The sequence below is a fragment of the Chrysemys picta genome, chromosome 3, assembly GCF_011386835.1.
Source record: "Chrysemys picta bellii isolate R12L10 chromosome 3, ASM1138683v2, whole genome shotgun sequence".
In the NCBI taxonomy this organism is placed as follows: Eukaryota; Metazoa; Chordata; order Testudines; family Emydidae; genus Chrysemys; species Chrysemys picta.
In genome coordinates, this window is record NC_088793.1 from 113,284,628 (window position 1) to 113,503,067 (window position 218,440).

Here is a 218,440-nt window from a genome sequence, read left to right on the forward strand (position 1 = left end):
GGAATTTTCCTCCAGTGTTCTGGAACATAATTTAAAATGCTCTGGTCTAGGTAAGAAGGATATCAATTTGTAGTTTTCCCTCTAGATGTGGGCTGGCCATGGAATTAATTTTGACACAATAGAAACCAGAACTTACTGCTGTCACTTCCAGAAAATGTTCTTGCCTAGACCTTTACTAAATAATTATGTAAATTGACCCTCCTCTTCTGAACAAAAGAGAGTGGGACTCCTGTGGGAGCAAATATCTGGTGAGCAGCTGTCCTCCACCTTCTCTTGGCCTGAACTCAAAGCCAGGTGTGGCTGTTTTCTTTCAGACAATATGCACATGGCTTTAGGCCTTAGCTACACTGGCGCTGTACAGCGCTGCAACTTGCTGTGCTCAGGGATGTGAAAACGCCCCCCCCCCCCCCCGAGTGCAGCGAGTGCAGTGCTGTAAAGCACCAGTGTAATCAGAGCCTGCAGCGCTGCACGCTTGCTCGTGTTTTACAGCGCTGCCGTGGCAGCGCTGGGAAGTCCTGAGTGTAGCCAAGGCCTTAGAGTGGCTTAACACTCAGAACAGCAGCGGGAGTGGTGGGTGCTCAGCACCTGTGAAAATCCTGCCTGACTTGTGTTTGAGAGAGACTGATCACCAGCCTGCTGACATGCTTTACTGACCGCCTTTCAGAAAAACTTCATTTCTCCCCCCAGAAGGAGAGAGGTATAGTATGAATATTCTGTCTGGGAGTGCTACTGTATCATAATTGCAAGGAAATACATGTTTATAGAGGTAGAAGGGAAGTAGCATTAGACTGAATCTTTGGGGGGGGGGGGTGGAGGGGAAGACAGTTGGAATCAAAATTCTCAAGTTTCTGAAAAGCAAGGGTTGGTGAATAATTGACCCCTGCTGATATTTTAAGGATTTGAGACGTTTTGGGAACTTGTGAGGCCCCTGTTTTTTCTCTAGAAACTCCATCACATGCAGTGAGAGGCCATCAATGTGATTAGACAGCGCCACCTATGGTGAAGGGGCAAGTTATGGATTTTTTTTTAAGATTCTCCATTTAAAACCACCCTTGCATGTAACACATTTCATCTACACCTTTACCATTATATACATCATTGGATGAGGAATTAAGTTTCCTTTATATTACTAACTGAAATGGATAATGGCATCAAAAACTCCAGTAGTGCTCACTGATGTAGTAAAGCAGAGTGCATTAAGATTAGTGCTATACACTGTTCTCCAGTAACCAATTGCGTTACGGATGTTACAGGAAATAAAAATACCAGATAAGAAACTCCTCTGACAGGCTGAATTACTTCCTGGTTCTTTGTGGTGCAATCAGGCAGGCGTCAGTTGCGCACACAGGCACCTTTGTGGTACACTATCTTCAAAACTATAAAGTTAAACTGAGTTTGCATGACTAGGAGGAAAACCACCTTATCTGCCCCAATGAAGGTTTGGCAGCATAATAAATTAATGCAAATATGCCTGCTGAATCTACATGAAACAACATGAAAATTGGTTTTTTTTAAATCACCATTGCTAAACTGCCCCCAATATAAATAGCTAAATCCCTTTAATTTAATCCTCTTTTTAAATAAACAAAAGTAATTTCCATGTGGAGGGGGAAACCAGATTAGAATCTTCCCACCTTCTTCCACTTAACCGTACATCTAGTTGGGGAGGGCCTTGATGAGGGCAGTGACTGCCACATCCACCACACCAAATCCTCCTCCCTCATTGTAAGGAAGCTTCTCTAATGATGCATCAGAAGGCCTCTCAATTCACCTGCAGCCATGAGGACAGGTCAGAGCCAGGATGTTGGTTCTCCCTGCCTCCAAGAGTACACACCATGCCAAAGCAGGAGATTTACAAAGGCATGAGTGGGAGTTAGTTAAGCACTCAACTTGCATTTGTCTTTGAAAATCTCCCCTATAAGAGGCAGCATCAACATGAGTTCTATTCGCTCTTGGTGCACAATGCACAATACTAGCAGCAATGGGAGTGAAGAGTTCTGATCTGGTAACCGTTGACATCCTCTTCTCAAAGAGGCTGAGCATTATGGAGGCTGAGAGGCAGTGGAAAGATCAGGCTACACTGGCTCTTTTGTACAGGTGGTAGGTGGTGGTCAGAGAGAATGCAGGGCTGGACCATATTACTCTTGAAGAAAATACCCCAAAAAGAAGCAATGGATAAAGAGACCTCTACCCAGAGTCGGTTCTAGTTTTTTTGCCGCCCCAAGCGCAAAAAAAAAAAAAAAACCCTCCCAGAGCGAAGTGCCTCCCCAGGAATGCTGCCATGCCGCCTCTAGATTTGTGCCGTCCCAAGCGCATGCTTGGTTTGCTAGTCAGAGAGAGAGTGTGTGTGTGTGAGTGTGTGTGTATTAAATTGAATAGCTCAGATATACAAATATTTTTTCTAAAGCACAATGTCATCATATAATGAACATTTTAACATGTGTTACAGTATTACAGTGTGTCACAGTGGTGACATACTTAAACTTCGGAAAAATTCCAAAAAGGGTCAACTTTAAGATTCCATGTTTTGTAACCTAGATAATTAAATGACACAGTGCACAGGCTAGCAGCTTTACAGCTTACCAAAATCAAACATGTCCCAAAGGAACACAGTTTAAACATTTGCATCCATAAATCTGCTATACAACTGGGTAACTAAAGTGGGTAACTAAAGGTCAGTTTAACTCAGTTAAGTTTTTGTTTTCTCATATACGAAAAATAGCTTCTCTTCTCGTTATCATCCTTGTGTTTGTCCAGAAAAAAACAAATTCACATGAGTTCAGGGTTTAAGTCAAAGATAAACCCACTGAATGGCGTTGAACTGCACTTAAGTGCTGAACATGTATCATCATCAGCTTCAGCTGTCTCTACCATGGTCTGTAGGAACCCTGCTAATATTTCTTAACTAACAAAACAGATTTTTAAAAGAAACCTACTTTTTATCTTGTGAAGCATAAAATGGGTCCAATCCTGCTCCCACAGAAGCTGATGGGAGTTGTTAACCATTCAGTGAGGACAGGATTGGGTCTAATGGCTATAATTATAAAAGCAGAAGTGCAATGACGAAAAGCCAAGGTTATCTTATAGCTGGGATGTCAGACTAATGGGGAAAAAGGCCACATTAAAAATGTAATGATGGTGTGTGACCCATGCCTATGAAGCAATATACTAGATCTAAGGCAGAGCTCCTACAGTGGGAAGTTTGTATAAAACTCAGAGAATGTATGAGCCTTCTGAAGTAACTACACTTTTTAGGCCAAGATTTTAAAACATGACTAGTGATTTGGTGTGTCTGTCTTTGGGTACCCAACTCATTTTTGGCATGGTGAAACGGTCTCCTTTTCCAGAGCGCAAAGGATAGGCTATTGCATCCTGAGACCATCCCCTTTTGGGAAGGGCTCAAATCTTGCAGTAATATATTCCTTAATTGGGCTGAGCTCTCATTAGCTTCAATGGATAAGATCGTTTGTGAGTAAAAACTGCAGGATTGATCCTCTGCTGAAGTTCTGAATTTGCCAAATAGTTGAACTGAGCACACAGAAATGAGGACACTGCAGGAAGCCTGCATGCTTTCCTGCGATGGGAACAGAACCTCAGTCTTTCCATTCAGCCTTTGTCATGTCAACAGAGTATTTGAAAGACAATGAGAGTAGCTCTGTGAGAGACTGGGAGAAGTTTGGCCCTCATGGACGGAAGCCCATGCTAGTGGGAGATATGCTCTGTGGCTTTCTATGGATTGTCGTTCGTGTGTGTGTGTGTGTGTATGTGTATGTTTGTGTGTGTTGAAAATCTGAGTTCTGAGGGGAATCCTCTAAAAATGCAAATCTCTTCAAAGGAAGATTGTCCCACATTGTTCTCATGAGCAGGGGGCAAATGATTGCTCTGCTGATGCAATTGGGCTGTCAGGGTTAGGACATTTATGAAGCTTTGTACAGGAAAAATCCACAGATTCGTTGCTCATATCATGTTACTTGCAATGCCACAGCACAGTGGTTTTCAATCCTTTTTTCATTTGAAGACCCATGAGTATTTCAAAGGGAGGTGCAGGACCCTTTGGAAATCTTAAGACATAGTCTGCAGACTCCCAGAGGTCCACGGACCACAGGTTGAAACCAACTGCAATAGCATCTTTGATTAAAGGCTCTTAAAGTGCTTGTAAAGCATACACTAAGCCTTGCAGCAACTGCTCTGTAAGGTGGGGCAATATTGTTAGCAAGTAAAGAACAGGCATGTTAACGGCCCCAATTGTGACTGACCCTTCTTTGGATGGGTGGAAGGTTTGCAAAGAGTACCCGTTCCTTGTGTGGTCTGCATATAGGTCAGTCACAATTGCAGCACCTGTATGCAGCACCAGGGCCAGCTCCACTTACAGGGATGGCTGACATCTCACAGGAGATGGGGAGGGAGAAGGGGCAACAGCCCCACAACAGGAAGTAGAATGGGCCATCCACACCAGGGGGATCCTAAGGAGGGCGCAGTGTTCCTGTCCACTAGGGAACCCAGTGAGGATTGTGCCTCAAGGAAGGAATCACTCTCCGAGGCACAGTCCCTCCCCAGGATCCCTTCATGGGTGGTGCAGCTCCTTACCATTGCTTGCTGGGGCCAGTGGCTGCCTGCCACGATTTGAGTCTAACTGACTTGCCCAAGGCTACACAGTGAGTCACTGGCAGAGCTGGAAACAACCTTGGACGCCTGGCCCCAGCTGGCAAAGTCTCTTGGGTTTTGGGTTTTGGTTTTCTTTTGGGGGACTGATGTGAGGAGAGTTTCCTCCACTTCATAAGAGCCTGTGTCTTTGAATTAGTAAAATTAAACTAGCCATATCCTTGAGATCAGGGTACAAGAACATAACTCGATTCACTTCATCGTATGGGAAGACTGAGCAGAGCACGCTGCGGATATGTGCTCGCTCTCCAGCAAGTGGTTCTGGAGCATGATTGGGGAGATACTCGCTATGAGAAGTGGGTGAGTAGCTGAAGGAGCCGGGCCCCTTGTGGGGATCTAACAGAAATGGCTGAATGGGAGGCTGATTCTGCAAATGCCTTTGGTATTGTCCATCTTCGCGTTTGCTGTAGGGAAATGGGCCATTCGGAGGAGACCTGACAGAGCGTGTGACTTGCTGTTGGGCCTGCAGGCCTTGTGTGGACTGAGATCTGTCCACAATGTATTGGATTCTCTGACTCTGCACTGGTAACATTTGCACATTGCCGCGGTGCTCAGGTCTAGAGTGAGCTGGATGCCTACAAAGATGAGAAGGCAGCTCGCACTGTTGTAAGCACATGCAGTCCAAACTATGGTTGTGTTGAGTTGTATATAGATTGTGACAGTGATTGTGTCTAAGATTACAGCATTGATGGGTACTGTCCTTTGCATCCCCTCTCTCAGAGGTGTCTGCCAGCCTATTTGCACTATATATCTTGTCCCTGAGGGATAATGCAGAGAGCTGCTTTTCCATGAGCCTTTGCTCTCTCTGTAGGTCTTGCTGTAATACATTTTGTTCGGGTTCCAGCTTACACAAGGGCCTGTCTCCCCAGGCTCTAGCTGAATGCTCAGTGTAGGTCCTTTCCTGTTGCGTGGAATGGAACCAATCCGTTGCAAAGCTCTGAGTGGAGCTGCTGCTGCCGCCTGTAGCACCACTGGATTCCTGCAGCCTTTCTATGCAAGCGCCGTGGGATGCATTCCCTCCTTGGGTTGTAGTTGGGGCAGCCTTCAACTTTTCTTCCTCTGTCCCCAAGCTTTGAGACGAGGCCTTTGTTTTGGCTCGGAGCTCATCGGCCACTGACAGCTGAGCTTGATACTGTCGTTCGGGGTGGGAAAATTTGCACTTACTGCCATATGTGCATTTTTTGCCTGAAAGAAAACAAAACAATGAGCTGAGAGGTAGGAGTGGGGCATTAAAGTATCAGACAAATATTAATTTATCTATTTTAGGTACCCTCACCATAGTATTTGAGCACCTCACAGTCTTTAATGTATTTATCCTCAACACCGCTGTGAGATGGGGGAAGTGCAATTTGCTATTACTAAGGATACCAGAGGTGCCAACTTTCCACTTTCGCCGGGGGTGCTCGACCCATGCTCCATCCCCAGCCCGGCTCCCACTCCACCCTTTCCCCAAGACCCCACCCCCTGCCCTGAGCGTGCTGTGCCTCCTCCTCCCCAGCGCCTCCTGCATGCTGCTGAACAACTGATTGCGGCGGGCAGGAGGCACTGGGGGGGGGGGAGAACCTGATCAGTGGGGCTGCTGGTGGGTGCTGAGCACCCATTATTTTTTTCCTGGGGGTGCTCCAGCCCCAGAGCACCCATGGAATCAGGGCCTAGGAAGAATACATTTTAGTCACAGAGGTCAGCAAAGTCACAGCATCTGTGACTTTACTGGACCTCTGTGATCTTGTTTCAACAGCGGGGGGTGGAGTGGGGGCTGTGTGCCCTTGACCTGCAGCTGAGGCAAGGAGCTCCAGAAGAAAAACAGGCCGGCATCACTGTGTCAAGTTAAAGAAAACCTACCATAAGGACAGGGCTGCCATCTAGTAAAAGGAAGTACTGGCTTTTTGCTGAGGAAATTGTAAAGAGTAGGTCCATGACGGCCTAGCGGGTCATCAGGAGGCATAAACCTGAAACCCAAAAAGAGCATTAGTCACTCAATAGACATCCCTTTGTGAAGTGCTGCATTTCACTTACATTCTACTTTGGGGTCTTTATTTTTTTAATAATTTATTGTGCACAGTTATGACAGAAAAGCCTTGTAACATGTACACAACCCCTATCAAAAGGAGGAGGGATGCACTAAAAATCCACACTCTTGCATCTTAGATCTCTGAGCTGCAACCACACTCTTTCTGGGAGGGAAATCGTGCTCTTTAGCTGACCAGCCCAACAGGTACAGTACTGCAAGTTCATAGAGCTCCTCCCCTTGCCAGAGGTTCTAGTATCAGTGCTGGAATCTCAAGCTGTGGAGAGAGAGGGTTGGCATTCTGTTGGCCAGGCAATGGCTTTCAATTTTGCAGTATCAGGCCCTGTATGATACTTTTGAAGCAACAGAAAGTGACATGTTGATGTCTGCCCAAACTCCTTGTGTGCACCTATTTTCAGTGTGCTCCTCCATGTTCGCAGCACTCTGATCTGTGTTTGGCCACCCCAACTCTACAATATCTACATATTGTAAAATAGTAGGAGTTGGCAGACTCAAATCCACCAGTGAGATCAGAGTGAAGGCTGATGCCTCATCACTCTGCCATTTACTTCATCATCCTGTGCAACACACATGTACTGCATATAAGAACACATGGATTTCTAAGACCTAGCACTAAGCCTTGGTTGAATACCAGACCTACCTATGAGCCTCTGCATGCCGTGATATTGTGTTATGTAAGTCCTAGAAGCATGGCGAGTTGGAGTACTAATTCCCCTGCCCTATCATCTGAATCTGATGTTTTAGGAAGAGCCATCACAGCAGGAATGTCAATAACAATTAGCACTTTTACAGTCATAAACAAATTCATCCTCTCAACACCCCTGTGAGGGACTAGCTGGCTGGTGAAACAGAGTGAGAGAAGCTAACTGAACTGACTGGTTTAGGCTATAGAAGTTGTCAGTGTCAGAGAGTGGATTAGAAACTGAGCAGCTCCTGTCTCCTCATCCTTTGTTCAGAGCACTAGCCCACACAGCTCTCAACAAATGCTGATTGGCCATTGCTCTTTCTGGTCTGTTGGTGGCCACAGTTACGTGAGATAGCAACAAATGGTTGGTGGGGTGGGGGCACATGAATGAGCGTGGACCTTTAATTCCCAATCTCTGGGTGTAATGGAACCAGCAGCTAAGATCTGAAGAGTCTCTTAGAGATGGGCAGGTCTGTCCTTATGTGAAATTCTCCAAATGTGCTTGGCAAAAATAGCTAGACATATTTTAATTTTTTTAAGTGAGGGTTGTGAAAATGTTCTGACAGCCTTGTGAATGGGAAAGGAAGACAAGGGAAAAGGAGAAATGTTATGTAAATGTTTGATACCTATTAGTAACAAGGGAAGTAACCTGGCTGTTAGAGAGATAACAGATCTGGCCTTTGAGTCCCATTATGCTGATAAGTAAGGGCTTTAAGCAACTATTATATTAAATGCATTGCCAAGTATTTTAGTGCAGTTTTGGGTGGCTGAGAACTACTAGCACTCTGATCTATCAGAGGTAAAATCATTTGAGCGTACCACATCTCAAGAGGCTTGTTCGCTAGGCCATCAGTGTGAATGAAAACTTGCTGTCAGTGCACATTGACCAGCTAAATAAAGGCCTGGACCAGTTGACTGAGTAACAACCTTTTCAGGGCCAGAGAAAGACATACAAAATTGGGAATGATCTACACACCATTCAGCTTCATATGATATCTATGATGAATTCAAAACTGTCAGTAGCATCCTCCAATGAGATCAGTCATGTGGGAGACCAGGATCTAATTGCAGAACCTGGCCCCTCTCTGCCAGGAGAAGGATGATTACTGTACGGGAGGATTTGAAAATGGAGGGGAAAGAATTACTCACAAAGGGAGGGGACAGTTTAACTCACTCCTAGCCCAGCAGGGATATTAGACATACTGCCAAGCACCCAAATGCCTTCCTGTTGCCAGATATCAATTTAATTGTATCTCTGTCCAAATAAATGTTATAGTGCTGTGACAGTGGGAGACAGTCCTATCTTCATCTCATATCTCTTATTCTCTGCATTAGCAGGGGTCTAGGAGCAACATGGGTCCTAGATCACCTTTGTCACCCTGATATAGACAAGTTCCTCGAGGAGTTACACAGGACCTTTGAGACCAGAGGTGAGGAAGAATATACTAAAGATAGGACCCCCCAGCCGACTCTTAAAAATACACCTGCTCCCTTTGACATCAAAGTTGCACTTATGGCTGGGTTGAATTTGGCCCCTAGCATTCAAGTATTTAAATCAAAGTAAAGACTTGTCCCCTACTTGTCACTGACAAAGGAGTACATGAGTAGCCGTTGCTCGATGAACCACTTCCACTCAGGATTCTCACTCTGGAGGTCCCGGTAGTTGTCATTGGAAACAATCACCCCATCTTTCTCATGGGCCACTTTAATTATATAGCGATCATCATAGCAGACCACCCGCCTGCCTTTCACCTTGCGGGATGGAGTGTACACAAGAATGGTTTGCTTTGCAAGCTCATCAAGAATGTGCTGATCTGAAAACAAGAGGGAAGAAAATTAGTGATTAGCACCTATCAAGCACGTGTTGGAATCCTTTAAGAATCTAAAAACACCTTAAAAATAATAAGGGTTTTTAGGTACCTAAATACAGACTCAGGAGACTCAATGAATGGTGTGAATTTTTTTTTTCTGGGCACTGAACCATTGGCATCAGCGAGAGCTGATGAGAACTCAACAAACTTATAAATTAGGTAACTTATGTAGGTGTTTAAATATAGACTCAGGAGTCTAGCCTTAGAGGTCTATTTTTTTTTTAAATCTTGGTCTTAAAGGATAATTAGGATGTGATCTTGAGCTGTGCTGAGCACCTACAACTCCCACCAACTGCAGTGGGAGCTAACGGCGCTCCCCAAATCACCCTATGTGAGAACCTGCCATTGAATAAGTCTCTTTGGGAGGTAGCCAATTTACATACCTGAAACTGTGGCTACTGAATTACAAACAACAGAAAATGTCTGGGTGGTTCAAAATCCGTTCTTAACAGGTTACACGGCTTATTTTCAGTCATTCCCATGGTTGGCTCTGTAAACATTAGGGCTGTGCACATAATTTCACCTGTAACAGCAATTTTATTTCTTTTCGCTCTTCCACGTAGGTCTTACTCCTTATCTAGAAGCAGCAGCACAAGAGTAAGCTCAGTGTTTCCGCTGATTCATTTTTGTCCACTCATTTCTTTTTGCTCTCTGACATTGGCTTTGGCTGACATGTTTTTTATATATTACACCGCAAGTGCTATATTGGTAATGACATAACAGAAAATGGTGGTGGATTGGCTGCTGTTTGTGTGTTGCAACTAACTGCTGCTGGAAAAATGTCACCCTCCAGTAATACAGCTGACAGCTCTACCACAGATTCATTCTCCTTTAGCTCAACTGGCAGAGGTCTGTGCTTTTGAAGTAAAAGATTCTGATTTCTGTCACACATGCTACACAAACAGCAAAGCATATATGCAGCCATGGATTCATCACTGACACACCCTGAAAGATGTGCCTTGCTGTCTGCTTCCATGATGCTGCTTTCTCTGCAGGAAAGAATTGCATCAGATTCCTCAAGTCCCGAATGCCTAGCCTTTACATGACATGATAGAGGTACAGCGTTGCTATAGTTAAGGTTAATTTATAATATATTTCAGATTATTCTTGGAACACCCTGTCTACCTGTAATGGGGCTGTCAAATCGTGGTGCTTCCTTTCTCCACGATGGGACAAAGACCTTGATGTCTTTGTGGCCTCTCTCCCTGAACCAGTCCACTGCCAGCTGAATCCCCCGACATGAGAACACTTCTTTGTTCCCATGGCTGCAACCAGAAAAGAGAGAGAGAAATAGGTTAAGATTCAGGAAGAGATTCATGCAGCTCTTGGAAGCTGAATTAGTAATACAAAGTAATCACACCATCAGCCCTAGCACCTCTTAATGATAGCCATGGAAGCCACCTTTACATATTGAGCAGAGAGCCCCAGCTGGACACCTTCAAATACATCTTCCAATGGAACAAGTGACTTTTTATTTGCACCAGAACTGGGATGTTTTCAAGAACAAGTGCTCCTGCACACTAGACTTCAAAGGCAGACGTAATTGGGGAGATACACTCTCTCTCTCTCCTCCACGCTGACTATCTCAGCCTCCATGTAGAGATGGACCTGGGATACAAAGGTTGGATTCACTTTAGACTACGCTGGGCTGTTCTGGACTCCCCTTACTGTCTAGGCTGGTGGTTTGAACAGAAAGTGCTCATGGTGGGAGCTGAATCACAAAGCGGCAATTTTCTCCTCAGAAATAAAACTTCTTAGGCCCTATTCTCTTGCTGTGCTATGTTAAGATGGCGGCCAAGGGGCCTGCAGGTCACTCTTTTCCAGCTGACTCTTTGAGAGGCAGGACACATGACTGGAAATCCCCACCACCATCCCAGCAGATAGCATGTATAGGTGCTCCCTGCCAATGACTCCCGAAGAGGGGACAGGACCACCATATGGGGATGGGAAAATAGGAGACCCTGTGCCCTAGACCACCTTATTCTGGTCCAGGTTGTTGGATTTTTGCCTGTCCAGGCCAGAGGCAATGGGAAAACCTAGGATCTCTGTTGTAGCAAACCCAGTTATGGAAATCAGCTAAAATTCAGCATCAATCAGGAGAGCCTAGGGAAGTAATGTCCGAGAGAGCCTGTAAGGGGCTATAGTCTTGTTCAATTTCTTTACCCTGCCCCATAAAGTTCTTGTTGTTTGTCATTATGGCTTGTCTACATTTGACTACAAACAGTACATTGAGGAAGGTAATTTCGTTGCTCTTAACCATCGTTGCACAAGGAAATAAGGGTAGTGGTTTCAGATATAGTAATCATCACACACAGATTGAACCCTACTCCACGATCCTGAAATGGAAAAACATACCCACACCCACGCTATCTACAGCAGCCTCACTTGTGTACTTTGAACTCTCTAGATCGTATCTCCACAATCATACTAGTGCTTTCAACATTGCAGAATACACACATTAATTATTAGTCTGTCATCATAGCTCTGCATCTGCAGTGACAGAATAGATAGGTTAGAAATGTTTATATAATTACTGTCACAGATACCGAGTACATTTATCATCTGAACCAACAAAGGCATGGAAAGTATCATTTTATGCTGAATCATAAGTGCAGTAGTGAAATGATTAATTATCCCAAAATGATAAAATGGAATTTAGGGGAGCCACCCAGCTGCCTTTGAAGGAGCTCTGGTTATATGCCTCTAATACCAGGTGCCTACTTCCCCATTCACTTACACCACGGTTATGGCCATGTACCGCCACTGATTTTAACAGTTACGCTGGATTTACCAATGCAGATGCAAAGAGAATCAGACCCCAGGAGTTTGTGTTTGGCACAGCGAGTATAATAATCATACTTAGCCACCTTTGTAAAGTGCTTGTGGCTCTGTGGATGAAAAGCTCTAAGGATTAGTATTGGATAAGCAGTGATGTTATTACAGTGAAACAAAACAAAATAGAGCCAGAAGTCAGGGCTGAACTGCCCAGAATGCCTCCCTCCACCTGGCAGTTGAATATTGCTAGACACACCTGTGCATACTAAACTACATAACCATTTTTTCATTTTAATAGGCTTGCAGCTGGTAGGATTCTGGCAGTTCCCTTTTCAAGTGGTCAGGGATATGTTTGTTGTTTTAACAACCCTGCCATCAGGAGCTCTGCTGTAGATCTCCTCTCCCCAGGCAGTCTAGCTCATGGTTAATGTAGTTTGTGACTCTATTAGAGACGGGAATGCAAACTGTTTTTCAACCATCCTACTCAAGTTTGGGAGATGAGACAAAGAAATGTAATTTCCCCCCACCATATATAGAGGCTTGATTTCAGTAAAGTGCCCTATCCACTAGACCACACAATCTTTCTGTACTATGTACCAATGAAGTTTGTCACCAACATGCTAGGATGTCAAAGCCCCTTTTCCAGCATCACTGGGAGTGTTTTAGCTATAAGCACCTTCGAGGGCCATCCAGTGATCTAATTAATTTTCACAGATTCTAAGGCCAGAAGGGACCACTGGGATCATTTAGATCAGTGGTTCTCACCCTTTCCAGATTACAGTACCCCTTTCAGGAATCTGATTTGTCTTGCGTTACACCTCACTTAAAAACTACTTGCTTACAAAATCAGACATAAAAATACGAAGTGTCACAGCACACTATTACTGAAACATTGCTTACTTTCTCATTTTAATTTATAAAATAAATCAATTGGAATATAAATATTGTACTTACATTTCAGTGTATAGTATTTAAAGCAGTATAAACAAGTTGTTGGCTGTATGAAATTTTAATACTGACTTTGCTAGTGCTTTTTCTGTAGCCTGTTGTAAAATTAGGCAGATACCTAGATGAGTGGATGTACCCCCTGGAAGACCTCTGCGTATCCCTGGTTGAGACCCACGGAGCTAGACTGACCTCCTGTATAATACAAACCAAACATCCTGAATTGAATCCCATTTGAACTAGAGCATATTTTTTAGAAACACATCCAATCTTGATTTAGAAATTGCTATTGATGGAGATTCCGCCACAGCCCTCGGTAAAATGGCTAATTACCCTCTAAAAAAAATTGCATCTTATTTCTAGTCTGAATTTGTCTAGCTTCAACTTCCAGCCATTGGATTTTTGTTATACCATTGTTAGATTGAAGAGCCTTCAACAGCCTTTGTCATACAGTGAGGTTTGGTCTCCTGGGGCAGCTCACGTTGCTTAAGCAATCCCAGGGACAATTCTGGGATGGAGGAATAAAGCATCCCTTTTGTTTTGCAAAAGTCTTTTTAAAATGCCCGCTTCTCCCCAGTGACTCTCGAGTACTGACTATGAAATACTCAACACACATTAATCCCAAAGCAGAAACAGAAATGCTCTTCTCCACTTGGGCAACCACATTTCCAGAATGTAGCCTTTTGCCAGTTTCTTCCACGTGTTATAACTTGCCTGCGTCTTCTCTCCCCCCCATCCCCAAAGTTCTTACAATAGAGAGGCAATGGGTATTTCTTTCCTGTGTTGAGAGGAGCAGCTGTCCTGCTTGAGTCTGGGGTAGTCATGAAATACAGACTCTCCTGCACTAGAATTAGAAGAAAGTGAGAAAATATGGCACCCATTACACTTCACACAGGCCACAATGTTAAACTCCATTTATCTGCAATACAGAAAGGCTTTCCCTAAAGGAAAGCCGCTCCTGCCATCTCTCTCCTTGTTCAATGTGAAATTACATTCTTGGGAAGGCAGTAACTTTCTCAGTTATTCCAACTAGTTTTTACTCTTATCACAAACTTCCTGGAGATATCCCCAAAGCCAGAGAGTGATGGTTGGTTGGGAGGAGCTGTAAAGTTTTGGTCTTGTAATGGAGGCAATTAGAGAGAGGCAGGAGGAAAGAGAACTTATTAGACATGAAAACGTGGAAATTGAAAACAACTTACAGTTCCTTTATATGAAAGGTTTAGGAATGCCAAGGCAGGATGCCAGCCATGTAATAACCCAATAGCCTGATCTATTGCATCTCATTGTCTTGTCTTGCTGTAATTCCTTCCTCTACAGAAATACACTGGAGACTTCCTTTGAAATGGCTGGAGCATGGATGGCTTATTGGAAACCCATTTTGGGTATATGGCCTAAAAGCTCAAAATAGAAGCAACATGGCAGCCAAAACCAGCTACTGCACTTACAGCCATAGCATCACGGGGTTTGAACATGCCCTGTCTGGTGATCTCTGAAGTAAAAGATGATGCACACAATAGACCATGGAGAGCTCTGAATTATAGAGCTGCAGTTTAATTCCATCACGGGGTCCTGCAAAGAAGGATGGTCTTGTGGTTTGCAGGTGGGCCTATGCACACCTGTGTTGTAACCCAGCTGTGATAGTGACTCCTTGTGTCACAACTGAGCTGATAAACACTTGGAAAATGTAATATAGTCCAGATTCCTATAAACCACTAATCAAAATTAAAACACACAAGCCAGGGACGTTTTGGGGTTGTGCTTGCAAAACCAAAATGATGATGAGTGAGGTTTTTGGCAAAACCAAAATCCACATTTCCCCATTTTAACTGCTCTCTGCTTCTCAGGGCAGTTAAGACTCTTCACCGAGTCATGGTCACCTGATTTACAATTCAGACAAAATAGCACAAACAGTACAGGAAGTAACTAATACAAGATACAATCACCTGAAATACTGTGCTGCTGCTTATCTGGACTTATACAAATGAATCTGATTTTCAAGTACAGTATAAAGTAAACACTTTAATTACTTTATCTGGTCATCCAGCTTGTCCTGCCAATGCCTCAGCATATTGATTTAGATCTCCTGGATACTTGTGTGTAGAGGTAGCAAGACCTCACTTAGGAATTAAAGTGAAGAGAAGGCTGGTGAAACGTATTGTTACAGACAGTAGAGACTAAAAGTGAGTTTCAAAATGGTGGTCAGAGGTGATAATTGTTTTAAAAATCAGCACTTGATACTGAGAGAGAGCAGGTCCATGATATAAGCTACAGCCCCATGAACAGAGATATGAGATATCGCTCCCCAAGCATCTTGTGTGCTTCTTACATAAAGGAGAGCACAACTTCAGGCTGGATTCAAATACAAAACTTACTGAGAAATGGAGATCCCCTGTAGATATCAAGATGGAAAGACACGTACCTCATAGCAATGTTGCTGCCATCGATCACGATAGGTCTCAAGTGACTGGAAGAATCGCTTGCCACCTCTTCTGGCTGCTTGGGCACTGCCGGACTGCTACATGACCCACGGGGAACAAGTTTTGGGAGAGGATGCTGGGCCTGCCTCTCCTGAGCCACAGGCCTGCTACCTACCCGAATCAACTCTTTCAGCACATCATCCTCCAGGGCCCCTTGGCCCAGATTTTCCAGCACTTTGCAGATGTCCTGTTTGCCATACCCCAGCTTGCAGAAAAACTCTATCTTGCCCAGGTGCGCTTCCATCTGTGCAGCAGGTACTTTCTCTGGGCCTGGGCGGTTACCAGTCTGCAGGATGTGAACCTGCCAGGGCCAGTCTCCGCAGGCTTCTCTGTTCCTTTTACTTAATGCTTTTGTTCTCTTGGCTGCTTTTAGCTGGCATCAGCTTTAGAGGGGGGGAAAGATTTTAAATAATACAGTTAAATGTGGTAGCCAAGGAACTGCTGCCTCTCTCACACACGTTCAGTATACAGTGACACCTGTACAAGAGGCCAGTCTTATTAGGTCCCTTCTGGCTTAAGAGAGTGCCCCAGCTTTTCCTCAGGCACAATGGACATTCTTCTATTCCACTCTGATTAGAAAAGCACCTCTGTAGAGCATCCAGTTTTTGTGAGCTTCTTGGGGAGAGTGGTTGAAGATAGGCATCACACTAGTCTCATCTCACAGGAAATCACTTAGAATAAAACATAACTGGGGATTTTCAATTTGCTCAGTGTGGTTAATGAACCACAGATAACATCTTTCTGATTTCAATGGAGAGATCTCAGATGTCATAGCAACTCAACAAATATGGCAAACTTCATCTAGTGGCAATGAGGGAATGTATTATTTGCAGCATTACTTGGAAATTTGAAAACATGTTAGCCCTCATGAAAAATTCTGATCTTGTGAAACTATTCAGGTGAAATCACTCAGATGTTCCGCTGATGCATGACTTACCCTGTTGTTTTCTTAGTCCTAGCTTCTCTGTCAGGGAGGTTTTAACTTGAACATAAAGAATTCACCCATACAAAGGTGTAGCCTTGAGCCTAAACTTATTTGAGCAGTTTTAATTTTAATTGGATTCATCGTTGAGAGGCTGTGGAGAGAGGGCCAGACTCAGAAGTGAGTATGCCTGAGTGTAAGCTAGGGGAACATAAGTTTCTCCGGCCTTCGCTAGGAATGTTGAACTGGGTCTTGTCCTGGCATTTTGCTGAAAGCCAGCTGCCACAGCAGCTCCATGACGGAAGCACTAGTTTAGATTGGCTGCTGGCATTTTAACCCAACCTCAGCTCTGCAGAAGTGAAGGCTGAAGTTTCCTTCCAGAGAACCTGAGGTACTTTACAACAGGAGGCTCTCCTGGGGCCAAGAGTGGATGGTAGTGAACTCAGAGCTTCAATGAATCAGGGTTCACCTGTAATACCATCTTTGTCTCTCAGCATTCGGCTTTTCAGACTTTTCAAAAGCCAAGTTACCTTCCCGGACAAGTTTGCAGTTTAAAATATGGTCATTAGATAGCATAATGAATGAAGACAAAAGGCCAAATTGGGTAGGGAACGGAGAGAAAAGAGTAACCAGTGCTGGTGTGCTGAGACCACTGGCTCTGATGCTGATCAGTCCTCTGTCATTAATTTCTTGTACACCCCAGCTGTATGCATCCTACTGTTCTCTCTCATCTTAGACTCCTATTGTAAACTGGTTGTGGCAGGGGCCAACTATTTTTTTCTGTTTGTACAGCACCTGTACACACACAGCTAGTTTGCACAGTGGTGTCCTGGTCCATGCCTAGTGCTCCTAGGCACAATGATACTATAAATAATTATAGAAGAGTAGTACCCCTTGGGGAGCATGTGGGTGTACCCCACCCTCACAGTGCTGCTCTGTCCTCACCAGCGGCTAGTCCCAGATCCAGCCTCATGAGTTTGCTGCAGGCTTTGCGTTAAGGAGCCAGGCTCCTTCTCCCAGGCCATGGAGACTCTTGCTTTTAGATCCATGGGTACTGGGCTCAATCCCACAGCAGCCACTCCAGCCAGGCCATTACAACACACTTTGTGGCCTGAGCAGGGATTGGAGCTGCTGTGGCTCTCTGGAACTTGGGCTAAGCTTCCCTGTCCAGACAACATCTGTAACACACACACGTATGCACCATGGCTCTAGGCTCTGCCATACAGAGGTTTGGAGTCTGCTAGCCCCTGTGAGCTGTGCAACCTGGATCTTTTAGCTCAGGCACGAGCGGAGAGATTTAGGCTTTTAGGTTTCAAGCCCCAGCGCTGACGCAGAGGAGTACACTTTGGTGTGGGAAAGCAGAGCATGCAAATTGCCTTATTGAATAGATTGTGTGTGTCTCCTCCCTGCCTGCTTTTAAATGAGTAGCAGAAGCAGAATTGGATGGGTGCAGGGGCACATTAATGGTGAAATTATTAAAAATACATTTCCAAGGTAATTTTCACTGAATGTCCTCTCTGAACTGATCTGTAAGGCCACTGGCTTCTCCTTCATGCTCCCCTCTAGACTCACTTCTTCTGCAACATCTCCACTAGCTGCCTAACAAGGTATGGGCTGTGGGGCAACTGGGTATAGTCAATGGGTAGAGACTTAAAATAGACAATGGGCCCAATCCTCAGCTCCTGTAAACAGGGTAGTTCCCCTGAAGCCAATGAGCTACCACAATTTACACCAACCAAGGCTCTGTCCCACAGTCACTTCTCTTCTAAGCCCCTGATCCTGCAGAGACCCTCCCAGATGGATACTTGTGCCAGAGGCGTGAATGGGGCTCTGTGTAGCTTGTCTCACGCCCAGAGGTTGGTCCAATAAAAGGTGTTAACTCACTCATAAATAAGTGAGGGGCCTGAGGGTTGTTAGTACCTGGCATTAAGCCAGAGCATCAGTCAGTCTCCTGTAACCTCCATGCTGCAGTGCCAGGAGTGTGTGGACAATTTTATGCCACCTTAGCCCTCCTCTCCGGCCCCCGCCTGTGCTGGCTGCTGCTGAAAAAGTAGCTGTGCAGCTCTTGGAATGTACCAGCCACCACTAATTTGACTCTTACCTGTGGACATTTCCTCTGCAGGAAATGTTAAGAACTAGTCTAAGAAGATAAAAATACTGATCACGAAAGAAACAGCCTCACAGAATGTTTGGCGGGAGGCTAAACCATTTGGTTGTGCTGAAGGATTGTGTGTGGGTGAAAACTCGACTCGCTCTTCTACCACCCTCTGCCCTCCTGCGTTGGCTGAAATGAATAAAAGCGAAGAGTCGTACTCACAGAGAGCTCTGTGACTTGTCCGTACTATGCTTTGAGTCACCGGCTGCCTTGTCCCACGGCTAAAGCACCAGCCTGGAGTCTGAGCAATGCTGTTCCCCACAAGGAAGTCAGCCCTTTGTTTAGAGGCTTGTTATAACTCTGATGTCAACTGAACACAAACAAGTGCAGCAAGCAGGCTACGCCCCTTTCATGTGATTGTTTTACTTCCTCAGTTGGTTGGCTATCATTGAACTGCAAGTCCTTAGACTTTCATTTGTTTTGCAAAAGAGGAGGCGGAAACTAAAGGTTTGAATGAGTCACCCATGCAAAGTTTAGCCATTTGTCACACATGGAGAACCCCAACAGCACTCAGCTAGCAAGAAAGAGAAAAGTAAGTTCATCTAAATTCTCAAAATGGATGTTTACCAGGTAGTGTGTTTTATCTGCCTGACATGGGGGGAGGGGAGAAAGTAAAGAATGATTTGTCCACCACACTGTCTCCCAAATTCCCCATTTTGTTTCAGTTCCTAATGACCCACATCCTACAAGTCCTTATCCAGGTGTGTCAGTGGTGTAGAGGAGCTGCTCAGCAGGACTACGATAAAATAGTTGTTAAAAAAGGCAATTCACTAGGCCATCACAGATAAACACAGAGCTCTTTACTGAAGGATTCCTGAACTCTCACATTCATGTAGACACACTATGCTCTCCAAACCTATGGTGGGAGCTGCCTTCCCACTATAAATTGGAGTTCTTGCATCTCACTCCGAATGCCACCATAACCAAACCACTGTGCCTGAAACTTCACTGGCAGGGACCTAGCCTAGGGGAGATATCGGCAGGGACGGTTGGTAGCTATGGGGGTCCCAATAATTCAGATGGATTGAATCTCTGAAGCACTGAAGTTGCTGCAGCTGGCTCCCGTGGGAGCCTGGGCCCCGGCTGCTGCAGAGGGGGGTGGGATGAAAAACAATCAAGAAGGAAGCCTGCTCTGTCATTGTCACACAATAAGGTCTCAACCCTAGTCTGCATTTTATGGCCAGTGGGGATATTTATTTTATTTATAAAACTTCAACTTTAACTGACCCAGGCCCACCATGTTGTGCACACAGCCATGTGACCCTATGCTATTAGCCTGCACTACCTTCTCAAGGCTGTCCTAGTTGTTCATTACACACAGGTGCTATACAGCTACTCTTAAATGAGCTTGTGGGTCTGTCTCCTCTTTGTATGTACAGCACCGAGCAGAACAGGGCCCAAGCCTGCTAGGCATCTTTTGGCACAGCCATAATATGAAATCAATAATTCCCTTGCCTTTCTGTTACTGTAAAACCCAGAAACTCATTCCAGTACCTGGTGACTGCAGATTTTTTTTTTTAAAAAGAATGATAAAAACTCTTACTGTGATGAAGTAATAGTGAAACAGTGCCTGGGTTGTTTTTTTTGAAAAGCGTTTCTGACTACACATAGCTGCAGCACAATCTGTGCCTTATATCGCACAGTGCAATAGCGGAAAGGGATTTTTCCCCCCTCATGTTTTTGCAATTCTAAACTTTCAAAACACCAGCTATTGTCCCATGACAAGCCCACCAGTTAGAAGTGTAACTGTAATTAAAAAACAGACTCCATTAGTATCACTCATGATGGCATCAGGCTATTTTCTCATTCATTGTAACAGTACAGCAAAGACTGCGATATTAGCTCATAGTGTTGCTATTGCCCATTCCATCCCCAGTACCACAGAAGTAACAATGAACCTTAGTTTATTTAGCTAAAGCATTGCATTTCTTTGACCAAAATTTCTTTGCTGGAACTTTCTCATAGAGACAAGGACTAGTAGACATTCCCCTGTTGAGGCTGATGGTTTTTGGATTTGGGAATTTACTGTGTTGTGAAACAGCCAGTATCTTCCCCCAGAAGAATGTTTTACCAGCCTGAACCCAAAGTAGCTCATGTTTGACACTGCTATTGGGTAGCTGACAGATTTTTATGCAACTTCCTCAACTGTACCTATGGTCTTAGAGGACTGTGTACATTCTTGGTGTAGATTCCTCGAGTGAAATGCAGGCCCCACTGAAGTCAATGGTAAAATTACCATCAACTCATATGGGGATGGAATTTCACCCTTGGACTTGAATTAAAATGTCTTGGCTTTACCTTCTCATTTGTAAGTGTATTACTAAGGCAGAGTGTTCAATCATAAGTATATGCAATATTGGCTAAGACTGTGGGTTCTGAGCAAAGAGATTCTAAATGGCAGGATCTAACATTAGGGCCTGACCCCAAAGCCCACTGAAGTCAATGGGAGTCTCTGGGTGCCATGTCAGTTTATAGCAAATCTAAGATACTTCTGGAAGCAAGATGGAGTTTGGCCAAACCCGCATTGATTCAGGCCACCTGCTGATGACAGGAAGTGACTGTGGAACTTTCACTGGCAATACTATCACTAGGTAAAACTGTTTGGTTTCTTAAATTGCAAAATGACAGTCACCTTCCTCCACTGGTGACAGCAAAATAGTATTCCATTAGCAAATCAGATAGCCCCTTTGGATTAGCAGTGTTACAGCTACAAGCAACCCTGTGCTGGCCCATGCCACCTGTTTCAAAAAAGAGAATACTTTGCCATAAATCTGGTGCAGTCTGAGGGATTGCATGACAGGCACACTTAGCTCTTTCAACCAATTTATGGAGCAGTGGCACCCACAGCATTGGATGTAGGCTGCCTCTCTCCAACAAAGTGCTGCATTTAGTCAACCAAGGGGGACATAAAAGGCTATAGAAAGTGGTGATTAGTCAGAATAGAGAGGAGAGCTCTTCCCTAGCCTGGCTGGATATAATTTGGCCTGCACCCAGCAAAACTACAAACATGAATGAGAGAGAGCTACTAAACTCATACGACCAGAATGTAACTATTTCAGGCCCAGGCCCTTGCCAGCAGCTGCACTACACAGATATAGGAGGTTTTAAAAAGATCTTTTGATGCCATCAGGATGCACACTGCCTAACCCCCTTTCCAGAAGCAGAAAATTCTTAGACTTCTTGGAAAATGTTATGACCCCATTGCAAGATCTATCAGAACATGGCCAGAATTTTTTTTTAAACTGTTGTTGCACCAGTGCTTTAAAGAGCTATCAGAACAGATTTTATTCCTATTTTTATAGCTGAGTTGTTCTTATTCCTCAGAGTTTTCTATCATACTAACTTAAGCACCTCACTCTCAACCAAAAAGTCCCAAACAAGCTTCAAGTTGAAAAGTTTATTGCTAGTCAACCCGAGATTTCTTAAGCGCTCCTGAAAACATCATTCAGCTTTAAAGATTTGTCATAACACCTACAAAATTCATGGTTGCTTTTTTAATGCAGGCACAATGCATTACATTAAGACCATCACTTCAAACAAAACAAAAAAATCTGACAGTAGCTAGAGCAAAGATGTTCAGACAACATATTATATACAACAAGCATTTGAGTAAGCTACTGTCATTTAACATTTTTCAGATTGTTTTTAGCCATCAGGGTATTAGGCGCTTTCCAGAACTAGCTCCCTGCCCCAAAGAGCTTACAGTCTCCGGCTCTGATATTATACTTGACAGTATGCTCTCAATTGCAGGATTAGAGACTAATTTTAGTCCTGACAGTAACAAGCCATGGGGAGATGATATTGGTGTGTCTCTTATCTTTCCTCACCCTAAGATCAGCTGGTTACTCGATTAAAGCACATGCACATTTTGGTGGCATTCCCCACCAATATGTCAAAGGTGTAACCTTAGGCCTTTGAGACCCTGGCCTCCTGCAAACATTTTTAGTGCATTAACACCAGCATTGGCAGGTGATGAGGGGTTTGAACAAACATGGTCTCACCTGTGTGTGCAGCTGTTAAAAAGGTGGCATGAGTATGTAGAAAGGTGTCTACAAAGTTGCATGTGGACAAAAGCAGAGGACTTGAAGCCCCATTGAAACTTAGATCCATAACTCCCTCTCCCCTCCCACCATGGAATAAGATACTTGAGAGTATGCTACAGTACTTTAAAGCTATTTAAGGAAAAGGGAAGAAGAAACCCCCCCCCCAAAACTTGAGCTCAGAAAACTGCACCGATGCACTGGAGTGTCTGAAAAACTCCCCTTGAAAAGACGTCACAGCCACAGCTAAGTGAAGGTAAAGAAGCTGAGGTTTCTGCTCTGAGGTTTTTGGTTTTACAATCAACATTACCAGGGAAATGGGTAATTTAAATACCATGCTCATCAAGTGTCAATATTAATCCTGAGGTTGAAGCTACCATAGCTCTGACAAAAATGAAACAACAGTAGGGAAGTATGAACTCAACATGAGTAGAATGAGTCAACTTTCTTAGGAAGCTGTGAAGCTGGATATACAGGGCACGATTATGGCCTCTTATTAAAAGAAGACTCTCTCTATACTAAGCCACAAAACCACAGCCAGGACAGCAGTGGTGTGAAATGGTTGGTTGTTTCAGCTGACCTTGCAACAGAGGTCAGTTCATCTACACAGTAACATTACTTCTGAAAGCACCAGACAACACGATCATAGCAGTGGATTCCATCTATCTCATAGTGCTTAGAACTTCATGCTTGTAGCAGGAAGAGTTTGGATATTTTCCAGAATAGCAGCCTTCACATAGTGAGACATGCTGGGAATTGAGGTAAGTATGCCAGAATTTCTCAGCCCCATTTGGCATCTCCTAAATTTAGGTACCTACATCTATATTTAAATCATAGAAGTGTACGACTGGAAGGGACCTTAAACTGGTCATCTAGTCCAGTCCCCTGTGCTCCAGTAATTATTCTGTTACCTCTGTATTGAGTACAGTGACTTGTGCACATTGGAAAGGCAGAATGGAAAGTTTGCACTGACACTAATCTGTGCTATGGATCAAGAGTATCCAAGATCATCAAGCCATCTCTCTTCAACACATTAACTTCAGTTACAGCAAGCATTAAGAATAAGAATTAGATGTATTAATAGTTTTAAGTGTTTACTTGACACATGGTGAAAAAAGCAGCCATTTCTGTCATCCAGACAAGAGAACCTTTTTCAAGGAATGGATTTTCTTACAGCAAAACAGGAAGTGATAGACAAAACCCAATTCTCTTGTATTTCTTAGGGCTCTGAGAAAACCACACTGTCCCAGTCAGTCCCACGCTGGACAGTCTGTTGTAATACCATGTGCTGAATCGCACCACGACTGATCACTGTTCCTAGCTGTGGGTGTCTCAGGGTATGGCTACACTGCAACAAAAAAGCCACGGCACTGAGTCTCAGAGCTTGGGCCAATTGGCTCAGGGTGCAGGGCTAAAAACTGCAGTGTAGACATTTGCGTGTGGGTTGGTGATGGGGGAGGGTCTCAGAGCCTGGGCTCCAGACCAAGCCCAAACTTCTACACTGCAGCTTTTAGCCCTGTAGTGAAATAGCAAAGAAATATACATAAAATACAAAATCCTTTATTGAGAACAGTCATCCAGAATCAGCAATATTCTACGCTATCAAACGTTACACATGTACACTGGGCACTCCTGGAATTGAAAGACCAGGAAGCATTGGCTTTGCTCTGGTACCTGCAGTTTCCAATGCATTATACAAATATAGAAAGAAAAGGGTATTTCATCATCTGTATCTGGACCGCTCCTTATCTTTGGATTTCTTAGGACTTCTGCTTCTCTCTCTCTTTTTATCACGCTCTCTTTCCCAAAGCTCTCCTCGGTATTTGTCTTTAGATTTGCTGGAACTGTAGTGGCTGTCTCTGTCCCGAGACTGGCTGCGACTGCGACTTTGATGTCTCTCTCTCTTTTCACTCTTTCTTTTCTCTCTACAGCATTCTTCTTCATATCGTCGGTCAGAGTCCTGTCAAGGAAGTTTGGTGACATGCAGTTATAGGTGAAGGAGGAAAATATTAAAGGGTATAAAACAGAACAAGAAAGTAGGTAAGATCAGCTCTTTGGCTTTCTAAAGACTGTACTACTTCTAAGCAATTCAAATGCATAATGTGAAGCATTTAATGTGAAATAAATATGTGGCGAAATAAACTGCAGCAACACCAAGAAGTGCTACCTCTAAGGCAATGGTATTTAATTGCATTTTCTGGGGGGCCAGAAAAGGCAATGTCCAAATCTTGGGGGGGGGGGGGGGGAGAGAGTTCTGCAGGTGTTTGCACTCTAGTAAAAGCATGTCAATTCTTCTTGGCAGGGATTGGCTACCTAGAGATGTGCGCCAAAGCTGGCATGTTGGCTGATTTTTGAATAGCATGCAGACTTCTAGTCCAATCAGGGGCATGCTTTGGGATGCACTTCAGTTTATTTGCCTTCTGCTTATTGTCATGCCATGTACAGGTGAGGTCTGTTTAGCAGAATTTCACTCAAACATCATGATTATCTGAATAAGCAATGTGCCCCCCCCCCCCCAATGCTCATTTGAGTAATCAGGATTTTCGGTCCAATGGCGGCGAGAAGAAGGGGGAGTAGCTGCAGAAGAAAAGAGCCTCCTTATTACTGCATGTGCCGGGGTAGCTGGGAGAAGCCCAGGGGAAGAGGGGGCAACTTCCCTAGAACCTGTCCCATCCCCACCTCCCCGTGCCTACATCCAGCTCAGGACTCTGCTATAAGGGGATATAAGGGGACTCCTGCTACCGGGCTCCCCATCTAGCCAAGGACAGCCCCGCTACTCAGCTCTAGCTCCACCCCAGGCTCCTACCAGCTCTGACCAAGGATGGTCCTGCTACTCAGCTCTGGCTGTGGCCTGGACTCCCAGCAGCTGTAAGCCCCTGTACTCTGCTCCTGGTCCCAGTGTCAACTTCTTTGCATGCCTCCATGCCCAGGCCAGCACATGTCAGCTCGGAGGACGCATTGCAGGCACGAGCGAAAAGGGCTGCCTGGCAGAGGAGCTGCCCATGCGGCAATGTCCAAATCTCCACACAGCTCCAGCCCCTGCCAAGCAGGCCCTTTCCCTCCCCAGATGCAAAGCATACTCTGAACTGGCACAGGGCGGCCTGGGGGCAGGGGAGGGACGATATTCAAAGGCGGGTCAGCATGGGGACACTGCAGCCAGGACCAGCAGTGGAGCCCAGGGTGGAGCTGGAGCCAGGTAGCAGGGCTGCCCTTACAGTAGAGCCCCCTGCATGGAGCAGGACAGAACAGCTGACACCCAGCCTGTCACATGGAAGGCCTTTGTGGCCAGATCTGGTCTGTGGGCTAGTAAATGACCAACACTGCTCTAAGGCCTTCTATCGTTGGACTGCTTTAGCTGAAAGAAGAACAGCAGATAGCGGTTAGTTCTTGTGGTTAAGGTCAGGAACCAAAGCAAGTGGTAACTTGGTAATAATGTTCAGGAGTTCAGCTCTGGAGCTTCTGTTTGGCCTGTTATCACAATTGGAGTTATTTGCAAAATTCAGATCTGGATTTAGATTATTCTGACAATGGATGTCTGGATCCAGGCTTTTGGTTCAGGCCCATCTCTATTTTGTATCAGCACAACACTGACTATGCAAAGCTCTATATAATGTTACTTAGTTAAACCAGGGAAATTTCAGACACTACAAGTCATCAGAGAACAACTGCTATTCAAAAGCTCATAAGTAACATTATTCAAAATGCCATTTGGCATTAGAACTGAGCAGCCTGCGGTACTTACCTACCGGTACAAGCTCTAACGCATCAAAGCTTTCGGCAGAAGCGTACTTCGAGAATTTGCATTTTGGGAAGATCATTAAGAAACTGATTTGGCACTGAAATGTCTGCCAAATAGAGACAACAGGCCTTTTAACATATCATTTCTGGAATGATTAAGATGATGGAGGTCCACATCATTACAAACCCCAAGCTTTTCCATAAGATGTTCTGGGTGCTTTCATTTAAAAAATAGACTCTTTACTGTTTGCACAACCATTAAACTACCCAGAAGTGAGATTTCTTTTATTTCAAGATCTGAAAAGGACTATTTACACATTTTTTTCTTCAGCTCCTTCCCCTCCCAACACACATACTCACAGAACCTCTTAGGAAGTGTGTAAGTCTACATTGTAAATTCTAACCACATTTTTGTGTACTCTTCAAGCCAGTGTTGTAGCTTGCTTGGGAATGGGATACTTCACCAATATGCAAATATCAGAGAAAACAAAAAACAATGTAGTCACTGCCAAAGAGGAAGAAATGTTTAAAATTTGTTCAGTCAGTTATAAGCTATCCCTTACCATAAGGGCAAGTATAAATTTGTCCTTTAAATAAAGGACATATACCCAGTCCACATGTACTATAATAGATATAAAATACAAAGATCAACATTTATAAATCAATAGTACACTGATCAAATAGGTGTTTATATGGACACCACAGCAAACAGGTTGGTTTGTATTCTCAAACCTATTAACTACAGTATATCAAACACAACAGTCACATGTTTACCAAAGTTCACGTGGCCTAACGTTAATTTCACTGACCAACAGCACCAATACATGTGTTCATTTACAATTTAAACTTAAAAGATTTAAACACTAATTTAATGTAACTCATGCAGCTGTGTGTGTAAACCGGGTCTTAGACTCAAGGTAAGTCCCCAAGCATGCCCCCAATGAAGTCCCACTGGACCTCAGTGGCCAAATTTCTAGACTTAAATCCACAACTTTAAACGGAAACCTTTTCTGACAAAAGAAATCCAAAAACTGCAACACTTCTTTCAAAATTATAAGTCCACAGTGTAACGGAACAGAAAGAAACCCTTCATGTTTTAAGCTGTGGTTGCAAACAAACAATAAAACTGAGATTACATGAGTCCAAGAGAAAAATCTATATAATTAAGTGATTTATAGGTCACAGCCATCGAGTCCATAACCTATGTGAAAGATACTTCCAGGCTGCCCTCAGACACAGCAACTGCTGCAGAGGGAGATCAAACTACACAATCTAAAGCAGTCTGAAAAGTGTGAACGTGATAGCACGCTCTTTGTTTAAGTAGTTGAAGAATCCACCATACATTTCAAAAGCTTATTTTTAAATCCACGCTAGTTTACCTTTAGCATAGGTATATGCCCTTTCTACAGTTACGCAAGAATTGCTGAAATGGTAATTGGTCATGATAATAAATCAGAATCAAACTTTATACAAGGAAACAAAGTACAAGAGCTGGATTCAGAAACCTACAGAAATGTAAAATCTACCTTGCTAGTAATAATTTTATAATCATAAATTCATTTTGGAGATACAATCACTTCAATATTTGAACTCTCATAGCCGTTTGCCATCTTTAGCATGATGTTAATAAAATTATATTAACTGAAAACTTACTTCAGACTGTTAATTATCTTTCTGTAGAATAGTTTGTCAGCACTATAGTATAAAACAACATCTCTCCCCTATATGATGAAAGATAGCTGTACAAGTATTTTTATGTATTTATACAAATGAAGAACACTACAGTGACAGCGTGGTTGAGATTTTCACCACACCAAAAATGTAAATTAATATTTAATAAAATAAAAACCCCAACCCCAAGCAGAATTTGTAACCTGAAAGGGGAGAAGCACCAGAGACTCCATGAAGGCAAGTAAGGACTTAAATAGCGCTATCAATTTTACATGAAAGGCTCTCAGATACTACAGTGATAGAAAGCAGTATAAGACCTGAAGACAGACAGAGACAAAGTTAAGGAAAAACAAACATACACCTGCCTCCTGCAACAATCGTAATCACATAGCACGACCCTACATTAATTCAGTGATCATCTGTTCAGGTGAATAAGTCATCTTAAATACAATCCACAGATGGCAAACTTCTTAGATCCCCTGATTAAAGTTTCCTTCATCAAAAAGTCTGCTTCATAAGCAGCTTGGAATTGGATATGCAGGGTAGGAGGAGACAAAGGTTTCTTGTTGCATGGATTAAGGCCAGAAAGGACCTTTACATCAACTCATCTGTGACCTCCTGTATAATACAGGCCAGAGAATTTAAATAAACCTTTCCACAGAGAGCCTGAGGTACGTTCTCAACATGGAGTTCAAACCAGCTACCTTAAAATTAAGAGTTATCACTATATTGACTGAGCTACCCATGGCACCTTAAAGGAGAAGTAACAATGACCCTGATCCAATTCAGATACACAGTCTTCAGACCTGGAGTCACATTCTACTATTGTGCATGAGCTTTTGCTGATCTTAGCTATCCTTTTCCATACCTTTCCCCCCTTAAGAGTAACCTTATCTTTGACTACAAAGGCTAACATTTGTGTTTTCTGAGAAAACTACTATGCATCTCTACAGGATCTCTCTGTTCCTTTAAGTAATTAATAGATACACCTCTACCTCGATATAACACTGTCCTCGGGAGCCAAAAAAATGTTACTGCGTTATAGGGTGAAACTGCGCTATATCAAACTTGCTTTGATTCGCCGGAGTGCGCAGCCTCCCTCCTCCCCCGGAACACTGTTTTACCGCGTTATATCAGAATTTGTGTTATATCGGGTCGCGTTATATTGGGGTAGAGGTGTATTTACAACCTTAACTCCACTTTAAGTTTTTAACCTTAGAATAATATATGGTTGCTTTCAGTCATAATTTTGTAGTATTTTCTGTAATGTTTGTCTAGTTGACTGAGAACAGTAAATCTCACGAAAGATATTGTGAGAGTCAGCAGTATTCTTCTTCTACAGTCAAGTATGTTAATTAACTTTTACTACCCTAGGGTTTTCTGCATTGCACATCACTGTCATGAGTGACAGGGTTATGTTTATGACCCTGTTTAACTTCAAGGAGAAACAGCAAAGATATTTTTCTAACTGCAAGTTGGAAATTTACTAAGTTAAAATGGGCAGTCAACATACATCTGATTTAGAATCAAACTTTCTTGTTTTAAGTGGACCGTACTGAATGGGGAGTTGGTGAGGGGTAATCCAACTACAGCTTGGGTTGTATTTACCTATCCTTAGAGCAAGGGGAATTGTAAATTGTTGAATTAATTTTAAGTGCGAAGAAAAATGTTAATCCCAGAAGATGTGAATTTAAATTGGCTGTATAATGAAAAGGCAGTATGGATGCTGTTGTACCTTTATTTTCCTGATCATTTTATAATTCGTGAAATTTAAAAAACTGCCTAGATCTGCCTTATCAGCTGTAAGAAAAGTTAACGTAGTAATAGAATATCAGAAATTAAGAGAAGGAAAAGGCCCATTAGGTCATTTAGACTCTCTCTCTATGCCACCATAGAACAGTCACTCTAAATGTCAAAATGGAGGGATATTTACACTCATACTATACAGAAATTGGCACAGTTAAACAAGAATTTTTCAGATACTTGCTTATTCCCTGTAATTGAAAGTCAGATGTTTAAGGCTCTGATTATAGGGCCCAGAATTTTGAAAAAATTCATTCAAGTTATAACATTGCATCAGCTGCTTTAAGATTCTTCAGTTTGATGCTAGTTATCATTGTGGCATTTTAGAAGTTGCTTAACTAGGGTGAAGCTATCGTTCTTATGTTTCCAGGAAAGGAACAGCTTGCCTCACACCACCACTTATCATTCCTATGGGGAGTCAGCCCAACAGGCTAGTTAGAAAAAATATATATAATTCTGTAAATGCTTATTCTGCTCCATTTAATCCTAGTCTATGGATCCAACGATTTCTGCTATTCTATCACTGCTACTCAGCAAAGTAGTCTGACTGGTGGTTAAATGTTTATCATTTTTTTCTGCTCTAAATTTGTCTTATTTTTCGATGCAATTATAATAAAAATGAAGAAGGCTAAAGAGAACATCCTATTTACTGAATTTTGAGACTAAATTCAGACTGAATGTGGTAGTTTCAAGGTGCCTAGGAAGAAACCAACTGGGCATTGTGGGCAAAGAGATAAATACATATTTATATAGACAGGTACATACGTAGGTGACACCCATGTGATATTGTATTTTCACCACCCTCTGTGCACTAATCCAGATCTATGGGAATTACTACAAACAGAATACGAGTAGCTCTTAACTTCCACTTTTTTATTTATTATTATTATTTTGGTATTTGAATTGGCTACAAGCAAAGTGTTTCCTTCTCCTCCCAATCCCCCATCTGTTGAATTTCCTGCCATCTTTCCCAAAAGTTACACTGGCCTGAAGCCCTGGACAAGCAACATTTAGTCCTGGATGACAGATCAAAGTTTAAGATCTGACCTCCCAAAACCATCAGGGCTAGAAGTTTATTCCCACCCAGGAGATTCCCAGCTTTCTAATAAGACACGCAGCATTTCTATTCTGGGAGATCCAGAAATATCAGACTTTTAAAACTGCAACACTACTGACAAGGAAAAATTATTATATTGACTAATTTTCCTCTCCCTTTGATACCTGTATAAGATGAACCTATAGTACAAAGAGAACCTGGCTTTATATAAAGAAGATATGAAAAGGGATACAACTTTTTAAAATCATTCTTCTGTAAAAATGTGACACAGATTACATGATGCCTTGGGGGGACAAATATTTTATTGCTACAAGTTTAGGATTACTTTTAGAACCTGAGAGTGGTTTTGCCTCTCATGAGTCAGGTAACCATCCCTTTATCTTTCACCAGCCATTGTGCATATTCCCTATATTTTCTTCTCATTTACCATTTGTGATTCATGTGTACATTAAATATTACACAAAAATCCTGTACAGTAAGTGATGATGTGATAAAGATTTGTACTAGTGTGCGTTTGGGAACCTGTTACATTTTAAAGAATGGCTATTTTAACATGATTATTAATTACTTGTACTGTATTTCTATAGCACCTAGGAGCCCTAGTCATGGACCAGCGCTCGCCTTGTGCTAGCTGCTATACAAAAAGATTGTCCCAAGCCCAGAAATCTCACAAGCTAAAGCTAAATCAAGAGGCAACAGATGTATACAGAATACAAGGAAACAAGAATGTACTGGCCTGCATGACAGGCAATGGTCTCAGCACACCAACAGCCTAACCATGGCCAAGTTTTTTGTGGGCCTCATGGTAAAGGAGGATTTTAAGGAGGGACTTGAAGATGGATAATGAGGCAGCCTTGCAGATATTTATGCGGAGCGGCTCACAAACATGAGAGGCAGCCTAGGGACAAGCATGAGGATGTTGGTTTGAAAATTTAACAAGTGTGCAATGGAGGTGGGAGTCGACATCTTCACAGTGAAAGAAAGAGGACAGGTAGGGTGGGGACAGGCTGTGAAGGATCTTGAAAGTGAAGACAAGCAGCTTATGTTTGATGCCGTACATAAGGAGGAGCCAGAGGAGGGATGCAAGGAGAGGGGTATGTGTTACTGACAGGCTATGCAAATGACCTTCTCAGCAGCATTCTGAATGGATATGAGAAGGGCAAGATTGCATTTGTCAAGGCCAGAGAGAAGGATGTTGCCCAATCAACAAGTGAGATGATTGGAGCCTGGATGAGAGTTTCAGCTGTGTGGATGGACAGGAAAGGCCATATTGTAATAATTGTATCCATATGTGTAATCTGTATCTTAATATTTTAAAGTTTTTAATATATTTTATTGGTCTTTTTTTTCCCCCTTTAATTTTTTCTTGGCATGTAAAAACAACACGTATTGGCACAGAGAAAGATAAATCTTTTAGAAACCTCACAGTTACTAAAATGATGATAATGGATTTTAAGATCCAGAGTCTTGTGACATAGAGCTAGAAACGTATGTCACCCAGCATTGGAAAGGGAGGGGGGAGGTTCCTAATAGCCAATCAGGGATTTATTCCATTTGCAAAACTCCTTTTACTTCTCTCATGTTGGACTTCAAGCCTGTCATCGGTCCAGCATTAAATGTTGCTCATCCGATTTCTCTGACCAGTGAAATGTTGGGGTGGAGGAATTCCACACTGGGTTACAGCAGGGGATTTAGAAAGGGAAGAGGAAATAGGGGAAGGAAATCTGTGGCAGGTAAATTTATTTATTTATTTTGAAATGGCACTTGTCTGCAAGCTCCTTAGAGGTTTGGAATATTAGAAGCAGTCTAGCTTTACGGGCATTACTTGGCAAAGGACAGGTGAAGCAACTGAAGGATCATGCAAATTACTATTTATCATATGTGATACCACCACCAGAGAAACACAAATTTGCTGCAAATAGGCAAATTCATCTCACCACCGCAGAGATCAAACAGGCATTTATACCAACAGAACAGCAAACAAATGAGATTGCCTTTTCCAATTGGCAACTTAAGATCAAATTTAACTGTCAATTTTTTTATTAAACTATTACAGCTATATAACAGAACAAAGTCCAACAAAAAAAGTAGCTGACTCACTAATCGAACACTTGCCATCAACAATAAAAATCAACACATAGCTCACTATGCTCATAAACCATGAGAAATTATAACACATGGGAAAGTCAGTAAGGGCTTAAATAAATTCAACAGAAGTCCTCTGGACAAAAACTACACTCCTCCCACAGACTCTGATATGGGGGGGGAGAAAAAAAAAAAATCAAGGAAATCTACACTGATAGCAGAGAAAACTGGAAAGGGAAGGAAGTCATAAATGAAAATAAAGGTCCCAGACAAAAGTACAGGTATTATTGAGAGCACCCTGCCAGCTCCTATTCAGATCCCTTCTCTGGCAGTGAACCCACCTGTTCAAGACCCACATCCTGCTTACTGAAAGAAAACCACAATACCCTTACATCCCCACCTTCTGGAATCAAGACACACAATGGAAGAGTCAAAAATATTTTTTAACCCTGAAGTAGACTGAAGAGTCAGAAAACAAGAGTATGAACGATGATGAGTCAAAACACACCGAAGAGGGGAAAAAAAAAAAAAAAAAAAGGACCACCACCAGAGAGCAGAAAAACATCTTACATCATGGAAACTACTCAGAGCACAAAAATACTCCTCTTCAGATCATTATAGGTGGAGCTGATAGCGCCACCCAGAGTTAAGGTTGCTTACTTTTATAAGACCTTGTTTACAGTTGATTAAAACTTTAACCATTCAGTTTCAAAATTTCCATACTGGGGTGTCTACTTCAGGCTAAAACTTTTAAATTATGAAATTACATTAAAAAACAACACCACACACTTTGTTAAGGAACATTAAGGTTGAAAAGTCAAGCACTCAAGAGTTAGGAAATGCCAGAATTAAGGCTGCACGTGCCGGACACAGATATAGTAGTGATGAACACCACAGAAGCACCCGAGAGAAATTAATAATTTTGTATTCAGTGCAGAGTTTGGATGGTATGCAGCAAATAAGGTCTGGGACCATACACTGGCTGTAGAGGATAAAAAGAAATATTGAATAACTACCTGTTTATTGAATGAGGTAGGGGTCCTTTGGGAAGAATAGTATGTGATCATGTAATTAAAGACTTTCACAGTGCACATGCACAAGGAGGCTGAATTAAGTTTGCACAGGAAACCTTATTTCTGGCATGTCCTAACTTTTGAGTGCTTGACTTCGCAAATGCAATGTTCCTTTTAAGGTAGATTTTTTTCATACATAATTCCATAATGAAGTGAGGCCTTAATGTAGGACAATTCTATTTGAAATTATCTGATCTTACAGAAAAATAGAACACATGGAGACAAACTCAGATTCTTAGGGGGTCAATTCTGAATTTTGTAAGAAAAAAGGAACAAATGGGAAAAAGTGGTAGAAAAGCAGAGCTATTTGAACTCTATAGAACATATCTGAATGTCTCTCCATTGCAGGATGGATTTCCTAGACATTTCTTTACTTTGTTTCAGAAGAGGAACTACATTTTTTTTAATTGGTCACACTGTGCTGATTTATCATCTCAAACTACAGTCTCCAAACAGTTTAGCCAATATGCCATAGATATGAGCTGGAAATAGGATACATTTACTATCACTTCTCAGTCTATTTGTGGCCAATGTAATCGCACCTTACATATAGGTCAGCAGTTCTAAATACCACATCAATATGTAGTGCAGCGTTGTACAGTTATGACAGGTTGTCTCTCAGCGAATGGCTCACGACGACAAGCTAGTTTTTAGTTATGGTATACCTCAGTGGGCAGAACAGAATACAAAATGCCTTTTACCTAAATAAAAGCAGCTGGGAAAATTCATAAACATCAGTGGAACTGTAGGGGGGTTGGACTAGATGACCGCCTGAGGTCCCTTCCAACCCTGATATTGTATGATACTGCTACCCCCAATAGTGGCAACAGTAGTGTAGACAAGTGCAGGTGTTTTTACTACCATGTGATTAGATGACATGATGGTAGAAATGCCTGTGCCCTTCCGCACTATGAGTTCAATAGTTAATACCAACAAGGCATATGAAATCTGCCACATGCCAGGCAATGGAGCTTTTAAAGCAATTTCCAACCAGCTGTGTTCTTTCCTACATGGTGTTAAAAAACAGAATGATATAACGACCAACTTAATCAATTCTACTTGGATGACATTAAATGAAGATCAATATTACCCCAAGAATAAAAACAGATGGGTGCAGGGAGGAGGCCCACTACTGACAATCATTGTCAGCAACTGATCATTTTCACAGTGTCAACAAAGCCAAAATTCTCCAGTATTACTAATCTACACAATACGAACACAGATTTCACATTTCTATTTCTGAGTCAGCTGAAAGATGTTTTCTGACTGCACATTAAAGGAAGCTCACGTGCACCATTCCAGGAAGTACATGAAAAATACCTTGCACTCATGAAATTAAGTTTCGCTCGTCTGTGATGGGAAATGTGAAAAACAGACCCAGTGCTGAAACTACTTTTGTGAAGCCCATGCTCCCTTTTCAGGACATTTCAGCAGAAGGTCAATTAGATACACCTAGCTTTAGGAGTTCAAGAATATCTTGGGCAGCCACCTTCTACACTGCAACAAGCCCTTCATTTAGGTTGTTCGCATGCAAGGTCCCCAGTTGAACCCTTTTCTTTTTAGCAGTTATGAGGAGACATGGCCATAAAGTGGCACAGGATTAAATAGTCAGATGGCAGTTCAGTACCTTGGATTTTTTGGTCTTCTTGTCATCCTCTTCATCATCAGAGTGGCGGTGCTTTTTCTTCTTGTGTTTTTTACCCGAGTGTAGGTGACTTGCTCTAGCCTCCTCTATCTCCTCATCCAGCACAAGGTCATACTTTGCGCTACATCAGTTGATTAAGGGCAGATTTGGTACCAATCATTCGTCAATTCAGAATATAAAAGCTCACAAAACAAGCGAAAACAAGCTTTACCATGGGTATAACATTGAGATAGCCAGTATTTTGTGCAAAACAAAAATCATGTACAATGAAAAATTAAAAGGGAGGTAAGAGTAAGGCTGATTGAGATCTGCTCTGGGAAACCAAATATCCTGCCTATCCATTGCTTTGCAGTAGGGTAGTTATTTACAACCATGCAAAGTGGGTGTAAAATAAACACATTCTGATTTGACAGTGTTATACCTTGTTCACACAAAACAGCAAATTAAAAAATAAATCTGTAATTCCAAAACTGATGCCACATGGTTATGTTAAGTATCAGTTAAACATCTGCCCAACAAAAGCTTAGAGAATTAGAAGCTGTTTTCACAAAGTCTAGTTGCAAGTCCACTACATTATAGGCCAATATGCCACACAGATTGTTCAACTGTTAAGGATACTCTTGATTTGGCTTTACTTTCTCCTTCAAAGTTAATTTGGAAGGTTTATCATGTTCCTTTTCGTACTCTTTGAAGTCATCCTTGGTATACTTCCCACCTGTTCATACAAAAACAATCAACTGGGCTTTCATCATCTTAAAAATCAAACAAGACATAGGAGTACAGCACACTTCAGGATACAATTGTCATCAGTTACCTCCATCATTACTGTAATCACATTTACAGAAGTGCCAGTAACAAACTCCAGAAATGGTCTTACAGTGTGCATGACCCAGAGCAAAAGGGGGAGGATCAGGCCATGATTTTCCTTCCGTCTGTAGTCCTCCTGCCTGAGAAGACCTAGCTAGGTAATGGTTTCCTCCCACCTCATGCCTATTGGATGCAGAGCTTGGATAGGGTCACAAGGCACCAAGTGGCAATTGTTCTGTTTGTGCTTAAAGCTGGTCCTGCATCTCTCTGCTTAAGGCTCTGTTGGCATTTCCGTTACTGCCCCCGATTTTCAAAATCAAAACAATGACATTTTGTTCTGTGCTAAAACTTAGAGGAAGGGAGGTAATCTCACTACAAAATTATACACTTTTTAGTAAAAATTTTGAAAAACATTTTTCATGGGTTAACATTTTAAAGAGGCATATTGGATTTTATTTTCCATATTTCTGTTTTGAAGTTTTGAAAACTACTTAACAGTACTGTCAGTTATGTGCTGCCACCTTATGGTGAAGGCTAATACTGCAACAGAAGTATTAAATGCCTAGATATTCAGTTTGTCTTGTAAATATAATCCTTCATGAAGTGATGGATGACAAACAAAAAGGAAGAATATGCTGATTACTGCAGTTTATTTATGTTAATAAATATCCAAAATTATCTCTTTAAAGCTTGAGATTAATATAAAAAAATACCAATAGTTGACTTTACTGGCAAAAAACACATTTGACAACATGACAGCTACCAGTAAACCTCTTGTCCTCTAATATGCAGGAAACAGGTAGAGACCTAGATTTAGTAGCCTTTGTTCATGCAGCCAGGAATACCAGGTTGTGGCCATTATAGTGCCGAAAAGGAGTTGATTAACCTTGTAACAGAGATGCTTGTCCTATACAACAACTCTTGTTTAGGAGAGCAATATTTACTAATTTAAGGTCTGAAGTTGGTACAGAATCAAAGGATGACAAATAAAACTACCTTTTCCTCTCCATTTAATCTTTGCAACAGACTGGCTAAAATCCACATGTATTCTCCGGTCATCTATCAGCACATTATCCATTTTGAAGTAGGCTTTCTCACAATCTTCCTCCTTTTGCAGTGTTTCCAGAAGATTTAAGTCAAGATTAATTAACAAATCATACACAAATATTCTTATGAAGTCAGCATTTAAATCCAAAATGAATTGCTCTTGGCATAGAGATTCCTAACGAATATGCCATAATTGAATAAATACGTATTTCATTTTCTAAAATGAATTAAATCACATTTCTAATTTTTTTAAAAATAAGTATAATCATTTTACAATTTGCCTTAATGCAAGCATTTCATCTTTGAGATTAGATAAATCTATGCCAAAACAGACTAGTTATTTATGTGTATTATGTTTGGAATAATACATTTAGAAACAGTTACAACAACAGATAATGGCTTTATTAAAAAATCTAAACTCCCTGGCAGGCTAAAGATAAGTGTTCTGGCATACTCTTGACCTTCACTCAGACAACTTTCTCACAGAATACAGAGCGATAACAGCCAACCAATAAAACACAAGCTATACATTTTATATCATGAGAACAACAATTACAGTCTCATCATATTCCAATTACTGACTTTAAATATGTATTTCAGTCCCTTTTGAACAGTTTGCTAAATAGGGATGAACTTAAGTATATGCTTAAATGTTTTCCTGAACTGAGGACTACATCCTTTGTAGGCTGCAGTCAATAGATGAGAATATTAACCAACACACTTGAACAGATCACCCGTTCTCATTCAATCCAGCATAGAGCTGTGTTTGCGAGGAGAGAGAGAACCCAAGCATATTATTACACTGTTTTTATAAGCAACATTTGTATATCTCCACAAAAACATACCTTTTCAAATTCAATGAAAGCGTAACAAAGAGATTCACCTGTCTTCCAGTCTCGAATTACTTCACAGCTGAAAAAATAGCATCAAATTAAAGAATGCCTCTGGTTTGAAGATGTCTGACAACTATCACTTTATCAGGTTAGAAATTCTAACCTGTGTTATGCCCTTTGAGGCTTGATCCTGCAACCGTAACTCACATAAGTAACCTTTACTCACAATGACTTCAAACAGCTGAAGCAGATTTAAATAGGACTACTCAGGTGAGCAACAATTACTCATATGTGTGATTAGTACGGGTTTTAGAATTAGTCCTAAAATTAGTAAAATAAAAGCTTATTGAATCAGATTCTATTTTCCATCATTAATGCTCTGATTTCTTTTTGCATTTTACTACGCTAGGACAAAAATTTGTTAGTTTAACTTTTGGGATTGTAATTAATGCTGAGGAATGTTTAAGAAAGCCATGTAACAGGCTGGCAGTATTTCTCTGAAACACCCCACCTTGTCAGCCATTGTCCCACTACTATACCTAGATACAAGGGCGGTCAAAGCAGATCAAGAGAGAGAGAGAGAGAGAGTGCGAGTGCGTGCGCAGAGCAGTGAAGCCTAGGGAGACTGCTTAAACTGAACTTGTTTCTCGTTTTGGTGTTGTTGTTTTTTAAACAACTATTCTGTAGAAGTTACCTTTTAATGGGCCCAAATCGTGAAAATATTATCTCCAGGTCTTCATCTGTGGTCACAGGATTCAGTTTACAAACAAACAGCACATTTTCTGGTGGTTTGATATCTGCATCTGGTAAATCTCCCACCTACAGCACACAGAAAATGGAAGGCTTTTCAATTTGTTCTACACAAAGCTTCCTGAATTTCATGGCACTGAGTATGTTCTGTTGGGAAAGGAGAAGAGGGGACAACAAATATTCTTTTCCTCACGACTCAGTCAGTGGAAACCTGGGGAAATGCCTATAGTCACTCAGAAGACTTAAAAAGGAGAACATTATTTCCCCCCAAAAGTATGGTTAGTGGTTAAAACATGTGACTAGAAATCTGCAGTGTTCTACTGCCAATGATTGCATGATTAATAATCTCTGCTTTAGTTTCTCCATCAGTAAAATGAGGAGAATACTTTTCTCTTTTGCAGGAATGCTGAGGCTTAAATTTGTTTGTAAAAAGCTTTTTTTACGTTCTTTAGATGAAAGATGCTGTGCAAGAGTACTATTAGAGCTGTTGGTATTAGTCAAATTTGGGTGGATGAATAATACAAAGTTGACAAACAAAAAAATGCATAATGATTTGTCATGCACATTCATACAATGAAAGGACTCACTGCTGCCATTTTAAAAATAAGAACTGAATTGGGTCTTTTCCTTAATGTATTAATATTCCTAAAGAAGGCGAATTGAACCTCCTCTAAAGTCTGGCACCAGCCATATTAAATTCCAGCTTACCTCAACCCCACAAGAACTCCAGAAGCTACAACCATATTTAGTACCAATAAGTCATAAAAATCCCAAGGGAAGAGAGCAGGGGGGAAAAATTAACTATTAGTGGGTTCTTGCTTATTATCTAAGAGCAGGCAACTGTTCTGCTGTAATTCTGTGAATGGGAACCAACCACTATATTGCTGTGCATTCCCAATGCCAATATGTGAATTTGGGGAGAAATTATTTCATAGTAACTCAGCCACCCAATGCATACAAACTTCCAGTACTAAAACTAGAAACACACAGCGGGAATAACAGTTCCATACAGGACTGACCAGCTTTTATAATTTAACAAGCGTTTCTAGCAAGGTCTTCCAAATCCCCTATCAAACCAATTCTAGTCCTGGGTTTGGAACAGAGATGGTACTGGTCTTCTCGGGAAATCGCCTCCTACAAATGGAAGACCACCAAGTGTCCACGTTCACTCTTTTAGCTCTACCAACAGCCTGATACCATGCACCCTAATCCACGAGGCCAACATTTCTGACATGCAACTCAAGGCAAGCACTTGTCTTAAGCACTCACTCACCCAGACATAATGTAGAGCATGTATACACAAAGAAATTACATCTGACAAGATGACAAAAAACAAAAACAAAAACTGATATTTACCATTTCCAAAAGAATGGCCTGAGTTTTTGCTTCTTTCTCTGCCTGAATTTCTTCCACTTCATCAACAGACTTTCCTTTGAAGTCATCAATTTCTTCATCTGCTCTTATTCTGCCACTCTGAGAAATTGAAAAACAAAACAAAAAAACAGCATTTTAAATACTGACCCATGGGTAAGCCTTTATTTTTCTTAATACTAAAACCCTACCTCAGTCTGGGATTCTGTGTGTTGTGAAACTAAGAACTATATCCCTGAAGAATTAGGCTAAGATCATTCACTCTGGTCAGACAGACAACCAAGCAGCCTACACATGCTAATGAGTTTCAATCACAGTCAACCTGGGCTAAATTCAATTACACGATATGGAGTCTTTCACCTCTATTATCCCAAACCTATCCCCCCCCCTTTTTTTTTAAATACATTTCTTTATTGAAATGAGTATACAAGTAGTATTAGAGATTTCTGCCTCATCTAGCAAGACTTCAATTTAACAGAGTACAATTTCAGGAACTGTATATTTTATACTATTGTATTTAGTCAAGTATTCCAAACAAACATTCCTACAACAAAATATTGGCCATTTTTAAATCTTCTCCTCCAAAAAGCTCTCTTAGTTCAAAGCATTTCACTAGAGCTAACTGGCATATCCCTGTTTTTCCTTTGCAAGTGTCTGATTATAAAACTTACAAGTATTTATCTAACATACACTAGGCTATCAAGCTCCTTATGCAGTGTTTAGACTTGTGGATATATTAGACTAATTTTGATATACCCTCTATTCTACTTAAGTTCCTACACCAAACTCATCACTATGGTATCTGTTAAAACTTTTTTTTTTTTTAAATCATGTAACTTCTCTAGTCAATTTATTGTTTGAAACACTGTTCCCAGACAAAAGAAGATATTTCCTTTCAGCAGCTCCAGTAACTGCAAGGTAAGAAAAAACAATTATAAGCTGAATTGTTCTGCAAATCCCTTCTGCCTAGAATACAGACAAAACAAACCAGCGTGTCTGCTTGTATGTGAAGTGTGGATAGTGAAGTCATACTTTCCAGCTTAACAACAATTTTCTTTTGTGTGGAAGTGCTGATAATATTTCTTATTGAAAAAAGGGAATAAAAGGATAGACTTCATTTTATACTGTAAAATAAGAAGTTAGCAGTGATTTTTTGGATTCTTCCAGAAGAATGTATCAAGGAAACAATAATGCCAGAGCTGGGCATTTCAGACAACAGATTCATTACTATTAAAATAACATTACAGCTTTTCTCTTTGTAGTGTGGATTATAAAATAAGTCTTTGCATCCTATCCCACAATACACAGTCACAACTGGAAACACCCTGCTGATCTTTTTTTAATTCTCTTCTTCAAAACTGTAATAGTTATTTGCTTTGTAAGCATAGAGGTCACGTCAAGTACAACTGTGCTGTGAAGGTCCATCTAGCCTGGTATACTGTGTTCCGACGTTGGCCAATGCCAGGTGCCCCATAAGGAATGAACAAAACAGTAATCAAGTGATCCAACAGGGACACCATCCCTGCCCATCAGTCATTGATGGACCTACCCTCCATGAACTTATTTAGTTCTTTTTTGAACCCTGTTATAGTCTTGGCCTTCAAAACATCCTCCTCTGACAAGGAGTTCCAAAGGTTGACTGTGTTGTGTGAAAAAAATACTCTTTCGTTTGTTTAAACCTGCTGCCTATTAATTTCATTTGGTGACCTCTAGTTTTTGCATTATGAGAAGGATATTTACTTTCCTTATTTACTTTCTCCACACCAGTCACGATTTTATAGACCTCTATCATATCCCTCCTTAGTTGCCTCTTTTCCAAGCTGAAAAGTCCCAGTCTTATTAATCTCTCCTCATATGGAAGCAGTTCCATACCCCTAATAATTTTTGGTGCCCTTTTCTGAACATTTTCCAATTCCAATATATCTTTTTGTATCTTCAGAAATCTTACCCCATTCAAGAAATGCATAATTGTATATTGGCAGCTCTTATTTTGCAAAACACTTCATTGCATGTTTAACTTTAAGCACGAATAGTCTCTTTGACTTCAATGGACTACTCATGTGCTTTGCTGAATGTGGGACATACAGGAAACAACTAGTTAGCACATTTATCCATTTCCAAAATCTTCCCAAGAAGCTATTAGCAGTACTTACATCTAGTTGTTCCTTGGTGGGCTCTGGGGAGCAGTCAGGTATTCTCAAACCAGAAGGGTCATCAAATGGATCATCTAATATCACTGTATGATTTATCCTAATGGGAAATGTAAAGTAAAATCAAGTCCAAGAGTGAGCATTTTAATTTATTTAAAACTAGCTCTCACTTTAATTGATGAACATGGGATCAATTTTAGGGATACTAGTAGGTATTATATACTACTACAGGGCTAGACAAATAAATATTCTGTATACCTACATACTAAATTCTATGTACTAATATATAATGATTAATAAAGCCAGTTCAGATGTGCACACAGGCTGCTAGGATACAAGGAATAAACTGTTTTTATTAATAACTAATTGTTGATTTTCTAATGTATTTGTTTATTCCTAGACCAACAGTTAATCTAGTTTGTGAGTAAAGTCCTCATTTCAACCTCTCAACTCCCCACTTAGTGCATCTTACAGTTATTTTTGGCTACATGGAATTAAAACAATTATACAGCTGAACTGTCCGAAAGTGGTACACAGATTAATATACAGGAAACCTACAGATCACCACAGCCACCTTCACAGTTCCAGTAACCAACCCAAACATACCAAGAAATCTGTTATCTACAGCCAGGCACTCAGATACCACAGAATATGCTCCAAGGAGAACGTCCGGGATATTCACCTTAACACACTTAAGACTACGTTCAACAAGCAAGGATATTCCACCAGAGAAGTAGATCCCATCATGGAATAAGTCACCCAAATTCCTCAAGAGAACCCACTTCAATATGGAAATAAAGCCTCCTCTGTCCACACACACCTAATTGTCACTTACGACCCACATTAGAACCCACATGGGAGGCAGGGGTATCAAACAATTACAACCTATACACTATGGGGACCATATCCTGAACTGCCCTGCTCCCTACAGACCAAGATACATCAACTAAAAGCAACACCAGACCCTGCTAGATCAGCAGATACAAAAATCTGTAGATATATCTGAACTGCAATAATTATCAACACCCCCCACAACACACCTTTCAAGATCCATGGGTCCTACACATGCCAGTCAACATGTGGTGTACCTCATCCAGCACACTAAATGTCCCAACAACAATTATGTGGGTGAAACCAGACAATCACTATATTCCCAAATGAACTCTCTCAGAAAAATTATAGAAGACAAAAAACACCCTATCACTTGTGTGTGAACATTTTTCACAATGAGATCACACTCTATTTGACCTCAGTTCTTATCCTCAAAGGAAACCTGCGTAACACTTTCAAAAGACAAGCCTGGGAGCTTAAATTTAGAACTTTGCTAGACACTAAAAGTCATGGACTGAATACAGAAACTGGATTTATGGTTTATTACAATAATCTATAACCCACTAACCTCCTCCCTCAGCTTTTTTTTCCTCTCCTTTTCCCTCTATGATTAGAGAGGTGTTAGCAGGCCACTTCACCTTGAACAGTCCCTTGAAATATGTGCTACCTACTTATGCTACAAAAATCTGTTCCATCTTGTACTTAGCTTTGACACTCTGAGTACATTTCCCAGGCCTGAAGATCTGTGTGTAAGCTTGTTTCTTTTATTGGACCAACTTCTGCGGGTGAGAAATTACCTCACCCACCTAGTCTCTCTCAGATCCTGGAACCAACACACCTACAACACCACATACACATATTAACAACATTATAAACATTATTTTGGATGGTCTGGACAACAACATCCATCCCCTCTATGGGCCCAACCCTGCAAACTCACAATGGTACTATGTGCAGATGCGGGGTCCGTCTGAGCTTACAGGTCAGGGGTCTACAACTTCTCTTTCAGCTGATAAGACAACATGATCTAGTCCAGTGGTCTCCAAACTTTTGATTGCGCACCCCTATCAGTAAAAAAAATTTTGAGCACGCACCCCCGCCGCACCGCAGGGCCGGCTCTACCATTTTTGCCACCCCAAGCAAAAAAAGCCGCTCGGACTACCACCCGAACTGCTGAAGCAGCGCTGCTCCGGCGGCGCTCCTCCTGCCGTGCACCCCGAAGGATCCTCTTGCGCACCCCACTTGGGAGACCACTGATCTAGTCAATGCATCTTCCTCTGAAGACATTTAGTAAGTCCCCATAACACATAGTTACACAATATTTTACCAGTAATAATGGAACGAAAAAGCATACTAGATACTTTCACAAGTGTCCTGACATTGCCATATTAACTCTATTTACAGAAAGATCAAGGAACCAGTTTTTACAAAAATTACAACACACCCTCTGTAAGGGGAGAGGTTCCATTCCCACCTTCTGATACCCAGAAACCTCTCAAACTCTCCAGCGAGTAGCACTTCCACATTATTTATTTATATTCCTGCCACCAACCCCAATACAGTCCTGTGCAGCTAAGTATTTACAGTGGTTTCTTGCCCCTTCCTGCAGGGCCAGAGAGGAACAGAGATCTCCCTCCCTTAGAATCCCAGAACAGACAGGGTTCAACTAACCCAATCTTCTGTCCCTTCTTGCCTTTAACAGCCCTCAGCTGGTGTCTAACTGGTTCATCAGTCTCGAGACTGATCAGCTAATTAGCCACATACTCCCCAGACGGCCTTCTCCACAGAAACTAAATTTGTACCTAAGTGATCTGAGGGCTGGCTAATGTGTTAGCCTCCAGCACTTTGTCACCTCTAAGCTAGGAAGTTTAAACCTAGTCATACCTGATGTCTTGATAAGGAACAAATTCCTTGTCAACGAAGGTCTCGTTAATTTTCTTTAATACATCCATGCCTTCTGTTACTTCTCCAAACACTGTGTGCACACCATCAAGGTAATCTAGGTTTTCCCCTGTAGTAATAAGAAACTATAAAGACAAGATAAAAAAAACTGTTTACAAGTAAACCGTAAAATTTTTAGAATCTCCATATAATTTTGGGCCTGACACCATGCCCACTGAAGTAAGTGGGAGTTTTACCACTGACTTCAATGGGAGAGGACAGAACTAGACCTTCAAGCAGTGTAAACTGATGTAGCTCCGTTGGCTTTAATGGAACTATGACAGTTTATACCAGCTGAGCATCTAGCCCTCCACCCTAATTTAGAACAGACTTTATGGTTAACCAACACAAAAAATGAATGACATTTGGAACGCATGCTTTACAATCAAATTGGAAAAGTCTTGCTCATTGCTATATTTAGCTGCACACAGTTCTAGCTAAGGGAAACTGACAGATTTGTCCAGGATCACAAGAGCAGATTTTTAAAAATATTTTTTTAAAGTATATGTAGGGAATACTACACATTAGGCCGGTTAACTTCCACACTGTCCCCTTCAGTCCTTTTCTTCCTAAACAACATTATTTTTTAAATGATTATTTTAATCAGCCTAGCGCCTTTGATCAGCTCTACAATAAAGAACCAATAAGTGCACATAATGATGAAGAAAACATATTATTAAGGTATGATTTCAATTTCCAAGTTAGAGAGTTTAATATAACTAGGAAGCTCTAGAATCATTTGAATATGAAGAATACCTGATCAGTATCCTTTTAACTATAAAAAACAGTAACTGTGTGTTATTTTCATTGTTATGCACATTTTTTAACCTGTGGAGTTTCCCTCTTTGCTATTCCAGAGTTATAGCAAAAGCCTCCCAATACTGTGCGCTGACCTGAGATCCATGTTGATCATTGCCATTGTTCACCATTGATACGGTTCCCTTTTTCTTGTGCTTAATTCTTGGCACTTTTTCTGCCTCAAAAAATCTAGCTTGATCACCATAGAGTTTACTGAAAATATATACAATAAATATGTTATGAGGCAGCAAGATTAAAAAATGCTGACAGTGAAACAAGCGTTATACAACAGTGAACAAGACAAAATAATTTACTAAAGTATGTTATAATAAGAATGCTCAAATAAAATGATCACTTTACAGTACACATTTATAATATGACTATAGAATTACCCAACCACCCCCCATAATGCAAATAATATTAACAGCTCTTTCCCTGGAGACATTCTACAGAATGAGGGGGTTTTAAGCATATTAGAAAACACTTTCTGACATCTCTGGTAGATACTAGCATGTAATTTGCTAGAAGCTACTGTCAAAACATACTTTCAGTACAGTGTACAGGGAATTAAAAGCATAATTCACTTTATCAAATATAAATGGTACTTGTGCACCTATTTCTCCTTATAAAACAAAGTGAAAACCATTAAATAGTTTGTACGTAGACTAAAATTCATCATCTGAACAGAAAAAGCTGCAAACTTCATTTTACACATCAGCTTTCAAGGCATACAGGATTGGATGCAGCGATTTTAAGTCTCAATGTCTGATCCTGATCTCACATTGTTCTTCCCCAGGTGAGAGAGAACTGGCTTACACAGAAAGTTATTATTTTAAACTGATCGTGAACCTAAATGTGCACTCTTAAATCCATTTCAACATGGCTTATATCAGTTTAGGTTGCACCAAGAACTGAAACCCCCACCTTTCTGTCCTGTTCAGCAATAAGAAAAAGGTAACATCCTCAGAATGGATCTGTATTCTCAGAGGCCAGCAGCAGAACAGAAAAGGGAAGCAAGTCAGCCTGCCACTCTTTTAGAAGATTCTACTTGTGACAGAGCACATCAAGGAGCCAGGCAGGGAAAGAAAAATCAGTATATAATATAAAAAAGTGTAAAGGAAGAGAAGATCCCAGGAGTGACTGGTGACAGACCAGAACAATAATACATCAGAATCCTGGATTGTCAAAAGTTTTAAACCACTTACAGGGACACAGTTTGGTCCCCATCTACCTGATAGCGTGGGTAAAAAAGTTTGTAACCATGTCTCCCTAACTCCATTATAGCATAGCATAGTAGAACAGATGTAAATTTATTTGGTGTACTTCCTTAAAGGTCCATATTACTGAGGTCTGGAGCAGTGTTAGCCAGTTTGTATGGGCGAATAACTGCAAGTCTATTGGCTACAGAGAGTTACATGAGAACTATTCATCAACTAAGCGGTAAATACAAGGTTTTTTTCCCTGCAACTTGAACTTGATTTTTCCTCTAGAACATCAGATTTAAAGGAAAAATTATCTGGAAGATTATGCAGTCAGCCAAAATTCTATCTGACCTGTTTGCATGTTTCTTCAGGTGCATCACTATAGAAAATTGATTTTTATAAGAAATGTTATTTTCTTCCTAACACTCATTTTATGTGTCCCTCTTAAAAAACACTCAAACACAAGACTCTCCAATTACCTATTACCAAAAAGCACACTTCATATATTTAGTGTAGTTAAAATTTGAGCCCGAGCAACAGTTTTATTGATTTTGAAAGGGGGCTTGGGGAGTTGACACATGAATACAAGATTTTTTACTATAGTTACCTGCTTCCCCTCCATCACAAGCAAAATGTAAGTGCATTACATCATAGTTCTCAGCACTGCAGTAGAAAAAATGTGGTGACTTCCACAGAGCAGCCATGTAGGGCACACCGCACAGCAGCCAAACCTACAGTCACCTGCTCACAATTACACCCGTTATTGATTTGATTTAAGAACAGAAGTAGCATACTGTCCCGAAAAAAAATAAATGTCTAGGATCAAAAGACAGCATGAGGAATGACAACAGACATCAAGGTGTAGGAGCCAAAAGCAGCTCTCATCTCCCAACAATGATTCAGTAGGACATTCAGCAAGTCCACCCCCAAATTAGGCCTATTTCATATTAAGTAGGTTTTACTCACCAAAAGATAGATTCCCCTCCACGGCCAGTCCCCAAGGGGTCACCAGTTTGTATAATAAAATCCCTCTGTATCAATGCAAGATACACAAGGTATTAGTCTACTTATGGATGTAGACAAAGAAGGAAATAAATATCTATTATAAACACTCACCTGTACATTGTGAATGAGGCAGTAGTTGTAGTACTTGATTTTGCAAAGCTTCAGAAAATTCTGACAAGCTAAAAGAAATTATATTGAAATTTACAAAAAAATGCAATTTGCGCCTGGATCTTTTCTCTTTGGCTGTACTGGGATTTTATTAACATTGACTCTAAAGCCTGCTACACATCTATGGAAAAGATTAAATACTATGCATTTTCCCTTCCTAGATCCCACATCCAGCAATATTTAGAATAGCAATATGAACAGTTGTATAACAAAGATCAGCACACATTTTTCCCCCTCCCTAGCCTTCCCCAAATAATGTCTACCAAGGAAAAAGTCAATGTTTTTTCAATTTAAAAACTATTACACTTACTCAATATTTTAGAGACATAAAAATAAGACACATATTGTCTGCAGTAGAAGAAAATGAGCTCCCAACCAAAATTGTTGTTTATAATTAGAAAAAAAACACAGAGTAATAAGTTTCCCCATACCCTTGAAATTAAATGTGGAAACTAAGGCCCTCATCCTGCAAGCACACACATTTAACTTACCAGCATAAGCATCTTTTATCCTAATATCCTTACACCTACCCAAATACAGAATCAGGGACCTAATTTGGTATAGCGAATGTAATCGCCAACTTGCATTTTCCAACTAAAAAAAATAAATAAATCCATGCAGACTTTATGAGAACTGGCAACCAGAAAAGGGCAGGATTACTACAAGCCCTCAACAAGGGATTCCTTAAGAGTGTGAAGTATCAAAGTGGTAGCCGTGTTAGTCTGTATCCACAAAAACAATGAGGAGTCCAGTGGCACTTTAAAGACTAACGGATTTATTTAGGCATAAGCTTTCGTGGGTAAAAAACCCACTTCTTCAGATGCACGGAGTGTTTGCATCAAGCCAAATGCAATCAACCCCACGTTTTCATGTTGTAAAAGTATTACACACGAGAGCTGAAACACAGTCAGCATCATCAGATGCTCTGCTCAGTGACCCTACTGCTGCCCTTCTTTTGAACCCACCCCGGGTTCCCCCCCACGCACAGCACCACCCATCAGCGCTATGCTAAGCTCTGTGGCCTCCGTCCTCCTCGGTTGGCGGAGCGGGACACTGGCGCTGGGCGAGTCTGCCCCCAACGCGCCCCCAGGCCCCGCTCCAACTCCCCGGGCCCCCGCCCCTCACCTCTGGGCCTCTCCTCCGTGTACAGGTCGATCACCAGGTCGCCCACCGTGGTCTCCAGCAGCACGGCCATGGCCGCCGCGCCCCGGAACCACAACAACGCGCCAGGCCCAGCAGCGCGTCCCGCCCGGCCGCCTCCGGGAGAGTCAAAGGGAGACGCCGCGCTGTTCGGCTTCGCTGTTACGGAGCGCGCCCGTGCAAACTGAGCATGCTCAATGACACCTACGGAAGCCGCCGCCCGCCTCACTTGGGATGGCGGTGTGACGCGAGAGTAAAAGGGGGCGGGGCAGGGCGGGGCGGGCGGGACGCAATGTGTGCGGGGAGGAGGGGCGGGGCACTGGCTGCACAGGAGTGAAGAGCCGGGGGGTGGGGCTAAGCAAGGCGCATGCGCTGCTTGGCAGTGGCAGTGTCGTGCGTGCGCTGAGCCTGCCGGCAGGGGTCGCAGGGCTAGAGCTGTGGGGTCGGGGCTGCCCTGGTGGCTGGAGCTGCTGAGAGATACGCGGTTCTCTGGGGTGTTTTACACACACCCCGACACCGCTGTACTTGTCTGTGTTCAGAAGCGTCCCTCGTCAGCGTGTGTTGCTGCCTAAAACCTCTCAGCTGCCTGGGCAGCCTTTTTCTTCTCCTCCACTGGCCACGTGTGGTTTCACACCTTTATTGTTCATTATTCTTAGCACTGCTCTGGTTCATCTTTGCTCACGCTATTGGGGGGCGGCTGTCGTTGTGCTAGTTAATAATTTTAATAGCAAACAGGCATTGATTTGTAGGAGCTTCAGCACTCACACCTCAGTGTTTCTGGTATAACGTGCTGCTTTTTATTGCAATTCTGTAATTTACTATTCTTAATTCTATTTTTCTTTTAATAACAAAGGTGATTCTTTGGGATCATATGATTTTGAGATTGACTGACTGACTTCCTGGGATACAGTGTTGTTGTAGCTGTGTTGGTCCCAGGATATTAGAGAGACAAGGTGGGTGAGGTAATATCTTTTATTGGACCAACTTCTATTGGTAACAGAAAAGCTCTGTGTGGCTCAAAAGCTTGCCCCTCTTACTAACAGAAGTTAGCTCCAGTTAAAGCTATTACCTCACCCATATAGTTGAATCATCCAAGTGTGGGGGTCTCTTGTGGAGAAAAGGATAAGAGGAACTAATTCTAATAAGAGTTAGTAACAATTAGTAGAAATAGGTAAACCATTATTCTATCAGTTATGTAATGAGATTACAGATACAACAGAGACTGTGAAATTTGTTTTCTGCATAAAGGTGAAAAAGTTATGTTGTACTGTGACACAGAGACCCTTTGGCAAATAGTCCCCTTTTCTCTGTAAACAGCTCTCACCTCAGACCTGACAAACTCATTACACCAAACATATCTTGCAGGGTATTTATCCACAAGGGATACCACAGGAGGAATCTACAGAAAGCTCGTAACTTGTCAAGACTCACAATTGTGTGTTGTGTGTATGGATAATGTTTAAAGGAACAATGTATTTATATTGAGACTATGCTTTATGGACTTAGAATAGAAATTAGTTACCAGGAGGAAATGTGCCCCAATGATGGCCCATTCAAGCAGGAGGGAGTTGTCACCCCTCTCTCATCAGCCAGCAAGGTAATGCAAGGCTCAATTGACTAGTCTTGCTCCCTTCCAAAACTATCCATGGAAAACACATCAGAGCCACCATCAAACAATGAAAACCTCTTAGAGGTGAAGAAGGAACTGTTACAACAGTAACAGTGGCAGTAAATAGAAACAAAAGGCTTTTTTCAATATACCACAGAGGAAGGAGAAGCACTCTGGATCCATTCACTGAGGAAAACTCTTGGAGGAAGGGAGTACTTGGAGGAAGGGAAACCAGCCAGCTCTGCAGCAGACTGAACTTTTGGGTAGAAATCTACTTTATTTGATAAGAAAGGTAACTACTACTAAGTGTAGACCCAGGTTCACATTTTATGTTTTGTATTGTAATCACGTGTTTCCAATATTTTGTCTTATTTCTAGTTAAAACTTTATTCTTACTTTAATAAACCTGATTTTGTTTTATTATAAGTGTTCACAAGTGCTGTGTGGTTTACAGGAGTGATGGCTTAAGATAAAACTGATACACTGGAACACAACTGCAGATTTGGGTGCAGAGCATCTGGAATTTCTGTAAGTAACCAGTGTCAGGGGCTGGATATCACAGGGGAATGATTCCGGGGGACTTGGGGTGCACCTGTGGATAGCCTGCAAGTTGAGTTAGGGCTGGCACAGCCCAAAGGAGAGAGGTTGAGTGGCCAAAAATCTGGTGGTGCCAGGGAACTGCTACCCAGCTTCCACAAGAAAGACTCCCTCTCACTGGAGACCTGGGGTAACAGGGTGACTCACAGTACTGGGTACACCAAAAAGTGTCTCATATATTCAGTGTAATTTTGAATGAGGAAAATTGAGAGAGGGAGTGAAGAAGAGAGGATGAAAGGGAGGAGAAGAGAGAATGGTTTTATGGAGTAAGGGAAAGCAGAAGAGAGAGGAAGGAAGTCAACAGTTAGATAAGTATCCTGTATAGGGACCATCAAAGCTGGGATTTTTCAGAGGAGTCTGAGGGACTTAGACACCCAACTCCCATTTAATTTCAATGGGAGTTGAGTGCCTGAATCCTTTAGGGTCTGTTGAAAATGCAAGGCTAAAGGGGATCCTTATTTTGCTACGTGTTTGTATATTCATATAGTGTTATAAATAATCTTGCTGTTAGTACATTTTAAGTATGATTTAATCACAAAGTCCATACTCAGAACATCATAGCAGCTTTAGAAGTGGGCCTGGTGTCAGTTGCGTAGAGTTCATCAAGCTTTTGTCGGAACACAACCCACTGAAACACGAACTATATCTATGACTCACCACTGGAATGCAATCCATAGTTAGGAATGCATTTTATTTAAATCTACTCCCACCAGCATATGCAATATTCACAAGTGACAACAAATGGTGCATGCCTATATCTGCCATTCCATCCTTGCAAACAGTTTTGTAACCATTATGAAATTCAGCAAAATATACCACTAGGATCCCTATTTACCAGACAGATTTATTGCATGATGTTGCTGGCTCACCTCTGGCTGACCAGAGTGAGAATGCACAATGAACAGACATAAACAGAACTTCTGCCCCCTCTTTGAGTGGTACTTGTATTATGGATGAGTCTTCTTTTTGGAAACTGCCTCAGTAGACAGCCATGCTGCAGTATATGTTTAAATTAGGGTTGTCAAATGATACAAAAAAAATCACAATTAAGTACGAGATTTAAAAAATAGTTACAATTAAACGCACTGTTAAACAATAATAGGATACCAATTTAAATTCAGCATGGAAGCATGTCCTCTGGAATGGTGGTCAAAGCATGAAGAAACATACGAATGTTTAGCATATCTGGCATGTAAATACCCTGCAATGCCGGCTACAACAGTCCCATGTGAATCCCTGTTCTCATTTTCAGGTGACGTACATAAGAAGTGGGCAGCATTATCTCCCATAAATATAAACAAACTTGTTTCTCTTAGCAATTGGCTGAAGAAGTAGGACTGAGTGGACTTATAGGCTCCAAAGTTTTAAATTGTTTTGGTTTTGACTGCACTTACATATAAAAAAATTCTGTATTTGTAAATTGTACTTTCATGATAAAGAAATTGCACTACTGTACTTGTATGAGGTGAATTGAAAAATACTATTTCTTGTTTCTTTTTTACAGTGCAAATATTTGTAACAAAAGTGAGCACTGTACACTTTGTATTCTGTGCTGTAATTGAAATAAATATATTTGAAAATGTAGAACATCCAAAAATATTTATAATAAATTTAAATTGGTATTCTATTAATGTTTAACAGTTCAATTAAAACTGCGCTTAATTGTGACTACTTTTTTAATCTAGTTAATTTGTTTTGCATTAATCGCTTGCATTAACTGTGATTAATTGACAGACCTAATTTAAATGGCAGTGTGGGGGTAGAGAAAGGAAATGGAAATCAAGACACCTGTGTTCTATTCCTTGCCCTGTCAGTGATTTGCTGTGTGACCTTGGGCAAATCACAAAACTTCTCTGTCTCAGTTTCCTGATCTGTTAACTGGAAATAATAATAATAATAATCATACTTACTGTTGGAAGTGTTTGAAATTGTCAGATAAAAGCAGCTATATCAAATATTCATTATTAAATAACTTCTGGAGAAATCAAAATAAAAAAAATTATAAAGTTTATTTGGAGATAATCACAAACAAAATAAAACAGGACCAAGCAGTTATGTACATGAAAGTTTCTTCAATGCTGAAATGGTTCAAAGTCAAAGAAAGTGAGAAGAATGGGCAAGATGTCATTTCCTGTAAAACTCCTAAGCCTCATTCTCCATTGCCTTGCACCTATGTCAAGTGAGTGCAAAGTGGATGTAAAATACTACTTCTCTGTTTTCATAACATTTCACATTTGCATTACACAGATGTAAATGATCATGCAAGATGCAAGGTAATTGAAAATAAGCCCTTTTGCGTATTTAACTTTTAAGTACACAGATCTTATATCCTTCAAATTATTATTATTATTTTTTGCACAGAGTTTTAAATGTATTTACCTTTCCTGCCTATAATCTCCCCTGTCCAGCGATATAGAACTCCCACTTCTGGCCTTGCAGGGTAGGGAAGTCTCAAACCTGGTTCTGGTGCAAGACAAAATATTTCCTACACCTCAAACCAGTGCAGATTACATCCGAAAATTCCACTTATTGGGAGAAAGAAGGAAACATTTATCTGACAGTTTCTTTTTTTAATATACAGTGGCTCTTCAAAGCTCCTCAAAGTTTTGAGAATTTGGTACGTTAGAAATAGCTTCAAAAAAAGGATTTGTAGACTGAGTGCAGGTGAGGCCATGCAAAGGTGCATGGTGAAGTATTTATCACATGAATATCATCACCTATGTTCATATAGTCTGTGTGGGGATGTGAGTCTGTCTGAATACAATACAGTACATATATTTGCTTACTGTAAAAAGCATTATTCAAAATGTGCAATTTGTTTTCTTAATGTAAAATGGATATTTAGAGCACAGCACTGGCTCACTGAAAAAGTCTCCCAGCAGGCCCTGATATGACAGAACAAAATGGTTTAAGAGAAATCATTACCATCAGTTGCATCAAAGATTCATTAACTCCAAATTCTTAAAATAGGCTTTAGCTCAGCAGACAATTGCAGACTGTCAAGCAAGTAAGAAGGAGTTTTAAAAGGCTGTAAGCAGGCCTAATTAATTTTCTTTCCTTTTTGGTTAAGGGAATTTATAAAAGTAAAAATTATTTTTTTAAAAGATGTGTAATGAATAATACTTTGGGGCCCAATTATTTGTTTTAACAATCTGGGGACCTATTCCTACAAAGAGTTGTCCACACACATAGAGCCTGATCCAAAACCCACTGAAGGCCATGGTAGTCTATCCACTGACTTAACAGGTTTTGGCTTAGATCCATAGTTACTCTGTATAGAATCCCACTGCAGTCAGTGAGAACAGGAATAACTATAAATGTGTTTGTAACAATTTTCATGACCAGGCCACTGTATTATTATTGTAATTAAAATAATTTAAAACATCTAATTTTCTTTTCTCTCCTTAAGCTGTTCGTTTACATTTGATATTTCACTCAGCTTGGACAGTTTCACTTTCCACTTACAATAAATTTAATTTGCTAATTTCCCTTGACTAGTGCCTTGCTATTGTAATGATATTTCCAGTGAAGTTTCCTAAGGAAAAATAATGCCAGACTGAAAACGACAGAGGGAAATAAAGATTAATCCCATTAAAACATTGACTTTAAACAAAGGCAGAATTAAGGTTGTCTGCCGGTGACCGTGATTGAGTAGGGTTGCTCAGGGAAGGGATAGTGTGTTTGTGAGAGTCAGTGCAAGTGTGAGAAGGATGTAGGTATAGAACAGAGGTGGGCAAACTTTTTGGCCCAAGGGCCACTTCTGGGTATAGAAATTGTATGGCGGGCCATGAGTGCTCACAAAATTGGGGTTGGGGTGTGGGATGGGGTGAGGGCTCTGGCTGGGGGTGCAGGCTCTGGGGTGGGGCTGGGGATGACAGGTTTGGGGTGCAGAAGGGTACTCCGGGCTGGGACTGAGGGGTTCGGAGGACAGAAGGGGGATCAGGGTTGGGGCAGGAGATTGGGGCTCTGTGGGGGGTGGCTCAGGGGTGCAGGCTCTGGGCGTCTCATACCTCAAGCAGCTCCCGGAAACAACGCATGCCCCCCGTCTGGCTCCTACATGGAGGTGCAGCCAGGTGGCTCTGCTGCATGCTGCCCGTTCTGCAAGCACCGCCCCTGCAGCTCCCATTGGCCGCAGTTCCCGGCCAATGGGAGCTGTGGAGGCAGTGTCTTGGGGTGGGGGCAGCATGTGGAGCAGAGCCCCCTGGCTGCACCTATGTGTAGGAGCCGGAGGGGGGTCACGCCACTGCTTCCACGAGCTGCATGGAGCGGCCCCGACCCTGCTCCCCTGCTGGAGTGGGGAAAGCCCGAGACATCACTCCCCAGCAGGAGCTCGAGGATCAGATTAAAACGGCTGACAGGCCAGATGCGGCCCGTGGGCCATAGTTTGCCCACCTCTGGTATAGAACCTTATATCCTGGGTTCAGTGGGTTTGAGTTTTTCATTATTATCTCTTACAACCTTAACTGGTCTTCACAAAGTGTTTTGGTGTTTGAACATTTATTAACCTTTGCAAAGTCTTCCTTGAAAGAGGGCCAAAAATCAACACGCAGGACCGTCCGCGCCGCCTTGGGATCCCGTGCAGTGCGGACAGAGGGGAGACCGCCCCCCCCCGCGCCAACGGCGTGTGCCTGTGCCGACTTTGTGGCTCTGCTTTCGCGGAGGCGTCTCCCGCCAGGGGAAAAGTTGGCCTTGGAGCCTCCCCCACAGCTGAGGGCGGAAAGGGGCAGGGATGGGGAAGAGGGACGGAAGACGAGGCTTTCCCCAGCACACAGACTACGTGGGGGGGATGCAATGGCCGGAACCAGCCAATCCGCCTCATTGTCTTTCCCACCTCCCGCAGAGAACCCCATCGCCGCCCCGCCTGCACATGCCTCCAGCGACACCCGGGGGCGCACCGGCCATCCCAGAGCCGGACCGCGGCGCAACCCCGCCGGCAGTCGTGCCCCGTCCTGCGGAGGCGGGGTGTGTACGTGCGTCCCGCTCGCCCCCTCCAGCCGCTCTTGTGCAACAGCCCGGCCCGGCTCTCCTCCCCCGGCTCCAGCCCGCCCCTCGCCCCGCCCTTGCGGCTCCCCTCCCTCTTCCCGCGGGGATGTTTCACTAGTTTGTTTTAATTCCCGGGACCCAAGATGGAGGCTGCGCTGGGGCCTGGCGGGCTCCTGCTGCTCCTCCTCGTCCTGGGGCGGCTCGGCCCCGCCGCCCCGCAGCCCACCGCCCCCCCACAGTTCCTCAGCCAGGTACCGAGAGGGGAGACTCGGCCTGCGGCGGGGCGGGGGTGAGGTGCGCTGGGTGGGGGCTTGGCTTGACGCGGTTTCCATCAGAGTTTGGGTCTCTGGCTCTCAGCATCACCCCCACTGTACAAATTGCTCCAGCGCCCCTGTGTGCTGGGGGGGGGTCGGGGTGCGCTGGGTGTGCGGGGGCAGGGGACGCACTTGGCATTCCGGGGTGCGTGCTGGTGGGGTAGGGGTGTGCGCCGTGTCAGTGTATTGAGGGGTGAGGGTCCATGGCTAGAATCAGGCTGTCCGTTTGAAAATATAGACCTGATATTTGCCAAGTGCTGAAACCTGACATTGATGATCTGTTTTCCAAATGCATTTTAATTAAAATGTGCTTGGGTGATTCCATGTTATCAGACTGCACCAAAATGAGTTTACCAGGAATGGATCTCTTCTTTTTGTTTTTTTTGTTTTTTACTCTAACTTTTCTTGTGTATGGAAGGGAATGCTGCAAATTGATGGTTTATGCACGTTAATATTTAGAAAAACGGCTGGTTGGGGGGGAGAGAGAAAATACAGGTATTAAAAATTAACTTGTACATGAGCTGTATTTTTTTCTTTGTATTTTTAATGTATACATCCACATCTTGACAGCTCCGTGCTATAGATTAACATGATGCTATAGGCCCAATTCTTGATTTCAGTGCTACACGATTGAGCCAAGAAAATGTTATGGTATAGAGAGTACATTGAGGGGTCGGAGTTGGTGCTGAAATATATATTCATATGATTGGCTATAAAGTAAATCTGTTTTTTTGTGAGCTAGGGATTTATTTTGGTACTATTTAAAGGTTACTTTTGTTGGAATTAAGGGATACTTCATGAGACCATGTAAACCATAACCTCTAGAATTACTCCCTCCCCAACACAATAACTGGTTCTATGTTGATTCTGACATTGTGAATAAAGCAACCTCTACTTACAATAGTTGTGAACTTCAGAGCATCTTATCACCGAAGTACCAAATGGGAAACTTCTTTGTTGGGTTAAGTAGTCAATTGGGCTGTTAACACACAACTGATAACATGTTTTTTTTTATTTACAAAGCTCTCCTCAAGGTAACTGTGTAAATAAAATAATATTTTAAAAAGCCTGGTAGCAATCCCATTAGTGGTACATGCTATACTGAAAGTAGGAAACCTGGGTTTACTTCCCAGTTTCTGCCTCTTCACACAGGGCCTTAAGCCTGGTCTACACTTGGGGGGGGGATTGATCTAGGATACGCAACTTCAGCTACAAGAATAGGGTTGCTGAAGTCGACATATCTTAGATCGACTTAGAATCACTTACTTCGTGTCCTCGCGGCGCGGGATCGTTGGCTGCCGCTCCCCCGTCGACTTTGCTTCCGCCTCTCGCCGAGCTGGAGTTCAGTAGTCAACAGGAGAGTGATCGGGGATTGATTTATTGCGTCTACACTACATGTGATAAATCGATCCCCGATAGATCGATCACTACCTGACAATCCAGTGGGTAGTGTAGACGTACCCTTAGTTTGCTAACTGGGAACTCTCAGCTGGGAAACTATGGCCCTGATGTTGTTACAAACATATAGCACCTGTGTAACTGTTGGTAGGATTGGGGCTTTATAGAGGTTTGCTGTCTGTAAAAGATATAACAGCTGTCAGCATTGACAGCTCTCTTTCTGTGTCGGTGGGCTGTATCTACATTGGCCCAGAAACAAGTGAGGCAACAATGACCGAGTCTCAATTGTTCTTTAGCACCAAAAAGTTACTATCTGTTTGGAATGTTCCTTATCACAATTGATAATTGTCAGAAGGACTCCTGTGTGGATTGAAGTTGGGGGGAACACATGATTGAATGGGAACAAATGTTTCATAGCTTGATAGCTTTATGCATTCTTTAGAAATGTATTTTAGATATAGAAGGAACAAAATCTTCATTGCTGAGCAGAGTTACTCTTGATTAGATATGAACTGACTTGTCACAATGTAGCTGCTGCTGCAGATTTGAAATTGAAGGTCCCAAGAATGAGATGAGCATGAATTCTCCCTTCTCCCCTGTTCCATGTGGCTTCACAAGACCTGTGTTGTTTAAAGGGACACAACGAATGGTAGTTCTTTACTCTGCATAGTTTTGGATCTGCAGACCTGTGAGTGTTTCACAGATCAGAAAGCCACTATCACTTTTAGTTAGGTCTGGACCGGGCATTATGTCTGTATATTCTGTAACTTTGACAGTATGTGGACAGAATACTATCAATTGCTTGATGTTTTAAACTTTTTAAACATGATGTTAAAGTTCCCCTTCAGTGTAGGTTAAGAATGTATGTTTTTAATTTAGAAAGGTGTTGTGGGAAAACACGACAGGAAAGGATTCAAAAACCTTGACATACTAAAATGACTTGGTTTGAAGTCATTTTGTAGGTTTGAAATACTCTGCTTTAGCTCTCATATTTGAGTACGTCACTTGTTGCTCAGTGCCTGTCATTTCCCAAACAAGCACTTATGAAACATGGACTTGCCCTTCTTTTCATATTTTTTTTGGACAGCAGCATAGGTTTTTGCCTTGTAATTCAAATGACTCATTCTGCATCATTCTGTAGAGGTTCAAGAGATATTTCACAAAGTTATCTTTTGTGAAATTCTTCTTTAAAAATATGTTCAAACTGCACTGGAAGCTTAAAAAATGAGGGAAGATTAAAACATCCTGGAATAAACATCCTTTAGGTCCCTAGAGTTTCTTGACAAAGCAAAAGCAGCTAGGAAATCACAAGGCAAAGTAGTTAATAATCTCTGCTGTGTAAAACTAGGATGTAAAAGAAATACAATACAGTTCTTAATACGAGGTCAAAAGTTAGATTAAGTTTAGGTCATTTTGGCTTTCATTTAGTTTTTTTATTCTTAATATGGTCCTGATGAGAAGAATACATGAAGTGTGAGAGAGCTGGCTGAAAGCACAATGGGCTGGGTCCTGTTCTGATATACATCGGCAGTAACTGAGTTTAGTTATCTAAATTAATTTTCCCCTGGATGGTTGTTTCTAGTTTTTGAGAATGTGATTTTTCCTTTTGATTATTTATGTTGATTTATTTCTTTTGATGTGGCCTACTCACTTGTCAGAAATGTGGCATATATACTTAGTGTGCATACCATTATTTTTCCTGCAGATAATATCTATGTTATTGGATACTAAAAACATCTGAGATGTTTTTCAAGACAAAAAATAGTTTTTCACTGGTGAGATATTAAGAAGTTCTCCACTATGTAGACCACATACACATGTTAACATATGCATGCAGGCACCATGTGCTGTTATACTTCAGAGGAAGAGAAAAGGCTTGTTAATAACAACTTATTTAAACCAATAAAAGAAATAACTTTTGCAAGTATCTTGTGGCGATAACCTGATATTTGTTCTGAACTTGTGAAAATTTGTGTAATTCTCTGTATCTTTCTGGCATATTTTATTAATTGACTGCTGGATGATGTAATGATGTCCCAATATCTTGGAATTAGGTATGTGATTTTACAACACTTGGTAAAATAATCATAATATGTTATGATTTAATAATGAGAAAGCAGAAATTTAATTCTAGCAATGTAAGTAGGGAAGAGGGGAGAATAAGTGGTGTTATCCAAAGAACCTTACTAATTCACCTCCGTGACTGGGTCACCATTGTGAATTAATAAAATTTGCAAAGTAGGAAGTAAACAAATGTGTACATGCAAAAAGAAAAGCACGGCTAATGCATGGTAATATAATGTCATTTATTTGACAAGTGTAGCATAGTTTTAATTACTTACCCTAAGAAATACAGTGAATGTCTACACAAGTATAAGTGAATGTCTACACTACAGGATTACTCCGAATTTACAGAATTTGATTTTTGGCAACTGATTGTATAAAGTCGAATGCAGCGGCTACAATAAGCACATTAATTCGGCGGTGTGTGTCCATGTACCGAGGCTAGTGTCTACTTCCGGAGCGTTGCACTGTGGATAGCTATCCCATAGCTATTCAATAGTTCCTGCAGTCTCCCCTGCCAATTGGAATTCTGGGTTGAGATCCCAATGCCTGATGGGGCCAAAAACATTGTCGCGGGTGGTTCTGGGTACATGCTCCCCCTCCCTCTGGGAAAGCAATGGCAGACAACCGTTTCACGCCTTTTTTCCTGGGTGAACTGTGCAGACGCCATACCACGGCAAGCATGGAGCCCGCTCAGCTCAAGACAGCAGTCATGAACATTGTAAACACCTTGCGCATTATCATGCAGTTTATGCTGAACCAGAACCTGCAAAACCAGGCGAGGAGGAGGCGGCCACTGCAGCGCGGCGACGAGAGTGATGAGGACATGGTCACAGAATTCTCTCAAACCGCAGGTCCCGGTGCTTTGGAGATCATGTTGTTAATGGGGCAGGTTCTAGCCGTGGAATGCCAATTCTGGGCCTGGGAAACAAGCACAGACTGGTGGGACCAAATAGTGTTGCAGTTGTGGGACGATTCCCAGTGGCTGCGAAACTTTTGCATTCGTAAGGGCACTTTCATGGAACTTTGTGACTTGCTTTCCCCTGCCCTGAAGCGCCAGAATACCAAGATGAGAGCAGCCCTCACAGTTGAGAAGCGAGTTGCGATAGCCCTGTGGAAGCTTGCAACGCCAGACAGCTACCGGTCAGTCAGGAATCAATTTGGAATGGGCAAATCTACTGTGGGGGCTGCTGTGATGCAAGTAGCCAAAGCAATCGCTGAGCTGCTGCTACCAAAGGTAGTGACTCTGGGAAATGTGCAGGTCATAGTAGATGGCTTTGCTGCAATGGGATTCCCTAACTGTGGTGGGGCGATAGATGGAACCCATATCCCTATCTTGGCACCAGGGCAGCCAGTACACAAACCGGAAGGGGTACTTTTAAATGGTGCTGCGAGCACTGGTGGATCACAAGGGAGGTTTCACCAACATCAACGTGGGATGGCCGGGAAGGGTTCATGACGCTCACGTCTTCAGGAACACTAATCTGTTTAAACAGCTGCAGCAAGGGATTTACTTCCCAGACCAGAAAATAACCGCTGGGGATGTTGAGATACCTATAGTTATCCTTGGGGACCCAGCCTACCCCTTAATGCCATGGCTCATGAAGCCATACATAGGTAGCCTGGACAGTAGTCAGGACCTGTTCAACTATAGGCTGAGCAAGTGCAGAATGGTGGTAGAATGTGCCTTTGGACATTTAAAGGGTTGCTGGCGCACTTTACTGACTCGCTCAGACCTCAGCCAAACCAATATTCCCATTGTTATTGCTGCTTGCTGTGTGCTCCAAATCTCTGAGAGAATAAGGAGGAGACGTTTATGGCGAGATGGGAGGTTGAGGCAAATCGCCTGGCTGCTTATTACGCGCAGCCAGACACCAGGGCGATTAGAAGAGCACACCAGGAAGCGCTGCGCATCAGAGAAGCTTTGAAAACCAGTTTCATGACTAGCCAGGCTACAGCGTGAAATTTCTGTTTGTTTCTCCTTGGTGAAAACCCGCCCCCTTGATTGACTCATTCCCTGTAAGCAACCCACCCTCCCCCCTTCGATCACAGCTTGCTTTCAAAGGAAATAAAGTCACTATCGTTTAAAAATCATGTATTATTTATTAATTGATTATAAACATAGGGAGAAAACTGACAAGGTAGCCCGGGGGGGGGGGAGGGGCGGGTTGGGAGGAGGATAGGAGGGAAGGAAAAGGCCACTTCAGAAGTTCAAAATAATGACCGCCTTTTGCTTGGGCTGTCCACTGGGGTGGAGTGGGAGAGCCTCCCCCCACGTTCTTGGGCATCTGGGTGAGGAGGCTATGGAACATGGTGAGGTGGGAGGGTGGTTATACAGGGGCTGCAGCGGCAGTCTGTGATCCTGCTGCCGTTCCTGAAGCTCCACCAGACGCCGGAGCATGTCCGTTTGCTCATGCAGTAGGCCCAGCGTTGCATCCCGCCACCTCTCATCTTGAGCGTCCCTCCTATCCTCACGTTCATCCCTCATGGCCTCACGTTCACTGGCAGCTTTCCTGTACTGTGATACCGTGTCCTTCCACTCATTCAGGTGAGCTCTTTCATCGCGGGTCGATTGCATGATTTCCAAGAACATTTTGTCTCGCGTGCGTTTTTTTGGCTGCCTTATCTGAGATATCTTTCAGGACAGAGGGAGACTTGAAAAATTTGCAGCTGCGGAAGGGGAAAAAAGACATTTTACAGAACAATGCTTATATTCTTTCACGGTGAACAACACTTCACATTACATAGCACATATGATTTCGGTACAGGGTTGCATTTTGCATCTTAATATTGAGTGCCTGCGGCTTTGGTGTTAGAGATCACAGACGCAGGTCCGGGCAACAGAATTCGGCTTGCATGCAGCCATGGTAAGCCATTGTCTTTCGGCTTCTGCAACCTTCGTAAAAGCAGCGCCCTCCTTTCCCATACCAAGCAAAGCCCGTTGAGTGCTGCGGTTTTCCTGTTAACGTGCAGCAGCAGAAACAAAACTAAACCCCCCCCACCACCCATCCAATTCTTGGGATGATTGCTTTATCCCTCCCCCCACCGCGTGGCTGGTATCAGGGAAGATCTCCCCCCAGAATTGCATGCAGCTCAGCGTAGAAGTGGCATGTCTGCAGCTCTGCACCGGACCTTCCATTTGCTTCTTTGGTTTTCTGGTAGGCTTGTCTGAGCTCCTTAACTTTCATGCAGCACTGTAGTGAGTCCCTATTGTGGCCTCTCTCCATCATGCCCTTGGAGATTTTTTCAAATGTTTTGGCATTTTGTCTTCTGGAACGTAGTTCTGCTAGCACGGAATCCTCTCCCCATGTAGCGATCAGATCCAGTACGGTACATGCTGGTGCTCTTTTCCGATTCTCAGACTGCATGGTTACCTGTGCTGATGAGTTCTGAGTGGTCACCTGTGCTCTCCACGCTCGGCAAACAGGAAATGAAAATCAAAAGTTCACGGGGCTTTTTCTGTCTTCCTGGCCAGTGCATCTGAGTTCAGATTGCTGACCAGAGCGGTCACAATGGTGCACTGTAGGATTGCTCCAGGAGGCCAATACCGTCGAATTTCATCCACACTAACCCTAATTCGAACCGGCAATGGTGATTTCAGCACTACTCCCCTCGTCAGAGAGGAGTACAGAAATCGATTTTAAGAGCCCTTTATGTCGAAGTAAATGGCTTCGTTTTGTGGACGGGTGCAGGGTTAATTCGATTCAACACTGCTAAATTTGACCTAAACTCATATTGTAGACCAGGCCTTAGACTAATAATAAATGTAATGAAGTTTTAGTAATGCAAGATCTCTCTAGAGGACTGTTCTAAAAACTTTGCTGTAAAGTATGCAGGGTCTGACATTTTTTGTCCTATAGCCATGTCAGTAGACCTGGTTGCAACATGGGAAATTTTAAAAAAGTTTAAGAAAGTCTAGTGTAGGCATCCACTTGCTGTCATTAAGAAGTGTTTGGACATTTCTACACTAGTACGTATATGTGGGGTATGTGTGAGGGGATACATGCATGAATGTTATGTATGTTGGGTTGTATGCAGGCTGTGTGTGCCAGTGTATTGAGGGGTGATTGCACATCGCTAGAAATATGTTCTTATTTTGAAAATATAAACCTAATTTTTATTTGACCTGTATTTCTTCTTCAAGCTGAAACTTGACAATGATGGTTTGTTTTTCAAATGTTTTTAAAAAATTATTCAGGTGACTAAGTTATAAGACTGCTCAAAGTAGTGGGTTTTTTTTAAACTACTTTGTAACTTACAGTAGCTTTTTGTGTATGAAATGGAATGTTGCATATTGATTATGTATCAATATGTAGAAAAACTGCTGGCTGGGAGAAGGGAGAAAAATGTAGTTATTAATATTAAAGCTATTCCACATATATATCTTTATATTTTTAACATATATACATCCGTTTCATGACAGCTCCATGCTATGGAGTACTGTAGTGCTGTAGGCCCCAGTGTTGCTCCTGTGATTTCAGTGCTACAGGATTGGGGCAAGAAAATTTTGTGGTGTATAGTTAATTGTGGTTTTTGTTGTTGTTGGGTGGGATCGAGTGGAGAAGGGAGGTTATAAAGTAAATTTGGAGTTTTTGAATAGTTGGTTTTATTTTGGTACCATTTTTAAAGGTTACCTCTGTTGGAATTAGAGGATGCTTCATGAGACATGTGAACTTAGACCTTTGATTTTTTTTAAAAAGCTGGATAGTTCTGTGTTAATATTTAAATTGTGACTAAACATCCTCTGATTACAATAGTTGTGAACTGCAAAGTGTCTTATCATAGAAGCATGAAACGGGAAAGATGTGCTGGGTTATCTGGTCAATTGTCCTGCTAATACAAGATTGTAATAAATTCATACACCAGCAAAGTTCTCCTCCAAGTAACTTTGTTTAAAGAATAATCATAATTAATTAATAAAAAAGTGGTAGCAATTCCAGTATTGGCCTATCCTGTACTGTAAGGTAGGAAACCTGAGTTTACTTCCTGGTTTCTTTCTCTCTTCACGAAATGGTTGTGAATTGTGCTAAAGCACAACTGTGGGGGGGACTCTCTGGGTATGTCTACATTGCAATAAAAAACTGTAGCATTGAGTCTCAGAGCCTGGGTCAATTTGTCTTAGGCTTACAGGGCTCAGGCTGTGGGGCCAAAAATAGCTGTGTAGTTGAGGTTCAGGCTCAGGCTGCAGCCCAGGCTCTGAGACCTTCCCCTCCCCCGCCAACAGCTACACTGCCAATATTAGCCCCACAAGCCTGACTCGGGCCAGCGATGCCACAGGTCTTTTACTGCAGTGTAGTTGTATCCTCAGCAAACTAAGCCCTCTAGGAATGAGGCTTACGAGGTTCTCTGACTAGCTGTAATAAATTATAATTGAGAGAAGGTGACTCTCGGCCATGTTGGTCTCAGCATATTAAAGATACAAGGTGGACCAGTAAAAGGTATTACCTCACCCGCCTTGTGTCGCTAATATCCTGAGACCAATGTGGCTACAACACTGCTTGCATAGATTATAGCTGTCAGAATTAACAACCCACTATTTGTGTCAGTGCAATGTTTCTGCACCAGCGCAGATACAATTGGGGCAAGGGTGACTGAGACTCTATCATTTAGCACCAAAAATATTGAGGCCATGTCTACACTACCACATAAGTTTTACGAACATATGTCTCTCTGGGGTGTGGAAAAAAAACACACTCCCGAGCGACATAAGTTTCGCTGGCACAAGTAGTAGCGTGCACAGGGCAATGTTGTTGGAAGAGATTCTCCTGCCTACATGGCTACTGCTGCTCGTGGAGGTGGTTTTATTATGTCAACAGGAGAGCTCTCTCCCGTTGGCATAGCGTGGCTACATGAGCGATCTTACAGCGGCGCAGTTGCATTGGTAGAGTTGTGTCGCTGTAAGCTTGCTTGTGTAGACATGGCCTAAAATCTGTTTAGAATGTACCTTAGCATAGTTGGTAATCCTCTAAAGGCCTCTGTTATGTGCATGCAAGATGGGTACATATGGCAACAGGAATAAATGTTGTTCTTCAAGTGCTTGTTCATGTCGATTCCATGCTAGGTGTGTGCACGCCATGTACACAGGTGCCGGAGATTTTTCCCTCAGTGGTATCTGCAGGGTCATCCCTAGTTCCCCCTGGAGCCCCACGCACATGTGCCGATATAAAGGGCGCTGCCAGCTCCATGCCCTCTCAGTTCCTTCTTATCGCCCATCACGGTTGCTTGGAATGACCTTCTTGCTCTTGCAAGGCTTTCCTAATAGTGGTTTGGACTCTGATCTGTTGTATATAGTTGTTGTAGTTAGCAGACTTAGTTACTCTGAGTGTATATGGTACAGATAGTTGTCCTAGTCTTAGAGAGATGTTGTCCTAGGTACTGGGTATGCCCCAGTCCCTGGGCTTCAAGCTGTCACCTCCTGCGGCAAGCCTGTGCCTATGAGCGACCCGTGTTCGCCTTGTCTAAAGTGCCTCGGGGAAGCTCATGTTAAGGAGAAGTGTAAAATCTACAAGGGCTTCAGACCAAGGACTCAGAAAGACAGAGACATCCACCTGAAGGCTCTGAGCCGTCCTGTTCCGAATTGGCACTGAGTACTTCAGCCTCTGTGCTCTTCCCAGCACCGTTCCCCAGCACGGGCGCTCAGGAAGAAGCACAAGCGCTGGGAGAGGATGCTCTCTGGTGCCAAACAGCGATAAGAAGGGAGCAATTGATGTGAGACCCGTGCCGGGCCATTTGTCCTCTCCAGAGCCACGGTCGGTGTACCAAGCCCGATTTGGAGCCCACGTCCGATTCTGGGGAGCGGTTGTGGTACCTCATCCTTGTGGGTCCCCTCGACTCCGGAGGCTTTCCAGGCTGCAAAGGACTTGATGTCTCTCCCGATACCACTCATCACCCAAGGTCCCATGCCAGCCAGGACTACCGGAGACAGAAGGGCGCAGGGGGTAGAGAGCTCCTGTTTGGCACCAGCGGTTGTGGCACCTTCATGACCCTGTTGCAGCAGTCCCTGACCCAGCATTGGTCACCAATCCTCTGGCACCACCTGGAGGCAGTACCGGGCATGGTGCCTCCATGATCTCTGTTTCCCTTGCCTCTGTTTGCCAGAAGCTGGGAATGGGTGACGGGATGGATCACTTGATGATTACCTGTTCTGTTCATTCCCTCTGGGGCACCTGGCATTGGCCACTGTTGGAACACGGGATACTGGGCTATATGGACCTTTGGTCTGACACAGTATGGCCTTTCTTCTGTTCTTATGGCTGTTGAGGTCTGAAATGCTTCCTGAAAGCCGGGAGAGCATATAGGGCTAGAGAGCGGAGCGTGGCTCTTAAGTCTTTGAGGCTGTGCAGCTTGGAGTCTGTCTGCTCGGAGAACAGAGCAGTGCCCACTTAGGACTAAATCAAGAATTGCCTCCCCTCTTGTGGGTTCCAGGACTAGCTGCTCCAAGAAGCAGTCATTTAAGGTGTCAAGAAACTTTATTTCTGCCTCCCGTCCTGAGGTGACATGTACCCAGTCAGTATGGGTGTGACGGGTTGGGTCACAGAAATCCCTTTGGGACGGCCACCTGATGTGCTGGGACTACCACTGAGCCCATTTTCCCTGCCAGCTTGGGACTTCAGAACCTTGCCTTGTTTGAGCCAGACACGCTTGCCTGCTGCAAACACAGGTCCACGTCTGAAGCACGTCCCCCACAAGCTGCAGGCTTAACTGAAAACAGCTTAAGAAGTGCTCCAGTCTCCAGTCCAGCTCCCAATGGGGTCCAAACTCCAAATAAATCCGTTTTACCCTGTATAAAGCTTATACAAGGTAAACTCCTAAATTGTCTGCCCTCTATAACACTGATAGAGAGAGATGCACAGCTGTTTGCCCCTCTCCCTCAGGTATTAATACATACTCTAGGTTAATAAGTAAAAAGTGATTTTATTAAATATAGAAAGTAGGATTTAAGTGGTTCCAAGTAATAACAGACAGAACAAAGTAAATTACCAAACAAAATAAAATAAAACATGCAAGTCTAATGCCTAATACAGTAGGAAACCAAATGCAGGTAAATCTCATCCTCAGAGATGTTCCAATAAGCTTCTTTGACAGACTAGCCTCATTCTAGTCTGGGCCCAATCCTTTCCCCAGTGCAGTCCTTGATCCAGCTCAGGTGGTAGCTAGGGGATTTCTCATGACTGCAGCCCCCTTTGTTCTGTTCCACCCCCTTATATATCTTTTGCACAAGGCAGGAATCCTTTGTCCCTCTCTGGCTTCCCACCCTTCTTCTAAATGGAAAAGCACCAGGTTAAAGATGGATTCCAGTTCAGGTGACATGCTCACATGTCACTGTAGGACTTTATTGCCCACTTGCCAGCACACACGTACACTGGAAGACTTACAAGTAAACAGAGCCATCTACAACCAATTGTCCTGGTTAATGGGAGCCATCAAGATTCCAAGCCACCATTAATGGCCCACACTTTGCATAACTACAATAGGACCTCAGAGTTATATTTCATATTTCTAGTTTCAGATACAAGAATGGTACATTTATACAAATAGGATGATCACACTCAGTAGATTATACGCTTTGTAATAAGAACAGGAGTACTTGTGGCACCTTAGAGACTAACAAATTTAGTACTCCTGTTCTTTTTTGTGGATACAGACTAACACGGCTGCTACTCTGAAAGCTTTGTAATGATGCTTTACAAGAGACCTTTTGCATGAAGCATATCCCAGTTACATTATATTCACACTCATTAGCATATTTTCATAACATCATATGGAGTACACTGTCACCATGGGGATAGTTGAAATTCCCCATTATTATTGGGTTTATTTTAATAGCCTCTCTAATCTCCCTGAGCATTTCACAGTCACTCTCACCATCCTGGTCAGGTGGTCAGTAATATATCCCTACTGCTATATTCTTACTATTAGAGCATTGAATTACTATCCATAGAGATTCTATGGTACAGATTGGTTCATTTAAGATTTTTACTTCATTTGATTCTACGCTTTCTTTCACATATAGTGCCACTCCCCCACCAGCACGACATGTTCTGTCCTTGCGATATATTTTGTACCCTGGTATTACTGTGTCCCATTGGTTATCCTCATTCCATCATGTTTCTGTGATGCCTATTATATCAATATCCTCATTTAACACGAGGCACTTTAGTTCACCCATCTTATTATTATTCTAGCATTGGTATATAAACACTTTAAAAATTTGTCACTTTTTAGCTGTCTGTCATTACATGATGTAATTGAATGGGACTTTTTTTCATTTGACTGTTTCTCATCAGATCCTACCTGTATTTTATCATCTTCCATCCTCTCCTCCTTATTAGGACATAGAGAATCTCCATTAATAGATCCTCCCCTCAGGGTTGTCTCTGTTCTAACCACATGCTCCTCCGCACCTGTCAGCTTTTTCCCAGCCCTTAGTTTAACAACTAAGACCTTTTAAATTTTAAGTGCTAGCAGCCTGGTTCCATTTTGGTTAAGGTGGAGCCCATCCTTCCTGTATAGGCTCCCACTTTCCCAAAAGTTTCCCCAGTTCCTAATAAATCTAAACCCTTCCTCCCTACACCATCGTCTCATCCATGCTTTGAGACCCTGCAGTTCTGCCTGTCTAACTGGCCCTGTGCGTGGAACTGGAATCATTTCAGAGAATGCTACCATGGTGGTTCTGGACTTCAATCTCTTACCTAGCAGCCTAAATTTGGCCTCCAGGACCTCTCATCTATCGTTCTCTATGTCATTGGTACCTACATGTACCTTGACCGCTAGCTCCTCTCCAGCACTACACATACATCTATCTAGATGTCTCGAGAGATCCGCACCTTCGCACCAGGCAGACAAGTCACCATGCAGTTCTCCTGGTCATCACAAAGCCAGCTATCTATGTTTCTAATGATTGAATTGCCCATTACTAATACCTGTCTTTTCCTAATAACTGGAGTTCCCTCCCCTGGAGAGGTATCCTCATTGCGAAAGAATACCACAACATCATCTGGAAGGAGGGTCCCAACTATGGGATCGTTTCCCTCTGCTTGTTCTCTTTCCCTGAGACTTTCATCCTCTTCAACAGCACAGAGGCTGTCAGACCAGGGGTGGGACCAAACCCACCTCAGCAATGTCAGACCCAGGGTCTCTGGTCCAGGAAGAACTCTCCCTGCATATAAATATCAGGGAACTCAGGGCAATACGCCTGGCCTGCAAGGTATTTCTTCCCCAGCTGTCAGGCAGGGTTGTGCAGGTCTCGACGGACAACACAGCCTTGATGTTTTATGTCAACAAGCAAGGGGGAGCTCGCTCCTCAGCCCTTTCTGAAGAGGCCCTCTGACTATGGGCCTTCTGTGTGAACCACGAAGTCCCTCTCAAGGCGGTACATCTCCCAGAAGAGCAGAATGCGCTGGCGGATCACCTCAGCAGGTCCTTTTCCTTTTGCCACAAGAGGTCTCTTCACCCAGAGGCAGTCAGCTTTATCTTCCAGAAGTGGGGGACTCCCTAAGTGGACCCATTCCCCACCAGACATAACAGGAAAGGCAAATGGTTATGTTCAATGCGCGGGCTCAGCCAGGGCTCTGTGTCTGATGCCTTCCTGTTCTCGTGGGCAAATGAACTGATGTATGCCTTCCCGCCAATCCCCCTTGGTTCACAAGGTCCTCCTAAAGATCAAGAGGGACAAGGTGAAAGTTATCTTGATAGCTCCGGTGTGGCCACACCAGCATTGGTTTGGCACGCTTCTGGACCTCTCAGTGGCAACTCCACTAGAGCTGCAACCACATTCAGACTTGATTTCACAATATCAAGGCCAGTTGCTTCACCCAAACCTTGCCTCTCTACACCTGACGGCATGGCTTCTGTATGGCTGAACCCCGAGGAGCAGGTCCAGCAAGTTTTGCTAGGTAGCAGGAAGCCCTCCACCAGGGCTACCTACCTAAGTGGAAATGTTTCACTTGTTGGGCCTCAGAATGGAATCTTTCCGTCTCGGTCCTCTCTGCAGTCCATCTCGGACTACTTGCTCCACCTGAAGCACCAGGATCTGGCACTGTCATCAGTCAAGGTTCACTTGTCAGTCCTCTCGACCTTCCATCCTTGGGTCCAAGGCAGATCAGTCTTTTCCCATGAGATGACTATCAGGTTCCTTAAGGGTTTAGAAAGACGCTACCCACAAGTCCGTGAACCGATTTCCCCCATGGGACTTAAAGCTGGTCCTGTCAAGGCTTGCGGGACTCTCCTTTGAGCTGTTGGCATCTTGTTCTCTACTGCTCCTCTCATGGAAGGTTGCTTTCCTAGTGGCAATTATGTCGGCCAGAAGGGTCTCCAAAATCAAAGCCCCTGACTTCAGAACCCCCTTGTATGGTGTTCTTCAAGGACAAGGGCCCCCACCCGCCCTTCCTACCAAAGGTAGTGTTGCAGTTCCATGATAATCAGGACACTTTCCAAAGCCTCACAGCACTGATGAGGAACATTGGATACATACTTTAGATCGGGGTGGCCAAACTTACTGACACACCAAGCCACTTATGATAATCTACAGAAGTTTGAGAGGTGGGCATGCCAGCCGGGACTCGGGGCTTCAGTCCTGTGGGGCATGCCAGCTGCGGCTTGGGGCTTCAGCCCTGCTCCTGCTGAAGCCCTGAGCCCCAGCAGATGCCTCCTGCAGACCTCCCTCCCCGCAGGGCATAAGCCCCAAGCCCCAACCACCCTACCACAGGGCAAAAGCCTTGAGCTCCCCCTACCCCAGTCTGGTAATGGAGAATGGGGTGGGGATGTGCGAGCTGCACTTTAAAAGAGCTGTATGTGGCTCGCAAACCGCACTTTGGCTACCCCTGCTTTAAATGTTAAATGGGCCCTGTCCTTCTATATTGAAAGGACTAAGCCCTTCTGCAAGGCTGTGCAGCTTTTCATAGGTGTGGTGGACAGAACAAAAGGACTACCGGTGTCGTCCTAAAGAATATCATCCTGGATCACTGCTTGCATCCGAGCTTGTTACGAGCAGTTGTCCCGTCTCTGGCCACCGGGACATCTCATTCCACAAAGGGCCCAGGCTTCGTCAGCAGTGTTCTTCGTGCAGATACCAATCCAGGACATTGGCACCGACTTCCCCGCTTTCCCATGGGTGCTTGACCCCTCCCCCTCTGCCCCCGACCCCATCCCCACTCCACCCCTTCTATGGGGCCCTGCCCTGCCTCTTCCCACCCCTTCTCCTCTGCAATATTCCAACTCCTTCCCCAAATCCCCACCCCGGCCCTGCCTCTTCCCTGCCTCCTCCCCTTAGCGCGCTGTGTTCCTGCTCTTCCCCCTTCCTCCCAAAGCGTGCTAACGCTGCCAAACAGCTGTTTGATGGTGGCTGGATGGGAAACGCTGGGAGGTAGGCGGAGGAGCGGGCATGTGGCGCGCTCAGGGGAAGAGGTGAGGGGAGCTTGGCTACCGGTGGGTGCAGAGCACCCACTAATTTTTCCTCGTGAGTGCTCCAGCCCCGGAGCACCCACGGAGTCGGCACCTATGATCCAGGACACTACAGGGCCGCAACATGGTCGTTGATTCATATCTTCGCATTCCACTATGCTATCACCTAACGGGCCCGTGACCATGCCGATTTCGCTAGAGCAGTGTTGCAATCAGCACATCCATGAACTCTGATCCCACCTCCGGGGATACTGCTTGTGAGTCACCTAGCATGGAATCTACAAGAGCAAGCACTCCCAGAAGAAAAAATGGTTACTAAGCTTTCGTAACTGTTGTTCTTCAAGATGTGTTGCTTGTGTCCACTCCATGACCTGCCCTTCTGCTCCACTGTCGGAGTTTCCAGCAAGAAGGAACTGAGAGGGTACAGGGCTGGCAACGCCCTTTATACCGACGCAGGAACGTGGGGCTCGGGAGGCCCCACGGCCGGCCCTATGGATACCACTGAGGGGAAAAATATCTGGCAACTGTGCGTAGCGCACGCATACCTAGCATGGAATGGGCATGAGCAGCACATCTTGAAGAACAACAGTTACGAAAGATCAGTAACGGTTTTTTTCCTTTGATAAATTTTTGGGGGGCAGACAAGCTGATTATGGATATAGGAGGAACAAAAAAAGTCAAACGGTCACTGAGCAGGAGAGTTAGTCCTATCTAGCTATGAACAGAGTTGGAACTGAAGGCCCTGAGGATTGGGAATGGGAAGAGCATGATTTCTCTGCTGCTCATGTGGCTCTGCAAGCCATGAACACAGATGTGGCTGTATGTTTTGCAAGGGCTACAGGCTGATGTGGGTGTGTGTTGTGGCAGACTAAACTGTTCTGACTAGGTCAAGAGCTGCAACCTTTTTGATGTTGCACATTTCAAAGCATTTTGAATGTCCAGGCACTATGACTACAGTCCATAACTTTGGCAGTATATGGACAGGAGACAGCTGCTCACTTTCATTTTTTTAAACTTCTTAAACATATGCAGTTAAAATTCCCATTCAAGTGGGAGTTCAGAATATTTTAATTTAGGACTAGACACTATGACAGAGGTGCCCAACTTGTGGCTCCAGAGCCACATGCGCCTCTTCAGAAGTTAATATACGGCTCCTTGTATAGGCACCGACTCGGGCTGGAGCTACAGACGCCAACTTTCCAATGTGCCGGATGGTGCTCACTGCTCAATCCCTGGTTCTGCCACAGGCCCTGCCCCCACTGCACCTCTTCCGTGTACAGTACCTTCCCTCTTAGCTTGTGTATATTTAATTTTAAACATTAACTTTAATAATAATCTTTCCACAGACCACAGCTGGTATTGTTATTTACATATATTTAGAGTCCATAACCAGCTTCCCCACTTGTTTCTAGGGAAGGGAACAGTACGAGTAGTAGCTAGTCAGGTCTACCTCTGCCTTCATTCAGGCTTCCAGCACTTCCTTCCTGTGTGCTCATAAAATCCCAGCTGCTGGGGGTTGCTGCCCCTCAATTAGCCCCTCAGCTGTAGCTCTACTCAGTTAATTGGCACCTTAAGTCAGTTACCTGTCTTCCAGTTAAGTCCCAATTAACATACAGTGGTGGGGAGCTGAGTGACAAGGTGTTGAGTTAGCTGAAGACTCAGCACGTCCTGTTACACCCTTTCATTTCCCAAACAAACACTTTTGAAACATGGACTTTCCTTCCTCCCTTTTAATTATTTTTGCAACAGTGGCACAGTTTCCCCCCCAACTCATAATCCGAGTGAGTCATTCTGCATCATTCTATAAAGATTTTGTATAAATACCTTTTGCATAAATATGTTCAAAATGCACCAGAATCCTAAAAAGTGTGGGAAGATTAAGACTGCCTGGAAAATGTACCCTGTGGATCACTCAGCGTTACTTGGCAAAGCAAAAGAAGTTAGGAAATCACAAGAGGAAGGGAGTAGTAATCTCTGCTGTGTAAGGCTGGGAGGTAAAAGATACAATACAGCTCTTAATGCTAAATCAAGAATTAGATTAGATATATGTTTTGGTTTTTTTAATATTTCTTAATATGGGCCAGATGAGAAGAATATGTTTAGAATGAGGGAGCTGGCTGAAAGCCCAATGGGTTGGGTTCTACAATTTTATTATGAATCTGATTTACATTGGCAGTAACTGATATTAGTTATGTAAATAAGCTGGTGAGCTTCATCTTTCCTGAATGGTTGTTTCTAGTTCTGAAAATGGGAGACATCTGCTTCCTGTAACAGACATTGAGGAGCAAATTGCCTTTTGTACATTAGTGGCCAAACGGTTTTCAACCCCATTTTACTGGGGACAAAATATCTGTGTTGATAGATAAATAATGAGCCATTTTCCCGGAGAACTACTATCTCTTGGGCTTTGTGGAATGTTTATACTCGATTTAAACCTTGTTCCATCTAAATAAATTTTAAATGCGGTTTGGACTGACCAGCGTAGATGAGACTAAATTATTATAATAAAGACCCATTGAGTAATTGGGGCCCTGTTGTGCAGTGCACACACATGGTAAGACGACATTCCCTGTCCCATAGAGCTTACAATCTAAATTGTATAAAGCCATTTCTAAAAACCCACTTAAGTCAGCGGTTCTCAAACTTTTGTACTGGTGACGCCTTTCACATAGCAAGCCACTGAGTGTGACCCTCCCCCTTATAAATTAAAGAACACTTTTTAATATATTTGACACTATTATAAATGTTGGAGGTGAAATGGGGTTTGGGGTGGAGGCTGACAGCTCACAACCCCCCATGTAATAACCTCACAACCTCCTCGGGGTCCTGACCCCCAGTTTGAGAACCCCTGACTTAAGTCTATGTGACCCCAAACTCTCTCTCTTAAAACATGGTTCAAATCCCAATGTAGAGAGGATCAAAGAGAGCAGAAGTAAAAAAGTGATTTGAGGGACTCTGAGGTGCTTCTTTAGTTATGAAGTTTGTACAAGAAAATGCAGTCAAAAAGGGTGCACTGAGTTGAGGAAAATGAGTAAGGGGAAGAAGGTATCAACAGCAGAAAAAGATTTGTCTCTAAGGAGAAGAAAATTTTCCAGATTATGGCCAGAGCAAAAAGCAGGTTGAAATCAGTTAAGGTTGTATGAAAAGCAAATGGGGAAATTAAAAACTACTTTGTCAAGCAGTTTGCTGAGAAAGGGCAGGGTGACAAGGACAGTAGTTAGTGTGTGTCAGGTTCAAAGGAGGTGTTATTTGAAGACCGGAATGGACAGTGGCCGGTTTTGGAGCTATAAGGAAGGTACGAGAGACAAATGAGACGTTGACAGAGTTAGTAAAGTAGGTGTCAGGACAAAGTGACAGGCCTGAATGATGAGACGGGAGGAAGAAAATGTAGTTTTCTTAGGGACTGGACGATGGTAGGGGGCAATAATGTCATAAATTAAAACAATTTGAGATTGAAAGAAGGAAACAAATCCCATGCATCTTGGCAGGGAAAGGATGTGTGGATAGGGTTACAGGTGTCATGGGGTGGAAGGAGTGAGGATTATCAGCAACTCAGACAATTAAATTTTGTCCCATTTAATGGCAGCGTTATGCTTATTGAAAACTAAACTGGATCAAGCACTAAAAATCATGTAGATGACTTTGCACTGACGTGGAGTGGGAATGGACTAAGTGTCGTACTGTATTACCCATTTCTAAAACGTGATGGGCTGTCACAAACCAGTAAATAGCTCTAGCACAAAAAACATCTGCCTACTAAGTATTTATTTGCAATATGTAATATACATATTAATGTAATACGTACTAAATAAGTACACTATACGTAACACAGTGGTGGCTCCTGTCCTACGGGGCTGCCTGGGGTTGGCTCCCTGCTCCAGGCATTGCAACCTCCAGGGTCGCAGCACCACTCACGTTTGGCTCAGCCCTCATGGTGAAGGGTTGGCTAGGCCACCTTTGTGTGAGTGGCGTTTCCAGCTGGCACATGGGGCCACAGCACCTCTCACTCAAATTTGGCCCTGCCAGCTCCCTGTCATCATGACGGAGGTGTGGCTGGGCTAAACCTGAGCAGTGCTGAGGCCCCCAGCAACAAGTTGCAATGCACAAAGTGGGGAACTGAGCCCAGACAGCCCCACAGGACTGGAGCCGCAGCTGCAGGGTGAGTGAGGAGTGGGCTCTGCAACTGCCTCTCCCAGGATAGGAAACTCCTCCCCATGCTTTGTCTTCCACATGACCCTTTTTGACACATTTTGATGACCCAAGTTTTGGTCATGACCCACAGATTGAGAAATTCTGCCATATTAAGTTTCTTCTGTCTTCATTTGCTATAATTTAGGGCCCTACCAAATTCACAGTCCATTTTGGTCAATTTTCATGGTTATAGGATTTTAAAAATAATAAATTTCATAATTTCAGCTATTTAAATCTGAAATTTCATGGTGGTGTAACTGTAGGGATCCTTATCAAAAAAGGAGTTGTTGGCAGGGGAGTCGCAAGGTTATTGTAGGGAGGGGTTGCGGCACTACGCGGCTATTGGTGGCAGCTCTGCCTTTAGAGCTGGACAGCTGGAGAGTGGCGGCTGCTGGCCGGGAGCCCAGCTCTGAAGGCAGAGCCGCCACCAGCAGCTGCACAGAAGTAAGGATAGCATGGTATGGGATTGCCACCCTTACTTCTGTGCTGCTGCCTGCAGAGCTGGGCCCTCAGTCAGCAGCTGTCACTCTCCGGCTGCGCTGGCGGGGCACTGTCTTCAGAGCTGGGTGCCCGGTTAACAGCTGCTGCTCTCCAGCTGCCCAGCTCTGAAAGCAGCACAGAAGTAAGGGTGGCAATACTCTGACCTCCCTAAAATAACCTTGTGCCCCCCCCCCGCCCCACAACTCCCTTTTGGGTCAGGATCGCCAATTTGAGAAACTCTGGTCTCCCCTGTGAAATCTGTATAGTACAAGGTAAAAACATGCAAAACACCAGATTTCATGGGGGGAGACCAGATTTCATGGTCCGTGATGCATTTTTCATGGCCCCGAATTTGGTAAGGCTCTCGCTATAATTGACTCCATCTCAAGCATATTGGTATGTGGAAACATGGCACGTTTTCTTGATCTTCATTTAAAAAAAAAATCACTCCTTTTCACTTAACAGGGAGTGATAATCATTCTTTTGTAATTAGTCCTCTTTAAAAACTGATGTGTGGGACAAGTAAGCATATTCCACTAGCTGCACTTTGCCAGACAGTGAGCATAGGGAATGTGCTCACTTGTCCTACACGTCATTTATTCTTCAGTAAAGTGGGACTCATTTTACAGGACTCAACTTTTATTTTCTCATTACTATATTTTTCAGGAGAACATCAGAGTTAATGTTACTATGTTGAAAACTAGTGAAGAATCTCAAGAAGCACAGGTTTGTTGTTTTTGTTTACTCAACATATTAGTAAGTTATGAACCAAACTCTACCTGTGAATGTGTGCTTTCGCAGATTTTTCTGATGACTTATTCATTTCAGTATTTTATACAATAGTGACTCTCTAATCTGTTCTTTACATTATTTATGAAACTGAAAATCTGACTATATATTAATATTTTGCCAACTATCTTTTATTTTTTTAAGGTTGTCTTTAATATCACCTACAATAGTGGACAGATATATGTAAATGACTTTCCTATGAAGAGAGGTGTTACCCGAATTAAGTGTCAAACTTTAATATGTGAGTACTGCTCAATTCTTTATCTGGGATATCTGCTTCCATGTCACCTAGAGAAGGACATAACAAATAATTCATTGCTATGGTGCTCTCTGAAGGTCAGAAATATTTGGAAACAACACGTTTACAGAGTTAGGATGTGTTTAGAATCAACATGTAACAAAATCTTACATCCTCATATGTTTCCATGTCCTAGTCATGTCCTTGTATTTACACGGTTTCACCTGAAATACAGACCTTGTGTATATTTTTGAAAGGGGACGGTTTTGCACTAGACTGGGTAATGTGAATATAATAATGCAACTCCCCACTGCTAATGGCTGTCTCTCTATGTTGGGTGGCACACATCCAAAGAGAGTTTGAGTAGGATAAATAGGAATTAGGATTATGATCTTTAAGTATATTTTGCCATTGTCATTATTCCACCTACATTGGGACTGCAGGTTTCTCACGTATAAGATGCTGTTGTGTAGGTGTTGCAATCCTGATATTTTATACTGTCTGTAATGGGGGAAGCTGTTGTTTCCCCCACTAGTTCAATGTTGTACCTCCTGTGCAAGGGCTGGCATTCAGAAGTATTTAGATTCCATACCATGGATGTGGCTTTTTACTTGGCTAGAACTAGATTGTTGAGATCATCTTCTCAACTGTTTGTAGCACTCGCAGAGAGGATAAAGGCCCTACCCCCCGAGTCTTGCTGCAGAGGATCTTGTCCCAGATTTCCTCCTGTATACACCTGTGCTATGACATTGCCAACATAGTGCTGCCAAGCAAGGTGATAGCACACTCGACAAGATCTCAAGCAACTTCTGCAGTGCTTTTAGCGCATGTGCCTATATCAGACATTTGTAGGGCTGCAACTTGGCCCTCAGTACACACCTTTACTACTTATTATTCCATATCTCAGCATTCTGGAGATGATGCCAAGTTCTGATGAGCTGTCCTTCGGTCATTGTTCAGGTGGACTCGGAAACCCACCTCAAGTGACTCACAAGCAGTTCATAAGAATGGCCATACTGGGTCAGACCACAGGTCTATCTAGCCCAGTATCCTGTCGTGGCCAATGCCAGGTGCCCCAGAGGGAATGAACAGAACAGGTAATCACCAAATGATCCATTTCCTGTGGCCCATTTCCAATTCAAGCCGGAAGTGGAATGGACACATGCAATCATTCAAAGAAGGAACGGTTACTAACCTGTTCTGTAAATGTTGTTCTTCGAGATTTGTTGCACATGTCTGTTCTCCTTCCCCTAGTTCAGTGTTGTTGTCTTGTGCAAGGACTGCCAATCAAAAGTGTTTTGATACTTGGATTTGCACAGTGGACTGCATAATTAAAGAAGCTGAGACAATGATGTTCATTTGACTGAAGATCCTTTTACATGCAGATTCACTAGTTATGGTCAGTCTCAAGGTTGGCTTCTGAGATCATCTGCCCTTTATGATCAGACCTTTACTAATGGTCTTTTAAATTGCTTCTCTAAGCTGCGACCTTGTCTTTTGAAAACCCAAAGGATGACAAATGAATAATTAAATACTCTCTTTTTGGGGAGGCGATAACTCATTACTATTTGTCACATGTAGTAAAAGTATGTTCCTATCTTTTTCATCTCTAGTATAGATTATAAAACATTTCAAAGTGTAACTTACTTCAGAGGTAATTGACTCAAGAAAAATGCAAGAGAAGATTTTATTTACGAATGTAAAGCCTAATCCTGTGAGATGCTGAGCATTCTCAAATTCCATTTTCTTTCTAATTGTCCAACCCACTAATCTACAGTGCTTTTGAAATTTTACAACTGTGCTATGTAAATCAGAAACTAGGCAAAAACTAGTGATTTGACCCAAGGCCTAGGAACCAGGAACTCTAGAGTTCTGTTCTCAGCTTTGTGACCTTGGCACAAGACTTTTAACTTCTCTGCAGGGTTGTTGTGAGGTTTAATTAGATAACATTGGTAAAGTTCAAAGTGCTGTAGGATTACTAAGGTCCTCATTCTGATATCTTTTATGTTATTGTAAAAGCAAGTTAACTACACTGACTTTATCTGAGGTCTGAATCAGGCCCTAAGTATCCAAGTTCTTGCCCTGGACAGAAGTCTTAGTGTTCTGACTGAGTAGTTCTGTGTTAAGAGCTTCGCTAAATCCTGCTCAGCACCTCTTACGCACTTGTAACTCCTATTGAGATCAATGGGTTCAATTTTGCTAAGCGCTGAATGTCTTCAGTTCCCATTAAACTTAATCAGAATTCAGGGGACTTGGCATTTAAAGGTTGGGAGGATTGGGAGCTGCAGGTGCTTTTGCATCTCTTAGGATTTGGCCCTTTAACTGTATATTCAATATCGTAATTCAGGAAACATTCAACAAGCTTGTGGGTCCACTGGGAGATATAAATTTATATAGGTCTTAATATTTTTCTCGTATCTGGCCATATTTTTTTCATAATGCAAGGCATTGCTGCATAAATTAAAAAAAAGCTTTTTTTAATTAAAAAAATATTTGATATTAAGGAGATTTACTGTAAAAGCAACGCACATTTTAGGGTCTTATTGGGTGATTGAAGAAACAAGGCCAAACACCTTGTGCCTCCCAACACCAACAAGCTGTGCAGTGCATCAACGGCCTGGATGTGACATCCAGACCAGCCTCAACTCATATGCCTGACCACCCGCACATCAAAATATCAGTGCTAACTTGCTCTTCATTTCCACAACAAACTCTCTTTCACATCTAACACACACTCACTAGTGGTGGGAGCATGGTGTTTGGGGAGGAGGACAGTAGATGTGTCCAGGAAACATTGAGAGAGAGGTGGAGGGCTGTTGAGTGTGTGATCATGGTAGACTTTGCGGTGGCGGGTATGAGGCGGTTGTGAGTAGTAAAGTCATGAGGGTGAGTGGGACTTCTGTTTCTTTTTGTGACTGTGTGCACTGCATAATTATCTGTTGACAGTGGAAACTGGAAACTCTGATAACCTATTGGATCAAAGGCATTGGGGAATTGTCAGTGTTCGCATCATGTTTCGTGAGTGGCCCTTGGCATCCAGATCAAATTTGCAGTTGATTGTCATTCAGGAAGAGGTGACCGAAATCGATGGAAGAGAGGTAACACTAATCATGCTTATTTGCCCATTCTAAATCAGAATAGTAATTTACACGTTTTAACTCTCATATGCTTAAGTGCTTTGCTGGATTGGGGATAAAGTGCTTAGCACCTTGCAGGATCAAGGCCTAGACTATTTTGTCTCCTTATAGAATATTGTGTGAATTTTAAGCAATCCCCTATCCCCAAAAACTTGGTAGTTGCCATGAAAATAATAATCACAGACAGGCTTTAGGAGAGACACACCGAGGGCAAATGAGCTCTTAAGAAAAAATAATCTAATTTGCTATGGAAAGATGTTTCTCAATTATAGTTGAGATGAGAATTCAGGAAATATCTGTCAACAAAAAAATGGAAAGTATGCAGCACTTTATTTTTCAAAATTTTGCATAAATTGTTAGCCACTCACTCTTCAAACCAGAGAAGTTCTGTACTGAGCATACCTAATGATACAGGTTGTTGTGGCAAGTAGAAATTCCAGGTTATGGTTTAGTATACATTTCTGTCTTATACAGGATCTAGTTTTTGTTGAGATTTCACTATGAAATTTACCACAGCAGTAGAGGAGTGATTTTGTTAATAAGGAATTATCAAAATGTCTTATTCTCCTTTTACTGTGCATGCACAGACATTTAACAGGTAGTACATTTGTCAAAATAATTGTGACTATAGCTTATTAAAATGATCTGGTAATTCATTGTTTCAAGTGTTTTAGAATGTAAGTGTGTATTACACCTTTTATTATGAAAAAATGTAGCCTAAGCATGCGTTGCACTGGTTCCTACTGTGACTACCATATAGTAGTAATGCTTTGTTTCAGATCTTTTACTATTCTATACAATATACTTCAAACCTTGATAGGGTATTAGTACTAGCATATTAAACTGCTTTATTTCTGTCTGGGGCTTTCACCCTTTTCAACCTGAAGAAGAGCTCTGTATAGCGCAAAAGCTTGTCTCTTACCAACAGAAGTTGGTCACCCACCTTGTCTCCTTAATATCCTGATACCAACACTGCATGCAGTCTTGATTATCAGCTGACAGTGAACAGATGATTCATATTATGCAGTAGTTTTAATTCTGAGCTACGCAATACTGTGCATCGCCTAAGGGCAGGATCCAGCTAATAGCTTACATCCTACTGCATTCCTTTTTGTTTACAAACTTCCATGTTGCAGTCTTTGTCCTGGACCCAATGCACATGCCGGATTTCTGTCAGTTCCTGGTCTTGTATTTTGAACAGCTGTTCTATTACTCTTCACACTGAAATTTTTTCCTCATAAGTCAGTACTTCTAATGAGCATTTTTTAGAAATAAAGAATGTCAAAATAATACATCACCTAATATTTGTGTGGAGGAAAAATATGAGATTGTTTTGTTATGTTTTAGGTCAATCTAGTATAAATATGGTTAACAAAATATGCATATTCTCTTTGTACTTTTTAATAACTTTGTTACATCGGTGTTGTGCCACTCCCTTCTCTGAATATTGTAGCTTTACATTAAAGAAAGAGTAGGTAAGCGTAAGGTGCTGGAAGGACAAATGGAGATATTAATCATGTTGGCAGAACTTGTTTTCTTGACAAGCTGAACTGCTGCAGGTCACATCAGAAATCACCTCACTGGCTATGCAGATAAATACACCTGTGTAAAAATGCATTATCCCTTGATGTCAGACTTGGTAAAGTAGGAAATGATAGCAGTAGTGCCTAGTGAATGGCCAGTAGCATAGGCCTCAGTTCAGCAGTATACTAAACCACGTGCAAAATCCTATTTACTTCACTGGGACTGCTCACATGCTTGAAGTGAGACAGGTGCTTAAATACCTTTCTGAATCATAGCCATAATGAGTTGGGTACAACTCTTGAAAATCAAGCTGATCATATTAACACACCTTCTTGCAGGAACAGGTACCTTCCCAACCTTTAACGCACTTCTGCTAATGTATAAGTAAATAAAAAGAAATACTATTTATTATGTTAGTAATATTTGTGCATCCACAAAAATCTTCATGCTAGAGTATTTTAATGGAGCTTGTTTTTAGCCAGTGGCCTGCCTCACCCTTACTTTAAAACAGATATAGAATTCCAATATTTTTCTCCTTTGCAGGTTCAGCAAGAGGAGGTTACTGAAATAAACATATTAATTAAGGGCCTGAGAGTACTTAGACATTCAAACCATACTGTTCCTCTGAAGGAAAGCATGCTGTATTCCATCCCCAGGGACAATGACATGTTATTTACACTTCCCAATCTCTCAGGAAAAGGTATGTAATATATAGCACTTACATCATGCTTTTAATGCATAGATCACAAAGCATTTGACAAAGACAGGCAAGTTTCACGATCCTTGTTTCATTGAGAGGGAAGCTGAGGTGAACTGACTTGCTCAAGACATACACTCTTCTGTTCATTAAGAGATTACACTGCTCTACAGCCAAAATGCTTCTGAAATAAATGTAGTCAAACTTTACTAATTCTGGGTCACTGAGAACAAAAATGATGCTTAAAATTGTTGATTGGCTCTAGTTTTCAAGATATGCTATTGGGTCAGTATATACGACCCTTGACTTGGGAATGGCGGAGGATAAGTGAGTTATAAAGGGAAGGGATCTCAATTTAAACCAGAAATGACTAAAATACGTCTTGGACTGGATCTATGAATAAATCTATGACTGGGTTTGGACAGTACTTGCTTTTTAGGCAAAACAATGAATGATGCAATCTGAAGCTGGTATTGCGTCATACATGATATGAATTGCATCATGTTATTCCTAGAAGTCATGGATGATGCAATCATAACGAAGCTTACATCACTCTGCTGAACAAATTGCCCTATATCAGCGCTAGAAATCATACAGTGTCATGCTCTCTTATTTGTCAGTGTTTGATTTTGCAAAGGGACACATTTCTGTTTAGCCAAAGTGAGCAGAGATGCCTCGTACTTGTGTGAACAGTGCAGATAACTTCTGCTATATTTGTGGTGAAGTGACTTTTGCATCACAAAAGCGCAGTATAACCACTATGATTAAGAGAGCCTATCACCTTTATTTTGGCTGCAAAATTGGAGATCAGGACAAGAGGTGGGCCCCACACATATGCTGCAACACTTGTGCAACAAATCTTGGCCAGTGGTTGAACAGGAAAAGGAAATCTATGCCTTTTGCAGTGCCAATGATTTGGAGAGAGCCAACAGATCATACCAGCAATTGTTATTTCTGCATGGTGCCTCCAGTTGGGAAAGATGTGTCAAAGAAGAAAAAGTGGACTGTGCATTATCCAAACATTCCATCAGCTATACGCCCAGTACCCCACGGAGAAGGACTGCCGGTTCCTGATGCACCAGAATCATTCTCATTTGAGTCAGAAGAGGAAGAGGATGAAACTTCTGGTCCTGAACCATCAGTCACAGGACCCACATTTTCTCCCATCCTCCTCCTCTGAACCACACCTCATAACACAAGGTGAACTGAATTACCTTGTCAGGGATTTGGAACTACCCAAGAGTAAGGCAGAGCTGTTGGGCTCCAGACTACAGCAGTGGAATCTCCTGGCAGGTGATGTTACGGTTTCCATGTTCCGTGACCGTCAAAAGGATCTTGTCCCATTCTTCTTCATGGAAGGTGATCTTGTAGCCTGCAACAGCATCGATGGTGTGATGGCAGCCCTCAACATGGTTCACGATCCAGATGAGTGGAGACTGTTCATTGATTCATCAAAGACGAGTCTTAAAGCTGTTTTACTGCATAATGGCAATGTTTTGCCATCAATTCCAGTTGGTCATGCAGTCCATATGAAGGAAACCTATGACGACATGAAACAACTTTTGAGGTGCATAAACTATGACCAACATCAGTGGCAGCTTTGTGGCGATTTGAAGGTTGTTGCTCTCTTGCTTGGTCTGCAGACTGGATGCACAAAGTACTGCTGTTTTCTCTGTGAATGGGATAGTCGTGCAAGAGATTCCCACTACATCAAGAAAGATTGGCCACTCCGACAGTCATTGGAGCCTGGGAGGAAAAGTGTTCAGCATCCACCACTTGTTGAATCAAGGAAGATTTTGTTACCACCCTTACACATCAAGCTGGGTCTGATGAAGAACTTTGTCAAGGCCATTGACAAAACACAAGCAGCTTTCAAGTACCTCCGTGGAAAATTTCCAAGGTTAAGTGAAGCTAAGATAAAGGAAGGTGTCTTTGTTGGTCCTCAGATTCGTGAACTTCTTCGAGATGATGCATTTGACCATGCACTGCATGGCAAGGAAAAGACGGCATGGAAAGCCTTCCAGTTAGTGGCAATAAATTTTCTCGGAAACAACAAGGCAGACAACTACAGGTTGTTGGTGGAAAACCTCCTCAAGGCATAGAAAAGCCTTGTTGCAACATGTCACTAAAGATACATTTTTTACACTCTCATCTAGATTTTTTTTCCACCAAACTGCAGAGCAGTGAGCGACGAGCGCGGCGAGCAATTTCACCAGGGCATTGCAACAATGAAGAAACGCTATCAGGGCAAATGGAGCCCATCAGTGCTTGCAGACTATTGCTGGACAGTGATAAGAGATGCTCCATTTAATGAACACAAGAGACAAGCCAAGAAGCGCCGAGTAGACACTGAAATAGGACTAAACTATGTACATAATAGTTTTTTGCCTTTTGTTTCATAATAAATTTTATTTATATAACCCTTTTGCTGATTTTTAAAGTGTTACATAAACAGGATAGGTGAAATATTACCATGTAAAGCCACCATAAACACATGAAAAGACCTAGGTTTACAATTTATGATTAAAACTCTATCTACACAATATACATAGACATAAAATGTAAAAACTTAAATATCTTAGAAACAGTAGCCAATCGGTTGTTTTAATTGTCATATTTGAATTCAGCACATCAAAATACATAATAAATAGCACATTTTATCTCTGAAGCAGATGACTTCTCAAAAATTGTAGAGCAGTGTTATTGGTTATGCCTTATTTTAGCACTTTAGCATTCTGTGTGCTGTTTTTTTTGGTTCTCTTTTCAAATGCATTTTTTCTTCAGAGGTGCTTCTGAAATGGCACTTAAGATGATGGGGGAATCTAATATTACTGTAGTTCTCCTAGCTGAGTTGTATTTGCCATTTCTGCCATCCTACAATAAAGGTTACCATTGAAGCTCTCTCAAGGCAAGAATTGAGTTCTGTAAAATAAGTTCCTGTCTGGTCCTTTTCTATATAGTTTGAGTTACCAAATTTTACTTTATGTTGAAAATGTGGTCAGAATTCAGTTTCTGTTAATCAAATTCTCTTATGGGTTTACTAAGGGACTTGATGAATTTTATTTCTCACCTTTTAGCAGATGACAGCTCAAGTTCACAGTTGAATCTGCCTAGTAATGCTACCTCAGCTTCTTTCAGGGTTTATTCTGAAGGTCAAATGAAAATGTTGGCTTTAATTATTTGTATTTCCATTATAAACTTAGATAACCTTGCAGTGCGCACACACATGCAGCATCACTTTATTTTGCTTGCTGTGTGCATCATTAGATCATATACTGCTCCACCAGAAGTTGTGTGGGTGAAATGGAGAAGCTAAAAAGGTTTAATTAACCTTTCTTCTTTAGCAGATGTTCAAGGCCCACTGCAACCAACCAGTCACTACCTCCTCAGGCAAGTAGAAACTACAGTAGATGAAGAGACATTACCTGGCAAGTTACCGGAGACTCCTCTCAGGACAGAGCCTCCATCATCTTATAAGGTAATTGTTTAAAATACTTATGGTGTCCATCTTAAGTCCCAGTTAAAACGGAATCAGAACTTTCTCTAATTTTGTGTTTAGCACTGGAAATGGATAAGAGCAAGTGAGAAATCTAGAAGAAAATAACAGCAGTTAGGGGGAGTGCTGTTGACAAGACTGGACAATTAAGTTTGTGTTGATTAGCATAGTGCTAATGTTACAGAATCTTAGTCTCTCCTTCTTTGGAATCAAGCAGAAAGCAGTAAATTTTCCACCTTAATCCATGGCTAGGAAAGGAAGCCAGACACCCCTTCTCCTCCCCCCTCTCCCTCCAACCATGATTCAGTAAGTTGTGCATTGCAACACGAAGGCCATCCACATGCCATTTCAGCAAACATATGGTGCCTTTCTAGAAGCTATGAAAGCTATTCTAGGGATTTTTTTTTTTTTTTAAGAAGCATGTGATTGAGTTTTGTTCTCAAAACTCCATCTCTTGGAGGGGCTTTTTTCTACATACCAAAAAAAAACCCCAAAAAACCCATGATACATTGACTTTGTTGCAAAGGCTATTTTAATTCTCAGCCCTGTTTTACTTGAAATTGCAACTTTTCCAGCTGCCATTTTGTTGAGGATACATTGTCTTATATGATAAGAATGTAGTAATTGCTGTTGCATGATACTAGTGATCCATCTGGTCCCATCTCCTGTTTGAGAGTGGCCAGTACCAGATGCTTCAAAAGGAAAGTGTATACTTCTCTAGTATACAACTGAGAAATAACCCACCCATAGTGGAAGTTTCTTCCTAATCTTCCACTTGGTTTATACTCTGAGAAATGGTGTTTACCCTTCTAAAATTGTTTAACATATCTCATGTAACAGTTATTAGTCAGAAGTATTTAGACATCCATATAAGCTCTGACCTTTCTGTCTTGTGACAGAGTTCCATAATGTGTGTTGTAAAGTAGTTCCTTTCCATTTTAAAATCAGTTGCCATTCAGTTTCAGTTCATATCCCCTTGTTTTTGTATTCTAGAGGAAAAGGTCAAAAAAGATCATTAGAGATGCTAGAACTTTGCTTCTGGTGGCCTGGAAAACTTTATTCTGTTCAAATGCCGACTTTCTTCCTACTACTTCTTCTCTTATAGTTGTCAGATAGGAAGCCCACCTACTCTTTGAAAAGTAGACTAGCCAGTTTGACTACAGCAAGAGCAAAGACCGCTGAAAGGAATGAATAGTTCCTTCAGAGGAGGGACTTTCCAGTACCCAGCACTCTATTTCACATCTCGGCATACTTGGATTTTTCTTTGCTGTGTAGACATACCCTGTGGCTGGCCTGTGCCAGCAGGCTCAGGCGCTGTTTTATTTGGTGTGTGGACTCCTGGAAGTCTACACAGCAATGAAACAGCCCCGCAGCCTGAGGCTGAGTTGGCTGGCAGGGGCCAGCCATGGATTTTTCTTTGCTGTGTAGACATACCCTTAGAGGCCAGCAACAATCACACACACACATTCTGTTCAGTACTCTCCTCACCTGGGAGTATAGTTAGAGCTACAATGCTCCTGTTTTAGAGACTGTTGCAATCAGATACAAAAAGCGAGCACAGTGAAAACGAAACACTACCTGCAAGTCACCGCTGCAGCAGGTTAATGCCTGGCATTGTTTGATAGTTGAAAAAATCACCAGGGTTCTCCTCCAAACATTCTACCTTCTTGTGCTCTATCAGGCAGCCCTTAAAGGTGCTTCATAGCCAATATAATGTTGTTGCTGCATCACCAGTAACCCTTTCCCTGCTACACACTGCAATGGGAAATGCTATTCTGGTCCTAAGTAGCATGTGTAATCTACATCTAAGCTTCACTATAGCCTTGCCTCCGGATACTCTGTGGATCTCAGCTCCCCACCCAAAAATGGGATCTCCTCTCATATGGCTCTGCTAAGGTTGTATTTCAGATTTGCATGTGTCAGATTTTCCTGAGCAGGGAGACTGTCAATTAGTGATATGTAAAGCAGTGTATGAACTGTATTATACATTTAAAACAGAGCTAATGCATCTTGTAGAGATTCACCAGTAGCTAGACTGCACTCGTTTCTGAAATATGTCTATTTTAACATGTTGTTTGGTTTCAGGTCATGTGCCAGTGGGTGGAATACTTGAGAAAAGAGCTGTGCGGGTTCTGGCTTAAATCTTTTCCTGTGTTCTTTAAGCTGATGGAAGTCATTGGGACTGGAGTTGTAGGAGCAGCTCTAGTTTTAGGAATCTTAAAAGTGCTTTTCCCTTCCTGCGAACACAAGTGAGTAATTCTTGCATACTCCCAAAAAAAGCTATGGTTGTAGTCATAAGACTGTCTCCTTTCATTGACCAGTCTCATGATGTGGAGAGTCTGCTACCACTCCACAAAAAGGCACTCATTAGCTTTCCACTGTAAGTGATTTCTTATAAAGAAGTTTGAAAAAAACAGGTCAGTGCCACCTATTAAATTGTTAATGCATGATCACCATTTCACATGCGTAGCAGCAGCTCTCTGAAGACAATCTGTGAGGGGTAGGCTCTCTCTATAGCATTCATCTCAGGAACAGAAAGGCCAAATATCTGAAGCTCTGCAATGGCAGTGTAGTCAAACAAGGTTAAGAGCCATACATTCTGTTTCTATCCTAACTTTGCCACACAACCTGGCTTTAGCAATAACGCTACACTTTCAGTCAAGGACAGTGAAGTGCTTTGAAAACACAGGCTTTGTCACAGCTTTTAGTGACACGGCCATGTCACTAAAAGTCAGGCAGTGTAAATGCTGTTTGTCTGCACTTTTGCTGACAAAAATACTTCCACCCCCTATGAGCAGGGTTCATGTTGTTGACAGGGGAGCACTCCTGCTAACAAGGAGCAGAGACATTTACACTGCTACTTGCCTCAGCAAAAACGTTGTTGGGGAGAAGAAGGGGAGCCTTTTTAAGCACCTGTGAACGACAAAAGTGGTGTCTTTCAATTGGCAGTGTAGACAAAGCCTAAATCATGTGAGTCAATTATATACACCTTCTCTTTCCATCTGGTGACAATTTACCTCCCTTTTTCATAAGAGTGGGGGGTGAATTAGTGTGTGTAATGCTCTGACAATGGAGAGCATTAATTGCAGCTTGGTAGAGTAAAGTGCAGTCATCAGTTCCTATATCCCAGCTATGCTGCCTTGAGTAAGAAGCACATCAGCTCAGTGAGTAAGGCATGGCGTGTATACTTACTTCCAACACCGTTAAGACAACATACCTCAGAGTTTTAACATACTGAAAATAAAATGCCAGGCCACCATGAAGATGGAGTTAAAACTGAAAATGTCTCAAATCTGAGCCACAGTGGACTTGTCTGTGCCAAAATTAGCTGAAGTCTTCAGCTGTAATAAATTCTATAAAGCAGTGTAAGCAATAAAGCCAGCCAGGCAGGAGTGAGAGGCCTCAAGGTGCTTGACAGCCCTTCTGGGTTTGGGGAGTAAAGAGTTTGCAAACTGAAAAGGTATATACTTAAAGTGCCCTTTACCAAGGCATCTGCCCTGCTGTCACCTCCTGCCATCTTCACTTCACACCAAGCACCATGTTAAAGCCAGAGCAATTCATCTACCATCAGAGTAGGGAAACAGCAACACTTATTGGATCTGACTACTTCCATGCAACAAGCAAGTGGCTTAATACTGGCACTTGTTTAAACTAGGTAGAACTAGAAAAAGGCTAATTATACAGCCTGACAATGAGAGCAAAGTACTGATTTGTAAGTAAGTGGTCAAAAACAGTGGTGGACATAGGCTATAATTCCTTAACTTTCCACTGAAAAGCATACATGTGGCTTAATCACTCCTGGCCACTGTTCCAACAGGTGGGGTCTATGCTGACAGAGTTTGATAGGTAATTTTTCAATTGCAGGCTACCTTTTATGGATTAAAGAAATCACCTTAGAACAAGACACGTGGCAGGTCTGATTTTAGTGGAGGGGATATCAAGCAGCTGGGGAACACTCATCCTGTAATTGAACAGCAGAGCTCTCTATTGTAAAAGCAGGTGTCTTGTCAACAATATGTCCAGTCATTGACCAGCACTTTAGCTTAGCATGAATATAGCTCCTGGTGGAAGATGATTTGAAAGCAGCTTAAACAATTAAGTTTTAATATCTGTGAGGTAGGAACTGAGTGGTATACTGATATTTTAGATTGGAAACAAGCTTACATGATGTGCCAAAAAAGTATCAAAGCAACTTTCCTCAAGCCTCAATACATATGCTGCCTCTTCATTTACTAGATAATAAACTAAGTCTGCACTTACTTCATATGTTGATTTACAATGAAAAAATTCTCAAAACTGAGCTACCCTTTTCTAATGTTAAGTAATGTGTCTTTCAGAGGAGTCCTTCACCTGGAGGATATCAACACTGCACCTGTGGTTGTGATAAAGGTCTCTTCAGATATTCCAGAGAAGACAGACAATTTAGTGGAGAAATGATGTACTCAATATCATGTTTGCGTCTGAATCTTTGTACAAATCTTCAGTGGACCTGAAATTTGGCACTTGAACTTTAATACCTTATTTGTTTCCTATTCTGAAAATAGTATGTCAACTGATTTGTGTTTAAAGGGACATTTCAAGGTTGAGGCCCAAAATGATCTCCCCTCTTTCCATAGCCTCTTGCTCCTAAGGAACAACAGCTTCCCATTATGAGGGTTGTGACAGGTTTTAACTTCTTTAAAATACTCTCCCAGCAGCTAGGATAGGAAATTGGCCTTTGTATTCATAGATAAGGTAGTTAGGTAATGAAATACAGAATGTGATAATCTTCAATCATCTCAAGCATGGGCTAAAGGAACAGAAGGAAGAGATTACACATGTGCCTGCAAGCCAAAACAAAGCTGGTCAACCTGGTTTTAGACCTATTACGCTTGACTGTGCCTTGTAAAAACAACAAATGTTCTTATTATTAAAATAAGGCGTTACTATATATGTAAAACAAGGTATTAAGGCAATTTTTGATATTTCAAGCACTTTATTCGATACAATTTTCAGTAGGGAAGGGGCTTAATATGAAATTGTGTAAGCCACTTATAGATGACTTGTTTACTATGCTTTTTGTATATCTTGTGGTATTGTGTAAAGTTTTTCAGAAACAAGAATACAAATGTCTTACAAGACATCAGTTTACTATCTTGAGTAGAGGAGGCATAGTTTTCCCACAAATGTTCATATAAATTAACATTTAACTTGTTTACTCTGCATATAAAAATATACTGAAAGGAAATCAAACTGTAGAGAAGTGGCTTGCAAGAATACATTAACCGAAGAAAAAAACAGGCTGGATTTTTAGCTTTCCATTTGTATTCCCTAACTAGTAGGAATATTACAAGAAAGATAACCTCCCTAGAGAGTCATGTGTGGTCTTGCTTTAAAACTGAGGGCAGTGGGCCTTAGAATAGTTGATCTTTGGCCCTACTTTAAAGTTTAAATTTTTTAAAGTAAAATTCCTGTATATGATAAATTGGCACACGCCTAAACAGGGGAAGTAGTTATCCCACTTTAGGAGAAGGCCACTCTTAAGAATTTTAAAGCAGGACTTCTCTAAAAGTCTAGGACATATACTCACTTGTACATCTCCTGAATAGTAAGCTTCTTTTAGAACACAGATTCCTTCCTTGACCAAGTTATCTGCCAGTAATCCGTTTACAATTCATTTATTTTTAATAGAAAGTGTGCCAGATCTGGTTAATGTCTTAGTCTCCACTTTCTGAAGACAATTGCAACACTTGTAGACTGCAACCCTGACGCAGCAGCAGTGCTGGCAAAATAGTCTGGTATTAATCAGAGTTGTACAGCATATCTAAGGAAATGCTTTTCCCAATGCATCTCAAGTTTAATTTATTAACGGTTACAAGTTTCAGAGTTTTTGCACCTTAGTCTTGTCACAATTTCTTTTAACAGATGCAGGAACATTTAGATGGCACCACTGTTTAGTGAATCATCTTCTTCTTGTGTTGAGATTCACAGTATCAGGAACTAACAAGCACAAAGATAACCAGCTTCTGGGCTAGTGAAAGAGTTCATAGGAGATCCCCCTGGTGAACAAATCCCAATATTCAATTAAAACAAAACGAAAACCAAAGAACATTTGATTGATGACATTCATATCTTTGAAAGGGACGTAGATAAAGGGAGACTTGTTCTGAGTATATTCAAATAAGAGGCAGAAGTGACATGCAATTTAAAAAATTACTTTATTCAGAATCATGTTGCTCTTAAGTTTAAGAAAGTTAAAAAAAATAGCACTTAGTGCACATGAACGCTACCTTTCATTACTTCTGAAGCTGTTTTAAGACAGGTTTCCTGGGGAAGTTTGGTTAGGAAGACTTAGCATGATCCAAATTCAACAATCCATTTTTCATATTTCTCAATGTCCGCAGCAGATACCGATTTAGAAACCTTTTTTAAAGCCATTTCAAAATCCTCCATAGTTGTAGGCATGTGCATTTCATCCCTGGAAAGATTTCTGATTTCTTCTGGTGTCAAGCCCTCAATTCGCCTTCTCATAGCCATCAGTGATGCATCCCTATACGATGAGAGGAAACAACTCATTAATATGGACATGTAATTAATTTAAAGACTAACTTTGCAGCCTTTTAAGCAAGTCACCACATTCCAATTGGGAAAACTAAAAATTAACTTTCAGTCTAACTTCTGATCCATCTTACTATTAATATGGCCCTGATTACTGTGGTATCTAAGCATTTCACAATTTTTAATGTATTTATCCTCATCATACTCCTGTTAGGTAGGGCAGTCTTATTTCAGTTTCACAGATGGGGAACAGATGATTGCCCAAGGTCACACAGGAAGTATGTAGTGGAGAAGGGAACTGAACCCACTTCTCCCAACTCCCAGACAAGTGGCTTACTTAATGGACCATCCTCCTCTTGTGCATCAGACTCTTTGAAACTGCACCATTAGAACCAGACAGCTTCAGTAACACCTAGATGCAGTACTACTGAAAGTACATTTACCGTGTACCTGTTACATTATGCAGTAGTCAAATTCTAGCTTGGAATGTTGCTTTCAGCTAGCGAAAACCCCTGTGGTTGGCTGAAGATAACTAAGGTCTGTTCTACACTAGACAATTAGGGATATCAAAAATCCACACCCTTGAATTCTTCCATCAATTTAACTACCGCCTCTCAGGACAGAGGATTGCTTACACCAACCTCTTATCAGCACAGTGTCTACTCTACACTGAAGTGCTAAAGCTGTGCTGATGCAGTGTTTTAAATGTAGACAGACATTGAACAAGTTCAGGGTTATGGAATAATAGGGGGCTAATGCTAAAAGAATTATTTCAAGATCCATCTAGCTTGAAGAGGACTTTAACCTGGAATTCTATTTCTGATTTGCACCACCACCAGCTAGTCAGTTTAGTGAACCAGTTTTAAATCAATTGGGGCATAGATATGACAGATGGGACAGAAAAGAGAACCAGAATACATAATGTGCATCTGTTTGTTCCTTTTGCTGCTGAAAGCAAGCCTTTTTCTTCTCCTGTTATATCTTGCAGTAAGGTCAGAACTATGCAGAGATACCAGTCTGCCATAGAAATTGTCATCAAGTTCAACAATATCACTTCACTTAAACTGGACTGACTATGGGAATATGTCCTTAATTGCTCATTATCACAGCTAGCTGCAGTTTGGGTAAGAAATGTGAAAGATATATGGAGTTCCCATTTATGATGTAGTTTGGCTGTGTTAAACTGTTCTGACCATTTCTAGAATCCCCGTGGTTTGGAGCAGGAGTTTAAGATCAAGCAGAGGGATAGCCTTGAGTTCACAGAAGTTACTTTTATCTTAGTCAGGAAAGTCTGCTGTTTTGACCAAGGAACAAAGGCTGGAAAATTCACCATTTGCAGATGCATAACTAAACTTCGTAGAGTTTTGTTCCTTAACTCTCTTGATAATTCCAATTACTCTGCACAACTTCCTCTTGCGTCATTCTAAAGCAGTCAGACAGAACTAAAATTCCAGACGGGACATGAAATGGATCCCTCTCCTTGAATGTTCTTGTATCCTTAGGATAAATTCAGTGGGCCAGGAATCAGAAGACTACACATTCAAACCTCACTTGGTTAATATTTCTGTGCACTTCACAGCCCTACTGAGCAGGGCTTATACCCCTATTCTCAGGAGTACAAGTATCCACCACCACTACAGATAGACGTACAGTGGTAGGGATCTGTGTTAGTCCCACACTATTTTTCTTTTTGACTGTGCTCTTGTACAGAGAATTGGACTCTCTAATTAGAACTGTTTCACTATATCCCAATCTGTCACACATGAATGGAACATATACATTTTAAGGGAAGGGTTTTGAAAAAGCAGTTTACTATAGAAGGTCTGTAGTAGCTCCAGCCTGCAAATTACTTACAAAGAGACCAATCTGAGCTAAGGATTGAATGATTACCTAAACAAACCCCAAAACTTATTCATCCATATGTACCTTAAACTGCTGGCCGCAATAAGTGTTTTTAAATTGTCCCTATAAATACCTCTTTTACTGCTGTATTAAATGATTAACTTGTTCGTATTTCCTGTGTTAGGTAAGCAAATAAAGTAACAGGTAGCGAACATCTACATACACATACTTAGTGGAGGGGTTGGACAAATGACTGAAAAGTCTGCAGTTCAGCCTTCACTGTGTGAAGTAATTTATTGAAATCAAGTTCTGAAACCAAAAAGAGAAGTTGATGCAGCATCCGATGAAGTGGGCTGTAGCCCACGAAAGCTTATGCTCTAATAAATTTGTTAGTCTCTAAGGTGCCACAAGTACTCCTGTTCTTTTTGCGGATACAGACTAACACGGCTGCTACTCTGAAACTAAAACTAGTATTTCATTTTATTATAGCTACTGTTTCATCTTTTTTCACTAGCAAATATAAAGGATAGACCAGGCCACATGGGAGGTGCTGATAAAAATCATGATTTTGTCCACACTGAGGATGGAAAGAAGCCCAACAGACCAATAGCAGCAATTAAAGCCATTGTCGGGAGGGGGCACAAGTGAATGATGTAACAAAGTTTTATTTCAAAGCTCCCAAGGACTTGAACTAAGCTACCTAATTTTTTCTTCTATATTCCCCCTCAGGTGAAGAGTACATATTACTCAGCACCATAGAAATGTTAATAGGGTAGGCCTTGGGTGTCAAAAGAGACAGCTAAATACACTGCTGACTATTTATAAAAACGTACTCTTTATACCGTAGTACTAATAATGCTTTAACTGGCTGCGAATGAGACAAAAAAGTCCTAAAAAACAGAGCTTCTCATTCCCTCTATCTTTCCAAGTTCAGTTGCTGCAACAATAGCCAGCACTTGCCAGGCCTCAGGGGCAGGGAGTTCTCTTTTAGGGAACTACTGGGAGCTTTAACTATATGACACTTTAGCAAGGGTCTGGCACTTGCTTTCCACTGCAGAAGCTTCTTTAACTTACTCTCTCCAATGAACATTAAAACAAAGTCTGGAGATTTGTCTATGTTGTGCAGGGAAAAGGAAGGCAACAGAGACCCAAAATTCAAGACCAATAAAGCAAATTTAGGCAGTGATGAGCTGCCAAAATATTAACAACCGGTTCCCTCCTCCTCACCTCACGAGGGGGTCATGCCCCCCACCAGGACTCCTGCCCCATCCAACCCCCCATGTTCCTTTACACCCCCACCCCAGGACCCCTACCCTATCCACCCCCCCCTTCCCTGTCCCCTAACTGCCCCCTGCCACCCCATCCTCTCATTCCTGATGGCCCCCCGGGACCCCTGCCCCATCCAACTACCCCTTCTCTTTGTCCCGATTGCCCCTGGAACCCCTGCCCCTGACTGCACCCCGGCGCCCCATCCAACACCCCTGCTCCTTCCTGACTGCCCCCCCAAGACCCTGGCCCCCATTCAATTCCCCTGTTCCCTGCCCTCTGACCGCCCCGAGTCCCGACCGTAACCCACCCCCCCGCTCTCTATCCAACACCCCCTCCCTGCCCCCCTTACCACGCTGCCTGGAGCTGGGGCCGGGACCGCGGGTGCCGGGCCGGAGTTGGGGGGCCAGGCCGGAGCCACTGGCCGGCCCGAAATCGGGGGCTGGCACGGAGCCGCGGGCCAGCCTGGAGTCGGGGCTGGCTCGGAGAGGATGGCCGGCCCTAAGGCAGGGCTGGGCCGGAGCAGCTGGCTGGGCTGTAGCCGGGCTGGAGTCGGGGCCGGGCTGGAGTCAGGGCCAGGGGCTGGAGCCGCGGGCCAGCCCGAAGCCGCGCGACGCCTGGAGCCTTCCTCGCGTCCCTCGCCCCAGCTCACCTGCAGGAAGCTGCTGCTTCCTTCTCAGCCCTCCCAGGCTTCCCACGCAAACAGCTGATTCGTGGGAAGCTGGGTGGGGGAGCCTTCAGGGGAGGAGGCAGAGGCGGAGCTGGAGCTAGGTGAGCTGGGGCTGGGGGCAGGGCAGGGAGCTGCTGGTGCTTTAGTTAAATTTAAAAGCCCTTTTAGAACCAGGACAACCGGTTCTAAAAGGGCTTCTAAATTTAACAACCGGTGCCCGCGAACCGGTGGGAACTGGCTCCAATTCACCACTGAATTTAGGATGATCAGACCCCAGACTGATTCACAGGCCCAGAAAATCTAGAAGTCTCAAAATCCTAGAGGAGAGAGATCTTGAGATTGATACCATAGGAAATAAAATCCCTGCTCTGCTGGGTCTGCATAGCAGGATGATCAGAAATCAGTAGCATCTTCTGGTGTGTGTAAAACACTAAACTTACTAAAAAAGGTAAATCTTGCTCTTATGGAATCCTACATCTCAAAAATTAATGCATTTAATTAAGGAAACATTTAATGTAATTGAAGATTTTATTTAAGGGACCCTTACACATCTACCATATTTCTGAAGAAGCTTCAGGGAACAAAGTAAGGATTTCTCTGGTTTGGAATAGGTCCTTCGCATAGAAGCATTTAACAATTGATAAATGTTGAAATGAACCACCTGGTGAAGATGGAACTGACTGATGTGCTTTCATTTCTCATTTCAATTTGCAATTCTCCTCGGAACTGCACCATGAAGTTGTCCATTTGCTGGCAAACAACTTGTCTCCCTTAATATTCGTTTAAAACACTCTTTCTCCTACATCCTCCTCCTCTCCCCATCAAAAAATTGTTCACTCCCTTCCATTCTCTCCTGTTTCTTTTCTTATGTAACTGGATGTTCCAGTTTTCCCAATATGACAATAAAACGGATATTTCAATCAGTATTAACTGGATTGTGTAGTAAATCTAGTGTCAACCAGCAGAAGAGATATTTTAGGACAACAGAAATTATTTTAAAAGAAAATTTAGTAGCATAGTTACATTCAGCATCCTACAAACAACATTTTGGCTAAGTGCCCCTATGCTTCCCTCATTCATACAAATTGAGTTGAAATAAAAGCCAATAGTTACACATCACACACACTACAAGAGAAGCAGCTACTTACATCTAACACTGTATTTGCCTCAACTCAGTTTATAGTGGTCAAATATTTAGAGCAAACTTTTCTCTATTCACTACCTTTTCACATCCACTCCTTTGGTCCCCTCTATAGAACCAGGTTACTTATTACTTGTTCTGATAACACACCAAAGCTGCCATCAGGTTGGGGAAGCCCTCATCATAGTTGGTATTGCATAGAGTGGGGGACAGTCCTTTGCCCTGGAGAGCTTTCAGTTCAAGAAGCAGACAGAATGTGAAGACTACTCAGAGAACCAAGTCACTTTACATTAAGCCTTTAACTTAGTGGCAAGGTTTGTATTTTCGGAGTACTGTTAATTTCAGTCACCAAATTAGGGTCGCTACTGGATATGATTAAGGCTGATTAGTTCTTAAATAAGTGATTCAACAAGAGAAACTTTTATAAGGTTGCAATTTTGACATACCTGCATACATTGGTAATGTCTGCACCAGAATAACCTTCCATTTTTTCAGCTATATTTGCAAGGTCAACATCATCAGCCAGTTCCAACTCCCGCAGGTTTATCCGTAAGAGTTCTTCTCTGCCTTTTGCTAAACAAAACACACACAAAATAGCATGTCTATAATACCATGATTCAAAAAAGATAAGATACATACAGGGTGGCTCTAATTTGTTTTAGTCCTCCTTTGCTCTATTCTGCATCTAAATCTAAAGCCCAATTCAGAAGGCAAATATTTTCAGAAACAGGAGCCCAAAGTTAAGTTCCTAAGTCTATATTTAGGATCCTAACAAGTTGCCTGATTTTCAGAAGCGCTAAGCACAAATTGACTTAGAATGATAGGGTTAGAAGGAACCACAAGGGTCATCTAGTCTAACTCCTTGCCAAGATGCGGGATTTGTTGTGTCTAAGCCATTCAAGACAGATGGCTATCCAGCCTCCTTTTGAAAACCTCCAGTGAAGGAGCTTCCACAACCTCCTTAGACTTAAGAGGTTGCAGTTAGGCACTCAGCATTTCTGAAAGTCAGGCCACTTTTCAGGAGTGTTAACTTTGCATTCCTATTTTTGAAATTCAATCTGTTATAGTCCTTACATTGTTTTTCACCTCTCCATTCTAGGTTAATCTCTGTATCCATTGGCCTTATACCCACATGTACCTGCCATTTTAATGCTTTGTCTGTGGTGTTATGGAACTTGATGCACTCTCTTCATCACTTGGCAGCTATCTTCCATATCCAGACCATGAATGCATTCAACCAAACAATACATTCAAGGTAAAGTGCCTCCAAAGTTCAAAGGTCTCTTCCGAGCCCAGATGTCCGATGCAGTATAAGATATTGCCAAAAATTACAAGATTCATCACAAAATAAAAGAAGCAATGATCAGCTTGCTTTTTTTTCTTAATTAATCTAAGGAAATCTTTGTACCTGATGGTAAAGGAATGTAAATTCTCTTTTCTAGTCGTCGTCTTAGGGCCTCATCAATATCCCAAGGAAAATTAGTAGCAGCAAGTACCATAACCATTTTGGAAGGATCATCATTTTCAGCAGCCCCTCCAACACCTGTGGTAGGAGGGGAAATAGTTAAACCTACTCAGCTATCATGGGAAGATCCTATATAGATACAGAATCATGGATACTCTGAGGTATAATATTAAAGTGCAAGTTTAATTTTAGTTCTACCAGGCATTTTGGGATGAAGAACTGCAAATTCTAGGTCAGAAAACTGAGGTTAACCTTGATATAAATTTCACAAGATGGGCAAGTCCTTCTGCATCAACATACAGACAATTCTGCAATAGCCGCACGGATTTCTGCCTTTATCACAGGGTGTCAATGTGAAAACTCAGAATGGAACTAAAAATAAGGGCACTCAAAAATTTCATTAACAGCTATGCCAAAAAGTAGAACTGCTGCTTTCAAAATAAGATCTTCCCCTCCAATTTGTAGGCTTGATACTGCAATCCCTTACTCAGTAATTCTTATTAATATAAGTAGTCCTAGGAAAGTCAGCATTCAAGACTAGTGGATTAGGTCCATGGACTAAAACCCTTTTGAACAGAAAGGAAGTATTTTAGTCTGTAAAGCGTTGTTAAATTAGTGGCACTATATAATAGCTTTTACTAATAAAAACCCAAGATGTGTTTTACTAGAAGTGTCATCCCCTACATCTGTTACCAGGGTGTTTATTTGTAATTCATTCTAATTACAAAACCGACAGATTTTGCTTGTAATCAGTGATAGATCCTGGAATACTCACTGTACTGTTTGCCCTAATATTGAAGCATATCAAGATACCATTTATCAGAGGGGTAGCCGTGCTAGTCTGGATCTGTAAAAAGTGACAGAGTCCTGTGGCACCTTATAGACTAACAGAAGTATTGGAGCATAAGCTTTCGTGGGTAAATACCCACTTTGTCAGACGCATGTTCTGACGAAGTGGGTATTCACCCACGAAAGATACCATTTGTGAATATTCCAAAATTCCATGGCTAAAAAAGGGAGCTAATGAAAAATTCATTACTGATGCAAATATTTGAGTTGCAAGGAAAGTATCTCAAGGGCTCTGACCTTGCTCCTATTTAAGTCAATGGGAGTTTATAGACTTAAATGGGTTTAGGATCAGACTGCTCAAGTTAAAAAAAAAAAGAAAAAAAAAAAGATTTTCTGACTCCTGCAATCCTAACACAAGTTATTCTGCAGATTAGCAAAGGATTTGAAGGTTTCTTTAAGTACATATTCAATAGTGTTTAGCAAAGAAGTTGAAATTAAAAATAACTAATTTTCTGCACAAATAAAACAGGCATGGGTTTTTCCTATACAATAACAGTTGCTTAAATTAATTGTAGAAAGTAACTGAAGTGTGCCGTTTTTATTAAAATGCGGTTTTAAACCAGTATCTTTCTGCTTCTAGAGCTATACAGCTACATCTGACTGCTTTACTTTATTGGACTACCAAGAGGGAAGGGTTAGGTTGGAAGGGGGGGAAAAAAAATCACTTGTGGGAAGCGTAGGGTTATATAAGAGTCATGACTGTGAGGGGGAGCTCAATGATTCCACAGCTTTGAGGAAGCTCAGTTATTCTGAAGTTACAATACGAAGCTGTGATTCAGATACTGAAGAGTGTGTTTGTGGGAGTAGATAAGATAGTGTAGAAGATAAGCTCAGTATATTTGTAGTGTCTTGTGAGTTTGAGTAATGTTTGTGTGTTTATCATTTTAATCTGCCTTTTTAAAAACAGCATAATTAAATTATTGTGCCTAAAGAATAAAATTCAATCATTTTATTTTTTCCTGTAACCCAGAACCATCAACAATGATTAAGTTCATTTACCATCCATCTGAACCAGTAGTTCTGCTTTCACCCGTCGGCTGGCTTCATGCTCCTCCGAGGTTCCTCTGCGACTACAGATAGAGTCTATCTCATCAATAAATATAGTTGTTGGTGCATAAAATCGAGCCTAGAGAAATCAGAAACTGAAATTGCATCAGTTTATCTTAAGCTTTATTTAAGCTTATTTCTTTGGAATTGTGGCATCTCCTAGAGCTGCCTATAAGCACTGCTGTGCTGTCTTGGCTTTGGTGAGTCAACACAATAGGAGTAAATAGCCAACATGTCTTCTCCCTTACCTCCACCCTTTCAAACATACATACCATGAGCAATTATGCTTTCAGTAGCAATGATTTAAAAGCAGAACATTACCCTACTCAAGTGTAGTAACCCCTAGAGTATTACCTGCCAGCTATTCAATAACCCGCAGCAACACTATACAATAATTTACAATGGAAATGAATGTCACATCCAGCTCAAACTGACAACGTGCACCCCAGAATGTAATTTAAATAGGCACAGTAATTATTGAAGGTAATATCTGACCAGGACACTAAAGTTAACACCTGTAACGTGTTAAAGGTGTTATGGGATCTTTAATGAAACCAAGATCAAATCTAACTAAGACAGCACTAAAACCTTGCTGGGATAATCAGTTCAATATTACTACAAGGGGCGAGTGCCACCGACTGACTGAGCCACACTAATTCCTGTAGCACATGTTTCATGGCAGCCACATGCTAATCCTAGCCAGGCCTTGAGATTCGATAAAAGGCAGAGAGAAAAACACCCAGGAAATTCAACGTTATTGTCCCACAGTAACTATAACATATTGCTTTGTGCATACAGACTATTTTCTGTTGCTGTATATGGCATTAACTTTAATGCCTTTATCCATGTATAATGTGGTCAACTTCAATAAATTCAAACCTGAAGTGCCCATAGCAGTGTGATATGATTTGTCTGTAGAACTGAGGCTACAATAACCACATTTTGCAAGACTGTGCACCCCAGAATGCACAGCATTTGAACTTGGCGATGTAGAAAAGTCTTTACTGAGTCCATCATTCCATTAATTTCAAGTGTCACATGCTCTGTAGACTACTGAGCCCTAGCCACATGATATGATTTGAACTGAAGATTAAAAGTTCTTATGTTATTCCGCTAAAAGGGAACACTACACATTTTATATAGTGGATGATTGTGTGACCACATCTAATCTACTTAACTGGGATCTAAAGTCACAGAGCAAGGTTTTGAATTTTAGTAGTTTTGTCTTCAGGGAGTTATTTCAAATTAGGCTGCAAAGTCTATTTGTAGAAAGCACAGACCAAATAGTGTCTCAGACTGAAAATGTTTAATTTAGTGTATCACATTATTAGTAGGTATAAGCAGGCCTGGATTAAGGAAATCTGGAGCTTTTGGGTATATCTACTTGGGAAGTTTCACCCATTATGTTTGTATAACTAGTGATTTAAACTTCCTGTGTAGACTCTTATTCTGGAACAAGAGTGGCTTTTTCAGCCTACTTTAAACCATTTTCAAAGAAGCATAAGCTAAACCAGAAAAAAAGCTCTCATACTAGAATCAGCATGTCCACATGGGGAGTACAACAATAGTGGTTTAAATTCACATATCTTATACAAGTATAACTTTCCCAGGTACCTAAAGGTTTATCTACGTCACAAGATGCCAAACCCCTCCTTCCCCCACTGAGCTGTTGTTTCTGGCTGCTTGCTGACTCAGGCAGACATCACTACATTGGTTACACTATTCACAGTTTTTCTTAAAACCATAAGGAATGGCAACCTTTTATTAAAATGAAACTGGAGATTCTGAGGCAGTCACATGAATCCAGGAACTGTGGCCATAAGCCTGGCCTGTAGTGCTTATGCTTTAATTCAACTTGAGGTATGAGCACATATGCTAAGTAGGAAGCTAGACCATTCTGTCAATTTTTACAAGTGTTTTCTATAAATAATATCTGTGTGCATATTTATATATACACACACACACCCAAAAATGGAGGGTCTCAAACTTCAGTGTAACTAATAAGGCTTTAGCTTGGAGGCATACTGACACACTGTATCTTGCCTAGGTTTCACTGCTCTGGGAACAGAGTTACAACCCACTATTCCTTATAGAGTTGTTAGTCACCATTTCAAACAGCAGGCGGACAAGTTTCTCAGATTCTCCTCTGTATTTTGAAGTAAGTGTTGATGAAGAGATGTTGAAAAATGTTGTTTTGCATTCAGTAGCTACAGCTTTTGCAAGGAGAGTCTTTCCAGTACCGGGTGGACCAACCATCAGCACACCCTATTTGAAAAGAGACAGTCCAAAATCTGTTAAGGCTAGTGAAAACCCACTGCAACAATCATAGCCTAAGAAACTGTTTGATAGCCTCAGCGTTAGACTATTTAGTATGAACTTTTGCTTAATCACATTTCCGAACCAGGAAGAGAAGGTGGATGAGGTTTTTTTTTTTAAAACTAACAAAATCATCCAAAACACAGGGCTTGGTGGTGATTTCAACTATCCAGACATCTGCTGGGAAAATAAGACAGCAGGGCACAGATTATCCAACAAGTTCTTCAAATGCATTGGAGACCACTTTTATTACAGAAGGTGGAGAAAACAAATGGGAGAGAGGTTATTCTGGCTTTGATTCCAACAAACAGGGAGGAATTAGTTGAGAATTTGAAGGTGGAAGACATCTTGGGTGAAAGCAATTATGGCATTCATGATTCTAAGGAATAGTAGGAGGGAAAACAGCAGAATAAAAACAATGCACTCAAGAAGGCAGACTTTAGCAAACTCAGGGAGTTGATAGGTAAGATCCCATGGGAAGCACAGCTAAAGGAAAAAGAGTTCAGGATAGCTGGCAGGTTTTTTAAGAGACAATATTAAGGACACAAAAGCAAACTACCCCAATGTTTAGAAAAAGATAGGAAGCGTGCTAAGAGGCCACCTTGTTTAATTAAGAGATCTTCAATGACCTGAAACAAGAGAGAAAGTCATACAAAGTAGAAACTAGGTCAAATTACAAAGTTTGAATACATACACACACACACACTTAAGGACAAAATTAGAAAGGCCAAGGCACAAAATGAGATTAAACTAGCTAGAGATATAAAGGGTAATAAGAAAGCATTTTACAAATTCATGGGAAGCAAGACAACAATGAGGGACAGGGTCGGCCCATTACTAAAAGATTGGGAAAGAGACACGATGACAAAAATTGAAAACGTAGCAATAGACAAAGTGAATGTGTTAATTAAATGCCTTTTTTGTTTCAGTTTTCCACCCAAAAAAAGTTAGCAGTGATTGGACAACTAACAGAGAACATCAGTGTAAATGGGGTAGGATCTGAGGCTCCAATAGGAAACAAACAAGTTAGATGTCTTCAAGTGATTAGGGCCTTATGAAATAGATCCTAGAATTCTTAAGGAACTGGCTGAAGAAATCTAAGCTATTAGCAATTATCTTTGAGAACTCGTGGAGGACAGGAGAGAAGCCTGAGGACTGGATAAGGGAAAATTAGGTACCTATCTATAAAAAGAGGAATAAAGACAACCCAGGGAATTACAGACCATTCAGCCTAACTTTGGTAATCAGAAAGATAATGGAGCAAATAATCAAACCATCAATTTGTAACCACCTAGAAGAAAATAAGGTGGTAAATAACAGTCACCACAGATTGGTCAAGAACAAATCATTTCAAACCAACCTAGTGTCCTTCTTTGACAGGTTAACAAGCCTTGTCGATCGGGAGAAAGCAGTAGATGCGATACATTTTGACTTCCAGGCTTTTGATGCTGTCTCACATGACCTTCTCATAAAGAAACTAGAGCAGCAATTTGTAAACTTTGAGCTGAGCCCCCCTCTTTGTGTTACATTTTGGTTGCACCCCTACAACTCAAATAAAAATAGACCCATGCGAAAGTATGCTTGATAGTCTATTTATAAACCTAACAGAGACATTAACACAACTTTAATTAAATTACCTACACCGGTAAGTTTCAAATACACAGATACGGTACCTACCAACGACACAGCCAAGGCTCCCTCAGCAGCAAGTTGCTTCTACCTTGCAGCCAGGCTGCACCCCTAGGGCAGGGCCAATACCTGGCCCTTTGCCTCCTTCTCCTTCTCCCTCTCCCCCCCGCCCTCCCTGCTTGGGTTTTCAGGGTTGGGGAAGGCAAGTGCAATGGTCTCTGGGGATGGAGCCAGCGCTAGGCTCAGAGTCTGCCAGACGTGGAAATGGGCACAGCAGATGTTGACACCGACCCACAGGCTGGGTGGCCCACTGAGGTGAGTCAGAGCTGGAGGTGGCGCTCCCTTCCCACCCCTGCGGGGGCTGGCACAAGCTGTCTGGCATCGCCACTTGCCCCCCCAAGAGTTCCTCCACGCGGCCCTAGGGGGCGTACCAAACAATTTGAACACCTCAGTACTAGAGAAATATAGCTTAGAAGACAAATCTACATAAGGTGGGTGCACAACTGGCTGAAAAAACACACTCAGAGTAGATATCAATGGTTCACAATCGAGCTGGAAGGCCATATATAGTGGGGCCTCAGAGATCTGTCCTGGTTCTATTCAATATCTTCAGAAATAATTTGGATAATGGCACAGAGAGTAAACTTAAAGTTTGTGGATGATACCAAGCTGGAAGGGGTTGTAAGTGCTTTGAAGGACCAGATTAAAATTCAAAATGATCTGGATAAACTGGAGAAATGGTCTAAATTAAATAGGATGAAATTCAATTAGGACAAATGCAAAGTACTCCACTTAGGAAGGAACAGTCAGTTGCGCACATACAAAATGGGAAATGACTGTCTAGGAAGTACTGCAGAAAAGGCTCTGGGAGTTATAGTGGATCACAACAATACTGTTGCCAAAAAAAAAAAAAAAAAAGTGAACATCATTCTGAGATGTATTAGCAGGAGTGTTGTAACCAACATGCAAAAAGTAATTCTTTCATTCTACTTAGCACTGATAAGGGTTCAACTGGAGTACCGAGTCCAGTTCGGAGAAGACTACTTCTGGAAAGATGTGAACAGATTGCAGAAAGTCCACAGGAAAGCAACAAAAATGATCTAAGGTCTAGAAAACACATTTTATGAGGAAAGAGTGAAAAAAATTGGTTTGTTTAGTCTGCGGAAGACTGAGGGGAGACATAACAGTATTCAAGTACATAAAAGTTTGCTATAAAGAGGAGGGTGATAAATTGGTCTCCTTAACCATCGAGGACAGGACAAGAAGCAAAGGGTTTAAATTGCAGTGATGGAGATTTAGGTTAGACATTAGGAAAAACTTCCTAACTTTAAGGGTAGTTAAGCACTGGAACAAATTACCTAGGGAGGTTGTGGAATTGTTGTCATGGGTTTTTAAGAACAAGTTGGACAAACACCTGTCAAGGATGGTCAGATAATACTTAGTCCTGCCTCAGTGCAGGGGACTGGACTAGATGACCTGTCGAGGTTCCTTCCGGTCCTACATTTCTATGATTCTATTCAAAACTAAGTAGTAAAGTGATTTTACTTTCTTGAATACTAACAGAATGCACACATGCCAGTATATGTTTTAGCCTACACTAACTTCATTTGCATTCAAATGACACATAGTTGCCTAAAAAGTTTTGGTTAAAGATGGGTAAATATACTATACACAGAACATTTGTGAGTTCAGGTGCCCCTCTTAGGACAGGTCTTAGAATTACACTGCTTGCTAAGAATCAGCAATTTCTTACCTTCCACGGTCTTCTAATTCCCTTAAAGAATTCTGGCATCCACATTGGTAAGACTACAGCTTCTTTGAGCAATTTTTTGGCATCAACTAAGTCAGCTATATCATCCCTGATAGAGAGAGGGAAAAAAAAGTTGTTTAACACTTTATGACAGGGAGATGCCTGATCACTGCTCAATTCCAGATGCAAACTCTTCAATTACCATTAATAGCTATTTAGTAGCCTATATGAATGAGTTGGTCTAGTTCTGTTTCTAGGGAATATCTGCACTGGAGCTGGAAGAGGCAATTTCCAGCTCAGGTACACAAACCCGCAGCATATTAAAAATATAAGTGTAGCCACAGCTGCATGAACAACAAGAGGGACTAGACTCCTGGAGTACGATCCCATCCAAGACCATAAGTACATATTTGGGGCAATTAGCCCCTCCTGCTGCTTGTGCTGCAGCGGCTACACTTCTATTTTTAGCACACTATCTTAATCAGAGCAGCATGGGTATGTCTCCTCAAGCTGGAAATTATACTTTCCAGCTGTACTGCAATCATACTACTAGTGGGCAAGTTCTCTCATCAATTCTGCCATCACTACAACTGGCATCTTTGTTGGCAATCTCCACAGACGTGCCAAGGACTGAAAAGACATTGAAATTAAACTACGTTCTCACTTGTGCCCCCAGCCTTTCTGTACAGTCAGGGAGGAAGAACACTGGTTAAGGCAGTTTAAGGGAAGCTTGTGTGTTACCACTGCCTGGTCTGTAGCTCTCCCACTAAGAACTTTGACAGCCCAAGAAACCTAATCTTGTGATATTTTGATGAACATATTCAAGGCAACTATGTTTCCCTTCTTGTTTGAGACTAGGTTTCAACACTTTCTGTAAGTGCTGAAAAATGGATTATCTTTCACACTAGAGGTAACACTATTTTCAGCACCAATTCAGGTGGACCCATTAGTGACAAGTCCTTTTGCTAGCATAGACCTATACAGCAGAAAGCCTTGCCAAAAGACACTGGCAGACCTAATATAATCTTAAATATACTGAAATAGTGCCTCATGCATGAGCAGCTCAGACACTGGGCTATAGGACTGATTGGAGAAGTTTTCCACCACAGTTTTCATGTAATTAAAAGTAAAGTGCTAGAAACATTCAAGCAAGCAAAGTTACTTTAATATACAAAAAACAATGTAGCTGTAATTATTTAGTGTGTCAAAAACTTAATCCCAAAAAGACAGCCTCCACTTTATAACAGAAAAATCACAACCTGGATATAAGCTTAATTTTATTCAAACTTACCATCGAACATTGGGATTTTGAGAAATAATATCTTTTTCCAAAGCTTCTACTAAGTCTTTATCATACCCAGTACCGTCAAACCTCTTTGGCTCAGATTCTGAAACATCAGACGACGACTTGTTCTATGTTAAAAAACAAAATTGATACATGTGACAATGTGAATTCACGAAAGGCTCTACTGCAGTATTATATATTGCCTTCTCCTGGGTAGATCCAACAGTGGCACCAATGGCTGGAATTCTGGGGATAAAAGGGATCCCATCCAGCTCTGAAGCCATGCATAAATATTCTGCTACTGGGATGCTTTCAAAGTGCCTTTATTAATTACAAACAAAGGAACAAAAACCCAAACTGACTTGGTTAAGAAAACTTTTCATTAACACTTCATCAGCAAAGCCCACTGAAGGCACAGAGGCAACATTTTAATTATTTTTGTCCTGTCTTTCTAAAGATTCAATGTAGCATTTTACTTATTAGGGTTAATCCTGCTCTTACTAAAATCAGCTGCAAGACTCGCATTGAAATCAATTGGAGTAGGATTTGATACTATCACTGGTATAAAGCACTGAACCCTGCCTACCAGTTTAACTCCCAAGCTAACTTTAATTTACAAAGATACACAATACAGTGTACATGCGATTTCATTTCCAGGTGTCAAATTCTAACTAGGCAGTTTATATTACGCATAACACCCCTATATCCAAGAACTTTTAGAGATTACAGAAACTGAAGTAAACCCTGGATTCTATCCATCAATTCTGTGGACATTAATAGGTTGGCTTTGATTTATTTGGTAAAGACATTGGTTTATTTTAGAAAGCTATATCAAAGATGGATTTTACTTTTTGAATGTGATCTCTTATTTCAGCCATTATCAGGTTAATATTATGTGACACTGTCCTTCTGGGAATTGCACAGTTCTGACCATTAACGATTCCTAGTTCTGACTGCAAGAATAGGTAAGTTCTTAGACTGAATCCAGATATATTGCTAGTTTGTTTTTAAAAAAGAGAAATGTAAGTAGCTAAGATCAGGCTGACCTTCTGAATGAGAGGTTTAAGATCTCCCTTAAGAGTTAATTGAATCCTGAAAAATTTTGCTTCCAGATGCTTTGAAAGACACAAGGCAACAGCCTCACACTGTCGTTGCAAGAAGGTATGTAAAAAAATAACTCATTCAGACTCTGAAAATTTGAATCAGCTACTGAAATGAAGACTGAAGTAATACAATTTTATATTTCTTGTAAACAGCCGTGTCCAAGAATGTCCAACGAACTCTTGTATAAGGTCTGAGTTACACAGAAAGAAGGGCTTTACAAAGAGGCAATATGGTCTCTAGAGGAACATGTACAGGATTCGAGGTCAGCAACTGGCAAGTTCTAAGCCCTGGCTCTGCTAATTAATCTATGTGCCCTTCAGCCAATTATGCTGTCCTTCAGTGCTCATCTTCATCTATTAAACACCTTACAAATACTTGCCAAGGTTTCATGTTTGTATAGTGTTTTAAATATGAGAAGCACTATACAAGTGTTACATTTGGTCAAAGATAACTTCTTCTGCACTAGTCATCTCCCTATCCTCCAACGTAAGGCTGCAATGAAACCACAAATCTGTAAACTTCATGAAATGATCCACAAGTTTACCTTTTCCTCTCTTCCTTTATTCTGCTGATCCTTCCTTTCTCGGCCACGGACTGCTTTCCCTTTATCATTAGGATTTCGAGAGGCGGGCCGGTGAGGGCCTCTGACAGCTGCACTTACACGGTTATTGTGGCCTCTGCAATCATTGCACTGAACAGACTGACGTTTTCTGGCTCCTGGAGAAGGTCTGATTGGTCATAACATATACAAAAAGTTTACATTTAAAGTCTATGGTGAGCTTTATCAAACCTCATCAAATCTTAACTATGAATTGCCCAAGATAAAATCTACATCTGTTAAGTAATCTTTCTTACCTATTTAATTTTAAGATGCCATCAATATTACAAATTGCCAATATAAAAGTTATCTAAGCTCAAAAAACAGGACTTATTTTAAAAGAAAGTCAGAGATTTCATACTTTTCAAACTCACTTCATCCTCTGTTTATACTTAGCCTACCTACACCAGAAGCTTAATACATTTATAATTTGTTAAGTACCAATGTTCTTGCTGCTGTACACCACTTAGATAAACGCTGTCCTAAAGGTGCTTATGATCCAACAAAAACTGAAATCCCTTTACCAGAGTACTCTTCCTTGATCACTGGCACAGAATGAAAAGGCTTCTCATGAATGCTGGATCACTGTTCAGTATAAGTCAAAAAATCCACTGGAGCATTTCACCCTCTATAGAAGACTTACACAGACTTTGTAAACCAAGGAGGGAAAAAGGTTTTGGGGACTTCAAACGTTACCCCTCTCTGTTTAGGCCCTTAATCAATAACAAAAAGCTACATGTATAACTGCAGCTTTTTTTGAAATACCACAAGAACCATCAGATTCTGTCTCCAGAGATGAAATGCTAGTGCACTAATCTACGTTTCCTAGAAGCAAAATATTTAAAAAGTTTTGTTACTGATAAAAAGGTAAGGTTTCTTAATACAAAGTTGCCTGACCAGGATCCAAGTCTCATCTCAAGCCTCCAAAAAGGCAGCAACTCCACCAAGCTTTTGTTTTCTAACCCTGCACACACACTCCCTTCCCAAAACCTCCTCAATATGACTAGCTTAACCCAAGAGAAGGCAATTTTTTCTAAAAACGTGTAAATTTCCCACCTTGAGAACTCTCATTGAAACTAATAGACGTCTCTCCTACTCTTCCTAAGACTCTTGGACAACCTCCAGAAACATGCATGCAAATAAGTATGGAGGGGAATCACTGAATTTTTTAAAATTCAAGGTCTCTCCTCTGTAAATACATTTGACACACAATTTCTTAACTAGAATTCATATGTATTGTATAGCGTTAGTATGTATTTTATATTCTTTGGCACCAGCAAGACTGTTATTCCTATTGATACAAATATTTTTGCAGCTGCCATTTCAGAAAAATTCCAATTTACAATCCTAAGAGCCAAACTGTTTTCTTATGGATTATTTCTGAGAAATGAGGAAGAGTAAACTCCATGAGGTTTGACTTGAATGGCTGTTGAGGGTTATGTGCAGGGGATCTCTAGTCCACAAAACTCATGGGTATCCTAGGAGATCTGTGGGGAGATTCTGTGCCTTAACAAAGCTTAACAGCTCTCTGGCTTCCATAGCAACACATTTTCCAACATGGTTCCTACCCCTGGTGGTAGGCAAGAGATGAAAGAACCTACATAAATTAATGCTAATACAGTCAATTTAAGCAGCAGCTAACCTTCCTGCTCCCTAGTAGTCTGGCGACAAACAGAACTTTCTTTCCCCCGGAGCAGGAGTATCGGTGTCGACGGCAAGCACTTCCAGGATCGATTTATCGCGTCTAGACAAGACGCGGTAAATCGATCTCAGAAGATCGATTGCTTACCGCCGAACCCAGAGGTAAGTATAGACGTACCCTTAGTCAAAAACCACAACACTGTTAAAGACTTTGATCCTAAACTTGCAAGCTGTTTCTCCTAGGGGAAGTACAAATGAAGTCAGCAGCTTTTGCATGGGGACAGGGATCAATCTATGACAGAACAGCTTGTGGGATCAGGGCCCAAGTCTTCAATTTCTACAGAATTTAAATTTTCATTTTTTAAAAAATAATTACATGTCAAGCCTTTTTGGTTACAAAGGCAACTTTCCAAAAATGTGAACTGAAATATTTTCTTTAATCTGCAGACATAGTTCCAATGCCTCTGCTCCTTGACAAAGCTGTTTAAATTGGAATTACCAAGATTAGTAATGGTGAAACTGACCTCTCAGAACACTGGATAGCAAAACAGTCAAAATATCATGCCTATTTCAGGCTGTTGCTTGGGAAAGCTACAAGCAGCAGCAAAGGCAAGCCCAGGAGTTATGCACTAGGAGAAGATGACCCTAAAAAGGGAGGCCGTAGAAAGTGCTAGAGTAGCAGATACTTCTTCCTCTCCTTCACACCAGCTGCAATGAGAATCATTGCAGGGATGATGAGGAGGGAAGAAAAATACAGCAGTGGAGAGTCAGCTTTCTTGGAACCTCCAGAACACCCATGTCTTCACACTACTCTTTCTTCCTGCAGCTAGAAAGTTGGCTGACGCTTCACATTTATCAGACTATTAAAGACAAAAAGAAAATGACATCCTTAAATAGGATCCAGAAATCTCACTCCTTTCCCAGAATCTGGCTATTTAGGTGTCAGAGTTTCCAAGCCCTGTACCTTAGCCCTAAAAAAAAGGGAGGAATTCTCCAACTGCAGACTCTCATTGAAGTTGGAGCATGTTTTTACTTTATTACATGTTATCTGCTCCTACCAATTTTCTTCTTACCTACGTTCAGCTGGCACAGGCAAGGACCACACTTCTCCATCACGAGCTGGTAATTCTTGCTGTGCTGCTTTCAAGGGAGTGCAATCTAATTTAAAGCTTTCCAGTGTTTTCATTATATCCTTCACGTGCTTAGCTTCCACACTTATCTCCTGCCAAACCTAATGCAAAAATATGAAGTATATTAAAGCATATTACTAACAAATGTGTAACAGAGTCATGCTAAAGCCAATGTGAATGCACTCTGATAGATTCCACAAGATTTCTCTAGTTATCTTAATCCTGATGCTTTAAATTAGTCCAATACATTTAAAATACTACTTATGCTTCAGAACATGAAATAATATACATGAAATTTGTGAAGGGTTTTTTTTTTTGGTCTTAACACTTTTTACACTGTGAAGAATCAGTCAGATAAATGAACAGAGACGGGTTTAATGCCAACTCCATAGAACCTGCTGCTGGTTTTCATTTCACAGTCTTAAGAAAAAAAAACATTACATTGGAAAAAGGGTAAAGGGGACATGAATACAGTGGTCTGAACTCACTCTGTATTAGACAGCCAAAACCACACCACTGAAATATTGCAATAAGAATAAGAGCGATAAGAATTAAATAAACAGAAGCGTAACTGGGGCACTCATTGACACAGTTAAAAGTCAAACTGGCAAGCAAGTTAGTACAATACTAACTCCTGTTCTAACTAACTGTTCTCCACTCCTTACTCTGCAAGGGGCAACAAAGAGAGAAATCAGCCAATGAAAGCTTCAATAAGAATATATAGTTGTATTACAGTTTACCAGGGAATAGTTTAGATATTTTTACATTTCTTATTCAACATTAAACTAAATCATTTATATTAGCTTAATACTTTACCATTGAAATATTAACTGGCAAAACAGGACTGCTCACCTGTTGCCATTTCTGTTGCAGATATGTATCTTTGACAGAGTAGAGGTATTTATTCATTTGGTCAAGTACTCCTTGGTAGTAGACCATTGCAGAATCATAGTTTCCCAGCAGCGCATATTCACGGGCCAGTTTTACATTCTCGCTAATCATAACAAGACTCATACTCAACATAAGCTGAAAAAAATTAAATAGTTATACTGAAAATTCAGTACAAGAAAACAAGTCAAAGCATATATGTGAAATAACTTCCAGATAATTAAACATATCCTAATCTAATTGATTAACAGTGATGTCGGGAGTAGATTCATTAAGAGGAGTCACACTGGAAGAAAAAAGAACTATTTGATCAATATAAAAATACAAATGAATTACACTTGTCTATAACCACAGATGTATGTGAAACTTTTTATTACACAAGTTGAGTTATCAAGTAGTGTAGAACCTACTGTTAAGTACACATGCAAGTGTGCAGAGACTACATGACGCTGGGAGCCATGACTGAATACACTCCTCCCCACCTTTTTTCCCCATCCTTCAGGTAAAAGAATCTGGAGGTAGTGAGTGTGATAGTTTGGGGTTCAGGTCACCATCTGCCATGTAACCCTGGGTGTCTTGTGATGCAGCTTTGATCCAGAGCTCTGACTCAACAGCCTACCAGCAGCCCACACGCCTCACCCTGACTTTGCCTAACCTGGGTACTCTTTGCACGCTGACCTTAGTACTCTTCCAGCCCCCAAATTGTCCTACTGCGGGACCAGTCCCTCTCATTGGACTTTCACAGAGAAGTGTTAGTTTGCAGCCTTTACAACCTATTAGCTTTCTGAAAGCACACACTTCACTGAACTTGCACAGCACTGATTTATAATGAACATAAGAACAGCTATACTGGGTCAGATCATAGGTCCATCTAGCTTAGTATTTTGTCTTCCAACAGTGGCCAATGCCAGGTTCCCCAGAGGGAATGAACAGAACAGGTAATCATCAAGTGATCCATCCCGTCGCTCGTTCCCAGCTTCTGGCAAACAGAGGCTAGGGACACCAACACAAGACAACAATAAAGGCCAACATGTTTATTTACAAAATAGAATGGATTAAGTGATACCAAGTAAGAGAGAGAATGAAAGAGATGTTTACAAGCAAATAAGTGAAAACATCTAAAAATCTAAAATTTATACTAGTAAGATATAGCCTTTGTTCAAGATGGATTCTTCACCCAACAATCTCCTTTCCAGCTTTTTACTAGCGGGACTATCCAGGACCCACCACAGAGATCAAATTGCTTGGTTTCTTTGTTTCCTAAGGTGAAGGATAAAGATGGAGTCTCTCTCCATTCCTTATATCCCCAAAGGGAATGCCTTTGTCTTACAAGTCAGAAAGGCCTGCTGGAGATTCAGTCTCCTGTCTCTCTCTGGGGTGCAGGTACCTTGATAATTCTTGATCTTTCAAGTTCAGGGTCAGGATAACTCCCAATGGTTCAGCTCAACAGCTGTGTTTACTGCTATTAGGTAAACACTCCTTTGTCTAGGACAGACCTGTTTATTATCTTTATCTAGGCGAGGCTGCCTGGTCTTAAACGTGTTCTAGTAACATCATACTGAGAGAATTCATAACATAACATGCATTTTACAATTATATTAACAACAAGCATGTTATTAGCTTTCATATGATACCTCAATGCATACTTTGTACAAATATTATTGCATTCTGTGTGTAGGGTGCAAATACAGGGGTGCCTAGGGTCAAAGTGAGTGATTTTATTGCTGGTACTCCAGCATCATTAATACTACATGAGCTCTATAGGTTTTTTATTTCACTGAATTTACTATTTAAAAAAAAAAAAGTCAAATAAGGAAATAAGGGCCCTTCCACCCCTGGGACTTCAGGCATGACTAAAGGTGCATCTCCTGGAATCTTTTGTTAGTAGGCTATCTGCAGAGCTGGAGCATGTAATGAGGAAGGCAATGGTGGTCATTTCAGGGAGAAGAAACAGGGAAGCCTGACAAGCTTAGGAGTACCTGGGCTAGCCTTATAGCACTATCTTCTTCCTACACATGCAGAGATTACAGATCTAGCAGAAGGAAGTAGCCACTGAGAAGGTACAAGCTGAAAACAAATGCAGTCAAAATCTTTAACATGTCAGAACACACTGAAGAACACTGTCTAGCTTTCCAGGACAATCTCAGGAAATGGAAATTCTAAATCTCGTTTCCTGTAGTTCTGGGTCTCCTATTGTTTCCTTACCTTGTCTGTATTTAACAAAAGTAGCGTTCCACCTTAGAAGAGAGGCTTATGGGAGCATTCCAATTATTCTCCTCTGCTATTTCCTTCCTTCTTGACTTCTCATGCAGATAGATCCCTCTGCAAGATTTGAGTGAGAAACGTAATGAAACCAGCATATTTTGATTAGTACTGAGATTTAGTGAAGGAGGCAGGGTAAGGAAGGGAAGGCAGCACTGTGTGGTCTGTACAAAAATGCACCTCCAATACTCTTAAACAGCATATCCTCCCTGGAGCACTTTTTTTTTTTAGCAAAACATCTTTCTTTGTAAGTATCTACCTTCCCCAGAATAATACAGAACTGAAAAGGTGTAAAGATTTCTAAAATTTACCAGAAAACATTCAGAAAGAATTTAAATGTTAAAGGATTGCAACTGTTCCTTAGTCTAGTTTATTTGATTATAGGACTGAGGAAAATAGAAAGAAAGAGGGGTTCTAGTGAGAAGAACAATCCAAGTACTGTGAACACACCCATTTGTACTGTGTTAAGAGTCTAAGCACAAAGTATATGCAACTGGTGCCTCTATAAACAACAGCGGAATGAAAAACATGCATCCTTCAGTGCATAGAAAAGAGGGAAATAAAGACCTGGACCAAGGATTCAAAGACTTAAATATCTACAAAGGAAACAGGTATTTGAGTGGGAACTGAAGAACAAATATTTAAGAAACTCTGGAAAAACTGCAGCAAGTGTGTTCAAGATGCTGCAGTTGCTGCTGATATATTTAAATATGCCTTTTCTAATAATTTTTTTTTAAATAGCTACAGAATAGTTAGTATCTTTGGACTGGCACAGCTCCAAATTCAGAGATGGGACATCAGTCAAGGGTAAAGCATCTTCTGCAAAACTACTAGACAAACTGCTAAAGGTTTTCACATAACCAAACATTGTTAGCTAGTTTCTTAATTTGACATAGCACTAGATTTGTCGTAACTTCCTATAAGAACAGAGAAGTTTTGGATTAGTAGTGCAGAATTGTGACAGGCTGGATCACAGAAACCCCCTGGGAGCTGTCACTTGATGTGCCAAGACTATCTCTGCTCCTGTTTTCCCTGCCAGCTCAGGACTCCAGCACCCTGTCTTGCTGAGCCAGACACTCCCGTCTGCTCCAACAAAGACCCAGGGTCCGAATTACTTGCCCCAAAGCTGCAGGTTTACCTGAAAACAGCTCACAGAAGCGTGCTTGTCTTTAGCACTCAGATGCCCAACTCCCAATGGGGTCTAAACCCAAATAAATCCATTTTACCCTGCATAAAGCTTATGCAAGGTAAACTCAAATTGTTTGCCCTCTATAACTCTGATAGAGAGAAATGCACAGTTGTTTGCTCCCCAGGTATTAATACATACTCTGAGTTAATTAATAAGTAAAAAGTGATTTTATTAAATACAGAAAGTAGGATTTAAGTGGTTCAAAGTAGTAACAGACAGAACAAAGTAAGTCACCAAGCAAAATAAAATAAAATGCGCAAATCTATGTCTAATCAAACTGAATACAGATAATCTCACCCTCAGAGATGCTTCAGTAAGTTTTTTCCTCAGACTGGACACCTTCCAGGCCTGGGCACAATTCTTTCCCCTGGTACAGCTCTTGTTGCAGCTCAGGTGGTAGCTAGGGGATTCTTCATGATGGCTCCTCTCCTCTTTGTTCTGTTCCACCCCTTTATATATCTTTTGCATAAGGCGGGAATCCTTTGTCTCTCTCTGGGTTTCCACCTCCCCTCACTGGAAAAGCACCAGGTTAAAGATGGATTCCAGTTCATGTGACATGATCACATGTCACTACAGGACCCCAAGCCTTCATTCCTCCCAGCCTGACTCACAGGAAGGCTTGCTTGCAAACAGAGCCCCAGTCAATTCTCCTGGTTGATGGGAGCCATTCCAAACCACCATTAATGGCCCACACTTTGCATAATTACAATAGGCCCTCAGAGTTATATTTCATATTTCTAGTTTCAGATACAAGAGTGGTACATTTATACAAATAGGATGATCACACTCAGTAGATTATAAGCTTTGTAATGATACCTTACAAGAGACCTTTTGCATGAAGCATATTCCAGTTATGTTATATTCACTCATTACCATATTTTTATAAAACCATATAGACTGCACAATGTCACAAGAATAATATAAACAAAATAAAAGTTAATTGTCAGAGTCACCTTGTTCATATACTTGGAAAGTTTATCTCATATCCTTGTGCCCTAATCCCATAATAAGAAAAGAAGACAAGCACTGACTTCAGGAAACGGTTAGATGCTAAAGTCACTGAGCTTGGACCCATGCATGCCTGGATTTCTCTGACAGAGCCTCAATATGAGAAGCACACAAATGGGTACCATACAGAATCCTCTCCATCACCTCGATTGGTCTTGTTCTCAGAAGAGAACAGCTGCCTAGTGAGGGAAGGGTGAGGGGTGCAGCAGGGGGTTGGGGTGCAGGGTGTGGCAGGGAACTCCGGGCAAGGGGTTGGGGTGCAAGAGGGGTGCAGCAGGGGGTTGGGGTGCAGGGTGTGGCAGGGAACTCCGGGCAAGGGGTTGGGGTGCAAGAGGGGTGCAGCTGGGGGTTGGGGTGCAGGGTGTGGCAGGGAACTCCGGGCAAGGGGTTGGGGTGCAAGAGGAGTGCAGCTGGGGGTTGGGGTGCAGGGTGTGGCAGGGGGCTCAAGGCAGGGGTTGGGGTGCAGGAGGGGTGAGGGGTGCAGCAGGGGGCTCCGGGCAGGGGGTTGGGGTGCAGGAGGGGTGTGGGCTCCGGCCTGGCACCGCTTACCTAGTGTGAATCTGGAGTGGCAGCACCGCACGCTGCGGCCAGGCTCACTGCCTGCCTGCCCTGGCCCCTGACCCCGCTCTGTTCCGCTCCACTCCAGGAAGCTTCCAGAGTCCCTGGGAGCATGTGTGGGGAAATGGCGCCATGTGCTGCTCTTGGTGCTCCTTCAGGTACCTCCCCCAAAGCTCCCATTGGCCGCAGTTCCCCGTTCCCGGGGTGCAGGTGGGTAAGGGACCGGTAGGGGCAGCAGGGGCCAGCAGCAATGTGGGGGAGGTGGCGAGCCCAGGCCCAATGCCCAAAGCCTGGGGCCCAGGCCTGAGCCTGAAGCTGGGGACTGGAGCCTGCTGAGGTGCGGCCAAAGCCCAGGGCCAGAGGATGCAGTGGGGAGCCAGGGACGATGGCCAGATCCTGGGGTCTCATGACTGGAGCCCAGCACCATGATGCTGGGGCCTGGAGCCCACCGCCGCATGGCCAGAGCCTGGGGATAGAGGAGGCAGCGGGGACTGGGGTGACGAGTAGGGGTGGTGAGCCCAGGGCTAGCAGTTGCTGCCGTGTGGCTGGGGCCGAAGCCCTGGGGCCGAAGCCCTGGGACAGAACCCACCGCTGCGTGGCTGAAGCCCAGGGCCAGAGGAGGCAGCGGGGGCCATGGGCGATGGGGGGAGTGGCGAGACCAGGGCCAGGGGATGGAGCCCACCACTGCGTAGCTGGATCCTGAAGCCCCACAACCAGAGCCTGCCACTCACCACCCTAGGCCTGAAGCCGGGAGCCTGACCCCACTGCCCTTAGGAAGGCGGAAAACTCACACCGGCTGCCTGCTCTTCAGGTGTTTCTGGCTCCAGAAGGGGGCAGGGCCCAACCCCTGCTGGCAGCCCAGGGGGACAGGCAGTTGCTTCACCCTCCCACACCCCCATCACCTTCCAGGAGGCTATGGCTGCAAGAAAAGCCCCTAGTGGCTGAATCTGAAAAACGTTGTTATAGACCCTTCTGCCTGTCCCGCTCTGCTCCAATCCACTACCTGTGGCTTCTGTCCCCCTTCCCTTCTGAACCTATATAATAAACCCCAGCCCCCTTCCACTCCTCCCCAACCCTAACTGGCTTCTATCTTCCTCCTCCTCCTGTGCTTACCCCCACCCACTGACTCTTGCAACCCTCCCCTCAGACCCCTTTCTGCATTCCAGTGTGGCTGCTTCCTCCTCCTCCTCCAAACTACCTGGCTCTACCAGTGCTACCTCTGACCACAGAGTACAGGAGAAAGTCTCCCTGCTCAGTTCCTGTGCCCAGTACCACAGTTGCTCCCAGAGCAGCAGGGAGGAGCAATTAAAGGGAAAGTACTTCTCAGCCCCCGCAGCCCTGGGAGAAAGCACGCTTGGTACAGCTGGACTCTGAAGAATTTAGGTGCAAAACTGACTAGCTGCCACTGACCATATGAAAAAAAATCTCAATTTTCACAGAGATGCAATAGGCACATCCCTGACACTCAGGAGACTGCTCCCCTCCCCGCCAAATTTCAAGTCCCTGCTCCAAAGCATGGAGGTGTTAGCGCTCCAATGAACAGTGGCAAGAATTTTGTTGAACATGGGCAAAACAGTGTCTAGTATTCCCTAACCTTGTTCTTGGAAATGGCTGTACCATTTTAGCTCAAACTTTCCCAAAACTTCAGCTTGAAGCAGACAACTGACATGGGAAATTTTAACCTGAATAGTTAAAGTTCAGCAACATTATACGCAAGTGTAAACACTGCATTAAAATGGGAATTGGGCAACCTGAAGCATGAGCAGTAACACCAGCTCTGCCTACGATCACACTTCCTCTTATCTTTCCTTTCTAAGGGACACAATCCCAGTCTTTTCAGTGTCTTCATGTGAATTTTCCCATGCCCCAAAATTAGTCTCATCATCCTTCTGAATGCTCTTTAATTACGCTATATCCTTTTTGAGATGAAGTGACAAGTACTACATGCAATATCCCAAATGAAGCCACACCACTGATTCACATAATGGCATTTTTTTCCATATTATTCTCTATGCCATTTCTTATACATCCTAACTTCTTATCTACCTTTTTGATCACAGGTGCATATTAAGCAGAGGTCTTCACTGAGGTATCCACACATCTACACAGCCAAGGCTAATGAGTCTCCCATCCCTGGTCGACAGACTGGAGCTTATAAGGATCATCCCAGCACTCTACAAATAGCTGCAGAGACAGCGCTATGAATTTGCAGTTCCAGCTCTGAGGCCTATGGAGAGTTCCCTATGTAGCTTTTTTAAAGAGCACTAGCATCACAAGCCCAAGTTTGTTGGGAGGCTCACGGCCACATGCTCTGCAGTTGTACTCAGTGATGCCTAGTTCCCTTTCATGGAACAGTTAATTTAGATTTTTGGGAAAAGGTTTTAACTTAAGTTTTCAGAAGAAATCTATGTAAGGGTCTCTTCTTATGTAGGAGAAAATACATAAAATTCATCAAGGATCACTACAGATATTACCACACGTTTTAATAGCAATATTCAAGATCAAGCATTTCCACATGTGGTCATCCTACCAGATACACCTGTTTGCCTGTCCCATGAATTTTAAACTGATGACTAAACCTGCTGAAATAACAAGTTAAGCAAGATGCTACTAAACATTTTAAATCAAGTAATGGCATGTTATTAATGTAGAACTAGGCTTTCAAAATAAAGAGTAAGAAAACCATAACATAGCCATATACAATAAATACAGTGCAGAACTCTGAACAGAGCAGGCGTTCTTTATAAATCTGTGCAGGGAAACAGTTCAACAATATGAGTGATTTTTCTTCCAAATATGTGGAGTCACAAAGAACAGAGAGGAAACAAAGGAAATAAATGATCCCTGAATGGAAAGAAGAGAAGGCATGGAATGCCTAGCCAGGAAAATGGGTGTAAGAACACAAGAGATTGATGCTGTACTGGTCCACTAACTGACTTTTCCAAGTTAAAGAAAAATGAAGGAAGTAAACAATATGTAAAGGAACAAAATAGGCAGAGAATGTGAGTAGGAAGAGAGACAGTTAAATCAGTGGATTTTTGCTTGTTTCAACAAAACACAGGTGTTTCTCCAAAAGTTATCTGAGGGCTGTCAGTTTAGATGTGGGTGCTAAAGAAACAACAGTAACAGAATTTAATCTATTTGCTGCCCGAGGTTCAGCCTTGTAATCAAGGCATGATTGCAGTACAGATAGACAACAGCTAAAAATAGGTACATATTCACTTTGCTAGCTTCCACTGAAACCCATGCTGCTGCATCTACACTGCTAATTTTTAGCTGTACTAGTATGGGTAAAGATAATACAGGTATGGCGTACTGCAATCACACCGTGAACTGCAGTGTGGACATAGGGTATTTGCCTTCGTAATGCAGGCTAATTTAAAATGCCAAAGCAGCAGATAATTGATGATTTTCATAAATACCAACGCACAATGCATTCATATTTGCATCATAGTTTTACTATCAATTTTTCTTCATTTATATTGTTGGATAGCACACTGATCCTAGATCTTTAAACTGTGCTTGTTACCATTTTAGTGGAGCGCTATATTCTACACTGTCTTTTAAAGAACAAGAATAGATTATATGAGCTAAGTGGACTGTGTAACACTATTTCCTCTTTACCTCTTTACAGAATTAGATACTCGGAAATACATATTGTCTTTCAGAACTGTCCCAGACTGGTTCCATATACAAACAAGCATATGAAAATCTATGACAAGACTAGAATAAAGGAAAAGAAAATCAACTCCTTTACTAGACAAAATATTTTAACTTATGTGCTCAGTGGAACTAGATGACAATAAAGCAGACAGTCTACATAGCACTTTTATCAATTAGAACCATTCCCTGAATTGTATTCTATGAAGTGATCTATGGACAAAGCCACTACGGTGAAGATGAGTATGTAAAGTCACCACCAGGCAGGAAACAATGCAAAGCATCCACATGGAATTTTGCCCTTTTAAATGTAATGTTATGCTGAATCCCCAAAAAAGGTTTCAGAATTAAAATAACTTATTCAGAATATAATGCATAGGATTTCCCAGAGATTACTAATATAGAAATACAATTACAACTCTTGACAAATCATCCTGTCACTAGCCATAGACTTTAGTCCACTTGCATTAAGTGCCTGAAGTACATCCAGCAGGGTACGGGTTGAAGACTCATGGTAAATTAAGATAAAGAAAAAGGCTTTGGCATTTGCAATCCCATTGTTAATCCTTGAGATTAAAAGTAGTACAGTAGTTCACACATATTAAGGACAAATCATGCTTTTTTTCTCTCCATAGAAGAGCCCTCGAGTAGCCAAATCTGTGCAATTTCACCATACAAGATTTGGGAAGTCTATGTAGTGGCTGAACACTCCCTAACCTCCCAACACACATACCGGGTTTAAACAAATCCAGTTCCACAATAGTATCATATCATATTAAACTGGTACGTGGGGGCCTGCTGCTGTATCAACTACAACATGGATCCATGAACTCTCTATCCACAAACTGTGCACCACAAGTTGGCTAGAGGCAATCCTAGGGCCAGAGTAACATTAATGGAAGAGTTCCAATGCTACAAAGAGGCCTAAGATTTTTTTTCCATGCCCAGAGGAACACTTCACCACACAACCTGGTTGCTTAGACTAAGCTAGAGCCAGGTTTTTTTGGGCCTTAGGCAGTTTCTATTATTTCAATTTGTTATGCACACTCAGGAAATTCATGGTATCAGTTTACATTCAGAAAGTTTTATTAACTACAAGATTGACTATTTTTAAAAAAAGTTTAAATTCTGCAGAAACTTATGGAAACCCCCCTAGCACTCTCTCGACTCATGAGGGCCCTCAATATCAGCAATGGATTTGTTAAGTCTAGCAACTCTATCTTAGTTACCAAGATGGAATACTAGATGTGAAATTAGGTGCATGTGTTTGCTCTCAGGACTCTGTGCTACGTATTCTGGTTCATGTTTCCAATTCTGTTCCCCGCCCCATGCCATGTGTGCATTTCTGAAAGGTGCCAGTGGTTTATTCTGAAACAGCCCTTCTTATTTTACTAACTGAAAAGGTCTGTGTTTCAAGAATGGTTGCCTAAATGCATCTCAGATCCTCTGAGGTAAGGGAGTAAGCAGCATTCTGTACTGACTCACTTGAAAGACTCAAACTTGACAGGAAAAAATAAAAAAGGACTTCTAACAGACAAGTGCCAAATCAAAGTTATTCTACATAAACAGAAGAGTATATGTGAACCCTAAAATATTATTTCATACTTAGCTTCTGATAGAAATACAATGAAGAAGTGAGAGCCAATTTATTTCTCTGTACCACATAATTGACATACATCTGCACATGCATTCTTGTTTTAAGCTACTTTATCCAGTGGTGGATTAGCCAGTAGGCCAACGGGGCTGTGCCAGGGGCCCTGGCCAATTGGGCGTCCCCGCATCCTGCCCCCGCTGTTCCTGCCGGGGAGTGGGGTTGGGGAGCAAGGGACGCCCCTGCACCCCAACCCCATTTCCCCAGCAGGAGCAAGGGGGGGGAAGACTGGGGGTAATTGCAGGTGGAAGGGGTGGGGAGAGGCCCCCACTTGCTCTGGCCCAGGGCCCCACAAAACTTTTAGCCGCCTCTGACTTTATCAGAAGAATAAAAGCACATGTGATAAAGGCTGCTGATGGCAAGCTACAAGTTGTCAGAAGTATGACTGGTATAGACAATAATAGCAATTACCGGAGCAACTCGCATAGAAAATTCAGTTTGATCTCTGTCTTTAAAAACAGCAAAGAGTCCTGTGGCACCTTACAGACTAACAGATGTATTGGAGCATGAGCTTTCATGGGTGAATACCCACTTCGTCGGATGTCTTTAACAAGGTTTTAATAATGTCAGGAATGACAAGGGATTGCAGGATGTTATAAAAATTGTGCTGTTTGGAGTGCACAGCTATGGTGGAGAACTTTGAAAAAAGTTAAGTCAGCAAATATTTTAATAGCAACTAGTGATCGGGTGGGGTATTAAAGGAACTTTTGCTTCACCATGATCCTTTTTATTGGCAGAGGCCTCATTTTAAGCCTTAGTTTATAGTTTCCTTAGCAAAACACCTTAATTTGAGATGTGAAACGAGTGAGGCAGGCTAGGACTTCTTGAGGCTGTTTACACTAGACAGAAGTCCAAGTAAGACTTTCTTCCATTTGTTTTGTTTTCCGGAGATTTCCAATTCACAGCCAAAATGATTTCCCTAAATGTGTCTCACTGTCCTAGGTCTCTCAGCCATAACCTCAACACCACAGCGGGGGACCCAACTGCGGGGTCGGAGGGAAGAAATCGCCTCCGAGATGACAAGGGAATAACAGCGATACATGCTGTATACACAGACATCCCCCCAGCACCGATCAATCGCCCTCCCAGGCCGCTAAGGGACACCAGCCCCCGCAGCGCTCCGCTCCCCCAAACCCGACCTAACGCTCGGGCAGCTGCAGCCAGGAGCGGGCACAACTGTACGAAGCGCCCGACTCGCCTGGGGCCGCCTGCCGGGGAGCTGGAGGCGCCTGCGGCGGGGCGAGGAGCGGCCTCCCCGCCGCCCGGGTGAGCCGAGAACCCGCAAGCCGGTCGCAGGCCCCGCACGCACACACACGGCCCCGCCCCATTCGGAACCCGGCACCTTCCCAGCCCCCGTCGCCTCAGCGCGCGGCGGGGGGGCAGGGCGGGGTCCCGGCGGCGACGCAAGCCCCAGGGGTCCAACGGCAGTTCGGGGAAGAGGGCTGACAAGACCCCGTAGGAGGAACGGCGGGCAGGGGAGCCCCACAGCCCCGGGAGCCCCTGCCTGGCAAGGGGCGGGGACGCGCTGACACTTACTCGTCTCCAGCGCGCTCCGTCAGCTCCGTAACGGCGCCGCCGCCGCCGCCACTCTCTCTCTCTCTCTCTCTCTCCGCGGCCCCCCCCTCGGCCTTAGCTCCTCCCACCACCCCGCCCCCCCGCAGCTGCCGCGTTCCTTTGTGGCCCGTTCGAAGGCAAATCTGCCTGCGTCACTTCCTGGAAGCCTTGCGCGGCGCGCCCACTTTCCCTGCTGCAGTGTATGGGCTGTGGGGCCTGGGTTGGACCCCACCTTAGGGGCCTGGGAGGGTCTCCGCTGTCAGCGCGTGGCGCGTCCCCCTCCCTTCCCGGGGTCTGCAATCGCCCGTCCGTGGGGCAACTGAGCAGAGAACAACAAACAGAATCTTGGCTCCCCTCGCTCTTGCGAATCAAAAAGATATTCATAACTCTGCACAGGCCAGGACTCGACCCCAAACTTCCCGCCTTGCGGGCCAGAAGACTATCATCGAACCACCAATGCCAACAGAAAGACTTAGTCAGCTGTGTTCTCACCATGCAACTCTTCAAAGCAAGCCCTGGGCAAATTAGTAAGGGCTAGCTTTGGCTGACAGTAACGTACTCAGGGCTAGTACTAGGTATTGTATTGTCTATAGGGCAGGGGTTCTCAAACTGGGGGTTGGGACCCCTCGGGGTTGCAAAGTTATTACATGGGGGGGGGTCACAAGCTGTCAGCCTCCACCCCAAACCTCACTTTGCCTCAAGCATTTACAATGGTGTTAAATATATAAAAACATGATTTTAATTTATTGGGGGTCACACACAGAGGCTTGCTATGTGGAAGGGGTCAGCAGTACAAAAGTTTGAGAACCACTGCTATAGGGGAAAACTTTTTTGGCATCTACCTGTCCCCAAATCATGTAAGCAAAAAAAAAAACCCCACCCTCACAACGAAGGATTTGGCATCCCAAAAGGTGGTGTGGGCAGTAGCTTTAGTCCTTAAAGCGTGCCCTCATTTTGCTAGCAGAGAGTGTGGGGGTAGTCACTTGCTTTAAAGAAATCAACAAATGTCTGCCTGTTACCCTCAAATACAAATCAAGTTGAACATTTTTAGGTTGAGCAATATGTCTATTTGGGCCAAGAAATTAACATGTGCCACAATCAGGAAGGTGAACTCTTGCGAAGAAAGAAAGCAGGTTGGTGTGCATTCAATTCTTATCAAGTACGTCCTTGAAGGAAAAATCAACAAGGCAACTCGTGCCAGCCTCTTCAGCTCAACAGTACTGCCAGCAACATTGTACGGCAGCGAAACATAGGCGCTGATGAAGACAGAGGAGCAGCAACTGTCTGTCACGGAGAGGGTGATGGAAAGAAGAATTCTGAGGATTTAAATCCGCGACCGAGTCCCCAATGAAGTGATGAGACAGCAGAGTGGAATGCAGGACGTCGCTGTTGAGAGCAGGCATAGTAAAATGCGATTGTCCGGGCATATAGCGAGGCTCACTGACAATTGATGGACTGCAGCTTTCACCGAGTGGTACCCATGCCGGGAACTGAAACGACCACTCAGCCGACCTCCAAAGAGATGAGAAGATTTTATCGTGAAAAGACATGGCCGCACATGGAGAAGGAAGGCCAGGATATGAGAAGAATGGAAGACGTGATCGGCGCAATCTATACGAGGGCTGATCGATCAAGGTGACCATATTTTTGCTGACATGGCTTTCACTTGTTCTGCCATTTGTGGCAGAGTTGGCTCAGTTAGGGCAGCTGAGGCTCTTTTAAATGTTTCTGTTTAAAGGGGAACTGTCACTTTAGATTTAGCCTGGACTTCAAAAACAGTTGATAAGGGAACATAGGCACACTCTCACACACGCTCTCAGTTCCTTCTAGGACTGGGCTTTAGTTTAAAAAAAAAATGTTTATGCTGTCCAAGACAAATACAAATATTCATAACAAAATACAATGGATATTTTTAACTATCTTACTGAGCATTCAAGCACTGTGGTAGTGCATTAGAACCTAAAAGTGAAATCTACTAGAAAATTACTATAAATCAAAGCAGAATTAAATCCTTTTAATTTCCTGTGGAGTAACATACATAAATATAAATAATAAAAAGTTGTTTTGAAAATCATTAGCATTATTAATCTAATCTATGAGTAATTCAAGAGCATTTGTCTTTTAGAAGACATCACTTTTAACCTGGCAGTGTCCCTTTAATCAAGTCAGACTGAATGGCAATAAAATTACATCGTAATGGTTTAAATTGTTAAATCATTGGAATACATACTTATTTAGGAAGAAGGGAATTTGAAAAATTATAAGCGTGTGAAAAATTATATACAATGTGTCTGCATGTGTGATGTATCCTTTTGACCTTTTCCCCCATTGTTGTTTGGGGGGGCAAGATACATGGAGCCTGAGGTAATGTGCCTTGTTTGCCACTCAAGGTATACCATACAAGCTGTGCCTGCTCTGCACTTTAGGTCAGGAAGTCCATCTGGAAGTGCTGCATCAAGCTCCATTTGTCCTCACTACTAGGAATCTGGTTGGACTCCCTGAAATTGAAGGCCCAGTAGAATAATCTCTACTTTAAAACTTTTTAAGTGATGTGACAAAGTTGTGAGCCATGCTCACACTCCTACTAATCCCCCAAAATTTCTTTTGTCCATGATGTCCTAAATGTAAAGGAATAATTATGTAATTCTATCATTCTCTATAGTACTTCCAGCTTCACGCAGGAGCCATAGGGCTGGTTGCATTGATTTAGCTAAATGCAAGCAAACTGATTTAATTAAATCAGTGCAATCCCCTAAAGCAGATACTTATTTAAGTTTGAGTGCTATATTTTGATTTTGCTTGAGCTAAGTTTCTAACCAATATAAATCTAAGTGCACAAAACATGCGTAGACAGGACCCTGCTAAAGTTGCAGTCAGGAGCAAGGGTGTTCTGTTCCCTTTAGCAACCCCCCAACCATTCTCCAGTTTCTTTACATACCAATTTAAATTATTTTCTTAGAACAAAACATGTCAAAACAATTTTTTAAATTCAAATACACATTTCAGAGCGGAGCCCTTACATTCCTCTCTTCTGCTGGATTTCTTCACTAAGATATGCAAGACCAGCACAAAGCACCTCTAAAATTAATGGAAGGAACCTGTGTGAGGGTTTGGGAATGTCATTTTATGAATTCCATTTTGTTTTCTTAGAATCATAGATTAGGTTTGGAAGAGACCTCGGGAGGTCATCTAGTCCATCCCCCTACTCAAAGCAGAACCACCCCAACTAAATCATCCCAGCCAGGGCTTTGTCAAGATGGTCCTTAAAAACCTCCAAAAATGGAGATTCCACCACCTCCCTAGGTAACCCATTCCGGTGCTTCACCATCCTCCTAGTGAACTAGTTTTTCCTAATATCCAACCTACACCGCCCCCACTGTGACTTGAGACTATTGCTTCTTGTTCTGTCATCTGCCACCACAAAGAACAGCCTAGCTCCATCCTCTGGAACCCCCCTTCAGGTAGTTGAAGGCTGCTATCAAATCCACCCTCACTCTTCTCTTCTGCAAACTAAATAAGCCCAGTTCCCACAGAATGACCCATCCAGACTGATCCTAAGGACTACTGACTGGCTAATGATGTGTCTTGGTTTACCAGGCCCTCCCTGTGAACCAAGAGGGGTTGAGTATGTGAACTCCAACCTAGCTGGAACAGGACCAAGGCGGTGTATATAAGTAAGAGAACTTGTGTGTAGGGGCCAGCTATCACCAGCAGCAAGAACTTGCTGCATAGGAGACATTGGAGTCTTCACCTATGCTGAACATGGACAGATCTCAGACCCAAACCAGAGGGGTGAGATCAGCCGGAGGTAGGATTTGCATTTAGATGTTTGTTGTTTTTCAATAGATCTGTAAATCTTTTATACTTCTGAGAGTAAAATGTCGATATGTTCAAAAAGTTCCTTTGCAAAGTCTGTGTGTTTCTTGTTTTAACTGTCACAGGGTCACTCACCCCTCAAGAACATCAAAACTATCACTATATTTTATTTCAAGCCCAAGAGGTCCAAGTCTGGTAGAGGAGCTAGCATGTAACATATCTCTTTAGTAAAGCATGGATTTATGCACCTATTTTCATTTTTAGATATGCACTTTAAACTGAAGCCTATCAAAGAAAAAGTCAATGTCCTATATTTGAATAGCATTTATATGCTAGGAATGGATTTTCATAACTTAAGAGCTGCACTTCATCTAGATCTCCAAGAAAAGCAATAATTTATGAAGTAGTTGTCCATGATGTACAGTCTATACAGACTGCATATCCATTCATTGTCCACTGAATAAGTAGATCTTGAGCAGGGCCATTTTAATCATTTGATGGTGGGGGGAGAGAAAGAAGAATGACGAATTACAATTATTGTGTGACTTGAGGTACAGAACTTCTAGGATAGAGATCAGAAACTAATGTCCAAGTACAGCCATTTGCACAGATTTAAGAGAACAGAGGAAGACCAACAACTTTTGAACAATTTAAACTTTTAACTTGTATTTGATTAGTAGAACCAGAATTTATTTACCATTTATAAGGAAAAAGATTTACTGTACTTTATTCTTTATTATCCCAGCAGATATTACCCTGGAGAAACTGATTGAGAAAAATGAAACATTCATAAAACAGTTATAGGGAATGTCACTGATTACCAACAGCTGTTACATTCAGAAGTATGCAAAGATGATTCATCTTGTCTACGAAGGCTGCAATTCCTTCTCTTAATCTAGTGTCATTTTATAAAATTGTAGTGTTTTGTCAACGAACATTTATCATACAAAAGACATATATACACACGCAATACAATAGTAAACTTGAATAGTGCCTTTGCTCAAAAGCATGTTAAGACACTCAACATTTTTACCATTATGTTGACTGAAATTTGTTCTCTCTTTGCTTTGGTTGAATTAAAGCAAACAGATTAAATGTCTGATTTTAAATGCCAACAACATTTGGAACTGAGTCATATGGTATGTAGGGTAATGGTAGCAGCAGCAGCAGCATCTAAGAACCCAACCACTGCATTAGCTAATAACTAAACAAAATTAAGTCCAAATAAATCATACCCACTCTCAGCTTTGCAATTAGCAACAGCAGAAGATTTTTTTTAAGTCAGTCTCAAAATGACTTTCTAGTCATACATTCTATTGATTCTATTAGAAATATGAAGATAGAAAAGATACAGCAAGAGGGCCTGCCCTAGGATAGAATATCACTGAACAATACATCAGAACAGTATTTACAATAGTTACATGATTACAGAACATTTTATAAATACAATTTATATGTATACATGAGGCAATAAAAGACAATGACTCATTTTAATTCTTTACAATTGAAAATATTTTCAAGAAATCTAAACTAAAACTGTGATTATACAATCTCACAGCTGCTGGTTTTAAGCATCTCTCCTCTGTTGTCAATATAAACTAGTCCGATCAAAGATCAATCTGAATTTCAATGCCCCAGAAAATTCTAGAGCAAAATTTATGAAGGACTGAAATATCAATATTGTAAACAGTAGACACTAAAGGTCACAGCATGTCCTGGATCCATGTTTGGAACTACTTCTGTAGTCAGTGAGAGTTTCACACATGGGCGCAGGGCAATACATTGGAGAGCTGAGATAACACAATTGTTTATGAGGATATTTTCTGTTCTCCCAGAGCAGGACTTAGCGCTATAATGCGCTGGGAGATCCAGGAGAGAAATACATTTATGGAGTACTGCAGCATTTAGACTGCAACTTCAGAAATTAGGAGTATCAGAAATTTAATGGTAGATAATAGAAAAACTGGAAATACTACCAGTTTCTCAAGACATGTATATTTAAGTGTTTCAAAATGGCAGAGCGGTATCTCGTATTTCAGAGTACCATGCATATTAGCTTAAAATATCAATTATTTTGGTTTAATAGAAATTCCTTTTGGATTTAACTTCCTTATATAGAATGGAAGTGCCTTGGAAAGGACATCTTTCTTCAGCTAAACCCATCACTGTTTGACTAAGACCAATCACAAGTCTAGATCCTGATGGACTGGGAAAGGAGAAATATGCTCAGATAATCAATTATAAAAATTGTATTTGTAATTAAAAGGTGACAACATTGTCTAAGGAAGTTTTATTTATTACATGCCCACAAATAATGCTCACTTGATTAAACTGGTTTTAACTAGCAATATATTACACTTTACTGCAGGACAAGTAAAGGAGATTAAAACTACCAGTTTTACTGGGACACTTACCAACATTATGAATGAAGACAGTCCTTTAAATGATTATTTACTGTGAAATAAAAGCCTATTTTTATAAACAAAAATAAAAAGCTGAAGTATTTCTATATTGCATCCATTTTATAATGTTGAAGCTAAACATTATAGATCTTAGAAATGTTGAGACAGAACAGCTTTCTTTAAGACAGGCATACAGGACTTGAATTGTGTTTTACTGATTCATGTCCTATTGAGACTATAGATAAATAGCTATTTTTTTATTATAAGGAATGCATATTTTTACATAAATATCTTTTCACCATGATAGATGCTTCAAAACAGAAAGATAAGTAAACATCCATAAAAACAGGACTCTCTTCTTAAAATTATTTTTAAAAGACATTTTTCATGATAGCACCATAGTGGTACTGCACGTACTCTTTACACTGCTGTGATACCAGCGCTGAGTGTGGTTTCATGATGCTTAGGGAGCAAGAATACTAGTATAATGACCTGCATGATCGGAGTAAACAAGACACACTGATGTTAAAAATGTCTGATTGATATTAACAGATGGGACTTCAACCCAGGAGTGGGGAAACTGTGGTTGTTTCAAAGTATGTTTATTTATTTATTTATTTAAAACAACTTGCATTTCCCTCTGTCCCTCAAAAAAACTGCTGGCTATGGGATCGAGGGGCATTGCTCTCTCTTTCCACACCTGAAACAACTGCTGGTCTTGTGAGTGGGACAGCTGTTTAGTGGTGTGTTCCCCTCTGAGCATCACAAAAGGCGTATTAATTTTGCATCTTAAGGCTGTGATACTAGAACTTCTGCTCAGCTGCTGCTTGAATGCCATGAAACCAGTATTCAGAATTATATGCATCTGCTATCGCAGTATCAAACACCACAGAGGTAAATCTGCTTTGAATTAAGCTGTCAATGACACAAATGTAACAAGGGGGAAACAAACAGCTTAACTTGTTTGTTCCCAGGTACACGCACAGCAGTGTTTCCCACTGGTTACGGTTTAACACATAAAACTGGTCTTCGCAGCACAAAAGCCTAATGAAAGCCATGTATCATACTCTCAATCCTTCCTCATAACCAACTGAAAGGCTGGAGCAAGAAATAGAACCATTTTAAAAACAATTTTTCAAGCTATAACTATTCTGATTGGAACACAGTTTTAGAGACAGTACAGTTTGGCTTCAGTCAAAAAATGAAGTTAGAGCAGATTTCAGGCTATTTTTTTCTAAAGCTTTATTCCTCCCACATCTTTAAGGGGGGCTGACAGGGAGAGAGCTAAATTGCTACTAAGTAAATACTATTACTAGTTTTAGGTATCACAGTGCCCTAAATCTAGTTATAGCTTTCAATATAATTTTAAGTTAAATATAAATAAAAACCCTAAGTTTTTTTTTTTTAACCATTTATAGTCACATTACAACAGAGACTGATGCTTCCTATTTTCAAAGCTGTACTAACTGGGAATTACTTACCAAACAGGCTTAATTTTGCTAACAATGGAGCTTGATATTGTGAGAAGCCACGGTACAGCAGCCTTGTATCAGAGAGGTATCAGTTTTGTAAGTGTATGATAAGATTTATATTTGGTCAAAGCAAGGCAGAACTGTTTAAGTCTGGAACAAAGATTTAAAAAAAAATATTTAGCCTATGTACAAATAGATAACAGGCATCTCCTTTTAAGAAATCACTATTTCCTATATTGAGTACTTAAAGTACAAAGAACTGATCATATAACTCAGTTCATAATTTATTTTTCCTAACAAATTCTTTTCTAAATTAATGATTAATAATGCTGGAATAAATTAACGTTTTAAAATGATTTCCCTGCATTTTGGGGAAACAAAATGTACAGAAAGCAAAAATACAGAACTCTGTAATAGTAATTTTTTTTTTAATAAAGTGTGCATATATTTACCCAAGCAATCTTATGTTAATTCTCTCATCACAGGGGATTTTTGAAAAATCCCAACTTCAAAACACACGGTTCAAATATCTTCAACTTCTCTGCTAAACATAAACTAGATCACGATTTTGAACCCCTTTGCCTGCCTGCTCATCATCGTCATCTGATTGCTGCTCCAAGTTTTGTGGATTATTGTATTCATATTCAATGGGTTTGGGGTAGTTGTATGGGTAGCCATTGTCGTCAAAAAACCTTCGAAATGTGAACTCATAAAAAGCATGTTCAGGATGTTTCCCATTTTTGTACCACCCATTAAGTGTGTCATTTACATTCCCTTCCTTATCATCACTCCATAACTTATCGGGATCAACTGGGTCAAAATTGGATGTGTCTGTGGGATGTGTAATTTTAGGAACATATGAAGCAGTCTGCTGTCGTAGATCACTTGAAAAATCAATAGCTTTAAAAAATGGATGAGCTTTTATTTCATCTGTACCATTCTTGCCTAAGCGGTCTTCTGGCCCTCGGCAGAGTTTGATAATAAGGTCAGAAGCCTCTGGAGTCAATTTAGCTTGAGGTGGGATGTGAAGAGCTGTTTGCCAATTGATAACCTTTAAAAAGAAAGTGTAAAAAGATCAGAAAATAAAGTTAGATTTTTCATTTTTTGTTTGCAATTTCTTTTAAAGAAAACCCCCCAAGTATGAAATGCACAATGAAAATTGTTTCAAGAGTGATCATTTAACACCTATAAACGTTTTCCCCTAAAAACTCAAAAGCCCCCCCACTTGATATTTTTATTTATTTTGCCATCATCTCTCTCTCCAGTAATTATAGGATCCTCCTTTACCAGAGCATCCGAGTTGCCTCAAAATCTGTCATGTATTTATCTCACAACACCCCTGTGAGGAAGGAAAGCACTATTATCCTCACTGTACAGATGGGAAACCTGTACTGACTAAGGGCTAGTCTACAGTAGAATTGCTGCAGCGTCACAGATGTATTGATGTAGCTGCACTACTAGTGCAGACGCTCTATGCTCAGGGGAGAGAGCTCTCCAATCGGCATAATTAATCCACCTCCCTGAATGGTGGTAGCTGTGTCAAAAGAAGAACTTCTCCTGCTGATACAGCGCTGTCCACACTGGTGCTTAGGGTCAGTGTAACTTCTGTTGCACAGGGAGGTGGCTTTTCCATAGCCTTGAGCTACTGAAGTTATACCGAAGTAAGCACTAGTGTGTACAAGCCTTAAGAGATGAAGACATTGGTTTTCCTACAGCCAAATGCAAGGTAGTTCATCTAGGAACAAAGAATATAGGTCACAATTACAGGATTTTGGGGGGTGGGGATGCTGTATTTTGGAAAACTGTCTCTGAAAAGGACTTTGAGGTCATGATAGATAATAAATTGAACACGAGTTCCCAATTTGATGCTGTGACTAAGGGCAAGTCTACACTTAAAACGCTGCATAAGCTGCACCGATGCAACTGTGCCCCGTAGTGCTTTAATGAAGACTCTCTAAGACGATGGGAGAGAGCTCTCCCATCGGCACAGCTATCGCCTCTCAGGGAGTGGATTAACTATGTTGGCAGGAGAAGCTGTCCTGCTGACATAGCATTGTCTACAGGGAGGGAAGGTCAGTATAACTACATCACTCAGAGGTTGAAAAATCCACAACCCTGACCTGAGCAATGTAGGTCTATTGATAGATGTAGTATAGACCAGATCTAAGAAAACTAATGTGATATTTGGATGCGTAAGCAGGGGAATACTGAGAAGTAAGGTGGTGGTATTAACACTGTATATGGCATTAGTGAGACTATTACTGGAATACTGGTCCAGTTCTCATGTACACACTTTAAAAAGGATGCTGACCAACTGGAAAGAGTTCAGAAAAGAGCAACAAGAATGATTAAAGGTCTAGAAAGCCTGTCCTACAGTGAGAGACTATAGAAACCTATCTATTTACTTTATCCAACAGAAAAGTAAAAGATGGCTCAATCACAGTCTGCAAGAACCTACATGGGGAGAAGACTGATAGTAGAGGGCTCTTTACTGTAGCAGAAAAAGGCATTAGAAGATCCAAGGTATAGAAGTTGAAGTTAGACAAGTTCAACTAGAAATAAGGTGCAAAGTATTAACAGTGAGGGTAATTAAATGGAACAACTTGCCTAAGAATATGGTGGATTTTTGCCCTTGAAGTCTTTAAATCAAAATTGGATGTCTTTCTAGAAAATATGCTGTAGCTCAATCAGAAGTTATGGGCTTGATGTAGGAATTACTGGGTGACATTCTATGGCATGTTATTCCTACCAGCACTACAGTGCTTACAGATGTTTGTCAATGCCAGTGATCACATTAGATGATAATGATCCCTTCTAGTCTTAAAAATAAATGAATAAATAAATTTTAAAAACTATGAATGTATTTTCCCCACAGAAAGCATGAGACAGAATCTGGAAAGACCAGGAGATTCTATACGGTAATATCTGGCTAAACTATCTGATGTCATCTAATATTTCTCTTTTGTAACTAAGATTTCTAAGGGTTTTCACCAGGGCCTAGAAATAGGATTGTAAATAACATGCATTATCTTCTAAATCTTCTTACCAATATTTTCTCTAATGGACTTAAAAATAAAAACATATAATTTGATTTAGTCATTCAGGATTGAATCTAGTTGTGCTATGTGACTGTTACCATTCTTGAGGAATATGCTCTTTATTGATCTTAAGTTCTGGAAGAAGGTAAGAGAAAAAAATAACTATCTGGTTGTGATGGGATGCACCAGGCCTTCGTAGCCTCTCTAGAGGACATACTTCTCCACTACACCCTGCCCTAGCAGCAAGGTAGAATGAAAAGAGCAACAAAGGTGGGTCCTCCAGGCCTACCTAGAGACACCTCACTGGAGCACTCATCCTAAAAGCTAGAGACACCAGGTCCTTCAAGGGCTAGAAATACTAGTGACAGCCAATCAGAGCTCAGCAGCTCAGATAAAGGAGCTGCAGTTCAGTTTGCCCTCACATCATGTGTGGGGAAAATCATGGTAAAAAATTATACTAGTGGAATACTTGGATAAAAATGATACTGTACAGTACTAAGTAGTTTAATAAAAGGAAGATACATGGTTGAACATATATAGTGAGATTAGAAATGGAGGTACAAAAAAGCATAAAGAACTAAGAACTTTATGATATCGGTCTTCCTGGACACTGAAAAAGCATATGACATGCTATGGAGGGAAGGCCTCCAATATAAATTAGCCAAAATTGAAATAAAAGGGAGAATGTTTTGGTGGCGAAGGGACTTTTCAAGTGATGGAACTATACAAGTCAAAGTGGGAACAGCTTTATCAAAAACCTACATGCTTACAAATGGAACTCCACAAGGAGCATTATTAGCTCTATTTTGTTTTCCATTATGATAAATAACTTCCCAGAAATTGTGCAGAGGGGAATAAGTATTTCCCTTTTCACAGATGACTGTGCTATATGGACTAAGTATAAATACTAAAAGTAACCATATGAAAGATAATGAGGCACTCCAGAGGATTTCCAAGTGGGGAAGGGATTGGGGATTTAAATTCTCGCTTGCAAAAACTAAGCGAATGCTTTCAACCAGGAAGAAAAAAAGGGAAGACTGGGATTTATTTCTGAAAAAAAAATCAGTTCAAAAGCTTAAGTTCCTAGGAGTAGTGTTTGTTATTAAATTAATTTGGAAAGGTCACATAGATAATCATACAAATGTACAGAAGTAGGATGAACGTACTTAAAAGCATAGCTGGAAACAAATGGGATGCCGATAAGAATGTACTGATGATGATGAATTGAATATTGCTTTAATCCAGTTTTAGACTACAGATGCCAACCTTTTGATTCACCCTCAAAAACAACTCTTAGAAACTTGGAACTGCTGGCCAACAACATCATTAGTGCGTGTGCTGCAAACAGTCACTGTGGAAGCATCTATAAATCTAAGGATGAAACTATTAGCTCTAACCTTCTGGGCAAAAGGTAAAAGGAAATCATACCAATGGAAGTACACAACTGATTTACAAGTATTACTGGGAGCTTAGTAGACAAAGTGATATGACTTGCCCAGACTGCCTCATGCTCATCAGTCAACCAACTATTATCATCGTTCCCATTACGCCTCTGGCATTTAGGGCAGCGACTAAGCTCCTCCATTCCTATCTGTTTCTGGCAAGTCTTTCAATGGTTCCCCCTCTGTGCCCCAGGGTTTTTCAGCTCAGCTTCTACAGCTCTTCGCCCATGTTTTTGAGCAGCCTTGTTTTCACTTGCCTTCAGGTGTCCATCTTATTGCTAAAACACATGATCAATCCATCTCCAACGCCTCCTGGGAATGATGACGTTCATATTTTCTTGACTGCACTGTGTGATCTTCGTTTGAGATTGTTCTGGGCCAAAAGATACAGAGGATTTTTCTGAGGCAGACTGTATGGAAAGACGACAGTTTGGACAGGTCGTACTTTCTCAAGCATGCTGCACTATAAAGTAGTGTTGAAAGTACACAGCTCTGATAAATCTTGAGTTTGGTTTTGGTGCTGTATTTTGATGATTTCCAGACTGTATTTAAGCTCCTGAAGATGTTCCTGGCTTTACTGATTCTGTTCCAGATGTCCTGGCTTGTTCCACCGACCTGGCTGATGGTGCTGCCCAAGTATGTGTATGTTTCTACATTGGTGAGAATATGATCCTCTAGCCGTACTGGTAACAGTGAGACAGTATTAAAGGTCATGATATTAGTCTTATTGCGGTTGGTTTTCAGTCCAATTTGCTGACTGAATGTGTTGAGTCTAGTTGTTTTTTCTTGTATATGGTGTTGGGAATGTGATAGGAGAGTGAGATCATCTGCGAAGTCCAGGTTTTCAAGGGATGAGAAGGGTGTCTATTTAATGCCTCTTGGCATATCATCTGTTGTACACCGCATTACCCAGTCAATGACAATGTTGAAAAGGATTGCAAACATGACTCACCCCGATATACACCTGTTCTGACCTAAAAACAGAGCTCACTGCGATCAACAGTGCATGTAAAGTTGGAATAGAAGTTTTTGATGATGTTGATTATACGGAGAAGGATTCCATATGCCACAGAATGCACCATAGGCTGGTCCTGTGAAAGCTATCAAAAGCCTTCTCAAAGTCTTAAGTTTATGTAGAGTTGCCGTTCCCATTCTAAGCATTGTTCTGTTATGTTTCGTAGAGTTAAAATCTGATCTGTGCATCCATGCCCTTTCCGAAAACCAGTTTGCTCTTGTCTGAGAATACTATCAACTGCCTCGGATATATGCTGGATTATGATCTTGCACAATACCTTGCTTGGCACAGATAAAAATGTGATACCATGCCAGTTATTACAATCCCTGAGAGTTTCTTTCTTTCTTTGATATCTTCACTAGAACCCTATTGGTCCACTCATCTGGCACTTTTTTTCCCTTTCCCAGACTGATGTAAATAGAGGGACCAGGATAGATGCTGCTAACTCAGGATTTATCTTGAACAATTCTGCATTCGAGCTATCCTTGCCAGGAGCTTTCCCATTTTTTAAGGAGTTGATGGCTTGAATGATCTCTTTCTTAGTTGGGGTGTCTGTGTTGATATCAAGATCTTCTGCCTCCTGGATATTTGCTTCCTCTTTAGGTGGCTCTCTGTTCAGCAATTCTTTTAAATGCTCTTTCCAATGCATTTCTTGTTCTTTTTCTGTTGCCAGTAGGTGGCCTTGTTTGTTCCCAATGAGAATGTTTGTTGGTGTCTGCCATTTACCACGGATAAGACATGTAGACAGTTCCTTGTTCACCACAAGCAGCTGCATCCTCTGCTTGTGTTGCCAGATCATCAATATAATGTTGTTTATCCGCTCTCAAAAGGCATTTGACCTCTCAGTGTGCCTTGCTATACTGCTGGTGGTATTTGTCCTTTAGCTTCTGGGATTTTGTATCTAAAGCTTTTTTCTTCAGGGCTCTTCTGGTTTCTGTGGCATTCCATGTGCTGGGTGTAATCCACTCCTTCCTTCTCTTCTGCCTCTAGCCTAGACGGGCTTCACTGCTCCATTTATAAATTGTTACTTTGTCCCACTTTTTGTTGATCTCATCTGCATTCCCCTCCTCTTTGTTATCTGCATAGGTGCCTGAAACCTGTTCTTTAACTGCATAACGAAGGCTCTCTTTATTTCAGGGGACTTTAGCTTGTCAACGTCATAATGTCTATATCCCTTGTTTGGTGGACGCACACTTCTCAGTTAGCTTGACGAAGGCTGTCACAAGGTGGTGGTGACTGCCAACATCTGCTCCCCTTCTCACTTTCACATCTGTCAGTGAGTGTCGCCATTTGTCAATGATCATCATATCGTCAGTCTGGTTCTTATCTCTGCCATTTTGAGAGCACCAACATTTCACAATGTCGAAATAGGGTTCCGCCAATGACTAAGTCATTCATATTGCAGAAATCAACAAGACTCTCCGTTTTCATTGATGGTGCCACACCCATGTCTTACCATTGCTCTGTCATTGTTAGTGTTGTCCTTACTGACCTTGGCATTCAGCTCTCCCATGACGATAGGTCGTGGCATGGTACTCTCTCCAACTCTGCCTGTAATGCAAGGTAGAATTTGTCCTTTGCTTTTTCATCACTGTCATCTGTTGGCGCATAGCACTGAATCAGGGTGATATTGTGTTTCCCTTTCAGTCTAGCTCTCATAAGTCTGCTGCTGATGGACTTCCACTCAAGCAGGGAATGCTCCACTCTCTTCTTCAAAAAGATGGCAACACCCTTATGGTGTTGTCCATCATCCTGTCCAGAATACAGCAAAGTTTCATCCTAGGCTCTTGTTAATCTTGCTGATCCTGTCCATCTGCTTTCACTGACATCCAGAATTTGTAAGCTGTGACCTGAGCTAGCTTCCCTGTTTCGTACATTGTCCGTATGTTCCAAAACCCAAGTTTGGTTTTTGAATTGGTGTTGAGCACTTTAGTCTTCATACCAGTGGCTTTCTTTCGGCTTTCACCACTAGTAGTCATACGGGTCACTGACTCCTGAAGGCCATCACACACAGGAATGGTCAATTTCTCTGCCACTGTTTCCATAACATATTTTGTTTTGTTTTTTAAATTGGACAGGGTTGTTAGCCCTGTGCCTAACCCCAAGCCTGGAGGACCAGGGTGTCCTTATACTATTAGGGTCAAAAAAATGGTTAAAGGAGAGATATAAAAATAAAACAGAACTAAAACTTTTTAGTCACAGGAAATGAATGAGATTTTAGCTAGACAGTTATTCCTCCATTGGTGGATTTGGAATTGTATTGGGGGGAGGGGGGAGGGGGGAGAGAAGGAAACAACCCATACATTATGACCAATGAAATTTCTGAACTTATTTATGAAAAACGGGGCCACCTTTGCCAAGTTTATACAGATGGATCAAAAGAATACAACACGGGGTAGAGTAGGAATAGCCTTTTGTAGTCCTAGTTTTGGAATGCAGAAATCTAAAAGGCTATTGAATTATGTGCCTGTACTGATGACTGCAATAATGTTGGCACTAACCTGGATAAGAGATGTGTGACCGACTGCAGCTGTAATTTTATGATTCCTTGTCAGGTATTATGACACTCAGAACACGGACTTTAGAAAGCAGAAATGACATAAGCGAACAACATTCCTAACTATGGAAATAATCCAAGCAGGTAACTGTGTAACAATAGAATTGGTTCCAGCACATATTGGAATACCTGGAAATGAGATGGCTGACGAAGTAGCAAGACAAGCTCTAAAAATGAGGAGGTGGATATGGTTGATATTAAGATACCCATAAGTAGACAAGAATTTAAAAGTGTGATCACAAAGGAGCTTGCGAAGGAATGGCAAGAATTATGGACCGAGGAAACAAAAGATTTTATGATATATGCTAAAAAAAAAAAAAAAATCAACGATACACCAGTCATGACAGAAAAAGCAAAGTAGTAATTTTTAGAGAGTTAACAGGTCATTGTGCCTTAAATGATAAGGTAAACTTATTACAAAGACTTAAAGACAGACTGTGTAGTGTGTGCAAAACCAAAGAAACTGTTGACCATGTTCTATGGCACTGTGTGCAATATTCTATAGAAAGAAAGTTTCTTTATGAAAAATTGAGACAACTTGGAATCAAAAATTTGTTCCCTAAAGGGGAACATCAGGGAAATGGAATAGTGCACACATAAAAAAGCCTTGCTGCATTTCCTTAATGTTACTAGACTGAGTCAAAGGATATTAAGAAAAAACTTGTCCTAAAAATGAAAGAAGAAAGTGGCTGTCATAGCCTTGTATGAGACTGCTGTGCCAAGAAACAAAAACACAAAGACAAACAGACAGCAGTTCAGTTGTTGGGACCTGGAAAGGAAGGTGCTCCTCTCTGGGCAAAGGAACTTGAGGGATAGCCAGATTGTTTTCTGACTGCAATTTTGCGTAGCTGGATTTGCAGGGAGAGAGAGGACCTAAGAACCACAACTCTGAGATAAAGGTGAAGCTCAAGGGGGCAAGTAGGAAAAGGTGTGGGGAAGAAGCAGCAATGAACTGAATCAAGCCATACGTGGCTGCTGTTTATGGGGTCCCTGGGCTGGAACCCAGAGTAGTGGGTGTGACTGAATATACCCGTGTTCATACTCTATGCACTATTGTAATAATCTTTGTACAATCTATGCCTTGTAAGGTATCATTTGAAAACTCAATTTGCTAGTCAGTATTGTCTTGATAAAATGTGTGTGGTAACACTATGTTAAGTTATAAGATTCCCCTTATGATGTTATTAACACATGTTCCAAATCTCACAGCCCTGCCCAGGCACAAGTTAGGTCTGTCCTAAACAAAGGAAGGAACGTGTGCTTCCCTTTTTTTGCATTTAAGCAGTAATTAGTGTCATCAAGCAGGAAGGGAAAACAAAGGAAGGTCAAACAGGTGGGGGAAAAAAAACAGCAGGGAACATCCTTCCACATAGACTCGGTCTCCTGGTTCTCAGCTGCAAATGTTTTTTAAGAGGGGGGCTGAAACTATAAAAAGGAGGGACAAACACACCAAGGGACCCTTCTTTCTCTCCCTGCCCTTCACCTCCTCTGCAACTGAGAAGACAAAAGGAAACAGCACTGGATTCTGAGGGAGGGGTCCTGACCTGAAGAGTTTGGTCAGGTAACCTTGCTGGAAATATGTGATGAGAAAGTTTGCTTTGCAACTAAGGGCTAGTCTACACTGGCAACGTTAAAGCACTGCCATGGCAGCACTTTAACATGGCTTGTGTAGTCACGGCAGAGCGCTGGGAGAGAGCTCTAAAAAACCCACCTCCACGAAGGGTGTGGCTCCCAGCGCTAGTGCACTGTCTACACTAGCGCTTTACAGCGCTGAAACTTGCTGCGCTCAGGGGGATATTTTTTCACACCTCTGAGCGAGGAAGTTGCAGCGCTATAAAGTGCCAGTGTAGACAAGCCCTTAGATAGTTTCTTAAGTAGGTACCAATCACAGTTTTATCTTTATTCTTCTTGTGCCCATTTTTACATTTATGCCTCATTACTTATACTCCCTTAAAATCTCTTTGTAGTTAATAAGCTGGTTTTAGTGTTTTATCTAATCCAGTGTGTTTCAGTTAAAGTGTCTGGGTAAACTATTTTAAGTAATAAGCGGTTATATTATTTCCTTAATGATCTAATGGGCTTAATATATTTGTACTGTCCAGGAGAAGGCTGAGCAGTACAGGACACACATTTCTGGGGGAAGATTCAGGACTGGGGGTGTGTTGGGTGACCCTGCACTATAACCAAGGCTGGTAGGAGCCAGGGTGTAGCTGGGAGGCTGCAGTTACACAGACACTCGGTGTGGAATACATGCTGGAAGGCAGTCTCTGAGCAGCCCAGGTGGGAGTTACTACAGCAAGGAATTGTAAGGCACCCAAGGTTGCAGGACAGGGCTGACAGCCCCCCACTAGTGTGGATTATGCCCTACTATGTTACAGCGGGCCCGGGTTCTCCTTCTAGCCCCAGGTGAAGTGGTGTAAACCCCAAAAAGGGAACAAGGCTTACTTGGGAACCTGAACAAAGTCCCAAATTTAAAGAGTCCAGAGCTGGGGCTGAAGACCCAAGAAAGGGCAAATAGACTATTTAGTTACTGGACTCTTCCATACCCATGAAAGGATTCATTTGAACTTTGTGACTTGGCTGAAGCCACTGAAGACCCATCAAGGTCGGCTGGCAGCCTGTAAGAGGTGCCAAGGGTGAGAAAAGGATTGCGCTACTGCATCCAGAAATTAGGAGGTGCTCAAGTGAATGCCCCTTTACACTGTTACATTGCTTGTCTGACAAAAAGGATGCTGGGCCAACCCTCTGACTCACGAGTCATGGCACTGTTTGAGAGAAGTATGGTATTGAGAATGGCATAGCGTAAGAGAGCAAAAATGGTAAGCTCTTGATAAAGCATGAACAAATGACAAGCTTGGATTATTGCGTGAAACTAATAAAATCAGATCTTACAATATTCAGCCTCTGTGAAAGATATCCTTTGGCTTAGAAATAGGGTTAGTTTATCACCTAGTTGTGCATATTGCTTTTTCACTTAAAACTCTCCTCTCACTTTATATAATTAGAAAGTTTTACACAAATTCTGACTGCTTTTTCAGCATGGTAATGCTTGTAGGATTATACAAACTACTACATTTGCACATTACTATTACATAATTTTAACACCTGATTTTCTTAATTACCTTCATTTGTGTTTCCAGTGGTGTTTGTGCCAGGAAGGGAGGCTGCCCCACCAACATTTCAAAGAGAATTACTCCAACACTCCACCAATCGCACAGTTGTGTATATCCTGAAACAAAAGCAATCTTATAAAAATGAAACCAGTGCTTTGGTTACTTAGATTTACATTTAAATGGACAACCAACATATCAAGTTACAAGTAAGTATTTATTGCATTATCTTCCAGATTAATAATAATAATAATAATATAATATTTATTTTTTACCCAGAAAAGCTTAAGAACGTCTATACTGGGTCAGACCAATGGTCCATTTAGCCCAGATACTTCAGAGGGAATGAACAGGACAATTATCAAAAGATCTATCCATTGTCATACAGACCCAGCTTCTGGCAGACACAGGCTTAGGAAAACCCATAGCATGGAGTTGCGTCTCTGACTATCTTGGCTAATAGCCATTGCTGGACCTATCCTCCATTAACTTATCTAATTCTTTTTTGAACCAAGTTACACTTTTGGTCTTCACAACATCCCATGGCAACAAGTTCCATAGGGTGACTGTATTGTGTGAAGTACTAAAACAAACATAAAGAAGTAAACCTGCTGCCTAACAATTTTTTGGGGTGACCCCTTGTTCCAGAGTTATGTGAAGGGGGTAATACCACTTCCTTCTTCACTTTCTCCACACCATTCATGATTGTATAGACCTTTATCATATCCCACTTAGCCATCTCTTTTCTAAGATAAGCAGTCTTTTTAATCTCTCCTCATACGGAAGCTGTACCATACCCTCCTAATAATTTTTGTTGCCCTTCTCTGTACTTTTTCCAATTCTAATATATATTTTTATTATATAGAGGTCTTATGATAGTCTCTGTCTTATTATCTATTCCTTTCCTAATGATTCCTACCTATCTGTTAATATTTTTGGACGGCCAATGAGCAGATGTTTTCAGAGAACTATCCCTGAGGACTCCAAGCTCTCTTCCTTGAGTGGTAACAGCTAATCTAGATCCCATCATTTTGTATGTATAGTTGGGATTGTGATTTCCAATATGCAGTATTTGCATTTATCAACACTGAATTCCATCTGCCGTTTTGTTGACCAGTCACCCAGTTTTGGGAGATCCTTTTGTAACTCTTCACAGTCAGTTTTGGATTTAACTATTTTGAGCAATTCTGAATCCTCTGCAAACTTTGCCACCTCACTGTTTAACCCTTTTTCCAGATCATTTATAATATGTTGAACAGCACAGATCCCAGTACAGATTATTGGGGGACCCTACTATTTGCCTCTCCCCTTTGTGAAAACTGACCATTTATTCCAACCCTTTGTTTCCTATCTTTTAACTAGTTACTAATTTGTGAGAAGATCTTCCCTCTCATTCCAAGACTGCTTACTTTGCTTAAGAGCTTATGGTGAGGGACCTTGTCTAAGGCTTTCCGAAAGTCCAAGTACACTATATCTGCTGGATCACCCTGGTCCACATACTTATGGACACCCTCCAAACATTCTAATAGATTGAGGCATGTAAAGTGAAATCATGCCTCAATCACTTTTGACTCTCCCCCTTCCCCCAACATATTGTGTTCATCTAGATGTCTGATCATTCTGTTTTTTACTACAGTTTCAACCAATTTGCCTGGTATTGAAGTTAGGCTTACTGGCCTATAATTGCCAGAATCGTCTCTGGAGACTTTTTTAAAAATTGGCCTTACATTAGCTATCCTCCAATCATCTGGTACAGAGGCTGATATAAGTGATAGTGAAATGTAACCTATTACAGGTTTCAGAGTAGCAGCTGTGTTAGTCTGTATCCGCAAAAAGAACAGGAGTACTTGTGGCACCTTAGAGACTAACAAATTTATTAGAGCATAAGCTTTCGTGGACTACAGCCCACTTCTTCGGATGCATATAGAGTGGAATAAATATTGAGGAGATATATATACACACATACAGAGAGCATATGTGTGTATATATATCTCCTCAATATTTATTCCACTCTATATGCATCCGAAGAAGTGGGCTGTAGTCCACGAAAGCTTATGCTCTAATAAATTTGTTAGTCTCTAGGGTGCCACAAGTACTCCTGTTTTTTTTGTAACCTATTAGTTGTTCTGCAATTTCATATTTGAGTTTCTTCAGGACTCTTGGGTGAATATATGCTGTTGATTTATTACTGTTTAATCTATCAATCTGTTCCAAAACCTCCTCTTATTGGATGCCTCAACCTGGGACAGTTCCTCAGATTTGTCATCTAAAAAGAATGACTCAGGTATGAAAATCTCCTTCACATCCTCCGCAGTGAAGATTGATGCAAAGAATTCATTTAACTTATCTGTTACTGACTCCATTATTAATTAATCTGTACAAGTGCTCGTCTTCAGAAAGGGCCAAAGCCTTTAGACATCAGTCATTTTGCAAAGCGATCAAATTAAAAAGCTTTACCTGTTCGTAAGAGTACTTCTGGTGCAATGTAATTAGGTGTGCCAACAAGTGAATGTGCCAAACAACGCTGATGCTGACGCGCTGCCCTACGCTCAAGTGGCTTAAGCCTGTCTCCACATCTGCAGTTTGCTGGATCACCCCATTCATTACTGAAATCCATGCTGTCTTGACGTGAATGGTCACCTACAATATAAAAATGAAATATTGTGGGTTTTTAACTCCTTAGTTGGGGTTCGCAACTAAGACCAGTTTCTCTCCAAATTCTTTAACATTCCTTTTTATGAAGAACACTCTCTACTCTAATGAATACTTTAGTAGTATTTTAAAATAAAAATCATTAAAAGTGAACTTGTAAAGAACTTAGAATATTGAGCTTGTGTGCTTTTTTTGCTTATGATGTAAAAGAATGCCTGAAAGTTGAGTTATTTTCTGTTTGTTAAAAATTGATTTTTTTGCATAACAAGTAATAGGAAATGTCAATTCTGATCTTTCCTAGTTTTGCTGCAGAACTTGTTGGAAGTATAGGATGTATACGGTTATTTCTCTCACCTGCAGTGAAGGAGGGCCGTCTCCAAAATATCAATCACTGTAGCTAAATATGTGTTTAAAAAATAGAAAGTTTTAAACAGTCTGATTAAAAATCTTACCTATCACAATTGTTCAACTTTCACTCTCTTGCCTTATGTAATGTCATCCCTCTTGCTACTTCTCCAATCACCATAAAATATACCAGGCTAAAGAGGAACTGAATTTCTAGTGTAAACACAAGCCAAAAAAGTGGGTTTTGAAAATAATCTATTGAAGAAAAAAGGTACAAGCCCAATTTTCATTTAATTCTTTGCAGGTTACCTATAAAAAAATAACCATAAAACGAGGAAGGAATCCAGATACTGCCACTTGAAGAACAAAACGAAAAATTATCTTTGCTATAAGCTTCCCGCAGCTACCCTGAAGGCATTAAATAAACTTAAATCTTTTTTTTAAAAGAAGCTTAATTAGTGAATTTCCAAATAATTGCAGAAAAGGGATGAAGAATTGTAGATCTTGGGTAAAATTGTCAAAAGCATCCACATGACTTAGGCTCCTACGTCCCATTTTCAAAAGTGACTTAGGCCTGGTCTACACAGAATTTTTGCACTGATATAACTATTTCAGTTAGATTTTTTTTTTTTTACCAAAATAGTTATATCGGTACTACTTCAAATGTGCACGCTGCTATATTGGTTTAGCTTATTCCATTTCCCTTATGGGTATTAAATTCTAACTTTTTTTATGTCATGTTCATCTTTCTACTCATATTATTATTCATGAATTAGATAACAAAAATAGTTTCTTACCACTCTGATAGTATTTGGAATCATGCGTCCATCGAAAACCTGTACAAAGCCCGAAGTCAGTCAGTTTAATATGACCATCACGATCAATCAAAATGTTATCAGGTTTAATGTCTCTGTGAATGAAGCCCATCTTGTGAACACTTTCAACTGCACAGGTCAGCTCTGCTATATAGAACCGTGCCAGATTTTCTGGGAAGACACCCATTCTAATTAATAGGCTCATCATATCACCTCCTGGAATGTAATCCATTACAAAGTACAAATTGTCCTTATCTTGGAATGAATAGTACAGGCGAACCACCCACTCATTGTCAGCCTCTGCAAGGATATCCCGCTCAGCTTTAACATGAGCAACTTGGTTCCGAAGCAGCACATCTTTCTTCCGCAGGGTTTTTGTTGCATATAAAGCATTAGTGTCCACTTTCCTTGCTAGACAGACCTCTCCAAATGCCCCAATGCCTAGAGTCTTAATTTTTACAAACATTGATTTGTCCATTTTAGCCCTTTTGAGACGAATGTAGTTAGATTCCTTCTGGCACAGCATTTTTCTCATTTGATCCTGGGCATCTTGGGACAACCCAACCTATGTAATGAAGTTAAATTTCACAAGTGAAAAACACTTCTCTTTGTGGTGATCATCATACGTTTAGAAGGTTCAGGCAAAGTAAAGTAAAAACTTACATGTAAAATGAGGAGTAATACTTCAAGTTTTTTCCCCTCACACACATTAGGTCTCTATAAACCCTTAAGGTTGAAACAACCAACCCTCCCCCCCCCCACACACACACACAAAATGTGCAATCTAAGGGACAGTTATAACAACAATTTGCACAAGGTGCCATGCACCACCATGCTCTTGATTAAGGGAGCCATTTTTGGGAACGGACTAGGATGGGAGAAAGACAAGCTGATGGTGGTTGCCTTTCATGTCCTCTGTAGAAAAAAACGGACTGTAGGGCAGGATTGTGTATCCTTCACAGAGATGTTCCCACATGGGAATACGTCCCTTACATATTAACAACTGTACAGATTTGTCCATGATTCTCTGCATACCTAACTTTTACTTGATTCGTTGCATTAATGGAATCATTACTTGCTTGATTCCTGACACAATTAACTGAATGTATTGCTCTGTAGATTTTCCAATTAGTTATCCACTGTTTGATGACTAATTCTTTGCATACTTAGTTGTTTTTGCATAACTATTTCCATTTGTCTCTTAATTAAAGGTGGCCTTCCAAGGCTTCTGTCCTATTTTGCTTCTTATGAAATATAAAGGCAAAATGAAAAGTGGTTCTGCTTGTGTTTTTACATTAAAAAGACAAGTCTTGTCTATCATGGAAGACACTATAGTGGCTGGAGAACTAATGAAACTATCAAATAACAGAAGCCAAGATAGTAAAAGGTGAGCAATTGAGAGGAGAGAAGATTTTCAGTCAGGGTGTTTAATATTCTTGTTTTAGTTAATTACTGTCTAACGCAAATGACTAATTAATATTTTGATAAAGGGTATCTTTGTTGAAGATTCTACGCCATCTTTTTAAGGAAGGTATTAGACTTCACAATAAACATCCTCTGGAACCCTAAAGAGATCCCATATAAAGACATGAAAAACCAAATTTGATACTTCTGATATTTCTCAGGCAGAACACATGCACAATAATTGTTTTTAAACCATTTAGGCCATCTTTAAATTCAGAACAGCAAAATAGGACACAAGACCTTTTTTTTTTTGCCAACACACTTGTTCAGGTCATATTTGGTTACATAATTCATTATTTTATTGCCTTTTCTGATTCCCAACTCGCTTAAGCAGTGTGATCTAGTGGATGGGTCACTTGACAGGGACTAGGGAGCCTTGGGCTCTATTCTGGCCTCAGCCACTGGCCTGCTGGGTGACTGAGCAAGTCACTCTCTCTCTCTCTCTCTCTCTGCCTCAGCCTCACCATCTGTAATGGGAACGATGCTGATAAAAAGCACTATACAAGGATTATTAGTCCTCCATCTCTCCATACCTCCCTTCTTTTCTCAAGAGCTCTTCCTTCTCTCTTTTGGTGATTTCATCTGCAATTCCATGACTTCAATAATCTTTATAGCAATGACTTGCAAATTCAATTCTGGATTTCAGATTCTCTGACATTTTCTTCTGGATAGCTCAATCAGTTTAAACTGAATTTCTAAGCTTACCTCCCAATCTCTTTGCAACACCCTCCATAATGTTACTAGAGAAAACAGCACCAGCATTCAGGCCCATAATCTAGAGGTCTTCCACTCCTCCCTTTTTCATTACCTATTCATTCAGGTGGTACCCAAATCTTGCCATTTCTACCTCCATAACATCTCAAAATATTAAAGTTAATATTTGTACTGTAGTAGCATCTAGAAACTGCAATCTGTATTAGGGAACCAATATTCTGTATGAACACATGGTAAGAGACAGTCCCTACTCTGACTACCTTACAGTCTAATTTGAGACAAAATAGGCAAACAAAAAGAAGGAAGAAATGAGGGAGAACAAGAACAACAGAAATCATGGTTACATAGGTAGCTACTTAATGATCCCTGAAGGCACTTTTTGTTTTAAAAAGAAAATCAACTAGCCAACTGGCATACACCAGACCATAGCAGATTTCTTACAGGCATCACAGCAACAGTGGGTCTCAAGCAGAGATTTGAAAATTTGACCTTGTGTCTGTCCATATAACAAAAAAATCTGGTGCAGTCCTCACCATCTCCAGGCTTGACTACTGCAGCCTCCTCCTCTCTGGCCTTTGAACACCCATGATGCTCTCCTTTGGCTCCATCAAAACACTGCCAAGATCATATTCTTTGCCCATCAGTCAGATCATTCCATCCCCTCTAACCTCAGTGTATTAGCTCTCCCTCCTCCATGGCATCAAATTTAAGTGTTTTGTCCTTATCGCCAAGAACCTCCAAGCCTCTGCTCTCCACTAGCCTTATCTCTTCATGTTGCTTGCCAACCCCTTTGCTCCATCAAAAATCTCAGCATTAATACCTTATTTATCTTCTTTCCCTCCAAAAGACCTACACACTTTCCTCCACGTCACTCACACTGTACCTCAAACACCCTTTCTGAGCTGATCTGCGAAGTCCCCTCCTTCTTCTTATTAATATTGCTTTTAGGACCCACTTCTCTGATGGCTACAAGAAATTAACCTATAAATCTATTATTTTTAAATTATATATGTACACATACATACACTCCATACTCCCACACAAAATACTCCATTCTCTTTACTCCATGCCTTGCACTAGCCCTTGCTGAATAGCCATGTGATCTCATTGACATCACCTCTATTTTCCTTCCCTATGGTCTTGTTACTCCCTACATCATAACTAATTTTGTTTTCACACTCTTCAGGGCAGAAATGTTGTGTGTGTTCTGGGAGGTGCCCCGCACCACTTTTAGCGCCGTTAGACAGAATAAGATAATAGAAGCAAGTGCATACCTCCAAAATACATTACTACTCCACCTGTGAGACAGCTGCTCCACACCCAAAAACCCCAGTTCTCTCCACTAAGCACCTTCCTTTAGTCACCTGCCCTCTCACCAGGGAATATACACTGGCTGAAACATTTTGGTGGCCCTTTCCCCTCAACTTCCTGCAGAAGGAGAGAAATGAGGAAATCCACTCCTGGTTTAATCCTCTTAACTCTCCTGCAAATAAAGACGAAAAAATACTAGAGGAGACAAATGGCCATCAAGTTTCACTTCTTCTCTTCCTACTCAAGATGTAAGGTGAGTTGGCCTATTCCTGTCAGATTTCTCTCCTATTGTGTACTAAAGGGAGCAGCTTCTCCCACGACACCCATTTTTCACCATCCAACCCCCCAAAAAGACCCTCCTTTTGAATTAAACACATTTTATGTGAATTGAGCACAATTACCATAAAATATATTTAGTGTAAGAAAGCTAATAAAATTTTGATTTTAATTGACTATGTTAAGCATGCAGGGGGAAAAAATCATTACCATTAAGAGGGATATGTGTCAACATAAGTAACTGTGCTTACACCATTGCAGAGCACACTCAATAAAATGCTCCAAATAAGAAATGGAAGTGAGGTTTGCAAATCAAAATTAGTTATGATCTTGCACTTAAGTACCCAAACGTAATATAAAAAAATACATCAACTTCATGCTTTAGTTTTGATGCAGGTATACATGCAGAGTCCTTTGGAAAGGGTTCATGCTATTCTTAATATAATACTGTTGCTCCAAAGTCTTACTTGCCCACACAGTAATGGAGGCTATAGAAGTCAGCAAAGCTTCCAACACCTTAAGAGTTTAAATCAGCTGTTAGTGAAAGTGAAAAGGAAAAAGAAGACTAAGAATAAACATCTAGAGAGACTTCCAGGAATAAATCTTATTTGCTAACATTTAATTATGTTGTGATTAAGTAGACACTTATATAAGAATACAGTTTAAAGCAAGATTTTTTTTTAAGAGCAGGAGAGTATGGATCTTGAAATGTCGTCTCAGTCAAGCAAAAAAATTTTTTTTCAGTTAAAGGTATCAATTAAAAAAAAAACCACTTTTGTATAAAATTCTGTTACCTACTATAATTCCCAGAAAAACTAAGATTACAAGTAAAACCTAAGATTATTATAAAAATCATAGATAATATTTTATCTGTATTTTCTTGTTTTAATGTGGGTGTTTCTCAATGTTTTCTATAAAGTCAGTTTCACTGTTTCCCCTGTTGTGTGGGTCTTTATATAGCAACAAGGAAGACAAAGTTTTAGTATAAAATGCGACTGTAAAAACACAAATTGGGAATCAGATACATCATCTAAAGCCAGTTTTTAAATAAAAAGCAGTCTTTTTAAAAAAAAAATTCAATTAATAGAACATGTACTCTTGGGCCAGTGCTAGATAAAAGAGTATAGGCTTTACAGAACTGTGGCATTTTTGTTGCTTGCTGCAGTGTTTTAAAGTGGAGATTAAAATGAGTTTTAAATTCCCTACCCAAGGTTCAGTTAATATACACCTTTACCCGATATAACGCTGTCCTCGGGAGCCAAAAAAAAAAAATCTTACTGCGTTATATCGAACTTGCTTTGATCCAGCGGAGTGCGCAGCCCCACCCCTCCGGAGCACTGCTTTACTGCGTTATACCCGAATTCGTGTTATATCGGGATAGAGCAACAGAGGGTCCTGTGGCACCTTTGAGACTAACAGAAGTACTGGGAGCATAAGCTTTCGTGGGTAAGAACCTCACTTCTTCAGATGCAAGTGAGGTTCTTACCCACGAAAGCTTATGCTCCCAGTACTTCTGTTAGTCTCAAAGGTGCCACAGGACCCTCTGTTGCTTTTTACAGATTCAGACTAACACGGCTACCCCTCTGATACTTATCGGGATAGAGGTGTTCTATGGTGGCCCAACCCTGCATTCCTTGTGTACCCAGAACTCTCACAGATTTTGCACAGTATGAAAGGACTATGGAACAGAGGATCAAACCCTCAGTACATATAGCGAAAGCTGAGTAGACTATTTAGAACAACATTTTTAGAATGAAATTTCCTGGACATATACCATCACACAATGGTGTCAAACTGGTGAAAGTGAAGGGAGTAATCATTCTTTGGGGCTCTATATGGAGACTTTAGCCAGCCCTATTACCATTTCTTCCTAAATTGCATCTACAAAAATCTTTAATAATACTTAACTGTGACAATTTTAACAAATAGTTTCCCCCAAATCAGCATTAATATAATCAATGATAAAAACCTGGGAGCCATGCAGCTAAGCCCAATGCAAGCTTCAATAAATTTTCTAAAGGGAGGAAAGGGATTACCTAAACAAATACTGAAAGGCTGGCTGCTTCTTAAACGTGTGGTCAAACTAAAAATGAACTTCAAATACCAAAAGATACTACAGCTGCCCACACAATTGCAGTATAATCAAGAAACCTGTCTAGATATGCAGTTTTTAAAAATGTATACCAACAGCTAAAGTAGTTCCATTCAAATATTAAAGAAAATAAAGGTTTTACCCGCATCATTTCATTCTCTAGTTGTTTCTTACGATGCAATCGTTGCTGATGAGACTTGAGTATGTTTTCCACATGTTGCTCCATGAAGAATTTAAAGGCCTGAGGAGAATAGCTTTGAATGCGAGACTCCCTTCGCTCTTCATCTCTCTTATTTTTCCTAACAGGAACAGGTGAGGTTGTTATTTGTTTTTTTTCTTTATCTGTCCCATCAACACATTCATTACTCTTTTCACTCTCTTCTTCCTTAGATAAACTGGAATGATCTTCTTTGCTAGGTTTGGTTCCTGTCTCATATGGACTGACAGATGGATTCTGGTGTAGCAAGTGTTTTGGGTAAGGTGGTGGAGGACCTTGGTAATTTGGAGCTTCTGCAACAGGTGACATGACCGCCATGTTGGTAGATGGACTCTCAGAGAAGGGGACTGGTTGGACAGCTTGCATTGGCTGTGGCATCCAAGAAGGATGAGTTGGTGCTAAGGCAGTCTGCAGCTCTGGCTTTAATACTCGCATACTTTTTACTGGCTGCTGAATGGGAGCTGGGGTTATAGCTGTTACTGTGGTGGCTGAAGGCTGAGAACTGCTAGAGTGACTCTGTCTATTTCCATGAGGGTTATTGAAAGAATTTGATCTTACTGGAATGTTGGGTTGCCATGTAGGGATTTCATGTCCACTGCCAGGTGGTGATTGGGGTGGAGCAGATGAAGGCTGTGACCAGGACATTGGTATTCCAGGTAGATTTATATTGTAAAGTTCCATGTTGTGGCTGTTTCTATTTGGCACCATCATGGACTGAGGAATATTTCCATTGGTGTATGCTGAAGGAGGAACAGATCCTCCTGCTTGCATCTGCAATGCTGTAGGACTTTGCCTGTTAGTTGGGGATATTGGGTACGGAGGGGGTGGCTGACGATTGACCGAGTTCCCAGATACAACATTCTGATGAACCATGAAATCAGTCTGACAATTGCCATTTTGCATTCCAGCTCTTCCTGATGGAAAACTAAACTTGCTATTGGCAGAACTCTGCATGATTATTGGTTGCCTGCCAAGTGGAACAGAATTAATGCCTCTTTGTCCCTGCGTAGAAGAACTTATGGGTGACGGATTCATTGGTGGGGGCGGATAGCCATCCTGCCATGCTCCTGGTGGTACTGGAGAAATGCGAGAGATCATATATTCCATGCTTCCAGAATAACGTTTTGTTTGAGCATTTGGTTCCCAGGAAGGAGGTGGAGGAGTTGTTCCCCTTGGTGGAGGAGTCTGCCCTCTTGGAGGTGGAGGAGGGGGAGTAACACTCCTTACTTGTGGTGGAGGTGGTGGATTCACTCTTTGTCCATTGCCAGGATGAGCCTGAGCAAATGCTGCTAATCCAGAACCAGATAAGGGCCTTCCTACATCTGACTGAGAACTTGGACTTTCTGAACGATAAGCTACACTATCTCCCAATGGAGGGCCATGTCTCTGAGGTACCAAGGACTCTTTAGAACCTTTCCAGCTCTGTTTGCGGTTAACTGATTGCTGCACACTACCTGCTTTTACAAAAGAAAAAAAAAAAAGCACAGCATTTTATATTTGTTAAAAAAAAAAAAAAGAAAAGCAGCTCTACTTGCAGCTTGCAATATTTTACTACTATTCTAATTCAGTTACTTTTCCTTTTTTGGCAGTTACCTTACTGCTATGAAGTAGATAATAAATTTTAATGTAAGCCACAGTAAGTCACATGACTGATTTGCGACTAATCGGAAAGGAAGCTATAGAACTATTTCTAGCATGGAAAAGCTGAGCAAAGAAAAATGTATTGACCTACATTTTACATAACATTGATGATATAAACATTACATCAAATCAATCTTATAAAGTGACAACTCAGTGATGTACTTGAGGGGTTCATAACCTTTGAGTTAGTCAGCTGAAAGATTGCTAGCACTTGTACACCTGTAAACGGGCATACTAAATTTAAAAAAAATCATGCACTTAACAGTTTAATCTAAGTGTATTATGTTCCTTGTATGCAAAGTTCTGTTCATCAAAAGGTTTTGTTTTAAATCAGTCTGAAAGATACTATACGTTTGTAAGTGTAAGATAAGACTGCATACATGCAAAATTTACAATGACCATCTCTCTGTTGAATTCTTAAAATTTAACTCCTTTAAGAATTACATAGCAATCTTTTATTGGAGGTACCAGAAAGTAATTACAAGACAGAGACATTATGTCATATGAACAGGGCAATTTTGCGTTTAATTTTGAAAGTTTTCATTTTTTACTGTCACTGCTGCAAATCAACATTTTTTCCATAAATGAAAAATGGGTAAATTGTGATAAATTGTACAAGTAAGAATGAAAGTCATGGCTAAATTCCAGTATCCCACCAAAAGCTTTGTACAAATTCTAGTTAACTCAATTTAACAGGTTGAAAGATAGTGGACTGAAAATGAAAGACCTGTTTTACTTTGCTAGTGGTTTTTTTATGTTATTTTCTTGTACATAACATAACAATTTTACTATAATTGCACAGAAATTAAGTGACATGACTCCCAAATTTAAGAAATGAATGAAAAGTATTCAACACAGGAAACGAACACTACAATTAGAGGTCTGAACGTGATTACTTATGTATGATGTTGAAAACATAACCTAAAAGCTTGTTATAAACTAATGTCAAGTACTGTCATTTAAGTGGATTACTTTATAAATTATACTAACAAATTTCACCATTTTCAAGAAAAATGGTATTTCAACCTCCTATTTAATTGTTAAAGTTTATGCTTCACTTCCCCTCCATTCCCCAGTTGAGAGTGCATTAATTGAAATGTTTGGCTAATTTATGATTTCTTCCTATAAGAAAAATACATATTGGATACACATACCTGGTGGTTTCATGCCTGCATTAACAGGTCTGGCTGCTGCTGCAGCCATCTGCTCTCGACGAGGATCTTGGTAGCTCATTTTACTTATGAATTCAATTGCTGCTTCTATACTACGGCTGTTAGTTTGCCTAAGAGCTCGTACAACCATATCCTAAAGGGAAAATTAAGTTTAAATATTTTATTTCATTTTTAAAATTAACAGAAGAAAAAGAGTCAAAAGCACCAACAGCTGAGATTTTCAAAGCACTGCAGGGGAATTTTGCCACACATTTTTCATTAATGTTAATAGAAAATGCATGGCTAAATCTCACTGACAGATTTATAAAATCTCAAAGCATCTCCCGGAGTCAGAAAAACTGTAGTTAAATCTCACACTGCCAAGATGCCCAGAAAAAGTTAACATGTTAGAGTCTCACTTTAGTGTATCTACTGTGCTGTCTGAATCTCAGAATTACTGTTGTTACAATTTGTTTATGTGCCTATGTATTACTGAAAGACAGTAACCTCTACACAATTAACGTTGCAACCAGCTTCCAATATGAGGCTCTATTTTTAGCCCCCACTGAAACTTTCAAAATAGCTAAAAACTGTATGGCTGAAAATCAACTGATTTATTACAAAAGCAAAGGAGATAATACATTACAGGTTACAAAAAGTACTCTGATTTGCAATTCTGAATTTTGACCTTTTACTGTTACTTCAGCATTAACTCTGAATCTCCTTATACATTAATGCACTGACTATATTGGAAGAAATAGGCTGACATCAAGTAACATTAAAAGTCTTTGACGAGGTCCCTCACCAAAGGCTCTTAAGCAAAGTAAACGGTCATGGGATAAGAGAGAAGATCCTCTCGTGGCTCGTAACTGATTAAAAGACAGGAAACAAAGGGTAGAGATAAATGGTCAGTTTTCAGAATGGGAAGTGGCTCCCAGGGACCTGTACTGGGCCCAGTGCTGTTCAACATATTCATAAATTATATGGAAACCGGTAAACAGCGAGGTGGCAAAGTTTGCAAAGTATAAAAAATTACTCAAGATAGTTAAGTCCAAAGCAGACTGCGAAGAGTTACAAAGGGATATCACAAAACTGGGTGACTAGGCAACAAAATGGCAGATGATATTCAGAATTGATAAATGTGAAGTAATGCACATTGGAAAACACAATCCCAACTATACATACAAAATGATGGAATCTAAATTAGCTGTTACCACACAAGAAAGAGATCTTGGAGTCATTATGGATTGTTCTCTGAAAACATCTGCTCAATGTGCAGCTGCAGTCAAAAAAGCTAACAGAATGTTAGGAACCGTTAGGAAAGGGATAGACAATAAGACAGAAAATGTAATGCCACTATATAAATCCACAGTATGCCAAAACCTTGAATACTTGCATGGAGTTCTGGTTGCCCCATCTTAAAAAAACTATATTAGAATTAGAAAAGGTACAGAGAAGGGCAACATAAATTAATAAAGGTACACAATTTTCATATGAGGAGAGATTAAAAAGTGAGACTTTTCAGCTTGGAAAAGAGACGCCTAAGGGCGGGGATATGATAGAGGCCTATAAAATCATGAATGGTGTGGAGAAACCAGGGTCACCCAATGAAATTAATAGCAACAGGTTTAAAACAAACAAAAGGAAGTACTTCTTTATACACAGCAGTCAGCCTGTAGAACTCATTGCCAGGGGATGTTGTGTACGCCAAAACTGTAACAGGGTTCAAAATAAGTAAGTTAATGGAGGATAGATCCATCAATGGCTATTAGCCAAGATGGTGAGGGATGCAACCCCATGCTCTGAGTGTCTAACTTCTGGACTGCCAGAAGCTGGGAGTGGACCACAGGGGATGGATCACTCGATAACTGTCCGTTCTGCTCATTCCCTCTGAAGAACCTGGCATTGGCCACAGTCAGAAGACAGGATATTGGCCTAGATGGACCATTGGTCTGATCAGGTATGGCCATTATGTTCTTAATTATTTCTGTTGCGAACAGATTTGAGCCCTATTCTCTTACTGATACAAAAGGGATGTTTTTTGCTACTGACCTCAGTGACAGTAGCAACAGACACTTGGGTGGGATTTTTAAAAAGGATAAAGACTTAGGCACTCAATACCCATTGAATTTCAGTAGGATTTGTGTGCCTAACTCCCCTAGACTCCTTTAAAAAACCTTGAACATGTTGCCTTCTACTGACTGGTTGTAGCTTTTTGGAAAAAAGTATAAGGGTCCCTCAATGGGTGACAATTAAGAAATTTTTCCTGTAGCACAAGTAATAGATGCCTATAGGACCAGATGACTACTCCCCGCTCTGCCAAGGTATAGTTCACTGTGGAGCAATAGTAGTTTTTCCATAGCTAAAACTGATTTTGATCTTTCTTGTAACCATCCAAAAAATCCTTATGCTTTTAAAAGTTTAGAATTCAGGCTCATTGACAATTAAAACATCTGATCTTTTTGAATAAATTAAGTACTTTTTGAGATTACAAGATTCCTTTAAAAAAAGGCTTCTTTTTGAAAACACTGACATATCTAACATCTCTGCGCCCCACCAGATGAAATCACACAACATCACAACAATCACACATATAATTTAAGCAGATTTTACCTGATGCAGTGTCACCATTTCTTAAGCCAGGTACAGTAGCACAGTGAAATTTTTTGTAAATGCCAACAGTTTAGATACTGATTTGTGTGATATGCAACAACATTTAACAACAACAAGGATGTAGGAATTTTTTTTTAATTGGATATTTGAAAACTAGACACAATTGTCTATCATTAAACAAAATGGAGAAAAGAAAGCAATGGAGAACAGATATTATGAAAACCCCTGTTGTCAATGAGTTCTTTCAGCAACTAAAGTAAATGTACTGAGCTGACGTATCATTTATATGCACTGATGAGCTGAATGCATTTGTATGTCATTGAAGAGCTCTTTTCATAATCTTTCTGTATGGGCAACAATATGGTGATCTCTTAACCACTCCTTCTTTAAGTCTTTGCTAACAACACTATGTGTTGTTAGGTGTACAACTAACAAATATGACACACCAAAACACTCTGCCTAACCTTTAAAGGAAATTAGTGCAAAATACGTTGATTTTTTAATATTAACCTGCAATTACAACTTTTGACATGATCATTATTTTGACTAGTGTGATTATGAATGAACCATTCTACCTTGTTTGCTTATAAGCTATCCTCGGCCTGCTATTAAAAATTTTTGAAACTGTTGGGCCTGAGGTCTGTGCTCATTTTGCATGTGTACTTTTGTGCTCAGGTTTACAAGTGCATGTAAGTGCTACTTACACTTGCCAATACATACACTGCAAATAAACACACACAAAGGTCTCTAAATGTATTAATTCTTTATTCATGGAAACCAGATATTTTGTCAATAAATGACATTACACACTTTCCCATACTAAAGTGAAAACAAGTTCAGCTGGTATTGAAGTAGATGACAGGATTTCAGACAGATGCCTGTCAATCACCTCATCCATGTCTTTATACTGACCAACATAATCCCAACTTTCAAAGACATCATTATGGGACTCTGCTATATAATGTCTACATTTTTTCCTAGAAGACACCACATTGTTGAAGGCATTCTGCACTGTTCTCCTTGCAGTATATTTATTGTACTATCATGATACATTCTTTTGTATAGCTAAGATTGAAGTGTTCAGATGAATAAGACAAATGCAGTTTTTTGTTAATATTCAGCTCAGATAATGAACCATTTCTCTGAATAAGTTGAAGTTATTCATAAATCAGGGCTTCTGAAATACTCATATAAAAAAGAATAAAAGTATTTAAATATTGTCGAGTCACTTACATTTGGTATCCTTGCCTTACTATTCTGAACTGTGTTGTTCTCACAACACATTTTAAACCACATAATCCAAAATTCCATTAAATTACTCTGAGGAGTCCACTCATTTCCACACACAGGGATGTAAATGACTAATCAAACTACTACTAATCTTATAGAAAGAATAGATTACCAGATGTAGGGGAAAAAACATGGGTTATTTTAACATTACCAATGCCCCCCACCCTCTCTTCTTCTTTTTGGCCAGGTCACAGTTAAAAATTAATTTGTATTTCAGGGAAACATTTTGACTATCATGCTACTTACACTCTAAATACAAAAAGGGTAACATACAACTAAAATGTGTGCGCATGATTAATATTCAACAAAAATGCTTACCTCATCAAACCCAGCAGCCTGTAAGTCTTGTAGCATTTGTCGATTGATTTCAGATGTTCCCCTGGCCGAGGAGCTGGTTTCGTTTGCAAAAGGCAGCAGGGAGTTTCGAATTTCTTGCAAAGCTTTATGGTATGTTACAAATTTGGGGGGATTTCGGCCTTGTCTGGGATCTTCAACTGACATTTTACCCATATTGTGCTCAGCCTTAGCAGCATCTGAGGGCTTAGGCAAATTCCTAAGGCTCTCTCGTATTTCTTGTAACATTTGCCGGCTGCTGCCAGTGTAGTTACTAGCAGGAAAAGTCTTAGGCCTCATTTGTCTATATCCTTCCGGCTTCTCACTTCTCTTCATGAAAACATGTATCTATGTAACCTCCACCAAGGATTCAGCCACAAAAATTTCAAGAAAGACTCGTTGGTAGTTTCAGAACTCACTCTTAAGCAAGAGTGAAAACATTCACCATTACTTGTGGTTCCGACAGTGCTGAAATTCTCAACAACCAAGTCAGCCACCCTGTAACAAAAGAACATTCAAGTTACACATGCTGTTAACGGTGAAAAGTTTGCAATTTGCAGGGCATACATATATCATTTCCTCCATATTTACTAAATTCATCATATGCAACTTATCATTCATGCAGTCTTTAACCATTCTAAATTAAAAACTATTTTGGCCTGGCAACATTTAATTAGTAAACAATGTTTTAGTTGCCTCTCAAGTCTAAAGATCCCAAAGTTGGGAGGGATTGAAATCGCATTTATCAAACCTCGGGAGTAAACTTGTCTTACAATTATTGACAATGATAAACACTGCTGATTTTTTTCAAGCAGGGAGTGTACAGCCATCAGTTAACTGCAAACTTAGCCTGCTACAAAAATTAACTGCATGCTTGAGTTATTTTAAACTATGGCCCAAATGTTTAAATCCTGAAATTTGCTTGAATTTAATCTCACTTAGAAGACGAGAGGAAAATATACATAAATTATTTTCCTCTTGACAGTAGTTTATCCTGATCACCGTCCTAACAAGTTGCTTTACTATGCTACTATTTGAAACACATCATATTAGCACAGCTGAAGGATTATCAAAGATCTACACATCAAAAAGAATGTGATTTAATGGACAAAGAATGTAGAGTAGGAATCTGGACTCCTTGATCCTGTTTCCTGCTCTACTCCTACTCAGTGATACCTTGGGTCAAGTCATTTAGCTCTCCATCACATCAATGCACTGAAGTTTGTTCCCCATCATTTCTCCCACCTTTCATTTTATTTAAGGACACTACAGAATTTAATCATAAAACAGATTTTTTTTATGAATATCATCTGCTTCAATTTCCCAGCTAAATGCAGATGTCTGATATCAACTTTGCTTGAAGAGAAGTGGGACACAGAAGAGCTCTATGTAAGCTCGAAAGCCTGTCTCTCTCATCAATAGAAGTTGGTCTAATAAAAGATATTACCTTACCCACCTTGTCTCTCTAATATCCTGGGACCAACACGGCTACAACTCTGCAAACAATTTCAAATAGTCTGCCAAGTGGGTGATATTGTAAATACTTCAGTGCAACAGATTGTGTGCTCTTACAGTATCAGAAAAACTGAAATGTATTTAAATTAGCAAAAGTGAATTCAATAAGGTAAACTGTTTCAAAAGAAACATTTTTCTCAGTTTTATACAAAATGATAACGCTACAAGTTCTCATTAAATATAATTTTCAATCAAAATTTTAACAATAGTTTATATGTTGGTTTGAGTTAGCATGAAGAACTGTACTTCTTGCATGCCTAGACAAACCACACAAGTTGGTTCTGATACCACCTTTCTTATACCCTCTTTATAATGCACAACATATGCCTGAATATGAGAATAATGTACAAGAATCATCATTTTTTAAGATCCCAAATGAATGCCTTACAAAACCAAGTAAAAATAGTCTGCTGTGTACAGGTCTAACATGACAAAAATTGGTATCAAACAGACAAGTTGGGGAAGAAAACAATGGAAGAGGAAGGATGGTGACACTAATAAGGCTGTGAATTGAAAACATACATACAAACTTTAATGGCTCTTTATTTTTAGAATGTTAGTCATAGATTTTAAGGTCAGAAGGGACCATTAGGATCATCTAAGCCAGGGGTAGGCAACCTATGGCACGGGTGCCGAAGGCGGCACACAAGCTGATTTTCAGTGGCACTCACATTGCCCGGTCCTGGCCACCGGTCCAAGTGGCTCTGCATTTTAATTTAATTTTAAATGAAGCTTCTTAAACATTTTAAAAACCTTATTTACCTTACATACAATAGTTTAGTTATATATTATAGACTTATAGAAAGAGACCTTCTAAAAATGTTAAAATGTATTACTGGCACGCGAAACCTTAAATTAGAGTGAATAAATGAAGACTCGGCACATCACTTCTGAAAGGTTGCCGACCCCGATCTAATCTGTCATCCTGCATAACAGAGGCCAAAACCTCATTCAACAAATTCTACACCCAGTCCATCATTTTTGTTAGAACTATAGTCTCCTTTTAGAAAGATATACAGTCCTGATTTAAATATGGCATGTAATGGAGAATCCGTTACATCCCTAGGTAAATTGTTCCAAGTGTTACAATCTTTCCTCCTCCATCACTTCTTGTAATGGGGCATGTGATGAAATACTCTTAAAACTTCACAAAGAGTAACTAACAGTAAAATGACTGGTTTCAGAGTAGCAGCCGTGTTAGTCTGTATCCGCAAAAAGAAGAACAGGAGGACTTGTGGCACCTTAGAGACTAACAAATTTATTAGAGCATAAGCTTTCGTGGACTACAGCCCACTTCTTCGGATGCATATAGAATGGAACATATATTGAGGAGATATATGGATATATAGGAGTAAAATGACTATATTTACAGAAAACTACTTCCGATTATAAAACCAATGATGGGGTAGGCAGGTATGTTTCTCTTACAAGCATTACAGCTGATGCGGGAGAGGGATAGTAGAAGTGCCAAACACTTGCAGCTCCCACTGTTGTGAATGCTCAGCACCTCTTAAAAACAGGCCAACTAGTTTTTAGTTCTGCGGTAGGATCTTCACCATTGATTTTACCCACCTTGTGCATAAAACCGAACATTTGCCTGCATTTGCCATACTAGTGACAGCTACAGTAGTTTCCTATACTGTTTCCATTCCAACCCTGTTTTCACGTGCTCTTAAACTTCTACAAATGTCACCCCTACGTTCTCCCATGCCTGGTCATTGTCACAAATTGAGCCATTTTGGGGATGAGGAGAATCCGGGGGGGAGGGTGAAATAAATAAATTCAAAAAAAGGTTTTCCTGTTGTAAAAATATTTTAATTTGAAGAAAAAGTTAACTAACATCAAGTCACTGTGGGTAGAATCATGAAATATGGCATGGAAATAATCCCCAATGAGAGATGCCTTTGAATGTTCTTGTAAAAGAGGTTTTTGGTTTTGATGGAATTTTGGCTCATTAAGGAAACAAATTACACTGTATACACAGAGTAAGCTTTTAAACCAAGCTCATAAGGTGTGCACCGCTAAGGAAGACCATAGTGGTTAACTTGTGTTGTAAAAAGTTTGAGGTGGTGGAACAAGACAAGCAGAGGTGTGCGGAAACACAATGGACCCCTGCTTCACTCAGAATGCCTCTTATAAAGTAAAACCCATGCAGCTCCGAAGGCTCCCCAGGAAAGGAACTCCATCCTACCAACAAAGTAAGGTGCAAGGAATGGGGCATTCTTGTGATGTCTTCCTTTTTTCTTTATTGGCAACTTGAAGAAAACAAGGGCACAAATCCCCTTTTTCTTTATTACATGTAAAGATGGCCTGAAAGTGCTGCATTGTGACCGCCCAAAAAAGATTTTCTGCTTTTTTATCATCTTAGAAATATCAACAATGCCAAACCTTCTCGATATAGTTTTGCTGGATGCTTTCCTTGGAAGACCCAGACGCGTGGAAAGGGCACACTCTCATCCCGAAGTTAAAGAGACAGGATGTAGACAAAAGCCTTTGTCTTATCAGGCATTTGAGTTAAACTGGTATATGTAAGTACTTTTAAACGGTCTGCATAACAATTACTCTCTCTCTCAATCCGGTTTTAATTTTTATGATCTCTCTTATGTCATAAACCTTTAGTTGTTCATGCTATTTTAATACAATATATAATCAATTTTTTTTGTAGTCTTGTAATATGCTCTTTTATGCTGCTCAGTGAATAAGGCACAAATCTTCAGGTATATACTTCCAGAGACTGCCAGGCATATATAAAATATTACAAGATGCTACATGTTTGAATATAAATTGTAAAAAAAAAAACCCAACAACCCTGTATAATATCTATTAGAGAAATAGTATGGAATTATATAAAGAGTTATAATACATATAGGCAAGAGAACATAGTTAAGCTTCTCTGTGCAACCTTAAACTCTTAAGTCAGGAAATGTAAAAGTTAACTGCAACTTTAACATTAAAAAACTTCAAAAAGTCAAAAGTTTAATAAAGAAGTAGTTGAAGTGAAATATGATAAAGCAAAAAGTGTGCAATGAGTTATTAAAAAGTGTTTAAAATCATTATGCTTAGATAAACTGATTTTTGTTCTTTATTTAGTTTTCTTTATTTTTTATTGCTTTTAATGTGTGAAATGTGACTTCAATGAGAGTGTTTGACTAAAAACACATGTCCCAAAGAAAGATGAAGACAAGGGTAACTTATTGCCAATTTTAAGTGGGACTTGTTCTTGCTTGGCCAACATAATGGAGAAGGAAGTTTTTCTGTCTCCAAGAGATTGCATTAACAGCTATAAAGAATAATTGGCTACAAAAGTGAACATGGAGTTACATTTTAATAGTACTGGAAAAAAACACCATCATCCAGAAAGAAGGTACTCAGGGGGTGTAAACTTATTCAAGACCCCATTCAAAATTATCTGTAAGACTAGATGGCTCAGAAGATTAGTAACAACAAAACATTTAGGTTACTGATTAGAATACAGTTGAATCTGGTAGCACCCAGAAGTAATTACTATCTGACCACTACTACGTAAGCTACTTAAAATGAGTTTGTGAGTCCACACTATGATAGATAGACAACCACTGAAGTTAATCTGACTACATATTTTCCAAGGAACAATGCCCACTGAAGGAATTTTCCTATATAAAATTTGCATACCCCTGTAATTATGGGGAAAAGGGGAGCGTGAGGGGGGAAAAAGTTGCTTTGCACTCTTATGCTTTTCCATAATATTGTTTGGTGCTTAGATCTCGAGGGGATAAGCATCTTTTAAATATCTAAGCTAAACAGACTTGCCACCCCTGAAAGGCTCTGTGGTCAAGTGGATAGGGCACTTAACTGGGAGTCAGGAGACTTGGATTCTATTCTGTTTGACAGTTACTTATGTGGCCTTTGGCAAGCCACTTAACTTTGTGCGTCAATTTTCCCCATCTATAAAATGGAGATAATTATAATTACCTTCCTTTGTAAACTGCTTTGAGATCCTCAGATGAGGAATGCTATGTAATAAGTGTTACATATAATGTATTGTTTTCTTGATGGTTTCAGCAAGACAGACCAAAGACCAATGGGCTTGAAAACTGAATTGCTTTGAAGCCAAATTGAGTTGGTTCCTCAACTGAGATTGTCCCTCTATCTTAGGGAAGTATGAGGAAGCAAGTATTGCCACAGACTGCGATATACCTGTTCTGTGTACAGGGAACCGCAAACCCCAAGGCTGTCAATTCATCACATTTCACAAACAAGGAATTTACACACACACTTTAAAAGTAAAAAAGGCTTTGCTAGGTGGTCAACACCACTCCCTTCATCTTGCACATTGAGCCAGGGGACAATAACTATTCTCCCTGTATCTGAAGAACTGATGAGATAGCCCCACTTGCAATTCTGTAAACATTGTCCATCAGTACATTTTCAGCTGCATCTATCTCCACTTCTCAAATGAAGCTGCATCAGTTTGCCCCTTCTTTCCTTTTAAGGAGACAAAAACCAGGATAACAGGTTTCTTACTTTCCAGGCCAAATTCTCAGAATGTTTATTGGTCCTAGAAATATCTGTACTGATCTGCCCTAGTGCTTCTATACCCTGTATTTCACAAAATATTGGACCTTAAAAATGAATGTTGTTTAAGCCAAGAAAATATCAAACTTGAGAGCTGGGAAGAGAAAGTCTGACAATTTAGGTAGTTGTAGCTCATTTTGAGAGTGTGAACAGTTGCAGCTTCTGACAGTACCATGTAAGGCCTTTCAAACTTCACTGGGAAAGGGAACCATTGGAGTGGTAAAAATATTAACTTTTAAGTTTTATAAAACTATCACAAAGTTATACATAGTTAATATTTCATAACTGCAACAATATTTAAACACCCAATCCTTAAAAACTGTAATTGGAATAAACTATCATTTCTCCAGCCATGCTTCACTTCTAAATAATTTAACCAGTCCAAATGTCTCAATCAAGACTGTCATGTTAGAGGTCAATTCTTTACACTCATTTAAAAGCTGGTATTCTTAGTTGCCTTCACATAGTATAAAGAAGTGATCCTAGTAGCTACAAGGTCAGTAGCCACTCAAATCACATTGGAATTGGCATAATGACAGAGAGGTACTAAGGTAATTAAAATAAAGCAATTTTAAGGGTACAGCATCTCATGGACCACCAGGTCTAGAAATGAATGTGATACTGCAGATGAAATTCAATGTTGCCAAAGTAATGCACATTAGAAAACATAATCCCAACTATACATACAAAACAATAGGGTCTCAGTTAGCTGCTACCGCACAAGAAAGAGCTCTTGGAGTCGTCATGGATAATTTTCTGAAAACACTGCTCAGTGTACAGCAGCAGTCAAAAAAGCTAACAGAATCTTAAGAACCATTAGGGAATGGTCAGAAAATAAGACAGAAAATATCATATGCCACTGTATAAATCCATGGTACGCCCACTCCTTGAACACTGCCTGCAGTTCTGGTTGCCCCATCTGAAAAAAGATATACACCTCTACCTCAATATAACTCTACCAGATATAACACGAATTCAGATATAACGCGGTAAAGCAGCGCTGGGGGCGGGGGGGGGAAGGAGGGGCTGTGCACTCTGGCGGATCAAAGCAAGTTCGATATAACGCGGTTTCACCTATAATGCAGTAAGATTTTGGGGCTACCGAGGACAGCGTTATATCGAGGTAGAGGTGTATTAGAATTGCAAAAAGTACAGAGAAGAGTAACAAAAATTATTGGGGGGGGGGAGGAGGAGGTATGGAACAGCTTCCATATGAAGAGAGATTAAAAAGACTGCAACTGTTTAGTTTAGAAGACAAATATATGATATGATAAAGGAAAAGATCACAAATGGTATGGAGATAGTGAAGAAGGAAGTGTTAATTATCCCTTCACATAACACTAGAACCAGGGGTCACCCAATGAAAGTAATAGGCAGCAGGTTTAAAACAAACATAAGGAAGTACTTCTTCACACAATGCAGTCAACCTGTGGAACTTACTGCCAGGGGATCTTGTGAAGGTCAAAAGCATAACTGGGTTAAAAAAAATAATTAGATACATTTATGGAGGATAGGTCTGTCAATAGCTATTAGCAAGATTGTCAGGGACACAACCCCCATACTCTGGGAGTTCCTAAGCCTCTGACTGCCAGAAGCTGGGCCTGGATGACAAGGGATCAATTGGTAATTGCCCTGTTCATTTCCTCTGAAGCCTCTGGCACCAGCCACTGTTGGAAGCCAGAATACTGGGCTATGTGGACCAATAATCTGAGCCAGTATGGCCATTCCTATGTTCTTATGATGTCCCCTTCCATAGTGTATTACAATGGTTAACAGCTTTTGTTTCTAACCCTGGTGGTTTGCAAGATATTGGAACAAGACAGTCACTGATCCCTCAGATCAGCATTGTATTTTGGCATAGACCATGGATTTATAGAAAGTACCAGACCTGAGACCAATTTAGTTTTCAACCTATATACAAAAATTCAGAGCAGCATAAATACCATCCGCCAAATATCAGATTCTCCCTTATCTGTGACAGCTGGATACTTGGAGATGGAGTTTGGACTAATGTGTGAACATCCACCAAATTTAAATCACTATAATGGTGGGATATTCATTGGACACCAATAGACAAACAAGCTAAACCAGATTTCACTTAAATGAAAGTACGCTAGCCAAAGTTGACCCAGTTTCATATAAAAATTTATTTGACTGCAGAAATCAGTGCCAGTAACAGCTGAAGAGGCCATATGGGAGCATCATGTTGAGGGAATAATCTCTCTTACAGTGTCTCTTCAACCCAGAACCCAATAAATCCACTGTCTCTTCCTCAACCCGGTGTCATCCCAACCCCATAGTCCTCACTCAAAGATTAATAGATTTGGCTCTCGAATCAGTTACACACACGCTTTCAATTACCTCGCTCCCCCTTTCCCCGATCTTTATTTTGCAGGAACGAGGGAAAACGTTTCAAAGTTTAATCCGGGGTTGAAATACACAAAAGCTCCAGCTGCAGGCGAGGAGCGCGCAGAGAGGCAGAGACCCCAGACCGTACCCACCCCGGGGCACAAACTGGATTCTAGTCGGCGCCGCCCAGCCCCTCCCCAGTCCCCAGAGCAGCTAAGGCGAGGCGCTGGGGCAGGAGACGGGGAATCCCCGCCGGAGAGATGGATGCGGGGGGGATGCCCCCAGGGGCAAAGCGCTGTACCGGGCGAGGGGATCTGAGCAGGGGATTGGAGGGGGAGGTGCAGCAGCCGGGCAGAGCTGCAAACGGGGTGAGCCGGGCGAGGAGACAGGAGCAACCCCCCACCCCCCTTGCGGCTCCCGAGGGCACGGGGCGACGGGGGCGGGAGGGGCTGTTATTGTCTCTACTCTCTCGCGGGGCAGCGCCCCCCAGCGTGCCGAGAGGCGGCGGCCGGGGCCGGCCGGCCGGTCACATTCACGAGGGAGGCGCGGTCGGGACTCGCCTCCACCCGGGCACGGGATCCCCCTGGCCGCGCTCCCCTCCCGGGGCAGAGCGGGGCGAGGGCGCTCGGAGCCGGACCTACCTGCGGGGACAAGGCGGCGGCGGCGTCGCCCCGGGCCCACGCGTGTTGCGGGGTGCGGCGCGCTGCGTGCGGCGCTGGGCTCCGCCCGTAGGGCGGCGGCAGCGCCGTTCGGGTCCCCGGTGCTGGTGGCAGCTCGTCCCCTCCCCCACCCCCCGTGGGGCTCAGTTCCGGGCCGCCATGTTCTCGGTGGGTCTGGCGCAGAGGGTTTCCCGGATATGGGCAGTTCCCGGCCTCCTTTGCGCGTATTCCCTGCTGCTCCCCCCACCCCCCTGGATTGGAATGTGAGTAGCTCGGAGTCAGCATTCCGGGCCGGGCGGGCCCTGCGCAGGGGGAACGGGCCGCGAGCGCCTCACGCGCGCCCTCGTCCTGGCTCTGGCAGCGGCCCTTAGCACAACTCCGCCCCCCAAGAAAGGCGCCGTTTCTGGTTGGCTGATGCCTGAGGATTCCAATCCCCTCCCAGCCGCGTCTCAGTGCAGAGTTATTTGGTGCGTGCAAAATAATCTGGTGAAGCCACGCTGGGGTGGCGGCGTTCTTATCGGCGGGGTTCCAGGCAGGAAGGCCTCCAGGAAGCTGAGTCATTTTGCAGTCCTCACCCCTGCATATCGGGGTTTGTGGCTGCCCACATTGACCTGTCTCTCAAACGCCACTGAAATTCCGCTGCGGCGCAATTCCATGCCCCGTACGAAACCGGTTCAGAAGGCTGCACCATTGCCTTCGTGGTAAATGAAACCCGGGTTGGCACGGAGTGGGGTCCCAAGCAAGATAACTATATGTCACTTTCTCTGCGGTCCGTGAAGTTCGCCACGCGTCCTCTGTCGTAAATCCATCACCCCAAACTTATTCACAACCGGCAGCATGAGGGCAGACGGCCATAGGGTGGATTAAACAAGTCTTTAATTAACAATAGATGTGGCATATTTTGCAATTTTGTCACAAGGTTTGCTACGCTTTCCTGTCTACCAACACTGGCCGGAGCAGTATTGCAGAGACCTGGTAACTATGGTTAAGGTTAAGATTTTGTCATGGTTATTTTTAGTAAAAGTTACAGACAGGTCTTTGGCAATACACAAAAATGCATGGGAGCCATGACCTGTCCGTGACGTTTACTAAGAATAGCGGGGGGAGAGGGGGATCACAGCTGGAGCTCTATGGGGGAGACTTAGAGCCCAAGCCCTACTGCAAAGGGTGAGGGGGACTGATAGCCCCACTGCAACAGGAGGCGCACAACCCTAGCTCCAGTCCTGGCCGCAGCTGGGTGGGGGGGGCACACAGCTCTGGCTGAAGCCAAGGGTTAGGGTCGCACAGCCCCAGCTCGACGTAGGGTTGCGTGGAGGCACACAGCCCTGGCTTGAGCCCTGGCCACAGCTATGCTGGGGGAAGGGGGAGCACAGGCCTGGCTCCAGCCCCAGTTGAAGCCACTGGTTAGGAACACACAGCCCCAGCTCCTGCCACAGCAATGGGGGTGGGAGGCACAGCCCCAGCTCCTGCCACAGCTGCAAGGGGGGCATAAAGCCATAGCTCCAGCTGAAGCAGACCGGTGCAGTTACAGAATTGTGACCAAATCATATCTTTAACCACGGTAGAAGAGTAGATGTAAATATGCCTGAAATAATAGGTATGGTGCAATTAAGTTATACATCGATCATCTTTGCATGAGACAAGCGAGCCCCTTTGGAGCACAGTACTTCACCTCTGAATAACAGAGTGCCAAGGCTGAAGTGAGGAACATATGGGCATTGGCACCCCATGTCATACTGACCAGTTTCCTGAGCAGGTTTTAGCGCACTTTGACTTTAGTTGCTGTCTTTGTAAGATGATAATGATATGTGAAAGTTCTATCCAACATGATGCCTAGATAGACCGGGTGTGAATCATGCTTTATTTGCTGACCATTGAGAACTACATTCATCTCTGCCTCCTTGTGCATGATGAAAGTGGAAGGCACTCAACACAGTCTTACTTCTACTTGGTATCTGGCACCACCCACAACAATAATCAGCCATAGCTGCATTCAGAACACTCAAGTATGTCAAAGGAGTGACTGAGTGCTGAGACATATGTCATGAGGCAACAAATGAGGCGCAGATCTCATTGCCTCAGTATCTGCTCCTGGCTCAACGATACCTTGTGGCAATGAGGCCATGGTAGACTGTACTCAACACAATCCTGTCATCAGCCTTTTAGTGTCAACCACTCTCTGTGTGCTCTTCTTATAAGAGAGAAAACATCACCTCTTAGATATGAAATAATGAATGGCTCTCTCTACCACAGTGGTCTCCAACCTTTTTATGCCCAAGATCACTTTTTGAATTTAAGGGCAACCTACAATCTACCCCGCCTCTTCCCTAAAGTCCCACCCCGCTCACTCCATCCCCCCCACACTCACTCACTTTCACCAGACTGCGGTAGGGAGTTGGGGTTCAGGAGGGGGTGCGGGCTCTTGGCTGCCATCTCAGCCAGCCCCAATGTTTTCACTCTCCCACTCTGAAAGTTTTCTAGACTCAATTTCTAGACTCTGCCTCCCTTCTTTTATATATATATTTTTGAGAGAGGGGAGGAGCAGAGGTAAGACATTATGCTAGGTGAGAACATACCACTTAATTTATGTAATCTAATAGTTTTATTACCTTTCTACCCTATTCCTGATGCAGCTTCCAAAACAAAGAAAAGGCACAGTAAGTAAATGTTTTCATTGAGCTGCCCCCCATGATAGCCACGTTTTCACAAGTGCTTACAGTTAATTTAGAACCCAGTAATGTGAACGAGTCGTTAAGATTATTCCTTCTAATATACATATTCTTGCATTTAATAGTGAATTTCATGTGATGTGATATACTGGCTGCTCAGCAGGCTTTGACTGGTCTTGCTGAAGTTCCTCACAGTCCACTAAATTAGCATCTGCTAAATTTATTGCAGTAGATGTTTCCCCTTCCCAAACATTGACAGTTGCTCTACTTAAGTTACTTGCATATTTTAAGGTCCAATTATCTTGTTCATCCTTTTCCAAATCATTGATTAATATACTAAATCAACCTTCTCTAAGGAGAGTTAAACGCTTAAGCCCTTTCAACACTACTTCCAACAGTGAATCTAGGCATCAAGATTTGCTACTGTAGATGCAGCTTTGATGAGGTAAAGATGAAAGGAACAGAATGGAGAGGGAAATTTGGGAGACTGAAGTGCAGCAGGAAATAAAATCACTAAGACAGGCAGGGACAGTTACTTAGACTAAATGTAAATTTGATGCAGTAAAAGGACAATTAAGGGATTCAAAAAAGCATTGACCTGATCATAGCATGAAAAAAAGGGAGGAATAGTCAAATAGGGAGTGTTTCTAATGGGATGTCACAGAGTTTGTTCTTCACCTAACCTTATTCAATATTTTTAATCAGTGATCTGGAAGAAAATATAACATCATTCCTGATACAGTTTATAAAGATTAATGGGGTGGCAAATAATGAGGTGGACAGGTCAGTTGTACAGAGTAATCTGGACTATGAGGTAAACTGGGCATGTTCAAACATGTTTTTAAATATACCCAAATTGAAGGTCATGCATCTAGGAACAAAGAATATAGGCCATACTTAAAAGGATTTGGGACAGAATCCTGGAATGCATGACACTGAAAAGGATTCAGATCTTGGTGGATCAACTTGGAGGATAACCAACTAAGCATGACCCCCTAGTGCGATACTATAGCCAAAAGGGGTTGTCTGGATGTATGAATAGGGAAAATAGAGTACAAATAAAGGAAGTGATTGTGATGTTGCACTCCATATGTTTTAAGGAAATATGTTTATAAGTTTGAATATGATATAACTGGAATATGCTTCATGCAAAAAGTCTCTTGTAAGATATCATTACAAAGCTTATGATCTAGTATGTGTGTTCATCCTATTTGAATGATTATATCATTCTTGTAGTTGAAGCTACAAATATGAAGTATTATTCTGAAGTCCTATTGTAATTATGCAAAGTGTGGGCCATTAATGGTGGCTTGGAATCTTGATCTCCCCTTGACTAGGACAATTGGTTGTAAATGGCTCTGTTTACTTGCAAGCCTTCCTGTGAGTCAGGCCAGGAAGAATGGAGGCTTGGGGTCTCACAGGACATGTGACCATGTCACCTGTTACTGGAATCCATCTTAAACCTGGTGCTTTTCCATTTAGGAGGGCTGGGAACCCAGAGAAACAAAGGATTCCCACCTTGTACCAAAGTTATAAAAGGGGGTGGAAAAGAACAAAGGGGGCTGCCAGTTATGAGAAATCCCTGAGCTGGAACTAACAAGAACCGTACTGGGGAAAGGATTGGGCCCAGACGAGGAAGGAGGCTAGTGAAAGAAGCTTATTGGAACATCTCTGAGGGTGAGATTTATCTGTATTCAGTTTCTTAATGTATTAGGCTTAGACTTGCGCGTTTTGTTTTATTTTTCTTGGTAACTTACTTTGTTCTGTCTGTTATTACTTGAAACCACTTAAATCCTACCTTTTATACTTAATAAAATCACTTTTGTTTATTCATTAACCCAGAGTAAGTGATTACTATCTGGGGGAACAAATAGCTGTGCATATCTCTCTGTCAGTGTTATAGAGGGCAGACAATTTATGAGTTTATGCTGTATAAGCTTTATACAGAGTAAAACTGATTTGTTTGGGGTTTGGATCCCATTGGGAGCTGGGTGTCTGTGTGGTGGAGACAGGAGTACTTCCTGAGCTGTTTTCAGTTTAGTCTGCAGCTTTGGGGGCACGTGGTTCAGACCCTGGGTCTGTATAGCAGCAGGCTAGTGTGTCTGGCTCAACAAAACAGGGTTCTGGAGTCCCAAGCCATCAGAGAAAATGGGCTCAGGAGGTAGTTTCAGCACATCAGGTGACAGTCCCAAGGGGGTCCCTGTGACCGAACCTGGCACAGTGATATTACCTTTGTATACAGCGTAAGTGAGATTCATAGAGTTTCTGGCCAGAAGGGACCACTGTGATCATGTAGTCTGACTTCCTGCATAGCACAGGCCGTAGAACTTCCCCCAAATAATTCCTGTTTGAACTAGAACAGATCTTTTAGAAAAATATCCATTTTTTGTTTAAAAGTTGCTAGTGATGGAGAATCCACCACAACCCTTGGTAAATTGTTTGAATCGTTAATTATCCTCTTTATTAAAAACGTACACCAGTGGGTTTCAACCTTTGGTCTGTGGACTGCTGGGAATCCGCAGCCCATATCTAAGATTTCCAAAGGGGTCTGCACCTCCTTTCAAAAATTTTTAGGAGTCCGCAAATGAAAAAAGTTTGTAAACCCCTGATATATACTTTATTTCCAGTCTGAATTTGCCTACCTTCAACTTCCAATCATTGGGTCTTGTTATACCTTTCTCTAATAGATTAACAAGCCCATTATCAAATATGTGTCTTCCATGTAAGTACTTGTGAACTGTGATCAAGTCACATCTTATCCTTTGCTTTCTTGAACTAAACAGATTGAGCTCCTTGAGTATCATTGTAAGGCATGTTTTCCAATCCTTTAAATCATTCTTGTGGCTCTTCTCTGAACCCTCTCCAATCTATCAACATCCTGAATCAACCTACATCTTTAATTGTGGACACCAGAACTGGACACAGTATTCCAGCAGCAACCACACTAGTGCCAAATAGAGAGGTAAAATATCCTCTTTGCTCCTGCTTGAGATTCCCCTTTATGCATCCAAGGATTGCATTAGACCTTTTGGCCACAGTCTCACAGTAGGAGCTTATGGTCAGCTGATTATCGCTGTTTCCCAGGATATAGTGCCCCATTCTGTAAATATAGCCTACATTCTTAGAAATGTATATATTTACATTTGACTGTACTAAAATATATATTGTTTGCAACCAGCTTACAGAGCAATCTGGATTGTTTGGTATTCGTGATCTGTCCTCTTTGTTATGTATCACTCTCCCAATTTTTGTGTTATCTGCAGATTTTATCAGTGATGACTGTATATTTTATTCCAGGTTGTGATGGGGTATACAAACCCCACATAGGGCCAGAAGAGGTTAAAGGGTAGTACAGGGCCCAGGTAGCCCTGCCCCTCCAATCCTGCTGAGCATACTCCAACTGGAGATAGGGTTGAAAAGGGAGCAACCCAGCTCAGAAGGGAGAGGCTTGGAAGGAGTGCAGACCTACCAAGAAGGCTCCTGCCCAAAAGAGGCTGGAGAAGCCTCCCTGCATGAACAGGACTGTATGCTAAGCCCAGTTGGGGGTGGGAGTTTGGATTCCATTTCTCCTTGTCTGGGACCAGAAGCTGAGGGAGTGAAGCAGTGGTAGGAATGACCCAGGGAAGGTAGCTCAGAGGGCCCTGTCTGGAGACCAAATGATGCTGACCCTCCTAGGGCTGTGGGTCAGAGCCTAGTGGAATGGGCAGGCCCAGGCTCCTCTACCACTGCCCCATGACCAAGTGGACATTAACCACTAGGCCCCTTGGCCCACTAAAGACCCTATTACACTGGTCATTAAGAACATTAAATAGTATAGGGCCAAAAATCGATCCCTGCAGGACTCCACTAGAAACAGCTGTTCAATGATAATTCCACATTTATAACTACATTTTAAGAGTTGTCATTTTGCCAATTTTTAATCTGCTTAATTGGTATGTTAATTGTATATTGTTCTAGTTCTTTTGTTTTTAATCAAAATGTTGTACAGTACCAAGGCAATTATGTTGGAGAAGTCAAAGTATATTACATCAACACTGTTCTTTCTAGCAGCTGGATCACTACTGGAATATTTTTTGCAGTTCTGGTATCCATACTTCAAAAGAGATGTTGAAAAATTGGAGAGGTTGCCAGTCATATGTCCTTTTACAGTTACTGAAATGCAATCAAAAGTTATTCTTAATAGTGATTTATAGGGTGCATCCTTGAACCATCATCTCTTTATAAGAAGGTAAAAAATCAAGTTCTAGCATGAGGTTAGAAAAACTGAGTACAATACAGAACTTCTCAGATATCATAAATAGGAAATAAAACCTTTTCCCAAAACACCTCAAAAAGAGGTTTCCCAGATCTACAATAAAAACGTGGTTCAGACAAGCACTGGCTGCAGCTCTTAAGCTAGATTTTTAAACATACACCGCACATCTGCATTTTACTGAAAAGTTAAGGCTAAAGGATTTTTCTCAGCAGCCTAGAAAATACTAATGAACCTAATGCAGCGGAACTGTGTAAGCATCATCACTCTTTGGAACAAAGATTTAAACATCTCAATCAAACCAAAGGCAGTGATCTGAAGCTTTATATTCAGAGCTTCCAGTGCTTTCTAGTGGGACCTGAATTCTCTCCTAAGTCATCTTCACGGCCTCTAGCTAAGAAGTGTACTGTAGTGTAGTTATATCCATGAGTAATGCTTTCTCTATCATCTCCAGAGAGCTAGAGACTCCATCCCATCCTGATAGATGATGATCTAGCCTCGGTTATTTATGCCTTCATCACTTCTTGGCTGACTACATCAATGTGATCAACCTGGGCATGAAAACTTCATCTCTTCCACTACCCCCCCTAATTCGAACTAAGGTACGCAACTTCAGCTACGTGAATAACGTAGCTGAAGTTCGAAGTACCTTATTTCGAATTAGTTCAAACTTACCTTGGTCCACACTCGGCAGGCAGGCTCCCCCGTCGACTCCGCGGTACTCCTCTCGGCGAGCTGGAGTACCGCAGTCGACGGCGAGCACTTCCGGGTTCGACTTATCGCGTCCAGACTAGACGCGATAAGTCGAACCCAGAAGTTCGATTTCCAGCCGTCGAACTTGCCGGTAAGTGTAGCCAAGGCCTTAGGAAACTCCAACTAGTACAGAATGCTGCAGCGTACCTCCTCAGCAACCGTGGCTACTGCAAACACATCAAACAGATTCTTTCCGCCCCCCCTCCCCCATCTACACTGGCTTCCCATTCAATTCCAAATCAAGTTCAAGGTCTCACTCCTTATTTTCAAGGACTTGGACCCAGGATATAGAAGACACCACTTAAAACTCCAAGATGAAGACCACTGTTGACAACTATGCTCCTCTGGCACAATGGAATGCTCTATAATTAACCTAAAGTTAACCTATATGAGAGGCAGAACTTTCTTGGGGACCAGTCAGACTGTAGAGTGAACTCCCCCATGAACTGAGGACTATCACTAACCTCACCACCTTCTTCTTCAATAGCAAGGCAAATTTGACATTACCGTCTCTAACAAATATAAAGCAACATGTATAGTTACAAAAAAATCCTACCAAAACAAGACATTCCACTTCACGCACTTCTCTCCTTGGGGAAAGGATAAAGAACAGACAATGTGAGACGTGTAGTCATACTGTTTAACACACTCCTGAAGGGTGCTCAGATACTATAATGTCAAGCATGGTAGAAGAATCGGTATAGAACTGACCAATATAGAACAGGAGATGCTGAAAAGTGAGGTTTTTAAAAAACCCTTTAAAAAGTCATTATGAATCTATTCTTTATCAAATATTTAGCCACATAAATGTATAACTAGGGTGTTCTGGTCTTTTTCCTGTAATTTGGCAGTTAGATTATGACTCCTTTTCCACTTGTTGATTTTAGATTTTATCTGTTAAACTTTTTTTAAAGCATTTTTAGTCCAATTTTTCCTTCCTGTTATAAAATCAAAGAATGCTATCTTGCTTATTATAAATATATATGCTGCAGTTCCTTCCTTCTCTATTAAGTTCCTTCCATCTCTAGATTTGTTGAGAAATCAACAAGCAAATGTCAAAGAAACCCACTAAAATTTCAAACTAGCTAAAATCAGTCATTTGTTGAAGTGAAATATAGTACATTTTACTCTTCGCTGTACCAGGACAGGAAAGGGAGGTAGCCTTGAATGTTTATCCCTCTCTCATTTTTATTTAAATGCTTGCTTTAATTCCATTTAAGTTCTCACCAACACCAAAACATTTACAAAGTAAGATCTCCCTTTCACATTGGTAGGTATTTGTAAATCAGAACCACAGTTCACTTTTCCGTTGATCAAAACCTACAAGTTTTCTTCCCATGTGTATTGGATTCTAATTTGGTGGAAGTGAACATTTGATCATGATCAAAACCAAGAACCATATTAATCACCATTCCCACAAATGGCATTGAAAAGGCCAGGATCCAGAGACTGGTATCTTTAGGAGAGTCGATCACCCATCTTGTTTTGCAAAGAAACAAGAAAAGGTTGACTTTTGATAATAAAACTGATATTGAACCTAGCCAGTTTTGTATTGGAATCTCATTTGTTTTAACTAGGGTAATGTCGGAAGACTTGGGGGAGGTGGGTGGCGCGGCACAGAAGCACAGAAAATGTAGTTCATCACTATAATGCATAGGAAAATAACATTTTAAAGTTGTTGTTAAGCATGTTCTGTTCTTTATAGGTGACCTGCAAAATATTTTTGAAATAGTAGATGTATTTCCTTTTTTATTTATGAAGGCTGCCTGACAAATGTTTTTTTAAATTAGTTTGGCTTTTTTTTAACCTTAGAAATATCAGAAGTGTGAAATCTGGTCTTTAGAGGACCATCAGGAGGCATTAAGAAAGTTATTGGGAGCACTGACCACCTTAACTGAAGGGGCTAGGGCAGTGGTTCCCAAACTGGGGTTCGTGAACCCGGGGGGGGGGTTCACAAAATGTTACAGAGGGTTCTCGGGGAAAAAAATTCCCTAATGGCAGAGAGCTGTCCATAGGGACCCCGGGTAGCACGGGGCCAGCAGCCTGGAGCCTTGGGGACTTCCAAGAGCTAAGCCAATCAAGCAAGCATATCTATCACACTGAGGAGATTTAAACTTCAAGACTCCTTATATGAAATAGAAAGGGAGGTGGATTTTTTTTTGCTGTTTTTAAAATTAAATAGGCAGCTAGTGTTTTTAAATTATTATGAAGAACAAGTTTAAGCTTTGTTGTAATGTACATTGTTTGCCTGGACTGCTCAAGACCTGAATGCTTGTGTAGGAGGAACTCTTTGAGTTGGCTTCTTAAATGCCTTCATGCTGTTTCACATCTGATATTCCTTGATGAAACATAGGAGGCAGAGGCGCCAGTACAGGGTGTGATGAGGGTCGCATACCACTCCATCGGCGCACCCTCCCGCAGGTCCCTTTCCTTTTTTTCCAGCGGCCTCCCTAGGCCCCCCTACTTTTCTACTGGTGCCTCTGATAAGAGCCTTGTCTTATAACAGGCTTAATCAAAAGGGATACAAGCTACAAAAAGTGAGCTCTTGGAAGAGTGTTGTCATTTTCATAGTGTAATAAAACTACTGTAACGATAAATAATAAATAGTGTGTAATAAGAATGTCATAAAAACAAAATTTATATTTCCAAGATCAATTTATGCTAAGGTAAGGGGGAAAATCCCTGGAAATATTCATTTTTACGAAGGGGTTCACAAGACTTGACATTTTAGCAAAAGGGATTCGTGGGTTGTTAAAGTTTGGGAACCACTGGGCTAGGGTTTGAGTCTAAGACTTCTATTCAAATTATCATTTAAAAATTAAATTCTTCTTTTCTGGGGTAAAAAGTTTTGAAAGGTGAATAGAAAATCATTTCCCCTTCTTGCTGATAGTCTCTTCACCATTTCACTAGTTCTCCAGGCATCAGAGATTTCCAGCTTAAACAGGACCTGAATTCCCATTTTAAGAGAAACTAGCAGAATTAAAAAAAAATAAAACAAAAAACAAGCACTTCTTACATCATAGAGAGAACCAAAGAGAACACATCATTCCCCTTGTCCCTCCACCTCCCTTCTGTATGTCACCTTTAAAGACCAGAAAAATAATGTGCCTTATAGCTTTGCAAGTCAAATCTTTCCTATGCATTCTACAGATAACCAGTTATTTAGTATAAACACATTTAAAAGCGTTTAATAAGTTTCCTGTCAAAACCTGCAAACTTCTTCTTTTTAAATTAGAATTTAGACATTAAATTTGTTAAGTGATGTACTCTTTTTAAATTTTTTTAAAATTAATCGTTTCAAGTACATTTTTTGGGGTAAACTGCAACAGCACAAATTATGGTTTATAATGGGGTATTATGTATAAATTAAGGGTTTGCACCAGTATATAGCTACAGTGATGTAGATATACTGCTGCAAAAAGAAATACACACAGAATGTAGACAGGACCCACTGTTCAAGAGACATCACCACTTTGAGGTAGCAGCTCCTAATAGGTGTATGTAATGGATCAAACATAAAAGCATCAGTTGACAAATTAGCAGTCATGATACACAGTGAGCCTGATTACTAGGATTTAGCGTTTTACTGTCTCAACACTTGGCACCTACATAGCACTCTTCCTCCACAGAACTTAAGCTGCTTTACAAAAGGTGAATAAAAAACGTTAGCCTTATTTTACAGATAAGGAAACGGAAGTAGAGATTACATTACTTGCCCACAGCAAATCACAGGCAGAACTGGGAACTCTGGTCTCCTGATTCTTAGTTTTATCCTGCCAACCAGTTCATCTTGATTTACAAAATGTTAAACCTCAAGCATTACTCCTTTAGAAATAAAATTGCATAGAATAGTGACTTTCCCAGAGCCACAAGGCAAATCAGCAGAATAGAACTCAGAATGTGTGACTTTCTGTCCTGTAGTCTTACCATTTACAGCCATGCGATCACTCATACCGTGCATTGTGTCACTGAAAGGCTAACTACTCACCTTTGTATCCAGATGAAGATATTCCAGTGTACGCATGGACTGATTGGACTGCAATGGGATTAGAGCAGGGGTGGGCAAACTTTTTGGCCCGAGGCCCACATCTGGGTGGGGAAATTGCATGCAGGGCCATGAATGTAGGGCTGGGGCAAGGGGTTGGGGTGCAGGAGAGAGTGCAGGGTGTGGGAGGGGGTGTGGTGTGCAGGAAGGGGCTCAGGGCAAGGGGTTGGGGCAGAGGAGGGGTGTGAGGTGTACAAGGCGGCTCAGGGAAGGGGGTTGGGGTGCAAAGGGGATGCGGCGTGCAGAAGGGGGCTCAGGGCAGTGGTGCGGAGTTTGGGAGGGGCTCAGGACCAGGGGGTTGGGTGCAGGAGGGGGTTGGGAGTGCGGGAGAGGAGTCAGGGCAGGGGATTGGGGTGCAGGAGAGGTGTGGGGTGCGGAAGGGGGCTTAGGGCAGGGGGCTGCAGTGCAGGAAGGGTTTGAGGAGCAGGCTCCAGCCCAGCACTGCTTACCTGGAGCGGCTCCGGGGTGGCAGTGGTGCACACCAGGGCCAGCGTACGCTCCCTGCCTGCCTGCCCTGGCCCTGTGCTGCACCCCGGCCCGCGTGCTGTAGTTTGCCCACCCCTGGATTAGAGGGTGCTCTACACATCTGAGAAGTCAAGCTATTAGGGCATAATAACTAAAGGTCCCAATCCCACAAGCTAATTTGTGCAGGTGGACCATGGTTCCAGTGTGGAACCACATTGTGGGACCTTAAAGTGGGTGTGCTGCATATTAAGATCAACTTCTATCGGTCAATTGTAACACTGAACTAAGCTGAAAATAAGTTGTTTAGCCTCCTGTAAGATAGACATTCAAACTTATCTTTTACTTTATAATAAAAGCTAAGGCATAAGAATGAGTAAATAAAATTCTGGTAGAAAAAATATTTATTAAAAACATTGGAGAAAGGGCTCCTTGTTACATAAGCTGGACATAATATTGAAAAATTACAGTAGGCGTTTTTATGATAGCTGTTCGGCAACACTTCAATTTAGTACTCCATTAATTTTGGCAAAACTCATGATTAAAGCTTTGTCAAAAACTGTTTATCATATGAACTTAACCTTAATGGGATAAATGCTGGTAAGCTGTCCGTCCAGCACGCAGAAAGACTAACTTATAAACATAATTTTTTCTACAAATCAAATGTGTACAGGCACAATATCCACATCAAATTTTAACGTGCCCATACCAGTGTTGTTAGCATTGTCTTAGATTACTACAGCTTCAAGATTTTTAGACTCTTATGGGACTTCTAACCATTCACCATTTAAACAGTCCTTTTTGCATTTCACGTAACTGTTTCCCTTTCTAGTTGTCACACACCAGCATAACAATTACATTTCTAGTAGTGCATAGGGATGTTTAAATATTAAAATTTCAAATAAAAAATAATATTTCTATTAAGTCTGTCTTTAAAAGAACCTAAGATTCCTTAATTTTGGCCTTGAATGAATACTTTAGTGTTATTACAATAGCATGAACGTTAAGGGAGTTCAAGTATTCCATATGTTTTTTAAGCTATTGTAGCATCCTTAGAACATTTAAAATACAATTTATTTCCATACTGATTGTTTTTTTGCTTGCCAAATAAGAAATGCAAAAGGCAGTGGGGAATAAAGAATGGTGCACTTACATAACATATGGTAACTGCTGTTTCATTCACTGGATGCATAAGCATCAATGGCGATGGAACAGTTCTCAAGAGGCTTATTGTAGTCCTAGTAATGCAGAGGGAAAACAAGCTACATTAAAGGCCCCTATGTTTCCAGGCTTCTGTAAAAGATTTCATTTTTAAAAAATTGGAATCCTCAGGACCTTTCCTGCTAGTTCTCAAGGTGGTTAAACTACTTAAGAATGTTCCTTTAAAGTATATTCAAGCAAAAAGGTGCCTATTAACATAAATGGCTTCTGCATCAGTACCACATACTAGACAGGGTCCTAAAACATCCAAGCTATTCACAGATAATGTCTGATTTGGAACTAAATTTGTGATCTCCATGCGGTCCTTGGTAGGATTGTTGCTTAGCCAGGCACTTATTACAGACTGGTTAGCAGTGTGTGACAGAAGTGTAGTACTTCTTCCACCTAAAACAAAAACAAAAAACAAACAAAGAAAAACAAACCAGTTAACTAAGGCTTGGTCTACACTACCCCCCCTAATTCGAACTAAGGTATGCAACTTCAGCTACGTGAATAACGTAGCTGAAGTTCGAAGTACCTTATTTCGAATTAGTTCAAACTTACCTTGGTCCACACTCGGCAGGCAGGCTCCCCCGTCGACTCCGCGGTACTCCTCTCGGCGAGCTGGAGTACCGCAGTCGACGGCGAGCACTTCCGGGTTCGACTTATCGCGTCCAGACTAGACGCGATAAGTCGAACCCAGAAGTTCGATTTCCAGCCGTCGAACTTGCCGGTAAGTGTAGCCAAGGCCTATGATTTTATTTACTTCCATTCAGGATTGGGGTGGCATATTAAGTATTCAGCTAACATGGTGGGAATACCAAAGTCTGGGTTTTAGATTGAATTGATGTGATGGGCTTAGATGAGACTCCAGTGGATAAAAAATATTTTGCATTACTTAACTGACAGAAGTCAGTCAGAATAGCGAGTTTTTACTAGATCTCCCCCTCAACTGAGGGAGCTAATGCCATCATAACAGTAAAGAATCACCTCCTTAGGGTATAGTGAGGAATAACATTATGTACTAGGTACATTAAACCTCTTGATTAATTAACTTTCAAACTGAAAGCAAGCTTGGACCTGTGCAAAAAGTTTCCTTAGACAGTATTTTCTTTTGTTTATTGCTTCTTTAGATTTGTGTTTAAGATATTGATCCAAATCGTCCCCCCAATTTCCTGCTTATCCTTTACAAATGATACACCTGGTTTTGACTTTGCTATGGAAAGAAACAGTCACAAGTTTCACAAAATCAGAATTATGATTTCATAACAAGATTAAAATTGGTGGAAGAGATAGACTGAGGGAAAAGCTGTTTGTTAAGAATCCAGGGTATGTAATAGGCAAACCTGGTACAACGAGAAGCAGAGTGCAACTAGATTTATTATTTAGTCTGTTATATCAGCTTTCCCCTATATAGAAATCCCTCAAACCTTTGAGCCCAGGGAAGAGAGGGTTTTACTTCACAAATAAATCTGAATATTTTCCCTATTTTTAGCTACCCCAATGTTTTTACCTAGAAATTTCAAGTGTATTTACATCAACACTATGTTGCAAGTTGTGTTTCTACATGGAGGTTGAATTTTGTACTCCAAAAATTAGGACAAGAATGAAAACAGAAGGCAGCAGAATCTGACCTTCTTAGTATTAAGTCTGATTTTTCATCAGAATATAGTGTTTCCTCTACAATGATTTGTCTATAGGGCTGTCGATTAATCGCAGTTAACTCATGCAATTAACTCAAAAATTAATCATGATAATTGCAGTTTTAAATCACACTATTAAATGGAATACCAATTGAAATTTATTAAATATTTTTGGATTTTTTCTACATTTTCAAATACAACAGACTATAAAGTGTACATTGATCACTTTCTATTATTTTTCAATTACACATATTTTCACTGTAAAAATGAACAAAATAGTATTTTTCAATTCACCTCATACATGTGCTGTAGTTCAATCTCTATTGTGAAAGTGCAACTTAGAAATGTATTTTTGTTGTTGTTACATAACTGCACTCAAACACAATGTAAAAGTTCAGAGCCTACAAGTCCACTCAACCCTATTTCTTATTCAGCCAATCACTAAGAGAAACAAGTTCGTTTATATTTATGGGAGGTAATGCTTCCTACTTCTTATTTACAATGTCACCTGAAAGTGAGAACAGGCATTCGCATGTAGCCAGCATCGCAAGATATTTACATGCCAGATGCACTAAAGATTCATATGGCCCTCCATGCTTCAACCACCATTCCAGAGAATATGTATCCATGCTGATGACAGATTGTGCTAGATAACGATCCAAAGCAGTGTGGACCAACGCATGTTCATTTTCATTATTTGAGTCAGATGCCAGCAGCAGAAGGTTCATTTTCTTTTTTGGTGGTTTGGGTTCTGTAGTTTCCGCATCTGAGTGTTGCTCTTTTAAGACTTCTGAAAGCATGCTCCACACCTCGTCCCTCTCAGATTTTGGAAAACACTTCAGATTACACCTTAGGTCGAGTGCTGTAACTATCTTTAGAAATTTCACATTGATATCTTCTTTACGTTTTGTCAAATCTGCAGTGAAAGTGTTCTTAAAACGAACATGTGTTGGGTCATCATCTGAGACTGCTATAACATGATATATGGCAGAATGCGGGTAAAACCGCAGGACACTCCAAGGAGTTCAGTCACAAATTTAATTAACACATTTTAGCAAGCGTCATCAGCATGGACGCATGTCCTCTGGAAAGGTGGTTGAAGCATGAAGGGCCATATGAATCTTTAGTTTTACATTGTTTTATTTTTGAATGCTTTTTTGTACATAATTCTACATTTGTAAATTCAACTTTGATGATAAAGAGACTGCACTACAGTACTTGTATTAGGGGAATTGAAAAAATATTTTTTTACAGTGCAAATATTTGTAATTAAAGAAATATAAAGTGAGCACTTTACACTTTGTATTCTGTGTTGTAATTGAAATTAATATATTTGAAAATGTAGAAAACATCCAAAAAGTCTCCCTCAAGGATATATGCAGTTATATGGCAGTTAGTGCCCTTCCAAATCAACAATTCTATGATTTTTGGAAAGTGAACTGGATTTAGCTGTGAAAATTCTGGATGTGCCCCTTGATCCATTGTTGGAGAGTGCACTCACATCAGATATGAGGTAATATTTCAGGAAACAAGTGAAAGCACTGTAATTCTCTTGAAGAGGACCACTAAGGCTGTCTCTTTCTAATAAGAAATCATCATACTCCATAAATGAACAGACTATGGAATAGTGTCCTCAAGCCAATTACTTAATTAACTACGCTGCACAAACTCAGCCTAAGATCTTCACCTTCCTAAAAGGAAGTTTGCTTCAAAAATCCTTACCTTGATGGAAAAAAGATGGCTTTTCTGATACATCTGTGGAGGTATCCCAATGCCAAAGAGAGCCATCTTCAGAACATGTAAATAGGTGATCTGGGTTGGAAGGATGGAAGTGAACTTCCCACACTACAAGAGTCAAGAGATTCAAGTTTATTACCCATGATTATATAAACAAATCTAAATTAAAATAATATCAAAGGGTTTGATTCTCCAAGAAAACAAGGAAATTCCAAATCAAGGTGTTCAGTATAACTCGTCACTCAATGTACTGGAGATGAACTAAACTGTCTATAGAGCTTCCATTCTGCCTTAACTGTAAAAAACCCCCACCAAACCAAAACACAACAAAACTAAAACGACAACCCACACACAAAACCCTCATTTCTTTTGCAATCATTTCTCTGTCATTGCAGAGGCCTCGGGCATTGGTGCATCTCAGTCCCTCCTATTCTCTGCCTGTGGCACATCGACAACTTGGCCTCCTATGAGCTGTAATACTTTGGTCTAATTTCAATTGTTGGGTTTAATGTGTGGGTGCTGGGTGGTGTTGTTAGCCTGTGACATACAGGAGGTCAGGCCAAATGATTTGAGGTCCCTTCTGGCCTTAAACTCCATAACTGACTGAACTTTTAACGGTCACTGTTCTAAATAATACCTAAGATTACTTTAATTGAAAGACTAAAGAATTTTCTCCCTGGTTTACATTGTGTATCATGTAAACCCAGTTTCACTGTTTCCCCTGGTTTTGTGGTTCTTTTCTTTCATCTGAAGTGGATTCATCTATCCTACTCCCGGAAGTGTGCAAGATGCCTCATGAAACAAGGTAAAAAAGGTCCCTGCCTTGGAGTTTACAATCTAAATTTAGATAGACAAAAACTAAAGAAGGGGAAAGGACATGCATTAACTAAGCTATATGCCCTTCATAAAACTGCACACTTTTCTCCGTTCACCTTAATGTTTAAGTTACCTGTGTCCTGCCAGACCAAAATTCTGTTTGCTTACTTAAGGTGGAATATATTTTAAAACCCATTTGTATCAGAACAGAACAGACGTGTCACACATGAAATGTTAAAAAACAAATGCAAGATGTAGTAAAACCTCATTAGTTTGCACTAATGGGGGAAACCCAGTGCAAGTTAATGAATGCCAGGATAGGGCAGATGTAAGCAAGAAATAACACTACTATACTTGCATAATCTTTTCTTGTTATTGAGATCAGTGGTGAGACAAAGACCACCAGAGCCAGGTCATCTTGCCAGTACTCGCTATAGCTCAGATGGGGTTGTGGGATAGAAGCTAGCAGGCTTCTATGGGGTGGACCATCAGAAGCCAAGAACTGGACTACTGTCTTTCTAAAGGTGCACAGGCATAAACCTGATACCTTCACAACCTGCACACTAACTTCCTCTTTACTTATTGCCCAAAGAGGGCTGTTGGAGCAGCATAGACCAACCTGACTGTACCCCTTCTCTGACTCATCAACACTTTTGTATCAGAGACCCGTACTTGACAGCATGCAATTTGATTAGCCAGTAGATTCAGTATCACATGCATTACTCTACCCACAGCTAGAACCTGGCTAATACATCCATAAAACAAGCCCCCAAAGTTATATTTACTGTGAATTTTGGGGTTTTCTTCGTGAAAGAACTAGCCATATAATATTGTACTATGTTAAAATCTGAAGCATAGCATTGTATTAACAGCAAAGTTGTATATTCAATGCAATGTATATACAGAGAACCCCAAGCTTTTTTCCCTGCCTCACCCCACGCAAATTAGGAAGCTGAGTGTAACAAATGTACATTTTCCCCTATAAATCAGTGGTTCTCAAACTTTTTTTCCCCCCCGTGGACCACTTAAAATTGCTGAGGGTCTCAGCGGACCACTTAATGATCTTTCCAAATGTTATTTGTACCGTTAGCTAACTATTGTAAAGCACTTTGGATAAAAGTGGTGTATTAAAAAATAATAATTAATGTTTTTTTGTTCTACAAAAAAAAGCACACAACTCATTTTAATATCAGTAGTCTTAACTTTCTAATGTGATCAATGTGGCTTCTTTCCCCCACCACAACAGCCCCCAAGCTAGGGCTGGGAAAGGGGAGGGTGTGTCTCTACCTCTCTCCCCTGCTGCAGCAGCCCCCGAGCAGGATGGGAAGGAGGGCCGTCTCTCCCCAGCAGCCGCAGCCATGGGGCTGTGGAAAGTTGACTCTCTCTGGCCGCTGCAGCCTTGCACGTCCCAAATTCCCTCCATCCCTCTCTTCTTATCCCACTTCCCTCTCCCACCTACACCCTAATCCCCCCAAAGCCACCACCTCATATGTGCTTCTTCTCCAGGGTCCAGGCACCTAATTAGTGGAGTAAGTCCAGGCACCTGTGCGGCTCCACTAATTAGGTGGGTGGCCCTTCATTCTTTCATGTGCAGCCGCCCAGGTGCGCATCTTAGAGGGAACTATCCGTGGACCACCTGAATGGACCACGGTTTGAGAACCTCTGCCATAAACTAAGTTGGCATTTAGACATAAAAGGGGACTTACGATCTTAAATGACAGATGCTTTTGAAAATTTTACCCCAAATCTTAAAATATATTTCTTCAACTGTCAATGAATATTTCCAGCACAATGTTGTGAAAAAGAGCTGCTCCCTCATAGCTAATGCTCTCAGAATTGCCAGTAGAAGTGGTTGTTTCATCATTTGAGGGTACATCCCAACCACAATAAGGAACTAAAAGAAGCTATCCAAAGAGTATTTTTTAAAGTTCTTTTTCCTCTTTGCTCAGTTGCACATTTTCAAATTTGTCAATTACTATAATCCTGCTCTCGGTGCTTATGTGATTCCTATCAAATGTTAATAGGAGTTACATGAGCAAAAAGGACCACCAATATGCAATTCTTATAGAAACGCAGAGCAATATATGTGTAAAGGAGTTATAAAATGCGTTTGACAAAAAACAAACTACTTTCTCAATTCTATTTCTTGTTTGACTAGACTTTTAGTTAGCCATAACATACAGCATTAACCAGCTCCTGTTAGACAAAGAATAAGCCTGGAAGCAAACAGTGTGGATGAACACACATTTAGTAGTTATAACACAAAAAAGCAATTTTTAAATCTTGTCCAAAAATACAGAAATATTTAGAGATACAGTATCTGTTTCTCTTTAGCTTCTTACTTTCAGCTTCATGAGCATTGAGCAGGGACACTGGCATGCTGCCTTGTCGAACGTCCCAGATACTCAACATTCCATCTTGGCCACCCGTAGCTACAATATGCTGCTGGTTGGGATGCCTGTCAACACAGTGTAGTGGAATTCTGTCACCTGTCCTGTGAAGAGGGAAAAAAAAAAAGTAATTTCCTGTTCAAACAATTTTACCCTCCCAAAGCACCATGCTGTTGATCAAAATTGGTAATTATATTAATTAGGATGTATAATTACCAGGAGTATCTTACTACTGAGGTTAGAACAATTTGACACCCACTGGAACTTGTTTCTTTTATTAAGTTATTGTACCACGAATTAGACAGGCACCAGGCTCTGAACCTTGTGGTTTATTATTGACCACCTACAAAAGCTTAATAAAGATTTCATTAAAAGTGTAAGGGTGCTTTGTGGTAAGAAGTACAGATAAACATATTTACAAAGGGTTGTTACTCCCTTTGCAGCCCATTGGGTGTTAAAACCGGAATTAGGAATGGAAGTGCCTTAGTCACTCACCCACTAGATAAGCCGGATTCCCCATTGACATCAGTGGGATATTGATCAGGCCCTATATTTCAATTTCTTACCTACCTCACGAAGCACAGAGAATTAGTGTTCATAAAGCACCCTGAAGGCTAAAAAGTGCCAAGTGTTACAAAATGCTGTTTTCCTAACCAGAAATATAGTGTATTCATAGGAGATGGAGGGAAAAATTTCTATAGATGGAAACACTGCAGTTGTCCTCCAAGTACAATTACAATATCCAAATTAAATTATGTATCACCTGTTATCAAGAAAGTATAGTCCAAGAGATTTATATGTAATAGATTTTGTTTTCTTGTTTAAGATGTATTTACTGGAAAATACAAGCTGAAAATAAAAAGCTTACAAGGAAAATATTTGAGAGGGCTCATTTCTTTGCTGTCTGAAGTCCCATATTTTTAACTGTCCAATTGAATTTACTGTCAGAATCTCAGTTGTGCGAAGGAAAGTCACTGCATGGAGTGTACTGCTGTCTGCGTTTTCTGCAATAGGAAGAGATTAGGAAAATATTGATTAAACAACTAATAGTTTCAAACAAAGTGCTTGCACTATTAACATCTATTTTCCTTTTATCTGTCAAAAACCCATGGTCTGCAGATTAAACTTCACTAGTTTTCAAAGCAGCTACACTTGAAACTCACTGCTAAGAACATTCTTCCTCCCCCTTTATTTATTAGAATTTTCCAATATGCTCTAGCTTCCTTTGTATAAATACAAACACATTGTGAACATACTTTCCCCCTAAGTCTATCTAGGGAGCCATTTCCCTAACCTGAATTCCCTACTATGAGTTTGTTTAAACAAAGTTATTGAACTAGATTCTTTTAATTTTACTGGGTTTATATGTGGTTTATAAAAATTTAAGTTATACTTGAAGGTACATAGAAAAAGATATGCATGCTCTACAGACAGTCAGGTTATTGGTCTGTGGTTTATAAACTGAATTATTTTAGAAGAATCCAATCTAATTTTTGACCTGGAAAGATTTGCTACAAGTGGTTGACAAAAGGGTCATTTAGTCGGTGTCTGTGGCATGCTCCATTGCTTTGCAACAGGCCTTTAAAAAAAAAAAAAAAAAAAAAAAAAAAAAAAGGGACATTGTATATCCCAAGTCCATTGTTTCACAACTGGAGGCTGTGAAGCTTTTCATAGTGTGATTCTGTGTTCCGTAAGAGCCACAACTCCTGCTACTATGCTAAATTAAGCAGCTGTCTACAAAAGGATTTCAGTGCTATTTCATCAGTCTTTACTAAGACATGACTTATTCAAATATCACCATCTACATGATGCCCATCCAGCAAGTCAGTTGTTCTTAAATAGGTCTCCCCTATAGTAGCACTGCCCATTATTTTTAACCTCCTAGTTAGGAGTTAAAAATATTTGTTTTTCACTGAAATATTTAAGAGTGCTTTATGAACAGGCAAGTCTAGCAGCATTTGGTCACTTTTTTGGAGTTTAGAAGACAGTGCCCTAATTGACTGACTTACGCTAGGTGATCTTATTAACCTATTTTTTCTGTATTGCTCATACTTTATTCTTTACTATAGCGGAATAATGCGTATAAAAAGTGTACTGGTCTCCTTTTTAGATGCTTTTGCATTGTACTTGTTAATTCATACTTAAGATTAAACAAAAATTCAGGAGGTATCCCTATTTTTCTTTTATGGAGATTACCTGAATTGTATAGCTATCATGTTAAGCATTCATGTAAATGAACGTGTTCTTTTGTGTTCAACTGAAAGTAGACAACCAGAGAACCTTCTTTAAAAGTGAACTAGACTACGTTTTATGCATGCTGCACAAACACAAGAAAGGCCAATTCCATTAAAACTTCAGCATATACTGAACTACTAGAAGAATTTAGAAAGTTTGCACCCTTTTAGGATTATTGAATATCCACCTTTCATATATTTACATAGACTTCCCCTCTAGCTTTTCTTCTGAAGATAGTAGCTTTGCAGTCTATTCAATCAGAAATAGAGATTACATTCCTGAACAAAGTGCTTATTCATAAATAAGAGTTAGCACAGTTGCCCAATTTTGAAATTTAATAAGCTCAACTTCAATTGCATATTACTTCAGTGAAATTTCAAAGTGAAATACACACTAAAGGCCATTTCCTATAAAGAACCCCGTCTTGAGACCATTCCAATATAACCTCTCATTTCACCACCTCCATCTCTCCTTTATCCATACCAGAGAAGCAAATTTTGCTGGTCCACTGCATATCACTTATGATCTAGTCAGTGAAACTTGTCTTATGCACAAATTTCCTTAACAAAAAAAATACATTCTTGCATATTATTTCTTTTTCCCATATACTCAGGTCTCTTTATAAAAACACTATTTCCCTCTTCTTTTTAATTATTCCCTTTTGTGTTCTGATGTATACTAAGTGCATGCCCTGCAGTAGAACTTAATGCAAATTTTGTCATAATATAGCACACTTGACTGTTTAGCATATATTGGACATATCAGCTAAATAGTAGATTCCTTTTTTTTATTAGGAATGTAGTGGTAAATAGTCCTATATCTATATTGCAGTTGTTTTTTTAGCAGTAGATTTAAGTGTGCAGAGTTTATGTGGGTTAAGTCATCTGAACAAAACAATCACACATTTAATACAATGTCTGTTATAAATAGGCACCCTATCTTGTGTTCCATAGCAAAGACAGAAATAGGATTCTTGGTCTAGAAGAGATTACAAATCTCTTACAAGAGTTCCCAGCAGAATGTTACCATCCCCATCACATATTTTTAGGATGCATCTTGTACATTTCTGTAGGGCCTTTCCATATAAGAGGATCCCAAAATACTTTGCCCATCAGCTTACTCATTCTAGTTTAGAATCCTTCATTTACCAAAAATGCAACTACATCTGGGGTGAATCACAGCAGCTATTTAACAGTGCAATTTCAGATAGGAAGTGAAAAATACCACGTCTGGCTGGAACTGCCTGGGAAGTAAAAGAATGTTATTAACTAAAATAATAAAAAAAAAAATTCTGATTTTTTTTTAGATACCATTTAAGTGGGGGGGGACTTATCTTTCTATTACAGTAATATTGAGTAAGAGAAACATTTCTTTTTCAGTTTGTTTACTTTGTACATTTCACTTCTTATATGGTTGTTTCTTTTGTGTGAATGGGGTTTTCCCCACAAGAGAGAAAATGTAATTGCAAAACCACAAAAAATGGCAAGAGAACTCAAGTACCAACATAGTACTAGAAGCTACTTTTAACTTATATATAGTGTCCCTTTAGGTAGACATAAAACAAAAATACCAAAATTGGAATTTGGCCAGCACTAAGAATAACATCTCTATACACGTGAAAAGAAGAATGGGCTCATATTGATAGAAAGCAAGAGAGAGTCCTGTGGCACCTTTAAGACTAACAGATGTATTGTAGCATAAGCTTTTGTGGGTGAATGCCCACTTTGTTTAGATGCATGTTGCTTTTTACAGATCCAGACTAACACGGCTACCCCTCTGATACTTAAGACCTTGATAGACATGTTTCAGAGGATAGTATAATTTAAAATAGCTGCTGTAACAAATAATGCAGTATTTCAGAAGCTGTGAAAAATACATGCATGCAGGTAACTAAGTTTGAATTTTGTCTGTCAATTAAACACTACAAAATAGCAAATATTTTAAATCTGGATTAATGCCCATTACAGGTTCTATTTGAGACATTCAGCACAATTCTGAAGTTATTGGCTATTTCTTTTTTTATTTGTCACCTGATGAGTAGAGACTGAAATTCTTTAGACCACATTTCTTAAAAAGTGATTATTTGGCCTACCTATAGTTCTCACAGCCTCCCTGTGGTCAGCTCTGAAAAGATTTATTCGACCATCTTCTCCAACAGTGACAATTTCTGGATTGTTGCAGATGACCCCTGTACATGATGCTCCACCATAGAAAGGTGTATCTGGATCCACATGGTAATGGGCCCTCTCCCATCGTTGGTTGATAGATAAAGTCTAAGCAGTAAGTAAAGAGGAGAATTTATCAATAGTACTAATTAACAATCCTGTGACAGTGTTAGAGATCAATGCTTCTGAAATATTCAAAGAAGTTGGATCAGAAATTAGTTCTGATATAACCAGGGCACACCACATTATTTCCAGAGTTGTTCACATCAATATAGATCAGAAGATATTTTGTTCCTCTTTAATCCCCAATGCACAACCCTGCATTGCAGCCACTATCCTTCTGGGCATGATGGACCAGACAGAACTCTCTTCTCAGCTCAATCACTGGAGCTTCTTAACAGGTATATGTTGAATAGCAATAGCTCTAAAAAGCATAAGAATCCTGCCAGACAGGAAGCAGAATCTATTTACATATTTATCTTTATGATCTGGGAAATGTATTTTAACACAGTGATATTTATCAGGGATATAGGGTCTTCATGAGGTCTGGATACTGAACATAGACTTTGAGATCAAGTAGTTGGTTTATGGCAGTAAGGAAGGCCAATTATTGCCGCCTCCCCCCCCCCGCAAAGTCTCATTTAGTTGTTCTCATAATTACACAATAAAGTAAAACAGACGAATACTGAAAGCTAAATTTACGGGTGGAACTATACAGTTCTCAGATATTGCCTGTCTTTCTAACAGACAGTATGTTCATCAGGAAATAAATCCAACAGTTACGGAACATCTTGTTTAGCTAAGTGTGTACTTGCATTATAAATTCAAGTTACATCTAAGTTCTAGACTCATACATGTTCTCTTTTAAAAAAAAGAAGGAACAAGCAGGCCAGTGCTCTTTCAGAAGTATAGCAACTACTACATAAATCAAGTAACATACCATTGTAACTTTTATATATGCATAAACATTCAATGAACAGACTTTTTGCTGATATATATTCATGTAAGGAAGGAGCCTGTCTCGAATATGGCTCTTCATATATCCTACGTGAGTCGTCTGTCAGACAACCATAAGGTCCGCTGTATTGGTTTAGATGAAATAAAGGGCCCAAAGATGTTAACATGACCCAGTCACTGTTTGACACCGAACAGTGTTAAACAAGGCCTGGGGTTTTGGTATACATATAGCCAGCTTAGTACCATGGCAAACACACCATTAAAAATCCTTTTAACCTTTTATTAAAAGACACAGAAGAGACAGAGGCTTTTATTTTAAACAAGCTTTCTTGTTCCCTTTCCTTTGAACTGGAGAAAGGAAAACCCCCTTCTTTGACAGTCTCTTAGATGGTATTAAAAATGGTAATAACTGTCCTTTTGGGGGAAAAAGAAAAGAAGCTTGTTAAAATGGTCTGAAACTGTTGTTGCTGCTGTTGTTCAAGTCCAAAACTTTCCTTTCAGGGAAAAGAGAAGAAGTTCATTGAGATGAGCTGCAGCTTTTGTCAAAATCCAATCCCATTTCATTCTAGGTAGGGTTTGGGATTCAGCTAGAACTGAGTGAGGTGGTGTTGTCATCGGTATTCTTCTTTTTGGCTTGGTCTGATCAGAACATCCCTCACTTTTAGGACAAAAAAAGTTCCAGTGTGCAGAAGACAGTGGGGGGTGACAGACATGGTAGTGAAGCTTGCTCCAGTTGCCTTCATCTGTTTTTATTTTTGTATTTTCCATAAAAAATTTCTCTTTTAATGACCCAAAAAGGGAATGATGGGTGGAATACCCCATTCCCTCATTATTTTGTTTATTAATTAGACTTAATATTTGACATACCATTTTTGGATTAACAATTTTTGGCTTTAAATTTTCTGTTTTTAACAAGCATAATTTTAACACAATCTTTGAATTATGTTCACTTGTCTTTTTTGTTTAGACTAATTCGGTTACATTATCTGTCTTTTGTATCTTTTCCTATTATCATTTGTTATTATACGTTATTGCAATAGCTTATGAACGTATGCATGCTTTCTACAATAAAGTTCACAATTTAGGTAAATTTGTAAGCCCAGTTGTTACCACAGGTCCACTTATGTAAGTACTATCAGACTATTCTACATATTTTAAAAGTTAGCCTAATTCTTGCTTTACAGATTTTAGGACTTATGAGTTCAGCTGCTTCATGTTTTGATAGTTCTGAGAAGTCATGTCTCTGTGAGCACTAAAATAATTTGTACTATAAGCAAGAGTAGCTGAAACCAAGTGCACGTTATGTCTACAGCAAGTTATTTACCTGATTATTCTGATGGTGACGGAAAATTGTTACACTTCCTGTTGATGAAGCAGCTACAATTCTTTCCTGGTCAAAAAACTAAGAAGAAATATCTTAAGCTTGTTACAGTTTGAGGACATCACCACAGAAACACAAGTGATTTGAATTTGCAGCAGTCTTACTTATTGTTAGATAATCTCAGAATGTACAAATGAAAAATCTGATGTTTGGAAACTGATTTAGACAATAATCCCCTAGGAAAAAAATTATTTGATTCTCAATATTCTGATATCCCACTGATACTTAAAATCTTTTTAAAAAGTGGTGTTAAATCCGTATTAAAAAGAAGCAAAAAACAGCCATTGGATATAACTATTTTACCTGCATGTCCATGACATCACCATGGTGTCTGATATCACATAACAGCTGTGGTTCTCCTTGATACTCCCCATTGGGACCCAAACTTCCAAAGTCTCCGACAGACCAAACAGAGATCTTGTTTTCCTGTATGACAAGAGTGAAGCTAGCTTATTTTAAAATATGTTAAGACACTCTTGTCAATAAGTCAGTTGAGACAAGGTGGGTGAGATAACATTTTTAATTGGACCAAATTCTGTTGCTAAAAGAAACAAGTTTGTCTCTTTGAGCAAGTTGGTCCAATAAAAGATATTACCTCATCCACCTTATCTCTCTAATATCCTGGGACCAATACAGCTACACTTGAAACAATAAATCAGCTCAACTTTTTCTCTCTTCCCAAAGAGACTACCTTGAGAAAATAAACTTGCTGACATATTTTCATAGAGGTAGATTAAATACATTCAAGGCACCTGGAGAAAATTAACATGTCAATTTTTTTGTATTTACACAGCATATTAATCCTGCAAAATGCAAAGCAATTAATGAAATCTACATAACCAGTTAAATGCAGCCATCTCTAAGGAGAGGAGAGCTAGTCAATCAGCACACATCAAAAAGGAAGAGGAAATGTTGGTCATGGAGCTAAGCAAAGAAACAAACACACACAGTCCAGCAAGGAGCTTTAGCCTTCATGAAGAGAAACCAGAAGCTTAGTTCTTAAGATCTCACACCATTAGCTGCATGGTGCTCAATTTAATTGAGAAAGGGGGAAGTCTCTGTTCAACCTACCAGGATCTGAAAATACACAGAGAACCACGCCGGGAGGCTCCGGGGAGGTCACAGCGCTTCAGCACCGAGAGGCAGCGCGCACCCGCCCTCCCCGCAGCGTGGCAAGGCGGAGGGTCCGGGCACTGCGCTGAGGCTGGGGGACCCGCTGGGCACCGCCGCAGCATGAGGCGCAGCGCAGGACAAACGCGGCCTTGTGCAGCACCCCCGGCTTGTGCCGCTGTCACACACTCGCGCCGCTCGGCCGCCTCTCACCCGAGCCCCCCGCCCAGCAGCGGCCTGCCCGGGGGTCACTACCGGCGCGAGTCGGGCAGCGCAGAGCGAGAGACACGTTCTGGTAACGGCCCGGGGAACTCAGGCCCGGCCCCGCGGGCAGGGGCGCGGCAGCAGCACAAGGGGATTTGGGGGCGCAGCGCGCGGGGCTGCCCCGGGCCGGTACCTCGTTGTCCCAGGAGCCGGTAGCGAAGAGCTCGGGCGGCTGCAGAGCGGCAGCGGGCACCGGCCGCCAGCGGGTCTTACTGATCTTCTGGGACACGAACTTGGCGGAAAAATCCTCCATGCCGGGAGCACCGACAGGCACAAGCGCTACCGAGCGGAAACCAGCTTCGATCCCACCGCCCCGGTGGCCTCCCGCCTCTTCCGCCCCAAACAGTCTCGCGGATTGGCTGAAGCCGCCCGGTAGACGGCGGCAGCGGAAGGACAAACCTCCTCTGTGGTGGCGGCTGCGCTCCGAGGGGGGGGCAGGACCTGCTGGGGTGGGAGGGAGAGGAAACGTTGCCTGGGGGCGGGGCGGGGCCGCGCTGTCAGTCCCGCCTGCTTCCAGATTCGTGCTCCTGTGTCACTTTGTATTTATAGCGCATCCAACCCCAAACAAGGCTGCACAAAAATCTCAAACAGGATCTCGCTGTCCACATTTACGGTGTAGGATGCCAGATCTGGACCTGCTGATTAGCCAGTAATACCCAACACTTCATTAGAGAAAAGCATATAGCCCTTGGAGAAAAAGGGCCTATTTCACATGTAACTATTTCCTTAATATTTTACGAAACACCAATTCACTCCCGTTTTCCAGTCCAATTTTCTACGGATCCTTTGTGTTCTGGGCTAAACATCTGGGGGAGTGTCTAGACTAATATTTACAATTGTGTTAGTAAACTGGAGTTAACTGGAAGTCAATTAACTCGAGTTAAAACAGAAACCACAAACTCTAATCCATACAACTCTTTGGATATGATGTAAAATGGAAGAAAGATGTCAATAAGTATAGAAAATGCCCTTAATCACTATCATAATGTCCCCTCATATTTGCTGAAACTGGTCTACGTGCAGAGAGGAAAAAAACGGTCATGACCTATCCAAATTCATATAGTTATGCAAGAGAATAAGAGGAATATTAAATCAAAACAACAGAGTTTCCAGTTTATTTATTTCATCCAGGAGCACACACACAAATAGTTAATTTTGAAGTACAGTAAATTTATGACTGGTGGAATGATTAAAATTAAAGTTCTTTGTCCTGTAAGAGATACTGTGCTAATCTCTGTCTGCATTGCTGACCTTTACACTGATAACAAAATCTTGGTTTTGTTACTGTCCCAGTTCCAAAAAATTACTGTACAGAATTTAATAGTGTTTCCTTTACGCGAACAACAACAGAGGTACTGTATCTTTCCCAGAGATGCTGTACATGTCCCATTTTGGTGGTGATATCCCTAACATAGAAAAAGACATCCTATTGTTCCTTCCCTTCAACTTTGTTTTTAAACACAACTCTAAAATAATTAAAACAAGCAACAAACAATTTGAACTGCACAAGTAGACAGACTCTTTGCTCCTCTCCACAAAATAGCTAGACATCTCTATTATATATCCCTATCCTTAGCCTGATCCTGCAAAAATTTACCCTTGTGCTTAACCCAATGGGACTACTCATACTGCATAAAGTAAACATATATATGTCTTTGCAGGATCAAAGACTTAATTTTTCCATCTGTAAACACACTATGTAGCCTTACTGACCTTTATAATAAGTAATCTTCTTTTCTCTAGAATTGCTCTCAAACTATTACCTATAACAGTCTCTCTTCCCTCAGCCATCAGACAAATCACCACCTTGTGGAGAAATACAAAAATGCTCCATTGTACCTTCACAAACTGGATTATACAAACCTACTGAGACTAACTAATATTTTATGTTTGTGAGGAACAATCCAAACCTCCTCACTTTCCTTTCTGACAATATTTGCAAATATAACTGTTTAAAAATTAAGGAAAACAGTACAATAGAACTTTGATTATCCAGAGGTCTCATTCTTGTGTAGAAGCCTTCACATAATCATTGGCCTGGACCACTAGGGTTTGAAATATGCCTCCTCTGATCCTGACTGCAGACTTTAGAGCAAGCTGTCCAGTTCCCTTGATTATAGACAGCTGGCCAATTTCCCTAAGGCTGGCCAGCCCAGTAGGGGCAGCAGCAGATGTGGTCCTGGACTTCAGTCCATAGATGTACATGCAGAAGTCAAAGCTTAGAGGACATATCTGACCCTCAAACAACAGAGATTCAGTTCAAACAATCAAAGTTTGATTGTTAATATGTGGGGTAAATTAAAAAAAAATTACATTAATCAAATCTGGGTATAGACAGATTGCCTATCCCTGTTCAGAGATCTCTCCTTCTCCCACTTAGATACTAAACTGGCTGTGCAGCCATGAACTCTGGGATCAGCCACAGAGTTTTAAAGAGTGACATATATGTATCTTGTCACTTTAGAGGATATTGGACTGCTGTGCTGCCAATCACTGCACAGGAGCAGAGGGGCATAGGACTTTTTCACAAATACTTTCTACCAGTTATTCTTTGAATCAGTTCTTCTCTGACATACGTTTTAAAACTGCCATCACTATATACCTGTACTGCCAGTTGGACTTTATAAGCATTAGCACTTGTGTCCTGGTGAAATTGTTACCTGGGTAATTACATTCTGCCTACCCAAGTCTCCTGCAGTTTCTGTTACACATGGCTTTTTCAATTCCTGACCTAAACTGTTGTATAACGTTGTAGCTGAGTTTTACTTCAGAGGTAGGATCAAGTCAATGATGGCATTTTTTAAAGTTTGTGCATCAGCTGAACTTCAACTATCAGGTCAACATTTTCAGAAGAGTGCACTACGAAGTCCAACACTGTTCATCATACTAAATGATTCCAAGCCAGAAGGGACCATTATGATCATCGAATCTGACCTCCTGTATAAAACAGCCATAGAACTTCTTCAAAATAATTCCTTTTGAATTATTTTGAATAAGAGCATATCTTTTTGGAAAATATCCAATGATGGAGAATCCACCACGAACTTTGCTAATTGCGGACAATAGTTATTTACACTCTGTTAAAAATTTACACCTTATTTCCTGTCTGAATTTGTCTGGATTCAACTTCCAGCCATTGGATCATGTTATACCAGGGGTAGGCAACCTTTCAGAAGTGGTGTGCTGAGTCTTCATTTATTCACTCTAATTTAAAGTTTTGCGTGCCAGTAATACATTTTAACGTTTTTAGAAGGTCTCTTTCTATAAGTCTATAATATACAACTAAACTATTGTTGTATGTAAAGTAAATAAGGTTTTTAAAATGTTTAAGAAGGTTCATTTAAAATTAAATTAAAATGCAGAGCCCCCCGGACTGGTGGCCAGGACCCAGGCAGTATGAGTGCCACCGAAAATCAGCTCGCGTGCTGCCTTCGGCACGCGTGCCATAAGTTGCCTACCCCTGTGTTATACCTTTCTCTGTTAGCCTGAAGAGCCCATTATTAAATATTTGTTCCCCATGTATATACTTGTAGACTTCAATCAAGTCACCCGTTAACCTTCTGTTTGTTAAACTAAATAGATTTAGCTCTTTGAGACTATCATTAAAAGGCATGTTTTCTAATCCTTTAATTATTCTTGCAGCTCTCCTTTGAAGCTTCCCCAATTTATCAACATCCTTCTTGAATTGTGGGCACTGTATTCCATCAGCGGTCACACCACTGCCAAATATAGAGGGAAAATAACCTCCCTCTTCCTACTTGAGTTAAGTCCAAAGCAGACTGCGAAGAGTTACAAAGGGATCTCACAAAACTGGGTGACTGGGAAACAAAATGGCAGATGAAATTCAATGTTGATAAATAGAAAGTAAAGCACATTGGAAAATATAATCCCAACTATACATATAAAACGATGGGCTTTAAATTAGCTCTGACCATTCAAGAAAGAGATCTTGGATTGTGGATAGTTCTCTAAAATCATACACTCAATGTGCAGTGGCAGGCAAACAGCTAACAGAATGTTGGGAATCATTAAGAAAGTGATAGATAAGAAGATAATAAGATAATAAGACAGAAAATATCATATTGCCTCTATATAAATTCATGGTATGCCCACATCTTGAATGCTGTGTGCAGATGTGGTCATCCCATCTCAAAAACGATATATTGGAATTGGAAAAGGGCAACAAAAATGATCAGGGGTATGCAACGGCTTCCATATGAGGAGAGATTAATAAGACTGGGGACTTTTCAGCTTGGAAAAGAGATGATTAAGGGTGGATATGATAGAGGTCTATAAAATCATGACTGGTGTGGAGAAAGTAAATAATAAAGTGTTATTTATTCCTTCTCATAACACAAGAACTAGGGATCACCAAATGAAATTAATAAGCAGCAGGTTTAAAACAAACAAAAGGAAGTATTTCTTCACACAACGCACAGTCAACCTGTGGAACTCTTTGCCAGAGGATGTTGTGAAGGTCAAGACTTTAACAGGGTTAAAAAAAGAATTAGATAAATTCGTGGTGAGTAGGTCCATTAATGGCTATTAGCCAGGATGGGCAGAGATGGTATCCCTAGTCTCTGTTTGCCAGAAGCTGGGAATGGGCGACGGGATGGATCACTTGATGATTACCTGTTTGTTCTATTCCCTCTAAAGCCACTGTTGGAAGACAGGATGCTGGGCTAGATGGACCTTTGGTCTGACCCAGTGTGGCCGTTATTATATTCTTATGTTCCCCTGTTTATGCATCCCAGCATCGCATTAGCTCTTTTGGCCACAGCATCACACTGCGAGCTCCTGGGTCCCAAAGGGTGGACTGCTACCATGTAATATACTGTAGGACAGTGGTCTGCAACCTCCTAACACCCAAGATCACTTTTTGAACTTAAGAGCAAACCAGGATCTGCCCCGCCCCTTCCCTGAAGCCTTGCCCCATTCACTCCATCCCCCGCTCTCTCTGTCACTCCCTCTCCCCCATCCTCACTCACTTTCATCAGGCTGGGGCAGGGGGTTGGGGTTCGGGAGGGGGTGCAGACTCTGGGCTGGGGGCGAGGGGTACGCAGTGTGGGAGGGGGATCCGGGCTGAGCCTCGGGCAGGGGGTTGAGGTGCAAGAGAGGGTAAGGGGTGAAAGCTCTGGGAGGGAGTTTGGATGCAGGACGGGGCTCTGGGCTGGGACAAAGTGTTGGGGTACAGGAAGGAGTGTGGGGTGCTGGGTCTGGGAGGGGGTCAGGGCTGGGGCAGGGGTGCAGGAAGCAGTATAGGGTGCTGTCTCAGGTAGGGGGCTCAGGGGTGGGGCAGGGGCTTGGGTGCAGGAGGGGGTTCAGGATGCAGTAGGGAGTATGGGGTGCTGGCTCTGGGAAGGGGCTGGGGGTTGGGGTGTGGTCTCCTGACGCGCAGCACTTACTGCAGGCTGCTCCCAGTTGGCGGCACAGCGAATCTAAGGCAGGCTCCCTGCCTGCCCCTCCCCACACCGCTCCCGGAAGGGGCCAACGTACCCCTGTGGCTCCTGGGGGGGGGGCACATGGCTCCGCGCACTGCCCCTCTCTGCCGGCACCACCCCTGAGCTCCGATTGGCCACAGTTCCCTGTTCCTGGCCAACTGGAGCTGCGAGAGTGGGGGTGCTTGCAGGCAGGAGCAGTGCACCGAGACCCCTGCCCCTGCGCACCCCGCCCTCCTCCCCACAGGGCTGTGCTGGCCACTTCTGGGAGTGGCATGGGGCTGGGGCAGGCAGGGAACAAGCCTGTCTTAACGTCAGCCCCGCTACACCGCCGGAGATCGCGATTGACTGAGAGAGTCCCCAGGTTTGATGATGACCACTGCTGTAGGACAAGGCCAGCAGTTCTAACATTAAGTTACTAACAACAGTCCTTCAGATCACAATCAACGCTAGGATAAATATGTTGAGACAGCTCTTTTAGCATTTATGACAAAGGTCAGTATAAGGCTTCAAAACACAGCTGCTCTGGAGGAGACAATGTAGGTTCTACAAACTACGTAGTCAAACGTCAAACTGTCTGGAGGACTCTGGAGTACACAAACTGTTTTATTGTTAATATCTCATTTAGGGTTGCCAATTCTGATTGGGGGTACTTTTGGAGGTTCATCATGACAAAATCTTTAATTAAAGATTAAACTTTAATTCTTGGTAACTCCAGGACAATCCTGGAAAGTTAGAAACCCTAATCTCATTCCTGCTAAATCCATGGAGTCAAAAAACAAATTGTTATTTTTTCTGTATTTATGGTTATTTTCTTTCTTCTTTCCTTCATGAAGATTTGGTCTTCATTTAAATAATCTGTGTCCAAGGGTTTTGTGGAGGAAAGGCAGAGTGTAGTAAGTGGCAGTGTATCCATCTGTTTAAGAGAAAGAGAAGGACTTGAATGCATTCTGGTTCTTTACAAAGAATATTGGCATAAAATGTATTCTATTTTTCTGTTTACTGAATGTGGTTACCAAACATTTTCTGGGACATGTACATAATTATAGGAGAAGCTGGTAGCAACACCTTAATTTTGGTTGTCTAACACTTTCCATTATTATAAAAGTTTACTAAAACCTTCTTTTGAGAAGCTCTAACATCTCAGTTGTTTGCAGCAGGCCTCTGAAAATTCTGCACTCAAAGAGCTGTCGGCCTAGAGACCTCCCTTCTCTTTGTCCCATGGAATTCCATTCAGGTTTAGCGGAGTTGTAAACTATTAAAATCACCATTTCCCTTCTCTCACTTGCATTCCTCAGGAATAGTTTTGCAGCATGATAAATGTGGGTGTTGTGACAGATCTGGAACGGTTCTGTAATAATTTTTGAATAATATAGGTTCTATATGCAGTGTAGTTGTAGCCGTGTCGGTCCCAAGGATATGAAAGAGACGAGGGAAGTGAGGTAATGTCTTTAGCCTGGTCTACACTATGAGTTTAGGTCAAATTTAGCAGCGTTAAATCGAATTAACCCTGCACCCGTCCACACAACGAAGCCATTTACTTCGATATAAAGGGCTCTTAAAATCGATTTCTGTACTCCTCTCCGACGAGGGGAGTAGCGCTGAAATTGACATTGCTGGTTCGAATTAGGGTTAGTGTGGACGAAATTCGACAGTATTGGCCTCTGGGAGCTATCCCACAGTGCACCATTGTGACTGCTCTGGTCAGCAATCTGAATTCAGATGCACTGGCCAAGTAGACAGGAAAAGCCCCACAAACTTCCTTTCCTGTTTGCCCAGCGTGGAGAACACAGGTGATCATACAGAGCTCATCGGCACAGGTAACCATGCAGTACGAGAATCGAAAAAGAGCACCAGCATGGACCGTACGGGAGGTACTGGATCTGATCACTATATGGGGAGAGGATTCCATGCTAGCAGAACTACGTTCCAAAAGACGAAATGCCAAAACATTTGAAAAAAATCTCCAAGGGCATGATGGAGAGAGGCCACAACAGGGACTCATATCAGTGCCGTGTGAAAGTTAAGGAGCTCAGACAAGCATACCAGAAAACCAAGGAAGCAAACTGAAGGTCAGATGCAGAGACGCAGACATGCCACTTCTACGCTAAGCTGCATGCAATTCTAGGGAGGGCCACCACCACTATCCCACCCCTGACCATGGATTCCGAGGAGGGGGTACTCTCAGCCATGCCTGAGGATTCTGTGGATGGGGAAGATGAGGAGGAGGATGAGCTTGCAGAGAGCACAGAGCACTCTGTTCTCCCCAACAGCCAGGATCTTTTTCTCAGCCTGACTGAAGTACCCTCCCCACCCTCCCAAGGCGTTATCCCAGACCATGAAGCCATGGAAGGGACCTCTGGTGAGTGTACCTTTGTAAATATAAAACATGGTTGAAAAGCAAGCGTTTAATGATTAATTTGCCCTGAGGACTTTGGATGCATTCGTGGCCAGTACAGCTACTGGAAAAGTCTGTTAACGTGTCTGGGGATGGAGCGGAAATCCTCCAGGGACATCTCCATGAAGCTCTCCTGGAGGTACTCCAAAAGCCTTTGCAGAAGGTTTCTGGGCAGTGCAGCCTTATTCCGTCCTGCATGGTAGGACACTTGACCACGCCATGCTAGTGGCAAGTAATCTGGTATCATTGCATGACAAAGCCTGGCAGCGTATGGTCCTGGAGTTTGCTGGCATTCAAGCAAAAGCCGTTCTTTATCTCACTGTGTTATCCTCAGAAGAGTGATATCATTCATGGTAACCTGGTTGAAATACGGGAATTTAATGAAGGGGACAGAGATGGCCGTTCCTACTGGGCTGTTTGCCTGTGGCTGAAAAGAAATCCTTCCCTGCAGTTAGCCAAGCGGTGGGGGGAGGGGCATTGGCGCTGAGCTTTTCGCATTTGGCTAGCAGGGATCTTACCTGATACCAGCCACGCGGTGTGGGGAGGGGTAAAGTGATCATCCCAGAGAATTGGATGGCTGGTGGTGGGGTTTAGTTTGGTTTTTGCTGCTGCATGTTAACAGGAAAACCGCAGCACTCAACAGTCTTTGCTTGCTATGGGAAAGGAGGGCGCTGCTTTAATGAAGGTTGCAGAAGCCGAAAGACAGTGGCTTACCATGGCTGCATGCAAGCCGAATTCTGTTGCCTGGACCTACGTCTGTGATCTCTAACACCAAAGCCGCAGGCCTTCAATATTAAGATGCAAAATGCGACCTTGTACTGAAATCACATGTGCTATGTAATGTGAATAGTGTTGTTCACCGTGAAATAGTATAAGCATTGTTCTGTAAAATGTATCTTTTTAAATACTTCTCTCCCTTTTTTCCCTCCCTCCCGCAGCTGCAAATTTTTCAAGCCTCCCTCCTCCGTCCCAAAAGCTATCTCAGATAAGGCAGCGAAAAAAACGCACGTGAGACGAAATGTTCTCGGAAATCATGCAATCGACCCGCAATGAAAGAGCTCATCTGAATGAGTGGAAGGACACGGTATCAAAGTACAGGAAAGATGCCAGTGAACGTGAGGACAGGAGGGACCAACGTGAGGACAGGAGGGACGCTCGAGATGAGAGGTGGCGGCAGGAGGATCAGAGGAGGCAGGATGCAATGCTGGGGCTGCTGTGTGAGCAAACGGACATGCTCCGGCGTCTGGTGGAGCTTCAGGAACGGCAGCGGGATCACAGAGTGCCGCTGCAGGCCCTGTATAACCGCCCTCCCCCCTCACCATGTTCCATAGCCTCCTCACCCAGACGCCCAAGAACATGCGGGGTGGGGGGGGCAAGGCTCCGTGCACCCTGCCACTCCACCCCAGTGGACAGCCCAAGCAAAAGGCTGTCATTACTCTGAACTTTTGAAATGGCCTTTTCCTTCCCTCTTCCCCTCCTCCAAAACCCCACCCAGGCTACCTTGTCAGTTCTCTCCCTCTTTTTATAATCAAATAAAGAATACATGATTTTTAAACGATAGTGACTTTATTTCCTTTGAAAGCAAGCTGTGATCGAAGCGGGAGGGTGGGTTGCTTATAGGGAATGAGTCAATCAAGGGGATGGGTTTTCATCAAGGAGAAACAAACAGAACTTTCACATCATAGCCTGGCCAGTCATAAAACTGGTTTTCAAAGCTTCTCTGATGCGCAGCGCTTCCTGGTGTGCTCTTCTAAGCACCCTGGTGTCTGGCTGCGCGTAATCAGTGGCCAGGCGATTTGCCTCAACCTCCCACCCCGCCATAAACATCTCCCCCTTACTCTCACAGAGATTTGGAGCACACAGGAAGCAGCAATAACAATTGGAATATTGGTTTGGCTGAGGTCTGACTGAGTCAGTAAAGTGCACCAACGACCCTTTAAATGTCCAAATGCACATTCTACCACCATTCTTCACTTGCTCAGCCTGTAGTTGAACAGCTCCTGACTACTGTCCAGGCTGCTTGTGTATGGCTTCATGAGCCATGGCATTAAGGGGTAGGCTGGGTCCCCAAGGATAACTATAGGCATTTCAACATCCCCAACGGTTATTTTCTGGTCTGGGAATTAAATCCCTTGCTGCAGCCATTTAAACAGATTAGTGTTCCTGAAGACGCGAGCATCATGAACCCTTCCTGGCCATCCCACATTGATGTTGGTGAAACCTCCCTTGTGATCCACCAGTGCTTGCAGCACCATTGAAAAGTACCCCTTGCGGTTTATGTACTGGCTGCCCTGGTGCTCCGGTGCCAAGATAGGGATATGAGTTCCATCTATCGCCTCACCACAGTTAGGGAATCCCATTGCAGCAAAGCCATCTACTATGACCTGCACATTTCCCAGAGTCACTACCTTTGGTAGCAGCAGCTCAATGATTGCTTTGGCTACTTGCATCACAGCAGCCCCCACAGTAGATTTACCCACTCCAAATTGATTCCCGACTGACCGGTAGCTGTCTGGCGTTGCAAGCTTCCAAAGGGCTATCGCCACTCGCTTCTCAACTGTGAGGGCTGCTCTCATCTTGGTATTCTGGTGCTTCAGGGCAGGGGAAAGCAAGTCACAAAGTTCCATGAAAGTGCCCTTACGCATGCGAAAGTTTCGCAGCCACTGGGAATCGTCCCATACCTGCAACACTATGGGGTCCCACCAGTCTGTGCTTGTTTCCCGGGCCCAGAATCGGCGTTCCACGGCTATAACCTGCCCCATTAACAGGATTATCTCCAAAGCACCAGGGCCCGCGGTTTGAGAGAATTCTGTGTCCATGTCCATGTTCTCATCACTGTCGTCGCCGCGCTGCCGTAGCCGCCTCTTCCTCGCCTGGTTTTTCAGGTCCTGGTTCAGCATAACTTCACGATAATGCGCAAGGTGTTTACAATGTTCATGACTGCTGTCTTGAGCTGAGTGGGCTCCATGCTTGTTGTGGTATGGCGTCTGCACAGTTCACCAGGAAAAAAGTCACGAAACAGTTGTCTGCTGTTGCTTTAACGGAGGGAGGGGTGAGGCTGTACCCAGAACCACCAGCGACAATGTTTTTGGCCCCATCAGGCATTGGGATTTCAACCCAGAATTCCAATGGGCGGGGGAGACTGCGGGAACTATGGGATAGCTATGAGATTGCTACCCACAGTGCAACGCTCCGGAAGTCAATGCTAGCCTTGGTACATGGACGCACACCGCCGAATTAATGTGCTTAGTGTGGCCGCATGCACTCGACTTTATACAATCGGTTGCCAAAAATTGAATTCTGTAACAACTTCTGCTGGAAATAGAGACAAGCTTTTGAGCCACTCACAGCTCTTCTTCAGGTCTGGGAAAGGAACTCCCAGCATCATAGCAAAAGGCAAGGTGGAACAGATTGTTTAGCATAAGTAGTTAGCACATATTGTAAGGGACCATTCAAGGTAAAGTGGCCTTACCTGTTAAGACCTCTGCAGTCATAGGACAAAAGAGGGGGTTAAGGGGTTACAGATTGTTGTAATAAGCCATAAATCCAGTGTCTCTGTTCTGTCCATGATTATTAGCATCTAGCAGCGTAATGAATTTAAACTCCCAGGCTCATCTTCTGAAAGTGTTGTGCAGGTTTCCTTTGAGGATGAGGATTGAGAGGTCAGAGATGGAGTGATTGCTTTGTGAAAAGTGTGTACCCACAGATGATAGGATGTTTTTGCATGTTATTGTTTTCCTGTTTGAGTTAATTCGAGAGCATAGTGTTTGTATGGTTTCACCCACATAGTTGTGGGTGCACTAGATGAGGTTTACCACATGTTTTAATAGGCATAGGTAGTAACCCTGGATCTTGAAAGCCGTGTTGTGTGGGGTGTTGATGACTGTACCAGTGGAGATATGTCTGCAGGTTTTGCATCTGTTGTTCTGGCAGGGTCTGCTGCTACTTTGAGTTGGTGTGTCCTGGTGTGTGGGGAGCTTGCCTATGATGATGATCTTAGAAAGGTTGGGAAGTTGTTTGAAGGCCAGAAGTGGGAATTCAGGAAAGATATCTTCCATGATGGGGTCCCCATCGAGTATGGGTTCTAGTTGTTTGAAGATACCTGGTCTGGGTTCCAATGTGGGGTGTTAGGTATTGATCATTGTAGCAGTGAAGATATGTCAACAATCTGTAACCCACTCATTAACCCCCTCTTTTTGTCTTATGACTGTTAACAGGCCACTCTACCTTGAATTATCCTTTACAATATTGTGACACTGACAGGCCAGACAACCTGTGTATGACCCATTAGAATTTAACAGAAGGCATTATAATTGTAATCAAGGCAATCTACTTGCATGAGAATTTCAAAGAGATGTACTAGACTAGCAATCATCAACTCATTTATTTGTACTAATAGAAATCAAGGATAGATGCTAAGGGTATTCATCTGTGTTTACCTGTATCTTGTTAGAAGTTTAACAATGTAACCAGATTAGTTTGTAGATGCTAATTCCCTTTCACGTCTTAATTGCCTTAATTATATATGGGACTGTGTCCAGTTAACTTTAAGATCAAAGATGTAAGATACTGCAGGAAAACTAATAATATTATCTACATTGTCTTCAGTTTAACTATCTCTGTTATAAGGAAGGACTGGTTAATTGCATTATTTGAATGAGTGTAACTAGTTTACCTGTGTATGCATAGGAAATAGAAGATTAGCTTCAAAGCAAAGGTCGACACTGCCTATTCTTCTGGGGGCGGGGGGAGGGGGAAGAAGGCCCTGCTGTGACAACGAGGCGTGTCAGCCTGCTAGAAGAGCTATAAAAGAAAAGCCCCAAGCCTAATCCTGTCATCTCTCATCTGCTTAAACTTTGAACAGGGAAAGCATACCTGGTAAAATGGAGATCTTCCAAATAACTATTGGGAATGCCCTGGAAAATGCATGGAAAGACTTTAACAAACTTTACATCTAGCTGCATTTGGATTCTGACCTGTTGGGATGATTCCAGAGAGATTTTTACAAGCCAGCAGTTCACTCCATCACTGTTCTGATCCTGAACTATGAACATTGAAAGTCATTTTTCTGTATATTGATCTTTTAACCATTTGTACCTCTCTTCTTTCTTTTTCCTTTTATTATTAAACCTATAATTAGGATCTTTAGTTCAGTGCAGCTGCACCGCTGTTAGCTCTGCAGTGTACCCATAGCTTAAGACTTCAGAGCTTGGTCCAATGTAAATTTGGCATTTCCTAATTTTGCAATCTAATTTAATGTAGATTTTTTTGTACGTTATTTAGAAGCAGAAATCCTATGTTGCCCTAGTTTAGCTCTCAGTAAGCTTCCTCTAAGGTACACCAACTAAATTCCACATCATAACCTTCACTCACAAAAACCTGTGAAAATGGATGGAGCTTTATGCTACACTCTATACGAATGTTTTCTAATGAAAGATCTTTGATGTTATAATTAAAGCAATGAGTTGATATGCTGATGGATCCAATCACCCTCATAGCCCCTCATTTCCCTCCCACTGTTCACTATTGTCACCCTCTCAGTTTCCAACCTTGGGAGTCTGTTATTTTTTGTGTGGTGTATTTTAGGGCACGTCTACACTGGCAAAGTTACAGCGCCGGCAGTTACAGTGCCACTCAAAGAGCGCAGAAGGAAAACCGCTGTTGTGTGTTCACACTGACAGCTGCCTGTGCAATAGCGTGTTCACACTTGCAGCGCTATTTGGAGCGCTGCACTCTGGGCAGCTATCCCACAGAGCACCTCTTTCTCTTTGCCGCTAAGACTTGTGGGAAGGTGGAGGGGGTCGCGGGACATCCTGGGTCCAGTCCCAATGCCTCGTGATGCATTGCTTCGCATCCCAGCAGACCCTGTGCTTCCATCCGCATTTGGTGCCATCTTTCAACGGTTTGTGTACTGAGCACCCTGCCTCTTCAGGCTGCAGGAATGGATCCCGAACTGTTGACCAGCGTGCTGCTCGCTCTCAATAACACGTCATGAGTGGCAGTGGAATTATTCCTTAAATTACAAAGTGAAGAGGAGTGCAACGTTGATCTTGCCACGCGTAGTAGCTATGACACGAGATTGCTTGTGGCTTTCACGGAGGTGCTGACCACAGCGCTCCAAATAGCGGAATGCCACTTTTGGCCTTGGGTGGGATCAAATAATGATGCACGTCTGGGATGACGAGTAGTGGCTGCAGAACTTTCGCATGAGAAAAGTCACATTCATGGGACTGTGTGGTGAGCTTGGCCCAGCCCTGCAGTGCAAGGACATGAGAATGAGAGTTGCCCTGTCATTGGAGAAGCACGTGGCAATTGCACTGTGGAAGTTGGCTACTCCAGCCTGCTACTGATCGGTCGCTAACCAGTTTGGAGTGGGAAAGTCAACCATTGGACTCGTGTTTATGGAAGTGTGCAGGGCCATTGCTCGCATCCTGCTCCGAAAGACCATGACTCTGGGCAATGTGCGTGACATTGTGGATGGCTATGCACAAATGGGCTTCCCTAACTGCGGAGAGGTGATTCATGGCACGCACATTCCAATTCTGGCAGCAGACCACCTAGCCACCGAGTACATTAATCACATTGATATTTCTCAATGGTTCTCCAGGCGCTTGTGGATCACCGTGGATGTTTCACGGACATTAACGCAGGCCGGTCCGGAAAGGTGCATGACGCACGCATCTTTCGGAACACTGGCCTGTTCACGAAGCTGCAAGCAGGGACTTTCTTCATGGACCAGATGACCACCATAGGGGAAGTTTAAATGCCCATTGTGATCCTTGGAGACCCCCCTACTCCTTAATGCCGTGGCTTATGAAGCTGTACACAGGGCAACTTGACAGCAGCAAGGAGCGGTTCAACAACAGGCTGAGCAAGTGCAGAATGACTGTTGAGTATGCATTTGGCCGTTTAAAAGCCGGCTGGTGATGCCTGTATGGGAGCTGGACATGGTCAATGACAATATTCCTATACTTATAGCCACGTGCTGTACACTCCATAATATTTGTGAAGGGAAGGGTGAAAGCTTCACTCAGGGCTGGACCGCAGAGGCTCAGCGCCTGGAGGCTGAGTTTGAACAACCAGAGACCAGGGCTATCAGAGGGGCACAATGTGGGGCCATAAGGATCAGGGATGCCTTGAGACAGCAATTTGAGGCTGAAAGCCACTAATATTTGTGGCTATACTCGGGATTGCAGTGCTTGTAATGGTAGGAGGTGATTGGTGCACATGATGCAAGAAGGGGCCTTAACATAATTGTATGTTGCTTTGCAGTGCTCTTTTTGATTTCACTTAATAGAATAAAGATTGCTTTCAAACAAACACAATTATTTTATTAAAAGACAACAACTGGAGGAGAGAGTCAAACGAAAAAATTATCAGCAGGGAGGGGAATGGGGGAAGGGAAGGTATCAAGAGGTGGGGGGTCCAGGGACGGCTACAGATTTGTGTATGTCCAGGGATCATACCCAACCTTCTCCTTTGGAGTACAATGAAGCAGATGCTGTACTTCAGCAGGACCAAACTGCAGAGGGATGGGTGTTGAGTGCAGTGGGTAGTGGGAGTCCACACTGCTGGACTGAGAGGAGGGAGGAGTGGAATGCTGCGGGTAGAGAGTCGAGCCAGGAGGTTGATAACAGTGTGTTGGGGGTGTGGTGGGGGCGCATGGGAAAGAGTTTTGTGACAGCAGCTGCAGGGGAGGGCAGGCATGGAGCTGCTCGGTTTGAAGAGCTAGTATCGCCTGGAGCATGTCCACTTGGCGCTCCATAACGCTTAAGAGCCGCTCCGTGGCTTCTTTCTGGTGTGCTACGTTCTCCTTTCGGTCCCTCTTCTCGCTGTCCTGCCACTCCTTCAATTCCTGTTTCTCAGCGGCGGAGTGCATCATAACCTCACGCAGAAAGTCCTCCTTACTTCTTCGTGGCCGCTTTCTAATTCTGCGCAGCCGTTCAGCCGCCAATAAGGAAGGCTGGCCTCCCAAGGTCATCTCTGTGAAGTTTAAATGCAACATTTTACAGAAGCAGTATTGTTTGCAACACAGACAACACTGATTCGGTCCTTTAAAACACAGCCAGTACTCAAACACCTGTCACTAACTGGCTGACCCCAGGCAAGCACACATGAGCCACGAGACCCCCAAAATGGTGAGTAGCCACAGGGTCAGGGTGAATCACTCTTTCCGGACGCTGCTGTACACTGGGCACGTGGCTTTTCGGGAGAGCCAGCACTGTAGGGGGGGGCTTGATAATCATTCCTGTCCCCACACTTTCCACAGGATGTGATCATTATGGAAGATATCTCGCTGCTGAGGGTGAGCAGGGAATCAAGGAAGGGTCTTCTCCAAGTCTGCGGCTTTCGTCCTGGCCCCTACGCAGCTCACCTGTGTGCAGCAATGGTCTCCTCCTCCCCCGTGACAGCACAGTGGCACGGGAAAGTTACTGTTAATGGGGCGAGAAACAAAGCAGCTCTGCCGAAGAACCTGTGGCAGCGGATTGCCCAGTATCTCCACAAGAGTTTCCAGAAGATCTCTGAGGGGGATTCCCGTGAAGTGAGGGAGTCTATCTGCCGCTCAGAATAGGCATGCGGTGGGAGACAAGCCTGATTTCTGCAAGTTCCTGCCCCCAACAAATCGCTTCAGCAATTCCCCAAATCAGATCCACTTACCAAGGGCCTCCTCTCCTGTTTGCACTTCGCCAAGGTCCAATTGCTGTGACTGGCTAGGCTCCTTCAGGGTAGAAAAGAGCTCCTGACTGCATGCACCTCTGGCCTCCGAGCCATCCTCTACCTCAGGTCTCCTCCCCCTCTTTGTCCAAGATTTCCTCCTCCTGGCTCGGTCCACTCTAGACTTGCACATGAGCCAATGAAGTATCCACAGGGGCCTTCGCAGTGGAGGTGGGGTTGCCACTGAGTATCGCGGCCAGCTCTTTGTAGAACCGGCAGCTCGTGGGCGCAGCACCGGAGTGACAGTTTGCCTCCCACGCCTTGTGATAGGCATTCCACAGCTCCTTCACTTTTACCCGACACTGCAATGTGTCCCGGTCATGGCCCCTTTCTATCATGCATCGTGAAATCTGTCTGTAGGTATCATAATTACTATGGCTTGAGCACAGCTGGGACTGCACAGCTGTAGGAGCTGGATTTTATAATGTGCTATGAGAATTAATGTATGATTTGATTTCATCCTGTCAGTCACCCTTTTTGAATAGCAGAAAGGAATGACAGACCAGAACAATCCTTATGACTAATTATGGTCATCCTTTTGTTTTAGAATAAGTTATAAAACTACTATGGTTTCCTATATGCATTACAAATTAGGAAGTAAGAGACAGGATTCTCTATTGTGTCTATGTTAAGTAGCTTAGAGGAACATTGAAGGCCTGGGTCTCAATGTAAATTGGCTTGGTTATTGATTGTAAAACTTAGCAAGGTTTAAGTTGCAATGTCCTTTTGCTCAATATAAAATACTACTGTTTGTATTCTCAATCTGTTTGTGTGAATGAGGAATGTATGCATTAGAAAAAGATAAGGTGTGAAGGCCATTGTTATAGCCAGAGTCAAGGAAGAAGGAGTGAAAAAACTTAAAGGACATCAAAGAATCATCAACATGCATCCATAAGGAAGGGCAGATTGACGACCCTGAGGTAAAGGCTGGCATCCCTAAAGACAATTGATTAAATCGGAACAAAGGACAGGATGACCCTCTCGGAGGTGTATTGGAATGTTTACACCAATTAAGAAGTAACCGGTCACAAAGTGACACAGCAGAATCCATAGGCTTCAACAGAGAAGAAATCCTATAAGAACAGGGTGCTTTGCCATAGGACTTTGGGTTCGTCTTGCCACACTCCAGGAGCATCGGATCGCGACCGATAGAACCCCGCTCGCCTCTGCGACCAATCTGGCTGGCCACTAGATTGATCCAGACTCTGGACTGGTAACTATAAACATCACTGCGCGCGTGTGTGTGTGTGTGTGTGTGTGTGTCTCTCTAAAAAGCATATGCTAACTGTGGTATTCTCAATAAACACTGTGTATTTACCTTCCTCTATAAAGATCCCGTGTGCTTTGTATGAGCATAACACAGCTTCCTCTCCCCAAATGCTGATGAGGTCCAGCAGCTCGGCATTGCTCCAAGCGGGGGATCACCTGGTGCATGGAGCAGGCATGGCCACCTGGAAAGATGCTCTGAGAGCAAACAGGAAGGGGACTTTCAAATTTGCAAAGGAATGTATGGGGTGGGGATGACGGTTGGTCACCAGAGGGCAGGGCAGTAGAGTTCAAACCGATGACCAGAGAGGTGAGAACAGGCATTGTGGGACACCTCCCAGAAGCCAACTGCAGAACTGTAATCGCCACGGTGTCTACACTGGCTCCGCAGCGCTGTAGCCCCAGCACAGAAAGCTCTACGCCTCTCATCGGGGTGGTTTTTTTAGAGACCTATAACTGCGCAGTTTCTGTGCACTAAGTGGCTTGGCAGTGTGTACACCTCGGGAATTACAGCGCAGAAAGCTGCTTTACTGCGCAGAAACTTGCCAGTGTAGACGGGGCCTATTAATGTAAACTCCTTGGAACAAGGGCTGTAGGCCTTAATCCAATGTCATACCAGTATAAATTCTCAGACAAAAAGTACGTTAAGGTGTAGTTAAGGCTGGGAGTATGTATCAGTAATTTAAGAGTGAAAAAAAAATAACACAGGACTATTGTAATAATCCAAGGAACAAGCATTATAAACTCTGTAAATTCAGAGTTAAGTTTATAAGAAAAAATCCAAACATGTTAAAGTAAAAAAATGCAGTTAGGCATCCAACCAACCTTAACTTTACCCTGTAGTGACATCATGCAATAATCATATGGTTATGAAGGTGTTTGAGGTCCCAGATTAGATTCAACTGATTTCTGTTGACACATTAGTTTGTTTTCTTTTACATATTTTTCCCCTTGTAGTATCACTACAAGGCAGCCTTAATGTTATATTCTGAGAATTTCCTTAGTTTTTACAAATATTAAAATTTTCATATATAAACACTAAACTTTTCATTGACAAGGGATACTG

General features: G+C 41.7%; 6 protein-coding genes and 1 long non-coding RNA gene across 17 annotated transcripts; 2 read left to right on the plus strand and 5 right to left on the minus strand.

Moving 5' to 3' along the window:
- Positions 1–2,346: 2,346 nt before the first annotated feature.
- On the minus strand, positions 2,347–20,030 carry ZC3H12D (zinc finger CCCH-type containing 12D). Of its 3 annotated transcripts, none has more exons than XM_024112697.3 (6): positions 18,684–20,030; positions 15,387–15,827; positions 10,373–10,512; positions 8,956–9,190; positions 6,505–6,611; positions 2,347–5,847 (listed from the first exon to the last, which is right to left on the minus strand). In XM_024112697.3, the coding sequence occupies exons 2-6, from the start codon at positions 15,686–15,688 to the stop codon at positions 4,775–4,777; spliced, it is 1,857 nt and encodes a 618-aa protein (XP_023968465.2). In that variant the 5' UTR covers positions 15,689–15,827; positions 18,684–20,030; the 3' UTR covers positions 2,347–4,774. The 3 variants fall into 3 exon arrangements, with proteins under 3 accessions (XP_023968465.2, XP_065446403.1, XP_008175542.2); XM_065590331.1 differs by lacking the exon at positions 18,684–20,030 and adding an exon at positions 13,089–13,811 and having other exon boundaries at positions 15,387–15,524; XM_008177320.4 differs by lacking the exon at positions 18,684–20,030 and having other exon boundaries at positions 13,089–15,529.
- Positions 20,031–21,903: 1,873 nt separating this feature from the next.
- PPIL4 (peptidylprolyl isomerase like 4) lies at positions 21,904–49,999 on the minus strand. Its single transcript, XM_005280440.5, has 13 exons — positions 49,662–49,999; positions 48,480–48,547; positions 48,330–48,394; positions 46,257–46,374; positions 45,307–45,449; positions 42,595–42,691; positions 40,427–40,543; positions 39,015–39,139; positions 38,333–38,399; positions 37,437–37,548; positions 36,252–36,348; positions 35,616–35,754; positions 21,904–24,521 (listed from the first exon to the last, which is right to left on the minus strand). Exons 1-13 carry the CDS (start codon positions 49,729–49,731, stop codon positions 24,285–24,287), a joined length of 1,455 nt encoding a protein of 484 aa, XP_005280497.1. The 5' UTR covers positions 49,732–49,999; the 3' UTR covers positions 21,904–24,284.
- Positions 50,000–56,653: 6,654 nt separating this feature from the next.
- GINM1 (glycosylated integral membrane protein 1) lies at positions 56,654–96,378 on the plus strand. 4 transcript variants are annotated; one of them, XM_065590338.1, is made up of 8 exons: positions 56,654–56,844; positions 78,381–78,440; positions 78,648–78,744; positions 81,688–81,839; positions 83,946–84,102; positions 87,444–87,577; positions 89,681–89,844; positions 91,933–96,378. In XM_065590338.1, exons 1-8 carry the CDS (start codon positions 56,674–56,676, stop codon positions 92,030–92,032), a joined length of 1,035 nt encoding a protein of 344 aa, XP_065446410.1. In that variant the 5' UTR covers positions 56,654–56,673; the 3' UTR covers positions 92,033–96,378. The 4 variants fall into 4 exon arrangements, with proteins under 4 accessions (XP_065446410.1, XP_065446411.1, XP_005280498.2 ...); XM_065590339.1 differs by having other exon boundaries at positions 87,447–87,577; XM_005280441.4 differs by having other exon boundaries at positions 56,789–57,116.
- Positions 93,774–126,730, minus strand: KATNA1 (katanin catalytic subunit A1). Of its 4 annotated transcripts, XM_065590335.1 has the most exons (13): positions 126,618–126,663; positions 118,502–118,717; positions 116,959–117,075; positions 114,718–114,891; positions 113,809–113,966; positions 111,041–111,224; positions 109,399–109,520; positions 108,111–108,216; positions 104,519–104,677; positions 102,365–102,491; positions 100,460–100,594; positions 99,498–99,624; positions 93,774–94,124 (listed from the first exon to the last, which is right to left on the minus strand). In XM_065590335.1, the coding sequence occupies exons 4-13, from the start codon at positions 114,886–114,888 to the stop codon at positions 93,926–93,928; spliced, it is 1,488 nt and encodes a 495-aa protein (XP_065446407.1). In that variant the 5' UTR covers positions 114,889–114,891; positions 116,959–117,075; positions 118,502–118,717; positions 126,618–126,663; the 3' UTR covers positions 93,774–93,925. The 4 variants fall into 4 exon arrangements, with proteins under 4 accessions (XP_065446407.1, XP_065446406.1, XP_065446405.1 ...); XM_065590334.1 differs by lacking the exon at positions 118,502–118,717 and having other exon boundaries at positions 126,618–126,729; XM_065590333.1 differs by lacking the exons at positions 116,959–117,075; positions 118,502–118,717 and having other exon boundaries at positions 126,618–126,730.
- Positions 126,703–133,493, plus strand: LOC122173509 (uncharacterized). Its single transcript, XR_006173987.2, has 2 exons — positions 126,703–128,270; positions 130,233–133,493. It is a non-coding gene; the product is annotated as an uncharacterized LOC122173509 (long non-coding RNA).
- LATS1 (large tumor suppressor kinase 1) lies at positions 131,091–172,257 on the minus strand. Of its 2 annotated transcripts, none has more exons than XM_065590325.1 (8): positions 171,461–172,257; positions 162,387–162,899; positions 158,169–158,319; positions 155,299–156,830; positions 149,282–149,864; positions 147,945–148,127; positions 145,500–145,606; positions 131,091–135,376 (listed from the first exon to the last, which is right to left on the minus strand). In XM_065590325.1, the coding sequence occupies exons 2-8, from the start codon at positions 162,735–162,737 to the stop codon at positions 134,870–134,872; spliced, it is 3,414 nt and encodes a 1,137-aa protein (XP_065446397.1). In that variant the 5' UTR covers positions 162,738–162,899; positions 171,461–172,257; the 3' UTR covers positions 131,091–134,869. The 2 variants fall into 2 exon arrangements, with proteins under 2 accessions (XP_065446397.1, XP_042704173.2); XM_042848239.2 differs by having other exon boundaries at positions 155,299–156,827; positions 171,461–172,256.
- Positions 172,258–184,045: 11,788 nt separating this feature from the next.
- Positions 184,046–199,976, minus strand: NUP43 (nucleoporin 43). Of its 2 annotated transcripts, none has more exons than XM_005280446.4 (8): positions 199,691–199,976; positions 198,487–198,609; positions 198,127–198,204; positions 195,773–195,953; positions 192,314–192,449; positions 191,398–191,549; positions 188,225–188,347; positions 184,046–185,264 (listed from the first exon to the last, which is right to left on the minus strand). In XM_005280446.4, exons 1-8 carry the CDS (start codon positions 199,808–199,810, stop codon positions 185,053–185,055), a joined length of 1,125 nt encoding a protein of 374 aa, XP_005280503.1. In that variant the 5' UTR covers positions 199,811–199,976; the 3' UTR covers positions 184,046–185,052. The 2 variants fall into 2 exon arrangements, with proteins under 2 accessions (XP_005280503.1, XP_005280504.1); XM_005280447.5 differs by having other exon boundaries at positions 199,255–199,965.
- Between the last annotated feature and the right edge of the window lie 18,464 nt (positions 199,977–218,440).

Coding starts and splice junctions, on each gene's coding strand:
- ZC3H12D (XM_024112697.3), bottom strand. CDS start 15,688: ATGGAAGCGCACCTGGGCAAGATAGAGTTTTTCTGCAAGCTGGGGTAT. Junction 10,513..15,386: donor GGCAGCAACATTGCTATGAG/GTACGTGTCTTT, acceptor TTCTGGTTGCAG/CCATGGGAACAAAGAAGTGT. Junction 6,612..8,955: donor TACTCCTTTGTCAGTGACAA/GTAGGGGACAAG, acceptor TTTGGGTTTCAG/GTTTATGCCTCCTGATGACC.
- PPIL4 (XM_005280440.5), bottom strand. CDS start 49,731: ATGGCCGTGCTGCTGGAGACCACGGTGGGCGACCTGGTGATCGACCTG. Junction 48,548..49,661: donor CACGGAGGAGAGGCCCAGAG/GTGAGGGGCGGG, acceptor AATTTCTTTTAG/CTTGTCAGAATTTTCTGAAG. Junction 48,395..48,479: donor GCCTCATTCACAATGTACAG/GTGAGTGTTTAT, acceptor GCATTGATACAG/AGGGATTTTATTATACAAAC.
- GINM1 (XM_065590338.1), top strand. CDS start 56,674: ATGGCCGGAACCAGCCAATCCGCCTCATTGTCTTTCCCACCTCCCGCA. Junction 56,845..78,380: donor CCCCGTCCTGCGGAGGCGGG/GTGTGTACGTGC, acceptor TATATTTTTCAG/GAGAACATCAGAGTTAATGT. Junction 81,840..83,945: donor CCGAAATCGATGGAAGAGAG/GTAACACTAATC, acceptor TCTCCTTTGCAG/GTTCAGCAAGAGGAGGTTAC.
- KATNA1 (XM_065590333.1), bottom strand. CDS start 114,888: ATGTTGAGTATGAGTCTTGTTATGATTAGCGAGAATGTAAAACTGGCC. Junction 111,225..113,808: donor CCTGTGCCAGCTGAACGTAG/GTAAGAAGAAAA, acceptor ATGACCAATCAG/ACCTTCTCCAGGAGCCAGAA. Junction 100,595..102,364: donor ACTACTGGTTCAGATGGATG/GTAAATGAACTT, acceptor CTCCTACCACAG/GTGTTGGAGGGGCTGCTGAA.
- LATS1 (XM_065590325.1), bottom strand. CDS start 162,737: ATGAAGAGAAGTGAGAAGCCGGAAGGATATAGACAAATGAGGCCTAAG. Junction 156,831..158,168: donor TGCAGGCATGAAACCACCAG/GTATGTGTATCC, acceptor CTTTTGTAAAAG/CAGGTAGTGTGCAGCAATCA. Junction 148,128..149,281: donor TTCCAAATACTATCAGAGTG/GTAAGAAACTAT, acceptor TTTATATTGTAG/GTGACCATTCACGTCAAGAC.
- NUP43 (XM_005280446.4), bottom strand. CDS start 199,810: ATGGAGGATTTTTCCGCCAAGTTCGTGTCCCAGAAGATCAGTAAGACC. Junction 198,610..199,690: donor CCGGCTCCTGGGACAACGAG/GTACCGGCCCGG, acceptor CTTGTCATACAG/GAAAACAAGATCTCTGTTTG. Junction 188,348..191,397: donor CAATGCTCATGAAGCTGAAA/GTAAGAAGCTAA, acceptor TGACTCTTGTAG/TGTGGGAAGTTCACTTCCAT.